A 288,358-nucleotide genomic window follows, 5' to 3' on the forward strand; every position below is an offset into this window, starting at 1 on the left:
CTGGTATGTATTAGTATTTAGATGTTCGAGCTCATTAGCTGTTAAGATACTATTATTGCATCATCTTGTTAGTTTATCAGCTAGCAACACTAAATGACTGGTAATGTCTTTTGTGATCAGTATGTCCACTGTCTGATTCTAGTAGGGACAATGGATCACAACAGCTTTAATCTATACATCTATCACATTACCTCAGGTAACAAAACTGCATTGATTTGTTCAGGGACCAATAGAACTCAGGTGATTTGTCTGTGAATGTTGCAGAGACAAGACAAAGGGATGTCCTCTTCTTTACAACTTGCAGTTACCAATAACCTAACCTCAGGACATCAGTTCAGGAAGCAGACTGACCATTTTAAAATTCCCATAAAGCTCTGAGTCATTCTGGCCATAGTGTCTGCTGTTTTTTTTTTTTTTTTTTTTTGCAGCTGATCAGTCCAATCTGTCTGGCCTGAAGTACACTTGACTGATACACACTGATGACACTGGTCTACAATCTTTTTTTATTTTTTATTTTTTTTTTTAGATATTATCTGCTTCAGAGATTAAATGTGCTAAATGTTATGTATTTTAATAAGATTAACTGTAAAACAAATGAGCTGGTTTGCTGATGTTTTCAAGGTATATGATAAAGTGTTATTACACATTGGTTTATGTAAATTTATACAAAAGATTTATAAATCTTTCACGAGATAGAACCTGTAAAGTGAATGTATTGTAATGTGCAGACAGTGTTTTGAAGTAGATCTGGTGGCTCAGAGACAAATATTCCTTCGGAGTAAAACCCATTATCTCCTTAATTCTCAAATTTCTTTCGCCATTTGACCCAAGACTGTATCTTGGAAACTTCAGCTAACCAGCAGTTTTGACTTTTTTCTTTAACAGTGAGTTACACATGGTAAAATTTCACTGCTTTTATTCTGGAAGCATTTGACTTGTAGACCAGTGTGATCAGTGCTTATGGGTGATTTTTCAAAGCTTTAGTTTTGTTTACCCAGTCTTTCTCCTTCTCCATGATGGTTAGTGATGACGAATTGTTCCTTTAATTGCTGGTTAAACTCAGCCTGAGCCTAGCGGTTGCTAAGTGCTCAGAGAGACAGGAAGCAGCATTAAGACTGCGGCTGTCTGCTGCATCCATCTGTGACATCCAGTGAGTTGGAGAGGGAGGGAGGGAGAGAGAGGGGGGCATCTGGAAGTACAGCCAGAATGACTCATAGGTCAGATTTGTATGAGTGAATGAGAAAATGTATGTGTGTATGCACCTGTGTGTGTGCAAGCTATCACTTCAGTGCATTTGTACATTATGCAAAGTTGTGCCTTTGTGTTCATTTGTGTCCAAGTAAGAGCCCAAAGCATTTACACCCTCCTTTCTGCACCATCAGCCTGTGAATCACTCACTGGCTCCAGTTTTAAAACACTATCATTAAACTACATCAAAGTAACACTTCTATTTGATGGAAAATGTTCTTCCTTCAACACGTTTACTCTGAGTGTGACTCCAGAGAAAACAACCTGCATTTCCTTCATTTACACCCTTATCACAGACAATAGGCACATGCAAATTACTAGGCTTCACTCTAATCCATGTGATGTTGAATGTGATATGAGAGTGTTTAGAGCAGATGCTCCCTTTATTTACATCCATATTCTTTTTCTTACATGACTGACTACTCTAAATTCCTTGTGGTCTATGATTTATAAAACTCAGGATCAGTAGAAGCAAAGATAACCTTTTAGAGCAATTTATTATACTTCCTGTCTTGAATTAGTTGAACACTCAAAAAAATAATCTGTTGGATGAATGTAACAAAATTATGGAAAGGATTTCCACCTAATTAAAATGCTTCATTTAGCGAGACTATTGTGTTGAACCAACTAATTGCACATATGTTGAGTGAACATAAAGTATTACTTATTTGCAATATATGGGTCCAACTGGAACAAGTACAACGGAGGACCCAAGTGCAGTTTCAGGTGCTCAGAGAGCACAGTCTTTATTATCAGGCAGACACGCAACAGGTGAACCAGAGACAGGTGGTGGGTCAGAAACCAGGAGATCCAAACGAGACCAGAGGGGAGCAGGCAGGAGACGTGGTCGGGGGACAGAAGGCAGGTCAGTAATCCGGGGATCAGGCGGAGAGACGTGGTCGGACAAGGACTGGTCGGTTACTGGGGACTCAGACAGGCAGACGTGGTTGAACAGGCAGGCAGGGCAGGTCAGGAGCAGAAGAGCAGACAGGAGAAAACACTGGAGAGTAACACATGGTGATAGAAACAATCTGACAAAGAGCAGAGGGCAGACAGATGAATATATACACCCTCACCTAATGAACCCAACTGTGCTCACAGGTGAGGGTGATTTACTGATGAGGAGGTGTGGCTAAGAGAGTGAGAGAGTGAGAAAAAGAAAGAGAAACAGCAGAGCAAACAGACAGAGATGTTACACCAACTTCATTTGTAAAAGTTGTTTCAACATATGTACTAAGAAAGGATTTGACTTAACTGTCTTGGGTCACATTAACCTGTTTAATAATTGTGGATAACCTTTTTTGCTAGTGTAGATACACTAGTACTTTTAAGTGCCATATTGACACCGCGAAATTATGTTGATCTATCAATAGCAAAGTAAATACAATCATTTGTTTTTAACCTGTTGTCCTGTACTTAGATCCTTAGAGAGTCTCAAACCTTCCCTTCAGTCACGGTTCCTTACTTAAAAAAAAAAAAAAAAAAAAAAAAAAAAAAAAAAAATATATATATATATATATATATATATATATATATATATATATATATATATATATATATATATACACACACACACACACATATATATATATATGTATACACACATATATATGTATATTTATATATTTTTTTTGTGTTATTGTTTCTCACTTTAAGTTTCCCAGATCCATCAGGCTCCACAGGTGTGTTTAAACTCTTCTCCCTATGTGGTTGAAGGTGTAATCAGCCAGAACACCTGTTCTTGAAATGGCCATTTTGAAACATCATGAGTGAATGTGGCCTTGCTCATTCTGCTGTGGGAATCCTTATTAAGTATTTGGCCTGATTATTCTCTAACAGATCTAGATTACATTGGTGCTTTAATCCTAGGTTTATAATTAAAGTTAAGGTTAGATCTGAGCTAGACTAAATGATGCCCATATACCCGAGATTTAGGGTTGGGGCAAGGGTAGGGTAAGGGCTAGACTAAATGACTGCTACCTTCTGGTCTGGAGGGGTATTGCAGATGGGATTCCTACCTAAACCCATTAGGTTGTGTTGACATAAAGGAATCTTGTAGTTTTAAGGATTTTGTATTTCATGTTAAAACTACATGATTTAAAAATGTTTAACTACTAAACATGAATTGATACAATGGAACCTACATGTTATACATATGACACCTATGTCGCTTATTTTGAGTGAAGTTTATGTCATTTGGCTACAGACCGCAGTATCATTGACCCAATTGCAGATTTTGATGTTGATATAACATGTACATTTTTGGTAATTGAATATCTTTTCATACAAGCCTGATATTGTTGATGGATTGAAACCAAAGGAGTTGTGAGGATTACTGCGTGTTTCCATCCAGGTATGGCTGTGAATATAATATCATTAGGTCAATAGGGCAAAATTTTTTAAATAAACCATGTATATTGCCTAACATGTTGTTAGAAAGCTCAAGAATACAGAGTTTCAATGACTGAATGGACAGTAAACTCCAAGAACTCATTTAACTATTCTAGACAAAGGAAAGTAAATTATACAGAAGAGTCTAATTCATAGTCATTGAGAGTCATGAATTTTTATGTGTTTTTTCCCAATCTTTAAAACCTCAGAGTAGTATTGTAACTCAGCCATTTTTTCAAAGTAGGAGTCAGAATCAGAAACAAAAAGTTCTATTATCCATTACAACCGTCTTTATCGTTTCTTTCAAATTTATATAAAATTAAAGAAACAAAGAGCAATTGATTGAATGTAGAGCTATCATTAATTTGTTCAAATTTCCCTACAAATTGATTAATTTTTGTACAAATTTCTGTACAAATTAATGAGAGCGAGATTTTTGCTAGATTATTTATATCTCTCCAATAATTATGGTGCTAGATAAGCAACAAGGGAAGTCATCACATTTCATTCTCAGGGGGCCATTAATATCTGTACTACATTTAATTGCATGCCATCAAACAATTCTTGGTAATTTTATTAAAAAAAATTAATTTAAGCATCACTGTGGCACTTAATAGACGGAGACAGAAGATCAACAACACCTCTGGGAACCACGAATAACTATTACAAAAAAAAAAGTTATAATCCAATTAATAGTTGGAGCATGTTTGAAACTAGTAATGAAATGACTTCAGTGTGTGATATTTCCATAGAGCTGAGTGAAACAGCATCAATAATTGGTCTGACCACTATGAACTTATTTAGCTTAGTATGACAGACATGGCTTTCAATCACAAAAACTCCTAGAGCACATATTATTCAGTTAATCAGGGTTTGTAGTGATGTGAAACTGCTTTTTGATATGAAAGATTGTTAAAATAGAGTAATAGAGTTTTAGTTTGGCTACATCAAACAAAATAGTGACATAAAATAACAGACTCAAAAGAGATAATAAACTAATGCTGAATCTTCTGTTTTCCATCGTGTACTTTGATTCCTAAGCTGCTTTTCAACTTTCTCTCCATTTTTACCCTCAGGTTATTTGGACCAGTCAGGAAGTCATTTCGCTAACAAACCATCCCTGGCAGATCAACAAATGTGTTCTTTGTGGGCTGTCAGAATCTGCACGGAGACCTGTTTCCTCTCCTGTGTCACATATTATAGCTGCTGGGGCCATAAGAGTGAAAATACCCAGTTTATATCTGTCTTCATTAGCTGCTTCAGCTTTTCATTTTGCTTTCCATGCCCTGAACATCAGCACTGCCAGTATTCTGTGTGAAAAACATAACCCACTTTTGTTAAAGGGGATTCATAGTGTAAAGTGTCAAAACAACTGAAATATCTGAGATGTGTTGACAGGATTTCATTGTAATTTTAATTAGTTTCCTTGGCAGAGCAGAATGAGAAATGAGATGCTTTATATTTTGTGTCATGTCGTGTTGATGCCCATGCAAAGTGTTTGATTACATAGAGAAAAAAATGGCTGCAATTACAGTCACTAGGAAGAGAGAAGAAATGTCAAAGACGTGTGTTTATGCAATACTGAAACACACCCATGGCCTGTTCTCAGAATAAAAAAAAAAAGATCTACATCTATGTAGTGCTTTGTTTTCAAATTCAGTTCAATTCAATTTAGTTAATTTCAGTTCAGTTCAGTGTCCTACTCTGTTTCTGCTGGAAATAAGACAGACTATTTCAATCATCCAATGACTGTCACTTTTCGCAATCAATACTGAATCTCACTGAAAATAACAAATTTTTACATGCTTTTTTATGAGCTGCATGCTGTGGCCAGGGTTTAGTCATGGGCAGTGGTTGGCAGTTTCACCTCACAGCAACAAGGTCCTGGGTCTGATACCAGTGCTGACGTAGGCCTTTCTATGTGGAGTTTGCATCTCTGTGTTTGCATAGGATCTCTCTGGGTTCTTCTGCTTCCTTCCATCATCCAGACATCCACTTTAATAGGTCAATGGATCAATGTAACTCACCTGTGGGTGTAGATGTGACACTGTGACAGTGAATGGTTGTTAGTCTGTTTGTCAGCCCTGAAATGAACTGGTGACAGCTGGAATAGGCCCCAACATCCCAGCCCAAGGATTACATTAAACCTACAAAACAAACAAGCGTACATACCACCCAAAGCCCAGAGAGCTTTGCTCCCTTTTCCAGAACGAGAGTGGGTGGTTCCAGACCTATCACCAGTGCTAACATGACACTAATATGGAGAAAATAACACAAATTCATAATATCATGATCACAATCATAGTCTCAGGGGACTCATGAACTGAAACATGTCTTTCTGCTCACTTGTCTCCCCCTATTTCCTTCTTTCTCCCCCCTCCCTCAACTCTCTCTCACTCTCTCTCTTTAACCCCAACTGGTCAAGGCAGATGACCACTCCAAGAGTCGGGGTCTGCTCCAGGTTTCTTCCTGTAAAAAGGAAGTTTTTCCTCATCACTGTCACCAAGTATTTGCGCCTAGAGAATTCTGTTGGTGTCTGTGAATTAGCTTAAGAGTCTGGTTTAGACTGGCTCGAAATGTTAAGTGTCATGAGATAACTTTTGTTATGATGTGGCACAGTATAAATAAAATTTGACTGACTGACTGATTGACTGATTGTAGAAATAAAACAAAAAAAAAAGTGAGCTACAGATGCAAAGTCTAACTTCCACTGCTCAACAAAAGGGTTCAGCTACTGGACTCAGTGACTAGATTGGTGTGACCTATGACATAAGTAGTGACCAGGTTTCATGTTACCCCCTGTTTGACCTGTTCTGCTGCCCTGTGGACTGTCCACAAACATCAGTGTATTCTAACTCACACAAGTCTTAACAGGAGCTGTTACTGTACTTGGACACTAAAACTGAAACTGCTGACTAATTTCCAAAATGCACACATGAAGGTGATGTTATACACAACTTCCATGCCAACATTTACTGCAAGTTGGCTACCACTGTAACTTATTTCAACTGCTTCATAACCTTCTGGTACAGTACTTGTGTGCTTCTGAAAAAGTGAAAAATGGAAAGGAGCTACTCCCACTATGGTGAATAAAAGTCAAACTTATAAATCAGGCACACTCACAGGCTGATATAAAGGAATAAAATGAGTGTTGAGGGGAAACACCACTCTATAAAAAAACATGCAGTTGCACTAAATCCTGTTTTAGGCAGGGTTAACATAAAGACAAGTTACATACGGTACTGTATATCAGTCGGGAAATCCAGCTCTACTGAAGTTGACTCTCACTCTCACATAGGCTACAATATTTTCTCAAATGTGCAAAAGAAAAAGTAGGTCAAAAGAGTCATTCCTAACCATATCCCACATGGGACATTTTTTCAGCATGTAACTGTCTCAATTCATTTTTTCCATCTTTTTCCTTCTTGTATATATTCAGGGCCGGACTGAGACTCATTTTCAGCCCTGGAGTTTCATACCCCACTTTAGATCACGACCAATTATTATTAAAATCATGTAATTATAGCCTTACATGTTAGGTCTACACACTGTTCTGCAAAGCCTGAGACAAACAGAGCAGTAGAGAGACAGATTTTTTTCACAGTAAGTCAGCCACTTACAGTTTGTTCCAGCTTTGCTATTAAAAAGCTTTTGGTATAGTGATATTAGGGGTTTGACGAGGATGATAAGAAAAAAATGTTTGTATATCCTGTGACTGAGGGTGAGCAAAGTAATCAAAGCTAACAACAGACTCCTCTTCATCTGTCTCATTTGTGACTAGTGGTTCAGGGTTGTGCTGCTGAGCTGCTCCTCTGTCATCAGTAGACTCTGCTCTCTCTTTCACATTTCCTCCAGTTTCCCTAGACTCGCCTGCACCTGGATCACAATAAAAAAATATCTACAGACATTTTGACTAACTTAACCAATTCAGATATTTACATTGGCAAAATATGCAGGCTTATTTAATATTACTTTATGCTATTGCCTTTCAGTTGTGGGCTTTGTGTATTTACTGTCTCACTTTTAATAATAAAAAATAAAATAGGTCAGGACTATGGTTTGGGTATAGAAAGTGGTTTTACTGAAACTAATGCTTGTTCACACAGTCTGTTCCAACAGCTCACCTTTTCCTTCCATCCTGACAGGAGCAATCCCCTCATCACTCCTGGCTCTGCTTCTAACACTAAAGCACATTTTAAAAATGATCATAATTCTCAGCACAAATCTTCTGTTTTGCAAAGCCTTGGTGTCAGTTTCATTCATGTAGTGCTGAATCATCTCAGAGCACCTTTCATACTGAACAGGCCTACACCATACTCTTCATTGGAGCCTATTTATTCTAATAATCTTCCCTCTCTGAGCAGTCGTACCTGCCCACTCTGGACTTGTGGGCTCATGGCTGGTGTCTGCTGCTGGATCTGCTTTCTGACTCTGAGGAGCTACAAGACAAAGTTTCCCAGTTATGTGGCGTTGCATCATACTATTATTTAAAATGCATAACGTTATGTTCCACGCCACAATGCCACACAATTCACTGACTCGATAATTAACTAACTTGAAAGGTGGTTTACCCGGTTCGTCGTTCTTATTAGTTTCCAACCGGGAGGTCGTTTTGTGAAAAAGTTGCAGATTTTGGCACATTTGGCTGAGTTTGCTTCTGGAGCTTTCCTCTTTTTAATTCTTGCCTTCTCTGTGCCACCCTTGCTCTTTCTATTATCCATGTTTCAAACAGCAAACACAGCTGACCATGGACAGCCTACAGAGCACAGATCGTATATGCTCCACAGCTACAGTATAGAGCTACTAACCGTATGAAGGACATGTTACGTCAGGTCACGGTGTGTCTGCAAAAAAGAGGAAGAAAACAAACAGTTTGCTAGTAGAGGGGGTGGGGCCCAGGAACAGCAGCAGCAGCTTATATGATCAACCCAGTGTTATGACTGAACACCCCACCCCCCGCAAAAAAAAATAAAAAATAAAATAAAATATTAAATATATATTTACAGTGAACTCCGGCCCTCGCGGCCTAAATATTATACCGGCCCACTGGGAACTGTCCCGGTCCTCCCGATTAGCCAGTCTGGGCCTGTATATATACATGTAGCCTGTAGAAGTTTCATCTGTTAGATTAGATTAGAGCTTTAGAATTAGAATGTAATGTAATGTAATGTAATCAAATCGAATCTATAAAATTCCAAGGTAGGTCCTCAAATTACTGTTGTTCAGCCAACTGTTTGATTATGACCAAAAATTCATCACAAATAAAAGTGTGGTATTTCTGCCATCAGTAGTGTAGTGTAGTGTAGTGTAATTCCTGTAATATATTGACAGATTGCTTTCAACAAACCAAATTCACACAGCAGTCACTTTTCTTTAATATAAAGTTCAGGATGGGTGGCTCAAATGTTGTTTCCAAAAGGGTACTGTCATACTGCTATGTTTAAGCCATACAAATTTACAAAATGCACATCTGACTGGATATTGGAACACATTACACATTTGATTGCCCATTAGACAGCGGCTGACAATGACTTTCATTCTTCATCTGACAAATATTACGGTCTGAAACTGAAGGGGAAAGTTATTTTGAAACATTTAGCTATCTTGCTTCCTTTTCAGTAGATTAAATGCAACAAACTTTTTATACTGAATTTACACCTTTCCCGCAGGACTGTGTAACACTAGTTGCTTTTCTAGTGACCCTCAAATTGTGCAAATTTAACTTGCACATAAAAATTTGCCTAATGGAAAAATGACAATTTTGCCAAAATGCTCGTTTTTCGATAAAAAGTTTTTTTTGCGCTGGTAAGAGGTGATTTTTCAGGCGCAAGGAAATTGGCATGTCATGCAAAACTGCAATGGAAAGACCTTTTTCCACAACTTGAGTCATGTGAATGAAAAAAAAACGGATGTTGACGGATGTTACAACAAGAAAAGAAGAGTTTTGAAAGAAACATGGCACAGTATGTGTAGACATACGAGGAAACCATTTATATTAGCTTACCGGCCGACAGGTCGTAAGCTATTGTCATCATGCGGTGTCCATCGTCATCTGTCGTCGTCTGTCGTCGTCGTCTGTCATCATCTGTCGTCATCTGTCGTCATCTGTCGTCCATTACAAAAATTTCAGTCGTATTCTTCTCCAAAAGTACAATTCCGATTGACTTCAAACTTGGTATACAACTTTTTTATGATGATGTCAACAAAAGTTAGTGAAATTATTTGGATCCAGATCTGATTCTGGATTTGGTGCCACTTTGAAAAATTTCCCCATTATAAGAGATAGGAAGTGGATCGATGCAATGACTCAGTAAATATAAATTATATCCAGTGTAAATTTCTACAGTCCAGCCCTGATGGGGAGATGACCAAAACATAATGTCCACATGCTGATCAGGATCTTCCTCTGGATCTGGGAATTTACGGAAAATTTAACATGGGCTCTTATGGGGAAAAAATTTCAATCATCTTCTTCTCCAAAACTACAGTTCTGATTGACTTCAAACTTGGTATACAGCTTCTTTATGATGATGTCAACACAAGGTATCGAAATTATTTCGATCCGGGTCTGATTCTAGATTTGGTGCGACTTTGAAAAATTTTCCCATTACAACTGATAGGTAGTGGATCGATACAATAAATCAGTAAGAATCTATGATATCAAGTTGAAATTTGAATTTTTTACAGATCTGATTGGAATATGACCAAAACATGGGCTATTTCTGTAATATAATGAATAAACATAACTGGGTGATAATAAATGGCATCTGGATACATTTCCCAAAGCTTTTAATTTGGCCGGTAAGCTACAGGGCCATTGGTCCTATTTTTTAGTACGGGGTAGACTGGGTAGTATATAATAATAATGAATATATCAGTGTGATATTTATGTTCATTGCCATGTTTGTGGAATCACTTCTCATATCATCTTGTGATAGTAAATAAACAAATCATCGCATTTGTGATTTAATGGAAAAACCAACACTACGCACTTCTGTTTTTTCGACATTTAGTAAATATCAGTAAAGTTTTGCACAGATCTCCTATTGAAAAGCCACTACTGTTTGGAAGTAAATGCTAACATTAGCTGTTTTAGATACAGTATGTTGTTTTACTTTGAAATATGGTCCCGTATCCATCCAGATTTTCTTTCTCTGTGTTTTCAGTTGCTGATCTGTAGGTAAGTGGTGAAACGATAACAATTTGGATATTCTGTGTGTTGATACAACTTTAACACAGCAGTATTACACCATCCTTCTACTGTCCTTTTGAGCATCATATTGTAGGCATAACATCAGAGGATAATGGCCCCCTTGTGAATATGACCTCTGGGGTTTAATGGTTATAATAAAGACCCTTAAGAACTAGATGGTTCACTGGAGTGATTTTCTATTTTGGCACCACATGGTTTCTCCACTGCTCTGCCCTTTTAGGAGACTGGCAGCCCATCCTGCCCCTTTCATTCCAGGAGAGAAATGATTTACAGTACATAGTAAACATAAACACTGGACCCATTTCCCCACAAACTACATATGTTCTAAACATTCTGACACACACAGTTCAGGAGAATCTTTGGAGTCCTGTCTACATTTCAGCAATAAACTTGGAAGATCTTGCGACACAAATCTTCTCTTGAGAAAAAGAAGTGATAATTATTACCTCTGCCAGGAGGTATTGCAATTGCTTTGCTTTGTGTGTTTGTTTGTGTGTTTGCGTGTTTGTTTGTTAGCAGGATAACTCAAAAAGTTATGGACGGATTTTCATGAAATTTTCAAGAAATGTTGATACTGGCACAAGGAAGACATGATTAAATTTTGGTGGTGATTGGGGGGGCACAGATCTGTCTTGGCGGAGGTTTGTGCTCACCGAGTGCTTTTCTTCTTGTAAAACGTGGTTAGTTGACAGTACAAAAAATACAATATATGTGGATTAATATAGTATTTAGATCTTTGTAATTTGTAAAAGACAGGAAGTGACATGAACTGGACTGAAGTGTTTGCATGTAGAGAATGTCTGGTTATAATGAACCTGTGTTGCAGTGCATTGACCCTACTCTGGGTTGACCTCAATGGGATTATTCAAGGATCATAAAGATCTGCTGTGTGTGTTTGTGAACACCTGCTGAGTTCAGGTGATGCAAGGTGAAACCCTAAACTACAGCCTGAGGGCGACACGTGTCCACGTTGGCGAGGCTTGTTCTGCATAGACAGTGGAGAGAAAGAAAAAGGGTGAAGTGATAAAAAACAGAGGTATCAAAGATGTAAGAAGGTTAAGGTGTGTGAGGGATTTGTAGGAGGTGGAGAAAAAAAATTTGAATGTTTCATAACAACATTTCAAGGTAACATGTCTACGTCTGTCTGTCTGTCTGTCTGTCTGTCTGTCTATCTACCTATCTATCTATCTATCTATCTGTCTATCTATCTATTTATCTATTGTTATGGAAATGTAAATTTTTCCACCACACTATCTTGGATATTAAACTGTGGATATACAACCTATGTAGGACTGCTGATGTAGAATTAGATGAATCTCTGGTTTGTGTAATGGCTCGATTTTTCAACCCTGGGATTTGGTTGCATGAAAAGGAGAACATGAGGAGTTAACAGAGGTGAGTAAAGTCAAAGGAGTAACAAAGAAGGAGCTGGATTTCTGGAGTATCTGGCACATGGATGTGGAGTCTTGTGTGTCTGTCATACAGACCTGATCAAAATCTTAAGACCAGTTGAAAAATAGCTAGAATTTACCTTTTGCACATTTGGATCTTAATGAGGTAGAGCTACAATATACAAAAGCAAGAAGGGGGAGTGAGACAAAAAGCACTTTGAAGAAGTAATTTATTGAAAACAACAAGTAAACTGAAATAGGCTGTTCATCAGCTGATCAAAAGTTTAAGACCGCAGGCTATAAAAGCCAAAATCTGCTCAAAATTCTCATTTTCTGTCGGGCATTCACACGGTCATGCCCTCCTGATGGCTAAAGCTAAGAAGCTTTCTCTTCTTGAACGTGGTCGGATCGTCGAGCTGCATAAGCAAGGCCTCTCGCAGCGTGCCATTGCTGCTGAGGTTGGACGCAGTAAGACAGTCATTCTAAATTTTTTGACAGATCCTGAGCGTTATGGAACAAAAAAGTCAAGTGGTAGACCCAAAAAAATTACACCTGCGCTGAGCCGGAGGATCCGATTGACTGTCCGTCAAGACACAGGGCGGTCCTCGACCCAAATTAAGGCCCTTACTGGTGCCGACTGCAGCACAATAACCATCAGACGGCATCTGCGGGAAAAGGGTTTCAAAAACAAAAAACGAATTCAAAGACCTCGTCTCCTACAACGCCACAAAACTGCCCGTTTAGACTTTGCCAGGGAGCATCAAACATAGGACATTGAAAGGTGGAAAAAAGTTTTATTCTCTGATGAGAAAAAATGTAACCTTGACGGTCCAGATGGCTTCCAACGTTACTGGCATGACAAGGAGATCCCACCTGAGATGTTTTCTACCCGGCACAGTGGAGGGGGGTCCATCATGATCTGGGGTGCTTTTTCATTCAGTGGAACACTGGAGCTTCAGGTGGTGCAGGGTGGTCAAACGGCGGTTGGTTACGTGCAGATGTTGCAGCGGGCATCCCTCATGACTGAGGGCCCTCGTCTGTGTGGTAACAGCTGGGTTTAAAAACAGGACAACGCTGCAGTTCACAATGCTCGCTTGACGAAGGACTTCTTCAGGGAGAATAACATCACTCTTTTGGACCATCCCGCATGTTCCCCTGATTTAAATCCCATAGAGAACATTTGGGGATGGATGGCAAGGGAAGTTTATAAAAATGGCCATCAGTTCCAGACAGTTGATGCCCTTCGTGAAGCCATCTTCACCACTTGGAGCAATGTTCCCACCAGCCTCCTGGAAACACTCGCATCAAGCATGCCCAAACGAATTTTTGAAGTGATTAACAAGAACGGTGGAGCTACTCATTACTGAGTCCTACTGAGAAAATTTTTTGTTCTGGTTTGGAGAGTTTTTTGTAATTTTTTGAGCGATGGTCTTAAACTTTTGATCAGCTGATAAACAGCCTATTTCAGTTTACTTGTTGTTTTCAATAAATTACATTTTCAAAGTGCTTTTTGTCTCACTCCCCCTTCTTACTTTTGTATATTGTAGCTCTATTTAAAACCTCATAAAGATCCAAATGTGCAAAAGGTAAATTCTAGCTATTTTTCAACTGGTCTTAAGATTTTGATCAGGTCTGTATAAGCAAACGGGCCAGAGCCGTGTCAAGTCACAACCTGCTGAACATCCTATACACACATAAACCTGCTGATCTCATGCATCAACAGACTCTTATCCTCCCCAACAATGAATTTCACTTTGCTGAGGTGCACAGCTGGTAGCCATGGAGACCAAAGCTGGTGTTCCTCCAGATGGATGCCCCCCTGAGGACCAGTGAACATGGATTATCATTGATTTGACTCATTGTGACACCGATGTGAGGCACACACATATACACACACACTAGATGTCTTCACACTTCTAGACATGATCAGTGTCTCAACATATTTCTCATGATGACTTATGATTTATACGGTCCACTCATCTTTTTCAGGATGACTGCATGTTAGAAAACATCTTGTACACAAGCTATTTGAAAGAATTTGCTATTTTCTTCCTTTTTTTCATTCCCACAGGCTTTATGTATATCCTTTTGAAATCCACTAGGAATAAGAACCAAATCTCTGGTACCTAATATTACCACAGTAAAAATGGACTTAAGCTGCTTATTTAACACAGACATTCATAAACCATTTGCAGACTTACGTCCCTTAAAGCACACAACCTCAGATGTTGGAAGATTGCAGGCATAAAGTGATGAGTTACCAACATAAATAAGGTGGTCCTTCTTGATTCCATCTCATTTATGAAATGAATATTATAAGGAAGTGATGATTGTGATTAAAAAATTCCATTAGGCCTAAAATATTTGGTATTTTTCATTATGCTTTTCCTTCAAAGAACAAAAACTATTAAAATATAGTGAACACTGGATTTGTATGTAAGCGTTTTCTGAATGAATCTGTCACTGAAATGGTGCAGATTGGGTAGAGTAATGAATAATTCACATTTTCAACTAGTCATTAAACTTCAAATAAAAAGGAATACCATTAACATTCAGATTTAGATGAGCTTTATCAGTCCCAAAAGGAACTTCATGCGTATTTCCGCTCAAGAAATTAAAAGGAAAAAAAAGTGATTAAAATATCAGCAAATATTCATTTCTGTCTCCAGTCTATCTGTCACCGAAAAGGTGTTGTACTGTCCGAGGGCAGTGGGGATGATGGCTCTTCTGTAATGTTCAGTCTAGCGTTAAACCGAGGTGAGTCATCCACTGGATAGAATGTCTCGAAGAGGATGACCTGAATTATCCAGGATGTTCTCCACCTTACTCGGTCTCCCCCACAGTCCCCAGTGACTCCAGCTTCCCTCCAGTCTCTGAGCCATATATCTGTACCAGTTTGTCCAGCTGTCTTGCATCCTTTTATTTTATTCTGCCTACCCAGCAGACTGCAGCATGAGATAGCAGAATGTTCAATACTATTTAGATAGTGGTGTATTTATTTGAAGTTGTCATACCTAACACAGTATTTGCATGTGCTTATGTAGTCGTATCATCCAATCTGGTGTTTTCTTATCGGTGAAAATCCTTAACACAAAGCTGCAGTGCTTCATGGTTTTTTAGCATCACTGGACTAATATTTCATAATTATCTTACAATATATAGCGACCATGACAGAGGTGTCATCAAATCAGGTGTTTTCAAACAGGTAGGGGAGGGTTAAATATGTGATTAATAGCTGTAATTACCAATCATTGATAACATTCTGTCAGATGCAACCTGGATGCGACTCTATTTCCCTATTCTCAACATGGAAGTTTGAAAAAGTGGCTTCACTTTTGATATCAGGACATCCATTGCTATATGTAGTCTTTTGATTTGGAATGAGAAAGAAAGCTATAGAAAGAAGGCATGAATATCCAAATTCTGGCATTTTATTTACCCTGATTTCATATCTTACTAGTTTAACAATATCTTCAATATCCAGTATTTTCAGTCAGTCACAAAATATCTTTTTATACTTTAAAATATTCTGGGGATGTTTTTTTATGTATATATATCCCTTGTCACTTCCACCAAGGAGGTTATATAATTGTGTTTGCCTTGTTTGTCTTTCTGCAACAGGAATACACAAAAACCCCTGCACCAAGGAGGACATGAGCCAAGGGCGAACCCCCTAAATTTTATCTGTCACTGACAGTAAATCCTTGGTGGGTAGGTTTACAGCTTCTACACTACACTATATACAGATGACTCACTGAAGGCATTGTAGTTATGTCATATACTATCAAGCTGTAGCTATGGTACTTCATCAAAAAATAGATTTTTTTTTTTTTTTTCAGAAAATGCCAGCGTATAGAAAGTGCTGCTGTGAGAGAGGCTGTAAAGTGGGTCCTGCAGTTCAGTGGGAATCGAACATAGAAATGTCAAGTATGATAGTGATCGAAAGACATTTCATAAAAAATGTGGAGGGATACATTATCGGTGTGTCTGTGGCCCTCTTGAGGTTGATCAAAGTGGTTTGTTGCCAAGGGTGCTGTTAAGGGTGGGGGGGTAAACATGACAAATTAATGGGGCCCAGCATTCCCATACAGCAGTAGAGTGGACTCAGAGAGTTAGAGGAATAGTAAAGCATCTTCAGTTCAATACCCCCCAGGTAAGACAATCACGGACCGTTACCACACCCCACACACCCCCGCTCCAACAATCCCGGACTGCTAACCCCCCACACACACACCACCACCACCACCACCACAAATCGCCTCTGTTTTCTGTATAACTTGGGTTGTCAACAGCTAAACAAAAGGTATGTTTGGAATCATCCAAACAAGGTCAGAACTGTCACAGTTTAGTTTAAACAATGGAACACACACACTGATCAACTTAGCAAAGATAATAATGTCATGCAGTAATAACTTTATACCTTCATAAACCTCATGAACTCACCTGTGTAGAAGAAAACCCTGTCATTTCAGCATCAAACTACATTCTTTTCACTTAAAGCTGTGGTGAAAACAACAGTGATTCAAACTTCTTTTTTTTCTTTTTTTTTTATCTCTTTGTCACTTTCTTTGACTCTATAAGATGTTTCTTTGTTATTCTTGTCCCATCTCATCACTTTCTGATGTTTTGGTTAAATTTCCTCACCATGGTAGACTAGCAGATTGACTCACTACTCCCTCTAGTGGTGGCATAAATCCCTCAGCTCGTCAGTGTAAACATATTCAGTTTCATATCACTGCAGTTCAATATACTGCCATACTACATATTACATGATACTTTCATTGTGTTATTTTTTAAATTTGAGAATGTAGAAATGTTACATATAGTCTCTTAAAAAGACACCTTAAGGAGGAATGGGTGAATTCTATTGGGAAATAGTGTTTAAGTAGGGAGGTTGTAAGATTTAAGATGTTTAATATAAGACTGGATGCACTTGTCTTGTTGGTAGCAGTGACAGTTGTCAGTAAACTCCTCTGAGGCCTATTGGTGGAGGTGGTGGAAGTGGAGGATTTCTAGACAGGAGTGGTTATCACGGTACAGGGGGTGTTTTTTTTATTTATATATATACCACTATTGGATCCAGTCTAGTCACTGTGGGGAAGTCCACAGGGAGGGATGAAAAGGGCACTGGAGTATTTGTTGAATTTAGAAAAGGTTTATAGCTGTGTTTACTGTGATATCCTCTGCTACAGTCACAGCTGAACTCAACTCATTACCTCCACCTCGAAGGGCAAAAGGGAAACGCATGCAAAGACGACTTCAAAGGGAGTTTTAAAGCATTGGTTTGCTCAGAAAAATATTTTTTTTCACTTTCTCCTGTTGGTATCTGATAGTTCCACTTCTCATATTTCTACTGCAGTACTTCAAGCCAATTTAAAAGAAGAAAAACATCTTTCCAGAAACTATGCTGTGAAATATCCATACAGTGGGTCTGTTTCTTCAGTACAAAAGCATCTCTTTACAGTGACATATTAAAACCAATGCACAAAAAACTGAAACTGCTGCCACTGCGGAGTTATGTGGGAAAATATGATCTGGTGATTTGGTAAACTATCCTTTGGAATGGTCTTTTCAGTTTGGTCCTTTGTGGAAAGCGTCTACTGTAGCCCCGTGGTTTCATAACAGGAAAAAAGGACCTTTGTCATATTTAACTGTAAAACTAAACAAAACAAAACACACACATACACACACACACACACACACACACACACACATATATATATATATATATATATATATATATATATATATATATATATATATATATATATATATATATATGTATATATATATATGTATATATGTATATATATGTATATATATAAAATTTAATGAAAACAAGATATCATCAGTGTGTAATAACTGTACTGTTTGAAGATGATGGTGTAATCTCCTTCTTCAGGTCTTGACCTCTGTTCCCTGAGGTACTTTTCAGGTAAGAGTGAGATGAAGTGATCATAAGAGTGGTTCATATTCATGGACAGCTTACCCATGATAGAAATACACAATATGGAAGTTTGTTAGAACCTACTGTATATCTGTGAATTCATCACACTCTGACCCATTTTCCTCCTTTGCATGATATCTTCATACAATCTAAATAAAAATATCATTCATTCATTCATTCATTCATCTGCTGTGGAGCCTATTTCAGCTAATTTTTGGGCAAAAAATATTGTTATAAAGAATATATTTAGCAAAAAATAAAACTGAAAACCACAATACCTACTTATCTTATTTTAGAATTTAGACATCAGTATTTGGTAGAATAATAATGATGTTTTCTTACAGTTTTGGGTAAATTCTCCACCAGTCTGTCACACTGCATTTATAGATTTTATTATACACTTGGAGCAAAACTGTATGAATGTCAGCTTTGTCTGATGGTTCGTGACCATTCATTTTCATTATGATCACATCCCAGATATTTTAGCGTGTGTGAAAGTGGTCACAAGTATTCTGTTGAGGGTGAAAATGATGAGGTGTGTATTGCAGGGGATGAATCATCATCTCTTTGCAAGAAGCCATTCGGAGGATGAATTGAGGTTTGACTTTGGTTTGGTTTGGGCAGATACAAGCAGAACCTTTATTCCTCTGTTTAATTCCATGCTCCCTCACCAGACCCAAGCAATAAGATAAGAAAACATTACATGGATTGTTTTAATGCTTTGGTTTGCTTTTCTTGTGTAAAAGCAAAGACTCTCAAATCCAAATTTGACAGTGGATTGAAGTCTGTCTGAAGCCTTCATATGTTGATATGGTGAATATGTAACACTGCAATAAATTCTCATTCATTTTTAGAGCGGTGTATTTTGGAAGATACTGACAGCATTGTCATACTGATACTACTGTTTTCGACTCCACTAGTGGCAGAGCTATATTGAGGAAAATGTGTTTTGAATAGTGGTTACCATCAGGACTGAATATTGCTCTGCTTTGTTCCTTATCTGTAAATAGATGCATCAATGAATCATAATTCACTACCATCATTGTGAACCCTGTCTGTCTGCAAACACAAATGCATTCAATAGATCCATCTGGTGCCGTAAACAGAATCTTTAAGCAAGCTTTTAGTAGCAGGAGTATAATAAGAATGTGATCATTATTCACTCTTTCAGACTCGTGATGCAGCTGTAACCTGCTCTTTTTTCTTTGACAGGATGTTGTCATTCGCATCATTTGCTTCCATAAAACACTTGAGACAATAACAGCTCAGGGGACTGATCAATTCTCTGTCCAGACAGATTAAACCAGCCATTTGGAGAATCTGCAAGAGACCTGTCCAGCTGCATGGAGACTGATGATGCACTGAGGCGGCAGCCCACTCTCCAACTGCTGAATGTAAGAGACAAAGATCTCTGGAACCATGATTAGTCACATTTTAATTAACTGTTCTATAGCTGTAGCTGAGACTGAACTTGTTCACTTGCTGGATAATATTTCCTGTTAATTAATTTGTTTTACTCATATTTAGTATCTTTAAATCTTAGAAGACAAACAAGACAAGGTGAAAAAAAGAAGAACATATTAACATGTAACTGTGCTACTGCAAAGTGAATCTCATCTTCTTTGGGTGGAGGCTGATGTATCTGTAGTTCAATTGAATCTCAGCGAGCGGTTCAACTAAATTAATCTGTGAGTGTGAGGCAGCTGCTCAATGAAAGGACTGATTTCTACTCTTTTTTTTTTTTTTACTTTTTTCTTTTTTTTTTTTTTTTTTACATTTTTCTCTGTCTTATTTCTTTACTCTCTGAGTCTGACTCTCCGTCTTTCCCTTTATTCTGTCACACCTCTGCACAGCCCTTGTTCATCAGTATAAATAATTGTTCTGCAGACACTTCTGTGAACACTGTTGTTATGCAGTGACTTCCCAAACAGCCGCTTAGGTGGCTGCTGAAGGCAGCTACCTGCCCCTACTGGTGATAATTAGACATGTGATCATGTTACATAAAGGTGGCATTTATGAGAATTATTAAGTAGCTAAGCTTAATAATCCCAGGATAAAAAAACATGAAAATGAAAGGCTTAGCTGTGTCTTAACAGGGGTGTTTTGAGGATGGTCTATGTGTCTGACTACTTTGGCTTGAATTAAAAAAAGAAAACTATTGTGTTTTGTTTGAAGTGGTGAAAAGGGCTAGAAGTAGAGAAAAATCACTGCACATTTATCAAATTACCCTGATATTTAGAGCAAAGTGGAGGTGTAACCTTTAAGTCACTTATTGAGTAATCTCATAATTAATCACATGAAATGTACAGATTAAAAAAAAGCCAAATGAAGACAAAGACTGTATCAGATTGTTATTGGTGCAGAGAGGAAAGACTGCTACTGGTAACACTAATGTAGGCACAAAAAAAAAAAAAAAAAAAAAATCAATACATGGTTAAAAATGCTCCAACAAGGATAAAAAAGAAGAAGCAAGAAGTCTTCTCTCACTGTCAGTCAATCAGCTGATCTTTAATTGCTAAGTGTTTTTGTTCCCAGAGCTTCAGAATTTGTAACCATCAGTATGTTTCTCAAATATTTTTTTAAAAGCTTCTGCTCAAGTCACACAGAAAGTTTCTCCTGAAAACTGACAATGCAATAATCAGTTGCCGGGTAATTTAATAACTTCAACAAAATGCAATAAAAACCTCTTACTAAATTGGTTGGCATTGGTGCAAGACATTTTGAGCTAATAAAATGCTGATCTTCTGTCGATAAAATAATATGGAGCTATTATGCGCATCACTCAGGATGTTGCCACATTAACAGGCTTTATTACATTTCGCACCCATGCAAAATGTAATTTTAGTGAATAATTACTTCATTGATGTGGTATTCAATACACAATTAGTGTCCATGTACTTCAGACTTAAGTAGTTGCGGTGTGATTTAGAAAGTGAGTGACAAGGCTGCTGTGACAGGGATATGAGAGGCATTTAATCCCTCCACAGGGGACAAATTTCCCACTAGTATCAGCTATCAGCACAGTATGTACCAGTGTGTAGCACTGTTATGTACTCAAGCAGTAAATGTGACTCAGAGTCTTCAGTTCAGCTGCAGGATCTAATTTCAGTTTAGTCACACAAAGGGTGGAGAAGAGGAACATCGGTGCTGCTTATTGAAACTGTTATGTTTATGTTGAGGACAAACAGCTTTCATGCTCATAATGATGGAAAGTCTTGCATCAGTGTATGGTTGTCATGGTAACAAGCCTATAGGGGACAGGGCTTGGAGTGTGTAATTAGCCAGTGTGGCTCAATTTACTATTCATTAGACAGGTGTGTTGTCTGCGCTTTGCTTTATTTGCCAACAAAGAGAGGGACGGCAGCGTTCAGCAACGCTTTCTCCTCATGAGTCACCGGATGGAACAAAGAATAAAGGGAGATTTTTGGTTTGTCTTTATGTTGACAGCAAACCGTGAGTGTGCTCATTAGTACTGATTCAGGCAAAACTGCCAGGGAGGAGCAACACCTCCCACTTACTTAATGAAGCCTCACACACAGCGCTAACAAAGCCAGAACCAAATATTTTCAAGCCGGGGTATGACTTTCTACACATAGCTTGATGTCACACGTGTGACTACATCCAAGCACCACCAGACTTTTACATTAAGTCAGTGTCTTTTCTAAGAGGAACAGCTCATGCAGAGGATGATATTACAAAGGATGCGTCACGTCTTTCTGCGACATTTTAGAGGCGTGTGGGCTTTGGGAGTGATCGCAGATGATGAAAGGAAGGTGTTAGGTACTTACTTTATTAAGTGACACATACAGACGTGAAACAAATTAACAAAATAACTCACAAGAACCATTATAAACCACCAAGTGTCTTAAATTCTACAAGTGTGTGAACTCTCATGGAGGAATGAGAATATTTTTCCTGTCTGAAATGTTGGTTTATTGTCACAATGGGGAAAAGAAAGGACTCAAAGGCTCGGTACTGAAGGGAAAAAAAAAAAAAGTTTATTTAACAAAATCTGAAAACAACACAACAAAAACCTAACACAAAAACTAAATCAGAAAACAGGGTCCATAAAAAAAAAAACAACATACAAAACCTGGGGTCAGAGTCCGTGGATGAAAATGGATAAATGTCCGGGCTATGGAAAGAAGTGAGGAGAAATGGACCAGCGCTGCATGGCTGCAAACCTAATCCTTAAATAGGCCAATGGTAATTGGCTGCAGCCACGCAGCGCCAGCAGGTGAGTATGATGATGATAATGATTATAACAAAGGAGGAGCTGAGGGTCACACAGGCAGACCATGACCACAAGGGAGGAGCAAAGAGTCACACAGGCCCAGATCCTGACATTTATAGGTGTTAAAAAAAGGTTGACATCTAGAGAACGTGTTATTTTCATTGTCATGAAATCATTTCAGCTGTACATTTGCATGCAAATCTGGAACAATTTATTTTTTGTGCAAATTTTAACTGATGTTATCTGAAATCAAAGCTTTTGCACTAACAGGAAAAGGGAAATGGCAAAGCGATATCTTTCTTCTCTGCTTTTTAACAGTTAATCAGGGGAACCTTAAGGATTTCAAGGATATTGCAGTTGTAAGGAGAGTAAAGTAACATCTAGTTCTGTGTGCTCATAACACATGGTACTTTTCACCAACAGAAGCCAACCCCAAAATAATTGTTGCCTTGGTATGTTTTACTTTGTGAAAATCACCACCTGTCTGATCATGCTGAAGCTGCAGAGACATGTTCAGCAACTCTACACAGATCACAGAGAGAAGTTTACAATGATGCCACTTTTGTGACTTTTTGGGTTTGTAGTCTTTATATACACAGATTTCTTCAGTTTGATACTTAAAAAGTAAATCATAACTTTCTTGACAAGTAAAATCATTTAAACTGACAAATGTCATCATGTGTAAATAACGAATAATCTCTTGTTTCTTGCCTTTAGTAATTTTTTTTTTCTCTGAGATAAGTTCCCATTGGGCACTGCTGCCTCTCTAGTGTCAACACACTTACACACTCAAAATACAACATGTAAGTACAAAAGTACACAATTTGAGACAGTGTTGTTCTTTTTGCACTTTAGTGGTTAGCATGAGGCATCAATTTTCTGCTAACTTTGCTACAAAAAAAAAAAAACTTAATTAAAGTGTTGAAAATGTAACAAATCCACATAATTTACAGTTCAATCCATCAATCAAATTTTATTTACATAGCACCAAATCATAACAAAAGTTATCTCATGACACTTTACATATAGAGCCGGTCAAAACCAGACTCTCAAGCCAATTTACAGACACCCAACGAAATCCTCCAGGAGCAAACACTTTAGCCTTAAACCAGTGTTTTTCAGCCTTGGGGTTGGGACACCATGTGGGGTCGCCTGAAATTTCTTGTAATTGATTTAAAAAAAAGCAAAAAACTTACAAATAAACAACATATGGTGAGTTGAGAGACTATCACAATACATAAAAGACATGACAAACTGAAGCTGAAACTGAAGCACTGTGGTACTGTTTATCCGTCAAATGTTCATTACGGTCGGTTTAAGATGCTGCAGCTCTTTCATAATTCATGGTTTGAGTTATTGTTTGTTCAGTATTAATTTGCAGCCTTGTAAATCCAAGCTGGACTGACTGTACATATCCTGACCAAGGAAAATAAAATTCTCACTTTGTGCAGTAATCTACACCAGGCTTTTTTGCCGCTGTCAATAAAAATATACCCTAAATGTCATCTAAAATTAACATTTATTTGCAATGTAGTATAGCAAACCATTACATGATCAAAAACAAATTTTTAGCAAAAAAAATGTCTCCGTTTTGAATGTCTGGGGTCGCCAGAAATTTGTGATGTTAAAATAGGGTCATTGTATTAAACACACTGAAAGGTGAAAACACTCATACAGAGTGAGTTGAGTAACAGCTTAAATTTCTGTTGATCTCAAATAACTTTAAGAGCATATTTCTTGCAATTTGGGCACATTGACATGACTGCCACTGTGCAAAGGCAGTGTGAGCATTAAATAAAGCCAAATGTCAGCTACATACAGCTGCTTGCCTCCAAACAAAACGGTCTAAATCCACACAGACTAGTTCTCCATTCAATCTCCTGCAGCTCAATTACAGCATAAACATGAACAGAGCCTCATGTCATTCTCTAGTTTTATTCATATTAACTAGTAATTAAATATCTTCCCATTGATTCAGTATTTTGAAGCCTCTTCTTTCTGGACTTGTTGCTGTGATCCCTCTGGACCGGCAACACACATGCAAATTAGCCTTTGGCTTACGTTTCCATAGCAACGCTCATTAGGTAAAAGGTTGACTTGACTGGTGTTTGTGTACAGGGAAGAGCAGCTATCTGCACTCCAAAGGAAACACATTTATTCTGCAGCAAAGCAAGCATCCACGTCTGCACATTTGCTCTTTTCTCTCCATTTGTATGTGTTAAAAAAGGACAAAATAAAGAGTCAGTGCAACAACTGAGCCACTAGAGGTAACATGCAGATTTCTGAGCAGCATTTATTAGTGACTTCTAAAAAATTTCAGCTCAAGGTTAAGTGTTTCAAACAAATGAGTCCTGCAGATGCCTCCACTTCTATGAGAAAGCTACTGGCACATTGACCAAACACAATATAATGAGAAGCTTTGTAAGATTAGGCAGTAATGGACTCTGAGATAAGGATCCAAAGGTCAGAGCCAATATGAGAACTGGAGTGGATGATATGGTTCATTTAATAAGTTCATCAGTTGTGCGTCATATCTAAGTACATCAGTGCAATCCTTCTGCTCATAATAAGTAAAGAAACTCTAAAAATGGCATAATGTGCTACAAGATTTGGACGAGTTCACATCTAATGACCTTATGGGATGAAATTTCTCCCTGTAGACTATTATACACATAGTAATTATTTAAAGTCTGTATTTTTATTATAACATCTGACTATGTGTAAAGCTACCTACTATGTTGTGCTATGAAAAATTAAACAATAACAGCTAGTGAATATCAGCTGTAAAAACACTCTCTCTGCTGAAAACCCCACAATTCACTGTGATAAAGATAGAATGGCCACTTATCTTTTAGCGATAAAGTTAATTAATGTCAAGTCCCAAATCTTCAGTCACTGCTGCTTTACAAATATAGATATTGCCTATGTTTATTGTTTAGTTTGTTGTTGTTGTATACAAATGTATGAAATTGCCTTAAACCCATAAAGACCTATAGAGCTACCAGCGTCCAAAACCATCTACTGATCTAAACTGTTTAATAACTGTTGATCCACTAATCCTATCAATACATGTAAATAATTGGTGTAAAATGCAGTTTGTCATCTTTTCATGGTCATCACATATGACCCATTTGGAGGTTCAGAGGCTCTGTAGTGAACGTGGAAATACTGTCATCATCTACAACACTGATTCACCAGTAAAACCCATGGAGTTGGATCAGTGACAGTGGATGGACACACTTGTTTTTACATTCACTTACTGATATCTTTGTTGAAAAATGTACTTCTTCACTTTTCTCTCTTTCTGATATAATAGCCCTCAACTTTAATCTGAGGTTTTATGAACATGTACATGAGCAGTAAATTAAATATAGGAAAATGCATGATTTTCACTGAAAAAACACATAATACAGAGGATAATATTATAAGAAATGGTGATAAATCACTTAAGAAAGGTTAAATAGAGAGAAAAAAATCATTTGGGAACTGACACAACAGTAGCACCAGGTCTTTATGGGTTAATATAACAAGGCAGATAAATATGAATGTGGTGGATGTGAATGAGTTTGTAGCTCTTGTAGAGTAGACACTGTTTGGTAACATCTGCAGCTTTGACTTAAAGGTGTTCAAAGTCTAGGCCTGTTTTATTTCATCTGGGAAATTATTCCACGTCTATGTTACAACAAAACACTTCATCTCTGTGATTTATTTTGACCTTTGGAAAAGCCCCAAGGTCACAGATGTCAAACATACACTTAAAATATTAACAATCATTTTAGTGCAGGGGCCACATTCAGCCCACTTTGATCTTAAGTGGTCAGACCAGTAAAATACTAAAATAGCATTATGACAATGTTTGCATTTATAAACTATCCTTTCACAAGACAGTGAATAAACAGAATGGGTAAGAATAACCTCAAATGTCTTAAGAGAAGTAAGGGCTATTTTAGCAACATTCTGCCTGTTACTAAATGTTTTGTGCCTTTGTAGATCCAGTGTGATCTGTAAGTTGTAATACACATGTGAAAATAAGAAGCTGAGGCATAATGTTGTTAACCCATAAAGACCCAGTGCTACTTTTGTGTCAGTTCCCAAATAAAATTTTTATCTATATTTAGCTTTTCTTAAGTGATTTATCACCATTTATTATATTATCCTCCATATTTTGCATTTTTTTTCTATGAAAATCATGTATTTTCGCTTTATTTCATTTCACTAATCATGTAGATGTTTATAAAATCTCAGATTAAAGCTGAAGGTTGAAAACAGGAAAAACTGAAGAAAAAGTGACTTTTTCAACAAATCTATCCTTAACTGAACATAAACCCAGTGTCTCCATCCACTGTTAGTGATCAGACTCCATGGGTTTAACTGGTGAATCAAAGTTGTTGAAGATGACAGTGTTTCCACATTCACTGTGGAGCCTCTGAACGTTCAAATGGGTTATATCTGATGACCATGAAAAGATGACAAACTGGATTTTACACCAGTTATTTACATGTATTTAAAGGATTAGTGGTTCGATAGATATTGATCATTTTAGCTCAGTAGATGCTTTTGGTCACTGATGGAGGTTTGGGTCTCTATGGGTTAAAATTGCACTTACTTTTGTCAATAAATTTCAGTTTTTTCATGGTTGTTCATGTTATTCAATTTTTTTTAAAAGGATAGTTTGTATACGTAAAAGTTGCCATAATGTAATTTTACTTTTTTCTCTCTAAAACATAGATAAAAGTTTGAAGTTGACATTATTTAGATATTATCATGTTATTATTTTGCTGGTGCGGCCCACTTCAAATCATATTTGGAGGATGGGGCCTCTGACATAAAATGAGTTTGACACCCCTGCTCTATGTGAACCCTGGGGTCCTGGAAGGTTCATTTAACACAATTTTATCAAACCAAAGTGATTTGTAGACGAAGAATATGTTCAAAGACTAGAGTCAATTCTTTGAGTGATTAGTGACTGGTGTAAAGAATTAAAACTGGTGTAATGTAGATGTACAGTACTGTGCAAAAGTTTATAACGTTAACCTTATTCCAGATTTTATTTAACACATGTCAGATGTTTCTAATTGTTTGTGCTGCTTCTACTGACTTTAACCTCTAGAACCCATTTAGTTCAGTTTTTCTGTGTCTTTTAAGGCTGTGCACATATTTCCTGTATTTTTTATTGTATCTTAAGATAGTAGAATGGGAAATAAATATGTATGTTCATTTCAACCCTGCAACAAAGCTGAAGGTGGCCTAAGACTTTTGCACGGGACTATATATCCTCATCATCTTCTGAATAGGTAAGATCTACCAAAGAGCTTTTTTACGTCCTACAAACCGACCATTACAACAATCCAACATAACAGACACAAGGTATAGGCAACTCTTACAAGTTCTGCATGAGCCCTATTTGCATGTGAACCTCTGGTAATTTGTAATAATTGCAGAAGTCATCAATGATCTTAATCCCGTAACAGTCAAGGTTGTAATTCGGAAAGTATAAATTCTACCCACATGATCTACCCTATTGCAGTGAACACAGAGATCCTGTGATAATAGTTCTGTGCAAAATGACATCTCTGTGACTTGGTGCCTTTATTCAACCTGTTTCCTGGTCAATGGAGGCTGGCTGAAGATGATGAATCATAGTTTTAAATGTGTTCTAGGTGCCCCATGTCATGAAATAGCATGAAAGACCAAAGTTAAATCCTTCAGAAAAGTGATCTCTCAATCGATGATGAGATGGATGACATGCATGACAGAACACAGGAAGGAATACTTTTCTTTCAGCAGTTATCTGTAAGTGGTGACCCTGTCCTTGACACCACGACCGGCGAACAACGTCAGTCAGTTTGAAGAAAAGAGAGACTTCAGTTATCCCGAGAAAATGAATCAAATGCAGACATTAGGAGGGGGTTAAATCCTACTTCACTGGAAGTCCGCGGTTAAAACTTGTCCTGCATGAACAGGGCTTTAGACATCATTCTTCTAATTCCTGGAACATTTTTAGATGGAAGTAGTGTACTCATTTGATGTGGCTAAAACCTTGATAATGCCATGTATTATGTCTTGAGCAAAGGATCAAGGCCCAATCCCAATTCACCCCTTGGCCCTCCCCCGTACCCCTACCCCTTGGCCCTAGCACATGGCACTACCCCTTGAAATGGAGTCGCAAGGGGTAGGGGTATGGGACAACCCTTCGAGACCTGTTACGTCATCAGCAGTCATCAATACCACTATAAACAGATGGACAACTTGGTTTGCGAAAGAACTCACCATGCTGTCAGCAGCTGTAACCATATCTGTTGCATGGGTTTTGGGCATCTTTTTGTGTGTATTAACCGCAAATCGCAGAAATGCGATCTATAACACACTGAAACAGCATTAAACGGACAATCAAATAATTAAGTTATTTACAATCTTCCAGGATTATCTCTGGACCTGCTGCGGTGGTCCTGCCACTTACATGCCCTCATCATCACCACTCACTTATCCTCAACTGCCTCCATGTATCTCCCCCTACTCCCCCCTTCTCCCCCTCTCTCCCAGTCTCTTTCTCTATTGCTCTCTCTTTTTCTCTTTCTTTACCCTCTCTCTTTAACCCCAACTGGTCAAGGCAGACGGCCATCCTCCAGGAGTCTGGGTCTGCTCCAGGTTTCTGCTGTTAAAGGGAAGTTTTTCCTCGCCACTGTCACCAGTCACAAGTGTTTGCTCCTGGAGGATTCTGTTGGGTTTCTGTAAATTGGTTTAGAGTCTGGTTTTGACCAACTCTATATATAAAGTGTCATGAGGTAACTTTTTTGTGATATGGCGCTATATAAATAAAATTTGATTGACTGAGTGATTTGATTGGTTTTCCCCTGTAAGTCGCTTTGGAAAAAAGCATCTGCCAAATGCACAAACATAAACATAAACAAAGAAAACACATACATTTATGTGTTTCTTTTGTTGCACTGCTTCACTTTTTTAGCTGTGTTTACCTCCATCTTGCTGATGATTCGAACAGAATTATGGGAAATTTTTCATACCGCTCCATTTGTAGCGTAGTCCTAAAAAATCTCCATTTTGAGGGCCAAACAGTCCTCCCCCTTAGCCCTTCCCCTCTGACTCATCAAGAATCAGGACACCCTTTACCCCTTCACGTGAACATGCAAAATGGAGGGGTAGGGGTAAGGGGGAGGGCTGTTGCACCCCTGAAAACAGGGGAGATATAATCACACAAGTGATTTAGCGTTGCTTTTCCTCAGTGTGCACTTTAATGCAATGCCAACAGTGACATACAACAAATAAAATTACGTTTACATAATACAACATAAAAAGTTGTGTAGCTTTAGCCTCATATATTAGCGCCACAAACGTGTATGGACATAAGATGGCGGCGTGCACTCGCGACACATTGTATGATAACGTTCAGTTACAGTTCACAACAATAAAACGTATCTTAGCATTGCAAAAACTGCAACAAACAAACAGTTTTATGCTTCAGTAAAGTACATTTCACATTATAATCACAGTTGACCACAATTACCTGAAAACAGGGGAGATATAATCACACGAGTGATTTTGCGTTGCTTTTCCTCAGTGTGCACTTTAATGCAATGAGAAGAAATGGCGCGAGCCCTCTAGAGGTGAATAAAGACACAACTAATCAACCCCAGATCGTTTCAGGCATGCTAAATGGATCAGATTACCTTATCTGAAATGGCAAAGATATTATTATAACATGAACATTTTAACTATATTCCTACCAGCTTCCTAGGAGCTGGCCCGTCTACAGTTTGTCCAGAACTCTGCTGCCAGGCTCCTGACCCGCACAAAGAGGAGAACCCACATCACTCCCATCCTTAAATCTCTCCACTGGCTCCCTGTTCTATATCGTCTTCATTTCAAAATTCTTGTGCTAACTTTCCGGGCCCTACATGGCCAGGCCCCTGCATACATTGCTTCCCTGATCCAGCCCTACAGCTCGACTCGTAGCTTGAGGTCTTCAGGACAGCACCTGCTGATGGTTCCACGGACCTGTTTTAGCACACGCGGTGACAGGTCTTTTAAGGCTGTGGCACCACGTCTATGGAATGACCTGCCTCTACACCTACGGTCCATGGACTCTGTAGAGAGCTTTAAGAAACACCTCAAAACCTTCCTGTTCAAAAAGGCTTTTTAGTCTCCCACCTGACCCAGGACCACCACAGACTGATTACACCAGGCATGTCCAAAGTCCGGCCCGGGGGCCAATTACGGCCCGCGGTCAGATTTTATACGGCCCACAGCTTCGGTTTTATAATGTATTATTTATGGCCCGCTTGGACTGTTAAACCGAGTCCATGAATCGTAAAAGGTTCAAAATGCAGTTTCTCCTTTCACCTCATGGTGGCAGCACCACTCTAACTCTATCTGGCTCTGTGACCTTACCGTGAACCCTTTACGATAATTTGTAACCATGGCGCCTGTAAATAAAAAAATGAAAGTTGGCAGTGAGGGCTGCCACTTCCAAGAGAGATTAGAATTACAATTTTTTTTCCCTGAAAATCGAGGCGATTGTGTTTGCCTAATTTGTCAAGAGACTGTTGCCTTGTTTAAGGAATTCAATGTAAAGAGACACTAGCAGACAAAACATGCTAACGCATACGACAAGCTAGCAGGGAGTGAGCGTTCCGAAAAAGTGAAGCAAATTGAAGCTGCTTTAAACTCAACAGTGACTCTTCATGTGAACCTGGGAGTTAAATGAATTCACCACCAGGGCAGGCTACCAAGTTGCCAGGTTAGTTGCCTATAACTGCTGGTGTTATGTACTTGTAGATGTGACACAAAATATTACTTTCTGAATGATTTTGTGAAAGACAAGAGTAAGAGTCATAGGTTTTCATCTTAAATGTTAACAGACTTTGCATTACTGAGTAATATATGAGTAATGATTACTCATATAAGTCATGTTTAAAATGAATGTGGGGTTAAGATTTTTATCAACTTCTTGGAAGTTTAAGATACTCCACACAGTTTGTTCTATGTTATCTGACTCCAGTGTGAAAGGAAGGCAGAAATGTCTTTTTTTTTTTTTTTTTTTTAAACTTGTTCACACCTGAGTGGCTTAGATTTGGTTACATTGCCATTTTAAAAAAAATGATATTGTGACAATGAAAATAAAATTGTTGTAGAACAGTGCTTTTATATGTAATTTTTACTGTTTTAAAAACATCCGAAGGGACCACTGGCCCCTGGCAATCTCCACATTATCAGATCTGGCCCTCTTTAAAAAAAGTTTGGACACCCCTGGATTACACTCTATGTATTCATCATAACGTACTCCATGTGTCATCCCCCGCACCCCCCCCCCCCCCCCCCCCCCCCCCAGTCTCTCTATATCTCTATCGCTCTCTCTTTTCTCCTCCTTTACTCTCTCTCTCTCTCTTTAACCCCAACTGGTCAAGGCAGACAGCCATCCTTCAGGAGTCTGGGTCTGCTCGAGGTTTCTGCCCGTTAAAGGGAAGTTTTTCCTCGCCACTGTCACCAATCACAAGTGTTTGCTCCTGAAGGATTCTGTTGGGTCTCTGTAAACTTAATTTGATTCTGATTTGAATTGATAAAGCACTTTGTGACTCTGTCTGTGAAAAGTGCTCTATAAATAAAATTTACTTTACTTTACTTACTTGCTTTATTGTTTTAAGACTTATGTGAATGAATATGAATTAATATTTATTGCAAACATTTTAGCTATTTTACTGTTTTTACATCTTAATCTTGTAATAGACTGAATCGCTGCAATCCTTTATAAGGCACATAATGTTACTACAACCTATCACAGGGCCAAGGGGTGAATTGGGATTGGGCCTTAGTTTTACATCCTGTGTCCTAACACAATTATTTCAGTCTTATTTCTATCAAGTTAAAAAAAAGTTCTGCATCCAGTCATTAGTGAGTTAGATATAATGACATCTATAATTGCATGATACCTGCATATTGTCGTTCACTTTGTTCTTTATTAGTTAAATGCTTATAACCGGTGTCTTTGTAGACTATACCTGGGTAATTTGAACATTCTCAAACACAGATCAAGTCATACTAATACTACTTTTAGTGTTTGCCATACTAATTACTTAATTACTTGCTGAGTGGGATAAAATATTTTTATTGAGAACCAGGACTGTTACCTGAAACTAAAGAGAAAGAAAAATGAGTTAAACACCTTATCACACACCTGTTACTTGACAATATGTGACGCAATCCCTCTTTCTCTCTTTCGCAATCTCACTTTCTGTGATAAATATTCACTTAATAAAAAGAAAGAAGGATGGGGTATGTGAAATGAAAGTGGGGAAAGAGACTTTGGTTTCAAAGTGACTCATTTCCACAGTCATTAATGTTGTATATGTGTGAGACCCAAGGCAAGACAAAGGCCCCACCATATTGACTCCCACAGGGGGAAGTAATGACAAACATCCTGTTTTACAGTGTGAGTGCACCACATCTGCTCCTTATTCTGACTCTGCTTAACATGACTCGCTCTTTCTCCCCATCCTTCCTCACACACAGCCAGAATGAGGACAACGTGCATGCTTTTGGAGGAGAGAACAGTGCATCGTTCCATGTTGATAATAGAAGAATTCTCAGCGATGTCAATGTGCGTGTTTGTTGTACATGAATAATTCAGTGGGGTGTTTATGTTGCAGGGGAAATAAAATTAAGAATGCCTCAACAAGTCTAAATCTGTGGCAACCTGCCCGGAAGATAAGAAGACAGAGACAAAGAGACACATTATCTCTATGGACAAGAGTACAAATATAGCATTTAAAGTAACACATGATTTAAAGGACATATAGTCACTGTTAACTAGTTTTACAAACATTCAGCATGTATTAGTAGCATATTGTCCTCTTATGAGTCACTATAAATCTAATGTTACTTGAAATTGTTGTGCATGAATTGTCTTACTTTTTGTCTACCTTTGTCAGTATCTACAGCCTTTATAAGGTGATAGCACCTTCATTTGGGTACAATAGCTTCTATACTTGGTACCAACAAGCAGTAATTGATGATTGATGGAAAACCGATAGTTGATGGACTAGCAGTCGTAGGATATGACCATACAGAGCAAGACATTGATAGGTGCTTGATAATTGTATTGTGATCACTTTGCTTTGTGTGTTTGTGTACGTGTTTGTTGTTTGTTTGTTAGCAAGATAACTCAAAAAGTTATGCACAGATTTTCACAAAATTTTCAGGAAATGTTGATACTGGCACAAGGAAGAAATGATTAAATTTTGGTGGTGATCGGGGGGGGGCACAGATCTGTCTTGGTGGAGGTCTGCGCTCTCCGAGTGCTTTCTTGTTGCTAATGTGGGCCCAGGTTCCTGTTGAAAAAATGCAATTTGAATGTTTACTGGCTTTTGGACCGTTGCAGACTCTGTGGTTAAAAAAGTTTATAGTCCCTAAACATTTCTGTTCAAAATCATCTTTGCAACTAAAAATACCTTTAATGATTCTTGAACGGTAAAAGCAATGGTAACAAGGAAAACACTAATGTTAACCTAATGATGGATTAAGAATTTGATTTCTTGCTCTGATATGTAAGTATTTAACCCATTCAACCTCCCTACTGGCCTTGAAACGAGAGAAAAAGGCAATGTCAACTTTTTTTTCAGATTTTAAGACTGCAGCATCCAATATATTTACCACAACAGAGTTATACTGTACGTAGATATTCCAGAATATCAATAGCAGGCAGAAGTTGTGTATTGAACACACCCATAGCTAACAAAACCCAGATGAATTAATAATAATAATAATAATAATAATAATAATAATAATAATAATAATAATTATTATTATTATTATTATTATTATTATTATTATTATTATTATTATTATTATAACTTATAATAACTTATCTGAAGCTCATCGTTTTCTCAGTCTTTACACCCAGCAAACAAAAACTCTGTCAGTCAAAATAACAGTGTCTTATAATCTTCACGTGCTGCATCAACTGATTGTGTACATTATAGCTATGTTAGCATAGCTCTGAAAGCACAGTAAATCCAGCACATCACCTCTGTTTTCTGAATGGTTTGCATTGTCAATAGCTGCACTAAAGATCTATTTGGAATCATCCAAACAAGGCCACGACTGTCACAGTTTAGTCTGAACCATGACTCAACAAACAAATGTCATTTCAGCATCAAATTCCATTCTTTTCATTCAGAGCGGTGTCCAGTGATGAAAACAACAGTATCTCTAATTTTTTATCACTTTGTAACTTTGTCTCTTAAAGTTGTATCTTATCATTTCTTGTCTTCAATGTGACCTTGGCATTAGTTTTCAACATCAATGGAGACCAACAGAGTAACTCACTAGTCCCTCTAGTGGTACATTCACAGTGGCATGTCGGCCCATGGCTCTTTATCTCTGCAACACAATACAATGACATTTTTGACAAAACATCAGAAGTCTTCATTCTAGCACTTTTAGGTGATTTTTGAATGTTTTAACCCTTCGTCGGGCAAGTGACTATTTTTGGTAATTCCTACATACATTACAAGACAGTGACATCACCACTTCCAGTGAGGACAGTGAGTCAGTAATCTCAGGTCCAGTGTGGTCTACAGGGTCTGTAAGGTCCACCTCTGCATGAACAGTGAGTGTACCTGCTTTGTTAGGTACCATGAAGTAATGGTACTAATGTAAGGAATGATGCTCAAAGGGATCATGTGGACGTGGACAGGCGTCTGGATCAGGACTATTGTTGGTCTAATGTTCTAAAGTGATGCTCAGATGTTCTAAAATACATATTTAAGGTTACGTTTTAAGTTTATTCATCTTCCATAATACAAAACATACAATCGGTGAGGTTGATTTTAAGTCAACCCTATGTGAATTCTGTTGAGACTGAACAGGCATAGGCAGAAGCTAAATGCTTATATACGCCTCACATACATTCAAAACAAAATCAGTTTTAGGATACCAGTCAATATGTAATCAATCAATACATCAATATGTAACCAATCAATACATCAAAAACTAGAAAAGCACTCGGAGAGCACAGACCCCCGCCAAGGCAGATCAGTGATAATAATAATAATAATAATAATAATAATAATAATAATAATAATAATAATAATAATAATAATAATAATAATAATGGATTAGATTTATATAGCGCTTTTCTATGTACGCATACTCAAAGCGCGTACAGAGGATCCATTATTCACTCACTCTCACACTCTCCCTCTGGTGGTGATAAACTACATCTGTAGCCACATCTGCGCTGGGGCAGACTGATGGAAGCGTGGCTGACAACCTGCACCTATGGCCCCTCCGACCACCACTGAACATTCACACACATTCATACACCAGTGTGAGTAGGAGCACTGGAGGCAAGGGGGGTGAAGTGTCTTGCCCAGGGACACAACAGCACATGGACAGAGCGGGATTCGAACCACCAACCCTTCGGTTATTGGACGACCCACTCTACCATCTGAGCCATGGCCGCCCCATTTTCAGTCCCAGTGCCCCCCCCCCCCCCACACACACACACACACACACCCTGATCACCACCAAAATTTAATCATTTGTTCCTTGTGCCAGTATCAACATTTCCTGAAATTTTCATCCAAATCTGTCCATAACTTTTTGAGTTATCTTGCACATGGACAGACAGACAGACAAACCAACGCCACCAAAACATAACCTCCTTGGCGGAGGTAATCATTCTTGTTTGTATCCCTTGAAAATATCTTTACCAACCATTGTTTTGAAAATCATTAATGAAATACTCATCTTTAAATGTATTTTCATGTCATTCCATAATTTAACTCCAACAACAGAAGTACATCTTCTTTTTATACATTTAACTGCCGTTTGTTCAGTAAATATACCAACACCCCTTTTGTTCCTTTCACAATGCATGTGTTTTTCTTGTATTTTTTTTATATATACTTCTTGGATGTGTTTTTTTCTTTCACCACTTGCAGGCAAGTAACCCAGTACGGTAACTTCAATGACCTTGATTTTCTCCATGACAATAAAAAAAAATTTGAAAGATTTCACAAAAGTAATAAAGTCTTGTTACGTCCTCCACTAACACACTAAGGCTGAAGTTTTGAATTTCAGAGTATTTCTATGAGTAAACTATAAAGGCTTACATAGTTTATTTATTCAAGGATCACTTACTTATTTTCTTGAAAGCATTTAAGAATCAAGGCTACGTTTTGAGCAGGTATTCAAAAGCTTCTTTAGTATCAGCTAAATGACTAAATTCCAGGGATAAGAGTCAAATCCTTCTTAAACTCATCTCTTAAGCTCAATGTGAATTCTGATTCTACATTACCTGACAGCCAGTGCTCACCGACTGAGCAGAGTTAAATAAGGATAGGGAGTAAAGAAGCATGAATAAGTACTTTTTGACAAAGCTGTTGATTCCCTGGTGGCTGATGTTAATGATGCTCTGAGTATTTACAATGGGACTGAAAATGCCTCAGTGGAAGAAAAAAATTAATGAATAAATCAACCCAGTCCCTTTCAGACTCCTTTGGACCCATCAGGGCAATTACACAATCAGTACCTACATGTATGTCACATAATCTATCTTTGCGTTCCCTCTGGCCATTATTATTGCTTACGCTGGTGTAGCGAGCTGTCATTGCAGTGAGTTGTGAGACTGTGCGCCTGCAGTGCTGCTGATAGCATGTGTTTGTGTGTGTGAGGTGGGGTTGAGTGACGCAGCACAGAGAAAACACAAAAGGAACAGAACACCTGAAGCTGCCTCTTAGCGTCCTTCTCTGTTTTTTATCTTCAAACAAGGAAACAGTTCATTGAAAGAGGAGAGAAATGCCTCAGTGGCTGACTAGATCATTAAATTACTCTTGTTGTCCACCGGTCGTCTGTGCCATTCAACATGTGATAATCCAGTCTGATGGGTCTTTAAATGGACTCGGTATCCTCCAGGGATGTTTTATCTGGCCTTCATCCAACATGCCAACAAGATATTAGCAGTGACTGAATATAAATTGATGTATCAGTTTGTGCACTGAGGAGGGAAGAGCACGTTCTTTTAGTTCCAAGCCTCTTAATTGCTACCAAAATGTTATGAGTTGCCAGTTTTAAGCACAGAAGTGTAATTGGGATAATTGGGACATTTTCTGCCATGTCAAAGGTTGAAAAAATAAAGAGATAGAGAAAGGTTTAACTGAGGATATGTCCTAAATAAAGGAGTCACAAAGCACTGCTGTGATCTGCATTATTCTAATGATCTAATGTAGGCTATCTCTAAAAATATCATGATAATAGAGTCTCTCTTTCATCCATCCTCCTTTCATCCTCCTTATTTGTCAGCAGCTCCCCGTCCATATCCACTACAAGACTGCCCTCCATTGGTGAAAAATCAGAGCACAAAAAAATGAGGTAAAAGGGTTTGGTTAATTCCACAAGCATTTATTTATTCTGAAACACTACAGATTCCATCTTAAATTAAACCTTACAGAGTGAAAAACACAAACAGTATATACAGTGCATTGCATTCAGCAAGTAAACCTACATTGATCATTTGACCAAATAAGCTACAACAAACATGTTTCAGACACAGTCAGAGAAATCTAAACAATCTTTCAAGTGAGTTCCAGGTACAATTTAATACTCAAGACCATGTGGCAAGAGCGAGTCAAGTTCAGTCACATGGCAAAGCCAGCAGTCTTTCTCTCAGGCCCCTGCAGCGTGAGTCATCAGCCCAAACCAGTGAATAGTTCTCAGGGTGGCGTCAGAGGAGGAGGGGGCTCCAGCAGGGAGGGGTCACCACAGAATGAAGCATAGGCACAGATATATGACAGTATTAAAAAGCAAATCTGAAGATTTATATCTGATCACCTGGTTTCATTTGTGTATAGTTCAGTTCACTGTTTGCACAATTTACTGGGTAGTTTTATCCAAAAAACAAAGTAGTCATATGTGTCACACTCAAGACCAGACGAATTCAAATGAAAATGACAAAAATACAACACTACAGTGTTTTCATGTGGGGCCATGAGGCCTAAAGTGTGAGTCTGTTGGAGTTGAACCTTTTTTTAATGCCATTAACAGTGGAGACTTAAGATCACACAAAAGAATTAAAATAATTCCAAAAACCTACAAATACTATTAGTGGCCAGTGGTCAGTCTTTTGACCCACAGGCTAAGGCTCTGACCTCTTATCATTTCCACAGTCCTTCATGGATGCACAGTGTAATAGATGAACTTTTGGCAAAGTTTAAGGAGGTGACTGCAGACCGATTCTTAAAGGGTTCTGTAATGTTCGGACACCTGAGAGCCCCTCTGCTATCTTCTGTGGGGGACAGTTCTCCTTTTCTGGGGCGTGGGATGTAACACAGTTTGCTTTGGGCACAGGTCAGCCCGAGTCGTCCCCGCTGTTTTCGGAGCTTCCCTTGTGGTTCTCCTCTGACCCGTCCGCCGTCCCGCTGTCCGACTCCTCCTCAATAGCAAAGCGCGTGTCCGCGGAGGAGCACAGGGAGCTAATGCTGCTCTGCTCCGTGCACAACGCGCATGCCAGAGGTGAAGGGAACGCGCCCTCGTACTGGAGGTGTCCGAACTGGTTCCCGTGGTTTCCGCAGAATGGCAGGGACATCTGCACCGAGCGCAGCCCTGGAACAGCAGTGGGGAGGGTGAGGCTGTGTTTTCTGGGCAGTGCACCCCACTCCCGTTCCTCCTCCTCGTGCACCAGGCGCGTAAAGATGTTTACTCTCCTCTTCTCCCTTCTTTTGGAGCGGAAGTAGCCCAGCATTATGCCACAGAGGAAAACTCCGTAGAAAGACATCACTATTAATATGTAAGGGTATGCGCTCCCGTCGCTTTTGTCCACCTGGGAGTTTGCGGCGCTCTCTGTAGATGCTGTAGAATTTTCCAGGTGCTCCATTTTTAGTGCAACTTATACCAAGGACGTTAAACTTGCGCTGTAAAAGATAAAGGAGATACATGAAGACTTCTCCAACTTACGCACGTTTTACGCACTTTTTACGCACAACGTAAAAGTTTACTATAAACAAAACTGCTGTGTAATTTATTTCACCATGTTTAAACGTTTTAGATTACTAAGTCCAAAAACAGACTTCCTCTATAATATTGTCATTTTGAACATTTCGTTATGTATGCTTACAGGTTGAAATTTAAAACAAAATTATTTAGGTTGGACAAACTGTCAAATCTCATTTGTTAAAGTCATTATTATTCCAGATAAGATGTTAGGTAGTTTGTAAAAGCATTAAATCCACATGCAGTTAAAATCACGTCTTCAGATTACAGAAAAGTAATAAAATAAATACAGTGTAGGTTTGTTTTTGTTTTTTTTTTACTTTAGAAATATTCTTTAAAAATAGAGGGTAAATATTAAGTTCAAAAGGGTGAAAGATAAACACTTTTTGCCTTCTAGTTTCATTAATTATAAACTCACCAGGCTGAAGAGCTAAGTCTCATGTGACGCTTGAGATGTGAGTTCGTATGACTCTTCTGGAGTTTGGCAGCACCACTAAATGGTTGAAGATATTTATATTGGGGCTCAGGAGTGTCATGAGTCACGTGATGTGGACTGAGCGTAAGATGAGTCCTGTTCCTGAGGACGGCCTGAGGAGAAGATATGTTCAAAGAACATAAGACGAACAAACTTTCTCTGCAGCAGTCTGCTTATTTTTGTTATGCTTTGCTGCAAATGAAAACTTGAGGCCCCTACCTTCACCACAAACTTTTTTCCATAAACTTTTCCCATATTTTTTTTTTTTTTTTTTTAATGAAAAACACAATTACAAACAGTAATCAAAGTTCAAGCAAACATTTCAGTAAAGTCAAAACTGATCACAGCAGATGCATGAAAGGTTGCTTTATGGAGGGGCTGTATTTTTATCATGTTTTAAGGGATTTTTTTTTCTTGCAATTAATTTTTTGCAATCCTTGGCTCAATAATATTCAAACCCTGTATGACTAGGATCCGTCCAGTGTGTATGTAGTGAATAATACAAGCCTTCAGACAGGAACAGTGGATGGCATTTTATTTGGGTGTTTGCATACTACACGTTAAAGGTAATACACTGCATATTAATGTTTAATTTCAGATCTTTATTATACTTTGAGTCCTCATGATTAATTTTTGTAACTCTTGGAGTAGCTCATTTTCCCTTCTCCAAATCACTTATAACCTTTATTACTTTGACTGAACTCATGCCTTTCTAAACTCACATTTAATTGTTTGGTGAGGGCCAGTCATCACTACTATTAAACCAGAGAAGGCTAATTTCATTCGGCTCCTCTGCTTCAGATCTAATAAATATGATCTGACATCAGGTCACATCAATTTTACACCTAATGAAATGCCAAAATGAAATAATTACTGTTCCTAATATGTACAAATGAATGACAAAGACACATAGACCAAACACAATTTTTATTTACTTAATTTGAGTACTTTTCCAAAGGCAAGTTACAAATAAATAGGATGCACTTATGTTACAAGGCAGGCTCTCCAAACAGACAGAGAGCTTAAATAAAGACTATACATTAGATTTCTCTGCTGCTGTGTGTGCTCAGGGAGACAAATCCAAATAAACTCAAACAGCGGTGAAACAGAATCACAAAGGCTTCAGGTGTCATTATGAGGGATGATGAGATGGAGTTTGTGCTGTGTAGGGACATGAAAAATAGCATACTTAATCACAGTTTTGTGGATCACAAAGAAATATGCAACACGGCTTTAAGCTGGTCAAGCATCCAGCAGAATAAATGCTCACCACATAAAGATGTAGCACTTGGAAATATGTTAATTTTGAAACTGCTATCTGTAATCAAAAGTCTTATTTGGACAAAAATGATATATTTTCATATTGCACTATGATTTATCAAATGTGACAGTAATTACACAGTAATTTCATTTGTAACACAATCAAGTAAATGTGCATTCTTGTGCACCGTGATCTGTATAGCACATATAAAAGTACACTCCATTGTTGTAGGAAAATTGTTATGTATGTGCAATTTTGGTCAGTTCATTAAAAATAAAGAATAACAGCTTCACTGTTGTATAATATCTTTTATCAATCATGACTTCAGCAGTTTTAAACACCTGTTCACATTTGCCCTCAAATAACTTTGTGCTTTTATTATCAAAATGTGCTGATGTGAGAGACGCCCCATGGGTGTGCGCGTCAAACTGTTGACGGTGGGTGGGAAGTAAAATAAACCATTTACAGAACTGAAAACATGTGAGGAGATAAAAAAGAGCCAGAGCTAGCCATCTCCTGACCTGCAGAAAAGGCAGAAAAGTAGAACAGAAATGAGAAGAAAAAAATTAAAAGGGCAGTCAAGATTGGGAGATGGTTTTTAAAATATTAATACTATAAAATCAAACTGTTCCTATAACATACCTGATCTAGAATGTGTAATGGGTGATTATAAAGCAAACAGGCAACAAACCTGTGCAACTGGCCTGAACTTCTGCTGTGGCATTCAGAGTTCAACAGACCACATCATCTATAACACACAGCCTGTTTCATAACTCACATCTGAAACAATAATGAACCCCACAAAAACATCACACACCAGGACGGAAAAATGAGGGAAAAGGCAGCAGTGTTTTAGTTCACACGCCATGTTTTAAGCACTTTTCCTGGCTCTGTTAAAAGTTGTGCAAGATCGATCTACTGTACAGATTCAAGTAAAAGGGGCTGGTTAATATGTGCATAGTAAACAGATTCTACTGCTCCTTCTGTCTTTGAATTCTGTGGAGTGTTGAGTGTTGGGGCTGAAGATGTAGGAGGAGGAATAAGGAGGTACAATGAGTCAAAGGTTGGTCTGTACTTAGAGAATAAACAATGCTGCAGTGTTGGTCCTTGTTATTTTCCACCATACATCCTCTCAATGTCATCCTGGTAATGTGTTTTCAGTTCCTTGCGTTTGAGCTTGAACGCGTCAGTCACTAATCCTGTCTCCGGAGTCCACGGCTCCGGACTTAGGCGGATCTTACGAGGGATCTCAAAGCGCTCTAGTTGTGCTGCAGTGCAAGATAATAAGCAGAAAAAAGGCACATGACATCTGGGAATGTACATAAGAATGCCTGGCTGCTTCTTTTCACTTCCAAAGCGGTTCTCACCTGCTAGAGCAGCCTCAGTGAGCATCTTAAGGACCAGCTCCTCCATAGTCTTGCTGTTGCATAGCTCCTCCCATGAACCTCGGACCCCATACCGTTCAGCCAGAGCCAGTAAATGCTTCTGATTGGGCACCACAAAGCCAATCACATATATCTCATCGCTGCCGAGCGGGAGGAGACAAAGAGCAGGATATCGAAGGGAAAGAAAAACAGAGGACAGTTATTAAGTGACACTTGTCTTTGTGTGTATCCTAGGAACTGAAGTCTGAGCCAAATAAGGTGATGGAGCACAAATACGTGCATGCATGTGCTAAAAAATATGGAAAGAATCCATTTATCAGGTCTTCACCATGTGAGATATTAAACCTTATAAGGACATGGAATGAAAATATGCAGAGGAAAACAGTGAGTCAAATAATGTTTAAAAGTTGTACACTGTGAAGTGCTGCCTGTAGTGTTGACAGTGTCACAAGAAACTCCTTCAAAATCTGTCGACATGGTAGGCACAATGTTCCATGTTCAAAACAATAAAATTCAAGAAAAAGCACTCAGAGAACGCAGACCTCTGCCAAGACAGATCTGCCCCCTCCCACCACCAAAATTTAATCATTTCTTCCTTGTGCCAATATCAACATTTCCTGAAAATTTCATGAAAATCCATCCATAACTTTTTGAGTTATCTTGCTAACAAACAAACAAACAAACAAACAAACAAACAAACAAACAAACACGCACACAAAGCAAAGTGATCACAACACCTCCTAGCGGAGGTAACAAGTAATTTGGCATTTTCAAGTGTTTGTAGTGTCTTTATTGTTACTAAATAGATATGATTTCTGAGAGATGCGGAGTATGTAAGATGAATTTACATACAAGATATCAGCTATGGAAAGCATTTATTCTTGGGGCTGGTTCCCTCTATTAGTAAATACCAGCTCTGGAATTGAACGCTAATTACATACATGTAAATTGTGATGCATCGCATTGTGAGATTGTTGGTAGGATGTAATACAAACATACCTTAGCAAACTTGTGTGTGTGTGTGTGTGTGTGTCTTGTGTGTGTGGGGTTGCCTGGAATTCAAATGGGGTTGCCTGAAATTTCTAGTAATTGATAAAATAAACAAAAAACCCCAGAAAACTTAAATAAATGGTGAGTTGAGAGAGACAATCCTAATACATAAAAGACAAACTGTGAAGCTGAAACTGAAGCACTGTGGTACTGTTTATCTGTCAAATGTTCACTGTGATCGGTTTCAGATGCTGCAGCTCTTTCATAATTCATAGTTTGAGTTATTGTTTGTTCAGTATTAATTGTCAGCTTTGTAAATACAAGCTGGACTGACTGTACATATCTTGACCAAGAAAAATAAAATAGTCACTTTGTGCAGTCATCTACACCTGGCTTTTCTGCCTCCGTCCATAATAATATGCATTGTATAGACTAAATGCCATCTAAAATTAACATTTATTTGCAACATAGTATAGCAAACTATTACATGATAAAAAAAGTAATTAATTTTAGCCAAAAAAAAAAAAAGTCTCTGTTTTGAATGTCTGGGGTCGCCAGAAATTTGTGATGTTAAAATGGGGTCACAAGCTTAAAAAGGTTGGGAACCACTGCTGTAACCTATTCTGTCTCAAGAACCATTTCTGGTTAGAAAGAGACAAAAATATCAGTCTGGAGTAAACAGATGACAAATGATGCACATTTGGTCTAGAAGAATAACAACAAAATGTAAACAAACAATTTTCTTTATTTTCAAGCTTCAGCTGAACATTTTATGATTCAGATTTGTTTAGGTCTGCATTTAAGGCTGTGTAGATCCAGTACATTTAGAGGGATTTCATCTTGATTGTCTGACATTGAATGCCCTTTCTTGGCCCTGGGAATGATTGTAGTGTAGTAAAACCACTCAGGTAATTTAGAGTTCTCAAGTAGAGAAAATGTTTTGGGCTACACTACAAAAAAGGCAAAGTAGTGAGTTATTTTTGACACAGCCTACACAACTCCTTTTACATGTTAATGTGAGCTGACACAAACCTGTTAGCATAGACACAGATGTTGTCAATGAGTGAGCAGTTCTTCAGTACAGCCTCCACCTTTCCCAGAGACACGTACTCTCCCGCCTGCAGCTTCACCAAGTCTTTCTTACGATCTGGACACACAGGAAAGTCAGCTGTTTGTACGCAATGGTAAGTGTATAAACAGTATCTTCAGAAAAACACAGGAAGCCTGGAGGAGGTGCAGATTTTCCACTAAACTGAACCTATACGTGACCAGTGTTATTGAGATAAAAGAGAAGCCGGAGGGTCTGAATGAGGGAAGTAAACTGAACTGTGGAATTATTCTGGGAAGTGAGGTAAAATGTGGCTTGTTAAAAGGTTCCTGCCAGACTGATGGATGAAAGTAGAGCAGGGAGGTTTGTCTGGAAGAAATCCAAGAATATTGGGCACAGTGTCGATGATTTGTGTTTCTAATGTAGTAGCATCTAAAAACCCATCGACTGCAACTTTTCTCACCAATGATCTTCAGGCACCCGTCTTCATGGAACTCTCCAATGTCACCTGTGCAGAACCACCGCTGGTTGTTTTCATCTACGAAAAAGTCCTCTTGCTTTTTGGGGTCGTTTTTATAATATCCCATGGTTACGTTGGGTCCACCAATGAGAATTTCTCCTCGAGGGTGGGGCCTATCTATACTGCGGTAACCACCTGAAAATGAGTTGAACACAGGTTCAAAATTAAAACTACATCAAGCAACATTTACACAACTTCAGAGTCTCTGTGCCGCGCTACAAAACTATTTTTTTTTGTGATTATCTTTTTATTATTTTCAGGCAGCATTATCTTATCAGCATTTTACATCATGTGTATAACTTCTATATATGTAAAGAAAAACAAACAAAAAACAAAAACATACTTATACAGGGGAACAATGACAGAAAAAGCAAAAATATACACAGTAACCTAAAATAGAGTTGATAGGAAATATCAAATATTTTGCCCATTCAATTCTTTCCTTCCAGAAACCCTGTTCCCCTGAATAAGATTAACACCGAATATTTAAAGTGTGTAGCGTGAACCAAGGGTCTATATGCACGTTACTATTATCAATTAAAATCAGCTCTTAAGACAGCCATCCTCCAGGAGTCTGGGTCTGCTCGAGGTTTCTGCCTGTTAAAGGGAAGTTTTTCCTCGCCACTGTCACCTGTCACAAGTGTTTGTTCCTAAGGGATTCTGTTGGGTTCCTGTAAATTGGCTTAGAGTCTGGTTTTGACCAACTCTAGATATAAAGTGTCATGAGATAACTTTTGTTATGATTTGGCGCTATATAAATAAAATTTGATTTGATTTGAGTAGGTCATGGTCAAGGTTACTTTATTTATACCCGTAGGTAGATTTGTTTTGCTGTCTAGGTGATTGCCTTGGCATTACAACAACACATACATTGAACATGCAAGACAGGCACTTATCACGCCTACAGACAGGACAAAAAGTGCTCAGTGTTCCACCATTCATCTGTATAGCAGCATGGATAAGTAAAAGAATAAAATAAATAAGATCAAATAAATAAAAACAAGATGCAATAAAACACAATAAAAACCAGAAAAGATAAAATAAAAACAATCTGGGATAAAAACCAGGATAAGAACATAAAATTAAAGAATTTAAAAATTTGAAGTCACAATAATAATAAATAGAGCAAAGAAATGGAATAAATAACTAAATAAGTTAGTAAAGTGCAATGTCACTATTTCTTATTGAGCTCAGTGACGGCGACAGGAACAAAGCTATTTTTATAACGCTGTGTCCTGTACCTTGGGACTAAGAACCTCCGTCCAGAGGAAAGGAGCTGAAATTCACCTCGTAAAGGATGGGAGTCATTGTTAAGAACTGACGAAGCCATCCTCTGCACCTGTTTAGTGTACAGGGAGGTGGGACAAGACTGGGACTCACCAATCAGGCGACTGGACCATCTCACTATTTGATTTAGTGAGTTTCTCTCTGCAACTGAGGTCTGACCGAACCACGCCACCAGACAAAAAGATAAAACAGACTCAATAAAAGGATGATAAAACAAAGTTAAAATGGTTCGGTCAATGTGGAAGTGTGCCAGTTTCCTAAGGCAGTGAAGGCGCTGATAGCCCTTTTTACACACAGATCTACAGTTTTCATTAAAACTCAGTTTTTCATCAATTATCGTCCCAAGGTATTTGTATGATTGCACTTGAGTGTGTTACAAAATCAACCCAGTTTTTCCAATAATTGGTGAATTTGTCTGAATCAAGTCTGACAGAGAGAGTCAACTTCTCCATCCTATAGATGTCACCTATAAACTCTATCCAGTCCTCCATTTTTGGCGCATCCTTTTATAGCCCCTTCCTAGTGATGGCTTTTTTACCTGCCTACCTACAATATTCGGAATAAATATTTATCCCGTGAATTTGTTATACCCTGGTTCTCTTTTTCAAAGTATATGGATACAAATGGAAATGGAAATTGGATTTTGAAAATTTTCTTCATGCTTTTCTTCAAAGCCTGCCAATAAGGCCCAATATAAGAGCAATCCCAAAATAGATGAAAATGATTGGCTTTATTTTCACCACATAGTCTACAGTATTTTGTATCATGAGATTTCTGTGGTGGTGTAACAAAATATCTTATAATGTTTTGCCAACCATGATAGGGAACATGTTGTTTTCCATTGTTGCTCATTGATATAGTCCCATTTCTCCTCCAATAACGTTCTTCCCGCCTCTTTTTCCCACTTTTCTTTTATGTGTACTGTCTCATTCCACAAAACTATTTTTGTAGAGATAAAACCCAGACTTCATGTTTACATTGGATTCTACTTCGGCTCTGCAAGCCAAGCAAGTAATAAATATCAAGATTTAACAGACTGTAATAGAAATGAGTTATGAATGGTTACGTAAAAAGATGGGGAGGACAAAGTTGTAGAGGACTGGAGAGAAAAGTGGTTTGTTTTCCTTACAAGGTTATGAAATAGCTGTAGAAATGTCTTATTTATTACTGATGTTGTCACTAATCTGGAAAGTTGAACTAAATAGTGGATGGACTCTTCATGTGTGAGGTTTCTAGGTTAATGCAGTTACAATCAGTGATATTTTGTTAACTGAGACAAAAGTAAAAAAAAAAATCCCACACTGAACAAAGCAACTGAAATGAAGCACAATCCCTCTCGATTTGCATTGTATTTGTTTTTCCACTTTACATAATGGTTCTTTCACCCTATTTTTGTAGCTTCTATGAATCAATGCTTTGCTTATAATAAAACTAAAACTAACACTGCAACTTGGTAAAAACCAAACTAAAAGTAGTCAAATTCTGAAGATCCAACTGAAAATTAAAGTGAAACTCAAAACCAAACATGAAAGACTGACAGAAGATAAAACAATAAAAAGTAAAAGTACACTAAGTCTAGTGCTCTCCTCATGAGATGACATCTAATGTAAGTAATAAGTTCTGACATTTGGCCTCATGACTCAGTGAAACACTCTTGTTTGGTCATGACATCTGTGCGTGCGTGTCTGTGTGTGTCTGATTCCGCTCACCCTCCATCCAGTCTTTGAGCTTGATCTCACAGCAAACCAGTGGTCCTCCCACTCTCCCAGTGCTGTAATCCCACACTGCAAAACACAACACATTAACAAGAAAGACATTAGCATCAAGACAGGACATTTTTTATCATAGCAACACGACCTGACTTGCTCCCTCACCATGGAAACCCCATCCCAAAGGAACAGCTACAAAACAGTGTTTTCCTGACTCAAATGACAGCAGTTGAGAGTGGCAGGCAGCAGAAGGATCTGTTGGTTTATTGTGCCTGGGAAAGAGCGGGAGTTTATCCAGTATCGAAGTAACACACTGGCACTCAGCAGCGTAGTTCAGAATCACATCACCACAGATATGCACTGCATTCTTTTACGTCTTATGAATCAATTATCCAATCTTCTCTGTTTAAAAAAGACATCTGGAAACCTGGATCTTTTGAGGATTGTGATTTTAGGAATCTCTGTATTCTTTAGAACTACAAAAACGAAACCTGTGACCACTAATGTTTATAATTTCATCATATAAAATTTCATCACAATTTCACCACAAGCCAACGCAAAATGGGTCTCTCAGGGAATAGTGACTTACTGTGGATGTTGAATTATGATCAGCGTTCTAACTTCCATTACACAAACAGATAACCAACTCCTTCCTCTGCTCTCTGTGACCCACACACATTGCATCTATTAATCATTTTCCTGTCATTGATTTTCCCATCCTAAGGGTAAAATACCCCCTCGGTCTTTATCTTTTTTTGCAGGTTATGGAAACTCCAGCTTATTCTCAGTCACTTCCGGCAGTTCCTCAATAATGGGGATACATTTCCAGTAAAACATTCATCTTTTGAGAATACTGTTTTAATTCAGTTTATGATAGTGTTTGTTTTTTTATGTTATTCTCAGTCACTTCTGGCAGTCATTCAATAACGTGCCTACTTTCCAGTGAAACACGTGCCTCCGAAAGGGATGATTTTGAAAATGTATGATAAGATGAAGGATTAGTAAGTCTTCCTTCGGAGGTTGACACAATTCTCAACACAATTAGCTGGAAAATTCATTCATTCATTCATTTTCTGAACCCGCTTTATCCTCACTAGGATCACAAGGGTCATTGGAGCCTATCCCAGATACTTATGGGTGAGGCGGGATACACCTTGGACATGTCACCAGTTCATTGCAGGGCTGACATATAGAGACAAACAATCACTCTCACATTCACACCTATGGGAAATTTAGATTAACCAATTAACCTATCAGTGCATGTCTTTGGATGGTGGGAGGAAACAGGAGTACCCGGAGAGAACCCATGCAGACACGGAGAGAAGATGCAAACTCCACACAGAAAGGTCCCATCCCCATCGACTGGTGTTGGAATCGAACCCCAGACCTCCTTGCTGTGAGGCATGAGTGCTATCAGTTGGAAAATTACCCCCCAAAAAAGTACAAGCCGAAAACAGGCCTGTTTTCTAGCTTTTTAAATATACACAGTTCTGACAAGTTAATGACGCTACAAACATGATCAAATCAAAATCAAATTTTGATTTGATTTCATTTGAAACATGATGATTTTACACAATATGATGTATTGGTGTAGATTAAATTACCAACAGTTTATAAAGTAGTTGACAGGAGCTCAGTTTGTGCAGCAATAAAATGGAATATACACATTAATGAAGTGGTAAAATTAAAAGAAACCATTTTATGTCATATTTGAAATACACTACTTTTACTTTAATAAGGTTTTGAATGGAGTAATTTCATGCGTAGTGAGGTTTTTCACAGTGGGGTTTAGCCCTTTTACTCACTTCAATGATGTGGATACTTCAATCACTAAATACCATTATGTTAAGCCTTTTAGACCTGGAACTATTTTTGTTGCAACTTAAGTGAATTATCATCATTTATTATGATTCCCTCTGCATTTTTCAGTGAAAATCTGGTATTTTCCAATATTTATTTTACTGATTACTGAGGTCATTGTATCAGAGCACAATAAAACTGAAGCAAAAGTGATATTCAGTTAAATATAGCATGAACTGAAGGCAGAAATAAGTGTCTACAACCACTGTCATTTGTCATTTATTGTGAATCAATGTTGCAGAAAATGATGATGTTTCCATGTTTACAAACAGGGTCAAAACACGGTATTCGAAATCTCTCTGATGGGACATTTTAGAGAAAATTTGACAGATTAGTGTTGCTGAATGACCCACATTTTTACTCTTAAATTAATTTTTGCTATAGTTGGACCATAAAGGATTATTCAAAACAAGGAGCTATTTTATATTGAAATAAATGTTGGAATGGCAACCAATTAAAGTTTGCTCTCTGACGGGACATTTTTGGACCCTGGTATTTAAGGCTAAAACTCCAACTAAAATTTCTCATTGGAATATCATTTAATCTATACCTGTGCAATTCATATTGCAAGGTATAAGTCTTAAGAAGTAATTAAGGCCTAAATAGTCAAGGTTTTTGTACTTTCTTTGATAGCATGGGCTGTTGAGTGTAAAAAGTCCTTATCTCTGACGGGACACTTTTGACCACTATTTAAAAATCTGACAATAGAGGTAAAGAAAAAAGACACCCTGTTGTACCTAATGAAATGTCTTTGCATGAGTACTTTAAAATAACATTTCTGTCTTTTATAAACATCACCTGATGCATTGTGTTGAGAATATTTTAAAAATTATAATGACACATTGATAAGGCACAGTATAATTTTTGTGCAATCCACTATCCATTACTACTACCAGTACTCAGTACTAATGAACATTGTCCATGATAGACATTCTATTATTCATATAAAGACATCTTTTTTCCTTAGTCCTAGAAGCCATAGCTTCTCTACATTAGGGATTTCAACCAGTAACATTAACTGGTGAGGGGAACATGTAACATACAGAGCCTTTGAACATCCAAAAACACACATCTCATGCTACTGAAAAGCTGAAAAACTGCATTTTACCTGAATTATTTAAATGCATTGATAGGATCAGTGGGTCAACAGTTATGGGAGTTTATATCAGTAGATGCTTTTGCTCTTAGAGGGGTAATTCCTTACGTTCGCTGATGGTTCCAGCTCCACAGGTCTCTGTCAGGCCATATCCCTGACCCACTGGGCAGCAGAAACACACATTCATGAAGCGCTGTGTGGCTGCAGAGAGCGGTGCTCCACCCGATAACAAGACTCGTGTCTGACCACCAAGGAGGGACCTCACCTTCCTGAACACAAACCTGTGATTTGGACAAATTGGTGATTTAATATAACACAGTGACTTAAAAACCACTACAGATGGTCCAGAATGCAGCAGCGCGTCTGGTCTTCAATCAGCCTAAAAGGGCACGTCACCCCCTTACTCACTGAGTTACACTGGCTACCCATAGCTGCCCGCATCAAATTCAAATCGTTAATCCTAGACTACAAAATTCTCAGTGGGTCTGCTCCTACCTACTTAGGTGTACGGATAAAAGCTTATGTTGCCCCACGACCACTCCGCTCATCTGGGGAACGTTGTCTGGTGGTCCCCAGACCTTGTACAAGACAATCCAGGCTCTTTTCATGGGTCGTTCCACGTTGGTGGAACGCTCTACCAAGTGCTACAAGAACAGATGCGTCCCTGCCTATCTTCAAGAAGCTCCTGAAGACCCAGCTCTTCCGAGAGCACCTCCTATCCTAACACTTTCAAACATTCCATTTTAAATATTATAATAAGGTTTTTCCCAGGATTATCACAGATTCTTCCAGGATTATCTCTGGTCCTGCCTCTCCCCTGCCCTCATCATCTCCACTCACTTATCCTCAACTGCCTCCATGTGTCTCCCCCTACTCCCCCCTTCTCCCCCTCTCCCCCAGTCTCTGTCTCTATCGCTCTCTCTTTTTCTCTTTCTTTACCCTCTCTCTTTAACCCCAACTGGTCAAGGCAGACGGCCATCCTCCAGGAGTCTGGGTCTGCTCCAGGTTTCTGCTGTTAAAGGGAAGTTTTTCCTCGCCACTGTCACCAGTCACAAGTATTTGCTCCTGGAGGATTCTGTTGGGTTTCTGTAAATTGGCTTAGAGTCTGGTTTTGACCAACTCTATATATAAAGTGTCATGAGATAACTTTTTTGTGATCTGGCGCTATATAAATAAAATTTGATTGATTGAGTGATTTGATTGGTTTTCCCCTGTAAGTCGCTTTGGAAAAAAGCGTCTGCCAAATGCATAAACATAAACATAAAAAGCCACTTGAAAAATTCATCTACATACCTGTCACATAGAGGGGTACTGTATCCTTTGGCAAGCTGCTCCAGTTTGTAGTTGTATGCCAAAATAAAGAGTGTTCGCTGGACAGAGTTCATCTCCTCAACTTTGGTCATCACATTCTTATAGATACGATCCATGATCTCCTGATGCCGGGAAGGAGGCAGTGTCAGAGGTGAGAAAGAGAGGTGATACAGACATAGATGGAGGCAAATAAATTACTCGAAAATGAAAGAGGAGTGAGGGGAAGGGATAAATCAGATAAACTGAAACTAGAACAGATGACAAGATGATAAATGTTGGTCAGTAAACACTCCTTTTATACTTATGCGCTTGTTGATAAAATACATATATTCAAGATTTACTACTGCATTGACCCGTGGGGAACCACTGGTTCTAGATGAGGTCGTTTTTATGTGGGGGAGAGCTGACTTTTGGGAAAAGATGTTAGTCTATATTTTCAAAATACTGACATAAAAATTGTTTGGTAAATCATTCTTTAAAATTTAAATGACAATCAATACATTAATACCAATATCTAGGGACTCAAGTTAGTAACTGTATCGTTCCTGTTTTTAACTTAATTTCCCGTTATGCAGTGTGGTATTGGGCTTCCTGTCAACCGCCATGGGCATAGCAACATGACTGTAAGGCTATTGTATTCCAAAATTACTAATATCTCCCAAAATATAGGTCATGCAGCTTTTAATACCTAGTAGATTACAAGGGTTGACAGAAAAATCCCAAAGACAGTCACATCACTTAAAAGAGACTGAAAAAAAACCTTATTTTTTCACTGTTGCTCCCATAGATAATAGAAGAAAAAAATGTGTGAAAAGTGTCCAGTCTCAGCTCTGATGACATTTATTGTGAGATCTAAATAAAAAACAGAACAAATTTTACTAAATATAGGTTCACACAACCAGTTCAGAAATTATTTTAATGTGGAAGACATGTGTGCTTCCACAATTTAGTTGTATAACAGAAATACTCCCCAGGGAATTTCATAACAGAAGTGACCTAAAAACCAAACCAGAAAAACCAAAACCAACCGAAAAGCGAAAGCACTGCTAAGATTTCCATTTGTTGGAATGACTAAAAGTTCTTAATGAAACTCCTGAAAATTAGGGGTTAAATAAGGTCTAATGGTTTGTGAAGGCATAACTTTGTTTAAACTGTTACGTGGTTAAAGCTTTAAGGTGGACGCCACATGTTTCTTATGGCTAGTGTATGTCCAACTAATGACTGTCTGAAGATCCAGTCACTGCCAGTAACTTCTGAAAAAGATCTGGATCTAGTTGCTTCATAAAGCTTCATTCATACTTCTACATTAAGATATTATAGGCATGCCTTATAAGATCTTATAAAATGGCTTATAAAATATGTACATCCACGTAATCTAGATTAAAACAACACTCTTTAAAAAATAATTATGGGGTTAAGTGCCATTTAAAGTGGAACGTGGTTGTTTGTCTGGCACAAAAGGCAATGACTGAGACTCTGCGCAGTAGGCTGTAAATTTTTTTCTAAAAACATTGTGAGGGGAACTGGACATTACACATGTTTATGATGACTATGTACACTTAATCATTTTAAATACCATGCAAAATAAGGCAAATGAACTACAAAACTAATATATGTCTGACTTGACCAGGATACTTACATAGTATGGTGTTACATGGTATTGTAAAGTTACAGTTTTTGCCAGCACTGCCAATGAAAGTCTGTCTAATTTGGCAAGAAATCACATTTAGACACAATGTCATGGACTCAAGTTGAAGTCCCATTACATTTAGTGACATATATTCATGGTATGTCATTTAATTCTAATGAAAGTGAATTACTCCACTGAAGCTTAGAAGTTTCCGTTAGAGATTCCTCTGACCTTGAGTATTGGTAGATTTATTTCACATAAGTATAAAAATGGATAAAATAACACAGGCCTAGTTGTCATTTGTATTATTGTATTATTTGTATTTCAGCCGAGCTTCTGTCAGCCTGCAGCTGTGGCTACATATGTAGTTTACCACCAGAGTGTGAACGTGTGAGTGAATGAATAATGGATCTACTGTGCACGCTTTGAGTATACGTTCATAGAAAAGCGCTATATAAATTTTATCCGATATTATTATTATTATTCAATGCAGAAATGTACACTTTTAATGTCATGCCAAGAGGAAGCTGTCTCAAACTGTATATTAAATCAGGGACACTTCATTATCCAAATCACTGCCTTTAAAAGTTGGCCTGATAATTAAATAGGGAAAAGGGCACAAACAAAAAAAAAAAAAACAATAAAAAGCAGCTGTGGGTGTATACGTGTGTGTGAAGCTCAAGCGATGAGAGAGGAAGTCGACACAGGATTCATGCTGCAGCCCGTTGTCATATCATAGCAAACAATTTGGATGTGTGTGTGAGTGCGCATGAGTGTGTGTTATGGGGATAACCACATGGGGCTTTCTCACGTTCTGTTTACAGCTGTGAATGGTTCCAGACACTGAGGCCCTCTGCCCTTTACACTACGACCACTGGGACATGGGGGGTAGGGGGATCCGGGGGGGTTGGGGGCGAGGAGGATGTTCTTATGATGAGAGAGGCAGAGATTCCAGCAGAGACAGACAATTCTCTTAAACTGTCCACTTTCACTCCAACATGAGCAATAGAAACACAGTGTCTACTGGTTTAGTCATTGCAGATTTCTTCTTAGGCATTATAGTAAGAAATAGTTGGCACAGTATGGAAAAACGCTGATTAAAAAAGAAAGCTGCAATTTCAAGATCGATTTTGACTTGAATTTTATGGTAGATATAGAGTTTTATCAGGTCAACATCATTTCATTTGTAAATTTACATTCATTCCTCACATTCAGGCTGTTACAGATTCAGGAAAAATGGAACAGGGCAATTTATGGCTAATAGTGACATAAGATGCATCAGTGTGCTTTGCAAACTGGTGATTGTAATGGTCACTGAAAGATGTAGTCCTTCAGGAGAAAACAGTGACAGAGGATTGCCAGTTTGTCTATAAATACAGGAAAATGTATTTAAAGTATGGAAAGTCAAAGTAATCATGTAATGAAATGGTTCCTGTCATTGTTTTACTGTTAAATATAATGTTTTGGATTCATTTTACTGCTGCAGATGTATTATGTTGAACTCATTTGAAATATTTTGTTTGGTATTGGGAGTTTAATTCACAGCAATGCATTAGAAAATCATATTATATGTAGTGCCACTGTCCAGTGAGAATCACATATCTATTAAAATTTAGCTTTTAATGAACTCAAAAAAAACAAGCCTGTTTTCACCTTTGTGACAATGTATTTTCCACTTCATAAAGAGTTTTATTCCTACAGTTTGAAGATTCCTGCAAAATTTTGAGAAATACCTCAAGCTGTCAGACAAATGAGGTGAAGTAAAAAGGAGAAAATGTTGGGATGTAGCATAAAATAGAAATATGCAAATAAACTGCTAGTTCCGCAACTGTGTACAGTACACTTTGTTTGAAATAGTACTTAGATATACAGTCCTGTGCAAAAGTCTCAGTCCACCTTCAGCGTTGTTGTTTTTTGCAGGGTTGTAATGTACACACATTTATTTCTCATTCTGTTTTCTTCAGGTACATCAAGAAAATACAGGAAATATGTGCACAGCCTTAAAAGACACACAAAAAACTGAACTAAATGGTTTCTACAGGTTAAAGTTACTATTTAGTGTGACCCCTGACCCCATGACAAGAACCAGCACAAACAATTAGAAACATCTGACCTGTGTTGGATGAAACCTGGTATAAAATATCATAAAATTAATGCAATAAAAAGCATATTGTCTGAACAAAAGGACTAAAGACATGTTAAGTGCGAGGGTTAGGTCACACTAAATGCATGTGTGTGGTCATTAGAACCTCACTAACCCAAGAAACCTACTGCCGGTGTAAGACTTTTGTACAGTACTGTAGTCCATCACTGGTTACCATTAAAAGAAGCCAATGAGAAGTTTAACACTTAAATGAGAAAAAATAATCTTTTCAAAATTACTTTTAACTGCACAAGAGGATCTCAATTTCTGTAACTGTCCATCAATAGTCAATCAATGAAAGCTGTGCAATGCTGTATAGCCTTTATAAAACAAAACCATATCATGGAAAATTATTTCTTGTAGTGGCCCATTGGGTTTAATTTTCAAGTTTTTTATTTTCTCAGTGATTTGTTTCCAGTTTTGCTTCAGTGTTTTCCATGCATCCCTGTCAGTACAGGAACTGATCCAGCACATCCAGGCCTCCTGGAATCTGTCCCTGCCTCCCCACAGGTGACAAACAAAGTGAAATCTGACGGGTCAAGGCTAAGACTCAAAGAGTTTGAGCCAGCGGTGTCATTTGAAAACCAGACATGGATACTTTAAATGCTCTAATAAGGTTATACTACATAATGCACAGTGTGCAACTGAGGGCATTGCTTTGACATACCGGTACAGCTGCCATCAGAGTGGGCTGCAAGACACTGGTGTCTCCTTTACTTCCCCTCTTGATCTTGGTTGACTGCATTTAGGAAAAAGGGCCATTATGACAAAAGCCATTACACACAGTAGACTTTCAGCTTCTCTACTGAGCCAAAACTTTAACTGTAATGATGTATCTGCAGCTGTTTACCAAGTGTTCTACTACTTATTGTGTATAGGATGTATACAGAGTACCTGGTCAGCAAGGGTCTGAGGAGACGAATATCCGATACTACAGCCATGAGAAATACACACAAGCTCTGCACTTAGCTCCAGAACATGGGCCAGCGGCAGGTAGGCGATGTAGATGTCCTCCTCACTATAAACAAAAAAACACTCTTATATCATATCAAGTAGTTGGTTGAGAGAAATAATTCTCCGTATCAGGAACATTAACTGGCTGCTTTGTTACAGAGAGCAAGTGAGCAAATTTCATTTTCACAAAGTATGATTTACTGACCACATATTTCACTAAACAATTACTTCTGGTTAATTTTGGTGTATTTATAACAAGCACATTTGAATTTACATTCCAGTCGACACAAGTAGACAAAGACCTAAACAGTTTTACGACTAAACACTAAAAGAAAAGCCATGATTTTCATGAGAGGGGAGACTGTGATGAAAGGAAGCAGATCCAACTCCTCTAATCTCCATCCATCTCCCCATCCTCCCATATTTATCCTTCACTCCCTTCCATCCGCATTTCCTCTCACCCCTGCTTCATTCCTCAGAAAAACATCATTTTGTTTTAACATAAACATCTCTGTTTCATGATGGTACTGTGAGGCTGACTCATACCTCCGCACGTGCTTGGTTGACATGGAATTCCCATCTGGCAAGTTAGTCAATTATGCACTATCTCACAGATAAGGAGCATAATTTATGTTAGTCATCGCACAGATTAGTCAAGAGGGACAAATAAGAGGGACATTAATGTCTTCATAGTGCTGTAATTAAACAGGTTCTGAAGACTTTCTCGGAATCAGTGGCTTTAGATTTATGTAGCACTGTACTCTGTAGTGTTTGATTATCTTCAAAAAGCAGCAGTAATTTACACTCACATGACAAGTATTATCATGTACTATTTCTCTATGGAGGCACACTGAATATCACACACTGTTCCTGTGTTGTATGAGAACTAGATGTATTCCTTTAATGTTTTATATATAGAAAATACAGTAAAATGCAGTTTAAAACAAGGGTCTTTATCACCTGGGAACCACATGAATCTGAAAACTAATTTCAGTCACACCTGTTGCAGGTCAATCACAATGATTTTATGAGGTGTTATTCATGATGACATTTAATTAGTCTGATTGATTATTGGTCTATGCAAGTGTGCCCAGAGGCATTTTGGTCTGTGCCTATATTGATGATGCCCCCTGGAAAATAATAGGAAGACAATTGATCTGGACAACACAGGTTAAAAACTATGCATAATCAATAAATTAACTCAGGGCATCTCTGATTATACAATTTGAATTTATCTGAGATATAATAGATTCAGCTGAACTTTATTGTTTTTGTCAGTGCCATAGAAGCTCCCTTCTGCTGAGACAGAGTGAATGTAAAATATCATACCATGCCTCTGTGATAGTTTTGCAACCATGTTTTGAACAGAAGACCACTTCTGACACAGTTGCTTAACAGCCATCACTCATTTTAGGCAAATTCTCTCTCTATCATTAAGTAACTTGTCAAATGTTTTTATTTTTTATTTTATTTTATTTATTTAACCTTTATTTAACCAGGAAAAATCACATTAAGATAAAGAACCGCTTTGACAAGGTAGTCCTGGTCAAGATAGGCAGCAGTATATACAACACACAGTCACAAGATTACACAGTTAAAGCACATATAACAAACACACTTGAGAATAAATAGTTAGTAAAAATAACATTTACAAGCAGATGAAGAAAAACAAGTCAGCCTCAAGAACTCTCAGTTTGGACTTAAAAGCGCTCAAATAAATTTACTCAGTTTCCAGTCTTTCTGCAGCTGATTCCATGCATAAGGTGCAGAGTAAACAAAAGCCCTTTGACCCAGTTCTGTACTGGGTCACAGGATCAATGTCAAATTTTACATTTCTCTTTCTGATAAAATAAAGAACCATATCATCATCCTACATGACAGCTATAGAAGAAGCTAACTTGTTATGCATTCAATTTGGCTGCAGCTGAATGGATTAGAGGTTATCTTACCAGTGCAGAATTTATAGTACTGTTTAATGGTAGCTTTTCTGATACTCAGACGCTGTGTTGTGGAGTGCCCCAAGGCAGCTGTTTAGGACCACTTTTATTTTCTATTTTTATAAATGATTTGCCTTTTATTTTGGAACGTGCCACCATTGCTCTGTACGCAGATGATTCTACCATTTACCTGTCTGATCCTGATATTGGTGAACTTAAAAAAGCTCTAAATGAAGAGTTAAAACTAATTGCATATTGGATGAGAGAAAATAAATTAGTGCTCAATACCAAAAAGAGTAAATGTATGGTGTTGGGATCAAGACATCTTTTAAAAGACTCCCGTTTTGAATTTGTCTGTAGCAGGAACTATGATTGAACAAGTAGCAGAGGCTAAGCTGTTGGGTGTGACTGTTGATAGTATGTTGATTTGGAATACTCATATAAAGCAAATATTAAATAAAATAGGCAGAAGCATTGCTGCTGTTAAACAATGTAGAAATTACATACCATATCAAAATGGAAAAAACATTGGTGGAATCATTAGTTCTGTCCCAGTTAGATTAATGTTCAATGATTTGGTCAAATGCATCAGAAATAAATCAAAATAAACTTCAAATCGTGCAAAACAAAGCAGCTCAAATAGTCCTAAATTGCCCATTCAGAACAAGCACTAGAGACACCCACAACTGACTGGCCTGGTTACATGTAAAAGGTAGAATGAGAAACTCTTTGGTTACATTTATTAGAAACATCATAATTACAAAAACACCGGAATTACTTTACAGTAAACTGACATTCTTCTGTGACATCTATCAATATTCCACATCCCAGTCAGGGGAGAGACGTTTCCTGTTGCCTACCTGTAGGATGAATCGAATACAGGGAAGTGTGCAATATAGAGCAATGGTGGCATGGAATGCACTGCCACAATTTTTTATTTCAGAAATTCAAGCAGTTGGTTTTTCTAAAAGGTTAAGAATTTTCATATTTACCCAAGAATAACTGTCTAAGCTATTGCAAATCCTATAGTGATTTGTTTTCTTTTGTTTGTTTTAGAGCTGTTTTTGCTTTTGTGCTTTATTTTATTTTTTTAGTTTTTGTTGTTGGCACATTATAGTTATTGTAGTTGTTTTGCATTGTGTACTTGCTGTTGAATTTTGGTTTTCATGTTGTTGTGTTGTGTGCATGTACATCCTGTTTGTTGAGCGCGTTGTGGGGAATTGTGGTGCTTTGTTTTTATGTTGTTAATGACCCTAGGAAGAGTAGCTGCAGTGAGTGCAGCAGCTAATGGGGATCAAAACTGATAAAAAAAAAACAGCTAAAAAATAAAGTATAACTGTCTTAATATTCCTTGCATAAATACATCTCATGTTACAAAAGTTCAGCAGAAAATACTCTAATTCTGGAGCGGCTGACAGCTTCCACAGAGATGTTTATCAAACTTGGAATTCTGTACCACAGATATTTATGAGTTTCTATTAGAGTTTGTGCACTCAGCAACGAGGACCACAGATCTGACAGCAGAATAACACTAACTGCAAAGTGTATGCTGTTTTCTGCATCATATTGTCCTGAAATGAATGTTGCACAAATGGTAACTCCCCATAAGCAAAACCATTTGCAACTGGACCACATTATCCAGATGTGTGATGTGTGAAGATAAATAAGCCTGATGAAATGGACTAAAGACTAGGAATGGTTAGTGAGGACAATTGTATTAAAATTGCACTTTTAAAAGGGATGAGGAAGGATTTATAGCCCATACTTTGATTGGGCCAATCAAAATATTTGTGAGTGGTTGTGATATCCATTTTTCTCAACAGTCATAACCATAAACAAGTGGTGCCAGGAACAACAAACCCCGTCCTTCACACATATTTTGCCCATTATAAGTAAAAGGGAAGATTTTAAAAATTCATAAAAATTTTAACTTTGACCGACTTTTCCCAAAATGTAATGACATCTATTCTGGGTCACTGGCAATCTAGAAACCAAATTTGGTATGAATTCAACCAATAGATTTGCTGCTAGAGCATTAACAAACAAACAAACAAACAAACAAATAAACCAAACCAAAAACAATACCTCTTTCCTCCCCTTCAGGGGTCGAGGTAAAAATGTACTAAAGTCTGACAGAATTTTGAAGGTGCATCACTCCCTCAATTTGGCTGCACAAATTGTACTAAGAATGTCTCTTGTACACATGATATATCTCCAGCTGTGTCAGGGACTGTAGTCCTTACCAAAGGTTGGGTATCCGCTCAGCCATTCCTGTGATTCCAGCAAGAATGTTGCTATGGGAGATCATGACGCCTTTCGGGACACCGGTGGATCCACTGGTGTACATGATGACAGCAATGTCTGAAGGCAGGGGCTGTTTACGCTCACGTGCTGCTATAAGATGTATACAAAACATATTGTTAACCCCAAGCATAGCTGTCTCAGTCATGTTTTTTTCAGGTCATGGCCAATGATGAAAAATTAATCAGCAGTGTTAGGAGAGTAAAGTTACACAGATATCACAATTTGGCCAAAAATATGACAGGCTACAGTGAGGCTAATGAAATGTAGGCATGCATGCATTTAAGATGAATACAAGAGCAATACATTACCAAAAAAAACCACACACAATCCAACACACTCTTAAAAAATGATTAATGGAGGAGTGTTACATTTGTTGCATGTGTGTTTAATAAAACAAAATACATGGATAATACCCAGGGAAATATTTTACAGTGTTTGTAATTCAACAGAGGTTTAACTAAAGTGTAAACATAGAGATGGGAAATAGTCAGCTGTGATGTTACACAATCAGTCCCACTTAGTAGATGTTTGTGTCCAACTATGCTAGCTAAAATGTCATTTCCAATATGCCATTAATAACTCTTCTTTGTGTCAGTTTCTTGCAATTTTTTTTCTTTCTTTCTTCCCATTTGCGCTCTGGCAATTTTTCCACTTAGGACTTTCTGAAGCGTCATCTGTCGCATACTGATTAATTTCCCTTTAAATTGGACAAAAACCAGCTGAGGATTTTTTTTCTAGGTTCACAGCAATTCACTCTACATGTGAAAATGAAAGAATGGTCTTGTTTGTCCTCACAAACAGAACCCAGTTTAAAATGCAAACTAGGATTCGGATCACAATTACACAGCAGTAAATACAAGAATTAATGACCAACAAGGCACATGGTGATCTTTAGCCATGTGCCAGGATGGTCTGAGACACATTTGACCACACATCCTGTATAATATAAACACTAATTCATCTAATGTGTTGTAACAGGAAAACACACCATCATTTCAGGACACGGTGGTTGTTTTGGAAGCATTCCAATGATTGAAACAAAGGAGCAGTGATGTACGGCCTTGCCAACTTGGATAGCCTATACATGTGTTTTAGTTACTGAAAAGTTTTTAGTTTTTTACTAAATAAACTAATAAAAATACAGTAATCTGAAGAGTTTAACTGAGGGGGGTCAGATGTAAGAAGTAAGTCTTAATTGCTTTTTTGCTCTGCTTTTTGGAAATGAGGGAGAACCAGACATGTCTTAAAATGAAACCACCAAACAGTAGTATTTTCCCATTTAAGGGATAAAATATTACAGTGGCTGATTATAATAAAAGTTAGTACCTTTGAAAATTTCACAGAGAAGGTCCAGTCCCAAATAAATGTAATCTTGTCCAAGACTGAGTTTTCTGCGGATCGCCGTTTTTACAAATCTTACCAAATACTCATTTGTCAAATGAACTACATGTAATCCTTCAAGCATTCCCTCTTATTTTGTTATTTATCAGGAATCTATGTCATAACAGCCAAAGCAAACTTTTCCCACCTAATCAAAGCTGGTACTCATCTGGTGTCAGAATGATGTAATAACTTGTGCAAAGAGTCCTTTGACTTTATAGTAAAACTGATACACATACTAAAGTAATCTGCATCCAAGTGATCATCAGACACAGGTGTGATTGGTCATGTGTCATTCAGATTGCTCAAAGAACATTTTAGACCATGTATAAACAGAGCGAGAGACACTGAAACTCAGCAGGCTCCAGAGAAACTCTGAAAGGGGCCAGGAAAGAGACAAACAGAACCTAATATCAGTCTATTCGTCTTTTACGAGGCATGTAGGAGTGCACGCTCCGAGAGTTGATGTCATGTGAAGTTAACAGCGCTGTGCATAAACATGACCCTCCCCCTCGTCCCAGTGCTCCATCCTCCCTCCTTAAACCTACTTCCTTCCCTTTTTATCTACGCCACAGTACCAGCTCCTCTTGTTTGGGGTCATTCAGTTCAAGTGATCACAATAAAAAACAAGAGGGGGGTGAAGATTTTTCCTCATTCAGTCCCCTAACTGAATGAGCAACGTATCAACCTTAATCTGACACAGATGTGAGCACTCCCCATTCACATGACCTGATGGGATAAATACCAACCCACCCCCAGGAAAAAAAACACGCCATGACGATCCCATTTACTGCAGCACAGTGGGATTTGACGGGGAGGTTCATTCTGGTCTTTTTTATAATTTGATATTTTGGGTTCAGACTGGAGACTTTTGTTTGCAGTGTTCTTTTCCTTCAGGGGTTTGGGCCAGTGGCTTTTTAAGAAAATAATCTTCATGTGCTTTTCATACATAGTAGGCAAAAATTGGCATCTTTTTTGTATTGTGTAGCCTATCAGTGGCTACAACAAGCCTCATGAGGTTTAGATGTACCGCAACACTGACCTAGAGGCACAAGGATTGAACTTTAATGATATGACTATTACTGGTTATGTCACAATACGTAAGTATGTCTGTTGGACACAGCGTGGGAAGAATTTATGACTCTAAAATCACCTTATCTCAGTCACTCAGTGATACTTCATTAGGAAATCAGTAAGAGTTGAGTAGACTGGACTGAATCCAGCAAAAGACTTTTCCCAAGAAATAAATGTTCAAAAATTTACATGTACGTAATTGGGTGGAATTTACAATACAGCAACACTGATGACATGGAGTGGTTAACATGCTGGTTAGTCATACAATTCAAGTCTGGATTGAAAGTACAGATTTATGGACATTTTATTTGTTTTTCATACCCTGAAAAAAGGGTTTTGAATCAATCCTTTTTACAAAATACGAGGGCTGTTCAATAAGTTCATGGCCTCACCCAGAAATACTGGTTGTTATAATACAGGATGTTACATTCTTTCGTGATGGGATAGTGATGCTTGAACATCGATGGACCAAGTGCATTGCTATAAATGGAGATTATGTTGAAAAATAAAATATAAATGATCAGTTCTGTTCTGGGTGAGGCCATGAACTTATTGAACGGCCCTCGTAGCAACGATATGCTGTTTTTGTGTCAAGTGGTTCTTGAATCTCGCATAGTCTCTTATCAAATCAGATATAGACTTCATGTTTACTGTTAATTAGCAAGTGTTGACATGCTATGATTCACAGTTCACATTATACCTGTAAAATATGAGCATTTTAACACTGCAGCTGCGAGCATGTTAATATAGAGACCTAAAGTTGCAGAATCCTTATGTCATGTTTTAAAATGGAAGAATGGTCATCACTCATAAGTGATATAAACCCTGAACAGTTTTGTGTTTTTAATGTGTAAAACTACAATAGACTTGGTCTTATCTTAATATTTTAGGAAATTTGATATGCCATAATCAGCACAAACTAGTGGTGCCAGGCACAACAAACCCTGCCCCTCACACATATTTCACCCATTATGAGTAAATGAGAAGATTTTAAAAATTCATTAAAAATTTGAACTTTGACCTACTTTCCCCAAAATGCAACGAGAGATCCATTCTGTGTCACTGGTAATCTATAAACCAAATTTGGTATAAATTCAACCAATAGTTTTGCTGCTACAGACTTTTGAAATTTCACCCATTTTTAGTAAATGGGAAAAAAAAAAAAATTAAAAATTCATAAAAAATTTGAACTTTGACCTCCTATTCCCAAAATGTAATGACATCTCTTCTGGGTCACTGGCAATCTATACACCAAATTTGGTATGAATTCAACCAATAGTTTTGCTGCTAGAGTGTTAAAAACAAACAAACAAAGAAACAAACCGAACCAAAAACAATACCCCTTGCCTCTCCTTCGGGGGGCGGGGTAATAACTGCTATACAGAGTAACTTGAGAGACGTAGTGTACTGTGCAGGCAACAAGGAGGGTAAGAAATGCTTGAAAGAATGGATGTGGATAGAATTAGAGATATACACAGACAGGCTAACACTTACCATTTTCTGGCCTGATTCCCAGCTTCTGAACAGCAGCCATGTTGTGAACACTGATGCCACGTGGATAGCCAGGCCATGAGGTGGGTGTGTTGTCCACCACAATGATATACTGCAGCCTTGGAACTTCAATTAGGATAGCCTGACGCACATACACAAGAAATGTTTTCATTTTCCTATTTGTGACAAGCACACACATATTATGTATAGTCCTACATTAGCACATAGAAGAAAACCAGGCCCCCTTTTCTGACGAGCAACAAAAAACCCATGCCTAATTTTCATCAATATTTGGGCTAAGAGAGGATGTGAGAGAGTGAGCAGAAGAGTCCGGTTTATGCCACCTTGATAAATGCCAAGATAAAATGCCAAAGCCATTTGTCTTTGGGGATTAAACGTGTCCAAAATGCACTTTAACACCTAGCGCGTGCACTTATTTTCATGCCTTTGTAATGACAATTTCCACTCCTCTATGTGCATCATCCTCAGATCCTCTCTAATGTACACCAGTGGCCTAGACATTGGCTCTGTGTTATTGTTTCAGTATGCACCAGAGACCTTTTGATGTCAGGAAATATTTGGCAGACATCATATGAGTGATGCAGTTGCAGTGACGGATACAGCCTCCTAATCTCAGCTTTTTACATTCAGCAAAATGGTTTACCAAGCATAGTAGGTCTCTGAAAATATATCCATATGTCACAAACCACTGATCATACTGTCTGCAAATGAATCCACGCACAACTATCCATCTATTAGGTTGAATGCATATTGTGCATAAAAACAGCATATTGAGTTTCACTGCATTTTTGTATGTTTTTGGTCTGACCTTTAGTCTGGTTTCCAAGAGCTCTCTGCTGGTGATGATGTGGGTGACCTGGGTTTCATTTAGCCCATGAGCAATGGCTGGACCGCCTAGTGTGGAGTAGAGGGTGACCACTGTAACACACGTTAAAAAAATAAATAAATAAATAAAATGACTAATAAAATGAATGACAGGTCAGTCAAGGCAAGTTTATCTGTATGGCACATTTCATATACAGGACAAGTCAAAGTGCTTTACATAATTCATAAAAGCATCACAGGAGAGTCATAAAAATACATTTAAGATGAGAGAAAGCTAAAATAAAAGACCTAAATTATATTAAAAACATTAATATTAAAATTAAAACAGACATTAAAATCATCAGTGATAAAATGTGATTTTAACCCTTTCATGCATAGTGGTCACTACAGTGGACAGTTATTCTACAGCTGTTCTCTTGTATATTCATGGGTTTAGTTGTTTTAGTTCCATATCAGCCAACACAGTGGACGCTTATGCATCATTTTATAAACTGCAATTCACACCATTACTGTAACTTTGCTGTTCTTGATTGGTTCTTGAGTGGAAATCAATTGTTAATTGTTATTTTTTACATATTATCTCCATGAAATGAGAAATAACTAGTATTAGAACATGTTAAAATGTGAGAAAACATCAGATTAGCAGCATTAAACATGGTTTAATTTCATTGTTTTCATATTGCTTTATGATATTGGGTTTTAAATACATGTTTCTTTGCTTCAAGAATAAAATTCATCGTGTAGCTGAGTGGACATTTTTGTAAATCTATGAAAAAAAACTAAACCTCAATCTCATTATTTTTTTCCATGTCTAAGGTGTAATAAAAACACTCAAAAACAAACAAACCCCCCCCCCCCACCTCAGCTAAGGTTCTCATAACTCATGCATGAAAGGGTTAAAGTTCCTTTAAAAGACATTATTTAAGAGTTTAAGAGAAAGCTGCAGATACGGGCTTTCATTACATTACAGGTATGGGTTTTCATTACACTACTGTATTTGTATGACAGCCAAGAAAGTTCAAATAATCAATAACAAATAAAAAACAGAAGATAAAACTCAAATAATTATTATACACAATGGTAGAATGTAACTAACTACCTTTACATTAGTATTATACCTAAGCACCAATTTCAGTTTTTTTTCACTTCTACTTGAGTATATCTGCACTACAAGGCAAGTGCTGTACTCTTCACGCCACATCAATCACTGACAGATTTAGTTACTTTACAGGATCAGATTTTTTTTTATCCCCTATCTGTTCAGTGAAAATCATGTATCTTTGAATATGTAGATGTTGCATTACTGAGACACACTGGTCAGAGAAAAATCTCCTCCTTAAAACTACAACTGCAGGGGGTCAGTGTATATACCTAAAAAGAGTAAACCCATTCATAAAAACATCCCCTGGATTAAGCAACTGTCCAGTTAGTATCTCAAAGCACAACATGAGTTTGTTCAATCATCACCTGTGTTTTGTTCCTCTGGTATAATGATTCAAGGATTTTTGAAAACACCAATTTCTCTGTATGAGTCAGTACACACAGGTCTAAAATACGACTAAAATGGGTATTAGGAGAAAATATTTGCATATCTCTCTGGTTCAGAAATTCCTCTCTTGTGCATCGTAACCTATTATGATGAGAAGTCCATAATGTTTAACCCATAAGGGCCCAGTGTGACTTTTGTGGCAGTTCCAAAATGATTTTTTCCTCTCTATTTAACTGTTCCTAAATGATTCATCACCATTTATTACAATATTATTCTCTGAATTTTGCATTTTTTCCAGTGAAAATAATCTATTTTCCTGTGTTTAATTGATTGATAATGAAGATGTCCATGAAAGTTCAGAGTAAAGTTAAAGGTTATTGTATCAAAACAGGTGACTTTTTCAGTAAAATATAGCATTAACTGAACATAAACCAAGTGCCTCCATCCACTGTTATTTATCAAACTCCAGGGGTTTTACTAGTGAATCAATATTATAGAAGATGATGGTGTTTCCACGGTAACTATGGAGCCTCTGAACGTCCAAATGGGTCATTTCTGATGACCATGAAAAGATAAATAACTGTATTTTACACCAATTATTTACATGTATTGATAGGATTAGTGGATCAGCAGTTTAGATCAATAGATGCTTTTGGCTGACAGCAGATGTTTGGGTCTTTATGGGTTAATCATAATCAAAAAATAAATGTATTTATATTGGGGTAAATTTTACTTAATTTGGCCAACAGGAAACCAATAGGCAATGTAACACTACACAATTTTAAGAAAAGTAAATTATTCAAGGAGATTCAATATTCTATTTAAAACACAGCAATATATAATTGAAAAATACCTACAGATAAATTTTATTTGTTGGTTATTCCAGTGTTAAGTTTAATAAATCTTTAAAAAACACTTGGATTTTCTGTCACAGAAATGGAAAAAAAAGGCTTGTTTAATTCAGTTCATTAAAAGTTGGCATTTCAGAGATATGTGGTTTCCACTGTGCACTGATGCTGAAAACAAATATAATGGTCTAACAGAATATGATACATTACTATGGATTAAATGACACCATTGTATATAAAATCATCATATATAAAGACAATTCTAACCAGGTGGTATTAGTACTACTACTTAAATAAATACTTCCTAGTACTGCTCAGGGGAGTATCTAAAGTGTCATATGTGTGTGAAAACGGACAAGGTATGTACAGTGTATCTCTGTGCACACACATCCATTCTTTGGCTCCTCCCAACCTCCATCACTCACCTCCAGAGGCCTCAGAATAGCCTCTCAGCCAATGGGATGCAAGGTCCCATTGCCTGATAAGCACTCTTTGGGGGATATAAACACAACTGGTATGTGGGGGGGGTCTGATAGATTACTGGTTTGTGTGCTTGCATACATGCAACAACAGCATGCATGAGTCAATATTTACAGCTATCTAAAAGAGATTCATACTTTTGATACTTTTAGCTGGGCTTTCTTTTACAGATAAAAATGGACAGAGGATGGAATAAGAAAAAGTAACAATGTGTAACCTTTTGTTCCTACACTGGTATAGACACAAGGGTTTATGGGACAAGGCTTAGTGATATCACTGTCCTGCGTCATGAATATCCAACACTTCCTGCTCTGATTGTGTACAAGTATTTGCGTGTATGAGGGCCATGACACCTCCAGCCGTGAGATCTAAACACTAGATTTGGCCCCAGCTTGACACATTTACACACACACACACACACACACACACACACACACACACACACACACACACACACACACACACACACTACTCTACAGTTCATTTCAATACCCAAAATGTAACAAACACCCACACCATTCTCAGCAATAATAGATGTGCAACTGCTGCTTTGCAGATGATAAGATCAGGTTGGTGAACTTCATCACTGCATTTTTTTAACACAATTACTGCAGCTACAAAACAGTTCCAGGAGTCACAATTCCTAATTCCAGAGTAGAATATGCAATCCCTTAGCTGACATTAAAACACAAATAACAATTTATATGTAAATAATTTTATATCTATACACACTACATTTAAAGACTGAACTTAGATTATGTTAACTTCTGCATCTTAACACTGATAAGCACTTGAACCTTTTGAGAAATGTAAAGCTGCATTGAACATACAGTGTATACACAAACACACACACACGCTTACACACACCAAGTGTCTGAGTTCACTGAGGGCCTTTGGCTGACTCCTTGATGCCTCTGTCAACATCAGATGCTCACGTAGACTCTCTCACCCTGCATCTGACGCCATCCCCCCATAATTCTATCATTCTTTATCCTCCCCGCTGTTTCCATTTCCAACCCCCCCCACCCCACCAACAATGTGCTATCCACAGCCTTAAGATCTCCACTGTTGCAGTGATTGTGTTTGCAAAAGATTTTTTTTTTTCTGAAAATACTTTATTGGTTTGCAGATGCGACATATTTTCAAAGCATGACAGTTTAATGGAGCATCAAGTAAAGCACAAAGAGATAAAGCTGGGTCCTTCAAGGACCATCAAATAGATTTAGTGAACTTACAGTGCTGCTGTGGATGGTCATCATTGATAAAGAACTCATTAAAAGTGTAAATCAGGGTTGAAACTGTTCAGTAGAAAGCTGCTGCTGCACTGCACACAGGCTGAAAGTGGTGAGAGCTGAAAATGATCAACGCTCCTTATGGTCTATTTAAAGGAATATACGATCAGTTTTACTTCTGAAAGATGTCTCTGAGAACAATTTTCTGGTACAAAAGAATCCCTTTTGTTAAGAATGTATTTAAGTGTTTCCATCAGAAAGAATTAAAACTAGCAAAGAGGAAAATAAAGGAAAAAATATGGGACACTTATGTAACAGCAAAGCAGAAGGGACAAACTGACCTTCTTCTGTCTCGGTTGGGCTCTGCGTGTTACAAGTTGTCCCTTAGTTTACTGCAACCCACAACATGCAAACTCACAGACACACACAGTCATCACTATAAATCAGCCCAAATCAGGCACATTTGGAAAACGTTCAGTGGGAACAAATAAAACTGAAACAACCAGAGGAAAAAAAGAGTGGACTTTTTTCAACCTTTAAAACTTTATAATACAGTGTAATGAAAACATTTACTTATTTAAGGCATTGACGCACAAGTTCAGCTACAGTTAATATCTGTGTTTATCTGTTTCTTTTATCTGTTACTATTGGAAACACTGAAAAACTAAATTAAGATCATGTGACCATATCATACTGTATTTCTCAGTTCATTTTCAGTTCTGTGAATCATCTTAAGGTGCCTCTGTAGTGCTGTGCTAAACATTTAACATCAGACTAAGTTCATACAGAGTTCATAATAAAGGATAGTAACCAGCTTCATTATTAGCTGCTTGAATCAGGAGTGGAAGATGTATCTGTTCAGATCCCTCATGTAAGAAATACCATAATGTGAAATACTCCATCACAAAAGTAAAAAAAGTTCTGTATGAAAAAAAATTATTCAGTTAAAAGTAGTTTTTCATGCAGTCTTTATCCAAATAATAATCAATGTTCAAAACTATACAATATTCACAGTCAAAAGTATCACTCTCACTGACTGATTATGTTATTATTTACAACATTAATTTGTTAATAGTGAGTCAGTGCTGTGGCTGCATGTTTTATTTCATTTTTTATTTAACCAGGAAAAAAAAGACTTGTTCAGATTAAAAATCTCTTTTGCAAGAGTGTCCTGGCCAAGACAGCAGCAGCAGAAATTACAGAAAATAGAGATTTCATCCATACATCCACACTAAAAATCCTACATAAAACACTATACTAATAACACACGTATAAAACACCGTCAAGTCATTCCAACAAATGTAGAACAGTAAAAATGATGGAAGCAGATCTAAAATGCATTTATAGATAAAAGAATATGAGTGTTTTAGTCTGCGCGTAAAAATATCTGTCCATCCAACTAGAGCATACAAACACAGTGATGGGTGCTAGCGCTGAGGCCTGTAACAAAACTCAGAGCACTGTGATAAACCACATACACTAAACCTGCTTTTTTTTTTTTTATAAAAACTGCAACACCACCACTCCTTCGATGATGGTCAGGCCTGTAAACATAATATCCATCAATATGAAAATCATCATTAGGGCTGAAAGAAAATATCGGCTACACAATATATGGTGATATATCATTTCATGATACTGTATCGATATTAAAAAGTACTATATCAATGTTTTTAGGTATTTATTCAAATGGAAATATGGTGGAGCTTCATGTTTTTGTTTTTATTATTTTTTGGGGAATCCTGCAAGCTCTTTTATTTCTATATTCACATGGGTATTTTGCTCTGTTGATTGAATAATAAAAAAGTAGTATTGTGATATTGCAGGTCATGCATGTAGTTGTTTTAAACTGATTACGCTGTTTTGCTGAATAATGGTTGTTTCAATAATCCTAAAAGCACTTTTTACTATCTGAGAGAGGCAGATGTTAGTTCTTTTGTTGGGACCACACAAAATAATATTATGATGTTGGATGATTCAGGGACTGTGCACTATGCATTCTTTTCACAACTAATAGAATATGAACATGTGAGCAGGATCTTAAACTGTAATGTCTGTAAAACAATTTTATTTATTTATCTGTGTGTGTGTTTTGTACTTGTAATTTTATTTTTTTTACCTGTAAAAAAATTTTTGTTCTTAGAGAGGAAAATTTTGTGAAATAGTATTAAATCCAGTTCTGATCAAATAAACATTTGTTTAGTATTTGTGCATATTTCTGGTATGATTCCATTTTTCCAGGAAATAATCTTATAGAAGAAGAAACAAAAAATAACAAAAATATTGCCTTGTTAACAGTATCGTGATATATCGTGATATATCGTATCGTATCGCCAGATTCTTGCCAATACACACCCCTAATCCCTAAGAATGAATTTTGTGAACCAGCTTTCCAAAAAGACCATAACATCTGTATTAGTCATCTGAGCCCATACATGAATCATACGTCTAGCAAACTTCAAATATTCAGATTAAGAAAACCTAAACCAGACCTTATCTTAAAATCAGCTGGGGTGCATCATAATCAGGATTAGGCAGTCCTGGTAACTACTGTTGTTTCTGCTACAGGTGGAGTTAGATTGAACTACTTAATATCCAGTTTTATTCACGGGGACATTAGATAAACTTAGAAAATCATTAAGTAACTAATGAGAGGAAAGAATAAAAACAAGAGCCAATACAAAAATCTAATCTCGGTTTTTGGGCCTTTTCTTGTTTATCATTTAGGAGGTTTAGAGGGGAAAAAAAACATTATTTGATGAGACAAAGGCTGGAAATGATGTAAAGAATATGTTATTCTAAAATCTTATTCTTCATTTTAAATGTAACTCAAGCTTTCAAACAAGTTTAACTGAGTAAAAAGTACAATACTTGCTACTGACAGACAGTTGAATAGACATATAGCATAAAATGTACTTGATTAAATATATTTACATTCCAGTACTCCACACCTACTTTCAAGGTATGAATCAATGTTAGTCTTGCTAAAACATTTCAAAAGTGAAATCATGAAATTTGCTGTTATCTGTGCTGATGTGGCCAATTATTTTTTGTATTTCTGTGTCAGATATCCTTGACTTACATGGGAAGTTGTACATGAAGCAGGCATGGGCCGCGATTAACCACTCAGCTCGTGTCTCACAGAAGATAGCAATGTTGGTTTTTGGTCTCTGGCCCAGTGAGGCCAAGCCACTACCCAGCTGGGAAGCTGCTGTGTAGGTCTCCTCATAGGAGAGCCAGCGGTAATCTCCAAGAACCACCTGCAGGGGGAGTTAGAGAGAGAAAAGGGACAGAAATACAATTAAAGTAATGAGACAAAAGCAAGCACAGAGAGAAAAGTAAAAGGAAGGCATGTGTCAGGTTTACTTTGCTAAAAAGCAGAAAATCATATTAAATATGGACAGTTAATAGTCATTTCCCCTGTGTATTTCTCATTTCATGATGTGATAGCTAAAATGTTTAACCACAGGAACAGAAATCCCACAGTCACATGTTTGGCTGGTTTCACTGTAAAATGTCACAGGAAAGGAGGAAAAAGTTCACTCCTATTAAAAGAACCACATTGCCTTTTGCCATTGGCTGACATTCATAAGCTACATTTCACATCCTTCACTGGTGGAAAAATGACAAACAAACTTCTGGATTTCTTCAAAATTATTTGACTGACTCCTGGTGATAGTTTTCTGCAGATGTATTTGTGGGGTTATACTGGCACCTAATGGTTAATAAGGAGTAGTGCATGTAAATACACACCAATGCTGGGAGAAGGTGTAAACAATAGATTTTTTTTTCTTCTTCCTCTTCTTTTAAATTAAACAACTAAGGCATGTTTTCTTGCCATAATAAGTGTTTCAACAGTGAGATTTAAATGGATTATAGGGATCAGGCTTTTGGGATTAGTGGTGTAACTCAGAACAAATGTAACTACCTGTTAAAGTTGGCTAACTCTTGACTAATACAGGCACATAATCCCAAATGTACAGAAAACAGTGCAGTGTTCTACTTGGTTAGAGTCTACACCAAATGACAAAATGACATATCTGCAATATTTTAGAAATTCATATGTTTGGATAATTTTGACATTTATTTAAAGCAACTTGTACAGCAAACAGCAACAAAACCTGTCAGTTCTCAGCCACAGTTTCACAGTTTTTTCCTGCACATTCTTTTTGGACAAATACCAATATCTGTCTCCTTTCAGTTTCCTTTTTCTTGAAACCACATTTCCACTTCTCTCTGCTCTTTGTCCTCTGCAACGTTCAGCATGTCAGTGGAATTTAAGCTAAAATCAACAAACTGTCAGCGGAAGGAGATAATAATGACTCTAGGCATTACACTTAATATTGTCAACATTTTGCATTTGTATTGTTGTGTGGATTAGGAGTAATTTAAAGTGAGTTTTTTTGTCCTGTCTTCAAGGGCATAGGGATTAGAATTAAACATATACTTTTTTAGTAACATTTTCTCCTTATATATTAATTCTTCTGGCAAGGTGATTATGAAAAAAACTATAGCAATGCTTTTGAGTACTTTTGCAGAAGATTATGTTTGGCAAGTTAGGGGGAGATAATAAAAAACATGATCTTACAATGACATGAGTTGGATGGATCATCCATCCATCCATCAGGTTCTCATTTGCCCATGTTATCATCCTTCTGAAGAACATTGACCTGGGCAAATGAGAACCTACACAGACATCTTGTGAAGCATTAAGGCAGAGTTAGCTGAAACAATTCACAGAAAGCTCTTGGGTCAAAATAAAGAATACCAACCATGTGAACAATCCAAACCTTTAAGGAGATCATTTCCACACACACATTTTTTTCAATACAATGCATGTGTTAAATAATGCAAAATCTCCTGAAGCATCTTCTTTGCACCTCTTTTTCTGCCAGATCCTGTGTCTTTTCATTTGTTCTCTCTCTGTCTTTCCTTCTCTTTAAATGTCTTATGATCTGATCCATTTCTTACATTTTTCCTTTACACCTTTATTTATTCTTCGAGATGTTTCAAACACTTAACTGTTATTGTTTGATCTTGACAACACTAATTTATGAAAAGATTAATAGTGGTGGTAATGTACAAATATCTATGCTGTATACATTTCAAGTGGGAGATAGTATTGATGAGAATTAGTCCAATGGTTATAATAGTTATTGTATATTAAACATTATAATTACAAATCTAAATAATCCAGTCTTTTATGTCTGATATAATCTGAGTGTAGCCATATTATATGATGATGCTTTCTGCTTTATATTCTCATATACAGCGTATCTTATGTTTAAGTATTACTATTGCATTGCCCTGTTTCCTTTATAAATACAACTTTTGTACCTTCTTAAACACTTTCCCATTGCTCTGTCGTTCATCCTCTTCACTGATGACCTCCCTCGTACCGAGACAGTCTCTATGGGGGAACTTCATGGCTGCATATTCAAACATCTTATCCAACGTGTCCACTCCTGGTTGGAGCATTGTCGCAAGCCTCTTGATGGCGCTCACCGCTCGGTAGGGTCCCTCTGGGCGACCCAGCACTGAACGGGCCTTTGCTCTCTTGGCTCGCTCCTCCTCAGTACCGTAAAAGATCCCATCAGATCTAGAGACCCAGCTGAGGAGGTAAGACGGCAAGAAGGTGATAAAGGTGTAGATCCAGACCATGAGGTGGAAGAGAAGCAGTAACATGGGGTTCAAGTCCTCCTTCAGCTTCATTTTGATGAAGCTGTGAAGCAGCTGGCTCCAAAATGCACGAAGAAAAAACACTCCCTCTCCACTTATTTCTGTCTTTTCCTCAGTGGTTCAGAGATTTGATTCCTGCAGCTACAGTTACTCCAACAAATTCTCTCCTCACCCTCTTCTTTATTTTAATCTTTCGTCTGCTTTCCTGTGTGCTTCTCTGTGTTTGTACTTTTCAGGAGGAAAATGGTCACAGGTCCACACCACTCCTAGAAAACAGATGACATGAATTTGGTATTAGAGCAACAGCTGGCATTGAATTCCTTTTCCTTGTTAGACCAAATTAGATTAAGGTCCTGTTTACAACAATCTTCAGCTATTGCAACCTTGTGGGACAAGAATATCTATTCACTCTAAAACTGAAACAAAATGGACAGATCCTGCATCCTCTAACACAGAGCCAAAAGCAGAAGAGAAATTTTGCTGTTGGCCAACTATGGTGTAACATACTCAGCAGCTCCTTCCTTTCCCTTCAACCCCTGTATCTAGAGTGCTCCCAGATCACAGCAAAGAACACAAACAACTGTTAGTGCTACCCACAGATAGAAAATAAGCAAAAATGGTAAAGAGAGAGGCAAGGAAGAGATCAGTGTGGAGAAGAAATGAAAGCAGAAATGACGAAAAGAAAGAAAAAAAAGAATGTGAAAAAATTACTCTAAAAAAGACAAGCACTAACAGACGTAAATGACAAAAAGTGTGACACAAGTAAAGAGGTTTCTAAAAGAGCATATGTGCTTGAGTGTGACAGGGTACAAGCCACTACAAGAGGGATATAGCCAAGAAAGGAACACATAAGGGCTGAGAAAGAACAGGCTGTAGCTTAAGAGTACACACTGTAAAGAAGTAGATGCTGCCCCACTGCACCCATTACACAGCAGGATGTATCATGTAGGCAGTTCAGTAGGGTGTGATTAAAAAAGCTTCAACACATGTGCTCAACTGTGTGAATACACAATGTGTGTATTTTACAAATCCACTCTGACTGCTGTCTTTTCGACTCCTGCATGCATACAATGCATAGGGTCAGTGCAGGGCGTCCCATAGGTGACGGCAGAGTTTGGGAGCTGTCCAGAGTTCTGAATAGACATGTCACATTTGTTTTAACCAGGTGAGGAGTGACTGAACATGTTATGTAAAACACACGTGTACATACACATACACATGCATGAAACCACAGAAATATACCTCAGTTCTGTGATTATTATTCTGTCCTTATATATTCTGTTACTGTCACTGCTGTTATTATTAATACTGCTACTGCTCTGATTGATTGATTGATTATTCTACTGTTTGCACTTTACACAAGTTTCAGCATTATTAACATTTAGATCTATCAATATCTGTCAATCCAATAAGGTAAAATCTGATTATAAATTTATTAAAATAATCTCATCATCTATGTTTTACAAACTAGGAATGTAGGCCTTCACATGGGTGTGCTAACACTAGTTAGAATATTTAATCTGAACAAACACAATCCGATATAGATGGAAGTTTGCCATGAACACTTAACCCTCCTTTTCTTGAACTTTTAAACAAATGATTCCCTTTTAACCATGAGTGAGGTAACCAAGGTAAAAAGGTCAAGAAAAATACATTTTATGTATGTAGCCCAACGTAACAAATCACAAAATTGCCTTCAGGGGCTTCACAATCAGTGTAATATACAACCCCCTCTGTTCTACATCCTCACTTTGAGAATCATTAACTGGGGAAAAAGCAGAAGAAATGTCAAGAAGAACCACAGAGGGGTGATTTCTCCTCCATGAAGAGCATTTATTATACCGAATATCTACAGGGTGGGGAAGCAAAATTTACAATGAACATTTAGTTGTTTTTTCTCAGCAGGCACTACGTCAATTGTTTTGAAACCAAACATATATTGATGTCATAATCATACCTAACACTATTATCCATACCTTTTCAGAAACTTCTGCCCATATGAGTAATCAGGAAAGCAAACGTCAAAGAGTGTGTGATTTGCTGAATGCACTCGTCACACCAAAGGAGATTTCAAAAATAGTTGGAGTGTCCATAAAGACTGTTTATTATGTAAAGAAGAGAATGACTATGAGCAAAACTATTACGAGAAAGTCTGGAAGATACTATTAAAGAAGAATGGGAGAAGTTGTCACCCCAATATTTGAGGAACACTTGCGCAAGTTTCAGGAAGCGTGTGAAGGCAGTTACTGAGAAAGAAGGAGGACACATAGAATAAAAACATTTTCTATTATGTACATTTTCTTGTGGCAAATAAATTCTCATGACTTCCAATAAACTAATTGGTCATACACTGTCTTTCAATCCCTGCCTCAAAATATTGTAAATTTTGCTTCCCCACCCTGTATATCATATAAATATACAGAATGCAATCCAAGTAATGTTATTTCATAATTTACTTATATAAAATGGTCATACTTTTTGTGTTTAAATCTGCAAACATCAGGTGAAAGAAATAATCTGACCAGAAAGCCATTAAAGTGTCATCAAATGGATACATTTTTTTGGTATTGAGAACTAATGAAGCTTGATACTTCCACACTGATAGAGCATTATACCGTATGTCATTCTAAACAGCGTATCTCTGTGGATAGCAGTGTCAGTCTGGTAACTGATCCATCACTTTGGGTCTAACTTTTATATCAGTTACAGTTACTTTGATGAAGGTCAAACTTTTCATCTCCCACAACCATCAGCTTAAACGTCTTTACTCAGGCTCATAACCCTTGTAACACTGATTTCACAACCATCCTCTGCTGTACTTTTTGTTTAGCACTAATTAGCCTAAATGTCAGTATGCTAACATGATACTCTGGAAAGGTGGATGTAACACCTGCTAAACGTGTTATGCTTGTTATTGTGAAAGGTGTTACGCTAAATGCAGGCAACCTTATGTTCATTGGTTTTAGGCACCAATGTCATAGAATGACACTAATACTGCGGTAGGATTTTGGTTGTGTTTCAGTAATTTAGTGCAGAAGTATCAACAACTGTGGATATGTCAATGCATGTTGTACTTACTTTCAGTTTAAGGATTGTGATTATTGATTGTTCATTTACTAGTAGGGAAAACTTAATGTCTACACCACAGCTGCATTAAGTAGTAGGCTGTAGGTTTTCTGGTACTAAAATCTGTGAACTGAAGAGTCTGAACACTCTAAAGCACATCAGGGTTTCTGTTAATTGCTAATGTTATTGTCTTTACACTTAAAACAGATATGTCCCCAAATCAAAATGGTGTAAGCACGCACACATTCAAACTGTGAAAGCCGCTGGCAGTCTATTTTAGCTGCAGTAATTTATTATTAATAACCAGGAGAGGCTCGTCTTGCTACCCAGAAACATCACATCCCTACACTACCCCTTCTGAAACTGCCTGCTGGTATACCCACTGTACCCACTTCACTCCCTAATACACTCATCCCTCAAGTGTCCTTTTGAGACTCATAAATAAATCAAAGATTTGAGCAGCCGTGCTCTCCTAAACTACCATCTGTTCCCTGTGGGATGTGGACTCCCTTCTCTCAGTGCTATTGTTCAGTGGGTGTCTTGTTACCCAGTAAGGGTGCCATGCTACATCACAGGATTCTACAGCTAACCACAACAGCCCACTGGTGGAACAGATGCATTACCCCACCGCCTGCTATCAGCCACTATTTGTTTATGCTTTCGCTTATTACTACATTTTAAGTGGGAAGTTAAGGTCGATAGCACTGAGGACACATTAAAGTAGTGCGATCTGCAAGGATAAACAAACTGGAGGAAATTAATTAGAAACCTAAGATTTACTACCACAGTTTTTATACAAAGGACATACAGTCATTTTACAATAAAAAAATTAATTCCTAAATGCAACAAACCATCCAATATCTTATAAAACAACACGAACTTAAGTAAAATAAAATCTGTCTTACTTGAGTAGTGTACATGGATCAGCCATAACATTCTGATCACTCATAGGCAAAATGGTATTAATGCTGATTATTTCATTCCATTGGAACCTGTCAGTGGGTGGATATATTAGGCATCAAGTGAACATTTAGTGATGTTTGTGAAACAGCAAAATGGGCAAGAGTGGAGATTTAAGCAACTTTGACAAGGGAGATATTGTTATCGCCAAATTACTGGGACAGAGCATCTCCAGATCTTGTTCATTACCAATGTAAAGTGGTTAGAACCGACCAAAAGTATCTAAAGAACAACAACTGAATCTCAACCAATCAAACATCTACGGGAGCACAACATTATTACCATCTGTCTAATATTGTGTAGTTTCCCCTTTTTCCACAAAAACAGCTCTGACCCGAGGCCTAGACTCCTCAATACCTCTTACTCCATTTTTTGTCGGTATCCTCCACTGCAGACCAGGAACACCCAACAAGACCTGTGGGTGTGGAGATGCTCTAACCCAGTCATCACCGTTAAAAATATGGTCCTTGTCAAAGTCACTCAGTTCCTTACGTTGCTCATTTTGCTGTTTCCAACACATCAGCTTCAAGGACTAAATGTTCACTTTTTGCCTAATATAGCCAACCCAGTGAAAGATACCATTGTAATGAAATAAACAATATTATTATCACTTCTCCAGTCAGTGGTCAGAGTGTTATGGTTGGTCGGTGTATCGTAGTTTGGAAAGTTTTGGCAAATATATTTAGTGAACAGAATGGCTGGTAACAAATTTTAAAGGTGGGTAAACACACTTATAATAATTGATCAAATAATCCATGAACCACCTTAAAATACTCATTTGTTTTTTGTTTACTAAGAAATATGTAAAACTCATGCCAATCACAATTTAATTTATTGCTTTTTACAAAGATAAATGATTAAATAGTATCATATAAAACTGTGAAAAACAATAAATTCTAAAATTAAGCCATTCACTTCTACCCAAGCTGTTTTGTATTAAACACACATCAGCGACTTCAGTCATAACTGCCTGATATTTTATCTTTTCAGCTGTTCCACCACTAGTTTCAGAAGGGCCTTACTATACAACTCAGCTAATAAACACAAGGCGAAGTCTAATTTGCACCATAGCAGTACATAACCAAGCATGATTCTAATCTCCCTCTTTAATAATGATGAATTGTAACTGCAATATGCGCTTGCTCAATGGGTGACTTTATCCAACAAGCAGGCGCTTTGCAGGCAGCCTCCACTCATTAGATAAATTGAGTAATATTCTGACAAGGTCTACGTAGTGGTGGGGTGAGCAGCTGAGAGTGTGTGTGTATGTCTGTGTGTGTGAGGGAATCATTGCTTCCTCGAGTGATTGTGTGAATGGGGTCTTTTGTGTATGGACGTCATCGTGCTTTCACCCACTCCGCTTAAGCAGGCAGGCTTAAGTCTTGCAGAAAGTTCAGCATGGCTATTGTGGCGAAACGACGCGCCAACACGCAACTAGGTCCTGAGGGTCAGACTGTGTGTGTACATGTTTGTGTCTGAGAGAAAGAGAGGGGATGCATGTGTGTTGTCTGTGTGGGAAGAGTATGTGGGTGCCGGACAGATATGCAAAAATGGAGTGCATGTTCCAGCTGAAAATACTGTCATCCTCAAACATCTGCATGAGAACTGAAGAGCTTTGAGAATGATTTCATTCAGGGTGAGAACACAAAATACAACTGGCTGGCTTTTGCGGATCAGACAGCAGCTTTTCTCTGTTTTGGGTGCACATGGTGACACAAACTGCTGGTAGACATATTTGCCACCAACTAATTCCTTTTTCTACTCTAAATCCTGTTAATGTTGAGAGTATTGACAGAATTCCATATATTCACTGGATCAGATGAATCTTGATAGGCTGCTAGATCTCTTCGTAACAGTTCAAGTTTGCTTTTTTCAAACATTACAAAGCCTTCAGTTAATGATATTTAAAACACAATATTCATGTTACTTGTGTCCAGTCTCATTCCTCCTCCAAAAACCACATTGTCTTTGAGTGTTTAGGGTGTTCATGCATCCATAAATGAGACTGTCTTAAATTAAATCCTGTTATCTTTAATATTAATAATTAATCCTTAAATCTGGCACTTGAAACATGACATAATGTTGCTGTAGATGCTTTGGAAATGTTTGTAGGATTTTACTGTGACATAAATGGGAATGAGTGGAGCCTCCAACAACCATTCATGGGTGGAGGGGTTCAGGTATGAGCTTCAGCAGCTTGAACATCAGTAGCAGAAACATTAATCATGAGACGTAGAAATGTAACGTTAATTGGATTGAAACACGGTTAAGACTGGTTCAAGACAGTAAGTATTCTGTTGTACTGTTATTTATGTGAATCTAAGGTCTTAAATTTGACCAACGATGCTTTGAAAAATATCCTCAGAAGTCATAAATTTAGCCTCTTCAAACCTGCAGATACCCTGCAGTAGGTACAGAGAAAATGTATTTTCTATTGTTGTCATAGGCCGGTGTACTTCAGCTGATTATGTGTGGAGAAAACTAGAAGATGGGCAGTTCTAAAGTTTGATACAAACTGTTATTAAAAAAAAATTCTACTTACTTGTTTGTATTGCACATATGTGTGTATGATATAATATATCGAAAATAGTGTGGTGACATTTTTAAATGGTAATATTCCACTAAAACTGCATCTTGCATGTTCCATATGCCTGCTAACTTTATGAGAGTAATCAGTCTTGCAGTAACTACTGGGGGAAAACGTACTGCAGTAATTTTCACCATGAATACATAGAACTAGAAGCACTCGGAGAGCGCAGACCTCCGCCAAGGCTGATCAGTGGGCCCCCCCGTGGGCCCCCCCACCCCCGATCACCCCCAAAAGTTAATCATTTCTTCCTTATCCCATTTCCAACAAACCCTGAAAATTTCATCAAAATCTGTCCATAACTTTTTGAGTTATGTTGCACACTAACGGACAGACAAACAGACAGACAAACAAACCCTGGCAAAAACATAACCTCCTTGGCGGAGGTAAATATTGAGCAGCAGACGTTCACACTGAATTTGCCGGCGTTGAATCATAACACCATGCTGACTTCCGATAGATAACTTCAAAATAAAATAGATAAATATGCTGATAGGTTAGGCTTTGACTGACTGACACATTATAAGTAACTATGCACGAGTGGAAGTGAATGAAGAGTCGTGCTTTGGTTTTAGAGAAATAAAGCGCGTGACTTCCACAGCTGTCAGTTTAGGTGAAACAGCTGCAGCACCCCACACATCTGGACATTCTAAAACACACCCAAACCTACACTCTGAGCAGTATGTGACTGACACCGACACACAAACTTACCTGCCAATGTCTACGGAGAGTCACGAGAGCCGACTTTTAACTGTTGGAGCTGCGCGTGGGCTAAGACATCTTCCGTCTCTCCGTTCACACTGCGCTCTGCAATCTGAGTCCGGAAGTGACACGCGCGTCGTGTTGTTGTACGGGGATGGATGGATGGAGGACGGAGTGGGGGGGTTTTGAGAGGGAGGGGGGAAACCGCCATTCTCTGCGTTATGATTGGACTCGCGAAGGTGGCGCGTGCTGGGGGCCGGACCGAGATGCAGGGAGGGTCGAGGTTACTGTATGGGTTACTGACGGTCACGAGGAGCTAGAGGCTGCACGCGCACACAAACTGCACGCTGTGGTCCTGACCTAATTTAACAATGTCTGAGGGAAACACTAAAAAAGCAAAAAATAGCACTAACTTATGTGATGTGCCTGATGAGAAGGTAACTGGTCCCATGGAGGATGATAGTTCTAAATACTCAGTGAAAAAAAAGCATAGACCACTATTAAGTCAGTTATTTTAGCAAGGTTATAATAACCATTTGTATGCATTTTTCTGTCTCTATCAATATACCTTACAGGAAATGTGTAAATAGCATTAAAAATCAAAATGCATTTCAGAAACATCAATATTGGAGAAGTAATATTTGATTACAGAGAGAAGAATTATCCCTAAAAGATCCAAACAGCACTGATCTAAAATGGGTAATAACTCTTGAACAACTCCTTTAAACATATTTAAAGGATTCAGGTCAAATTCACACTTTCAGCTTTACAGCAGTGTCACAAGTCTTATTTGGATGTTCAGAGGCTTGGTAGTGAACATGGAAACACCACCATCTTCTGCAAAACTGATTCACCAGTAAACCTGTGTAGTTTGACAAATGACAGTGGTTGTAGATGCTGTTTTTTTTTTTTTTTTTTTTTTTAAATCTTCAATTTATAATATGCTTTGTGGGGGAAAAAAACACACTTTCTATTTAGTTTTGATATGACAACCTTTCAATTTATACTAAGCTTTCATGAACATCTTCATATAAAGGACTAAATTGAATGCAGAAATATACCTGCTTTTCACTGGAAAAACAAAAGTGTGTTATAATAAATGGTAATAAATCTCTCAGCAAAGTTTAGATGTGGAGGATAAAATATATCTGTAAGTCACCACAAACAGAGTTAGAGGGTTTTAAAAGGTTAAAGACAGTCAGAGTATAAATGAAAACTCTAGGACAATGTTCATGAAGCTTGATATATTCCACAAGATTATTTAAGGAAACTTTCAGATAGTCAAACCAAGAGAGTTCAGCATGTATTAAGTCCAAGTGAGGGTCACACTCAATATTGACTTTTAGCTGTGGAAGCCATTTAGCTCTGATTGTTAGTGCACATAGTATTTGCATTTTGTTGTATTTTAATAATGACACAGGAAAATTAAGATGTATGCTCAATGCTCATTACTAGCCTAAAAAAATAGAAACCTGAAGGCAGCAAAAAACGTTTGCACTGTTTTGAACCTAATATTCCTTTTTGGAAATAACTGGTTTGTAGTCAGCATCCATCATATGAAATCTGTTTGTGTTTGCCAAAGTGGCATGAATGTTAGATTTAAGCACAATTGGATGTTATTTGAGGAATTTTGTTTAGCATTGAAATCACACACACAGTTCAGAAGTGGACAAAATGTTCAGATATTTTACTTGGCTACAGTATAAAGTATAAAGTACGCAGTGTAAAAAGAAAATATGACATTGAAAACCTTATGAAACAGTGCAGTACAAAAGTATTGTATGTGTTGTATGCTAGTAATAATAAAGCTCATTGTAATTACTGTAGGCCTAACCTTCGTGGTTCATACCATCATTCATAATCATTTGTTGTTTTTAGTTTTATGAATCTGCAGTGTATCTAATGAATGCATCAGTGATTAATCCAGAACAAGAAAACAGCATTTTTTTTTCTCATTTGGTTTCAGACTGTGCATCTACATTTGATTTTACAAGAGAAACACACACACATACACACAAACATGTGTGCATACAGACAGTGGGAGCACCCAACTGTCAAAACACTTTCATTGTTTTAATGCAGATGACTGTGACACAAGGGCAGCTGTTGAACAGTACTTCTCGTTTTTCCCCACATAATACAATATGTATCTGCTTTACAAACACAGTGGTTGAGTGCGGGGAGCAGACTTGTCATAAACGTTTCTTTCAAAATTTGTGAATTTTTATAATCTTCTGAATTGTACTTAATGTTCTTTAGGATTTCTGCACTTTATGGAACAATCTTATGTGTAATTTCTGCATTTTTCTACTGTAATTGTATGAAAGTATATATTTTCTGTAAAAATAATGGCCCTTCTTTGGTGTTGACTGTTGCATTGTTATGGACCTCAGGGAACATGGACCAATGAAAATGTGTGCATGTGGGTGTGTGTGTGTTACTGACAGTGGAATGACTCACTCTTGCAGTGTCATACAGTGGCAGCACAAAGACAAGCAGATGGGAGACTGACTTGTTACTGTGAAAAATAAAACTGTGAAATGAGGCTTACTGCCCACTCTTCTTTTACATCAGGGTAATAATCCATTAGTTCCATCACTCCCTCATCTGACTACAAATGGGAGGATATGGTTAATCCATCATCGCTGGATTGGAATGACTCTATCACTAGTTTTAAACTTCTGTAGCTACCAGCAGTCTTGCAAAAATCCTATCTATTTGGCTGATCGGCTGATGCCTATTAGCATAAATAGAACTATTCACATATTAGATTTAGAAGTAGTTTTTTTTTTTTTTTTTTTGTCTCTTTTTTTTAACAATAGGCTACTCTTAATGAAAACCATAGATGTCATCTTTTAGGCTTAAAAAAGTAATCATTGACATCTAAAGCATACATAGCTTCCATTGCACTTCTTTTATGTTCCTGCAGATCTGTCTCAAGACCTTGAAAAAATTGGTTTCCAGGCAGCTTTGATGTGAGTGATTGTGGATTTGACACAAAAGACTCCAGTGTGGCTAAAAAAAGTGCTCCTCATGCTAACCGACAATAATGGTATGGATAAATACAGCATGTGGGATACCCTATCTTTACTCTTTTATGAAATGGCAATTTTCATAATTATAATACATAATTGTGTAAAATCGAATGGTTTCATATATAACCTACATCACACACACACACACACACACACACACACACACACACACATATATATATATATATATATATATATATATATATATATATATATATATATATATATATATATAGAAGGTAGATACTTTTACAAATTCTACATTAGTTTACTTTAATTGTCATTGTTTTACTTGTTCTTTTGTCCTTTTCTTCTATGTGACACGCCACGGAAAAATACAAATGAAGACATGAAAAAGTTGCTCATATAAAATGTTGGTAATGCTCATAGTTTAGTTTCACTCAGGCACCGCTCCAGACAGCTACAGCCGGCTAGTGGGGTCCTTTTCCATAGGGCTGTGGAAGATTAGCAGGCAACATGCCGACTGTCGGAGTAAATAGGGATCTTCTCTTCAGAGCTTTGGGCAGAACATACAGTAAGTCAAACTTATTTTCGACTTATATGACTGACAAAGAGTTTCCCTTATTTGCAAGTTTTCTCTTGTCGGTAAAAACGGAATAATTTGGTTCATCAGAAGTAGCTAGACTGCTAGCAGCTGTTCACAAGTAGCTAACTTTAACAAACACTAGCTAGTACTTATTTAACATTTACCATGCTGAGATGACAAAAATCTACGTTTGACTGTACTTCGGGACGTTCTTGACATTCATCTTATTATGCTAATGTCTGTGATTGCACAAAGTGCGTACAATGCGTGGCTGGCTGTATTACTGTGGATCTCAACGTGATTGCATCATTCATTCGTTCTGTCATTTAAACCCGAACAGGGGGCTTGACTAATCCGAATGACAAATGGCATGGAATAACGAATGACCACTAGGGTTAGGGGTTAGGGTTAGGGTTAGAGGCTAGGGGTTGGGGGTTAGGGTTAGGTCATTAGTTATTCCATGCCATTTGTCATTCGGATTAGGAAGGCCCCCGAAAAAGAGCGTTGAAGTTAACTTCGTGATAGAATAAGTTACTTATCACAGAGATTAGAAGGTAATATATTTTCAAACCTGTTTTACTCATGTATCTTTTTTTTTTTTATCTTGTTTTAGCTGATGAGGAGTTTGACGAACTGTGCTTTGAATTTGGACTGGAGCTGGATGAAATTGTGAGTAAATATCTTAATGGAAGTCCAACCCTTTGTGTCCTGTCATAATATGACAGCATATATTCTGTCTCACTTAATTCATGGGCATTTGACATTGTAGTGCTGCTCTAGTCGTATTTAATAAGTTTAGAAGACTATTTAAGATTGAGAAGATATGTATTGGTGTGTCATGTAAGTAGTCCATCCTCTGCTGTGACCCCTTTAGACTTCGGAGAAGGAACTAATCAGCAAAGAACAGGGTGACTCCAAAGCTTCAGGAGCTTCTGATGTGATTCTGTACAAAATTGATGTACCAGCTAACCGCTATGACCTACTTTGCCTTGAGGGGTTGGTCCGTGGATTGCAGGTTTTCAAGAATAAGTGAGTAGTATCTTGTTTTACAAAATGACATGCTGTACTTTAAAATCAAGACTAAATTACTGCCACGTCTACTTTAGCCTTGATTAGCTAGTTAATACAGACCAAACAGTTGTATGGTTGCCTTCATATTTTTATTATGTATATGGACTTTTTTTGTTTGTGTGTTTATTCATTTATTTTTATTATCTTCCTGAGAACCAATAAGTAAAAGTTTAGGCTTTTTTACATTAAATAATTGCCATGATTGGAAGCAGCATGATGCCACAGATTTTTCATATATATAGGCTATATATATTTCTTTATAGAATGTCCTTTGGAATGAACAGTCTTTTTTTGAGTAAAGCTGTCACATTTTGATAATTTATGAGGAAAATAATTTATAGAAGCTGAAAAAATGGGGATGAATAAATGTATAACATCAATTACAATTTACAAAACCATTGCTTATTAAAGCCCCTCTCCCAATAGAAAGACATTTTATTCTCAATCAACATCAACAGTTATCAAGCTGAATTTTACCTGTTCAAATTTATAATAATGTTATATTGTTCATTATATATGTTTTTATTCCATTTTAGTTTTTATTTACTCTGATAGTATTTTTATTTCAGTAAATATTTTTTTCACTACTTGTTTTTCACAGCTGTAATCAACCAGGCCTGTATTGCTGAAATATGGTTCTCCTCTACTGAAGACGAGGCATGTGGAATTGTATTAATCTAGACAAAAATGTTATGTTTTTATCCTAGGTTGGATGCCCCACGTTACACACGTGTCAGCCCAGTGAGTGGGCAGCCTCAGAGACTGATTATCACTAAGGAGGTGAGTGGATTTTTACATTTTTCTCATTTAATTTTTTTAATCTCTACTTCTTGATGATTTGTGATTGTGTTTTTCATTCTCCTCTGTCCAGACAGCAGCAGTTCGACCCCATGCAGTGGCTGCAGTGTTGAGGAACATCACCTTTACTCAGGAGCGCTATGACAGCTTCATTGAGCTGCAGGAGAAACTCCACCAGAACATCTGCAGGTCAGACTGGCTCCAACTAGCTCTATATTTCCTAGTAAATCAATGTCATTCAGGCCAAAATGCCAGAGAAATGTATTTATTCTGTGTATATTTTTGGCATAGGGCTGTGGTATCTTACCATGACTATCATGTCTTCCTTTAAGTATTCCAGTGCAACTTTTGCTCATCAGTCCTTTTTGTTTATTGTTTAATCTGATGGTGCAGTTAAAATCTTTGTACCTATTGGCTATATTAGAGATGCTCTATACACCATAAATATGAACACAATGCACTATAAATATGAGTGGAAAAGGCAGTTTTCACTCCTTAAACAATTAAAGCCCAATATTTAAAAATGATCCTGCAAATGGTAAATGAACTGTGTTTTCAGCTATGTCATGCAAAAGCAATTGGCAGAATGGTGTAGCAAGGACTGACCAACCTGTTTTGCTGGGACTGTATTATAAAATTGCAGAGAATATGCATTCAGTTTGGCACGCATAGAAAGTATTTTGTCACAAGTGTAACTTCAGAGAGTGATGGTCAAATATCACTGTAAATGTTTAAGCTTTCTGAAAAATCTGTTATTAACAGCTCTAAATGCATCTGGACATCAGTATGGATTTTTACAATTTCATCTCAGTTAAAAGCCCATATAGCATACCACCTTAGCAGCTTTGATAATAGTTGGTCAATAGCTTGTGCAACCTGAGAAACCTAAATCTTTTTTTCCAGCACTTAGTTCACTACATCCTTTGTACCACCATCTTAATTGGAAGAATTGTACAATTGATTTATGAGCTACACACATACAGTAAATGGTTTTGTCTCACCTCGGAGAGGTTTTGCAGAGGCTTCAAAGTGGTGATGCTGCCTGCATTTTACATTACCTCTTAAATCTCAAGTCATGTATGAAACTAACAACATAGTTGTTTCTGTGATGTTACATCCACTGATATGGTATTTGTTTAGCTGCAGCTTATGGTCTAAGCATTGAAGAAATTTTTTAATTTTCCAATCTGTCCAAACACTAGATTTTGAACTGCTCGCCTTAGTTTTCAAAGAAACGTTAAACCTGCTGAAATGTGATGAAGTAATAAAACATGGAAGGGCCATGCTGTTGTGTAGGATGACTGTATTGTATTCCTTTTATTACAGTGAATCTGACAGTTGTTGTGTACATGGCTGAGTACATTGCAAATGGTGGATGTTGTGCAACATTTTTGTTTAGTGCTTGCAAGGTGGCTAAACAAAGATATTTTATTTCAAGATGACAATGAATTTCCCCGTTGTGGGATCAATAAAGTCTCATCTAATCTATGTTTTCAAATTGTACTGTATTTATCCGCTGTCTTTCTAGAAAGAGGAGCTTGGTGGCAATTGGGACTCATGACCTGGACACCATCTCTGGTCCGTTCACATACACGGCCAAACCTCCTGGAGACATCTGTTTTAAACCCCTCAACCAGACCAAAGAGTACACTGCCACACAGCTCATGAGCCTCTACAAGGTAAAGGACGAACTAATTGGACATATGTTATGTGAACATCTTTTCTGTTTCAGAGGTGCTAACTCAGAATTGCTTTCTGTCTTAAACAGAGCGACAGTCACCTGAAACATTACCTTCACATTATTGAAGACAAGCCTGTGTATCCTATCATTTATGACAGCAATGGCATTGTCCTGTCTATGCCTCCTATCATCAATGGTCAGTTGTGTTGTATGTCTTTTTATTTGTGGTTTGTCCTGATTGTTACACATAGTATGGTTCATCATCAAGGGAAATATGAGAAATCTGAAACCTAACTGGCAAAAATTATCAATTTGGTTTTCCTTTTTTAATGTGACAATGACACATTTGGTTAACATTTCAGGGGACCATACTAAAATCACCCTGAAGACAAAGAATGTCTTCATTGAGTGCACAGCCACAGATCTGACCAAGGTATAACCAAAAAACAAAAAAATTCTCTCCTCATACAATACTGTTCACACTGTATTATTGTCAAAAATCCACTAAAATATAATGTCCCTTTTAGGCCAAGATTGTGTTGGACATGATGGTCACCATGTTCAGCCAGTATTGCTCAAAGCCTTTCACGTAAGTCCCATCGTTAATACTGACTATATTTAGACAAAACAATTCAATGAGAGTATGAGAGTTTGAGATTTTAAAAAAAGTACAGGTACAATGACCTACTACAGTGACAGTGATAATAGTAATAGAGTTTGTGATGATACTTTGTCTTTTAGTGTTGAGGAGGCTGAAGTGGTGTGTCCGGACGGTAGGATCTGCACTTACCCGGTAAATGCATTCACTGTCAATACTTTTTACCTTTTTTTTTTTTTTTTTTTTTAAATGTTGTTTAATGGTTTAATGCACTGAATATTAATATTATCTTGTTTTTAAAACACACAGAGGTAAACTTCACTTGCTTTAATAATCTCATACTTATCATATCCTGTTTGCACTGACTTCAGGAGCTGGCGTACAGGAAAGAGAGGCTCTCCAGCGAGTTTATCAATCACAAAGTTGGCATCAAGTAAGTCATTTGGACCATAACTTAAAAAGTACAAAATAAAGGAGTATATTGCATGCTTGGTAATCTATAGCTTACGGCTGCACATTTCCATTCCTGACACATAAACAGCAACCTAATCGGTCACTTTGTACTAGTGATGGGACTTTTGGCTCTTTGAAGGGAACCGTTCAATCAGGAGCCGTTCACTGAAAAGAGCCGTTCAAAAGACGGCCTCTTTTATGTTTTTTGCATTATTTTGAAACACCAATGTTTTAATGACTAAATAGGCTACACGTGATGATTGACATTACATTTTAAAGGTGTTTAATTGGTGCGGCAGTAAATATTATCTTACTGTAAAAAAGAATAGTTAGTTAAAAGGTGTGGGCTAAATTCATGACATGAGAGGTGACATTAGGCAAATGCTGGAATTTGACAAAACACATCACAGTACATTATGTGGACTAGTCTGTAGCCTAAAAATGAAGAAGAAAATAAACATTTTCTTATGAAATAACATTTTATTCTCCTCAAAACAAGAACATTAATAATGGACAATAATGGATGGATGGATGGATCAAAACAAGAACAATAAATGTGTGTAAACATGGAAAAAATTGCACAAAACACAACAGTGATTAATCCCTGCAATTACTTAAATTCCTAAACTGTAGTGCAGTTCTCAGAACAAGAACAATAAATGTGAGTAAACAAACAGAAAAAAATTGCACAAAACACAACAGTGATTAATCACTGCAATTACAGTACTTAAATACCTAAAAAACTGTAGTGTAAATAAAATACTTAAAGTAACATTGCAAAATACCTGATATCGCTAATGTAAATATCAAAATGATATCACATCAGGAGATCTCTCACTTCTACTCTGTATATAAAGCCAATGCCTCCCCAGTGACGCTAAATTGACAGGCAATCGGACACTCCCTCCTTTAAAAAAAAAAAAAAAATGAATGGCTCTTTACGAAGAATCGGTTCCCATCGTTCGTTTCAAAGAGCCGTTCAAAAGATTCGATTAGTTCGTGAATGTCACATCACTACTTTGTACCTCCTAACAGTGAGTCTACAGAAAACATTGCCCAACTGCTGACCCGGATGTGTCTGCTCTCCCGGGCTACGGGCGTTGGTGATGAGATTGAGGTAGAGATCCCGCCAACACGTTCCGATGTCATCCATGCCTGTGACATCATGGAGGATGCTGCCATAGCATATGGTTTCAACAACATTACCCGTACCACGCCACGTACCTACACCGTAGCCAATCAGGTCAGTAGGTTTTCTGGTCTTGGAGCCTATTTGATGTGACACTGTTAAAGACATTCTATCAAAAACCTGTGTATTTCTGTGTATTAACTTTGTATACAGTTCCCACTCAATAAACTGACAGAGCTGTTGAGACAAGACCTGGCAGCTGCTGGGTTCACAGAAGCGCTAAACTTTGCCCTGGTAAGAAACAGACGCGAAGATGCACATCAAGCTGTTGCTGTGTTTTTTTCCCTTTGAACAAGTCAAAGCAGTCTATCTGTTGTCTCCTCTTGTGTAGTGCTCTCAAGAAGACATTGGAGATAAGCTTGGAAAGAAGATCTCAGAAACCAGGGCGGTTCACATCTCCAACCCCAAGACAGCGGAATTCCAGGTAACAGAGAAAAAAGAGGGTTTAAGTTGATCTGTAAGTGAACAGAGGTTGAACAGGTCAAGTGGCTGCTGTGCTTTTTATTAGACACCGACTCTGAATCAAACTATTTATTAGAAGATAATTTTAAGTGAACAATCTCAGAAGCTGTAGAGATATTTTCTCAGAAGAGGTCGCTCTCCTCCACTCTGACAGACTGTCGGCACTGTTCCTATCTTCATTTCTGTCTTTCTTCCACCAGGTGGCGCGCACTACTTTACTGCCAGGCCTGCTGAAAACCATAGCAGCCAACAGGAAGATGCCCCTTCCCCTCAAACTGTTTGAGATATCTGATGTGGTGCTGAAAGATGACACCAAAGGTAGGTGTAAGAATGTGTGAAATGATGGAGAAATTAATCTCGCCTTACATAACAGAAATCACATAGATACATTGGCTTTACCCCGTTGTTTGCTTTGTTTTCAGAGAACCTGATAATGTCACGAAGCTGGTTTTAGAGCTTTGATTCAAAAAGACCTGAAATATATAGGAATGCTGAGGAATATTAGCACAGTGTCATGCTATGTACAATTTAGTTAAGAACTCGCAATTAATTTCCCCCTGTGAATGGAGTTTACTAGGGGAATGCAGTACATAATATTCATATAGCACTAAATCTAGAATATCCCTAGTGTTGATTTGTCCCTAACCCCCACCCCCCCCTTCCCACCAACCAGATGTCGGGGCGAGGAACAGCCGGCGCTTCTGTGCCGTTTACTACAACAAGAGCCCAGGCTTTGAGGTGATCCACGGCCTGCTTGACCGAGCCATGCAGCTGCTGGAAGTGAAGTCAGCCCGTGGAGATGGCTACCACATCCAGGCTGCAGACGGTGAGAACCTGTGGAGGGGGGGGAACTGACAGCCAGGTCTGTGTGATACTGTGTTAGTACTTAAGCACTAGCTTTGGTGATAAATATCTTAAGACTGGATTTATACATGGAAGAGAAAATCCCAGTGTGTCACTTGAGGTCAAAAGGCAGGTTTTGTTGAGATTATATAAATCCAGACTATGAATAACTGCAGCTGTGCATTGTTTGTTACCAGTGTGTCATGTACTCGGCCCCATTCATATTTTGCCCTGTTTGTGCCTCAACTTAAAATTTATTTGTGACTTGTTGTTTTTTCAGATCTATGGAACTCTTATCCTCATGGTTTATAAAATTAGTAAATCAAGTCCCCTTTTTTTTGCTAAACTCTCCAAATATGCACAGTTCTAAATCAAAGTGACTAGAACATAAAATAAAATAGAACAGTGTACACACTTACCTCCATTATCACAGTTGTAGATTTTCAGCATTTTAGTCCAGAAATGTGTTGACAGACAAAGGATTTCTGGGGGGAAATCATGGAAATACACTAATGGGTGATAGAACACAGTGATAGCAGAGACTGTCAGCCAATTTTTTGTACACAATGATATATTTTGTCAGTTTTCATTTGTCATGAGCCAGATAAGGACAAACAGGTGTGTTTTGCATACGTGCATGTCATGGGTGGCAGCTTCACAAACTTTAAGAAAATGAATGGTATTGAACATCTGTGGGGAAAATTCTTTACTTTGACCTCACAAATCTCAATAACTATGACAGAAAGGGAACCTAAGCAGCCTTAACGTGCAAAGGCCCTGTCATGTTTTGTCATCATCAGTGGTTTATGGCTTATATGGGCCAAAAACTTGCTTCAGCCAACATCACTTTGTCAGTAATGATGAAATGCATCAAGGCAAGTGTGCAAATGTTCAAAGCTTTTCTCTCTTAAGTCATCATGAATGAGATGGCTAGGTCAGCCCTGTTGCATCACAACTTCATGTCAAAAGAATCCTGCACTGAAAGGCTGTTTTGAACCCTAGAAGAGCACATCAATCCATTAAACTACATTTACTTGAAGTGACATCTAACTGGCACAACAATAGTCACTGTGGATTTGCATTAAAGGGGAAATGGAGTGTGATGACTTCTAAGTTCTGTTGTTAAATAGGAAATAAAGGTATGACTTGGTGAGGATTCATGTTACGATACAGCTGATCTGTTCCTGTGAGATCAGTAATCAGAGAGGGGCGACTTGAGTATTGCACAGGCCAATCAGTATGTTTTTCCAGTGAGACTCTGAATCATGATTTGAAGTTTTAGTTTTCTCAATCAGTCATTCCACCTTGCATACGCACTCCCACACTTCTGAGTAGCGTGGCTGTCGGGGGCACTCATCCTCTTTAGTTCTTTGAGGTCAAAAATAAGAGAATCTTTATAATGTCTGTATAATAATGATAATAATAATGGCAGTAAAATGTATGAAAAGTAGCTGTTACCTGCTGTACATCTTTCTGCACCACAGAGCTGAGACAGAGAGATGCTACTGAATGCATTAATAGTAGTAGTACACGGAAGTCAATACAACCGCTTTACCTCTAATCACATCCTTTAAAAATCATGTCTCTCCTGTGACACAAAAAATCAATAAATGATTCAGTGCCTCTTTGTTTACAGATTTTGATATGGAAAAGAAATGGCCATTCTGGTTTCATTCCTTGGTCAAAAAGAGTTTCTCAAGAATAACCACTCATCAATAATAATCCATTTTTAAGATTATGGATAACTACAGTCATCCTCAAAATTATTCATACCCCTGCCATTTTTTTTTATTTTATTTTTTTTTATGTTTTTGTGGTGAAATGAATGAGTTTTGTCAAGTTTGATTGTGACTTACATGTGATATACAAGTGAAGGAATAACAACGAGTGATACTTGAAGAAATACTTTTTCAGGAGTATTTTATTAATGGATTTCCAAAAAACGGCATGTTCAAAAGTATTCGTACCCTAGGTTTACTAAGTCCAGTGTCTTTTCTTAATAGTCAGTAGAGTAGCCTTTGTTCTGGATGATAGTTCCTGTTGTGTCCACAGACTCTCTTATGTCTCCTGTGGGATTTTGGTCCAGTCTTCCCTGACCAAAGCCTCCAACTGGGTCCGGTTGGATGGTCTCCTACCCATCACTCTGGTCTTCAGCTCCCTCTACAGATTCTCTATATGACTTAGGTCAGGACTTTGATTGGGTCATGTCCTTGAACCACTACTGCACTTCCTTGGCGGTATGCTTGGGGTCATTATCCTGCTGGGACATCTAATCAGGACCATGTGGAATTTCTCAGCAGATGCTTTCATGTTGTCATCCAGGATGTTGATATAATCCTCCTTTTTCATGATGGACTGTATCTTGATGATCTTCTTGGTGCCACTAGCAGAAATGCAAATCCCATAGAATGATGATGCCACCACCATGCTTGATGGTTGGTACTGTGTTTTTTGGCTTGTATGCTTCTCCTTGCTTCCTCCAGACTTAGATTTTCATTAAGAAGAGCTCTAGCAAATGCCAGACGAGCCTCCAAATGTTTCATCCTGAGTCGTGGCATCTTCCTGGGTCTGCATCCATGGAGACCTCCTTTGTGCAATACTCGCTGGATGGTTGCCCGTGATACCCTTATACCTTTGTTATGATGGTAGCAACATAATGCTATGGTTATAACCTATAATGCAAGGATGCTTCTCTGCTAGTAGCACAGGAAACCTCATCAAGTTACAAGGCATCATGAATTTAACATGATTATATCAACATCCTGGATGACAATGTGAAAGTGCTGAGAAACTCCACGTTGGTCCTGATTGGACGTCCAAGCAGGACACTGACTCCAAGCATACCATCAAGGTAGTGCAACAGTGGTTCAAGGACATGAACCAGTCAAAGTCCTGACCTAAATCATCTAGAGAATCTGTGGAGGGAGCTGAAAACCAGAGTGATGGGTAGGAGACCATCTAACTGGACTCAGCTGGAGGCTTTGATCCAGGACAAGATGACCAAAACCCCACAGGAGACATAAGAGAACCTGTGGACACTAACTGGAACCATCATCAAGAACAAAGGCTACTCAACTGACTATTAAGAAAAGACACTGGACTTAGTAAACCTAGGGTATGAATAATTTAGAACTGGCATGTTTTGGAAATCCACTAATAAAACACTCCTGAAATAAAATATTTCTTCAAGTATCATTTGTTGTTATTCCCTCACTTGTTTATCACATATGAGTCGCAAACTAACTAACAAAACTTATTCATTTCATTACAAAAAGAAAAAATCACAAAAAATGGCAGGGGTATGAATAATTTTGAGAACAACTGTATAACTGATAGGTAATAGGAAAATACCGTATTGTCCATCTATGAATGAAAAAAAGCATTATCATGTAAACACGTTTTCAGAGGAAGTCATCTAGTTTGACTCATCCTACCTAGTACTCCAGCACCCACTTGCCCCATCTCCATCCTTGTCCTGAGTGCTCCAAGGTCACGCTGCATGATATCTGCTATGGCTCTGCTGGCCCATTCAGACTGCAAATCAATGGGCTCAAGTATCAGTGAACGAGAGTGATGAGGAGAGAGTAAGGTAGACATGGGAGCTCAAGAGAATGGAGGGATATTGGATTGGAGTGATGTGACTGGAGAATGCAGAAAAGAGAGGAGAGGAGTGTGGGGGCAGTAGAGCAATGGGGCGACGGCTGGAGGCATGAGCAAGAAAAGGTATGAGAGTGTGTCAAGTCTGCAGTGTGGGTGAGTGCATGGGAGTCACATCACCCACTGCAGTGCTGAGTAGCGAGACAGACTGGCACATACAACACCCACCCACGGGTGCTTAAGACTGTCCATCTGACAGGCACATGCACGCACACTTAAAAGGCAGATGAAATGGACGTGCTTTCACAGTGTGCACTAATGCAAAAGCTTGAAACAGACACATACGGTTTCCCCGCTTTTCCATGCTATGCACCATTAGCCTAATTTCCCCACATATGTTAGTGTCTCCTTAACCCCATTACAAGGTCATGGCCTGGTCTAAGAGCTCACCTGGCTAACATTCTGCCTCAGGATGTGTCCATCACCAGTAAAACAGCAGTACAGCTGAGCCAACATGACTCCCAGCACAGCTTAGAGTGAGTGGCTGAGGTTCCCACTGAGGGAATACACGTCAGCTGAGTTTCCTCCACTCACCAGGAAGAGAAAGATGAAATAATGGGTCAAAAATGTAGTCCACTTAAGAGACAGATGCTGCTGTTTCACTTAACAACTGTGTCCAATGCAAGGTCTCAGCCCACACACCCATTGCTAGAAAAGTAACCATGGTCACATGACTCCTCTGTGTTCAGTAATTGACCCTGAGTGTTCACCCATGTGCTCTTTTGATGATGAGCATTAGTGTTTTTGAACTGAACCTGCAGTGGACTGTTGCACTTTAGACCTTTTTCTCAGAAAGCATTGCATCATGGAAGAAGATGTTGCTTCTTCAGGTGTAAACAGTAGTTATTTTCAGGTATTTTGCTGGTGTTACTGGTTCAAACATTTAAAAGATTTAAGTCACTGTAAAGGACTATTTCTTTTCACTGAATCTTGATTCATTGTTTTAGTTTCATGGTCATTATTAAATGTGTCTTACTGCAAATATTTCTGCTAACAGTGATTACTCTGCATACTTGTAGTAATAGTCTCCATTCACGTCTATTAAAACATTTGGGTTGAACTAATAGAAAAAAAAAAAATTCATTATTTCCACACAATTTTATACCATTTGACGAGTGCTCTTTTAATGACATTGTGTCATTGCACCCCATCTGTCTTCTGTTATGAGTTCAATAGATACCTAATGTAAGTAAAATTGTATATATAATTACTATTGTTAGAATGAAACTTTAATGGCCTCTGGCATTATTGTTAATTGCAGTTATTTGCATGACAATTAATCAACAGGCTTTGAAGATCCTTGAAAAGTAACTGCAGGCTGTCAGTGCAGCCTGAAGAGATTCTTTTAAAAGTCTAACATATAATTAGCTGCGAGATTATATTGAGTGCTTGATACTTGAACAAGAAAATGGTCATGGCCATTACTCAGTATTAATGTATCCTCATTGGGAACATCATCCTAGTCAGATCCCTATAAAATGGGACATGAAATAAGACTGAAATCGCTTTCATAATGGGGGTAAAAATGTCTTCAAGTCGTTAAAGATTAAACCAGTTGAATCCTGCAGGAAAACAATCCAGGCTCCACCCCTTTAAGTGGATCTGCTCCAAAATATGTGTTTGTCCTTGGACAGTGCCCTACCCTTCCACCAAGTCTCATGAAAATTAGTGCAGCAGTTGTTACGTAATCCTGCTGACAGACAGACAAACCAACAAATAGATGCATGCAAGATTACATTACTGCCTTGGCAAAGGCAATAACAACATGGTACAAGTAACTGCTGAGGTCTGTGAGGGTGTCTATGACAACAATAATTGGCCAAACAGGCCAAGAAACAAGAGCAGCCAGAAAATTATACATTTCAACCAAACATTAAGTTAATCTTTGGGTTCAGAGAACACAAAGGTAACCAGTGGAAATGTTAGCCAAACTCTCTGCAGTAAACACCCCTCGATTTGTGTTCTTGTGCTTCATCTTTTAACCTGAGTTACAGTTTCTGTATACACAGTGTTACTGCGCTCAGAGAATTGTCAGCAATATTCTTCATTTTGTGTTGTCAGTTTCCTTACTACCATCAACCATTGCCAAGTACGTAACTGAAGCCTATAGATGACTCCTGTGTGCAATAGCTCTCCATAGTCGTCACAATCAGTAACCCACACTGTCAGTGCTATGGATGGCATCTTCTCTCACCACACTAGACAGATACTGTAATTTATTTGGATAAAATAACTGAAATGTCACTATCTCTGCTGTTATGCTGCAGGGCACTTTCTTAAGACTACAGTGCCCAGTCTAATATTTTCCTGTCCTCAATACATAAACAGAGGGACTGAGTTTGATTTTTGGCAAACTGTTTGTCGCTGTTTTTTTTGTTTTTTTTGTCAATGCACTTGCTGATAGTACTAGACTTAGAATATATACGACCTGCTTGTTTGACTGCTACTGTAATTTTTCTGTTTTCAGTTTATGTTTTTTCCCCCAAGTTTAAACATTTTTAGTTTTTTTTCTCTAATATATTGTCGTCAGAAGAACAATAGTAAATAAGCACATACAACAAAACACTGAAACATTAGTCATCCCTTAATCATTAAACACTACAAATGATTTGCCATTGTGTCTTAGCAGGATGCAGGATGAGGCATTAGTTTCAGTGTGAGCATGTCTGGATCCAACAGGAAGTTGTGTGATTTCTCTATCCAGCTGTCTAAAAAGATAATACAATCTATGCAATATACTAACAACATCAGCCAGTTATTTTGGCTCCCTCTGTCTGTCTGTTTCCGTTGAAAGTTGGAGGAGAGTGGGTGGAAAGTGGCCTGGCTCAAGTGTAGGATATTCATTGACTGATTGGTTATTTAAGATGTACCAGAGCTATTTATATAGTTGCCATGGCATCCCGCTCATGGTACAAGTACATGACGTGTGAGCCGACGCAAGCACATTCCACCAATTTATTACACTGAGCAGACACAGAAGGGGCAGAAATAAACGGTAGAAATTCCCCACTTCAGTTTCCTGTTCTCACACAAACACTCACACATGGTCAGTCCATGTGTTTTGTAAGCCTTCGTCCATAGTGATGAGTGAACATCTAAGCAGTGGGCTCTGGAACCCATTAGCAAGGCAGCGTGGGAAGAAGCAGTGCACTATGGGAGAATGCCATGTCTCTGTGTGTGGGGCTGTTGTCATAGCAACTCTTGTATCTTGTTAAATCTGACAAGTCTGTCTATCTGCTCGCATGTCAGTTTTTTGAACAAAGTGAGCAAATGCCTCTCACATTACAAGAGTGTTTTCATCTCTGTATCGATTTGAGGAGTTTTATTCCATCTGGAGTGTGGCATTTGTCTCAGTGACCTTTGCTCCTGATGTGGACTGACACGCTGGACTCTGAGTTTACTCGGAGGGAGAAATCTATGTGTAAAGTGACTAAGGCAGAAAGTCCAGTTGAGGCCACTTTGCATCTGGAGGTAGATGCTACAAAAATATGGCACTCAAATTTTCACGCAAAGATCTTTCTTTTGTGGCCCTTTCAATGATGTATGTACAAATGGTTACAATCTAACTTCTATCCTGTCTTTAAACACCACAAGCTTTACCTTAGCAGCTGACAACAAGGATACATCAACATACCTTAATTAAGAGAACTAAGGAATTAATTCAGCACTTGCGTCTCTGGAGTCTGAGTAATTATGAGAAGTTGCACAAGCATGAAAACCCTGACCAAACAGATGGTATATTGTAACGCTGGTGATGCGTAGGTTTTTAAGGTACTTTCCGAATGCGCAAGGGGGTGGTAATTGTTGAAGAAGGAAATTTCAAGAATAGAACATAAGCAAGATGAAGAACAAGTCTTTGCCAGTGCCTAGCTGATCCCCGCATCCATTTGTCATCTCACATTAAATAACTTTAGTTGTTTCCTGCTTTTACTTTCTTCCCCCTCAGATTCCACTTTTTTCCCCGGTCGCTGCGCAGAAGTCTTTGTCCATGGAAAGAGCGTGGGACGTCTTGGTGTCCTTCACCCTGATGTCATCAACCGCTTCGAGCTGACCATGCCCTGCTCAGCCCTGGAGATCGACATCGAGCCCTTCCTGTGATTTCATTTTTTAATAAACCCATACTCAGTGCAGTTTTTACTCTCAGGTTAAAGTTAATCATAACAGTTGAACAAAATATTAATGGCTTGGCATATGTGGTGGAAGAGAACAGAATATCATAGAAACTGAAGGACCAATCTGTGCTGCATGATATTTATATCACTAATGAGGTTGTTTTTTATACTGAAGTCAGAATTAAACTTTAACAAGACTCTATTGTGTTCTTGATGTGAATGGTGTGCATCTGTGTGTGGGCTTGTACATGCATGTCAGGTCTTAATTTAGCATACTTGTGCCTAGGGGGCTAGTGCATGATAATTAAGCTCAATGACTCATTACCTGTTACTTTGTTGCCTTGGTTCTTCCAGTGGCCACACTGCTGAAACCCTCCTCACTCATGACGTCCCTATGCAGGAAGTTGTCAGGCACAAGTTCCCCACGCTACATGAACCTCCGCAGGCTCTGGTCTCCCACCCGGCTTCCACAAAAACGATATTTGGTGATATGAGCACGTCAGTCGGTCTCAAAGCGCTTAATGACTTCCTGGCAGACAAAAGCTACATCGAGGGCTTTGCGGCGTCCCAGGCTGACACTGCAGTATTTGATGCCATCCCCTCTGCTCCCTCATCAAACCTCTGCCACCTCATGCGCTGGTACAACCACATCCAGTCCTTCCTAAGGGAAAGACCCAGTCTACCATTGGCTAAGGGTCAGTTTGTCCTCCCATCTACACCTCCACCCTCAAGTAACGCCAATGACAACGACGATGACTTCGACCTATTTGGCTCAGACGATGAGGAAGAAAGTGAGGAGGCGGCGAGAATCAAGGAACAGCGCCTGGCTGAGTATGCTGCCAAGAAGTCTAAGAAGCCAGCTCTCATAGCCAAGTCTTCGATCCTGCTTGACGTCAAGCCCTGGGACGATGAAACTGACATGGCCAAACTGGAGGAGTGTGTCCGCAGCGTGACCATGGATGGGCTGCTCTGGGGGCAGTCTAAGCTGGTCCCAGTGGGCTACGGCATCAAGAAGCTGCAGATAGGTTGTGTGGTGGAGGATGACAAAGTGGGCACAGATCTACTGGAGGAAGCCATCACCGCCTTTGAGGAATATGTTCAGTCTGTGGATGTGGCTGCCTTCAACAAGATCTGAATTATACAAACTGTAGTAAAACGAATGGTACCATCTGATGTTTTCTAGTGTTGGCTTTAAATAAATGTTGTCAGAAACTCAACATACAACCAATGTTCATTAGTTCAGTAATTAAACCTCAGGTCAGTCCTTTGTAAAAAAAAATTTATCATTTGATACAAGTACACAACCCTTTACCCTCAAACGTTCAATAAAGCCATTGTCACTTTTGACGAGTTCTTACATTTTTTTTCTTTTTTTAATGGACTTGTGTTCACTTCTCAGCTGATGCTAAGCTCTTTCCTCTACTTTCAATTCAAAGAGAAATTCTTGCAGCTTGTAGGCTCCCATACGAAAGTGAGCTGTGCCGATAAAAAGCTTTCTTGCAAATGAAGCCTGACAGGTGCTCCGGCATTCCTTCAAACCCAAATGTAGCAAAAGAAGGTTTAACCCATTCAGTGCTCCAGTACTGGTTGTGAGCATATGACGATAACAGTGGAGCAAATGGCCTATTCCAACCTGCACACTCATTTACCTGTGATGATTAAAAGCATAAAGGATGTAAAGTACATTTCAGTTAAACTGGTTTTGATGAGACTGGTATGAACAATAGGTTTGGTTTTTACTGTGTGGTTAAAAAAAGGGAATTTCAGCACTGAATTGTTTGACATTTTTGTGCTCTAAAATATGCAACTCTGCAGTAAGAAACTGCTGCCATATAGACTACAGCATAATTCAAATAATTAAGCCAAGTTAGTAAAAAAACAAAAACAACCTATTGGCTCAAAATATTTTATTTGGTTTCAGTTGGTACAGGTCAGTCACAAACACTTGTGAATCATTCCTAGGGCATTCTTTCATATACTTACTGCATATGATGATGTTTTAGTGCAAAAATAGATAAGTTGATACATTAAAATAAATATGAGGTAAACGTCTGCAATTTCAAGTTTTGCTTACTTTGTATCCAACTTTATTTCATTTTGGGGTCAGTCCTGTTATCAGGTCATAGTAGCCCCATAAAAATAAAGAGTCTATTGACCAATATTGAATTGACCAGTCCAACAGCTATATATGTGGCAAATTTGTAAGGCACTTCAATCTCTCTCCTCCTCCTGGCATTTTTGTCATTGTCTGGCACGCTGTACCATGAATACAACATGTGAAGGCTCACAGTTTTTACCACCTGCCTAGTTGCAACTAATACTGTTGCTCCTACTAGGAAGCGGGCGGTGCTTCGTGCCAGTGCGTTGGCAGTCAGTGGGGGTAGAGGAATGGGAAAGGGCCCTTGAGGCTCAAAAGTCTGCCCCAGCTTCACATTCACCCAGTATCCTACAGAGCATCCTGCACCAGCCCCTAGGATAGTGGTAGTGTCCCCCCGTGTGGTGCTATAATGGTCCAGTTCTGGGTATGTATAGCTTAGGAAGAGGGTCAGTACAACTGCAACAATTGGTGAGATGCTGCTGGTGAGCTGAAAGTGATCAAATGTCTCCCAGTATGGGTAGGTGACGAACAGCAGGATGGCTGAGATCAAGGTGCCGCAGATCACATCCTGAAAACATAAGAGTAGCAAGATTTAAGTAGATCAGTAGAAACTTGAAAAGAATTATATGCTGCCTTGAATTCACTTTGCTTTTCCAAAAAAATTACCTGGAATTAACTAAGTAAATAATAATAATGAATTGGATTTATATAGTGCCTTTCTAGACACCCACAGCACTTGTAAAATGGTTCAGATCCTTCCATTTGATAATTACTGCTGTGATTCATACGTTTCAGGTTCAACAAGTACTTTAACCTTTTAGCTGTTGCAGTGAGTAGCTTCTCATGTCTTAAACAACCATCAGTTTGATAGAGATCATAAAGATTGGACTGTGTCAGTGGACAAAAGGTCATGTGGTCTGATGGGTCTAGATTGACTCTGTTCCAGTGTGCATCAGGGTGAGAAAAGAGTCAGGTGAAGTGATTACCCATCATGCCTAGTGCCTACAGTACAAGTCTGTGAGTGTTATGAGCTGGGGTTGCTTCAGCTGGTCAGGTCTAGGTTCAGTCACATTAGGCCCAGTTATATTCAAAGATGACAACACCAGGATTCATCAAGCTCACACTGTCTAAGACGATGGAGAAGGAGACATCATTTACACATGGATTAGCCGCCACTGAGTCCAGACCTGAACCCGGTTGACAATGTTTGGGATGTGATGAAGAAGTTGTCTGACTCTCCTGTGATCAATACAAGATCTTGGCTAAAACTTCATGCAACTCTGGATGGAAATAAATGTGTCATTTATTGTGATATGGCATAACAACTGTATCAATATGCCACTGTGCATACAGCATGTCCTGTAATCAAAGCTAAAGGTGATCTGACAAAATATTGTGTCACTTTTTTGTGATTGGGCGGTGTATATTTACAGAGTAAAAGTATTTCAACAGCTAATGTAAGTAAAAATTCAAGATATGTAACTTGACTATTTCTATTTTATTATTTTATATGCTATTGCCAATGTACAGTTCACTCTTTTCTATGTCTTGTCTACGACTTTTGCCCTCAGTTATTTTAAAGATCCATTTTACACAATGGATAACACATCATACAATATATTATTTAAGACTTAAAGAGTGCTTGCTAACTGTTTTAGCTTTTGATGTCTTGTGAAAAGGACTGTCACATTGCAGATGTCTGCAAGGTGTTAACAGCAACACCAAAATGTTTTTATTTCAGTGACTTCAATCCATTCCCATGAGCCCCTATATTCATTTGGTGTCCCTGTGTAAAAAAACAAACAAACTGGATCTAATGACAACCAAACTCCACCTCCAGCAGAAATAAATGTAAGACGTTACTTAAAACAATGATACTTCATTAATTATCTAATGATGTTGTAGAGAGTAATATATCAGTGAGATGGAAAAATAATTTTACTTCAGTACTTTAACTTCTTTTACACTTGAGGACTTTTACTTATGTAGGACTTCTAATGCAGGATCTTTCATGTATTAAGGTGACTTTACATTGCTGTGACTATTACTTCTTCCACTGTTGCTTTACAAGCACTTCACTCATGGGGCTGCTTAATTTTCATAACATTAATGATATCAGATGAATTCAAGGCATAATGAAGTCCCAGCTAAAAAAAAGAGTGTTGGATCAAAGCTTCATCAGGACAGTTTAACCAGACACAGATATGAATAATGAATCCTGCGATGAGCCTGAATGTTTTATGCTGTCGTGAGTGTGTGTGTGTGTGTGTGTGTGCGTGTGAGTGAGAGAGAAGGGGGAAAGGACAAACTCACCAAAACTGAGTGCATGCCAGTGTAGAGACGGCTCAGACACACCAAGGACGATAGTGTCACAGCAATCAGCAGACCCACCTCGAACTGGAACTGAAGGACAAAAACATGCAACTTATCACAAATGATGACAGCAACTGATATACAAATACCTCACATACACACTGTCACACACGACTCCTTGATGGAGGGATAAAAGATGAAATCTGTACGTAGAATGTTGTGTAACCTTCCTAAACCCTTCTCAGCTCACCCTTCTTCCTCCCCCTTTTCTTGTTAGTTTTTAATCATATCATTCATTCATCAATCATCTTAATGGCGACATGTAACTCCTCTTTCTGCCACTCATCCATTCTGCCAGGTTGACATACCACCTGTCATCAAGTCACTGCTCTTTTATTCCTCTGCTGTCTCTCCATCCCCTTGTTCCCTCCTTCCTTTACCTATGCCGGCAGGTTTTGTCCCCCCCTCTATTTCAATAACAGTGAGAAGAGAGGCCTTGTGTATTCATTCACCTCCTCCACCCTCCCCTCCTGTGCCCCCTCTCCTCCTCTCTCCCCTTTTTTCCTGTGTCTTTTCCTGTCTTTTGCAGCTGGAAGCCTATTCACTGGTAGTTCATGAAGAGAGGTTTTTTTTGAATGGCCACAAAGGATGCCAGGGACAGGAGGGGGTCACTATGTGATTGACTGTCGTGACCTCCGACCTGCTCCGGGAACCATGTGAGTTGCCCTGGGGCCTTGTGGCTATTCAGGACCCTCTGCATCAGCCCACAACTTAACTATAGCTATGTGTGTTCTTTCTTTTAGGGGAAGGAATTTCATGGCACAGTTAAGTGCTGTACTGTACATGAGTCACTCGGGTGGTTGAGATGATTCTCTAAAGTTGACAGTACTAGGAAATATGACTGCGAGATAGCTGAAATGATGTGACCACAAATCAGCTTGACAGATGTGGAGGTCATAAACTACTGAATGAAGTATTGAGCTTTCACTCAGGTTTTCATTAAAACACACTACTTGATTAAGACAGCCTCGGATTGAGCCACTGAGAGTTTTATTGACTCTGCAGTCAAGTGGGAGAGATAAAGAGGAGAAGACTCTGGAACAGGAGCAGGAGGAGGAGGAGGGAGGTGGAGATGTGGACTGACAGTCATTGACTCAGCTGAGTCCATCAGAAGACCAAATAGCAGCTCGACGGGTGTGGCTGATGGTGACTGATGGTGACTGCTGGCCCCGCCCCTCCCTGCCCATTGTCCAACAGCTCAGTCAAGAATTTGTGATGGACAGCATTGCCACTCCCCTCTTTTCCTCTAAATAACAGTAAAAGTGTCACTGAAGTATTTTCATAAAAATATGCTTCAAGTACTAAAGTCATAATCATCATCATTAACTTATTTAAACTGTCAAAAAACATAAAAGGCAACCTTTATTTTCAATGGCGTCAAGGAACACAAAATAAAATCTGATAACATAAAGAGCATAAGGCACAAAGGAGTAAAACATGAAAAAAGACATGGCAAGTACAACAACTACGAAAGTTCTCATAGTTATACAGTGCTAAAATAATGTAATCTTTACTTTTAATTGTAAAAACAAATAAGAGTTAAAAATGAAAACAATTAAAATCAACAAGTATTGATAACTAATAAATGACTATATTACACTTAATGTACAGGGTGGGGAAGCAAAATTTACAATGAACATTTAGTTGTTTTTTCTCAGCAGGCACTACGTCAATTGTTTTGAAACCAAACATATATTGATGTCATAATCATACCTAACACTATTATCCATACCTTTTCTGAAACTTTTGCCCATATGAGTAATCAGGAAAGTAAACGTCAAAGGGTGTGTGATTTGCTGAATGCACTCGTCACACCAAAGGAGATTTCAAAAATAGTTGGAGTGTCCATAAAGACTGTTTATAATGGAAAGAAGAGAATGATTATGAGCAAAACTATTACGAGAAAGTCTGGAAGATACTATTAAAGAAGAATGGGAGAAGTTGTCACCTGAATATTTGAGGAACACTTGCGCAAGTTTCAGGAAGCGTGTGAAGGCAGTTATTGAGAAAGAAGGAGGACACATAGAATAAAAACATTTTCTATTATGTCAATTTTCTTGTGGCAAATAAATTCTCATGACTTTCAATAAACTAATTGGTCATACACTGTCTTTCAATTCCTGCCTCAAAATATTGTAAATTTTGCTTCCCCACCCTGTATACTTAATGTATCAGTCCATTTGTCTTCACTGTCGCAGCTGGTAATAGTGGGACACATTGTAATCACCATATTGCTGAGTAGATAAACTTATAATAATACTAGAAAAGCACTCGGAGAGTGCAGCCCTCTGCCAAGACAGATCAATCTCTCCTCCCCCCACCCGATCACCATCATCATTTGTTCCTTGTGACAGTATCAACATTTCCTGAAAATTTCATCAAAATCCTTCCATAATGTTTTGAGTTATCTTGCCAACAGACAGACAGACAAACAAAAAATCCAACCCGAAATCCACCAAAATGTAATCATTTGTTCCTTGTGCCAGTATCAACATTTCCTGAAAATTTCATCAAATTCTGCCCATAAATATTTGAGTTATCTTGTTAACAGACAAACAAACCCCAATGAAAACATAACCTCCACCGTCTGTAGTGGAGGTAACAACATGATTTAATTGTTACTTTTAATTTAATATTAATGATATCAATGTGGAGGACTAAGAGATTCAGAGAATGGATGGGTGGATGGAATATCAATCTGGGATTAACTAGAAACTAAATGTTATGTAGTAAATCCAGGAAGTAAGACACAATGTAGCACAGCAAAATGTAGTAGAAAAGGGAAAAAGTCATGTAAAGTACATCAAATTTGCTCAGATGTACAACAACATATAAATGCACTTACATTGCACCGCTGCCTCCGACACATTGAAGTAAGCAAGCTGCCATCCATAGTTTACACTTTGGTTTGAGAAAAGCCTCTCATTTGGCTCGACTAATTAAGCACAGTCTGGTATTCTGCTAACCTGAAGCAATCTGCCAAATGTAATGCATTTTTAAAGCACTGCTAATGATGCATCCGGTGTCAGAATTACATTTCAACATCTACTTAGGCAAAGGCAAAAAAGGCCTTATTCCTCTTGTGCTAATGAGCCAGCCCGAAATACATCATTTACAGTTACTAAAAGCAATGTTTTCTGTTTTTTCATAGCAGTGCAAATTAATGTTAAAATCTGAGCAAAAATATGACACTGACAAGACTGAGATTTGTTGCGTGCTAGCATTTTTGTGAGGCTATTATTAGGCACAATGCTTTGGGCTAAATGGTATATAAGCAAGTGTTAGAATTAATCAATATTTAATCAACATTTAATTAACATTTAATCAAAATGTAATCATCATAAAATATACTTCATATTATTTTAATTTAGATAGTTAAAGTCTTATGTTTAATCACATTAGTTAGTAGTTGTTAATGTTTTAAGATCATGTCTTTGTTTCAATAGTGAGTGGTAAAGTTCTTGTGATAGCACATCTTAGTCAACATACTAAACTGCCACATTTATGAAGATAGGACTTGGGTTTTACCTTAGCTACACTTTTGAATATACATACCCACATAGGATCATAAACCATAGGAGATAAGATATAAACATGGTCAGTATAGGGTCAAACATCTGCTTGACCTTAGAGTCAGGTCATATCAGTACATTTTTTTGTGACACAACCCACCTAGTACGAGAGCGGTTTTTCAAAGTTATGAAATGTGTTGCTTAGATAAGAGGAACTAGGATGTGTATATCTTAACTGTCATCAAAACAGGTTACATGGCAGAGTCTCAAGGAGCAATGTGAAGCCGCTGGAGAAAACCCAACCCACTGAATGGAAACACTTATCCAAGGAACCAATGAGAAGATGAGATCAACCTAGATTTCTAGATAATCATTGTCTACTATAAAATACTGGGTGAGGAAAAGAATAGTGAGTCAGACTTTACGAACTGGCAAAGTATATTGTTGTCAGGGAAATAAAGAGACCCAGAGCTCTGTACAACTTATCAATTGCGACTTTGTAAATGAATAATTAACTGAGACTGCCTGAACTCACTGGTATTCTTTATAAACGAACATGCAGGAGAATACAGACACATAGAAGGCAATGAAGATAAAATGATAAAAATGATAAAAACAACACTAAACTTGTGTTCCCACTTAATACAGTTGTTACTAGATAGATCTATGTAGGCAGTCTACTCCATCCGGTCTGATTATTATTGAACAAAACCATGACAAAGTTGATTTTGCAATAAGAGTTTTTAGTTTCATGTGTTAGAGAAATAGCTAGTGGCTCAGTGTTCTGGAGTTGTTTTAACTCTGCACTGGTTCAGCAATGTATCTCTTTTCTCAGTGTGGATCCTTTCCTTATCCACAGACTTGCTCCTAAAGCATCCAATGAGTTGTATGACCCCTCCATATATTGATGATAAGCTACCAAAACATACACTGTATTGCCAAAAGTATTGGCTCACCCATCCAAATAATCAGAATCAGGTGTTCCAATCACTTCCATGGCCACAGGTGTATAAAATCAAGCACCTAGGCATGCAGACTTCTTTTACAAACATTTGTGAAAGAATGGGTCGCTCTCAGGAGCACAGTGAATTCCAGCGTGGAACTGTGATAGGATGCCACCTGTGCAACAAATCCAGTCGTGAAATTTCCTCGCTTCTAAATATTCCACAGTCAACTGTCAACTGTATTATAAGACAGTGGAAGTGTTTGGGAACGACAGCAACTCAGCTACGAAGGGGTGAAGGGGTAGGCCACGTAAACTGACGGAGCGGGGTCAGCGGATGCTGAGGCGCATAGTGCGAAGAGGTCGCCAACTTTCTGCAGAGTCAATCGCTACAGACCTCCAAACTTCATGTGGTCTTCAGATTAGCTCAAGAACAGTGTGCAGAGAGCTTCATGGAATGGGTTTCCATGACCGAACAGCTGCATCCAAGCCATACATCACCAAGTGCAATGCAAAGCGCCAGATGCAGTGGTGTGAAGCACGCTGCCACTGGACTCTAGAGCAGTGGAGGCGCCTTCTCTGGAGTGACCAATCGCGCTTCTCCATCTGGCAATCTGATGGACGGGTCTGGGTTTGGTGGTTGCCAGGAGAACGATACTTGTCGGACCACATTGTGCCAAGTGTAAAGTTTGGTGGAGGGGGGATTATGGTGTGGGGTTGTTTTTCAGGAGCTGGGCTTGGCCCCTTAGTTCCAGTGAAAGGAACTGTGAATGCTTCAGCATACCAAGACATTTTGGACAATTCTATGCTCCCAACTTTGTGGGAACAGTTTGGAGCTGGCCCCTTCCTCTTCCAACATGACTGTGCACCAGTGCACAAAGCAAGGTCCATAAAGACATGGATGACAGAGTCTGGTGTGGATGAACTGGACTGGCCTGCACAGAGTCCTGACCTCAACCCCACAGAACACCTTTGGATGAATTAGAGCGGAGACTGAGAGCCAGGCCTTCTGTCCAACATCAGTGTGTGACCTCACAAATGCGCTTCTGGAAGAATGGTCAAAAATTCCCATGAACACACTCCTAAACCTTGTGGACAGCCTTCCCAGAAGAGTTGAAACTGTTATATCTGCAAAGGGTGGACCGACATCATACTGAACCCCATAGACTAGGAATGGGATGTCACTTAAATTCATATGCGAGTCAAGGCAAGTGAGCAAATACTTTTGGCAACATAGTGTATGTAAATGCCTCCTTAATAAAAGAAGTACAATAGTTTTGATTATGTACAGAATAGGTGTTTTTTCCTAACCTGTATCCTGGAGGGGGCGCTTAGTAAAAATGTGAATGAAATGGCAATAGCAGCCATAGCATGAGTGGAGGGTAGCCCGTATTCTGCATCAACACGTTTCTCCAGCTTGACAACTGGTGGCGAAAGAGGGCGAGGCAACTTCAGCACATCCTTCATCACCTGACCAATGTACATGACCATCTGAAAGAGGGGAGAGGACACATGTCGCTTAAAACAAAATTCAACACATACGATGACAATAGCAACATTATAACCATCAACAGGTGAAGTGGCAATGGTGTTGTGTATTTTAGTACAATGGCATATGTCTGTGGGTGGGTGGGTTATACCAGGGGGTTTCAAAAACTTTGTGGAAAAAGGACAACTAGAAAAAACAGTTTAGGTTATGATGTTTATTTTTCAACATATGCTCCTTCTAGGTCAATACACTTCTGCAAGTGTTGATACCAATCTTTAAGTCCATCGGTGTAAAACTGAGGCCATGTGATTTTAACCATGTTAAAGCTATGTTCTTTTTCCACAGACTTTTTTGAAGCCCCCTTGTATTAGGCAGTATGTGAAGCTGATGTATTGGAAGCAGCAAAATGGGCAAGTGTAAGGACCTAAACAACTTTGACAAGGGTCAAACTGTCATGGCTAAATGATTGGGTCAGAACATCTCCGAAACTGCAGATCTTGTTGGGTATCCCTAGTCTGTATTGATTATTACTTACCTAAACTGGTCAAATGAAGGACAACCACATCTCAATCCAATTGAACAGTGCTACACAAATGAGTCAGATCCATGGAGACCTCACTTTGCAACTTAAAGGACTTCAACAATCTGGAGAAAAAGGTGGACCTACATAATGTTGCACAGGTGGTAAAAATATTACGTTCCCATGGATGCATGACTAGATTGAAATCCAGTTGTCCTTCTGTAGACCATGTTTGGTACGGTACTAACTCCTGCAGACCCAAAAAAGAGTTTCAGTCGTCAAGTCATCACAATTCGGCCGTCAAAGTTACTTAGATTTGTGGATTCACCTGCTTCCAACATCTCAGTGTATAGGAAAAATACTGACCTGATTGCTCAATACATCCCACATGCTGATGGGTGCTGTTGGAATGGAACACTCAAAATGATCATCTCTTCACCCATCAGTAATCATACTGTTATGACTGATCTGTGTATGTGTTAGTACAATAGAAGAGAAGAGCCACTTTTGACATCCTAATGTTCAGTAGATCAAAAAGGGACACATAGAAGTACTACAGTGTGCTAGCCACAAAAGCAGAAATTAGAGATGGATGAAGATGATGATAAAATAATGAGAAGAGGAAGTAAAATCCTGATTAGGCTGTACTCTAAAGCTAACCACACTTTCTCATGAATAAGTAATCACTGTTCCCACTCTACAAAAAAAGAAAAAAGAAAGATGGAGAAAAAAAACTGTACAGAAGCAGAGACCCACCCTGGTATAAAATGCAGATACTGCAGTCACAGAGTAACAAAATCTATTGTAAGAAACTGAGAATTGAAGATTTGCTGACACAGCGTCTTCGGCCGATGGGGTGAGACAGAAGGCTCTTGACACAATGACACACTGCAAGGTGTGTGTGTGTGTGTGGTGTGGTTTAGGTATGAGTGTGTGTATGCGTCCTGCCAAAAGTGCTGCCTATTCTCTTTCATGAGATCCCCAGCGGTTCTCGGAGGGGCAGCCTGCTCGAGCTCCAGGTTTATTTAAAGCTCTGCCTTGTATATTTAATGAAGGGCTGTCTTAGAGAGGAGCAGGGAGGCAGTGCTGAGAGGGAGCAGGACACTAATGTGTGTGTTTAAGGGCGAGAATCGAGAGGTTGTTATTACCATCTCTACTGACACTGTAATCAGGAATCACTTGTTACCATGGCAAATGAGATATAAAAGTAGATCTATTGACCCGCTGTTTGTACAGAAACAGAGACAAAGAGGCACGGAGAGGGAGAGAAAGTAGCAGATGTAGAACAAAGTGAACATAAAACACACTTTTTTGGCCAAAAGTATGTGGACACCAGTACTTTACACCCATGTTAGACTGGTCGACCGTGTCATTTTAAAAACCAAGGCAATAAAATGTGATTTTGACCCTCAGCTGCAGAGATTTTTTTTCTCCATTCAACCCTAAGAGCCTTACGGACACTGACTCCTATGGTCTGGCCTGGTTGTATGTTTTATCTTAAAGGTTCTGGACTGCGCTGGAATAAAAAGCTGTCTTCTCACCACAGGATTTTAGCCCAACAACTTCTGTAGGAACCCAGTCTGTTTTCACCACAAGGACCAATGTCTAAATTCAGTTTATTTTACCCTAGAAAAGTCCTGTCTTGGGGGGTAGTACTTTTAGATAGTTCAAGAACTTGCAGGGCTTGCAACACTGGCTGTTTCTGATTTCTCTGTACTCACAGCATTTTACGTTAGTCACCACTTTTAAAAAGCTGTAGATGTGTATGCAGTTTTTCAGTTGTGTAGACTCATCACCGTGGAGTTACAGGAGAACACATCTGACAGATGGACAGGAGACGAGGCCAAGTGTCCAGACCTGAATGAGCATTTGAATATTGCGGTTTGTTTTATTGACTTCGCAGACAACAAACACTCTAAAGGAACCTTCCTGGAAACTAAAAGTTCAGAGAACTTTGGATGGAATTGTGGGTCTCTGCAAGACCACCAAGACCTCCCACAGCACACTCACAAAACCATTTCCTTATGAATCCTTTTGGGAAATTGTCAGGTTCAATCAGAAAAGGGTTTTATCCGTAATTGATGCTACAAAGACAGAAGAGCAGCCTACTGTTGTTCAAATGTTGTGTGTGGCATTCACATTTCTTTTAAATGGAAAATATGTTTTTCTGCTGAAAGTAGAAGAGGACATTGATACCACTTTGACAACTATCAATAAAATTGAAAAAAGGTTGACCTACCTTAGCCAGACAGGAAACAGGAGCACGAGTTTCTGCATATGTAAAATAAGCCAACTGTCATTTAGATAAAGCTCAGGTATCACATGGCCAGGTTATAAGAGCCAGGCTTTGTAAACTCTATGAAGTAATGATACATTTGCTAAACAGCTACAACCATATTTCATTTCTTTTTACAAACTATCCTTTTAGGCATTTTATGCATGAGTTACAGCATGAAACTTCTGGTAAAACTAGTTTTTTTCAAATGTATACTCATACGGTTACAAAACTGGGATACGCACCGACAGACACATACAGAACAAAATAGCTCTAAAGTATAGTAGTGAAAAACTGCAGAAATTACCTTAAATACCTCATATTTACAGAAAGTATCTTACCATAATTGGTTGGCAACAGCTGGGTTCAGTGTATTCTCAGACTTTTGTATAATTGTTTTTCTGTGTATGTATAGATTAAACAAAAGATGGGTATGGCTTGTAAGCTCCAGAATTGTGAATATTATTATTACTTCGATAAAATATAAATTGACCGTGAAATCTATGTGGGTTTGGAACTTATTCATAATGTAATGTGAGAAACGCATGTAAATCTCACATGAATCCCACATAATATGCATTATCACATGTTCTTACATCGTTTCACAAGGAATCCCATGTCTTACACAGTCAAGTTTGGTTCGGTTTTTGTACATGTAAAATTCATGTGATTTTTTGTAAGGGTAAAAGTCTTTGTGTTATTTTTAAGTGGAAAAGTAAAGCTACAGCAAATAATCAATTAATGGATAAGGATTTGATAAGAACAAATCAATTACTATTTTGACAAAGGTGGCAAGGTGGTAGTCCAATAACCAAAAGGTTGGCATTTCGAATCCCACTCTGTCCTAGTCAGTCAGTTGTGTCCTTGGGCAAGACACTTCACCCTCCTTGCCTCTCGCGCCACTCACACTGGTGTATGAATGCGTATGAATGTCTGGTGGTGGTCGGAGGGGCTGAAGGCACGAAACGGCAGCCATGCTTCTGTCAGCCTGGGCAGCTGTGGATACAAATGTAGTTTACCACCACCAGAGGGGGAATGTGAGAGTGAATGAATAATGAGTCACTAATGTAAAAGTGCTTTGAGTGTCTAGAAAAGTCCTATAGAAATCCAATCCATTATTATTATTAATATTATTATCATTACAGTTGCTCATTGGTTTCCGTACATTCTCCTCCGCATGAAAGTAAACTGAAAATCTTTGCCTTGTGGACCAAACAACAGGACATCATCTTGAGCTTTGGGAAATGTTTTCAGAACTTTCTGACAGTAATCGATGATGAAAATAATTGTTGTAGTCCTGGTGGAAATCCAGGCTAGCCTTCGCATTCCTGCTTCCATATTTTATGCTAAGCAACGTTAATTACCTCCAGTCTCTACCTCCATCTCAAATGTCACTGTGGTCACGCATGACTTTAGAGTTTATTACTCCCATATTTGCATCTACCTCCACTGTACACTCATACACAGTTGGCATCATGGGGACAATAAACAGAGGACAGACAAAGCTAAAAGCTATTTAGCCATCTGATCCCATCCATTCACCATGACTGTATACGCATACAACAAACCATACTGTGTGTGCACCATTCACCGCATTCCCCCCTCTGCCTCCACACAATGCAGCTGCCTCCCAGTTCAAGAGCTGGCATGATATGATACCCCTGCTCGGCCCACCACCTGAACTCGCCATCAACACAAACATTACATTCAACTGCCCCCACTAAAGCCATCACGCCAGCCTCTCATCAATGCCTTTTTATGAGTCACATCAAAAGGACTGACCCAGGGACAGTCTGGTCACTTTAAGAGAAGAGTTAAAGGCAGGTCAAGAAGACGCACCAGCGATGCTGAAGTGTGCATGTGTCTGCTGTCTCGTGAATAAGTATAGCCTATTGATTGAGGCCACTGTGGCTTTGGACTTTGATCTGTCAATATCTGAGTGTGTGGGTGTGTGTGTATGTAGGGAAGGGGGCTATTGCACAGTTTGTTCACCATTTGTATGAACAACACACACAGATGTTTGTTTTATCCCAGTGTTACAAATTACACAGGAGTAAATACACTGTGGTATAAAATTAATCTTTGCAAAATATTAAGTTTCAGATTTAGTGATAAAATGTGTAAACTTAAAAGAATATCATATTGTGTGATAACAGAGGCTATTTTCCCAGCGATGTCTCTTCTTTTAACTAACATGTATTTCAGCAGAGCAGTTTCTCTATAAAAATGACTACAGAGCCACTAAACTAAATCCCACAGTACAGTAAATTTACATCTTACTGATATAACTTTAATAAGTCAGCAGAATCTCTTTTTCTTCTGGGTCCCGTTTTAACTTCGCTGGCCTGTTGGTTGATTTACAACCCTCAAGTGTTCTTTCATAAACTTGTACTTTTTTAGAATATTACTTTTGCAGAGTTCCACACAGTTTCTGTTTTGCTGAGTGGGCCATCAAATACAATCTTTAACGTAATTTATAGCCTGTGGTTTGCCCATATGCTTTGTTTAGACTATTTTCATGCACTTTAATATTGCTTTAATAATGGTTTGGAGAGACTCTTCCACCATGTGTGGCTAAATTTAGACAATGAGGAACATTTAGCAAAACATTATAAGCCTACGTTGGCATGATAACATCCGAATAATGACAATGCAAAAAACTCACATTTAACAGACTTATACCAACATTTGCTAAACCGAGCTGAGTATAATGGAATTAATTCTGTATGTGATGCTCATGTGCAATCACACTGACTCTTGTATAAAAAGTATAGTTACCATACCAGTAAAAACTCCAGAGATTTCTTTAAGATAAAATTATACAAACAGATGTCAAGGTTCCGTCTCTAGTGGCTTACCAAGTGCTGATGATCACTGAATGACTCTACTTAAATCACTGGTATATTCATCTAAGATGGCTGACCAGTATTTCTGACCCTACATGCTCACTTTCCTTGTACAAAAATGCACATTATAATGTGCCCTCTGTGTCATTATATAAAGAACAACCTCAGATTCATATTCTAAACACCACTGTCAGTATATGATTTGCATAATACTACATAATACCATTCGACATGCCAATTTAATTCATGGCCATATGGTTAATGACAGTCTTTGTTTTCCAAGTCGACCAAAGTCACCCTAAAAGTAAAGCTGAAAAGAGTAGAGAAGGACACAAAGGGTACATGTGTATATGTGAGCGTGTCATTCACAGGCTTGTAAAGTGTTTGCTCATGCATAGAAGTCTTAATTTGCATGGGTGCACATCAGGAGTCGCCAGTTTTGTTTGAGACAGAGACAGAAGAGAGCGGAGAGAGTCCATAACCCTCCATGAACCTTAGATAACTCCACTAGCACAATGGCAGGGTGCTGTTAGAAGTTGGAAGTGTGGGGTGAGGAAGCCCGAGGGCTGACAGACCAAATGGTTGGTCCGGAGAGAGAAAGCTCAGAGCGCTGATGAGGCCAATAAAACACTTTGCTGGAGACTAGGGGGAGGAGAACACAGAGTGAAGCTGGTAATGTCTAACTAGAGGGAGGGGAATGAGGGTGTTTAGTTGGCAAGATAGGGTCTGTATGTGTGAGTGTGTGTGTGTTGGTGTTTATGTGTTTGAAAGGAGTTCACACAGGGGCCTGCTGCAGTCAGGATGCCAGAAGAATGGTATCTCTTTCCCTGAGGGGCCAAACAAGGGGTTCAGACACAGGGCACCCACCAAGCTCTAGGGACGGGGACACAAAGGGCACAAAAACACACTGCCCGTCACACACTCTGCAGGAGTGAAGCTGCAAGGTTTGTCTGTGTCTCTAAAAATGTCACTCCGTCTGGTTGCATGTTTGACATGCTTTCAGGAACTCTTGTTGTAATTAGTTGAATTCTGCCGGGAAAAAATCTTAAGGGGAGATCCAAGCAGCCTTTTTCCACTTATGTGTCCCTCTGTGTGGCCTCTCACCATGTCAGGGGCCTGGCCCTTATGGCCTCAAGCCTGGGGATATGTGGACATGGTGGTGTCAGAGACAGGTCGTCAGAGGGTGGGGGGGTGGGGGGTGAAAGAAGGTTGAAAGGTGAAGAGGGAGACGAGGCAGCAATGGGAAGAGAGGTAGCATTGTGAAGCAGACGGACATCAGACTGACGGCTGATGTACAGGCACGCCGAGGTGGTCTGACACATGAACATACACACAGGGACACATTCTGCCTTGATGTGACTTACAGTCCACATGTTGACAAGACGTCGGCAGAGGAAAGGGTCAAGGTTCCAGTGTATGCAGGGCAGACAGGTGATGTAGAAAATTTCATGGCCCAGGCCAGCTGAGAACAGGAAGAGGATGTGCAGGAGCCAGTTCCTCACCTCATACTGAGGTCTGCAGCGGCCCTGCAGGAAAAACGCCAATGAAAACTAAGCAGAAAGAGCATGTTTGTCCAAGATGTCAGCATGTTTATATAAGTGATTGTGGTATATATGCAGATGATGCAACATTTGAAAAATTGCTCAATTTCATTAATTACTATTGGCTAAATATCCTGCACAAGTCAGTGACATAGTTCAGCACAGATCTGTCTTTTCAGGATGACCTGCCTCAATGATGTCAGGGCCTTCATATGGCTCTGGGATCCACAATGAAATAATCAAATAATACCTCATATATGATTTTCAATCACAGAATCTCAACGTTTTCAGAAAACAGCAACTTGCATGCATCTCCTTATCTTTGCTCATGGGCTAAACAGTTTGTCCAAGCCAAGGGAGAAGAAAAAATGTAAACACCCCTCAGTCTGTCATTGTGTCTTTTAGATCTACTGACTAGAGAGAGAGCTAGACAAACTAGAAAAGCAAGTTAGAGGCAGGGTTTCATAGTGCTTAAATAACGTCGAAGTCCATTTATTTGTAAGTAAATTAATTAGGTTCATCCACACTGCTTATTTACGTCATCCAAATTTGGATAAAGGAATTGTATGATCCAATTTACATTAATGACAGATGTTACTGAAATAAAATAGTCCACCTTAAAGCAGTGGATCAAGTCTAAGTAAGAAAATGCACAAAGGTCAAGTATAATACAAGGGTAGCGAGGACCCTTTATGTGCAGTGATCCACTTACACTCACGATAAATCCATTTTGCTTGTATTCAAAGTTTGAGTTCTGGTCCTGCTGGTCCGATCTTCTCTTCAGCTGTCCACGCAGTGTGTGTGCGTGGACGGGGGTTCCAGCCGGTGCAGACCTCGTCCCTCCAGGACTGTGATGCGCATCTTCGATGAGGGAGAGTCCGCATCGTTTCTGGAACCGGGCCACAAGCTCCGAGGCATGGAGGTAAGCCAGGAGCTCTGACATGTCAAGTGAATCGTAAAGACGCGTGCAGTTGTGACGAAGGCCAACGCGGTTGTACGTGGTCTGCGTCAGCTGCGCTCAGGTGCAGCTCTGACGCACACAGGTGTGGCAGAGGGGCGGGGTTAGTGAAGGGGAAGAGCCGGTAGACTTGATCTGGATCAAGTGTGTCCGACCTTTCAACCCGCGTCACTGATCACACAGTAATAGGAGGTGGAAAGAACATTTACTGTCTGTCTATTATTGTAGCATGGGTGAGAAACCTGTAAAAGAGGACACCTGCCCCTTTAGGCCACACATTAAACAACATTACAGACACTGGTGAGTTTTACCTCGGTCAGGTGTTTCTTTACTGGGCTGTCATCTGATATTGGACAACAATATACCTGAAATCCAGTGTCAACGTACTATTGCCATGTATTCTATTAGATTAGATTGGAGTCGATTTAATGAGACTTGACTGATCCCACAATTCAGCAACAGAATGAAGCGCAAGAAAACATTTGCATGTATTAAGATGCAAAAGTCAAACAACAGAAAAATAATAAAAAATAGCAATAATAATAATAGTAAGAAAGAGAAGAGCTAGAGGAGGTATCTGGGGAGAGGGAAGTCTGGGCAGCCCTGCTTAGAATGTTGCCCCCCGACCCGGCCCCGGATAAGCGGTAGAAAATGAATGAAAGAATGAATAATAGTAAGTATAAGAGATGACTCTATTCACCACTTTCACGAAAGACAATTAAAGCGACACTAAACTACATGAGGTACTGTGACACGTGATTCTTCCTCATCCAGACTTTTATTTTCCTCTTATCATGGCACATTTCTCTTTAAAACTCTTGCTTCATTCATTTATTTAGCCTAGTTCTCAAGGACATGTGGTATCCTCAGTTCACGGCCAGCTATAACCTGTTTTGGCCAAAAGATAATGAGGACATCTGACCTTCTTTAGGCTCCAGACAAGTTCATACCTAGTTTACCTGTCAGTATATTTGCTTATTTTAATCATCTTTACAATTTATAGAAATACTATGTATGTCATAGTGAGCATGGTTGGAAAACTTCTCATTTTCATATTCCGTTTTAAGGTTGATTTAAATAATCAAATGTTGTACTGTGTTGTACGTTTAACTGAGAAACAATGGGGCAGTGTTTTGAAGTTATGCTGGACGTTGTTTATTTATTTATCTGTTACAGGAAATAGTGAATTTACGCCCTCTTTGACCAAATAAGCCCATCCTATTGTTTGCCATGGTCTGCGTAATTGTGATGGAGCCAGGCTGTCATACTGGTCCCAGAACAGCCAGATGACTGAAAACAATAACATCTCTCTCTCTTAAGGCGACAGATCGACGCCCCCCCTCCCTTCCCTCCCTTCCCCATCTCTCTTTTCTCCTCGCCCTCTGTTTTGTGGGATGCTCGGACTCCGTGGATGGATGAGTCCTCGCATCGGAGTCACCACCATTACATCATCCATCCCCACACACAGCCGAACCCAAAACTAGACCGTTTTAATATTTAACCAGGATCTCGAGCATTTCAAGTGAGGAGCAGTCAGGTTGGTGTTCATAAAGGACGCTTGTTGGATTATAAAAGCACATCAACCATGTCTGCGGGGATGATGGCGTTTCAATGAACGGGGAGGAGAGGAGGGGGAGAGGAGGAGAGACGTGCACCGTCATCAGCATCTGTCCGCCAGCTCCCTTTGTGTTCACCGGAGAATGTGAATGGCGAAAGATGACATGGCAGAGGTAGATTTGGCATCAAACGGAGCGGAACCCCCCGGTGAGGCCTCCTCGGCGTTTCCCTACGAGGAGTACGAATGCAAAATCTGCTACAATTATTTCGACCTTGACCGCCGGGCTCCTAAGATCCTAGAGTGCCTGCACACGTTTTGTGAGGAGTGCCTGAACACGCTTCACCTCCGAGAGGAGCGGCCATGGCGCATCAGCTGCCCCGTCTGTCGCCACCGGACTCCGGTGCCAGATTATCGGATACAAAACCTCCCCAACAACACCAAGGTGACGGAGGATTTTCCGCTCTACATCGACTCGGACCCCCTCCCTCAGGACGCTTTGCCGCCGTACCCTCCCCCGCTGCACCCTGCTCTTGTCGCCCTTCGCCGGGAGGAGGCGTCGGGCACGTCCAGTACGAGCCAAGCGACCCCGTCCACCACTGTGTCCACGGCCACGACCCTCTCCCAGGACTCGGTGCGTTACGACAGCTGTCAGAGCTGTAAGAGAGTGGCGCTGACCACCGGCTGCGTCTGCGTGATTTTCTCCTTTCTGTCCATGCTGGTGTTGCTGTTCATGGGCCTGATCTTTGTGCACAGTCACAGTAATCCTCCCTCGCCGGCGGGACCCATTTGCCTGTCGGTAGCCAGCATCCTGGCCATGTTCTCTGTGGTCGTCACATGGCTCATCTGCTGGCTCAAATACAGACCGGACCATGAGACCGGCCGCTCATCCGCCACCAGTAACTCCCGGAGAAACGCCTGATGCCCACTGTGACTGCTGATGGAGATGTTTGTACTGTGGGTGTGTTATTCTGTACATAGTACTGACAACTGATACTCCTGCTCCCTTTACTTTTTCTAGGAATAAACATCGCCCAAAATGGCCTTTTATCTGTTATAGCAAGCACCCAAAGGCCTTCATGTTGTTTGGAGCAATAGGCCAACATGATCCTTGGTAATCTTTCCTTAAGTTACACTTGAAATTGCAGTAGGCCCAGTTGACTGGGTGTCTCGATTCGTGAATTTCTCCAAGACTTAGACCCCTCGGTGTTGGGCTAAGCTGTGGTTGGTTTGATGACTGTGAATGTGAAGTGCTTATCTCCAGGGTTTGAGACCCTCCCCACCTAATCCTGCTAATTGATATGCATATTCCACTATGCCACTCACTGTATGATAAATGTCCATATCACTCTTATATCTCAACAAAGCACTATTGTATTGTACAGGCATTTGGCAGTGTTCACTCCAGGTGGATTTTGGTATGTTTATGGGGGAAGCCTCTTAAAAAGACATCGTATCAACAGTCCAAACTGTAAATAGTCCACAAGTACAGAGGACCGGTGAGTGGATAGGTGTGACCTTCTCAATGTGTGTCATTTAACTTTTCCTGGAAGGCACTGTTTCTGCAGGTTTTTCTACTCTGCAAAGCTCAAAGGGATGTTGAAAGAGATAGCTGAGTGATTTTGCTGATGATTTTGAACCTGTTTTTTGGCTCCTTATTTGTGCATGCTAGGCTACTGAAAGGTTAAAACCACACTTTGTTATTTTGACTCTTTTTTAATTGGAGGGGACTTTATGTCTCTAAACTCGTGTGCCTCACCTAGTTGCTGAATGAAGCAAACTTCACTCAAATCATGATCTGAATCATGCACGCACCTCCTGCCATTGACAGCATCCAGCTGGGATGTCAGTAGGTATTTCCTCACTGCTGTCATATTATTTACACAGCAAACATTGAAAACAGGGTTTCCAACGTGGAGCTGCTCCCAAATCTGCACCTTTTTATACTTTTGAAACATAAGGGTCTATGGGAAAAAAGAGTCACAGGTGTGTATATATATACAAGTATGCGTTTTAACAGGTATAATCCAATCTCAAATCCACTTTCAGCCACTTCCAAGTGCAAGTTAATAACTAATCCTCTGAAGCCACATGTGCTAAGAATTGAGTGAAACTATATTGTGTCAAACAAGACACGGTGCAACTTTCTACAGAACACAGAGATTGTTGTGGGTCACAATTAACTGTAAAATTATAGAACTTAGCTGTGTGGCTGAGATCTGAATCACATAATCAGTGCTTGTAATAATGACGCAAATGTTGACCTTTAATTGAACTAAAACTTACTATGATTTGCTTTTCTCAGAAATACATGGTGACAGCCTGTATTAAAACAGAAACACTGGAATACTGTTCGGTGTAAGCAATCTGTGGCAACTTAATGTAATCAAACCAAGCCTCTCTGAGTAAACTTTTAAGACTGTGAAGCATCAGTGATTTGGTTTACATAATTATTGTATTAGCTTTTTTAATTTATAATTCAGAATCAATAAGCATGGTAAAAAAGTGATACTTTTTTTACCTAAAACTTTAAACTGAGGCCCTAGTCAATATGAAACTGAGGCCCTAGTTAATAGCAGGAGTAGGTGAATAGGAATACTGCGCTATGTTCCAGCTCCATGACCCTTCTGTCAGCATTTAGAGACAATGAATCTGGAGATGATTCTGACACCAAAGGGGTTTGTATAGAAGCACTTGTTGCCATTGCACACTCGTGGTATCCCTACCTCACTGCTCGGGGAAAATAGCAAAAAAAGTAAAAAGACAAAAAAAACAAAAACAACAACAAACAACAGAACAATCCAACTAAAATGGCACCCACTCAATCTGATTTCCATGCTAGCTTCAATCATCCTCCTAAACCCTCTCCCAACTTTAGATTATGCACTTTCACCCTCTTATTTGACAAAAGTAATGGGGTACCTTTCACAAATGTAAGCATATTGTATTTATTTCAGAGGACCTAGAAAAATGTTGTTGGTTTTTATGAGAATCTGTGGTTGTTGTTGAAGTACCAAAATGTATTTGCACAGAGAAATGTTCTTTATGTGCTGTTTTACATACATAAACACATTTCAGTAATAAAGGAAACGTGAATACCCATACTATTAATTCTCTGTCTCATTAAGGTCAATCCTACATTGCCAATTCTATCTCACAAAACAGGTTACTAAGACTGAGTGTTATGCTCTTACATAATCACTGGTAATAAACTGAATATGATCCAACCTGACACGTTTAGCATCCTGCTGTGCATCAAATGTGCCCCCTACTGGATGATAAAAGATGCTACAAGCTATAAAGATGGATAAAAAAAAAAGAACAGAAAGCCCACCCTTTAGAGCCAACTTTGCATTTCTCATGTTGTAGGTCTAGCTGTGTAAATGTGTGGTGAATGAAAGTTGATTAAAAGTAAATAGGTAGAGCAGTATGGGCTGGAAGCTGATGTTCCCATAATATAACAGACTGATATTTTTCATATGTGTTTACCTGCTCATACAAGGCTCCCTTTTAGATGATATAAAATAAGCTATTCAGTCACAAGATCCCCCCCCCACACACACACACACCACCCTCATAAAAACATTTTTAGACTGTTGGTTACTGGACATCAGTGTCAGACGGAATAGATAAAAATTAATGCTCACTCTTCACGGTCTAATTACTGGTTTGTCTTCAGGGCATGTGTGTTTTACCCAAGGTTCCATGCCACATGAATGAACACAGCCATGCAGTTTTGCCACCCTGCTTTCTTTCATATCTCCAACATGTCAACAACTCCCTGTGAGCTGATTGGCTAAATTGTCGCACAACACTAAGGCCTATTGTATCTTAGCCTGGCTGTATTTAACAATTAGCCACAGATACACTAATTATGGGGAAAATACTTGGAGGCGAATGTGTTTTAACAAATTAGCCATGACAAGAAATCCAACCAGACTACATGTTTCTGCAAGGATGCTAGGCAAATACATTTTAAGGCTTTTCTTTATTTCTGGCTATTCTATTTATTTATTTATTTATTTATTTATTATTTATTAATGATATGATTAAACATTTCCATTTTGATTAAGTAACACCCTTTTCTTAATCTACTTGCTGTTTTTTCTAATTTGTACATACTTCCTTATGTGCTAACATGATCTAAGCATTATTTATTTATTTATTTATTTAATTAAATTTACTTTGTTTTGAAAGGACATTGCCCATTAATGAACATAGTATTTAATAATACAATTCCAAAATAAATATGCCAGAGTTAGCACAACTGCTAAATTACATATGTATTCCCCTTGTCAGGTTACAAACAATAAAACAATACATACCTCTGTCTAATACGATTAGAAAAGTGCAGTCCAGTCCCAATAAATGTGGAATAAAGTGCATGTTTTAAAGTGCAAGAATTTAGCTGACGTTCAGTTTTCAGCTTTTCCCAGGAAACCAAACTTTGTGTTAAAAGATGATTTTAGAAGCTGTTTCAATACATAAACAAACACTTTATTTAACTATGAGAATGTTTTACAAAGCTTTTACTCTAAAAACAACAACATTACAAACACTAGATATTAAACAAAAAGTAAAAGTGCGCACTGTCTGATAACTTATTGTGTCCGATAGAGTTGGAGTAATTCTGTTTTCAGACACATTCCTCTTTTTATTCCTATTTATACGCATTAGTAATCACCTTTGACCAGGTAGAATGATTACTGAGTCCCAGTTACATTTTATCTATCAAGAATAAATCACATTGTGACAATCATTTCATGAGAAGAGGTAAAAATATTTTATTCCAACTTTATGGTCGACAGTGTTTATGAAGGAGTGTAGATTACTCTGAACTCATTTCTCTCATTGTATCATTATTTGACCCTTTCTTTCTTTTTTTTTTCTTTTTTTTTCCTGAACAGCAATGAAAACTAATTGATTTGACAAATATGTGTTTATAAATGACCTCCACGCTGAGCATGTGATGCAACTAATTTATTTCTCATCAAGAGAGATTTCTGACTTTGAATTTCATCCCCCGGTAATGGATTGGACACGGAGATTCAGTGTCGCTTTTAAAGAAGGGCCGAGGTATGCATCATGCCTCTCTCTGTTTTCCATTTGGCCCCTCTGTTTTCTTGGCTGTAATATCCAGTTTCAATAAGATCAATGACACTCCCAAATCGTCACGTTCGTCAGCGTACAGACTGATGCTTTACCCCCTTCCTTTAGGAATAACTCAGCGCCAATGTGAGAAAAGCAAACCAACAACAGCCATTTAACTAATGGTCGTTTCTCATAATTCACCCTCACATTTAATCTGTTACTTACACGTGTACACTGACACCATTTTACCACCTAACAGCTATTGAGCCTATTATTTTAGTTTCCAGAGAGTTACTTGATTTCATTCTGATGATAAATACTAGGCTGCAATTAATTCTTACAAGCTTATCTTCATTTAAAATGTAAAAGCAGTCACAAACTCGCATTTCCTTTTTTATTTGAGACCATGTTTTGACAACTTGCAGGATTCTATTATTCCAGACCTGTGCTTCAGGATAATGACAGTCTCCTTAGCAGGTGAAAGACCCCCTGTCCACGCAGCTTATTTTAAACCCAGCGTCCACCTATTGTCCCTGCGCGTTTTTAACAGCAAAGACAACATTTGATGTACGGTTTTTTTTTCTTTTTTTTTGTCAAAAGAACCATAAAGAGGCGAATGTTAATTGAAACCAACTTAACCGGGGGATTCTTTTTTTTTTCCTGCGTAAATTATAAGGTGAATGACAGTGGCTCATGGGGCCCTCCCGCCGGGGCCCCGTTATTGCTCTGAAGCTCCTAGGTGAGACATGAAAGGGGCCGAGCAGGTATTTTTTCACATGATGCTGTTGTTTTGCATGAGACGCACGGAGGGTTTGCGGGGAGTTTAATACAGGGCCTTTTAGAAAGCAAACTGAAAGGTAGGAAAAAAAAATATTCCAAACCGTTTTTCCATCACCAAATACTTCCCAGTTGTCCAGTATGAAGATACATTTGTTGACTGACATTTAGTTTGTGTTATTATTATTTTTTGTTTATTTTTTTTTTTTACCACTAAAGTCCACGTGATCGTGGTGAAACGTTTGCGTAATTGCTGCGCCGCGTACGAAATCAATGATTATTATTACTGAATATTCAGGTTATGAAAATAACATATGAGTTAGTTTGCAGTACCGGGACCTGTAGACGTAATGCACAAACTATTTTAGAATAGTTATTTGGGGTATTGAATGTAAAGGGACAACTTTGACAAGCAAACATAAAAGAAAAGGAAGAAAATCAAGCTTTTATTTGATTCGAACAATTGCTTCAACTCATTCACTTTCATTCATCATTGACTAAAAGGATGGTGAAACGCACCTCTTTGAAATTCCTAGCTGGACTTTAAAAGAAGCAATTCTCCGTGTCACCATTCTCCTTTGCTGACAATACTGATTATTAGACTTTGGGGGATAAAAAATACACCCACTCCTCCACAGTGGCACAGAACTAGACTGGCTTTACGGCCGCCCTGGCGTCGTATCCTGCTGTGGCGCACGTCCCCCTTCAGACAGTCCTCGGCTGGCCGGTGCACTCTCTGAAAACCACAATAAATTCCTTGAAGTGCACACACTTTAGCACCATTTGTGTCATATATGACCACACGGATGGAAACAAATTAGGGGTCGTGTGCGATAGGGTGCGTTAAACAGCGCAATAACATGAATGATTTTACGCACAGATGTCAAGAACCTAAATCTCACTGATAAACGTTTTTGTCAGATAAACTGTGGTTAAATATCTAAAAAGGAACAGAATATAACCAATAGATGAATACAGTTTGAGTCTATGTTTCATTAAAAGCTGATGAGAATTATAAGTAAACATAACATTCTGTGTGTGTGTAGCCTACTACGAATATAACGCAGTTTTCTAAGTCATGAAGTGCGGAATTCAAGAAGAAAGAAGAAATAGGCAGTCTGGTGGGTCATTCTGGCTGTTTTCGACTGAGCTGTCAATCTGCGGAACATGATGTTTCAGAATAAACGCCACGCAATACAATATACAGCCTCCCAGCAGTAATTATAACTTACTCTATATATTCATTCTTGTCGAAATGTAGAAGCTTCTTTCTGTTGTTTGTGTTTGTGGTTTGGGGCTGTACTGGACTGCATTGCGAATGTATGAATGTATATTTTTAAATGTGCTAATATGTAAAGATTATGTAATGAAAGCAATTTAATTTATAAGCACTTAATATTATTAGACTATGGAATGTTTGTTCTTGGTTCATTAAGAGGACTATCCAGAATAACTTGTAGCACGATACTAGCCTTAATTTTTAATTTATATAGAATTTATCAGAAAGGTGATTAACTGGCAGAAGTGAATGTCACATCAGGACCAGTGTTCCTTCTGCCACAGAGATGGACTTTTTTTTTTTTTTTTTTTTTTTTTAACCAATTTAAATGATTACTCCTCAGTAGTCGGTTATTTCTACGCTGCTCTTTCAGTAGTTAATTCGATATATAAACGGATTTTGAGAGGTTTTGGTGGTTTAACAGTACGCCATGTAGCGATTTTGCCATAGATTCCAGTTCTGTGAAACGACGCCCTGGTTCCGTCCGAGGAGCCTGTGACGGCATCTCTGATTGGACAAAAGTTTTCACCGCCAGCCAATCCCCGCGCTCCGTTGTGATCAGGGCGCAGAGTGCGGACCAATCAGAGCCGGGTGCGCTGACTGGGGGAGAGAAGAGCTCCGCTACTTTTGACGGTCTGCTCTCACTTTGAACCGGTGTCAACAAATAACAACAACAGCATTTTCGCCCTAGGTAGCCGTATCTTTCTGACAAACACATTCCCAAAAGTCTTAATTCTGGCGCATAAAACGAGGACGAGCGGGAAAACACCTTCATCCATCGCCCAAATATCCACTTTTGTCCCTTTTGTCGTCAAATTTGACCACTGTGAGTGTCGCAGCTGTCCCGGGATAGCTACTGGTGCTCGGCTGTGGCCCGGGCGCGGCTAACCCTCATCCGGGCTAACCTTCCAGGAAGCGTCCTCACAGGCGACCGAGGCCGACGTCCTGCCGCTAAAACCTCGTCTGTGGAGCCGCGGCAGCCTCCCAGACAGGAGGAGGTACCAGTAGTGACCGGGGCGGTGGAGGTATGACTGCGTTGGCGGGGTCAATACCCAGGATGATGCGACCCACGCTGGCTCAGAACTACCCCCGCAGTGGTTTCCCACTGGAAGGTAAAGCATCACGTTGCCAAATAGACAGTTAACTGGCCTTTTGTTTCATTGGTGCTTAGTCAAATGTCAGTGTTGCTTTTCTGCACACATAGACCTTTCAAAGCAGAGGCTGTGGCTCATAACAACTGCATCTGAAACACTTGATAGAACAAGTAGGAGGATAAACTGTGTAAGATGCAGTGATGTTTTGCCATTTTATTGCTGCTACTAGTTTTCCTCTTAAAAAAAAAAACTCAGATGAATTTAAGAAACTTTAATAATATTTTTTACAGGCTAGAAAGACTAAATAACCAACTAACTTTAGATTTTTGTTGTTGTCATGAGTGTATTATAATCTGTAAAAATTATATTTTCACAACATTTAAACCAATAGGCTCAAGTACTGGAAAATAGTGACTTTTTTCTATAGACGTACATTTCTGTGGTTTTAAGTTCTATTCAGTTTAATGAAACTGCACTGGGACCCTCTGATGATAACTTTTTCTCCTATTTCCATTAAATGTAGTGTCTACTCCTTTGGGTCAAGGCCGAGTGAACCAGCTCGGAGGAGTTTTCATAAATGGCAGACCTTTGCCCAACCACATCCGACATAAAATCGTCGAGATGGCCCATCACGGCATCAGGCCGTGTGTAATCTCCAGACAGCTCCGGGTCTCCCACGGCTGTGTATCCAAAATTCTGTGCCGGTATCAGGAAACCGGTTCCATCAGACCCGGAGCTATCGGTGGCAGCAAACCCAAGGTATGGACCCAGAGACACAGCAGAGAAAAACTCACAAACCACCGACAGTTAACTCCATAATAATATCATACAGTGGCTTGTATATTTTTATTTTCCACCCATATACTGCATGTTGCATAACTCAAAACCCCTGAAGTAAAACCTGTTGATTTTTAAGTTACAACAAATGCGTAAAACCCCGAACAAAGTGAATAAACTGCAACTTTTTTTTTTTTTTTTTTTTTTTTTTTTTTTATCCCTGAAGCAGGGAACAACGCCGGACGTAGAGAAGAGAATAGAAGAATACAAGAGAGAAAATCCGGGTATGTTTAGCTGGGAGATTCGGGATAAATTACTGAAGGATGGGATATGTGACCGCAACAATGTTCCTTCAGGTAAAATGGGTAGAAATATATTATTATTATTATTATTATTATTATTATTATTATTATTATTATTATGTCTTTATTAAAGATAATAAACATGTAACTAAGTAGGAGGAAATACATGCTTCCTCACCTCAACAGCGACAAACAAAATAGTGTATTTTTCTTAATGTCTTTCATTTTAAGGAACTTGTGCAAACTTTTAAAGTCCTGTCTTCTTTGTTAAATATTTTTCTGAGCAATAACGGTAACTGAACAACTACTAATTGCATGTAAATGTTAAATATGCTCGTTTTTGCTGTGTGTGAACGAATTTCTCCAGTGAGCTCCATCAGTCGCATCATGCGGAGTAAGTTCGGGGGTAAAGGAGATGAAGAGGAAGATGAAGATGAAATCGAAAAGAAAGAACTGGAGGAAAGTGACCGGAGGGCCAAACACAGCATTGAAGGCATCCTGGGAGACAGATGTGAGTGAAGGCTCTAATTACTGTTGCTGCACGAAGTGGAAGAAAAATAATCTTGTTAGAGCAGATGCAACTATTTTTATTATGTCTGTCTGAGGCTGAATCTTGGGTAATGGCTGTAACATCCTCCTGCAGATTTAAAGCACATTCATATATAACCTACACATGTTTGACTCCATTTTGCATTCCCTCAAAAGCCGAGGATGAGGTGAAAAATAGCAGCCATTCTCCACCAACCTGTTGATTGCTTTGGAAACAGGGTGTAAAGGTGTAATGGTTTTATTTAGTCGTAGCCTATAACTGGCCTCTATGTGAAGTTAAAGCGTGCTGTAAAATTGTTGGCTGGGGGTGGAGAGTGTGTGTCGTCCTTTGTTAGGAATTCTTTATTGACCATATCTCTCTGGCTAATGCTTTTCCCATGAGGCCATACCGTAAATCAAACAGCAGGTGATGGCTCAGTGCGGAAGGGGAGATGAGGGAGAGAGAGAGAGAGAGAGAGAGAGAGAGAGAGAGAGAGAGAGAGAGAGAGAGAGAGAGAGAGAGAGAGTGTGTGTGTGCGTGTGTGTTTGTGTGTGTGTGTGTGTGTGTGTGTGTTAAAAGCAGTGTGGGTGAAAACAGTAAATCAGTGTATCAGTTTACTGCTAACATAAACTTCTATACTTTCAAGTAGTGCTATTATTCTTTTGGATTATTAAATATACTTCACGGGGCATCACAAACAATAATAATCATATTCAGATTCATTAGACCAGGAGGTTTGGTTTGTATTTTTTTACAGTAAGTGTGTTATAATATAAAACGTGTTTTTAATGTTCACTGTTAAGAGCGACCATTTTCATCCATCCAGTCTTAAAATTGTCATACACGCCATTTACCTCTGATAAAAGAATATTTTGAAGTAATTTCTTGTATAATAGGCTGGTGTTGTTGTCCAAATCAAGTCCTTAAATACACCGTTGTGGAACTTTATTTTTTATTTTTTTGAAAAATTATCTACTTTAGGGACACTACCTGTAAAAGTAACTATTTGCACTGCAGCTCGTAACAGAAGTTTTTCACAACACTGTAAAGATGTGAAACCCTTGTCAAGGAGACCATATAAAACAGACTGTTTCTCAGCAGCAGACAGTCACCTACACTCAATGTCATTACTTTATTTTTCAGTATCACCAAAGTTGGGATTTGTTAGGGCATTTGTGCACTTTGCAAATTAATATGAGTTTCCAGTTTGATTTGAGCTAAAGCGTCTTATGATGGAGAGTTTGCGCGGCTGTTAATAAGATAAGATAAGATAAGATATTCCTTTATTGATCCCACAATGGGGAAATTCACAGTGTTAACAGCAGCATAGAAACATACACATAGACATACACATTCACGTAAAACAGTCATATAAATTTGAATAAAAGAAAAAAGTGTTTAAAAAAGGAGAGTGCAAATATGCTTTGGTATGTAGTGCAATGGTTATAAATATAGAAAAAAAATATATATATAAATATGGATTTGAATATATATATATATATATATATATATATATATATATATATATATATATATATATATATATATATATATATATATATATATATATATATATATATATACAACATTAGATGGAATGGAGGGAGGGTTGTTATTACACCACATATGTGGTGATCTACTGGGAGCAGTAGATCATAGATAATATAGGGGTTAATAGATCTCTTGTCAGTTTTTACATAACGTACACAATTGTTATTACTCTAGAAAAGTATATTATGTATATTTAAATGCACTCTGGCTCATAAACTGCAGTCCGTAACTGCTGAATTGAAAAAATGTATAATTTTATTGCCAAAATCCACCTTTAGTCAAACCTTCATGTCTGATACTAAAATATAAATTAGCTCATTACGCACACACATATAATATCTGAACACACAACAACCCAGTCATTTCACTGTACAAGTTCTAAAATTAGTTTCAACTATTTGTTTGCGAATATATTATGTCACTCTTTGAAACAATTTCAGCATCTACATGTCAACATTGGCCCTGTCAGCATCGCGCTCCTCTTTGCATTAGTGAAACAGGGGAGCAGAGATAAAAGGCTCGAGTCTGTGGAGACAAAATGTCCCCCAGATGAGTTGATCAAACATTTGTTCAACGGTTTCCATCTCCCCACAAAGACACGCCTCGCGCGCACAACGGGACGCTCAAGGATGAACTTGGGAGACAAAGGCGCGAGAGTCTATTTGGGGCTCACGCTTGGGCTGCGCGCGGACAAAAGGCCAGCTTGGAAACAGCTTTGGCCGCTGCTAAAGAAGAAGGCAACCTGTTTATAATTCAGTCAGAGAGAAAGAAGGGGAGAGCAGAGCTTCTCCACAGAAAAGCCCGACAAAACACATTATGAGGCCGCAATGAAGGATGAATTATTCAGGGAGCGCTCCGGCACAGTTTAGAGGGACCGTTCACCGAGAGAAAATGGCCGTTTTCACCTACAAAATGTTTCCTATTGGGGTCGGCTAAAGAAGCCGCCTGCCATTCAGAATGACAATTGAGGCCTCAGAAATCCACTCACGTATAGTCCAAGGATGCGTGCTCGCACCCAAAACTTGCACACGTTGCCACACACTTTTACGCGCACCCAAGACCATTAAATATGTGCCGTTTTTATGAAGACTGAATAGCATTTATGGACACGCTAAATTATATGTGCTTTTTTAAAAAAAAAATATGGCAAAGCAAACTTTTGAGAGTACTGTAAGACTAACTGACTAAACATTTTAAAACGAACAACATAAGCTATAATTTAGATTCTCTGTTACCTAACTACATCAGTTTTCGTGAGGATGTTAACTTTTGTGGTGATACATTCCAAACTTCAATGTTTTGGACAGAAAAGGAAACATTGCCCAGTTTGGTCACTTTTGATGAGGTCTAATTGCTGTGTTTGTCAAAATATTCAGGCCTTAATTGGTCGAGAAAGCAAAATAAGGCCTTCTCCGCCTTGAAGGATGACGGAAATAATAATAAGCCGTCTCCAACTCCTAACACACCATCTATAATTAATTCTTTGACGAACCCCGGCCTTGCCCCCTCAAACATTAATAATGTCTTCTAAATGATGTCGATATTGTGCTATGTCACATTTAATGACGGAGGGAGTGTATTAAATAGTGTTTTGGGTGAATGGGGACCAATGTTCTCCCCGGAGAGCCCCGGTCTGGCCCGGAGCGCAGCTTCACAAAGGGGCCCCGGCCACTCGTCCTGCGCTGCGCACAAGCACGAAAACGCACCCCTCCTCCCCCACCCTCCCCTCCTGCTCCGCTTGCTCCCCAAATCTCTTCAAGCAGATTAAATCGACTCTTTTATTTCATCTCACTTTCATCTGGAGAGCAACACCGCCCCTCTCACTCTGTTTCCTACTCTTTCTCTGTTTCTCTGCCTGCGGCGCACAGCCCGGTTCATATCTGGCCTCCATCCTCCGAAGCGCAGGCCCCAGAAGGACAGACACTCCAGTTTCATGAAGTTTATAATTAAGTCCTTTCTTTCCACCTTTTGGTCGTTCGTTGTGTCTGCATTTTATTAGGAATTTGACAAAATAAAATGTTCCATAACACAGCTGTATTTCCAGCAGTTAAGTGTTAATTACATAAAGGACATTTAATTTTTAATTTTCTCCACTTCCCTGATACTTTACACTTATATGTAGAGCTGTCATGCACTGTAGGTTCTACTGTAAAATAGGTTGAGTAAAGCAAGATAATTATAACAGCTGCCTGAAAACTAAGAAAGTTTTGTAAGCAACTATAGGAGGCCAAGTGGAAACTTGCAAAAATTAAAATAACATAAAAACAACTACACATAACCCAGGTAGAATTTCAACTGATTACATGATCAAACAATGGTAAAACTGTAAAAGTATATGTATTTTAATTTAATATTCTTGATACTATTAAAAGTGAAATATTAAATGACAAAGACATACTACACTTGCAAAAACAAAATAAAGAAGTACATGATGAAGCCATAAGACAATTTATTTATATCATTTAAACATAATCCAAATGATAATTCCCCTTTTAAATCTCTAGGCAATTTGAGTTAAAAGAAATATATACACAAAAATTCCCTCTTACATATTAAAACAAATATAATACATACATACATATAAAATATTGGTATTTCTGGCAGTAAAGTTGGCCCTCCAGGCCTGTTGTCCAAACTCCCAGCATCATAGTAATTAACCCTGGAGACAAAGTTAATGCTTAAAACAGTCACGGTAGCCCCACCCCTCTCCCTCCTCCTGCTTTACATTTTCACAGTGTATCTTTTAGAGACCATACTTCGTTAGGTGAAATTAGCCAGATAATACAGAGGAGCCTTGTTGAGGGCCGATACATTTCCATTTAGGCCAGGCATGTGTGCGCGCACACATGCACATACACACAACCATATGCATAAACGCATACACCCACAAACACACACACATTCCACTCTGCAATGCAAACAGTCAAAGGGATAACTTTATTTGGTGAAAGGGGATCCTGGAAAGGGCTAATTGAATAAGCCCGGGATCTTTGAAAAACCCCTACCATGGTGAGCGCAGTCATCATGTCATAATTAGGTTTATTGAGGCGCATTCCTTCAATCTGCCTCCTTTCTCCTGGGCTCATTGTATCCAGGGCCCAGGCCAATGGCCGGGGGACAAAAGGGAACCGTGAGCAGACAATACATGAAAGAGCCATAAAGATTTAGCTGGCTTTGTCACAGAAACGGAGCAGGACTTTGTTTGTGTAAATAATACGAATGAATGAAGAACTTGGATTTCTCTGCCACTTGGGGTGAAGGATACCCTGCGCCAAATGTAATATGTGGGTCCTCTGTGGCAGTGGTGCTTGAGGATTTGAAAGCATAGAAGATGCAGTGTCCTTATGTGGGGTGTCAATGTGTTTGCAGAAGCACTAGTGAATACATACTCCACAGTAACTGTTGCTTTTCAAAATCTGTATCTGTAGTTGTTGTATTTTGGTCAATGCATCCTCCCAATAATCTTGTGTTTCTTTCTCACAATAGCATTTTACACAGTATTCTGACTATAATAAAAAAAAAACACAAAATGAGCAGCTTTCAATGTTTAACAGGCTAATTCTCTTTCATTTTTTTGAATAAGTTGCTTCTTTCTGTCTCATCAAATCAGACAAAGACAGAACCAATAAGGTCTTGATAGATCTTATAATAGCTATTGGCTATTAGTGGCCTGAGCCAAGTGTCTGGTGAAGAGGGCTCTGTCTCTCTGTTGAAAGAATGAATGTGTCACTCAGTGAGTCGCTGGGCACGAGGGCAAAGGGGGGGCACGAGGGCCAAGTGGCAAGCACCAAATCACTCTCCTCTACCCTGGGGCTCTCTCTGTCTCCCTGTCCCCCTCTCCTCATCCTGCACTCCTCCCTCTCTCGTGAGTTTTTTCTAATAAGCCCATGCATGATGACTATCCAAGCATGAAAACATAGTTATCTGCAAATGAATGGCTGCTCTATGCTTCATTAAAGCCTCTTTTTCCTTTCACACTCTTATTGTGACCCTCTGATATCAATTCAAAGGGCAATTAATGAATGCACACCAACTTTGAAGTCAGAGTGATTTTTTGAGAAGGAGGGAGCCTGTGCTTGTGTGTGTGCGTATGTGCCTGCGTGGCGAGGAGAGAGGGGGGCAAGGGATATTCAGGGTATTCCCCCTTCAAGACCCGCTCTAGCACCCCAGCCTTCACCCGTGATGGACTAGCCACATTGAGCTGAGAGCGAGCGAGCCCCAAAGACGGTTTGAAGAGAGTGAAAGAGTGAAAAGGCCCAGCGAAGGTCAAGTAGAATAGCTCGCCTTAGAATAAGGCCCCTCTTTATCTGCTGCAAGTATGCACTATAGGCACAACAGCTGGGGGGGAAAGGGGGAGAGGTTGTTTTTTAATGTGGATCTGTGTGTTTTTGTGTGTTTTTGATAAAGAAAGGCAGAATGTGGAGGCATTTTTTATGTGTGATTGGCATTTATGCATCTATGAATACATGTTGCTGTTTTTTTGGAAATGCATATATATATATGTCTGTTTGCCTGTCTAGAGGTTAGGGTTGAGTGTCAAAGTTTGCAAGAGGCCAGTAAATGCAGCATCTATGCAGATACAGGGGGGACAGGCAGCTGTCAATCAGCTGACTGATGAAGCCTGACTTTCATTCAAAGCTTTGTTAACTAATTAGTCCAGATGCTTTTTTTTGTGACATGGGCTTAAAATGTGTGTTTATACTACAGCCATATCAAGCAGGAATATTTTTTCGTGTGTGTGCACTTTCACACTGGAAGGCATCAATCAAAGTTAGAATTAAAAGACTTATTTTAATTGCTCTGCATGGGTTTTGAGCCTTTCATAAGTCACATATGAAATGAAGTGTGCGATGGAAAGAATTGGTTTTGTTCTGGCATCCTGAATGAATGTACCGCTCTGTGAAACTCGCTTGCAGGTATTTCCTTGTTCAAATAGGAATTCACTGCCAAACCCAGAGTTCCTTAGTAATATTTGCCATGAAAGTTGAGGTGAGCAAAGTATGGAAACTCAGGTCTGAATGCTGCACTATGCAGATTCCTACATAACTGCTTTACTAAATGCCACGAGCTGTCTTTATATTGAACGTATAGTAATTCATGTACTTTCATTACATCAAATATTTCTAGTTTGAGAAATTCATCTTTTTATTCAGTATTTTAATTTCATTTGGACGCCTGTTAATAGCATCGCATTGTTACCTCAATACATCAGTGTGACTATTTCATTAGAATGAAGTGACGTAACATGAAAATACATCACTAAATGTTAGCATGAAAAAGTCTTAAATGTATGACCTCAATCTGTTAAAATGGTTTCTGCCTGAGTCATGTCAGACAGATTATCATCAGCGATGGTGGTGAAAATTCAGATGATCCCACACAACTTGACGATGTCATCTACTTTATTACTGTTTTGATCGTGACACCCCTATTCACAGAGTGTAGCGTCTGTGTTTAAGTGTATATATAAAAAAAATCATGTAAGTAAGAAAGGGTATGTTGAAAAAGCAAACATAAACTCAAAATGACTTGAGAAAGTTGAAGATGTACAACTGTACAGGCATCCCATAGAAGACTTATTCTAGCTGTAGTTGGTATGGACAGCATGGCAGAAAGATGAGGAAGATGAAACTAAGAAGCATCGTGCTTGTCACTCCATCTCACCGCACATCTTGTTAGATTTCAAGGAGATCCCTGCTGACTGGAGTCATTTTCTGACTTAAAAGACAGGAATAACTGCAGGGTCACGAGGCTGCTGAGGGTCAGTCTCTCCCAGAGGTACACAGGAAGCAGGGTTAAAAACACATTTAGCTCCAAATGACAGGTAACCAGTTCCCGGTTCGCCCTGACATCCCCAACATAATCCTTTATTGACAGCATTAGACCTCTTTCTACCCTCTGTCATGTCATTTGTTTGCAATGTTACAAGTCTTAGGTCGATGATAGCTTGCTCTCGTCTGCCAAAACGCATCATTTTCTGTATAGATTTAGTCTCCCATGCTAACACACTCACATCACACACACTGCTCTGGCGTACACATTTATTGGACAGCTGTGGAGGTTGAGACTCCTCCTTAGCAAGTCAAGTGAGTTTGCCCTGCTTTCCTTATCCCATACGCCCACACGCAAATTTACACACATGCACACACACCATCTTTTTCTTAACCCAGCAGAAAGAGTCGCAGATGGGTCCATAAGCTGTCAGTAAAGCCATTATCCGGCCCAGCATCTGCCTGCTTTGACTTCTATATACTGTTTAATGCAGTCGGCCAGTCACTTAGTCCCCCAGCTCCTGAATAGGAGCAGCATGGTCGGCCCGCCCAAATAAATGCTGCGTTTGTCTCCTCTGCCTTTTGTTTTGTGTTTTTTTTGAGAGGGGTAGATGGGGAGAGGGGGGTATGGGCAAGATGTCAGAGGCTCAATTTACCCTCACTATTAACCAAAGCCCCCAAAGAGTTACTGGGATGTCCGAAGAGGGGTGTAAATAGCCCACATATGGTCAGTCAATTCCCCCCAAAGTCCCGAAATCCAAGTTTGACACATCCCCTTTCGCTGCCTCTTGCTTTCGTCTCTCACACACACATGCATACATGCCCAGTGCATACTGTCTCATGTCTCAGTGGACATTTTAAGCCTTTGTGGCCCCCTCCCCCGCCTGTCCTGAGAAATCAGCGATGCCAAAATCTTTCCAACAGTCTGTTTCAGCTAAATCCTCTTTTCTCCTCCTCCTTCTCCTCCTCGTTTTTCCCTACTCCGGGATGGCGTTGCACGGTGGGAGCCATTTGGGCTTTCTTGGCTCTGGAGACGTTGTTTTGGCTTCAGGTCTCATGCACTGTGTGCCTCTCAGGGCTTGAGTTTGGTTAAATTAAACAGTTTTCTTTTCTCCTCTAACCCCGTCCACCCACCCCCTCCGACTGCTTCTCTCTTATTTTGCGGCTTAATGCTCGTCAGCTCCCGGGCGATCTTGCCGAAGTTGCTTTTCCAGGCCTTCCCCACTTAGATAATTTTAACCTTTTAAGGCTCATATTTTCTCATATTTCGATGAACTGACAAGAGCCAGTACTACATGTGCAACCCCCCTGTTCCTTCAATTGAGGTGGAGCAAAAGTATACAGAGAGAAGTTAAGTGTTTACAGGGGCTATAATACAGCATTTTTAAGATATAGCATATGTATACTTAAGGGGAGCGATAGGAGGTTAGAGTGGATAATTTGATTGGCCAAGGCTATTTGACGGTGCCAAATCGATGTGATCAGATCTTAGGGATAGCAAGGCGATGACGGCAAATGGGGCACTCTGAAACCACAGGTTTACAGGGTTGGAAGAGATCTGGGGTGCAGGGGAAAGGTTTGAGCATCTTCTTCCACATTTTGCTCTTTCCCTTTTCCTTATCTGAGTAACAGAGGCAATATGCTTATGCTGATTTAGCGTTATATTTCATTGTTACAAGGATGTGTGTGTTTGTGTGTGTTTTGCTTGACCACTTTTAAAGCCAAGTGAGCGAGCAGACTTTTGTTAATGGACGCTAAAGTGGAGATGCCTCAGGGCTGACAAGCTCAATTAACGTGCCTGTAAAATGCATGTAGAATCAGGGGGAAGCCCAGCACCGTGTGCATGTGTGTAGAAGTGTGTAGATGTGTGTAGATGTGTGTAGGAGGTCATGTGCTTATGCTTGTGCAGGATGAGTGTGTGTTGTTGTGTCAGCTCCAATGCCAAATGTTACGGAGTAATGAGCTTCCAGGTCTTGAATTGACTTGGCTTTGCTACCAAATCGCCACAACATTGCATGTGCCACCTAGTCCTTCATGATTTTCTACTGTCATTTGTGTTATAGTGCATTTTAGGATTTTAGTTTTGTATTTGGTACTTTTAAGTGTGTGTGTGGAGAGATGCAAAATAAGCTTTTATTCTTAATTACTAAAAAATAAGTAGAGTCGACACCATTGATTTAAAATATTTCTGTGATTAGACACAACTATCTGTAACAAACACACAAAAAGCTTTTATATAGTTTTACATCACTCATAGAGTGGTTGTATACACCACCTATGGTTACATGTAGTTGAAAACTTTTTTGTTACAGTTGTCTTATTGATTCACTTTCTTAAGCTTTGTGCAAATGTCTTTCAATACAGGGGAATGCTTTAATGCATTTTACTGTAAAACAGTTCAAAAGATGTTGCATTTAAAGTTAGAAATAACATGCTTTGGGAAAAAAATTAATCTTACCTGTTTTTAATTGTCAACTCTGATGAACTTCTTGTATTTTTAATGCTTTACTAGGCTTACTCACATCATAGTTAATGTTTATCTCCTACCTCCTTTAACATAGCCTGCATCAGTACATGGACAAGCGCCCACAAACTACTTGCGTACCCTTGACCAACAACAACAACCCTAAAAACTAACACAGATGCCCAGACACACTATCCCCATGGGCACATTTACATCAGTAACAACAGCCCCTGTTACCCCTCTCCACTGCCCTTCTCACCCCCTCAGGTGCTCTTACAGTTCCCTCTGGAGGAAGGGGGTGTCTTTTTGGGGGGAGGGATAAAATGCCCCCGGCTGTGCCCCCATCTACCCTACCCCCCCGGCCCTCTGCAGAGCCTCTTTATGCCCCCCAAAGCTCCCCCGTGGGGCAGGTGACAGCCCTCCACTGTGAAGGGCTGAGGGAGCCATGACGGATTCCACAGATGGAGCGTGGAAATTGCCGGCAAAGACCTCAGCTCTCTGGAGCAACAAAGAGCCAGAGAGTCAGAGAGAGAAATATGGGTGGAAAAGAGAAAGATGGGGAGTGCATGGGAGAAGGGAGACAAAGACAGGCTGCCTGAGAGGGAGAGAGGGTGAGGAGGAGGGAGGAAGACGAGGAGACCAGGAAGAGGGAAGAGCGCTTCTTTAAAGGAGGGTTGGAAAGTGAGCAAGAAGTGCATTTCCTGGGTGAATTATGCATTTACAGTTGTTTGAGGCCTGAAGTTTGCTTGCAGATTTCTGTTAAACATTTAAATTGTGGTTGTTTTAATTCATATACTTTGCTTCCTGTTCATTTGATCCATTTGCATGCTGTAGAGGTCCAACTTCCCCACAGAGAACACTGTCCTCTTGTCTGATCACTTTATCTGGTCGTATCTTACCATGAAGCGATGTAACAACCTGATGCTGAAGTGATACCAATGTGTGCACTTGAGTCCTGTATAAAGGTTCAGATTCAGGATTTATCAAGACTAGACTCCTGAGACTTCAGAGGTGCCACTCTGTTGCTTCTTTTGAAAAGTGCTCGAAACCCCGGTAGCAGTCATAACCGATAGGTAATTCCAAAGTGATTAAGGATTTTCCAGGCCGCCTCAGCTTTCCTAGGGCTCAAATCCCTGTGAAATGCTGAGGAACGTGCACGCCGCTAAAGTCGGGGGGAGCGAAAAGCATTCTTTGCTGCCCTCCTCCAGGAACTAGAGGGGGAGGCTACAAAAGGCCTTGTCTCTTGTTTTTCAGCAATCCTGTCCAAAACTCCACAGCCCCACACCCCAAATTCCTTTCGTTAGGCCCCTCTAATCATCAAAATATTGGTGAGATTTTTGTTTGGTTGAAAATGTTATGACCTGCAAATTTGGAAAGGTTTTGCTACCAAAGCCAGCCAAAAAAATCTACTAAAGTACTCATGAGCCTGAAAATTGAACATCCCGATGGCTATTTTTAATTTTGCTTTTTTAACCATACACATTTGGAAAGATACAAAGTGTTTTATGTGGTGCTATGTTACACCTGCAAAAATGCTAGATTAATGTTAATAACTCATGTTAAAATTCATGTTAATAAAACGAAATCTACAACTGTAAAAATGTCAAGATATTCATGAGAGGTTTCAGGGAATGTCTCCATTTTTCTTACTCCCCCTTTGAAAATATTTTACTTATTGCCTCCCTCATGCTTGAATGTTTCTTTACCAATTTGCTCCTAATGCATGTTAAGTTGACTCCCACTGCTATTGGTGTTGTGAGGAGAAAATCGCCAATGGGCGAGAAAGGATCAGTTTCACATGAGGGGCCCTGAGCTATTTGGATTCTCTTGTATTTTATTGTTGCTTCTGAGGGGGAACTAATACAGTGTTGCACACAAAACTTCCCCTATACTGAGGGGGAATTAATTAAGTGTAACACAAAAAAGCGGGTGCTTTGGCCTTAGTGAACTTAGCAGCAAGCCAATGGACTGTTTGAAGTAGTGTGTTAAAAACCAAGTTGCTGGCTTAGGGAACATACTCCACAATAGTATTAAAACTGATCTAAGACGCAGATGAAAAGTACAAACACAAAAGCTGTCAAGACCAATAATATCACTGAGACTCAGTCAGGCTGAAATTCACACTTGATCTTGACAGATGGTCTATACCTCAGCAAAAACACCAAATATTCTTTATTTTAAGGTTTAAAGGTTCAAAATACTATTTTGATGACATATTTTATATGATGTCTGTGTAAGTTCTTATTTGTGTTGGTTCTCATTTTATATGACATATCGTTGAAGAGTGAAGGATGGTGAGACAAAACAAATGGTCTACACATATCACGACACTTGTAACTTCATATGTTGTAATGATGCAATACACAATATTCTTACTTGATAATAAAGTCAAAAATAAAAGGAAGAATCCTAAATTGCAGCCCTATATTTGGTGGTATGTTCTGTTTTAATCCACTTTTTCTGTCTGTGCATATAATGTGACAAAGACTGCAGTGGTAAGAGGTGAAATTCTGTGTGAAATTTATTTGCTTGTATTAAACTTCATGTAAGAAGATTTCTTGGGTCTTAAAGCACTAATAATGCACTGCATTTTATAGTTGATATCTGATAATCACCAGCTGCTGAAATCATGTTGTCAGATGTGAATTTATACCGAGACATACAGAGAAAAACAACTCCTTCCCTTCATAGCTTTGTTTTTTGGAAGGCAGCGTTCAGCTGTCAGTTAGTTCATCATTTAGCCATCTGATTCTGTACCTGTGGATTATGTACACACACACACACACACACACACACACACACACACACACACACACACACACACACACACGCACACACACACACACACACATTTCAAGAATAGGCTATGGGTCCAAATTAGTCTTTTGTGTGGCTTTTAGTCCACCAGTCCCCCTGTGGTGCCCTGGAAATCATGGCCAGTAGGATTATTTCTTAGTCTTGGAATATTCCTTCTGAATGGAGGTTTGTTTCTTCTTAAGATCCTGTGAAACACTCATACCTGATTGTACATATGTTAGGAAATGTGTAAATTAAAAGAAAAAATGAGTCAATCAGTGGTCAAATCTGGCTCAGAGCAAATCAAGAAGTAAGCTTGGTTATAACAACAATTTTTAGTTTTTAGTCGCTAAGTTGTTTGTTTTCATGAGTTTTTACAGAAAAATCTTTAAACCAAAGCAAAACTTTACTTATTTTAAGAGCACAAAACATCAGCTTCTGCTTTGATTGGCTGGATGGAATCAGATTAAACATCAAATACCAAGAGTAAATTTAATCCTGACTCAGTTACTGCTCTCATGTGTTTGAACAGCGAGTCACTCAGACGAGGGTTCAGATGTGGAGTCAGAGCCCGATCTGCCGCTCAAGAGGAAGCAGCGGCGCAGTCGGACCACCTTCACCGCAGAGCAGCTGGAGGAGCTGGAAAGGGCCTTCGAAAGAACTCACTATCCTGACATCTACACCAGGGAGGAGCTTGCCCAGAGGGCTAAACTCACCGAGGCCAGGGTGCAGGTATACATGAGATAGCACATGAATAAAAGAGATAAATACAGAACTGAGAGAATGTCCATTTTTAAAGATACAGATGATACATTTTTAGCTCCTTGAACAACGAATCATTATGACTGATTTTGTAAATGTTCAAAAGCTATAAATTCTATCTTGCCACAATGGGGGATTGTGAAATCTACAACTGAAATTAAAGGAAAACAACTTAAGATATAATAGTAGAGATGCTGCAAAGTAGTATGGAATCAAAGGGTCGTTTTTACTGCTGGAAATTTTTGATATCATGCCAATGCACAGGTCAACAAAACATATAACATAGATGTAGTTGTTTTTACATCTGCGCTATTATTACATGGTATAGCTTTAAAACATGGAAACTCTCATGTGATTGAGCAACATTCTGCTTTTCTACACTCTCCTGCCAGGTAACCTGTTGATCCTTGTTTGATTCATACGATAGTACAATCCCACACACACACACACACACACACACACACACACACACACACACACACACACACACACACACACACACACACACACATCTCATCCTCACCTCCCAAGGGCCCCAATCTGGACTCTCATAGTTGAGATCTGGAGTCTTGTAAATTCTCCTCCACAGGATCCATATGGGAAGTGTAAGCAGGCCCAGCATGAGCTCTGTCCATATGGACACGGCATGTCACTCACAAAGTCAATCCATCCAGCAATGACACAACTAATACACACACACACACACACACACACACACACACACTACATATTCTGTCAGATCATACTTAGCTCATAGAGTCATGAGACAGAGATAATTCTTTGATGTGTTTATATCGTGCTTACAACCATGTTTGTTTGTTCATTTAGATCCCATTAACTGTTGTTTAGTAGCGGCTGTGCTGTCCAATGGCCAAAACATAATTTGGTGAAATATGCTACTGCAGCATCCATAATTTTAAAAGAAAACTTTTATTCAATATCCAGGAGATGGGTGGTGTAAATGACTGACAAAGTAAAATCCTAGACTTTGCCACTAGAGACTGGAGTTCACATCCACACACGAACGTGCTTTGTTTAAGGTTATGAAAAGTTCATCAAGTGGTTTTCAATATTACAAAATACATATGAGTAATTTTTTTTGCCATGTCTTTGCAGAAAACTTCTGTATTAAACCAATCCCTGGTTTCTTTTCGTAATTTCATTACCCACCCCGTCAATACCTAAACCTACCATAAAAAAAATCATAAATGGTGGCATATGAGATTAATTTCTGACAGACACAGCTGAAACATGCCATAGGGGGCTAAAGCACAATAGCGTTGATATGCATCTGAACTGTTGAAATTTATTCTTGGTTCCAAATTGTTGTGATTATAACACATAAGGCAACATTTTATTCCGGGGACTTAGTCATGTGTTTTTAATAGAAAAAAATCCCAGCTACAATAAGGGTGATTTTTTTTTTTCAGTGCATCATATGGCTACTGCGGTGTTTCACCTTTGCAGACATTAGTCACTGCAGCTTTGTTGAGTTAACACAAACACTGACTGAACGCCATCACTTTCCAGGTTTGGTTCAGCAACAGGCGGGCGAGGTGGAGGAAGCAAGCAGGAGCCAATCAGCTGATGGCATTTAATCACCTGATTCCAGGGGGTTTCCCACCCTCAGCCATGTCCAGCATCCCGCCCTACCAGCTCTCTGACAGCTCCTACCCCCCGTCGTCCTTAGCGCAAGGTATCGGACAGGCTCATACGATCATCATAGTGGTTTAGGACTGCACTGTATATACAGACTGCAAGACACTTTAAACTATTTATTCATGAAAATACTTATTACTTTTGGGCTCCTTTTCACGGAAAATTGTAGAAATGCTAGATATTTATTTTAATCACATGGATTTCTCTCAGCACAATTCATTTGGTGTAGGAATAACTTATAATGGTGGCATGTAATGATGAATGTAATAGTAAATTACCCAAACTGGAGCAAAAAAATATTACCCATTAACATCTGCCTTTTTCTTTAAAACTTTTATAAATTTCCATAAAATATAATGATTAACTCTAATGTCCTTAGACATACATTTTATGTGAGTTTTCATTTCTTTTTGAAATCAATAACTGAATGGTAAATAAGAGAAATAGCTTTTTTATTGTTACACTATTTTAAACTCCTAAGTACAATATTATTTCATTACTTTGTTGTCTTTTCTATTTAAAAAAAAGAAAAAAATATATAATTGCTTCCTCTTTTACAAATTTAGACTTTTCTATTAACATCAACGTACACATTTTATACTAAAACACTTCTGTATGAGTGGGTGATTTGGATTTTAATTACACTGTCTCTTCAAATATCAAAACGTTTTTCATGTCTTCCGATGGTAGTGTCGGAGCCACCCAGCACAGTGCACCGGCCTCAGCCTTTACCTCCGTCCTCGGGTCACCAAGCCTCAGGAGGTGGAGGGCAGGGAGAAGGAGGCTCTGCCTACTGCCTCGCCTCCGGACGCCACTCCTTCTCAGGATACTCAGACAGCTTTGTCGGTCCCGGAGGACCGGCCAATCCTATGAACCCCGCCATAGGAAATGGACTCTCTCCACAGGTGAGTCATGAGGCAGTGTAGGTGAGTGAATCAATGATAAAAGAGTTTAGCTCATTCCATTAGACAGCAGTTCTAATATTACAAAAATAAGAGCAGAGAAAGTAAAAGAAATCAGTGATTGAGCTGAGGAGATTTGAGGATCTTGAATCAAAATCTGTTAAGACAAAATAAACGGAGTCACTTAGAATACTACTATGCAGAAGACTGTCAATTCTTAAATGCATTTCATTCAATTTGTTTTAGGGAAGAAAAAAACAATTTGACAGGAGCAGGCATGTGTTGACGTAAGACACTAATTATAAGACTCAAAATAGTCACAGCTTCAGTAGACTTGGAAATTATTACATTTGTACATAAATTGAAGGATTTGGATCAACTTGAGCTGCGCATAAATGACACTGTCAGACATACACCAGCACAAATCAAAACCAAAAGCTTTGACACTCCCTTCAGTAATATTTCAGACAAGTGTTGGAAACATACATGCACATGCTTATTTTTAATTGATTCTTGAGTGCGGCTACTTCATAAACACTCCTGAACACAACTGGAGGAGGATGAGTCACAGAGAAGTAAAGTGAGACGGCTGAAGCAGGACAGAGGACAACAGGGTGTGTGACAAATGAGAAGCGAAAAGACAATTACAGCCAATTATCCTGCCATGAAGTCCCAAGGTCTCTGCACCTCGAGAGAGGGTAGGACAGAGGAAACAGAGGAGTAAGGCCATAACAGGCAGAAAATGAGATTTCAGCCTGACGCATTCTGACTCCTCAGAGAACAGGCCACAGCAGTGTGAAGCCGGAGCTGAGAAGGAGATGCACTCGATGCACACAGACTCATAGGATCACATAATTACATGGACACACACTCACATGCGCACTGTAGATGATTGATCAACTCCATGACATTTTGAGGATCAGTTAAGGATTTTGCAACATCTTTTACACAAACAGTACACGACATGGTTGAGCAGCATGGCTGAGCTGACTTTTCAACCATCTGTTTAGATTGAGTACTGGATTTTTATTATCTGAAATACAGCAGTAGTGCAGATAAGCTTCAACAGCAAATGAGTATTAGTTTTTGTATGTGATTTGGGCTAATAGCTGTCCTACTTTACATATCAAGCCCATCTAAGTCCATTTTTTAAATTCTACACACAGGATAATACATCATTTCATGCAAAAAAACACCATTATCAGAGTACATCAGAGTATTATCATAGTCATGCGCACAAACACTGTTACGTACTCTGCTGGATTATAGCCCCAAGGGAGGCTTTTCATGATTGCATTCTTAAAATGTTTGCTTCTGCATTCCTCCATGTGAAAGCAAAGGGTTTTTTATTTGTATATATTTCATACGGAGGGGAAAGAATGTCCTGTCTCAGATGCCCCCCCTCCCATCCCTACATTCTTCGCTGCTAACTCCTGGATGCATTGATTCAGGCCGCTGGCAACGGCAGTGTTCCAATAAGAAACACCCTGTTTGGGTCAGCCGGCAGCCATCTCATGAGGCACCAAAGCAAAAAGGGATGATGGGTATGTCAGAAAGATAGGACAGACAGATAAGGCAGAAAAAAACCCTTTAGCAGAGGAGAAATCAAAGTGAAGCTCAGCAGTTTAGGTTGAAGTGTAATCCTGCTCTCTGTTGCCACTTTGAGACACAGCACTGCTCTTTTTCTGTTTAAATCAAACTTTTCATACGCGGGTTAATTTTTAGGAAAATGTTAGCGAGTGCAAGAGGAAACACAACTCCCCTCTTCAAATCAACATGGACTCCTCCATTCACCTCCCCTACTTGGGAAATGATTTAAGCAGGACCATGTGTGTGTGTGGATGTAGAATAATATGTCACTTAGAGGGCCAGGAGGACCCAATGAGCAGCGTACCTGCTTCTTATTAGACAACCAGAGGAGCCTTGAGGCCTTCACTGTGTTGAGGAGAAGGTGGGATATAATACATTTAGAAGTAGCAGGTTAAGTGAAAGGTACTTTCATAAGTGATGAACCCAGCTCCGATTCTTGTTTAACAGTTTACTGAGCACCATGATGATGGACAGGTAAATTAAAAAAGAATAGGAGCGAGTGGGGAGATGGGGGTATCGGGTCTGTTTTGAAACTAGTTGAAACACTTTGCCCCGCGGCTCTTTTCCGTTCTTTGCTGGCTAAAGAATATTCTCCCAAATTCGATTATCTGGTCGCTAATAAAGACCAGGTCAAGAGCTAAAGGATTTCTCAAACTGGCTGAACAGAGCTGAGCTCACAGAGACCTTTCTTTGTGTTATCTTTGTCAACATATCTTTCTCAGAGATAAGTTATCTTGTGCCATGGAGTTTTGGAGCAGTGTCAAAAAGGAATTTTAGAATAAGTGGAGCCGTGGATCTGAGACAAATTGCTTAATTCTTCCTCTTCATTGCTATCTCTATCTGGGATGGGCATGCTGGGAGTCTTTTGATGTCCCCGACAGGGGGATTTCCTTAGTGCCTGAGAGTGTGTTTGTCTCACTGCCTGTGCTGATGCGTTACACACTCCTGTGGTTGAGAAAAAAATCTATGTAATATAATTACTATTGAGAGTTAATAAGACTTTGAGCAACTTGAAATCCAGTATGCCACTGAGCAAATCTAGTTTACCAGTTTTTTGGCCCATAATTGCATATGAATTTTGCCCAGATTGTGAATGTACATTACATACATTACATACATTTTACATGTATCTATATCCAGAGGTACACTCATTCTTTAGTCCCATAGAAGTACACACGCTCTGGTAGAATTAGAAGTACCATTTATATGACCTTTTTCAAGTAAAAGGAAGTATGTGCAGCCTTTCAGAAGTACTCAAACTATAGCTAGAATTAAAAAGTTGGCTTTGAAGGACATTTCATGTCATTCTTTTTCTGCGTATAATAAACTGCAGAAATATCAAGGAAAATATTAAACAGTATATTCAAAACACAGAATTATTATAGATACAATGGTTTTTCTTCTATTACCCTTTAATATCATTATCTTTTGATGATTTCATATTGCTATATTTGTTCTGCGTGATATGCAGTGATAGATACACCTGATTGTCTTTTTATGTGATATAGTTTCATTTTTTTCAGGTTGAAACTTGTCTTGATGTTTGGAAGGTATACACTGATGCAAAATTAAAAAAAAAACAAAACTTTTTCTTTGATAGATATATTAAAACTAGAAATGAGCAATGAAAATGTAAGGAAGGACAATACTGATATTTAATGTAAGATCTAGGCTGAAAGGGAAATGTGAGAAAAAATTTCTTTCATTAAGTACAGATAACTCCAGAAAGTTTCATAAGTAAAGAAACAAAATAGTTGTTGTACTGAAACTCATACCACCTTTATTTGACTCTGTCTCTCTTCTTCTCTCCTGTCCCTCAGGTGATGGGTCTGCTGAATCCGGGTGGTGTTCCACATCAGCCCCAAAGCGACTACGCCATCTCCCCTCTCACAAGCGGTCTTGAGCCCCCCTCTGGCATGGCCGCCAGCTGTAGCCAGCGCATGGATCACATCAAGGGCCTGGAGGGTCTGACTAGCGTCCCCTCTATGTCCGCTCTGCCCTCTTTACCCAGCTCACAGTCTTACTGCCCCCCCTCCTACAGCTCACCGGGCTACACCGTGGACCATGTGGCATCCTACCAGTACGGCCAGTACGGACAAAGTAAGGTCAATAGACTTTTTTATTCTCAACTTTCATCCCAAGGCTTAAAAACGTCATTCATCAGCATCAGAGAACTGTTGCAGCAACATCATCATTACATAAATATTTATTTAATTTAATGTATGAGTTGTCAGGGTGATAAAATAAACATGGATGCTAATTTACATTTTCTAAGTTTTAGGCTCCTAATTGCCCTTTTTAAATCTAATAATTAACATAACACTCATTTTTAAATTTCATCTGGTAATTTATTTATATATAAGTTGTTACTCCAAAAACTGTATAAATTTTGAAAAAGATTTAATTTTAAGAACATGCTTAAATGCTCACAGTTTAGAGACTAAGTCACTCAAGTACAAAGCCACAGGATTCCTTTTCTTTATCTCTGATCTTCATCAAATTGAAAACCTTACCACTTCCTAGTACAAACCACTGTTTGACCTCATGTTCATTCACTTATTTTCAGTGTGAAAACAATAAAATGAAAACATCTGAACAAAACCAGATGACATGATGTATGATCATCTGGTGTTCTGGTAGTCCAGTGGTTTATGACGCATACCCTGTAACTGCAAATTCCATGCTATAGAGGGTTGCGCATGCAGCTGCACACACAGGTAGCTGCGGTGATATTTATTTTCTAGGTTCAATCATGCAGTCTCAAGTGTTGGGGTTAATTGTGCAGATCTGATTCGATCTCCAAAGTGATCAGCCCAGTGCTGATGCTGAAGTCTGTGGTTAGGTATGATGTCAAGTCAGCTCCCATCAGGCTAAAGTTTGGCTTTAGTGTCTGATATCCCTCAGACTCTTTGCCCGTGGAGAACACCAATCCTGTCCTGCAGTGAGAAGGTCTTTTCACATCAAATCACTGTTACTTTAAAGGTTAAAATCAACTTCAAACAAATTTCAGTCTGAGTTTGTAAGGCAACGTTGTTTTCTGTCACAGCGTGATTACAGCGGCCGCCGTTTTCAATTTTGGTCCATAGGGGGTTGACCAATCAGGTTCATCCACTGACCTTGTGGCAACCTCTAGACAGCCAGGCCCTTCAAAGAGTGTGGCAGCAGTCCAATGAGTCTGAGAGCATGTAGCTCTGTGGGGCGACAGGTATCAAATGAATATATAACTTAATATCCGAGAGCAGCAATGTCTAATGAAATATCTCGGTCAAATATCTCAAATTGGACAGAATAAAGAATTAGGGCGACACACATAAACCTCTAGCATGTGGCATTGTGCATGTATGCACACCAGCACAAAGGCCGCCACCAGGACAGCACATGCATTCACATACACCTCCACCCTGATACAAGCTGCAGCACTCCATCTTGATGTGATTAATCTGTGTGACTGGATAGCCGGTGTGCGGTTGGGTTTGGAGCTGCAGAGGAAAGGTCTTTTCTGGGGGTGGACAGATCCTAATAGCCTCTGGCAGGGCGGCTATTGGAAACAGGTGCTAAGACTGAGGTCAGCTGGGGAAGCAGCGCTCAACAGTTTGGTGTAAGAGACTGTAGACTGGTTGGACAACATGTAGCACAAACTGGACTGCTCCACGGAAATTACAGTGGTAATCCACGAAATACTTGTTTGTTTTTATTTAGGTAATGTCTCCATTGCTACGAAAGCATTGCTGTGGCGTTTCTGCACCACCCTTTCAGCAGGTCACCTGTTATTTGGACAGTCCCATTCTGTATGGTCTTGGTTTCTGGGATTTCTTTACCTGTTCAGCCATGATGACAAACAAAGCCGATGATAAATACTCAGTGTTTAAGGAAAGCCAGAGCCACTAAACACAGATGTTTCATGAGTCCATGTTTATTACTTTAATGCATTAAAATTCCTGTATGAAATCCTTCTTATGATCATTGTATCTACCATAGAATTAATACAATATGTCATGGCAATGTGAAGGCTGGTTTTTGTTGCCAGGTCAAACATTTGTTGGGACTTAGATTCATGACCTCAGCACCAAAGTTTCTAAAATACATTGGTCACTTTGAGAAATCTAAGTAAATGCATAATCATTTATATTAAATGACATTTTAATGGGTATGTATTATATTGAAAACAATCCTCCTAGCACTAACATATATTTTAATATGATACATAAATCTTGCAGTATCATGACGGATTTGTTTGAGAGTGTATTTTCAGTGTAATTACAGATTGTTAGCATTAACCGGTCGTATAAATGGCATCCTCATGCTTCTGTTTTCACCTCCCTCTCTAACGTCTTTACACCCTAAACCACTGTTAGCACATGATATGCTGACAATAGCCATATGTTATTGGAATGGCATGCTACAACATATGCTGAAAATTTATTGCGGCCATATATCTCCTTTATCATCTTTCCACCTTGTTTTTTTTTTCCAATTCCCTTTCACTGGTAATAATTTAGCAACTGTTTTATCCTTCTTTAAAGGTGCCCTTCCTTATCTGAGGCCTGAAATCACCTGATCAGATGCTTTTGGACGTCACAGTGGGACACGCATTTGTGTCCACAGCGATGGAAGCGATTAACTGGACCAAAATTTGCTACCAATTACCTGGAAACACGGCCTACTGAAGGACATTACATTGTGAATTTATGACAGAGAAATGGACAAAAGACAAAAGGAGGCACCACAAGAAGGAATATCAAGACCGTGTACTGTTTATTGAATCTGAACATTGCTGCAACGGTAAACAAACCACAGAGAACCTGTTGCTTTCTGCACATGTGGAGACCCATCCATGGTTACTGTCCGCAGGCAGTGAGAAAATCCTGGGACCAAGAACCATGCGTGGACTGTGGAGTTTGTATCAGGACAGCAAACACACATGTATTGTCACAGACTACCAGCCTCTGAGTTGACGCTGAAGGGAACATGTTTACGTATAAATATCTCACGGGCCACATGAATCCATAATAAATTCCATGTATTTCCAAATTAATCCCCAAATTATATTTGCTGAAGGGGAAAAGAAAGGGGTCTTTGTTGATTTTATTAACATTGCATTTATTTGAAATTTCATCCCACACATGAAGAGAGATTCCACAGTCAAAGAAAACAAATCTGAGTAAATGAATCTGTGGGTTTTATTGTATGTGGAACTCTAATGTACACCACAGCTGTACCGCTGAGAAAGTTCATTCAGACATTCCTCCTGCCTCTTGCCTCCTCCCCCTCTGTCCTTCTCCTTTCTGCTCTTTTCTGTCTTATTCCTTCTGTTTCATTGATGTTCGGGACGGTGAGGCAGGGATCCCGGCCTTTTGTAGTTTTAGAGAGGACTCCGGGAGGTCAGGGGTGACTTTAAGGAAAGTGACAGATGAGAGAGCAGTCGAGGAGGGCGGCAGAGAAGTGGCTTTAAAGGGGGATAGGCAAGATCGATCACAGGGTGAAAATCCTTTAAAGATCCTCTCCCAGTGAGAAAAAGCCACCAGGTCACAAGTCACGACCAAGCGACACTTGAGAAACTGAGAGACCAACAGAGTTTAAACTAAAGATTGCCAACCTCCCAGCTGACCAGAAGTGCAATATCATGTATCCAAGAGTCGACCTCAACAGTTAAACAATAAAAAAAAGCAAACGTGCCTCCTAAAGTCTTACGAAACATTTTGGATTCAGCCTCTGGATCTTGCCTGGTACTTTGCAGCGGAACAACACATGTGCCTTTGAAGGCTTTTGGGTCCAAAACATATATGAAACATTGTTAATATTGTTGTAGTCACAAACTGAGGGACCACATTTGTAAAGACTTAAGTCACAGTAGTGTCATGAGCAAAAGAATGAATCAAGGGAAAGCCAATGTAAACAGCCAATTACCAGGAATGACAAAGCCAAAATTACTTTTTTTTTACTATAATGTTATGTTGCTTGGGACCTTTATTTTCTTTCCACTTTGCAAAAGCAGGAAATATCCATTAGGTTTCTATTGCATTCCGTAAATATTTATTGTCACAAATATGCTGTGTGTCAACAGTATAATTGTAAACTTTTCCACCTTGTAAAACAATACTTTATCCATCAAAATTTGAGTTACAGTCTGCCTTCATCCAAGCGTTCTGTTGTTTTGTACATTTGTCTATGTTATGAAGAACCGATCCTTTCAGCCCTTTGATATATTTTTTGTATTATCTGACAAAGCAATATGACATAATGTCATGTGTACAAGCGCATTATCATTGCTATTTATAATAAAGTAAAATTTCTGAAAATAGCTGGTGTTTTGTTCATATTGCAGTTATGGGTAAATAGAGGTCTTTGTATTTATTTTTGTCCCATTTCTGAGACAAATACAATCAATGACTATGATTCACTCTACAGAAGAATACAAATGCACTCGGAGACAAACATGTACTTTTGAAGGCACTCATGTGAACCCTCCAACCAAATAGGCCTGGCCAAATGGGGATCACCAGACATTAGATTTGACAGTGGACACAACAGCCTTTCTCACGGATGGCAGTAAATGCTCCGACATCTGCATTGGTGTGTATTAATACCCCCGCTAGTCCCGCTACTGTGACAAACTGACTTTTGTTTAACAACCTCTCCGATGAAGAGAACAAGCCTTAAAGCGTTTTGGACAAACAGCACGCCCGGCCCCTCCAAAAACCTCTGCAACCCATCCACCCTGCTTACACACACAGGGCCCCCTCTGTGTGTGTGAGTGTGTGTTTGTGCACCACATGCATTCATACATTATGTTCATGATCACATATAGTGTTGTTTCTGTGTGTGTGTGTGTTCATGCAGCCTGAGGGTATTAAGCCTAATTATAACATTCTTCTGATTAATCGTGTCTGCTTGCGAGCCTCAGAGTGAAGGGGGGGGTTAGGGTGGGGGCGGAAGGGGCTGTGCGCAGCTTGTGCCGTGGGACCACACACTATAAATAAAGTCTAAGTCAATAACAACGTTAAGGATCACTCATAGTCTTGTCAGATCTGTTTGCAAAGCCTGAATAATTCAGCCAATGAGAGGACACTCTGGAAAAGTACATGCACTGCTGCTCTAATCACCTGAGGTGTGTGCATGCACTCATGTGGATACACACTTTGGAGTACAGATGAGTGCATGTAGGGCTGCCCTGGACACACACATGCACACACACTGTTTGCTTTCTTAATCAGTCTGTACCATTAACGATGAAGACAAATCACACCTGCAGAATTCCAAAGCTAAGACATTACTTTTATTAATGAATCCTCCCCTGCACTGAAAAGGCTATTATTTCTTTAATACACCCCAGAGTGTAGTTAAATCAAACTATTTTAATGGCATTTTATACTGCCAGATAATGACAAATTTTGGGATTGTGGGATTGTTGGACCTTTGCCTGGCAGTAGAGTTTTTTTATACTCCACTCACAGAGTGATATTCAAATAAATCCAAATTAAATAACACAATCTTTCTCTTCTTTTTTTTTTTTTTACATTTGAATGTGGAAAAATGTCAGTTTTTGAAAACAAATATAAAGTGCTGGTATACTGTGTGTGCTGCTTACCGTCACACGCATCACACATACCTTTTGTTCTACATGAAACAAATTGGTAACTTAATATTTTTATTGTATTGGATTAAAATTCACATCTGTGTAGACTCAAATACAGTTGGATAGCTGGTTCCATTGTAGTGCAATTATTTATCAATAATTAATTTTTATGTTCTGCTTTGTATGAACTGATGTTTTTACAGAATCTCCTGCTGAGACACTTAGACTCCTGCTGTGTTCTCTTCAGCTTCTGAGTAACATTACAGTAATAAAATGGTAGAAGAAAAACATTTCCAATGTAAAACTCCATAACACACTTGCACAGTGTCTTTTTACACACATACACACATGTACACATACACAGACACACACACCACGCATGCACGCAAGCATGCATGCACACACACACACACACACACACACACACACACACACACACACACACACACGCACACACACACACAGAAACACTCATATCCTTGTACAACCATGTGATCCAGTAACTCACATCTTAGACAACCCCCTGGGTTAAAGAATTTGTTGTTTTCCTCAGTGTTGTGATCTAACATGACCTCCAGATCACGCCAGCAGCTGCTTCTGTCATTCTGTGTGTGTGTGTGTGTGTGTGCATGGGTATATGTTAGTGCCCTAAAATGTTTGTCTACATCTGTGATATTTTGTTAAGCTGCTCCGCTTCACCTCATAACTTTAAAATAATAACACAGTCAGAGAGCGTATTAATATTATTAATATAAATCTATGTGACGATAAGTATGTAATTACCTAAATCATCAGTCACATCCATTTTGCACAGGAGGTAACCAGGTGGAATAAAGTGTTTTTGGGGTGTCTTCTGTACCCCTGCCCCACCAAAAAAAGGCCCTGTACACACACTTAACCCCTGACACTCCCTGGTGTTCACACACTCTGTCATCACAGGTCCTGGCTGCTGCTGACCTGAGTAGGAACACATGCTGGGGACAACTTAACCTCTGGACCTCTGGACGGAAAAACACATCGACAGGAGAGAGGGAGGGCGTCAGAGGAGGAGGACGACAACTGGAACAGCAAACTGGGGCTTTTATTGTAAAGGAGTGTAAACTGATGTTCTCCCTCGTCATCTTGAATTTTAGATATCTTTTGTTCTCTTTTTTCTCAGACCCTGCACTCTATAAAATCTGTCTACGTAACTCGTGGAAACAATGACATCTTTATTATTATTATTATTATTATTATTATTATTATTATTATTATTATTATTATCTCTGTTTAGGCTTTATGGTCTGCATGTTTATGGACTGTATGATGGGGTTAGGAAAAATATCAGAATCTATTGAATAGTAAACATGGTTGAGTTAAAAGTAATAATATTATTTTTGTATTATTTATCCATAAAGGAGATCCATAAAGATTAATATGATTTATTTTACCATAAATAAAACAAACCCAGTAGAAACTGTTTCTGAAGTTATTCTCATCATAAATAATTCTTATTTGAACTTCCATCAAAAATTTTCTTCAATTAATAATGTGAATGGAAAGAAATTATGTATCCATAGGAGTATCATATCACAAGCATGATGTTCAGACACAATTTAACCTGCAGAAATCATTTTTATGGCCTTTTGAACAAAGTATAGATAAAAGTGTCTTGATTTAAGATTATAATGCTAACATTTTAGCAAACAAATGCCTTTCCTCCTTGTTTATGTCCACTTGGATAAAGTCACTTTTAACTCTGTCTTTGGTCTCACACATCTTCTCAGGAAAATATTGAAAGTAGCAGCTTCATTCTTTCAGTTTACTTGCTACATGCACATCTTTTCTGCCTCTGCAGCTGAAAATCAGCAGCAATGGTACAATGGTAAAACTAAAACAATAAGCTGAAAACTATCAAGATGTTTAATATAGGTGAGCCAAAATGACAGGGTTACTTTTCTGTGGGCTCATCACTATTTGAGACCCTTTAATCTCTAGTAATAGTAGTCAAAATAGTTCTTTGTCGCAATGATTCACTGTTGGAGCTTAAAGTTCAGCCGGAAGCTGTAAATACAGCCATATTTTGGCAAAACTAAGTATTTTGCACTCTCTTAATATATGGATGATAGTAGATGATTTCATGATATTGGAGTATTTTGACAAGTTTCTAAAAATGTTTTCAAATGATCACATATGCACTGACCTGAATCCAGGCTCATCACAGCTGCAGCTCAGTGTGGAAGATGAAACTGCAAACCTTTGACCATCACTATTTCAGCCAGCTGGGGATGTGTGTTTGATACTCAAATGACAAATTTTGCGTGGTGTATCACTTTAAAAGTAAACCGCTGCAGCCAAGAGATTGTTTTGACAGAACTGAGCAAAAAAAAAAAAAAAGGCAGAAAAGAAAGACTAAGTTGATTCATTTTTTTATGGAATCACATGATGAGAGAGAGAGTGACGGGAGTGGAGTGGAGAGGGGGAGAAGCAGCAGGGGACTGCAGACAATATGTACAGTGTTTTTTTATGTGTGTCAGCGGAAGCGACGTACATTATGTGTTTGTGTGTATGTGTGGTGCAGCTTCCATGTGTTTTTGTGTACTGCAGAAGACCATTGGCAGACAGTGACGCAGATCAGACGGGACGAGCTGAAGGAATGAAGTCAGACAGGAATTTCTAGGAAATGATGGCTGTGTGACCCGCTTCATACTGGCACTGGCTCTGCTCTGAGGGGCTTCCTTCGCCCAGAGAAAATCACATGCACAGTGTTTTTCAGTGTAGCGGATGCTGAAACTGATGGAGGCTAGACGGTGACTTCAGGGCCTCCTGTGCACAGCGATGGAGCAATATGTTAAGATCATGATACAAAAACATGCCATAAACAATTTTGATATGACTAAGTGATGTGATATTGAGCATTGATTGCAAGCACAAACACAAAAGCACTGAAAATATTAAAAAACAGACTTCCTTGCAGGCCTTATTTCTTTATAATCTCTCCTGACAGTCATCTGGATGAACATAGAGACATCTGTCTGCAAACCCTGTGCTGATTTACTGCTGTATATGGTGACTTACCAAAGCCTCAACTCTACTCTTAAAGGAAAAGTCATTGATGTTTTTCAATCTACTAGTCTACTGCTTTCCCCATTAATCATCACTGTTCAATACCTACTTTGTCCATATGTGGGGCGTGTTGTGGAAAAGAAATTGTGCTGGATCACAAGACGTTTTATATGGGGATTTTTATGAACAGTCAGACTCACTATGTCTAAGCAGACAAAGTGAGGTCAAACAACACCAAGTATGCAGACATACCTGTAGACCTAAGGCTGCAGCTGCCAATGGAACAGAAAAACAAATCTTATTCACAGATGAAGAAAATAGTCACACTAAACGTACAGTATATAATTTGTTCCACTAGGGGCATCTCAGTAGTAGTAGACTGACTCTGTTAGGACTCACATCCTGGATATTACATGCTATATACTGCATACATATAAACTGGATACTACATGCTACATACATATAGATTGGATACTACATGCTACATACTGCATACATATAAACTGGATACTATATGCTACATACTGCATACATATAAATTGGATACTACATGTTACATAGTGAATACGTATAAACTGGGTACTATATGCTACATACATATAGATTGGATACTACATGCTACATACTGCATACATATAAACTGGATACGACATGCTGCATACCGCATACATATAAACTGGGCACTACATGCTACATACATATAAATTGGATACTGCATGCTACATCCTGCATACATATAAACTGGGTACTACATGCTACATGTTACATACATATAAATTGGATACTACATGCTACTGCATACATATAAACTGGGTACAACATGCTACATTCTGCATACATATAAACTGGGTATTAAATGCTACATACTGCATAAATACAGGGTGGGGAAGCAAAATTTACAATGAACATTTAGTTGTTTTTTCTCAGCAGGCACTACGTCAATTGTTTTGAAACCAAACATATATTGATGTCATAATCATACCTAACACTATTATCCATACCTTTTCAGAAACTTTTGCCCATATGAGTAATCAGGAAAGCAAACGTCAAAGAGTGTGTGATTTGCTGAATGCACTCGTCACACCAAAGGAGATTTCAAAAATAGTTGGAGTGTCTATAAAGACTGTTTATAATGTAAAGAAGAGAATGACTATGAGCAAAACTATTACGAGAAAGTCTGGAAGATACTATTAAAGAAGAATGGGAGAAGTTGTCACCCGAATATATGAGGAACACTTGCACAAGTTTCAGGAAGCGTGTGAAGGCAGTTATTGAGAAAGAAGAAGGACACATAGAATAAAAACATTTTCTATTATGTAAATTTTCTTGTGGCAAATAAATTCTCATGACTTTCAATAAACTAATTGGTCATACACTGTCTTTCAATCCCTGCCTCAAAATATTGTAAATTTTGCTTCCCCACCCTGTATAAACTGGGTACTACATCCTACATGCTACATGCTACATACATATAAATTGGATACTACATGCTACATGCTACATACATATAAACTGGGTACTGCATGTTTACATATTGCATACATGTAAACTGGGTACTACATGCTACATACTGCATAAACTTGGTACTACATGCTATACATACATGCATACAATACAGTATGTTAATATGAATGTACTTCACAACTACTTGTCCACAAAGGTTCTCACCATGAACAGAGAAATTACATAGAATTCACTCTGAAATTGTTGAGACTGGTCATATTAGTTACCAATATCTGTCATTACCTAATACCTAGTGTTTACTTGCTTATTAGCTCATTTGAATGTTTTAATCAACAGTAACACATTGTTTTTGCTGCAAATGATCATTTGTGTGAAAATATGCCACATCATAATGTTCTACATACTTCTAAGTGCAGTTAATTGTTTCAGCACACGGCCTTTTTTACCTACATTTCCATAGCTTTATATATGCAAGGTGTATAAATGGTCAACTTCATTCCAAACTCCAGTAGAGTGTGCAGAGGTAATGTACTAGTTACTCAAAGTGTGATGTGATGTGAGATGAAACATGAAGACGGCGACTGTAATGGATGGTGGGATGCAGTTTATCACGAAGATAACTTGAGCTACACACTGAGTAATATCGTTGTGTCTGTGTATGTGTTTGGCATACTGCGCAGGTTATACACCTACTACATATTATACTGCACTTCTGCTATTTTGCACTTCTGATTGGATACTAACTGCATTTCGTTATCCTGTATTTATACTGAGTAATGACAATAAAGTTGAATCTAATCTAATCTAATAAAGTTGAAATTTTTTCACTCGTTCCCCTTTTCAGTCCTATTTATACACATCAGTAATCACCTTTGACCAGGACAGGTAATTACATACTGAGTCCCAGTTACACTTCATAAAAAATAAATCACATTCATTTCATGAGAGGAAGTAAAAATACTTTATTCTAACTTTATGGGCAACAGTCTACATACTACTTTCAACTTTCAGTCAGAATCACTTTGCCCAGTAAGTAAGTGGACTTACCATAAGTGGACGCTCTGATCACAGTTATAGTGAAATAGTGTGGGGTCATGGAGGCTGTTGTTATTACTACCTTTGCAGATGACAACCCAACTGAAAGGACACTTCATTGTAGTTAAAAATAAATAAATAAATAAAATTTCAAAGTAGGTGTTGATATGCTATATGATAGCTTTAATTTGAAGTTTGAAGGGACTAAGCAGGGATGTTCAAGTTACAGTTTTGTTCTTTTTTTTTCTGTTGTTTTGTTCTTTCTGACGGTCTGATGCTATCTTTGTTTTTACATTTACTACTTGCACACAGCACAAATAAAGCAGCAGAGGGAGTGGCATGTATGTCATAGACTATAGGTTGCCATGCTGCCACAAAAGAAGAGTTTATGATGTAGTCCAGTTGTCAGTATGCATTCTTATTTCATGTGCAGTTTGTTTTCTTTGCCTTTCATGTTTTCATTTGTACATTTATGATTGACAGAGGACTTATGGGTGTATATCTGAGACTTAATAAGCACCTCATAGCTCCACATTGTGCAACAAAATTGCATTGAAGTTACACAGCTAGTGAACCAAGGTTTGGCTGAGAGTCTGAGGACAAACTGGCAGCCATTTATTTGTGGTTACGTCACATTGGCGAGTGTGAAAGCTGAGAAGACAAGAGAAAGAAAGTGAGTAATTAAAATGCAGGGTGAATTTGGTAGAATAGAAAGGAAAAACAACAAACAGTGGGGAAAGTTGGTTGTAATTTGCACATACATCCTTCCATAAGGGCGTGGTGCAATAGGCTGTGGCCTTTGAGGTAAACCTGGTAATCCCTGAGAGAAAGCAAAAAGAGAGGAAAAGACAAAGATGGCTTTGCAGACTTACTCCCAAATCGAGAACAAGCAGGGATTTCGTAAAGCAGATGGACAGAGGCAGATGTAAACGGCGGTCAACATGTCGGAGGGGGGTTCTACCTACTCTGAGAAATATAGTGTCTCTGCAGAGTTTGCCTGTCAGTGTGGGAGAGTGGGAGGTATGCAGGGTGATTTTTGGAGAGGTATGTGATGTAAAACGGTGGAAGTAGGATAGCAGCTGAGGCTGTCCAGCGCCCATGAATCAGAATGAGGCACCGTGAAGCAGCAGCCCTCATAAGAGCCAGATGGGCCTTTGGCTCAACATTGGCAGGGAGGAAGGAACACACACATATACATATACATATACATATACATATACATATACATATACATATACATATACATATACATATACATATACATACATATACAGGATGGACTCTGTAATCTACTGATGTGGATTACAGAATAGTGAGCAAAATGTAAAGGAAAAACTTGTCAATGTAAGCTTTTTAGGTCTAATGTAAATGTAAATTGACAGCAGTAACCTAGTGAATTTCCTAAAACTAACATTAAACTTCAAATAATTACATTACAGAAGAATTAAAAATAGGCCATCTACTTGCAAAAAAATTTTTTCTGTGCACACTATTACAGACATAGAAGAAAGGGGCAAAATTGAAGAAGAGTGAACAGTGAGCAAACTACAACAGATACTCTGCCCTCAGATCATTAGAGCAGGTCAGAGTTTCAATGGGGCCTGAAAAGTGTATGTTTGGTGCAATGAATGGTTTCCTAAAGCCCATCATCCCTGTCTGCTTGACTTAAGATAGACAGACTGTGACTGATTTCAACCCATAGTGAACCCATATGATCTGAGTTTACAGGCCACAAAAGAGATGGGCTGAGGAAAAAAGAGCCGCACTTTATGGACTCAGATAATTATCAAGTTTCATGTGACAGCTTTGCTGAGTCATTCCTTAAAAAAAAGACACTTTAATGGTTGTCAGACTTATTTTTGTAATCAATACAAGTTTTGTTCTGCAAACACTCACAGTCTAAATGGAAATAAAATGTTTGTGACTACAACAATAAAATCAAGCCGTTTCTCAAGTCAGATCAAACAAATAGGCAGTAACATTTACATACATTACATTATATAGAATATTATAAAACAGATTCTGCTTAGAAGGTGTTGGTTCTAGTCTGTTCATGGGGGGTCTTTGCAATACTATCCATTAAACACTTTTTCATTTGATTCAAGGTAAACAAACAAACTGTGCTGACCACAGTTTTTAAGTAAAAAAAAAAAAAAAAATCTCTCTCCGTAAACATCTGTGGCTGTGGCGATCATGTTCATAAACATTTCCATGATTTTATCCACTGACCAGGCCTCCTGAAAATCTGCAGGCCTTTCCACAGCCGTGTGCCATAACTCTGTATGCTGTGCCTGACTTCTAATTACAGTCTTCAACAGCGCACCCTGCTTTGAAACAGGGTCCCATCGACATGTATCAAATTGTTGTGGCAGGATTTGGGTTTTGCGGTGTCGTATATTCAATAATTGTGCAGAAGGCAGAACAAAGAGCGATATTTATGAATTGAAAGAAGAGGAAACTTTTCAGGAGGAAGCGTCTTGGTCACACCAAACAAATACTCAGCCTGTAAAATGTCCACAAGCATGAAAACAAAATTCAACCCCACTGATTCATGGGATACTTTGAGAAACAGATTTATTATCATATAAATAATAACACAAATAAAAAAGATGCACAGTTCTAGATTCAGTTTCAATCCAAATATGTATTACAAATTGTCATCAGCTTTGGTTTCCTTTTAGTTGAAAGAGAAACAATTAAGTTCACTTAATAAACAAAACTACTCCAACTAAAACACTGCTTCGGTCAGTTTATATTTAAAACCCTGTGAAAACCCTCTCTCGCTCATTTTTGGAGTGGATTTTTTCACTTTGTACAGCCTTTGACAACAGTTGTAAACCCAACAATACAGAATACTTAGGATTTAGTGGACATACAAGCTAACAAGGGAAATCCAAACAGAAAAAAGCTATTTTAACTTGAGAAAACAGACAGGTAACATGTACCGGTTTGACAGCATTACAAAAAACCATGTGTTTGAAGGTCACCATTAGAAACATATTTTGTACAAGACAATGCATGTTTTCACAGTTTTGTCTCGTAAATACGTACCACTAAGTTTATTTGACACGAGCTTGTGATGTTTTGTGTCATAGAAAATATAAAACACAATTCAGACATCACAAATTCGAAACAATCTTCCTTTTAACACATTCCTGTGGTTTTATTGTTAATACAAGTTTGAGCTCAAATATTACAAAAGCAGCATTCCATACCAACGCCTGTTTTCTGCTGCAGAAGTCTTCAGTCACATAAGGAGATACTCTGCTGAACACAGACCTCTGCTGGTGGCTTGATGTAAACAGCATGAGGATCAATTCATACAACAACCCTTTATTCCAACTGGTTTGATGCATTCAGATGTTGATCATTTTCTTTATCATTTTAGAAAACTCTCCAGTGCAGTCAGATCTTTTAAGTCATGTTGGAACTGTGGCAAAATTTGATATTAGTTTTTTGTGGGTCTTATTGTATCTGTTAGTTTATCTACTCAGGTCATTCCTTCCCACAGCCATCAGACTATACAACAGTTCACAGTTCATATCAATATCAACATCAACATCATGTGCAATTATATTGTAAATTGTTAAATAATATGTATCTATGTATAGAACAATTCAAATAAATATATAAACACATTTCCTGTTTTACTCTTGAATGTTCTGCCTTATTTGCACGGTGTTGCTTATTATGACTGAAATAGTCTAAAAAAAGGCAATAGTGGAAAGAGTTAATTTCTGATTAACAAAATGACAAGTGTCTCAATTATTTACAATAGTGTATGTCATACACGGTAACAGTGACCATTAAAATCTTTAGAGTTATGTGAACAGCTTATTTTATGTGAATGGATACCCTCTGTGGAAGTCTATTTTGCATTAATAGTAACAGCTTATCATTTGATTATCTGTTGTTATATTGAATATGAGTGATAGTGATATGCTTGAAGATGAAAACATTTCCTGGAATAGATAAAACATTTATATGGAGACCTAGTAAATGTATGGTGTTGCAAGCTTCCTTAGTATATGTATCTTCATACCCACATCAGTATACAAATACATTGTTGATATGTCTTCATAAATAATAAAGTACCACATGACTCCATCTCACAGCACCCACTAGAACAGATAGTATGCATGTGCCATACCTCAACGTACTTGTTTTTTTTCCTCGGCAGTTTTTTCTTCTTTCATAACACGTCCACTAGGTGGCGGTGGTAGCCTGCTGTTGAAGGGAGCACATGAACCCATTAACCCCCACTTTCCACCCCACAGTGAGAGAATCCTCATCCTCCCAGCTCTGTAACAGAGATATGAGCCTGTCTTAGTCTGTTTTACCTCTGACATGATATGCTGTCTGAGTATGCCATGGGGTGATTATGTATGCTGTATGAATGTGTCTGTAGGAGACAAGAAATTGTCAGTACATCCCCATTTCGCACATGCACGCGCACACACACACACACACACACACACACACACACACACACACACAAACACACACACACACACATACACAAACACACACACACACACACACACATTGCTTACAGCATGCATGCTCTTTCATTCATCTCCTCCTCTTTGCTTCTTGCAGGTTAGAGCTCCATGTACACTTTCTTTGTGAGTTGCTACATTCTCCTGGGCTCTGCCACCCTGCCCAGACTACTAATGCTCTACCTATCTCTCATTAGAATGTCCCATTTGAGTCCGGCCATCTGCACCAGCTGGTTGGCAAACCCTCTGCCAACTGTTTGATGTCGATGAGGAGCTCAGCGACGCACACTCGACGCTGTCCCAGCGCCAGACTTAAAAAGGCCTTTCTGCTTTGTAGTTTTTTGGGGAAGAGGCTGAGAAAAATCCTGATGTTTTCATCTGGCTGGCTTATGGCAGACCTGGGTGGATTTAGATGGCATCAGGCAAAGGGTTTTCACCGAGGCCTGAAGAGGTCTGGAGATGAACTGGATGTTTCTTGGCAGGTGTTTACACAGAGAGTGGAAGAGGTGAAGTAGTGTAAACAGAGAGGAGGTAAACTAGACAGAATCTACTAAATATCTTCTTGGCGCTGCCTATTTAGAGAAATCTAAATCTTTTCTCAACTTATAGGTGCTGTATATGGACAACAGATGTGACTGATTTGTGCAAACATGCTGATAGGACAAATACAAAGCATTTGTACATTTGCTAATAGAATCAATATGCTACTTAAAATAAAATAAAACAAATAAATGATGGCTGTTTTGTTTTACTGTGCTAAAAATATGTCATTCTGTCATTATTCTTGATTCATATGGATAGATGTCTGTCTGTTGTGCTCAGCATTGCCAAAAGCCTAAAAAATTCAGCAACATCTTCCTGATGAGGGAAAGGAGCTCTCACTGAATATTTCAGTTTGGGTGAAGTATCCCTGTAATTATGACATCTTCACATGCATCATTCATTCTTTTGTTATTGTATTGGTCACAACGTAAACAAATGATTCAAAAAAGGAGGTGTTTTAAGTAAGTTTTTGTGTTTATGTACACTTACACACACTATATGTAATTCCTGCGCTGAGTCAGAATTATAACAAAGTTAATAGTTTGATGATAGTGTGAAGTGGTGTGGGATCATGGGAGTAATCACCACCCCTGCCTCATCTAATGCGACTAGGGCAGAAATCACTTTTACAGACTTGGTACTGGAGTGGTTAAATGACTTATGTTCACGTTATGTAATTCCAATGAAATAGCCACAGATAACTTTAAACATTAATGTCGGTAAAGGGGATTGACACCATTAACATGTGACTGAATGAAACAGTTCAGTAAACTGACAAAATTTTGCAGTTCTCTGAATCTGATCAATATTGGAAACATTGATGTAAAGGAACTGCTTAGCAGAGCAAAATAAAACCTGACAGAGTGCAGCAGGTCTTTATGTCGTGATAATAACAGGTTTTCAGTACATTATCTCTGCTTATACCATGGCTACTGACTGACAAAATCAATGATATGATTTTATTGATCTTGTACCTGATCTCTTGAGTGTATGACCAGCAATGTCTTATGACTTTTATCTACTAATATGTACTTTTAAATTATTATTATTTAATGTGATAGCTTCTATTAGTAACACCCCACACACACACACACACACACACGCACACACACAGTGTAGTTACATATATTAGAGTTGTAAAAACAACCCTTATGCAAAGAAAATATATTTCTCTATACATTGACTGTCAATATATTACTGACTGAAAAATATATTACTGTATAATATATATTTATATTTAAAATATACAGAATAATATATTGTGTCAATATATTTTGTATTAAATTACAATATAATGAAAAATACATAAGGAATTGCCGCTTTCCATATATTGAAACATATATGACAATATATTTACTTATATATGTAAATATATGTCATTATATATTTAGTAATACACTTCATAATGTATGTATGCATATATACATACATATATTGTCTAGCGTATTACTAAATATATGTCATTATATATTTAGTAATACACTTCATAATGTATGTATGCATATATACATACATATATTGTCTAGTGTATAACTAAATATATGTAATTATATATTTAGTAATACACTTCAAAAAATGTGCATGTATATGTATGTACATCTTTTTCATCCTATGTTGCCAAAATGACTAAGAAGGCATTTTTTTCAGTTAACACTTTTTTCATGTATATCACGATGCATATTTTCATGAAATATGTTATTATGCATACCAAGTAATGTAAGTGTTGATAAATATCTGCTTTATGTAAACTTGTGTCAATGGAAAGAAATTGAGTTTCAATAAAACTATATCTAAAAATATAGGGCCGTTTTTGTCTTCATTGCAATATATGTTTTATATGTATCAATATATGATTAAAGCATATATTGCAGTATATTGGAAAATATATGCACTACTTTCCCATATATGGAAATGTATTTTTTAATTTAATGCATTATATTTTTCAATATATTGCCATATATTTTTGTTTCATAAGGGAAGCATTACTAGTTTTGTAGATAATTGGTCTTAACAATGTCCTGGGTTCCTAATTTGTTTGTCTGTTCTGTTAAAATAGAACTATTCATGTAAATCATTCTTTCCTCTAACTCTGCTAGTAAACACTACTCAAAAAGCTGGATTTAAGTGTTTACCTTCACTTAATCCCCTCTCAGCAAACGATGTCTGATGTTTTCTCTGACTGTGTCTCCATCTTCTGTCCAGAATAAGAAGCAGTGAGTGCCTGTCTTGGTGTGTGATGACACACTGGCCTGTGGGGCTGACAGAACCGTCTGAAGGATACATGACGACGTTGCCTTTGGATGTCTGCGAGGTGGTTAAACATGTGTTCACAGATACTGGATACGAGTAAATACACCCACAGGCGCAGTCTGACACATGGCCGAGCTAATCCTCATCTCTCTCCCTTGACTCTCCTTATTCATCGCTTCATCATCTCCTGCACTTTGAAAACATAAACAAATCTGCACAAACCAGAGGATCTAAATGAGGAACGGGTGAGAGGGGAGGGGGAGGATGATGAGTGGAGTGTTGGGAGGCAGGGTTTTAAACATGGTAATGGCCGACTCTCCATCATGCAGGGTCTATAGGGCCTGCAGCCGCCAGACCTGTGCTGCAAGTGCAAGCTGCAAGCACCAAAACATAAAGATGAATTAATCATTGCCTTTTCGTCCTCCCTGTTTCTATAGTGTCTTTATTCCGCCTCTTCTCTATCTCTGCTCTTTCTCACCCTGAGAAGACGGACTCATCCTGCTTGTCTCGTTCCATTTGTATCCTCTGTGTCCACATACATTCTACCCTTCGTTCTTTGCAGCACCTTCTGTTTCTTTGGCAGGACTGTAACTTACCTCCTCCCATCATTTCTATCCATCTCTTTCACAGCTTTAATCCTCCCCTCGCTTCCCTCCAGCGTGGTGTACTGATGTGTAATGCTGACCCACTTTATCTGACGGGAAGCAAGAAGTAAACGAGCAGCAACTGAGGCAGGGGGAAGATGGAAAGAAGGAATGACATCATGCCCATCACCCCCCACTGCTCAGCGCTGTGTTTAAGGTAAATATTTTTACAGTACCACTCACCACAAGGACTTCTGGGACAGCACTCCCGCCTCGCCACCACATCCCACCATCGCCTCAGGATCAAATATTCATATGCCCTCACAATGTCTCTCTCCATCCTCATCTCTCCATTACCTGGTGTGTTTAACCCTGCCATCATGTCATCTCTGGTTCTGTCATTCCCACTCGTGCTTTTCGCCTCTTTGCGAATCACACACATATGCTTCAACCTTCATCTCTTTGTTTAATAGCTCACCATATACATTATTCTATATGTCATGTGTGGGTCCCACTTGACATGGAGTTAAGACATCAGGGGGAAAAACACCCACTGCCACTTCACTCATGCCTTACATTTGTAGGCTACTTTTTGATAAGACTGTAAAGAATTCACATTATATAAAACAAAACAATATCAAATAACATGAGTCAACTGTAACGCTATAAAGGTTGAAGCTTAAATACAAAAAATTTGTGCTGTCAAACGATTAAAATTTTGAATCAGATTAATCACAGGGTTGCTGTGGATTAATTTCGATTAACCACGATTAAATATCATACATTTTTAATCTATAATAATCACATTTTATTTTGTATGGGCAAACAGACTCAAGAAAGAAGGGAATATATATGCACTTAACATGTTTGTTGCAAGCTGGGCGACACATTAGCTGAGGTGCTAGATGAGTCCCAGACTAATGTATGCTTCTCGTATTTTAAGCTGAAAGTGCTTTGGTGAAAAGAAAACTCCTTCCTGCAGAGTATGTATGATACTTTATGTTGGTCGATTGTTCCATCTTGAGTTTTTTTGTACTCAAATTTCCATCCAGAGGGCCAACGTGCTGTTTAGCTTCTTCCATCTTTATGGGTTACTACTAAAAATATAATGTGTATAAATGAAAACAACCATTTTGACTAGTTATTACATAATGCCCATATTGTCGTTATGAAAAAGCGCAAGTCATGCATTTTGGAACCAATGTCATATGAAATAATTCAATACAAAAAGGAGAAATTCATCATTTATCGTATCTCAAGTTGGGTATTAAAAAAAATTGGTGTTACTACATAACCTTTTACATTCTGCTGAGTCATTACATAACACGTTCTAACATGTTTTTAATGGCAAGTAGTCACTAGTGTTAAGTTGCAGCACCAGTGGCTACTGTGTTTCAATGTGGATCAACGTTATTATCACAGAATGTCGATGGATAGTGTTGCAACTAAAAAGACAAGGACTATTTAGTTGCTACAAACTGTTAGCCACTGTCGTTTCAACAGTTCAGCAACATAAACAGTGACACACTCACTAACCTGTAGACCCAATAAGAACATTACAGGAATTCAGAAGTTAGAAGAATATCTGAAAGGGGAATTATTGTAGTGTTTTACATATCAAGGATCAAGTTTTAAAGTATAAATCTGTTTTAATTGTCAAAGGAACCAGTATACTGTATACACTATATGGACAAAACATTGTTTTTTACATTATCATCTAAAATGCTCACAAATTTATTTTGATTCACTTTTAGTTAACGCTGAATGTCTCTAGGATAATTGTTTTAAATGTTCTGTTTCTAGATCTCTCAAATATTAGTCTCTTCTGACCACACATAGTCCCTTTTAACCATGGACAACTGCGTGGTTTCTTCAAATCTCACTTAGAAAGACTTAAAAGAAATATTGATTTGACATTATTGTGATAATTATTGACAACTGAACACTTTTATCATGATAATACTTCAAATTAGAGGGAATGGGAAGTCCTGCAAGCTGTAGGTGTGATCTGGCCCACTGTTTGTCTGCATATATTGTACTTAAAGCCCATTGCAAACTGTATATTTTTAACATGGCATATATTTTTTAACATGCCCTTGTAGGAAATAATATCTCAGCCTTGCAGAGTTCCTTAGTATTGGTCAAAGGTTTGTTTTGGTTTAACCCCCCACATATACACTGCATTTATATAGGCCCATATATTATTTGGGGTTCAGTCTCACAACTTTCACCAAAGTTGTCACTTAGAGTGAACTAACCCATCACCAAATAACTGATAGAAACAGTTGGCTGCAAGGTTGTGAACATAATGGAGCGTTTAGTGACAAAGGAGTTAACCACAACAAAAGGCAAATAATAAGAGACTTTGTTTTCCATGTGGCCAGAAATGCAACTTACATCTAACACAAATGTGCCTCTGTTAAAGGCTCAATGTGGTAATAGTCAAGCACCAGTAACAGACATGTAACTTTATAAGGTGATAAGGTGTAAGTGGTAAAACATTGTGTAAAAGTGTTTTAACCCTTTAGAGTCCCTGGACACATCCTCCAGTTCAAATCACAAACCAACTGAAGATGGTGCAGCAGCAGACGGAGCCTCGCTGAGTTTTCCCTTAAACTTGTGCTGAAAGTGCAGATGTTAGAGTAATACCATGAAGTCAGTTATGTTGAAAGGCCAAGCAACACCACACTTACGATACACAATAAGAACATATTTTTTGGCAATTTTGTCATCACATTTGGTGTGCATTCAGTGCTGGAAGAGACAGTAAAAACAGGAGAAAAGGGGCAGAAAGTGCTTGCATGAAAAAAATAAAACAAAACATGTCACCGTGTTTGGCATCCTGTGATACTTCATTGTTTTTATAAATAGTTGTATATAGTTTTTCTGAGTTGTAGAAATGGTTCTTTGATCAGGTGTGTGGCATCATGTTGTGTTTTAGTCATTTTATGTTGTATTAATTGTATGTTGTTTTATTCTCTGTTAGTTCATTTGTATTGTACTGATGTGCCTCTTGGTCAGGTCTCCCGCGAAAAAGAGATGTCATCTCAAGGGACTTCCTGGTTAAATAAAGGTTAAATAAAATAAATGTGACACCTAATTGTTTTGCAAATAGTTGTATATAGTTTTCCTATTAAAAAAACCAAAAACTGAGGCATTGCCTGTGTTTTCATGTAAATAGTTGTGTATAACTTTTTAGCCACTAAATCTGTAAAAAACAAAAAAGAAAGAAAATTATAAAAAGAGGAAATTAAGTTTTCAATTTACATGTTCATTCTAAGTTATAGAAAAATGGTTTGTTCAACATGCTTTTGGTGAAAAACAGTAAAGAATCTAACTTTTTTCATACTTAGAGTTCATGTTTTTTGTATGAGTTTAGGTTCAGGGGGTTAATAGAGCATGTCAAATAAAAAACATAACTGTGAAGTCACACAGGTGAGGTTGTGCTGAAAAAAAAATGATACTGAACAAGGCAAAACAGAACAGTTTTTTGATGAGAAATATAAAGGCAAAATCAAAAGTATTCAAAATTGGCCAAAACACAGTTTAAGTAAAGTTAGAAACTTCCATCAGATATTATGGTCACAACTGTTTAGCATTACAGCATTAGACATTTCTTCTATGTGATATTTTGGGATGTAGTTCTTTTTTAAATGTAATTTTTGTTCTCTGTGTCTGTTTTCCATCTCTGTCTCCAAATCATGGCAGAAATCTAAACCTCACCGTGGCATCCACAGGGATTGTGAATAGGACTGGGCAGGACATGGTGAGACAGAGAGGTTTAAGAAGAGAGGGATGGAAGTCAGATGAGTGGAGAAGAGCACATGGCAAACCTGCCACCCCCAACCTCTCCTGTCTCCTCTTCTATGAATATTTGATGCGGGGTCTAAAACTAGCGCTGTGAACTCTGAAAAAGTGTGACAGCTGAAAATGCTCGGAGGAGACGGGCTTACAACAGTCATCTAAGCAAAACGTAGGGAGAGCTGCCGTGGGCTGGAGAGGGGAGACGTCAGAGTCTGAGGAGAGGGGGCACGTGAGTCTGCAGAAGCGTGGCGAGGTTGAGAGATTGGACTGTGTAGCAAATAGACACATGAGGTAAAAATGGGAAACTTTTGTTGATTAAAAGATATTGGTGATTAGTTTTGTTGTTGTTTTCTGTGCACAAATCTTACATTTGCAATGTTGAAATCAGGTAGAGGGTATGATTACCCAAGATTTCATTACCTGGGGCGTTATTTCTAATCTAAAATCAAATAGTCGCCCCAAATCTGCACTCAGAGCCTGTCACATTGTCCTTACTGTGGAAGATGCCCTCCAGTTTTCCATCCTTGTGTGGAGGTTTGGTCATTTTAAGAGATACAAAAGCACAGACACACACACATGCACACACAGGCGGTGGCTTGCGCACACTGACACACCATGGGCAGGCAGGGCCATTGAAATATTGATGGAAGCTCTCTCCTTGCCTTAATGAAAAATCGTCCTCCGATAAATGTTTCATCCCTGCAGATGCATCACCTACCCATTTTTAACAGATGAGGCAATTCGCCGTCGAAACACAAACACTGGGGGAAATGGGTCTCACTGCAATTTGTTGCCCTCAGCATACGACCGAGAGGGACAAGCTGGAGGAGATTTTAAAGCAGAAAGAGTGGTGAACACAGGAGGAAGGGGAAATGTTTTACAAATGCATTGTCTGGCCTTTTGTCTCTCGCTTACATTATTTAAATAAAAGAAAGCATGGACAGCAATAGAGCCAATGAATTACAATTACTTTTGTTATTATAATGAAGTAGAGTTTTTGTGTAATTGCTCTTTTTAGTTGTTTTTCTGCGTGTAATTTGACTTTTAATTATATTTATTTTGAACCATTTTACTACATTTGATTTGTCCCCATTAGAGTAAAAATTATGTGCTAGGAAATATGATCTCGAACGCAAAGACAGCGAGCCAGTTCTTCATTCCATGGCAAATGAACAAAATGAAATGTCACAGAGTTCGACTGGAGTAAACTATAAGCTTTAAAAATGGAAGGCTAAGTGAGTCTGAATCCCAGCTGTGTTCATCTGAAGTTGATACTGAACATTCAGAGACATTTATGCAACTAATTCTACTTTAAGTCCAGGAATAGTGACGGCTTTGTGGTGCACACGTAATTTATGAAAACTCTGCATCCAACCTGCTCAAGCAAATTATAATTGTATCTGCGGTAATAGTCTGTAGCTTTACTGATGTTGTTGGTTCACAAGATATTGACAACAAATTATTAGTGCTTTGTTTTATTCGCTTGTTTTTAGGGGTGTCACGAAACTGTATTTGTCCCGTACCTTTACTGTAAAGGCATGATGAATATGACAAATACATCTGTCATTCATACACCCCTTTACAGCTGTTTGGGCAAGTATAGTACCACTCCAGGTGGCAGTAAAACAGAGGTCATTACCGCTTCACAACAGGTAAACACAGATGAGACAAAAGTACCAGTAAAAGTACTCTGAACGTTGATAATATCCTTGCATGAGTGAACTAAAGTTACTTGTTTACAGATAGACCCACCTTATAGTGAAAGTAATCCTGGTATCTACTAGTACCAAGGTATCATTACCTGGTACTATAAAGGGTTACTACCTGGGTACTATAAAGGGCTATTACCTGGTACTATAAAGCGTTATAATCCTTTATAGTACCAGGTAATAACCATTTTATAGTACCACGGAATAACCCTTTATAGTACCCAGGTAATAACCATTTATAGTACCATGTAATAACCCTTTATAGTACCCAGGTAATAACCATTTATAGTACCATGTAATAACCCTTTATAGTACCAGGTAATAACCATTTATAGTACCATGCAATAACCCTTTATAGTACCCAGGTAATAACCATTTATAGTACCATGTAATAACCCTTTATAGTACCCAGGTAATAATCCTTTATAGTACCAGGTAATAATCCTTTGTAGTACCAGGTAATAACCCTTTATATTACCAGGTAATAACCCTTTATAGTACCAGGTAATAACTCTTTATAGTACCCAGGTAATAACCCTTTATAGTACCTGGTAATTATCCTTTATAGTACCCAGGTAATAACCCTTGATAGTACCAAGGTGATAACCTTTTATAGGACCAGGTAATTACCCTTTATAGTACCCAGGTAATTACCCTTTATATTACCAGGTAATAACCCTTTATAGTACCAGGTAATAACCCTTTATAGTACCAGGTAATAACCCTTTATAGTACCAAGGTGATAACCATTTATAGTACCAGGTAATTACCCTTTATAGTACCAGGTAATAACCATTTATTGTACCAGGTAATAACCCTTTATAGTACCCAGGTAATTACCCTTTATTGTGCCCAGGTAATTACCCTTTATAGTACCCAGGTAATTACCCTTTCTAGTACCCAGGTAATTACCCTTTATAGTAGTATAGCCGCACTAGTGGCCACATAAATCCATATTGTTCAGTTCATATCATATCTCTATAATCTAATACATTGGATACTTTTTCAATATTGCAAAGTAGAAATACAACATTTAGCCTATTTCTGGCTGATTCTAGCTCAGTTAATGTTGTCTTTCTCTGATTTCAAATTGGATCGTATAAACAAAGACTGCAGAGACTATAATATTATAAACAATAAGAGTCAACATTTTACAACCAAAACATAAAATAGTAACAAAATAAATTTTACTCAAAGTAAATTTTAATTATATTACCTTTTACCTTTTCTTAAGCACAGTTGCAGGACAAACCTTTACCCTAAAAACACTTCAGTACACTTGTGGCCGTGGGCTGTTACATGTCATGGTGTAAAATTCATAGAAGAATAGTATTATTTACGTGTGCACTTTGCATTACTGAATCAATGATGCCATTGTTGAGTGAGTCTGACCACAAAAATGTAAACCTGTTTAAACACCATCCCTAAATATGTGTGTTTGGAGTGGGAACAGGAAAACAGAATTTTGATATTGATATAAGTAGTCACACTGAAAAATCAATCTTGGAAAAAAAGAACATATCCAGTTGTTTTAAAGTAGCTATTTTCATCCAGGATTTAGTGCAGCCAATAGTTTTGTGTGTTGTCCTTTGAATAGCAGATGTGGCTGCATTTTGTGCAGTAGAATTTTAGAAGTAAAAGAAAGCAAGGCCTGTCAAACCATACTGATATAAAAATCAGATTATGCCTTCGCTTTTCAAAACCATTAAAAGCCAGGCTGATTATATTTACAGGAGTAAAATATGCTCTAAACTGATTTCAAAGAAAACTTTTGGAGGTTCAGTTGAGTGTCACAGAAGCAGCCCTGGCTTACGATATATCACTGCTGATGAGGTTTCCACACCACATACTTGTTAGATAATGTGCTGTTGTGAGTGACTCTGCAAAAACATGCTCTCTTGAAAACCACCACAATAGCACCAGAAGAAAGAAACACAAACTTCCCTTTGTCAGGGACTCCAGTTTTAACTCGGAGACTTGAATTTGCTCCCATTGTGTGTGAATGCTTTATAGCCCCTTGGATGTTGTGTGCAGACTTGACATCTGAGAGCTGAAGATAATAAATTATGTCGATAGGAGTTTCTAGCATGTGTGAAAAGTATATGCTACTATCAGCATGAGCCTTCGACCCACTAACCCACTTTGTAACACACCAGCAGTCCATGGTTCGGCCATGCGATACAGCATCTGCTGTATTAGCCCTCACCACCTGCTTGCCTATATTTGTACTCTTCATATACTAGATATATGTATCTTGCATGCCACATGTCATAACAGCTAACATGCTTTGAGGTTGCATACAAGCTGTTGTAAATCTCAAAGCATAGCAACATCTAGGCTATAATTGAGTACACGATAAAAACACTTTTACTTGAGTTGCAATAGCAAAACGTCCCCTCAACACTGAAAACACTGATTGATTACTTGAGGCCTGATATGTCATCCAAAGCATGAAAAATCACTTGAAAGTTTTGATTGTTCATGCATGGCATAGCTGGGTGTGGCTGCTCTGGATTAGATTACAGCAGAGACTTGTTTGGGACATATTTTCCTCCTCAGCGACTGTAATTAGGAAAAGGCTTTCCGCTCCCTCGATTGTACAGCAAACGCGTACTGTAACTAAAACTCCTTTGGGCTATTTTCCCAAACTCTTGCCAGACTGTAAATGACTGCAACTTGTTTGATTGGCATTGCATGAGAACTCTACACGGAAAGCAAGTTTAAGCACAAAACTGGTTCGTATTAAAATGCATCCGTCCTTATTGAGATGCAGAAGGGATTGGCTGATTCTGTCTTTATGGTACTCGCTGTCTCTTCATTGTTATTGAACGAAAACCCATTAAAGCTGGGCTAAAACTTGGCAAGCTTGCAGGATGCTGCCAATACAACTCCACTGACATTGTCTGTACCCTTGATACCTCAGCCATTCGCCAGTCTCACGCTGAATGATAGAAATATTGGAATTCAACTGATTTCCCCTGGCAAAGCCGAGACACTTTCCCAGCTGCAGTTAAACACAATGCAAGAGGTGAAACAGCTAAATTGAAATGATAAAACAGCTTCAGCAGACGTTTTTATAGACAATAATACCAATCAGGAAGGGTCCTAAAGGCATGAATAGGAAAAGAGCAATGTCAGTGAATTCTCCCACAATATCGGGCTACGACAGCAAAATGACTTAAATGCGTTCCTTTTAGCACCGCAGCCATGCTTATCCTAATAATCTCTGTCACAGTTGGAAGGTCAATATGACAAACACTCCAGGGAAGAACACACTGGCACACACTTTGCAGCTGGATTTACAAAATACAGTCCTTTAGCTCCCTGTACTATTCTGTGTTAGTGCTGCTAACTATGTGCTGTGCTATTAACCACATTACTATTCATGTATAATTGCTTCATTTTTAATGCTTAATACAGTCACCTGATACTGTACAAGCAGTTGAAACTCAAATGCATGTGTTTCAGTTCATTTAGGCCAGTACTGGGCTGGTAACCAAGACAAACACACTGATCAGTGGTGGCAGTAGTCCACAATCAAACTCAGACTATACTGAGTTTTGGCTCATGAACACTGAACGAGGTCTATAGAAACTGATAATGTGGTGATTCATAACAATCTCACTTTTAAATTAAAGAAAAAAAGCGCTTTTTTGTGGAATAATGTCGTTATTTTATAGGTTGACAGGTTTTTTATGCATAATTAATGTAATATTGTAATGTTTTTTTATATTTGGAGTGTAGATAATAATATCACACATATTACATTATTACATTACAATTTCAACATAAAGACAGAACAAAACACTGGCACACATTTTAGCTGTAATTTTACATGTTTCATTCAAACCATTTAAAGCATAATGCTTTAACGCAATACTTTATTCACATGTATTAATGTATATCCATGGGTTCATTTATGTGTGTACAAAATACTTTATCATGTCTATTTTTCATCAGTGAACAGCAACTAACTATACTATGTATACATGTGTACTCAGGTATATTTTAAGGGTACTTCTAAATACTCAAACAATTTCACTTATGATACTTTGATAATACTTTGGTCAGATCTGACATATTGGACTTTTACTTAATGTAGATTTTTGTATTGTAGCATTGCTCTTTGAGTAAATTAACTGAGTGAGTATATAATAACAGCAAGATTGTTGCTTTGTTGCCTTTCCCGAAGGCCCTGGACCAGACGGTGTGTGACGTGACCAAACTGGCCTCCAGGGGGTGACAAGGTCCAAGTAACAGCAGAGAAGGGACTGAGGAAGACACAGAATGCTACCACTGGGTTTGAAGCAAGAAGAAAATTTACTTAAATAAAAAAATAAAAGAATAGTGGATAAAGAATAGAGTAATGTGAGTCAGACTGACCTAATTTCCTATGGTTGGAGACTGAAGAGGAAAAAAGTACAATACAGTAATGTGGAAAGAGGAAATGGCACTAATAGTAATTGTGTTAATGGGTTTATATATATTGATTGTAGTGGTTATTTTGGCTTGTGAAAGAATTTCACCATTGATCTTAAACTTCTGAATGCATTGTTGGACTAAGTCCAATTTTATTTAATTCGTCGTCATTGGATAACACTTCTCTAATAAGCCATTCCAGGTAAAAGCAATCGAGCCATTACTGTATATGCATTAGTATACTGGGCTGTCTCTTTTTTCAGTTTTAAGACTTGACTGGCTGATTAACTGCCAGAAATACTCAGGCAGTCCTTTCTTGCACACACTGTTCATCACAAGAAACTATATCTAGATCCAATATTACAGTAATGCAATTTCATGCCTCAATAGATGAGATGGCGTGGCTGTATAGGGCTATTCTGTTAGAAACTATTAAACTGGCTGCATTTGTCAATGAATGCAAAAAGGAAAGGAAATGTGCTTTTCACTGAGGCTCCCTATTTTCAGGAAGCATATAGTCTATGAACATCAGTGATGATGTTCTGTTTTAATGTTTTATATGTTTGGAAAAAAATGCTCCGTACCAAAGATTATGCAGCTACAATGGAAAAATTCCAATTTCAGCCATTACAGCTAACCTGCAGCTAATTAGCTTCAACTTAAGCCACATGCATCACTGTGAACTAATGATATCAGTCTTAATGCTTACATCAGTCTTGTGGTTCAACAGACTGTATTCCTTACTCATGAGGGTGGCACATGGTCACATGTCTAGTGAGTTTGATTATTTTTAACTTCTGTTTCAATGGTCTAAAGAGACATAAAAGTGCATGTGTGTTTGTTACATGACAGATGGTACAACTGCTGTACATGGTCTCTGTTGTACCACCTCTAACTCATTTGAGTCACAAAATTATAATTTTTTTCACATTGTATGTATGTGTTAACAGGTGGTATCATAATTTGCTCCTCTATCGATATGTGTCATATGGATCACAGGTATTATGTGAATGTTATAAAATGAATGGTTTTGGGTTAGTGATCTGAGCTTCTTCTTCTTCTTCTTCTTCTTCTTCTTCTTCTTCTTCTTCTTATAAAACTCCATTCAAACATAACAGAGTCTGGTCTCCCTTTGAAAACCCCAAGGCTGTGATGTGTTTACACTTGCAATCTTATGTCTTTAAAACCATTTTTGTTCATATTGCATCAAATGAAAAACTAATTTGCTGTCTGTAATCTAACAGGAAGAGGGGCTGAAGGTCTCTCTCATCAGAATGTTCTTTCATCCAGCTGTGGTATAACAGTCAGTCCAAATGTTCAGCTGTTCTTCCTTTTGTCCTCCTCATCTTCTCGCCTTCTTCTTGAACTCCCCACTCTGAGCAGCCTGCTGCCTCTGGCATGCTGGTCATTACCCGCTGAGAAAGAGGAGGTTAATTGGTGTGATGTGTGCCTCTTCGGCTGTGTTTACAAGTTCTAGTAATTCTGGAAACAACCACAGTCAGTGAAGCAGAAGTGAGAAAATAGGTTTTAGTGTTCTTGAGTTTACTTGAGAAGCAAACTGCCCCTTTGAAAATCACTGCTGTGCAAAGCGTGCAACTCGGTCGATAGCCTATTTAGATGAAGCCTGGTGCTGGAACCTGATTTTACTTTTGATTTTTAATCCTTATGAATAAAAATGCCAATCATGCAAATCTGACAAAAGCCTATCATTCCATTGTGCATCTCTCCATTCATGCAGCAGCTTGCTGGCAGGCAAATGAGAATGCATAATCACAGGTGGTTGGAACAGACGTCGGTATTCCCAGAGGGCTCTTACAGTGCGAAAACGTTGTTGTGTGCCACTGCCTTTGCAGCATCAGACAGCACCCATGCATCAAAACAATACAGCATTGGCATACTCAAGACATATTGACACAGCAGTATGGCCAGTTTGGCATGGTGGCAATCATGCCCACACTCTGGTAGTCCTGGCAGAAACATGGCCCAGACCTGGAAGAGCTTCCGAATGGGGCCCCGGGCATGACTCTTGGCATGCGTTGGCATTTATAGTGTTGGTGTAATGAGTGTGTGATTGATTGGAACCACAATAGGGGCTCATGTACTCAAAGCAGGATACAGCACACAGCCGGCGGCTGGCACTCCTGGATTAGAGGCCCCATGGGCTCGCACCCAGATTAAAGGGTTACATTAAACAGCATGAATAAAAGACTGAAATTATTCTCTTTGGAGCATACCCCTAGGAGAAAGGATTGGAGTGTGTTTACATTTGTGCCTGTCTGGAAGGATGCTCTGGATGAAGCTTTTACTGGTTTTCATTTCCTCTTAAAACACACACACACACACACTCACACACACACACACACACACACACACACACACACACACACACACACACACACACACACACTGCTTGCAGCAAATAGCTCTATCTGTAGCTTGATGCATGCAAGGGCAAACAGAATTTAAATATATCATTACTAGCAACAAATTGTACAAATGGGACACCCAGAACATGATTATGCCAATGTTAAAGGTTACCTCATTCATTTAGATAATTACATTTCCATGCTTGGGGCCAGGCTCTCCTTGCGGGAGGGAGACAGGGCATGAACGTTGCAGGAGCACCACCTGAACTGTTGCAGAGGAGTCATCCAGAAGCTTAATGTTATCATGCTTTAATGAGGACATTTGTGCTTGTGGTCAACATAATTTTGCTTAAACCTCAAGAAGAGGGATAGCTGCGGGTGCTTTTATGATTTTAATCTTTCTAATTGGTCCTATAGTTCACACGCTAATGTAATGAACCTGGACGACGCGTCTTAATTAACTACAAGGACTGTGGGTAAACCACCGGGCAGTGTGGGTCTGACTTCCACACCCGACTGCACTATTTCGTCCTCAGCTCACTGATCACTTAACCAAATGAACAGGCTGCTCACATGTCGTCACAGTGATATTTCACACGTTTTTACCAGCATCATAAATATTACAGTCGTTTCCCCCACTCTTCCACACTGTGCTTTGCTAATTATTTATTTATAAACATTATGGCTTAAGCAGTGTTTTACAGTTTTTTATTTAACAGCAGTTCATACCCGGTCCTGCCAAGAAGGAAGTAAAATATCCACTTCTGCCTGTGGCCTATAAAAAAGTTAAATTTACTACAACATCAAGGAGAATTAGGAAATAAAAATCTGATTCTGCGCCATCCTAAATGGGGATTTATCAAACTATCTATTGATTGGTAATTCATCATTCAATCCAGGCCAATAGGCTAATGCAAGCAGAGGAGAGCCGGCTCAGGCCTCAGATGATGATTCGCACATAATCAATGGCATATAATACAGAAGCCGTCCAAATTATCAATGAAAGCAATACTCCCCTCTGTCCCCCTATTCATTCACAGAGAGGTCAATTAGATAGCTACCTCAGCCTCAAACTGCTGTCCAAATGGTTATAGCATGCAGCACTGTCCCATGGGAGACAGAGGTGAAAGGGTGACAAAGCTGGGGATTTAGGGCCTGGAGGCACAGCGATACACAGTTGGGGTTACTTACCGGGAAAGGAAGATGCTATAAAGATTTACATATCAGCAGCTCATCAGCCAACAGCCACAGCATCACAGGTGCAGCTTGGCACGGGGTGGGCTTAGGGTGAAGTCATACAATCCACAATGGCTCAAGGCAAGGTTACAGTCATCTGTTCGTTTCACTCTGTGTTCATACGATGACTTTGTGAGAATACGTGACAGTATGTGTGATGTTTACCGATATGAACCCTTAAACCGTGCTGTGTTTATAAGCTTGAGGTTAGAAGCTCATTACTGTGCTCTTAGTGCGTTGACAAAACTGATTGCGAGCATTCCAAAGATCTCTCTCTGTCAATGCTGTAAAAAAAAAAAAAAAAGAAAGAAAAAAAAAAGAAGAGGACTGGGACTGTGGACTGGATAAACGCCAACACACATCATCAACCTAGAGTTTGTCTCTCCAACACACATTCACTGGGCCAGAAGGTGACACTTTGTAGAAAGTCAACAATTAAGACTGGGTGAATGAGGGTGGTCTGACATTTTACTTTCCAGGTTACAACATAATTAAAGAAAAAAAAAAATCCTGAAAATTTGTGTTAAATTAAACTGAATCAAATCAAATCAGATGTCCTGTGATGTAATGCAACATAATCCAAACATCTAAACTGTGACATCATTTCTTTTGGTCTAAATTAGTCATTTACAATGGTGTGTTCAGACTAAAAGAGAAACATGCATGCAAAGTCAACACAAGGTCAAAAATGAAAGCAAATTTGCCTCATGCTGTGTAGTGAAGGTTTATTAGAGTTGATGTCCTCATCTCCTGATGTCACTGAGAATCAAAAATGGAAAACAAATTTGCTGAGGCATTTCTTTGTTATAGCACACCGCCATCTGTGCTAACAGAGGGATCATTAGAAACTGACCGATCTACTGCACTCATGGTGTTACACCTTTATTAAACAAACATATTCTAATAAGGTGTTATTTAGTATTGTTATTCCAAACTCTCAACAGCAGAGGGAAGATGCATATCAAAACAAATGTAGGACTATCAAAACTACCAGTGAATCAATGTTATGTATCCACAAACTGTGTCATTCACTGAATAAAGTATACAACTCATTGTTTACACACATCTGTGTTGTGGTATCAAGTTTTTTTCTTCAAGCTAAAACTCAAAGCTATTCATTTCAATGTCAGTCAAAATAACACAGTGACAGCTCTTGATGGACCTCCAGGCAGTAATAAAAAATAATAATGAAAAATGGTAAAATAAGTGCTCTTGGTCAATGCACCAAAAATACAAAAAACAAGGTATTCTCTTATAATTTTGTCTAATAAATGCCTTTATTAATTATGGCATATATTAATGGATCTCACTGAGCCCCATTGTGTTCAAGCCTGCTGGCCTTCATCGGGGGGACAAACAAGATTCAAATGTACTATGTGAGCATATACAAGTATCCCACCAACAGGGCTTTTCCATCTGTCAAAGGAAGTGTGGGAAGAGGGTTTCTGCAGGTCATTAAAAAGCATTAAAACTCATTAAATAGATTTTGTGAAAATTATGGCCTTAAATGGCATTAAAAAGCATTACATTCCATGTCCAGAGGTATTAAAAAATTAAATACACTTGATGGAAAAAAAGACTTACTTTGATTATATAAACATTTAATAATTTTGATCAGAAGTATAGTGTGATGATTGACAGGGTGAACCCTTTAATTGGCTATTGTTTATGGCCAATACACAAAGTCACAACACCGGATGCTTGGAATGCAATGTGCTGTGAGCGTGCTCATGCCATGGTGAAAGAGTGGGGGGAATATTGTCCCAAATGTCAGAAAAAGGGGAAAATGCCAGTTTCAGAGGAAGTGATTGGAAGAGGAACTTTTCAGAAACTGTCATAAACTGTCATAAAACTATATCTAAAACTGTATCTGCTGTTGGACATGGGCATTAAATTTGTTTAAAGTGGCATTAAAAAGCATTAAATTAGATTTGCTGATACCTGCAGAAACCCTGTTGTAAGTCATAGCGATGTTTTGACAAAAGAACCAGCTATGAGGTTTTGTTTGAACATAAAAACTTGATAATGCCATAGTACAGATGTGTGTAAACAATGAGCTTTATACTTTATTCAGTGGGCGATACAGTCTGAAAACTGCCAGTGTGCTGGGACAAGACAAAACTGCGTAGGAATGCACATTGACGTGCAACATGTTAGCTTTAGTGATTTGATGTTGATATAAATAATCATTGTGAGATGATCAGTTTCAATACCAGTTCCATGATTTATGCCAACCTGATGTCACTTTCTCATTCGACGTGTCAAGCTCTAATGAAGTTTTTGTGATTAGACATGTGGAATGCAGGTAGAAAAACAGCCATCAATCTCTTGTCTGGAGTCAGAAATGTAAATGTTTATATGTACAGCCGTCTTGCTTCCCATGTTAACATACACGTCCATTAGTCAGGGTAGAGGGTCTATCTACAGCTCACACTGACCTGCTGGCCCTTTATCAATGGGAGACCCTGCACCTGGACCAAGTGTGTATGTGTCTGAGTTAGTCAAAAGTCGTGAGTGTAGCCTATAAAGCAGTGGTTTTCAACCTTGGGGTTGGGGCCCCATGTGGGGTTGCCTGGAATTCAAATGGGGTTGCCTGAAATTTGTAGTAATTGAGAAAAAATTAAAAGAAAATTACTAATAAAAATATATGGTGAGTTGACAGAAACAATCCCAATACGTAAAAGACATGACAAACTGTGAAGCTGAAACTGAAGCACTGTGGTTCTCTTTATCTTTCAAATGTTCATTGTGGCTGGTTAAAGATGCTGCAGCTCTTTCATAATTCATAGTTTGAGTTATTGTTTGTTCAGTATTAATTGTCAACCTTGTAAAAACAAGATGGACTGACTATACATATCCTGACCGAGGAAAATAAAATTATCACTTTGTGCAGCAATCTCAACATGGCCATCCATAATAATACACATTATATAGACTAAATGTCATCTAAAACGAACATGTACATGATCAAAAACAAATAAATTTTAGCCAAAAAATGTATCTGTTTTGAATGTCTGGGGTCTCCAGAAATTTGTGATGTTAAAATGGGGTCACAAGCCAAAACAGGTTGGGAACCACTACTGTATAGTGTGTCTGTGTTTCCCAGAAGTAGTGTGAGCATGTGTGTATAAGAAATGGTGTGCTTTGTGTGTGTATAGCATAGTTAGCCTTGTTGTCATGGATGTGTGCACAAGTGTGATTTCCTGTGTGTGCATTTGTGAATGTTTTTGTGTCACAGGTCAGATTAGGAGAGACCAGGGGGTGGACAGGATCATGACATAACATCCACAACATGCACCCATAGACACACACACACTCCTCTCTATCACATAAGGAATGTCATTTTTCAGCCCAAGTCTGACTTTCCTGTTTGAATTAGAGGTGCAAACATCAGCCAGCCTTGATAAATGGTGTTTATCCAGGGCCAAAGGATCAAGGCAACTGTAATGCAGTGTAAATGGATGAAGAAACAAAGGAGGGAGAACAAAAGAGAGTGGAAAAAAAAAACGATGAAGTCAACACCCTAGTTGTTCTCTATGTATATGTGTGTGTGTGTGCTGGGGGCTGGGGAGAAGTAACAAGAGGCTGAATGTGAAACAGAAATAAAGGGATAGATGGATTTTAAGTTGGGCTAAAGAAGAGCAAAGCAGGGGGGGTAGTGAGAATGTCTGGGGGCCACTCTTATCTCCCTGAATGAAAGGAATGCACACACACACACGCACACACGCATGCACACACACACACACACACACACCTACACACACACACACACACACACACACACACACACACACACACACACACACACACACACACACACACACACAAACAGAACAGCTAAATTAAGATGTGCACTGAAGGAGAAGCAAGAACAAATCAATGGGAAGTTTAGCGCTCATCTTCCAGGGGATAGAAGGACACCTTTAGGGTATGACACATGTCTCTCTGTGTGTTCATGTGGCTCTTTGTGTATATTTGCACGTGGGGGGGACTCTAAAGAATTGCGCCATATACTTGTAACCGCAGGGGATTTGGGTGGGAATGTTCCTAAACCACACACCCATTCACAACCCCAATCATCATTCGCCTGCCTCCTTCCACTCCTGCACCCCAATAAGACTGACCAACTGCCTGGAACCTCTTTTAGTGCAGTGAAAAGAGAGTATGTGGGATGGGAGTGTTTAATGACAGAGCAGCAGGGTGCCTTAAGCCACCCGTGGGTGTATCTGAAAGCCCTGCCCCGCACTGCCCCACTGAATGGGGTTTAGGATGAGGCTGAGAATCAGCTGCTTGTGTTGTCTTATATGGCAGTAAAGCCCCTGGTAGTGACAAGATAGAATCAAATGACATTTTACATTGTTTTCAAACCACAGATTTGTATTATCTCTTCATTTTTTCTGTATTTCAAATCGTCATTTCTAGGTAATTGTATATCAACAGTGAATACAGGGTGTTTTCAGTATTTTGAGGGAGTGAAAAGTACATATAAGAAGAGAATGCAGTACAAGAACATAGTTTACACCATCAATTGATTGTGGTGCAGAAGTGGAAAAAGTATTGAAAAATTGTAATTAAGTAAAAGTATCTTTGTTTTGCTTAAATTCTACTCAAGTAAAAGGAACTGGGCCAGAGCTGTGCCGCCTCTGTAGAAGATCCGTTTTGCGGAACCGTACCAGTTTTGGCCTGATGTGCGTTTGGACACTTGGGCCAGATCTGCCAAACGGTTTCAGGCCGACTCAGTCAGCGGTTCTGTTCCAGATCCGTCCCAGTGTCTCTTTGCTATCTGGGAAAGTACATTTCTAAAAATCTACTCAACTAAAAGTAAAGAAATGATTAACTTAAAATTTACTTTGAGTAAAAGCTACTTAGTTACTTTGACTGGAACCTCAGCCACCTCAAACACTTACACCCCAACCCCCTCCCCTGCTGCTTCTCCCAATCTTCTCAACACACTCACCACACCTCCAACCCTTCCCCTCCCTGTTACTCCTCCACAGCCCCCCAGCACATCCACCCAACCTCCATCCCCCCCCCCCCCCCCCCCCCTGCTGCCCCCCCACAACCCCCCAGCCCACTCATAGCACCTTCTACCACCCACCCTGCTGCCCCTCCATCTAGCATGGTGTTCTCCACAGAACACGTAGAGAGAGAATTGGCCAGGCTCAAGGTTAAGAAGGCATGCGGTCCAGATGGCATCAGCTCTCGGCTCCTCAAATCCTGTGCAGGCCAACTGTGTGGGATTGTGGAGCACATCTTCAACCTGAGCTTGAGGTTGCAGAAGGTACCGCTGCTATGGAAGACATCCTGTGTAGTGCCGGTGCCCAAGTCATCTCGTCCCAGGGATTTTAATGACTACCGCCCAGTGGCTCTGACAGCCCACCTGGCAAAGACCTTAGAGAGGCTGGTCCTTCGCCATCTGCGCCCTCTGGTGAGCTCAACTGCAGACCCACTGCAGTTCGCCTACCAGCCTAACATCGGGGTTGAGGACGCCGTCATCTTCCTCACGCAGAGATCCCTGTGTCACCTGGAGAGGCCTGGAAGCACTGTGAGAATCATGTTCTATGATTTCTCCAGTGCTTTCAACACCATTCAGCCAGCACTGCTGAGGGACAAACTGGACCATGCAGGAGTGAGCCAACAACTGACACCATGGCTCGTGGATTTCTTAACCAACAGGCCACAGTTCGTGAGGACAAAAAGTTGTGAGTCTGACACTGTGGTCTGCAGCACGGGGGCTCCACAGGGGACTGTCCTGGCCCCCCTCCTGTTCACCATCTACACAGCAGACTTCCGACACCACACAACAAACTGCCACCTACAAAAGTTCTCAGACGACTCAGCCATTGTCGGTCTCATCAACAATGGAGACGAAAATGAGTACAGAGAACTGAACCAGAACTTTGTGGCCTGGTGCCAGCGGAACTGCCTCCAGATTAATGCTGGAAAGACAAAGGAGCTGGTGGTGGACTTTCGCCGGCACAAGGCCTCCCCTCCCTCCCCAGTGAACATCCAGGGTACAGACATTGAAATAGTGGACTCTTACAAGTACCTGGGTGTTCACCTGAACCATAACCTGGACTGGGCTGCCAACACCCAGGCTCTTTTCAAAAAGGGCCAAAGCAGACTCCACCTACTGCGGAGACTGAGGTCCTTTGGTGTGCAGAAAGCTCTCCTGAGGACCTTTTACGAGTCTGCAGTTGCAACGGCCATCCTTTACAGTGTGGTCTGCTGGAGCAGCAGCATCACGGCAGCAGAGAGGAAAAGACTGAACAAACTGGTGAAGAAAGCTGGTTCGGTCCTAGGCTGCAGTCTCGATCCAGTCGAGGTGGTGGGGGACAGAAGAATGATAACAAAGCTGTCATCAATCATGGACAATGTCTCCCACCCCCTACATGAGACTGTAAGAGCCCTGGAAAGCACCATCAGTGACCGGCTTCTTCACCCACGCTGTACGAAGGAGAGATACCGCAGGTCCTTCCTTCCCTCTGCTGTCAGACTGCACAACCAGTCCTGCTCCCAGTAGATCACCACATATGTGGTGTAATAACAACCCTCCCTCCATTCCATCTAATGTTGTATATATATATATATATATTCAAATCCATATTTATATATATATATTTTTTTCTATATTTATAACCATTGCACTACATACCAAAGCATATTTGCACTCTCCTTTTTTAAACACTTTTTTCTTTTATTCAAATTTATATGACTGTTTTACGTGAATGTGTATGTCTATGTGTATGTTTCTATGCTGCTGTTAACACTGTGAATTTCCTCATTGTGGGATCAATAAAGGAATATCTTATCTTATCTTATCTTATCTTATTCAATTACTTGATGTAAAAACAGGATGAGTCATAAATCCAATCCAGGACTAGTTGTTTTAAATCAACTTTTATTCCACACAATAATTAGAACCTTTCATGTGGTATAACGTGCAAACTTTGTTCAGACCACCCCGTTAAACATTTTCAAGTACAAGTGGAAAAAGTTGTGAATTCTATGGTCCTTTTTTTTTTTTTTTTTTTTTTTTTTTCACTGACAAACGCTAGCTATACTGCGAATTAAAGCCACTAAAGCAGACTTACTAAATGACACATATGAAACTGAAACAAACCAAACTCAAAGTGTTCAGGGCACTCACGTTTTAAAGACAAGTGAGCTGACTTTGATAGGCTATCACTGTCCACCTAAAGTTCATAGTCTAGGCTACAGCTAACAACCCAGGAGCTAGTCTATTATACATGAATTAAGATGATTTCATATTGCAAAAAACGGGTTTCTAAAAACAAGATAAAAACACTAAACACTAAAAAGGTTCTCAAAGCAAGTGAAATATCTGTCCATACAGCAAGATAATTTAGATTGTGATGTTCTGTTGTTAAAAGCAAGCAAAGGGGACCCTCTAGTGGTCAGAATAAGTTGCAGTAACGTATATTTTGTACTTTCGGTGTTTCCGTAGCCAGTTCAGACATAAGAAGAAACAGACAGACTTGTTTCTCTCACTTTGTTTGTATGGCCAGGAAAACGTTTGCCAGTGAGTATTTTACATTTAGTTGTTGTTGGAATGAATAGTAAAAAAATATCTCTGATGTGAACCTTTGTTACTGGATTAAAAGACGATATAAATCTTAAATGAATCTGTAAATGCTAATCGTTAGCGTGTCTATGGATTTTCCCATTCAAGTTAGCATCGAGCTAGTGATGTATTTCCTATTCATTTAAATGTATAATGTCATGTAAATGTACTAAGGCAATGAACACAACTGAGACATATTCCGAATGTATCTTTGCAGTTTTACAGTGAGTCTCAAGTAAAGCTCTGGAGAGAAGTTTTCTTTTTTTTTTTCTTTTATGGAGAGAAGTTTTTGGTGTCCGGCTTTTCTTGGGAAACCTATTGTCTATCTCAGGGCGTAAAATGAACACCTGCCAGTGCTCAATGGAAATTTTTTAATTGCATGTGAGTGTTTGTTTTCGTACATTTGACCATTTCTGCCGTATCGTTCTAAGCAGGTTTCTGACACAGACTCAGACATGTCTGACTCAGGCTGATCATGTGGTCCCGCTCTGAAAAATCTATCTTATCCACTATTACTTGATAACGCAAAATTTAAATAAATCAATAAAATCGATTTTTTATCCAGCTGTAGTATTCATATAGCATTCTAGAAAAATGTCTCTGTCTGTGAAGTTCATTTCATTTAGATTCAGTCCCAGTAGATATTTTTTATTCTTTTCCCTTTTCCTGGGGGTTGAACAGAATGTTCCTGTTAAAGCTGTCAGACAGACATTTGACTCGCTCAGTCAATGTCAGAGGTTGCACATTTGAATATTTTTATTACATGATGATGCAGCAGTCACCTTAAAATTAAATATAACCTCATAAAATAGCAATAATCTAATTTCATCTGTACATAACTGTGTTCTTTAAGTGATGTTTAAGTTGTATTTTCGTAATAAAAACATATGGTAAATATTTTAAGTCAAATAAGGCATGATTTTTTCATTTGGCCTATGAAAAATATTTTTGGTGGTAAATTTTTGGAGGTCACTAGCCAATGGCAGATGAGGTAAAAAGTTAATTTTACGTCCTAGTCTATCTGCCGAGCTAGTCGTTACACACACAAGCAGGGGCAGAATATAGATAATGTAAGATTTCTTGAATTAAGATTGTTAAATCTAGAAATAAGCATGTTGACATATGAATGAAAACTTAAAATAAGAAAGTCACTCTTAAAACAAGACAAATTATCAAACACTTCTAAATCTAAGTTTTTTTTGTCTTGGTAAGAACCAAATAATTTGCAGTGCATAAGAGACCACTTGTAACTAAAATCATGCACTGGTATTATTTCTGATTGTCCTCTGATAAAACTAAATTGTAAATGTCTAGGCTACTTCACTTGAAATGTTAGTGAGCAGCATATGACCATACAAAGTGAAAGCGAAACTTAAGATGCTTTACTAATTCCTCTAAGCCCCCCGCTGTTGTGCAGCTCATTTTCATTTTCCCTACCCTCAGAAACTTTTATTTGACGGGGCCAGACGTTTGTTTTCAGGGTGGGGATTCCATGCACGGCCATGCAATTTCTTTTCAGTTCAGGCCGATTGTTTTATCCGTTTTTTACTCAGTAATGGGGGTTTTCCAATTTAGCGAAGTAGAATACTTGGGTCAAAATGTACTTGAGTAAAAGTGAAATTACTTATTTCAAAAACAACTTAAAAAATTACAAATTTCTCACAAAAACTACTCAATTACAGTAAGGTGAGTTAATGTAATTCATTACTTTCCACCTTGTTGTGGTGTCAGTATTAGTAAACTTCTTACTCACTGGCTGACTTGGGGAGGGTTAAGGAAACCAGGACTTAGTTTAATACAGGCAAAGATGAGATGATGTATTTATTATCTGAATTCCAACTGCAGTGCTTTTATTATTTAAACTTCCATATGTACTGGAGTGGGGATGCAAAATGGTTGTAAAGTCCAGTGCATATCTGCCATTCACCCCAACAACCTCCAGCCTGTTAGGGAGAGGCAAAAAGGAGCAAATCCATCAGCGACAAAGAATCACAAAGATTACATGTTTGCATGAGTTTAGAGTTTGTTTGTTTTTTTTACCCCATTAAATTGGAATAATTTTGTTTTCAGACACATTCCTCTTTTTATTCCCTGCCCATAGAGTTAAAAAAATAATAATTTCACCTCTTCTCATGAAATTATTTTGTGTTTATTTTGTGTGTTATTGTGTTTGAATTATTCGTGATTTGTAGATAACGTGTAATTGGGACTCAGTATGTATTCATTGTACCTGGTCAAAGGTGATTACTGATGGGTATAAATAGGAATAAAAAGAGGAATGTGTCTGAAAGGAAAATTTTTCCAACTTTATGGACAACAGAGTATATCACATCACTATAGTCCAGCACAGACATAAATGTACACTGGCAACATCTTAGTCTGGTAACTGGGTTGAAAAAGTATATCTAATATGGCTACAATGAATCCACCAGCATTTTGTCTTTTTTGATAAGATGATGCAAATAAATGTCACTCATCAAAAAACTATAAACTCTCATCCGATGAGTAATGCATTGCAAAGACTATGATCAATCTCGTGATTGATGGAAGGCCTTAAATGATGTGCCACTAGGTATGTGTCTTTGCCAATAATTGTATTTTTTATGATGGAGCATGGAAAAGGTTCTGCCACAGTAAGAGAAAACAGCTCTTATTGAATTTAGTGAGGTTGGTGGAAAATACAGGTGAGAGTAAACACATCATTAAAAAGTGAAGCAGTGGCTCCACTCTGCAGATTTGACTGACGCTGTAGAAGAGCCCCATAGTTAGACTGATTCTCTCTTCATGACTGTATACATTATGTCTGCATTCTACACAATGTTTGAAATATTTTTAGATGTTTCTGCAGATTTATTTGACTTATTCTCTCCAAAGCCACAAAGGGATCTTTAAGGTTTCAGTTTAAAAACAAGGCTTTGAAATGTGACAGTGTTTTGAGCTTATTGCTGTGTTGTTGTGTTAATAAATTACCGAATATGAGCACTTCCTCCAAGCTTTCTGACAGTGAGGTAATAATACTGCAGATCACCTGTGGTGTCACGCAGCAGATTTTAGCAGCCGTTATTTTAATTATTTACACAGATCTGAACAGAAGGTTACGTGGAGGATAATAATTAAAGACTACTTTCTTTGCTTTCTCTTTGTTTTTGCTTTTTTCTCTCACTCTTGCTTGCGCTCACGCCCACCTTTGCAGGCTGACTGACCTCAGCTCTTTGTCATCATCCATTAGTAATTAGAAGCTGTTTCCTGAATGTGTATCCAGAGGCTTCTCAAATAAAGGCTTTAGAGGAAATAATAATAAATAATAATCAGGCCGTTTCAATTAAGACTGATTACCCTCTGCATGATGTTGGGTGTTCAGCTCTCACACACATGCATACAAAGACATACTTAACTGGAGGTTTTGCTCTGTTACGGGAATATTTACACACACCCACACAAATTTACTCCAATACTTCACATTACATATAACTTGGATTGCCCAAAAATGTGTATTCATCAAACTCCAAGAGACAGGGGTCTCTGCTTCTCAGCAAGACTCTAAGCCCTGTTAAGCCTCAGACTTAGCCAAAGACAAAAGCTATGTGTCTTGGGGAGGATTAGTAATATGGGTGGAGAGGGTCGGCATCCCAAAACGTGATTAAGTGTTTGGTAAGTGACTGAGGAGGACTCGTGAGATTTAAAGTAACGCACTGAAGACGCCGAGTGCTTTCTGATGTTAAATAAGGCTGGGAGAGATGGTGCTCAGGGGGGAAGTGGTTTAGCGAGGGAGCTGAGGAAGATGCAGGATACGTCAATAAGGAACGCTTGGCTTCTGATAGCTCAAGCTGATGTCCTAAGGGTGGGCCATAAGGAGCTGTGCCAGTCAGACAGAAATGATCCAATCTGTGAAAAAATGCTGGTGATCAGAAAATAAGTTTTTGAATAAAAGCAATTTACGTATAGCCTGGAAAGACGTCATGTCATGTATGGAATGCCCTTCTTCATGTAGTGTGCCATCCATGTTAAGATTTAGAATGTCATGAGAAATCTACAATGCACTGAAGTGTGACCTACATTCTTTACACTGATACAAGCAGTGTTGCAAAGGTTGCTTTTGGGATGGGTTTCAGACTACCAGTTACGCTGTTAAAAATGTAATAAGTAGACTTCTTCAAATTCATTCATTCATTCATTCATTCATTCATTCATTCATTCATTCATTCATTTATTTATTTATTTATTTATTTATTTATTTGTTTGTTTGTTTGTTTGTTTGTTTGTTTGTTTGTTTGTTTGTTTGTTTATTTAGCAGGGACAGTACACATTAATGAATATTTCTGTAAATGTGCCAGTGTTAGCAAAGAAATCTATTTTTCAACTGTTGTCCCTAGGTAAGATATAAAAATACCAGCATTCATAAAATTTGAAATATTTAAAAAATTATTGCTATACCTACACATTACATAGCATTAGTTCACGCATACATTACATAGCATTAGTTCACATACACAGTATACACAGTTAACCTTTAAGTATTAGTAAAACACCTGGAGAGACATTGGCGCATGGGCAGGTGGTCATGCAGCGCAAAACAAACAACTTAATTCCAGTGGAGATGAATATGAAAATGAACAATTTACCTGGTTACAAGCAGCTGTTGTTAGTGAGGTGCAGTAGTGCAGATTATCCAGACACACAGGAAAACACATGCAACGTGCATCAGGAGACCTGCAGGGCTCCAGTGTGTACAATGTTGGTTTGATTTCAGCCAGTTTTGAAGTAACTAATGTAAGATCACATTTGATTACTTTTCTGGTGAATATTTTAAAATTGACAATATAATCCTGAAAGCATACACTTAATCCATTACTAGAGAGTAATGTTGAGTCATCTCTGTTTTCAGACTGAAAATATTGTTGAATTTCTAACCACTGAAAGGGCTGCAACTGACTACAATTATGTTTATTTTCATATCACATATCACTCCTCGAGTGAACAACTACCCAATGAACTTGGTTTGCTTTTTTCACACATAAAAATGCACTGATTGGCCCAAGGTATTCCCTTCAATATTAAAGATCCACTCTCCTCCTACCTCCGTCTATGTCTGTCTCTCTGAATGTGTTCTAATGGCGTGTAATTGTCATCTGTCATTGGCCTGTGGGTTCGTCCCCAACGGCTGCTTGGTGACTGACACCCACAGCTACTCTGTAGAAAGTGCCATATGGCTACAGTTACCTCTAACATATAGGACTGTAACATGGCCTCATGGGACAACAGTGAAAGGGCATACAGGGAAATGTTTGTGTGAGAGAGGGACAGAGCCAACACAGACCGGCTGTTAGGAATCCTGCTGTTTTCAGTTCCTGTAAACTCACTCAATCACTCTGACTCAATCAATTTTAAGAAGCCGGTGTAATCTTAAAATCTAATAATCAATTTTAATCCAGTGTGGATGGATTTAATAATCTATCCTCAGATGAAAAGTACGTATTCCACACCAAAGATATAGAGGATCGCTAGTAGGTGAATCTAATACATTTTATAACAGAGGATGTAAAGGGATGATAGAGAATGGAGATATTTTCCAGCAAAATATCTTATTAAAGTTATTTTACTGCACACATTTAAAAGATCCATGCATCATTTTCCAGTAGTAAAGAAAATATGGTTAATACATATCTTATTTACAGTCAACAGTTTGGCCTTCAGCATGACGCTGCAAGGAAAACTAACACTGTTTACTCTTGGCTGCATTCAGCGTCAATACTGGTGCCAATGCTGTGCCTGCTCCCATAGGTTATTGGCACATGAAGATGGAATAAAGCTGTGATTAATGTTATTCAAGTTGTAGTGTTGTTTCAGCTTTGACAGAGCTATGGTAAACTGTCCTTATGTCTTCCAATCTTCGTGCTGAACCAGACTAAACACATTCCTGGCCACTCTTGTAATTCTGACATATCCTTCTAAAAGACTAGAAAACCAGACAAAACTAAACAAAAAAAAAAAAATCATATTACTTTTCAACTTCTTTTTAAATAGAACTTCGGGACATTAAATTTCTGCTGTTAAATATATTTTTAAGCTCCTTTTACTCTACGTGTAATTTTTTTCTTACAATGATTCAAGGTGCTTGCAGAGGTCTTGAAAGTCTTAAAAAGTACGGAATTTTGAAATGCTGTTTGCCAGACTTGTCAAAGTCTGGAATTTTGAGTGAATGTCTTAATAAAGTATGGAAAGAACTTTCTCTCATAGTCGAATTTTAGCGTATGCACGAAGGCACATAATCTTTTAAGATAATAGATAGATGAGGAAAGTATATAAAACACTTGATATGATTTCGCTAACCGGTTAGTACTGGAATGATTCTAGTGAAACTTGTTTGTGTGATATCCATGCACTTTTGGGATTTTCATACGTTTTGAAAAAGGTTTCTGTCAGTAAAACATAATTTGCTGTGAATTATCTATTCATTCATTTATTAAAATGAACTTTTCTACTACAACAACAGGTACAATTTCAACCAAAAAAGTAGGAATGCGAGTATAAAAGTACATAAAGTCAAGGTCTTGGGTAAAAAAAATAGCACTTTGGAAAAAGTCAGGAATTTTTATTTGGATAAAGAGCAAGCACCCTGTGATTGCTTGGTTACAACTTTTTTGTCCATGTTTTAGTGAATGCTCCCACCTTGAAGGAGCTTTACAGTCCAATCTATGGCCATAACATTAAAGGCTTTTACCCTCATGTTATACAGTTTACAACATTCACTGATCATGTACTGGAAAAGTGTGTACCTATGTGTGTGTGAGAGTGTTGTGACCTGACTCATTTACCATTGGCTTAGTGTGATAAATATGACCTGTCTCTCCAACTCTGGCTTATGTGCCAATGAGGGATGGCGGCTGTGTTGTGTTACTGAGGACTGAGGCAGGAGAACAGGCATAGTAAATGACTTTAACCCTGAGAGAGAGTTGGGTTATCATTAACAGAGGCGCAACACCGTTGCATTGCTGTCAGAGCTCTAACCCGTGACACAGACGTGACAAGGACATGAGATGTTGCTCTACAGTTTTGACCTTGTGTCATTTTAGAGCTGCGTGTTTTGCTGCTCTGGTATTTGGTTGACTGGTTTTCTTATTTTTGTACTTTTAAGATTTATGCACCAGCCTCAGAGTGTCCATGAGTCTGAATGCAAGAAAGCACACTGCATGTTTTCTCACCAGTTTTGACTCTTGTAGTTTTATTCACAACAACTTTTGAGCAAACTGTTCAGAAAGGCTATTTATCAGAGGAGAATCTGGTTTGGTATCATAAAACCTTCATAGGACATGGTTCCCTATATGTGCAAATGGTGCTACAAATCCCTTTACCGTTCCCTGAAATGTTACAAAAAGTCTGAGCCGCACTCAGATGTACCTGTTTCAAAGAAATATTCTCTGTCATTTAACTGCTGTGAATCTATAAAAGCAGCATTGAATGGCCTTTCTTCTTTTCTACACAACGCACCTGTCTTCATTTCACATAAACCTCTGTCATCGCAGCTGTCTGTCTTGTCCTCCCATCCTTGTCTCTCCATCCCCTTCCCCACTCAGTTTGTCAGTCCATCACATTGTAAATAGGCTAAGGCAGCACAGCATTGTTGTTGATTTCATACATGTCATACGACACAATTACGTTAATAGCTCCATGAATGGATTTCACGCAGAGTCGCTTGAATTTGTTTGGGAGGCAGTTTAGAGACACAAAGAGGCTGTCATCTCTGTTTGGCCATCAGCGACAGAGCTCTTATTAGGAGATGAAAGATTTGACAGTCCTGCTGCAAATGAAGTGATGATTTTTTTGTAATAAAGACAGAGAGAGACTTATTAACCTTTTCGTTTTATTTTTCTATAAGCTTAAAGATTTTGGAGGGAAATTGTATTTTCATGCATTCACTTTCAGGTGCACTGAAGTGTCTTGTAAATTAATTCTGTTAATGTGTAGGTTCATAGTAAATAGTTTGCTCAAAGTACTCTGAGTAAAACATTCAGTCAAGCCTCACCCAACCCCCTCACATTTTATAACATGTTATCAGTGTCATTGCAGATCTGTATGAGGCAGCATGTACCACTGAGTTAATGCAACTAAGACAGAAGCAGAGGCTTATTGTACTGCTGCCTGGCTTACAGCCACTACAGCAGCCCTGCTAGTCAGGATGTTGCGGATGGGGAGCCTGGAGTATTTGTGCTTTCATTGCCCACCATGCCAACCCAAACTGAATCAGTGTGCTGCAGGGACTTTTCACAGTGGACTGGGAGTTTTTGTTGGAAACTGTAGCTGACGCCAGTGCAGAGGAAATTCTGGTGTATGCACACTTTAACTACTTTTTTAACCAGATAAAGAAGAAAGAATGAACTCTGCCAACAGGAAAGGGCAGCTGACTCATGTAGCCTATTGATGTCACTGCGTCTGCAATTTCCCCCTCATTCAGGATAATTTTCTAAATGCTAAACACTCAAAAGACGTATGATTTAGAACTTTACACCTGGTATTTAATGGCCCTTCTGAAGTGGAACTGTAGCCTAAATATACATCCTATTGGGTTCGATTATTGATTCCTGAAGTCAAAAGACCTGTAGCAGTACTTCTTTCCCTCTTGTTTTTACTTTATATAAAGGGGTCATATTTAGCTAAACCCACTTTTATTAGTCTTTGGCAGTGTTGGGCAAATTACTTTTAAAAAGTAATTAGTTATAGTTACTAGTTACTTTCCAAAAAAGTAATTGAATTAGTAACAGAATTACTCCTTCATAAATGTAATTAGTTACGAGGGAAAGTAATTATTGCGTTACCTTTTCAAAAAACCTTCAAATATGTAAAAGGAAACTGATTTTTGTGTGGGTTTCACGGGCCAGTTGCAGAGTAGAACAGCAGACAGGTACCTCATACCATGACTTTGGTGAGGCTGGGGTCCTCCAGGGCCTGGCTTTTCCACCACACAAGTGCATATCTGCATTTATAGGAAGAAGATGCTCCTCCAGTTAATCCCACATCTCTTTTTTCAGTCGCTCCTCCCTGATACAGCAGTAAATGTCTCCAGTCCAGTCAGCTGGACTCTCACTGATAACTCCTCCCCTAAGTTAGCTGCACACGTAGCTGTGTTCAAGTGAATGGGGTGTGCTGTGGACAACTCAAACTCGGAGATGTCATTAGTCGTTCAGGTGAAGGTAGCGTGGACAACTCAGACTCATGGACACACAGGTGAAGCATGAAGGCAGTGTGGGCAATTTGAACAGAAGAATGGCTTGTAAACGAACGACTCACAATGAATCAGTTGTTATCGTTCACTGAAAAGAGCCATTAAAAAGACTTGACTCATCCGCGAACGTCACACTTCTAGTGCCTGGCTGAGTGAGCCAGGATGGATAACAGCTGTTAGATATCAGTGCATAGTAACGTGCCACATTTCATTGCCGGTAATGACGTTGTAACTTTTCAAATAGTAATTCATTAGATTACCCGTTACTGGAAAACATTAACAGCGTTAGTAACGCCGCTATTTTTAACACCGTTATTCTCAACACTGGTCTTTGGTACATTTATTTGTGTATTTGGGGACCCCCGCTAGTGCAAAAAATTTGAATTTGAACTCTCCAGGTACTGCAAAGCTGTCTTTATATTCATTTTGGGCAAAAATCGAGTGGATTTCTACAACCTGTTTTAACCCATAAAGGCCCAAACACCCACTGGCAACCTAAAGCATGCACTTATCTAAAATATTTAATACCTGTTGTCCTATCAATACATGTAAATAATTGGTGTAAAATGCAGTTTGTCGTCTTTTCATGGTCATCAGATATGACCCATTTGGACATTCAGAGGCTCCATAGTGAACGTGGAGACACCGTAATCTTCTACAACACTGATTCAGAAGTAAAACCCATGGAGTGTGATCAATGACAGTGGATGGAGGCACTTGGTTTGTGTTACATTAATGATATATTTTGCTGAAAAAGTCAGCTTTTCTTCATTTCTCTCTTCTTCTGATATAATAAGCCTCAGTTTTAATCTGAGCTTTTATGGACATCCATATAATCAGCAAATTAAATATAGGAAAATACATGATTTTCAATGAAAAAAATGCAGAATACAGAGGATAATATTGTAATAAATGGTGATAAATCATTTATGAAAGGAATAATAGAGGGAAAAATTCATTTGGGAACTGCCACAAAATTATCACTGTGTCTTTATGGGTTAATTCCTTCTTAATTTGTTGCATCAATAACTAGTTACATCACGATATTTGCATGTATAAGGTCAAGACTTCCAATGAACATTTCTCAGAGTATGCCATAATTGTCTATCAGCAGCAGCAGTTGTAGTCCATACTGAAAATATGTCCAAATTTCGAGCCAATTATGAGCAGCACAGCCAACAGCCTGGAGGGGGTGGGATGTGAAGTGGCTCATTTGCTGTTAAAGGGCCAGCACTCAAAACAACTTTTTTCGTGTCATTAATAAGAAATAGGGCTGAAGATGGACCTGTGGAGTTTAATTAATGAAGAATTCAGACCCAAGCATAGCATTTACAGTTTATGTAGACCACAGGGAAATGTTTTAAAATGCAAAATTCCATTTAAAAAAGCAAAATATGTCTTTTAAAAAAAAAAAAACACCTAGAACAAGGGTTGGTATAACAACTGAACTTCATCAGAAAAGATTCACATATTATGTTTTGATTTCAGCTAAAATCACAACATGTTTTAGACATGTTAGATATGTTTTAGATGTTTTGTATTTTGCACAAAATTTCCGGGAAAAATAATAATTAAATAAAAATAAATGTGATTTTATTGATAGGTTTTTCCATATTTTGCTTTGCATTCCTGTGTCTGTTACTTATAAGAGTATTAGGCTTACCTACTGCTGTATAATAAACATTTGGAGGGCAAACATGTAGCTAAAGAGATGAGCACTTTATTTTAAGGTAAAGACATGAGTGCTGAAGTTTTATTACTGTTATATTTAGACACTAGGAGAAGTAGAGCTTCTATATTACATATAGGGCAATGTACAGTAGGTTTAATATTTTATTGACTACGAGCTCAAATGTCTCCATATATTTTTACTGCTGTGTCCTGTATAGTAGATGTTAAATGTAACTTTCTTGCATGGGTAAATAAACCAATTCTGGTTCTTTAGTAGGTGACCATTGTGGTTTGCAAATGAGTGTGTGTGCAGCTGACATGGTTTAGGGTCCTTTCCTCCTTTGAGATCCTCTTTAATTACTCTATTGTCTCAAAGGCCAGATGCCCACAGAGCCTTTCACCTCTCAGCATTAAGTCTGCAGGACCCAGCTGGGCCAGTGAACAGGAGAACATTGCACTAAATTAGCGTGCATGCATGTGTGTTAACTTTGGCTACGTGGTAATCAGAGATGTGTTGGACAGCAAAGGGCTTTGTATAAGTTTTTCATATTGATATGCTGTATACAGTGCATTGAATATGATAGAATAGAAAAGAACTTGATCTTTACTGCAAAAATCTAAATCTTACCAAGTGTATTTTTCTCATTTCTAGTCAAAATATCTCATCACACTTAAAGTAAGACATAATCCCCTAAAGAGTAACTTGTGAGATATACGAACTTATTTTTAGATAATAGATCTTGAAAATTTTTTTTCAAGAAATCTCACCAGGATATTTTTCACTTGTTCCTTTGACAGATGTTTTTTGCTTGAATTAAGCAAAAAAAAAAAATTTTTTTAAAAAATCTTGAATTAAGCAAAAAAAAAAAAAAAAAAATCTGCCAGTGGAACAAGTGAAAATTATCTTGGTAAAATTTCTTGAAATAAGATTTTCAAGATCTATTGTCTAAAAATAAGTTCTAATATCTCACTGAAATATTACTCTTTAGGTGATTAAGTCTTTTTTTAAGTGTGATGAGATATTTTGGCTAGAAATGAGAAAAATACACTTGGTAAGATTTAGATTTTTGCATTGCTGATTTACTTATTTTCTTAATGTTAGTATATCACTTTATTATATATTTTCATTCAGTTGCAATGAACTAAAATAGTAGTATGCACTAGTACTCTTTTTTGCTAGTGACAAATTACATTTTTATATGTGTGTGTTGAAACACTATTTGGACTGTGAATACAGAATATGTTCTGAAAGTGGATCTGGTTATAAATAATAAGTTGCGTCTTCATCATTAAATGGTATGAAAACATATATTTTTGTTAGGGAATATTCCAACAAGAATTAGTGGGGTTTCACTTTGGTATTGTGGATTTTAGACCTAAGGTGTTATATAGTATGTAGTGGCTTAAAAATTGAGCAAAACCTGAACAGAAATAGAGAGCACATACACAGAGGGACAGGAACAATGTGTGAGTGTGTGTGCTATGCTGGTCAGAGATGAAATGCTTGGCTCTCTGGTGACCCCACTCCCATCCGTCATGGTAGGTAAACAGCCCTCTGACACCTGCTGACACTCCACCAGGACCCTGAACGCCCCAATGTGCCAAGTTACGGGTGGGCTTCTGTGGATGGACCGGAGACTGAGGCCACGTATGAACTCAGTCAACGCCAACTTTAATAGCTTTACTTCTACCGGACTTTTGATTTTTCTGTTTCTCACATACATTGATCTGATTAGAACAATTAAACAAACCTTGCTGTTTCTTGTAAGCAAATACACAAGAAGAGATCTATATGAAATCACACATATTTCCTCTTACTGTGTGGGTGGGGGTTCATTTTGAGCTTCTTGGCAGTTTGTTGCCACATTCAAGACAACGGTGATGGGGTCTTCCACCACCTGGCTTAGATTAGCACCCGATGCCAGATGTATCTCTTCTGCAACACAAGTAGCCAAAGGAAGTGTATAGTGAAGGAAGAGGGGTGGCATTAGAGAGGTTGAGAAAACTAGTTTGGGCAGTGACATGCATGATTGAATGAGTGAAGCATCTGCTCGGCTTTTTGGCCTCCTGAAATAACACAGTCTGATTTTAAAATCCGCTGCCTAAGGCCTGGTTTGTGCTTCATCTGTGGCATAATGTATAGGAACTCAACACCTTGTTCATGCTTACTTGGCTTCAAGCTGCTGAAAACTTCAACACGTCTGTGATAAATGTAGGGAAATTTAACTTGGGAAATGTCATGCAGAGAAACAAACCTGTATTTCCAGCTTCTTTTGTTGGTTCTGTTTATGTGCCTTCTATTGAGAGGTGTTGGAAGGTAAATAAAAAACAGAGATCTAAAAAACCTGTGAAAGCTTTATGCAGAGTTGCAAATATAAAAACCACAAAGTCTAGCTGTCTTTTCTGAGGACTTTGGGTCTACAGTAATTCTTTCCAACAGCATCATCCTTTATATGTAAAATATAGAGATGGATGACAAAATAAAGAAAAAAAAAACAGAATAAAGTGTCTAAATAAGATGTTAGGATGTTAATATGTTTTTCTTGAGTCGTTTCCAATGAAAGAAACAATTTATTTACAAAAATGTTCCTTCATTTGATGTTTTGGTGATGGTAGAGGAGAGTACTGTCTTACACTTTAGTTTAAAGTCGTCTAAAGGTGTTCAGTTGGGTTTAGATCTTGTAATCACAGAGGTTATTTGCATATGATTCCCATCATTTACTCTTGTGGATGAGGGCTGCTTTTCCTTTCATTTGTCACCCATCTGTATTTCCAGCAATTCTACATTGGTTTTGAATCGGATATTTAAAGCAGTGTGCCATGCAAAGACACAAACCAAACAGAGGGAAATCATGTTTCAGGCATGTCTTTAATATTTGCATGTAAGAGTGACTGAGGTCACATTGGCAAATGTAGGCATGAGTAGCAAAGGTTCAGAAGCAACATCATGAATGCATCTGCGTGTAGGTGTGTCTGCATGTGTGTGTGTGTGTGTGTGTGTATGTGTTCAGCCTCAAACAGGAAAGCCCCAGCCAGTGTATGCATGTGTTTACCGTCACCAAAGTGAGGAAACCATCTCCCAAAGATGGGCTCACACCTCACGCACACATGAATAAATACAAATACAATAAGAAAGGAATGTGCAACCGTGGTCAGAAAATGGCAAACACATTCAACAAACTGTGGAATAAAGGTTGGCATGGATCTTTATTTTTCAGGCTAAGAAAGATCCCGTTTTTATTAGAGCACACTTAAATGTCAAGCTGTTATATGCATTTCTTAATGCAATTGACTAAGTTCAAAGTAAAGACCAATGGCTGTGATGTTAGACTTGCGCAAACGAAATAGAAATAAAAGAGATATTATTGTAAAGTCATGTATTTTCACAAAGAATTAATGAGACATACATTAAGCTTCCTAAGCAGCTTTTCCAAGCCAAGATGAAACTTTAATGGCCCCTGTGGGGAAACTGGGCCATTGCTACAACAAAGAAGAGGTTATTGTCTATGAGAGGAGAACAAATACAGACAATATTTCATTGTTCATACAATACATTGCTTTTTGTCTTTTACAGAAGTAATGACTTTGTTCACGTCTTTGCTTGTAATGGATCTTCTAACTTTACCTGGGAGACAATCCTCAGCTGGTGTGAAGCCTCCTGCCTCTGCTCTCACACCAGCTCTGGTGTTTGACTCATTATCAAGCCGTTAGACTTCACTGATCTTTACAAACTCCTGTCTTGACCACCCCCGCCTTCATCCCTTTCCAATAAACACACCACTGACAACAGCTGGCGAACTGACCCAGGATCAGTCAGTTTTATTTCTGTTATGCTGGTTTACAAGCAAAATACTTCCATGATAAAAGTAGTGAAACTTAACCAGATTTTGGCCAGATTTAAAGAAAAAAATGTTAGAAGTGCTAGTTGTCGATTGTTTTCAAGATTTAGTTTTAGGTCAAAATGTGAAATTCTCTGAATGACTGACAAAATGGATTATTAGTCAAAAGGAACGTTTTGTCTCTGAGCTTCCTTTCGTACCTCAAAACATTGTCTGCACATTAATTTTTTCAATTCAATTCAACTTTATTTGTATAGCCCAATATCACAACAAGGTTATCTCAAAGGGCTTTACAGAGTCAGTTAGAGTAAACAACAGTCAAATGAACAGCAAGAAAATAGAGAAAATGGAGTAGTGTCCAGGGCATCCCCCGTCCTTAGACCCTCCTTCTCGGCAAGGAAAAACTCAAAACCCAGTGGGAAAAGGGAGAAACCTCGGGGAGAACCACAGTGAAGGAGAGATCCACTCCCATGGACGGACAGGCTATAGATGCACCAGGACTGATGGACGTCCATTTGCAGATGTAGTTCTAGTCTACAAGGATGCAGTAGGGTGGACACATGGACACGTGGACACATTAGAATACATTCACTTTTCACACTCCTTCTAGTGTAAGATTCATACATCTACTATATAGATATATATAAACATAGGTATACACTGTATATCATAAAACTTTATTACATATAAAAATTTGAAATACTAAATATTTCAATCATGTATGTACATTTTTAGCCAACCAAGACTTTTGCTTTCAAATTCATCTTATCCAAGTATGTAAAATTTAGTACATTTCATCTCTGAAGCACTGATTTTTTTTAAACAATGGAGAGCAATATCGTAATTGATAGGCCACATTCTACACCTTTTAATATGACCCTGATCATTTAATAGGTAGCTATAGTAAAATGGGCACTTAACCAAAAATTATTTGAGCATATTGTGGAAATCTGTCTGATTACTGTGATCTAAAAAACACTATACATGCTACCAGTGAGTGAATGACATTCTGTTTTACACACAATCCCAAAGAGATTGGTAACTCACTAATAATGATCATAGGTAATGTTTAGTCTCCTCAAAAATGCAGATAAACGTGTTAGGTAATTTTGGTATTTTGGTCCAATCAGTACAACAGGCTATCGGACTAAGACGTACTTAGATCCAGTGATGCTCCAGCTGAGCAGTCAGGGCATTAACTTCTGACTTAAATTAATTGTGACCGGCTTTTTAATAAATTTCATGATACTCAACTCAGAGCTTTCAGTCAAAATCTAAGTCATATGTGTGTGTAGAACTTGACTGATTGATAGAGTTAAAGCCTATAATGATCCAGTGAAACCTACAAAGGAAGAGTCATATTGAGCGCTAATTTCCTAACTCATTACAAACATCCTCTAATTAGTAAAGTATAGTTTTTTGGTCTGTAACCACAGGAGATTTAACTGGAGACTGTGTGGCATGGGATAACAAGGTAACACTATAATGAGAGTGACCGTCAAGGAGAGTAAAAAGCAACTTACAGACCAACAGGCTCACTGTGGCTGGACACACTGCCATCCAAATAGACCACACTGCTGTCGTTATCAGCACATGAAGAGGGGATGGGAGGTCTGGGTGAAGTAGACGAGGGTGATAAAGGTCTGAGATCTTGTTGACAGGTAGTTGCCCAATGGGCACGACTCTGTCAGACAGGCCTGCCAGAGAAATCCTGTTGACGTGTCTTGTTCTTTGAAGAGACAGCTGGGTTCCTGTGTCTTGGTCACTGGTGTGGGGGGGAAATGAGCATCTATTGCGTTGCCACAGTTGTGTTACAGGAAGTTTTTGACATGTTGTGATGTATTACATTTTCATTTATCCTGACTAAGCAATACAGTGCTCAAAGTGGGGAAATAACATGTCATGCAATTTCCTGATTGTCAAAAAGTGGCCAAAAGCAGAATAAATGACATCAGAAAATGTGGCCATATGGTGCCCAAAACTCTGATCTCCGATGCAAGCTTGAGACATCTGCTTTGAAACATTTCATGTTGTAATAATTCAATTCAAGAATGTTTTCTAATGGAATTTGCATATGTGCTAAAACCCCAAGTGCTTATTTTGAAATATGCTTTTTAACGCCGCATCGCAAGATACATTGCTCCACCATTTGGTGATTTCTGCACTGCTGCACACAATCCCACATTTTTATAAATTTCCAGATCTGAGTCATTTATTCACTGCATTTCCACACAGTGCGACCTTGACCGTATGGTTGGTTGGTTTCTGCACTGGTGATGGCGGTTGGAGGCACTCAGTGGGCCGCAGTGCTGAAACCCAATAGGGGTTCCATATTAGCGGGCACTGAGTGAAACAGTCAACAGCAGTGTTTCAGGGAAGCAGTGGAGCTTTAACACCTACTGTAACGCCCTGCCCTGCTTCCTGCTCTGGATTACATCTAGGCTTACAGTATATAGGACACACACACACAAACACACAGTGTTGAGACTTTTTTCCCCCAATGTCGGCTTCTCATTCCCCCTCTTTCACCTTTCCCACCCACTTGCATTTGCATGGGGGTTATTCAGAGTAGTGTGTTGCTCCTACTTATGCTCACATAGGCTGAAAATACACACATGCAATGACATCCAAGCTATTTCCTAACCCACTTAATACATACTCGTTATAATCTATTTGTAAGTGTTATATTAATGGACAAACAGCAAAACACCTAAAGTGCTAAGCATTAGTGATACAAAACACACCATTCCAAAGCGCTGTGATAGGCTTTCACACTCTTACACTACACACACATCACATGTACCCTTTTGTTATATATTAGGGAACTGGTAATGGAAAGCCCCCTCCTATGAGTGCTGGCCTCATTTTGGTAATTACCATGTGGAAGGTGTAATGGAAGCCTATCCCCTTGAGCAACACACAATGTCATGCACACTCACACAGACACACACACATGCTCAAACACCTAACAATGTACAGTCACAGATATGTATATTCTCAATTTTCGTCCTCACTGTTGGAGCTAGAGTGTGGTTTGCTCTTGCCTCAGCCACTCTTGCTGTCAAGCACACACATACACACACATTTACCATCTGTCAAATGGGCAGTCCTATCTGTTATCAGCATGTCTCTGTCTGTCATACCTGCCTGTCGTCTGCAGCTTGTGTCCCAGAATGCTGACAGATAAGCTTATATATGTTTGTGAGTGTGTGTGCAGCTTTAAAGTGTACTTTAAGGGGTTCTCACGTTTTGCAGGGGCTAAATCGTAGTCCCTGTAGTTCTGTTACAGCCAACTGGTCAACTGTGTGGGCCAACTTAACAACAATGATGTCTAATGTTAAGCAGTAGGACATACCTCAACTAGAAATGTCTGTGAAAGTGTCTAACAACATTAAACCCACACAGACATCTGTTGCACTGCTGCATTAAGCTGGTAACATTGTTACTCATAGATGGATGTGAATGTGACCACACATCCATCAGCACTGAACAGTACCACAAAGACACACACTATCTATGAAAATAGTTGTAGCACTGAGGCAAGCCATGACATCAATTCAGTATGGTGTAGGGTGGCATAACTGAGCATGAAATAAGGGCCGACAATTCAAATGGCAACTTGTTAGAGTACCCGATGAAGACTGATTTTGTGCTGCATGCGTTTTGATGTTGGTTCTGTGTCAGTGAAATACAGCAAGGAGTGTTTTTGAACAAAGAGTGAATATGTGCGGTCAGGAAGCAAACACTGATAACTGTGATTTGTGACCACATAGTCTCCAGCAGCCAAAGATGCTGGAAGCAGGAGCTAAATCAAGAAATGTATTTATGCATTGCTGTTTTGACTGCTTAGGTACTGAAGATTGTGCAAATTGGACTGATAAAAGGTAAAAAGCAAAGGCTTTGTTTGAGACAGATACAAAGATTGACTTAGTTGTTCTTTTTATTGCTATGTACTCTATGCTGATGTGTATACAAGTACATTTCAATGAAAGTCAATGGAGACTTGTTAGAGCCAGCAACTAGTGGCAACTACCATAATTAGACTGTGAGATATGTCTGCATCGGCTTCAATTTAGAGCAGACGTTCTTGCCCCTGGGTATATTCACTGTCAAGGGTGCTGGTTTTTCCCCCAGTATTTTGTGGGAATGACATCCAAGCAGATGGATGAATCACATCACTGGAATGACAAACACAACTGAACCATTCTGATATTTCATTTCCAGATTTAGAGTAACCAGGACAACCAATAGTTTAAAAGTCAAAACTGATAAAGACAACAAAGAATATCCAGGTTCATTTTATTTGCTTCAGAGCAAGGAATTAGAACTGGAGTGTTTTCCTGTCTCCATTAATTTGCACATCAGAATGCAGTACATTACAATAAACAGAGCAGTCCATCTTTGCTGCTGTCTCAAACACAACATTTCAGTTTGTTTTTTACCTTTTATCACACTAATCTGACTAATCTTTAGTTCTTAAGCAATCAAAAAAAAAAAAAAAAAAAAAAAAAAATCATCCACAGTCCCATTTCTTGCTGAGGCTTCTGTTTCAAGCATGTGACTGCTGTCGACTATGTGGTTCAAATCCCAGTTGTCAGTATTTGCTTCCTGTCCACACATATTCACTCTTCATTTTCATGAATAAGATTTTAGGATCAGTAGATGGCTTTGATGTGTGCTGTGTCTGGCTTTGATTTGCCTGTCGAATCTGACTTTCACATTTTCTGTTTATTGAATTCCACATTTTTTTTTTTTTTCTTGACAGACAGTTCAAATGACAGTTACGGCAAAATAACTTTATATTGTAAATGCTTGAAGTTTACCAGTTTAGAGTGTCAGTAATCTAACATTTAGCATAGCGTCATTCATGACTCCTCTCAGATGGCTCTGACCCTTCACTTCCTTTGTCCAACTGTGGTCACTTGTGGCTCTAACAATCCAACATAGTGATGGCCAAAATGTAAACTATTGGCTTCACTTTGGTAAAATAAAAACCAATGGATGATCTTAAAGGTAGTCTAATCCACATTGATATAGTCTATAGTAGGGCTGGGCAAGTTAACGCATTATTATTGCGTCAACGCATTTATTAAATAACGCTGACAATTTTTTTTTAAATTTCACGTTAATGCTGTTTTATTATTGTTCTGCCTTTCAAGCAAGTCTTAGTTCAATCATACATACGGACTCTTATTTTGAAACTCATGCTTTTATTTTGGCGTTCCACACGCACCAAGCGCTGGTGCTGTGTGCACGTGCCGGCTGAGAGGAGAAAAGAGCAAACTTTCCAAGTAATGTTGAATCAAACTTTGCTTAACTCCTGCAGAAGCAACGCCTGTATGTATCAATCATTTTGTTGTTTGCTAAATAATTTCACATGCATACGTGCCGTTAGAAACATGTTTACGACGTTATTTTGGATGTGTTTATTACAATGTGTTATTAGCATGTTTAAGCTAATTCGTTTATGGTAGCAGTCGGAGATGGGTTGCTAATTCTTTATGCAGGCTCATGCTAAGTCTATGTAAATTCATTGGTTGTGTTTAGATATGTCAGCCTTTGAACTAACCTTTACTTGTTTACGATGTGATTGTTGTATTAGCAGTCAATTTAAGTTTATAATCATAACATCTATGCATTCTCCGTGAATATGCATATCACTAATAGACATAACTGATTGATTTATTTTGTCTTTATTTTATTAGTTAGTTCCTTCTTATGTCCGAACTGACTACGGTAACACCGAAAGGACAAAACATATGTTAGTGACACTTATTCCCACCACTAGAGGGCCCCCTTTGCTTGCTTTTAACAACTGAACATCGCATATTATTGGGCTTATTAGTATTAGTACTTATCAGTGGGCTTAAGACTCCTGTCAATCACTCACAAGTGGAAATAAACTGGTGGGGACATAAACATAGAGAAAAGTACTGGTCTTTTCCATGGACATTTTCATTTTAAATGTCTTCAGATGGTGGGGTTGAGAAGGTCAAAGTTGTTCATAAGCACTGCAATGTGGAATTATTTTTATCACTGGAGTACTTCAAGTCTGAAATATCACTTAAAGGCAATACATGCTGTTGATGCTGGCAACCCCCCCCCCGAATATAACTATGTGATTAATTGTGATTGATCACAATTAATCACAGAAATCCATGCGATTAATTGCGATTAAAAATTTTAATCGCTGCCCAGCACTAGTCTATAGATACACCATACATTACAACTTAGAAGCTCCTGCAGTGTGAAATGTAAAAATAGAAAGTGGCACCTCAGGGGAAACAATTCTCAGGTGGGCTTTGACCAAAGTTGGAACTAAACTACACCAGTGGTTGAATTGTTTCAGACAGTCCTTTCTCGTGTCCTCTCAGAAAGGAGGGCTGCATCTAACAATTTCCACAACTTTCCAGATCTGACAAAAAGCACATTTACACTGAGACAGGTCAACTGTCTAGGAGTGAGAATGAAGCCAAGGACTCCAGTTCTCTCACCAGCTCTTTTTCATTCTTTATAAAAAAAACATTTCTGACACTTTGCCATGTGAACAAACAATTGTACTGCCATAAATCCTCTCCATCTGAGACTGTTTGAAGACTTACTCTTTTATCACCTCTCAACCCTATCAATGACAACCAGCTTTTAACTCTACCTCTGAATCAGACCATACTGAACTATTGTGCATCTGCTGTTAAACCAGAAGTGCCTGGGACTGGTTTCTATTACACTATGTCATCTTCAACATTGTATTCTCTCCATAGTAAAACAAAAACTGGTAAATCATTTAGTACACAGTCTTGTCCTCTTCTCTGCCGGTAATGCTTACAGGCAGCACACACACACTGAGCAACAGGAGGGGACTCAGAGACAGAGTGGTGCTTGGAGGTGGGTGGCACTCTTCAGCGACTCTCAGTAATAAAAGTCGAGCGAGATTTGAAAAGGCCCTATTGTGGCTTCATTCTGTTTTTCCACGAGGGTAGCATTCCTCCCAAATTGGACAAAAGAATTTTAATGGGGCGGCTAATGGACTGTGATTAGATAGGAGGAGAGGGAGAGAGAGAGAGAGAGAGAGAGGGGGAAAGAAATAGAGAGAGAGAAATAGGTGGGCCTTGTTGGGAGTGGACAGGATAAAAGTCTATACGCTATGATGTATGTGTGTATGTGTGTGTGGTGGGGGCGGGGGAGTTGTGTTTCATGCATCCAGGGAGTGGGGGCGATGGGCCAGGAGATTACCCCATTTACCTGCAACCTTTGAGGGGGAACTGGAGAGGAGCGGAGGGGGTTTTTATTGCGGAGGTTAGGTTGCAAGGGGGACACAGGGGACTCCACTCCAAAGGTATATCCGTACATGCAGAGGTGGATGGATGGAAGCCCACCTGCTTTTAGCTGTAAGTGGGCTCTGTATGCTTGAAGTGGCTTAATGTTGGGCTTACTCACTGGCATATAAAAGAGTGACTATGCAGAACTGTGCAGCTACTACATTTACAGGGGTTGGACAAAATAATGGAAACACCTTAAAAAATCAACAAAATATAATTTAATATGGTGTAGGTCCACCTTTTGCGGCAATTACAGCCTCAATTCTCCGAGGTATTGATTCATACAACTTGTGAATTGTTTCCAAAGGAATTTTAAGCCATTCTTCAGTTAGAATACCCTCCAACTCTTTTAGAGACGATGGCGGTGGAAATCGACGTCTTACTTGAATCTCTAAAACTGACCATAAATGCTCAATAATGTTGAGGTCTGGGGACTGTGCCGGCCATACGAGATGCTCAACTTCATTAGAATGTTCCTCATGCCATTCTTTAACAATTCTAGCTGTATGGATTGGGGCATTATCATCTTGAGGTGAAGGTATTTCCATTATTTTATCCAACCCCTGTACATGCAGACTAACTGATGCATCGAGTAGCTTCTAATTTCTTAATCAGCCAATAGTTTAATAGAGCAATAGAGCATGAAGATTGGACTGTGTTTCAATGGTAAAAGCTCATGTGGTCTGATGAGCCCAGACTGACCCTGTTTCAGAGTCATGGGTGCATTAGGGTTTGAAGGGAGGTGGATGAAGTGATCACCCATCATATCTAGTTCCTACACTACAAGTATGTGGGGGCAGTGTCATGATCTGGGGTTGGTTCAGTTGGTCAGGTCTAGGTTCAGCAACGTTATGTGTCCAAAACTGAAAGGAAATAAATTGCATAAGCTTATTGAAATGGTACCACAGCAAATTAATGCTGTATTCCAAGCTAAAGGCAGTCCAACATTATATTAGTTGATATATTGTATTTTTGGTGCTTTTATACGTTAAGGATCACAAGGATTAGAAAATGGTGGTCAGAATTCTACAGACAATATGTTTATTCGTAAATGAATGCCAAATTTGTATCATTTGTAAGGTAAGGCTAAAGGTTAAATGCAACTGTCCAGGGGTGTGAACCTCCCTGCTTGTGAAAATCAAGTCATGATTATTTACTCAGAATGACTTAATATCCAGACCCAGAGATTAATTAATATATAAATATTAATATAGATATAACACATGCAAAATGACATTACATAGATATGAAAAAAGGGATTTACTATTAATTCATTTTGATCACAGTTTCCTTTTAGTACTGTATTGGGCTTCTTCATGAAAATTTGTCTTGTTTAGTGTGAGATGGAATATCTGTATTTAACACTATAAGGGTAATAATATAATTCTCTGTGCAATGAAAAATTCTGAATGATAAGCTTTACAATGTTTTAAAACGTTTTTTTTCCATGTGATTTGTAAATATAGTATACAGACTGTGGTTAAAACAGTCATGTGCTCATAGCTGAAGTAAAAGGAGAGTTTTATCTCTATCTTTTACTTATCTTTGTGGAGACAAAGGGATCTGTCAGTAGCTTCTGTTGACTTTCTCTCTATTTGCTAGTGTGGAAGGTGCTGGAATGCAAGTTATTTTGTAAGAATTGAGACAGATTATTAATGTATCAACGTAATTTGTTACCTCTTAAATTTTGCTCTTTGTTACACTTTATAATTGTAGTATTCACCGATGTTAGAAAGTTATTTTAAGAATAAAAATGGTCTCACTGTTCCTCTTTCAAAAACTCATTCCTCTCTGACACCATTAAAATAACCAATTCAGAATGTTTTTTTTTTCCAATAATAAAACCAATTTCTATTCTAAATGTATAGAACTTTCTTCCATCACATCACTGCATAGCATGAAATCCTTCATCACATCTCAGCTGACTTTCTGTCTCTCAATTCCACTTGAATGAAATTACTTGAAATATCTTCTCATGTGCAGTGCATACAAACACAAAACTGCACATGGTGCTCTTACCTATGCAGATGAACCTTCCTTGAACACACACTTACACAAACACACACACACATACTGTTATTCTTTTCCAAATTGGATAGAGACACTGCCATGCGATATTTACATAAGTAATAACAGTCGGCTGCTCCGGGGGCCAGTAGCTCCTATCTCACAGCACAGGAGGGGTAATTGCTATTTTGGCACAGAGGTGCAACCTGTGTGTGTTTAGTGCGAGCGTGTGCATGTATACGTGCAGGGAGGAATGATCTGAATAAAAGTACGAGCAGATTTATTAAGGACTTGTTTATGCATGTGTGAATGTGCGCTGGTTTGGTTTCCTAGTTTCAGAATATAAGGATAAGGTTTTTTTAGTTCTACTCTTTTTATTTGCTGCACATGTCCCATTGGCTGTTTGTGTTAGTTTAGGTCCAGTAGGAGACAGCAGGCTGCGAGCTCCTCAGCTTGATATTTGGTGTTGGCCTGGCACAGTTTGTTATCAGCACATATTGTCCCATGCTGCAAGTGTGCCGCTGTGTGTTTTAGATGGTTGGTGTGACTGTACCTCACTCCCTCCCTTGCTCAGTCTCTTTTTCTTTCCATCTGTGTGTGTGTGCGTGTGTTTGAATATGCTTATTTGAAGCAAATATGTGGGCAGCTGTCAGTTGCTCTGGATGAGTCTGTTTCTCAGTGAATACGTTTATTTTGGATGAGTTTGTTTTTGTCGCGGCGTGTGATTTTGGCCATGGACGGTGTGTTTGTACCTCAGCCTGTGTGTCCGGTTCATAGCAGTATGTTAATCCTCAGTGTGTGTTTGAAGAAACAGTTTGTACCTCCTTATGAGAACGATTTTGCACAAACAGACCCTTTTTAAAAGTTGTGATGAACCAATTTAAGGATAGGTATATGTAGACAGATAAGATTTAAGAGAGTATTTAAATCAAGGTTAAGGTTAAATGTTTTGCTAGAGAGTAAATGTAGCTAAGAGAAAGTCCTCATGGGTATGGTAAGTCAAGCTGCCGTGTGTGCATAAGTGTGTATATGTAATCCTCAGTGCTCTCGACAGCTCTCTCCTCCTCTGTGCAACTCAATAAGCTCTCGCTGCTGTCACTGTGCAGCGGTGGGACGCCATAGCAACCAGCCCACCTTTAGGTGATTACCATGCTCAGCCCTACCTCACCCACCTCTCCTCCATCAACACCCGTGGTGCAAATACAGCCTGTCCTGAGAAGAGGGAGGGAGGGAGAGGGGAAGAATAGCTGGTCTGAACAACATATTTCGCATCCTTCTGTCTCTCCACAAGATTTAATAGGCTTCTACATTGTGGCTTTTGTTATTATCTTGTCAGATTGCCAGATTTAGTAATTTGTTTGATTTTGCTGGAGACGAGCTGACATAAATTATGCATGTTTTGCAGCATCAAGGATCCTGCAATGTGTATGAAACAGTTAAGAGTGAACCGAGAGATCAAATTAATGTAGCTCATACAGCAGAACAACAGGTTAAAATACTCAGTTATACAATACATTTACATTATTTTGTTACAAGCTTCAATTTGACTTCATGCATCGAAGACACTGTGTATGTTCTGATCACACAATGTTATGGTGAATCCAAACAATAAGACACACAGCTAATGTTGAGGTATCTTGAATAGAAAACCTTATTCTTGTAAGTGTAAATGGACAGTTCATTGGAAATGTTTTACAAATGAAAAAAATTGTATATATTCCCCTGAATGATGAACTTTCATTGTTTTCTTATCCTAAAATGACAACTAAAACTAATTTTTCATATCATTATCATCAGATGTATTTGCGTGCTGCTTTAGACCATGGTTCTCAGCTGCGGGGGGGGGGCATTCTCTTGGAGGGGTCCAAGCAACATCATCAGGGGGCGTTTGGAACGCTTGAGAGCGGGGTGCTCAGGCACAAATGGCGGGTGTTAGTGACTACTGTTGTACACCACAACGTAATACATCACTCACTGTGTGGTTTAAGATACATCCTACACCGAGAGATATTGCATTAAATCTGTAATTACAAAATATTGGGGCAACTGCAATTAACTTGCCCAGTTATTTATTCTCATCATTGAATTATTATAGTACAGCACACATCACAGAACAATTATTTAGACTGAGTCTGACTGAGTCCTTCTTCTTCAACTTTGATATGAAGGTAGAAAACCCAAAATGTCCCACATGTTGCATACTGCATATCCTGACCCTGGCTGATTACCTCAGTGAATACGGTCCTCACGTTTCATTTATTCATTTTCCAAACAGCTTATTAGAATAGATTAGACTTTATTGATTCCACAATGGGGGAATTCTCTGGTCAAGGTAGCAACAGAATAAAGTGCAAGAAAAAAATGTGCACGTATAAAGATAAAATAATATAAAAAAAAAAAAAATAATAGCAGTAGGTAACAAAAACTCTATAAGCTATATATATATTTACATAAGAGTAGAATTACAGTATGTCAGACAGTACAGATGAGACATTATTATTATATCCCCACCCTCCCAGAGCGAATTCTGTCTGTCCAGATTTTTGTCTATTCCATTTCCCGGACACTGTTCACTTGATGATTTTCAAATTTGACACACATGTTCTTTACCACTAAAGAGGAGTTTTGGATTTTTTTTTTTTTTTTTTTTTTTTTTTTTTTTTTTTTATAAATTTTGGAAAAGTTTTTGAAAAGATTCAAAGTTAAGACTCAAAATGAATCCGTGGATAGGCGTACTATCAGTGAGCAGGAGGGACAAAGGTTGTGCCACCAGACAGGGGCATTAGTAAGCTCTACCTGCATTTATGGCAAGACACTCCTCACATTAAACTAATGTTATTTTTCCATCCATTATTGGCATCAGTCTGCATGAGTAAGACGATTTGTGTTCTCATCCACTCAGCTAAAGAGAGCACAATGTGTGAATCTATTTCACATGAAATAAATCCATACCACATGAATTTCCTGACCTCCCTCCAGATTTGCTTGATACTTAGTGTGACACTGAGCTCTATTTGGGAGCAAAACAAGTTTGATTGTTTTATTGCGCAAACAGGAAGAGGGGACTATTCTTTCACCACAAAAAGAGCTCAGACTTTTGGTTAGTAATGATCTCTGTGGCAGGAAGGAAACCCATCAGTTTATGGAAAATGTGGTATTCATCTTGTAAAGCATTTGTTCAATATTCATGATACTACTGGCTTTGGATAAAGGCTGCTAACTAACCATGATTTAATTACTGTAATTACACCATGGTACTGCAGCCATTTCACATAATGTAAAACATTTTACTACAGTTTAGTAACAGCTGAAAGACCAAATGTTCATTGTGTACTTACAAACTCCCACCACCTTCTGTGCCTTTGCTTTATTCTGAGCAAGTTCGATGATGACATCAGTTGGAACAAAAAACTCCATCACCAAATCACACCTCTGAGTTTGATGGTTCAGCCAAGTGTCAGTATGCGAGTTAATGTGTGCTCAGCGTCTGTTCTCTGTAGGCTCACAATTAAAACAATATCACAGACTGAGACAGAGAAGGTCTGTACATGACTTTTATTAATGCAATGTGACACAAGTATGCCATATGAAATAGTCCAAGGATTAGTTTGCATTTGCACTTTTGAACACAAGTGCACAGATTTTTAATACCCCAAGCTCCAGGGTATGATAATGACTGTTATAGGGGCCTTCCATATCTTCCACATACATACACCTGTACATCCCTGCTGACACTGCTCCACTTCTTGTTTCTGCTTTTGTATCATTACTGCAGCATGAAATAACTCAGAAACACCTAAATCATCTCCCCTGGAGTACTTACTCTCTTTTGCAACAGCCAAATGTCTTTTGCGTGTAATCTTTTACACAAAAATTCTAAAGCTGCCTGGAGTTGGAGCTGATTTGTAGTTTGTGTTGATGCTTTAAGCGGTGAGTGACTGTGCCGCCACAGACATGAAAATGCATCTAACGGCAGCAACATAATCTGGCAGCCAGATGAGAGTTTGCTGGATCGTTACCCAAGCCCCAAACAACCAAAAATGATGCCTCTACGACAAAACAGTGGGATAAGCGGGTTTTTATGGGGTTACAAAGAGTAATTTGTGACTTTGATACAACTTCACTGCCTTTACGCCTCATAAAACAAGACACGGCAACTTGTAAATCATACACCTTAGTCACAGCCTAAGAAATCAAGCTTTTCATAAAATGTGCATTTCTGTTGCTTGTATGCAGTTTCTACCTATTCTTATCAGGCTCTCTAGAGAATGGTACGCAACTGCGATACATCTTGATCAGGTCAAGCCCTGTTAGAAGATGGCATTAGACAAACTCTTGGTGTGAGAACATACCTCCTGCCGTCAAGTCTCAAATCAGTGGCATTTCCCAAAACAACAACTCAGGACTGGAAAATGAAGGGTGGTAAACAACAGAGTAACCTCAACAACGGCCTGCTTTGAAAACCCTCAGGTAATTCTGAAGTGACACAAAGGATCTCTTGCCGCTCAATAGCTTTTCCACAACCATACAGAGAGCTCGCGCCTGCTGAGCTCCACCACTGGACCTGCCGTGTTTCTTATCGACTGACATACTGCCGTCAGGGGGTAAAGATCTAGGTGGCAGGGGCGTGAATAGGTCAGATAACAGCCAGCTCCTTGATGTTGAGCACAGTGATGGCTGAACAGCTGGTGGAAGATTTCAGAGTTAACAGTGAGGTGCCTAAGAATGCTTTTCTTTGTGAGCGATGACATGGTGATCGGTTTATTAAGCTTCGGGACAGTTTGTCTGCATGATGATTTTCAGGCAAAACCATTGTTATCGCATATGCCAACAAAAGCATTGTTCAGAGAGCCAATTGCAGGCCACCTACGCTTCTGTCAATTTGTTAATAAACAGAGGATGAGAATCCCAGAGTGACAAAGCTGTTAAAATGGAGACATACATCATCTGTAATGGTAAATGCATGAATAATTGGTGGAATGTAGTACACATTTCAGGTACTTTTATGCAACTTCTCTTCTACTGATTCAGAGGCAAAGATTATACGTTTTACTAGACAGTATTTGATATCTTTAGTTACTTTTCAGAATTACAGTTTTACATCTCCTTCCTGTGTACTGTGCTACTGTGTAAAGTCTTAGGCCACCATTAGATTTGTTCTTTTAGCAAAAGTTATAATTACTACACATAAAGATTTCTCTGTATCAACAGGAAGAAATTCAGAAAATTTCCAGTCGGTTGATTCAAAAGAGTTTAAAATGTACTGCATCAAAAAATGGAGGTCACCTTAAATACTGACTTTTAGAAGCCATTTAGTTCTGATTTATTCAGTGTTTTAATACTGTGCACATATGTCCTGCATTATCCTGTTTTTGTCTTAATAAAGAGATAAATAAAAACGCATGTTCATTGCAGCCCTGCAAAACTAACAACTTGTAGTGGCATAAGACTTTTGCACAGTACTGTATATATATCTCTGCTGATGAGAAACTAATGGATTATGTGTTCTCCTCATCTTCTAATGGCTGAAAAATCAACATAATCTGAATAAAATCTGTAAAACCTGACTAGGATTCATAGACAAATGCATTGTCACAAAACTGAAAACATACTTTTCTGAGCTCAAGAAAAGTTGACTAGTTAGAGATACATGGTTTTCATGGGACAGAGATGGTATTATAGAATATGATGCATTGCTGCAGATTAAACCACAGACACTATATGAAGCAGTTAAAATGAGCTCAACCTTAAACGTCTACCGCTGTAAAATGCATAGCAGTAATAAGGAAAATAAAAGGAATAGAAAAACATAGGGGCCATTTTACTGTACAGTGACTACTACTATATTTTTCATGCCTCAGGTATATTTGCTGATAATAATTAAATGCTTTTTCTTTGTTCAGATTTTGCAGAACCTTTGTTTATAGACGAATATTGTCTCAATGTGCTCTATTATCCATCTACACCTGGTGTCTACCTTCAGGTCAACTGTTGATATTGTCTTAATCACAAATGCTGAGCAAGTTTGTTGAGTTCTTAGGGTGACATTGCATTTGTAAACATACATGAAAATACAAAACTAAAAGCCAAACAGAAGAGTCATAGGTACAGTATATTCTGACATGATGAATTACATTGCAGAGAAATTTGGAATACCCATCCGAAGGAAATGAAGAGTAAACACTTGATGGATGTTATCTGTGAAACTGTTTACAGAACATAACCCTCAAAATCTAAATAGCTGCCACTAGCCATAAACAATGTTTAGTATCTTTACAGTTACATAATTTAGGTAAAATGCAGTTTCTCAGCTTTTAAACAGCATCAGATGTGTCGTTTTTGGATGTTCAGAGGCTGTGATTGTCATCTTCTGCAACAATTATTCACAAAAAAACATGTAATTTAACTAATAACAACAAATATACAGGGTGGGGAAGCAAAATTTACAATGAACATTTAGTTGTTTTTTCTCAGCAGGCACTACGTCAATTGTTTTGAAACCAAACATATATTGATGTCATAATCATACCTAACACTATTATCCATACCTTTTCAGAAACTTTTGCCCATATGAGTAATCAGGAAAGCAAACGTCAAAGAGTGTGTGATTTGCTGAACGCACTCGTCACACCAAAGGAGATTTCAAAAATAGTTGGAGTGTCCATAAAGACTGTTTATAATGGAAAGAAGAGAATGACTATGAGCAAAACTATTACGAGAAAGACTGGAAGATACTATTAAAGATGAATGGGAGAAGTTGTCACCCGAATATTTGAGGAACACTTGCGCAAGTTTCAGGAAGCGTGTGAAGGCAGTTATTGAGAAAGAAGGAGGACACATAGAATAAAAACATTTTCTATTATGTAAATTTTCTTGTGGCAAATAAATTCTCATGACTTTCAATAAACTAATTGGTCATACACTGTCTTTCAATCCCTGCCTCAAAATATTGTAAATTTTGCTTCCCCACCCTGTCGATGCTGGTTTTTACTTTATAGTTAATGATAAATTTAGCTGAAAAAGTCACTGTTTTGTTATTTTGTTTCCTTTGAAACTGAGCTTGACTGAGCTTTAATGAACATCTACATGATCAGTGAATTAAGAATAGAAAATACCAGATTTGCCTGGAAAAATGCAAAAAACAGAGGATAATATGATAAGGCACATAGGAAAGATTAAATGGGGACAAAAATTCACTTGGAATAGTTTTACTTCTTTAGGGATTAAAATCAAATGCTAAAAATGTTATATATAAAAAGCAAATCCTGGTTTAAATGTGTTTGTATAGCATGTTATATACTCTACTCTGCTATATACTCTCATCATTGGTATATCCTCCATCATCAATCTTTTCTTCATTTTAACCCGCAAGTGTGTGATCTAATAACTAATCTGCACCTTCATGGATTAAGTTTGATTTATTGTATTGCAGTACAAAGAGCCGGATACAGAAAAGTGTGTAATTAATAGGGTTCACTGGGGATAATAGAGTAACTTTGATGACGGATTTACAAAGTCAGAAATGGTTTCAAATGAGTCGGCAGAATTAAGAGGAAACTTATGAGACGGCAGAAAGGCCTCAGAAGATTTGGATGTTCACAGGTGAAGATAAACACCGCCTTGTTGTAATACTTAAAACAAGTTGTGTGTTTGTGTGCCAGTATGTGTGTTTTGAGCAGTATTTCCAGTCGAGTGGAGTTTATCTCATCTCTGACATTCTGCTTCAGAGCAGCTTTCCCACTGCCTCTTTGATCTCCTCCTTCCCTTTCTCCTCTGGTCTCCTCCAACTCCCACTCACTCTGACCTCTAGGGATGTCTTCCCAACTTCAGGCTTGAGGAACACCGCATGAAGCTGGGGATCCGAAGGCGGTGAGCAGGGCCCCTAGCCTGGAGGAGGGTGACAGGCCAGCAGGAGGGACTTAAAGGCTTTAGTTGAAACAATGGACCAAACTGTAGTCAAGAAGGTGGGAGTAGGTGACAGAGATGATGGGGGTTGGAGGTTTTTGCTAAGCTGACAATTAATGTGCAGTGTACCTCCTGCAGAGATGATTGATGATCGAGCAAGGGTGCTATGTAACGGGTTTATCTGATCAAGGTTTTTCATTGATCAATTATCTTCTTTGTTAAACTTTATTAAATTATTTGATCTTATTATTTTATAGTGCAGAGATCTCCATAGTTAGATATATAACTAATGCATATTGCCTGTGGGTTGAAATGTGTTAACAACAACACAATACAAACAATTAAACAATGCAGTTAGCATAATTTACAGATTGTGAACTTCATAACATAACTGCCAGTCATTTTTTTCAGGATATAGTAAATATTGCAAAATGAAGCAGCAGTGTTAGGAGAGCAAAAATATGCAGATATGACAATTTGGCCAAAATATTGACTTGAGGCTGTCGAAATAGTGCATTACATATTAACATCATGCAAATTATAAAATATACATATTTTCTATACTGGTAAACAGCTCCAATCGTTTTTAATAGTTGACCAAATGGTTGATTTGTCTTAAAGTTCTAAGTTTTGTTTAGGAAATCCTCAAGCTTGTGCAGTCTGATGTTGGTGAGAAGTGAAGTCGCGCTGCTTTTATCTGTGACAGCCTTAAAAAACAGATTCTCTGCATGTTCAAGTTGGAAAAAAATGACTGATACTCAAATTATACAGAAGCAAGCAGCAGCCTGGTACATCAGCAGCACAAGTTTGTATTCATTTATTTGAGTGAGATAATGTGTGTGTGTGTGTGTGTGTGTGTGTGTGTGTGTGTCCGTTCAGGAAAAGGATTTGGAGTCGGTGTGTGTGATTGGCACACAATGCAGATGTGTGGGCAGCAGATGCCATCTGGAGAAAGCAGAGTGGGCTGTTAAATGGAGGGAATGGGGGTTGATTTGCTACCCCCCCTCCCTCCAAAAAAAAGCTTCTGGTTTGACAAGAAGATAAAGAAAATGATGGGAGTGTAATCAATCAAAAACACTGTGACACAAATAAAGAAAGACTAGAGACACAACCCGCCCACTCACACCCTGTCCCGACCACCACCACTGTCTCACCCGTGCTTCAGCAGACCTCCGTCATCGTCAATTGGTGAAACTTGCAGTCATTGGTTAAAAAGATCAAAAGCGTGCCTCGGGATCCCCCTTTAGCATTTTTAAGGTTTCCAGGCTTGTTGCCAGGTTTTAAAAGAGGAAACTGCCTTTCATCAGAGGATGCAGTTTTGGACGATCGATGTTTGGTGCTAAATTGGCCAATTTCGGTGGAATACCAGATGCTTTGTCTGCTTCATTATGCTGGGCAGGATGCGTTTATAGAAGAGCCCATAAGCCCACAGAAGCACAACATAGCATCCCAGAAGACCTTCGTAAACCCACACCTTTGTGTCTCCAAATCAGCCACATTCTTTTGTAATTTCCTCAAGCAGTTCAAGATCAGGATTCCATGGCTACCATCTTAGACCAAATAAAAACACTACTCTTTTTTTTTTTCTTGTGGCATCTATGTGGGAAACAAAGCCAAACTGTCTATTGAAGCATTTAAAACAAAGGCTTGTCTATTCACAGTGAGATCACCAATTTGAGAAAACTCCTAGATGTTGCCTTGTAAGGGCAAAAATAAATATATTGTAGCCAAGTCTCAGAAGCCTGAGGTTAATGTGACAGCTATGGAAAGGCATGGGAACTGTAGGGCTTGGCTGCATCCACATTCTGCCAAATGTGGATGCTCAGAGGCTGTAGATAATATTTCCACACAAAGGCATATTCATGTCTGTGTGAGACACTAAAGAGATGAGAGGGGAAAAAACTCATTGAGACACCTGCTGTGTCTGAAAACTTCTTATAGCCTGTCATGTCTCGCCATCACAAACAGGCTTTTGATGTCAAATGAAGCTATTCCATTGAATTTTTATAGTTTCACAGAGCAAAAATAACAATAGAGGCACTTTTTTCTGAATTATGTGATGGAATTCTGTTTTGACTTTCCACTTGGCAGCCCTAGAGCTGATAGAGATTCAATGACTTACCCAAGGACACTTCAGCCAGTTGGATGTTTTTCAGCTCAGTGACCACATTCCACTCTAAAGGATACACAATACAGATGCAGTTGTATTCAGGTATTATAAAGGTAGTGTTTGTAGCTGTGGAAACCTGGCTGCAGTGTGTGGTGGTGCAGAACGCCCTAACCTGCCCACACAGTGACAATCGCCTCTGCAGATCATTGAAAGGTTACCTCCTTCTGCTGCACTGGGCGCATCTCACGGGAGCAATAGAAGACCTGTGTAGGAGGACATAAAAGAGTCAGAGCACCCTGGGCAAAACCCCAAAGAAGACCACAGCTGGTTTTTCCAACAACAAGAAGCCTTTGTTTGAAGAAAAAGTGCAACACCAACATCTCCTCTTTGACAGATCCTGCACTTTGTTCACCTTTGCCGCTCCACCACACCAGGTCTCGTCTACCCTGTGGTAATGGATGGATGTGTGCGCACATTTCATCATAAATACCCATAAATCCTTGGTAATATTAGAATAATAGCAGGTGACAATAATCCAATACAGCCATGCCACCGATCAAAAAATAGGCATTGTCAATTTCACAAAGTGCAATACCATGTAATGGTAAGGAGGTCATGCTCATGCTTGTTCTTTAATCCAATTTTGGTGCAAGAACACGCATCAATATCTCCGCTAGGTGGCGACCTTGGTCTGAAGCGGTTCACCTTGGACAAGGCTGCGCTTGACTGGATCCAGACTACATGCAGGATCAGCATAGTGAGACTCCTGAGAAACAGAGGACCGAACCAACACATTTAACGCATTTAATTGAATACTTCAGGAAAAGATTCAGCTTTTTTTTTTCTCTTTATTATAAATCAGAATAGTGTTTTGAGTAAATTTGTAACTTAAACTGATTCTGTGCGCGCATGTGTAGACACTGTTTTGGTTTTCTTTGCTGACTTCTAAGAGTTTTCCCCGTGTTTTATTAGTATAACTTCAGTCACAGTGTGGAGTTTTGCGTGGCTTTCGTACCCGTATGGTAAATGTCGTGGAGAAATGCCACTTCACATTAACACCACCTCGCCGTAGCTCTTGCCTCAGTGTCCACGGACAGTTAGTTGTTTAGTGTTGCGGGTATGTGTGTTGTGTGGGGTGGTGGTGGTGGTGGTGTGGTGTGGGGGCAGTTAATGATTATTTGCCCCCCTCTTTCTACGAGTCCACTACGTTTCCTATATGGATTGACTGGGGCCGCGTCAGAGCGCACACAGTAGACCCGCCTCCTGACTGTGGTGCGCTTGGTGCGTCTCTCTCCTGTCCGCTTCAAACCCATATTCCACTGGGAAAGAGAGAGAGAGAGAGGAGAGAGAGAGGGAATGAGAGAGAGAGACCAGGACCTGTGAGCAGAGCAACGAAAGAAAAAGAGGAGAGAAAACGGAACAAGGACACAAATGGCACTCATGGCAGGGATTTTGTTCACGGCCACTTTTCTTTTTTTGGGGATTTCTACATTTGTTTCGCCGGCACGGATATATCCCCCAAATGAAGGTAAGGTTGTCGGGGGAAAAAAAAAAAAAAAAAAAAAAAAAAACTGCCTCGGACTTTATCTCCGCTCCGTCTCCGTGTGTGTTCGCGGTGCGGAGCTGACTTCGTGGCTCCTAGTTTCCAGTTTCCAGTGCATGAATCTGTGTTAAGTTTAATCGTACACGGACACCTTTACGCAGCGGATTTTGCAGGGAATGCGCGAAAGAAACCAGAATGAGAAGTGGTTATCCAAATGCGCATCGCGTTGTTTTGGTTTCAGCTCGGCGTCGGTCGTGTCAGCTGCCGAAAACCTGGAATCGGGACTAGTTTAAGCCCCGATTCTGTGCGTTTTAGAGGGAATGACAGGCAGACAGTCTCCGAAAGAGCAATTTAATGTTGCTTGGCATCTTTTTAGGTGTCACGTAAAGCATGACGCAAATTTAGGAATCAGTGGAGGACTCGCAAATCCAGCTCTCATCCTCTGACCAAACAGCCTTATTTGTCATTTTCAGTATTCTTCACAGTGATCGCATGCGCTGTCAGTGTTTTCCAGACAAATGTGCACAGGAGACAGCTCTAAAACTTTAAATATTCCTGCAGCAACTGCCTGCAACAGAGCCAATTCAAAGACACATTCTCAGTGATTTAGGCTACAAATGATGTTAATGCTTTGTAGGTTATGTAGTGAAAAAGAAAAAGCAATAAAGTGGCAAATATCAAAAAGCGTGCAGTGAACAATATTCAAAACAAAAGCTTCGGAGGTTTTCGGGACTAGAATTGCCTTCCTGCCCGGAGTCTTGAGGCGCAGTGTGTTTCGAAATATCAGGCCTATGCAGGTTAAAGCCTACTTTTGACGGTGCAAACACTAACAAATGTAATGCGTAATTTAATGTAAAACAGTTCCATTTTACGCATGGAGTTTTCTCCATTATAACGAACAAAACAGGTATAAAGGAGTAAAACATTTACTTATTTATTTTTTGTTCTTTCAATCTACACATGAATGAAGTGTTTGTATTTTCAGGTTAATTATTTTTATTATTACAAATTATACTAGCTCCTGGTGTAAGAGGCTTATTTAATATTTTTGCGCAGCATTTAATTATTTAAAATACATCAATTAAATATTCTTAATAAATAATCATTTCTCTATTGCAGAAAAACACTTTAAATACTAAATGCTGGTAATATTTAATTTGTTCTCTGAAGAAGTAGAAAGTCTGTGCAAACGGTTTAACGTCAAGGATATTTCAAACGTGTTTTGTTCACCCACGACGCAAGTTTACGCAGACGGCTCTCTAATTGATCCGATCACATCAAACATGCTTAGAAGATGGTGAGCAAACTGAAAAATCGTTACTTTAAAGACACAGGGGAAATTAATTTGTCATTAATCTTTAAGGGTTTTTTTTTTCCCCTTAACGAAAGTCAGCCAGAACGCACAAAGCGCAACTTGTGCCACTCACACAGCATTTACAAATGTATGTGTCGTAAACTTGAAACCTCTTTGTTGATGCATTCATCATGACTGTATTTTTCAGTTTGATAAATCGTCATCAGTTGTTTCTCTACACTGAGCTTTCAAAAGAATAGCAACTCATTTCTCTTCCCTGGTGTCAGATCTAAGTGGATTATAAATGCCAGTGGTGTTGTTGTATGGACGGACTGAGGCTGCATGTTCACTTCTCCCATTCCTGTTTTCCAGTCACGTTATTGGACTCTAGAGCTGTTCAGGGGGAGCTGGGATGGGTCGCCAATCCGACAGAAGGAGGGGTGAGTACTGCAAAGAAGTGTCCCCTTGTTAGGATGCATGGTCCTCTATTGAGCAAAAATGGAGAGATAATATCCATTACTGCTGGAAACTCTGGAATGAACCCCAAATACATACACAGTCCCCTTTGATAAGATTTGTCCTGCTAAGACTTGTATGGGAATATTTCTGTTGATGGTTTATTGATTGATTTATTGGTGCAGCTGTCTGCTTTGTGGAACTGGTGAGATCAAGGCATAATTTATGGTGTTTTATACACAAATACGAGGGGAAATTAAACTCAAGATTTTACTGTATAGAGTCTTTCTGAAACCCCTTTGGGGGCCCGCAGGGAATCCACTTTGAGAACCATTGGTCTATAGGCAACCCCCCTCACCTCTCAACCCCTGCTCCCCTTTCTCCTCGCTCTCCTTCTCTCTAACCACTCTGTAATGGTCAGATGCTGGGGCTGATACTGCAGAGGGCGTCAGGTTTCCTGAATAGACGGTGGATTGAATCGGTCTTTGTGGAGAAACTTTATATCCCTTTCCACCATTGAATCGAAGAGAGAGAGAGAGGGGAGAGAGAGAGAGAGAGAGAGAGAGAGAGAGAAGGGGAACTTGGCAGCTGAGAAAGGGTCCTCTGGAATGGATGAATAAGGGGGAAAGTGCAGTGGGGTTCAGCTCTCGCCGCAGGAAGGCTGAACTGGGCTATAAAGTATCAGGGAATAGGGCCGACCAAATTTGTGATCCTTCAGTTTAATATGTACAGTAGCCCTGATAAGAGGAGGAATGACTGCTGCACATAAGAGCCCACAGGGGCCACAGTGTGCCACAGGCATTAGACAGTTAAGGAAGGTTAGAGCACAAGCCACACTTTAAGCACGTCTTAATATAAAAAATGATTTTTAAATAGACAAGAACATTTGAAATGTCTTATAGTTGAATGTCAGTGTCATGGCATGATGTGAATGAAATGTCATGCAACATAAGATAAATAATGTTAATCAAATTACTCATCAGATTTATCAGCCGTAACTGGTTTTGTTCAATGCTTACAAATATGATAATGAGAATAAGTGAGGCTCTTAACATTTGTGATAATTAATATAAATTAGTTATAACCATGTAAACTAATAAATATGAACCCGAGGGAACAGCATTTCACCTCAAGCAGCTGCTGCAGGTTGTGCTTGCGAGGCTTTTGCCAATGAACTTGGCTGGTGCTCAGCTGAGGCCCTTTTTTTTTTATCACAAACAAGTGATTGACAGGGTCCTGGCATCCTCGGCAAGGCTGCATTCACCCTCTCATTACGACCAATTGCCCTTATTCTCCCTCTTCCCTGCTATCGGGGAAAGGTGCGGCCTTATCTCAGTGCTGGTTGATTTCCACAACAAAAGGGGGTGAAGGGAAGAGAGCAGAGCGGAATGGAACGGCAGGGAATGATCGACATTTTCTTAAATCATACAGCCGCAGCTATGTTTAGCATTATCCTACCCTCCTCCTGGGAAATAAGCCTTTAAACCAGATTGTTTATGATAAGGCATCAAATCAAGTCTGGCAGCATAATACATATCTTCCCCTGTCCCGTTATTATTTTTCTTTGTGCCGTTTTCTATATGGTTGTAGCTCCAGCAACCAAAGGCCTGTCTGTTCTTGTTTACAGCCCAGCTCAGTCAAAGACTCTATTTAAAACACACAGTGAAAAAACTTAAGGGAACCCACTGCTTTGAGCCTCTCAAGACAGGCTTGTATTTGCTCAGCAGTACCCTGTCGAGAGGGGAACTTTATCATAAGTAAAACAAACATCCCCTCTCAGCGAAAATAAGCCAGGCTGTACTGGATAACGTAATTCATGTGCCCCGCGTCAGTGTCTCGCTCTCCTATGAGTTCATACTAACAACAGCAGAGAACATGTGTGCCCCTGTCTCCCACTCCCCAGCATGTATGTAGATGTAAAGCAGGCATACATTAGATCATTAGCATTGGTTCAGAGTTTTTGCATCACCTAATCCTGTTTTTCATTCTCTCCAGCCATACAGGTCTCATTGTGTGTGTATGTGCATGCATTAGAGGATTTTGTATACCACTTCCAAAGTAATTGAACTGTGGGCATTACTAAGGCATAGAACTAATTACAAATTTCCTTTTTCGCAGTTGAGAAGAATGCATGAATATTAATATCTTTATGATTCTATATTAAAACCTAACAAGTCTATTAGGTGCCATTCATAAAATATGCATTAAGTTTAGCCATCAATTAATTGCTCTGCTGAGACTCAAATATTGACTAATCTTTCTTGCATGCTCTTTCTACAGTATCTCTTATTCCTGACATAGACTTAATCTGAATTCTGTGCGATCCCTCCATAGTCTATCTTAATTAGTTCTGATCATTTTCTAGTCTACTTAACCTTTAACAAATACTGTAACATTGTCATAGACAATGTAATTTGCTATAATTATAGCTTAGAAATTAAATTGTGAGAATAAGAAATAGCAGACTTTTCCTTTAGGTTGGATTGCACTTTGAAAGATTGCAATTTAACATTTTTTGTGGTTCTGTCCTTTCTCCAGTGGGAGGAAGTGAGCATAATGGATGAGAAGAACATACCCATCCGGACATACCAGGTGTGTAACGTTATGGAGCCAAACCAGAACAACTGGCTCCGCACCGATTGGATCCCTCGTGGTGGTGCCCAGCGAGTCTACATTGAGATCAAATTCACCCTCCGAGACTGCAACAGCCTTCCAGGGGTCATGGGAACCTGCAAGGAAACCTTCAATCTTTACTACTATGAGTCCAACAATGACAAAGAGCGCTACATCCGTGAGAACCAGTTTCTAAAAATTGATACAATCGCTGCTGATGAGAGCTTTACTCAAGTGGACATCGGCGATCGCATCATGAAGCTGAACACAGAAGTGCGGGATGTGGGCGCCTTGAACCGCAAGGGCTTCTATTTGGCCTTCCAGGATGTTGGAGCATGCATTGCGCTTGTGTCTGTCAGGGTGTTCTACAAGAAATGCCCCTTATCGGTGCGTAACTTGGCCCAGTTTCCCGACACCATCACTGGAGCAGATACATCCTCTCTTGTGGAAGTTCGGGGATCATGTGTGGATAATTCAGAGGAAAAGGAGGTTCCTAAGATGTACTGTGGAGCTGACGGAGAATGGCTGGTGCCTATTGGGAACTGCCTGTGCAACCCAGGATATGAAGAACGCAATTCAGAATGCCAAGGTAAGCAACAGACTTTTGCTATGCATTTTATAGGGATATAATTTTAAACCAAGTCTTGATTTTAGTATAACCTTTTCTTACAATGTCTTAGTTTCTTTTTCCTCCTCTCTCTTTGTCTCCCTCTCCTGTGTTGTGTTCTCTTTGTCCTTCCCTTTCCTCCCTCTCTTGATTCACCTACCTCTTGTTCTGTTGGATATTTTTCCCTTGCTCTGCCACTCTCTTTTTCTAGTGTCTGGTTGGGTGATAAAAGCAATGATGATTGTAAATAGAGTAATTAGCAGGCCCGCTGGGAGGTGTTGTGCAATGGGGTGCATCCCACGAGAAATAGTGACACAGTGGATAGAGCTCCAACTGGTTCTCATACCCACCCCCACCTGCTCTTTCTCTTATTCCCAATGGAGCCTGAAGCTGGGAAAAAGAGATAGACAGGTTTAGTGGAGAGAAAGAGGAAAGAAAGAGTTTATCATTCTGAGCAGGTATGAGAGGAGTGAAAATACACAGCTGTGAGATGGGGTTGAAATAGTGCTATTTGCAAGGGGGAATAGCCCTTCGTGGACAATTCTTCTACTTTCTGTTCAGAGTGATCCTATACCAAGCTGTTTGATGAGGTTTTAAGGTCAGTGCAGAGTGCTGCCTTTCAGTGTTTTTTGTTTTATTTCTTCAAATCAGGTGTGTGATAGAGCTGTCAGCAGGTTTGGGAATTTAAAAATAGCCCATTTGTGTTAATCAAATGTGAAAAAAATAAAAAATAAATAAATATAAACACAACCCGGACTTGGACTTTCTGATAGTGTATGTCATTTTTATGTAACCTATACATGTTTTATTGAATGCAGTATCATAATTATTATCATGCAGAAATGCTAGCCTCTTGTATTGTTGTATTCTTGTATTCACCAGCTGTTTTTTTTTTTTTTTTGGATCACATGCAGCATTCTGTCTAACCGCACCTAAGTTGTCAGCTGTCCACAGGAGTGGATCCCAATTATACCAAAACTATTTATTGGTTTACCCCACCTGCCACCCACCACCAACACACACATAAAGTAGTGGGCCACAACAGTGAAGGGTCAGAGGCTGGGCATGGGTGATTAACAGGGGGACGGACCACTACACATTTCCTAATTTATGAGGGAGCCTTTATCTTGGATGGCTAATTGGATGACAAACAGGTTGGTTAATTTAGGGGCACCTCTGGCAGTTTGGGGGTGGGGTGGCTAAAGGTTGCAAGTAGTCACAGATGGTTTTTCATGTGTTCTTTGTGTGTTTGTCATCTAGGAGTTAAAATTCCTTTGGAATATTGCCCATCTTCTCTGTCGCTGGGTTCAGATGGCTCCAGCCAGGTTTCTGTCCCCAGGGTGAGCTTCAAAGAAGCACAGAGATGGAGAGTTGAGGGAATGAGACCAGGAGGTAGTTAGTTACAGACTTTAGGTAAATCTCCCCTGAACTGGCTTTCAATCATGCAATTTACATAATAACCTCTCTTGTTTCAAGTCAAAATGAGAGCCCTGACCTCATTCTTCATATTATAACTTTGACCTCAGTATTGAAATGGCAGTTCAACTTCTTATCTCTTCTCTTTAATTTTAGTTTAGATAAATAACTCCTCCAAAGACTGCAATGAAACATTTGGAAGCCCTGATTTTACATGACTAATGCTGTTTTATAGTGTCTGCCAGCATTTGAAAAGAAGTATTGCTTTTCAAGCCAATGCTATTTAGTTCATATATCACTGCATCAGCTTCAGATTGTTTAAGTTTACAGTGCCAACCCATCTACTTCATTTACTCTAAGCCTCAAACACACTGCTGAAAAAGTCTCTTAACATTTCACTCTAAATTGGACACTGGATAACAGGCACAGGCTTTGACACTGGTGCCCAGGGTGTCAGTGTGGGTCAGCTGCAGTGTCTGAAGGGTTAAAAGGTGCCGGCCATTATCAGTCAAGTGCGCCGATGAGCTGGTTAGTATTCTCTAATGTGACGGGTTCTAGAGGTGAATTTCTATGTGACCATGTTGACCGAAGGACACGGTGAGATGGTTTTGGTGTGGGTGGTGTGGCGAGGAAGTTCTATTTGATTGATTCCTCTAAAGGTTTCAAGAAAGGTGTGTGAAGATGTCACTCTGCATATGTGTGTAAATGGTTTTATTCACTGGACAGCCTTTATTTGGTGCAAACAAAATTGTATGAGTGTGTATGTGTGTGCATACTTGTGTGTCTGGGTTTGTCTTGTATACGTGCAGGGTTACAAGGGCACCTTTACCCCTGGTTCCCAGCTCAAGATGAATAGGCTCTACTCCATCATTGTTTGGGGCAGCCACAGAGCTGACTGAGGCTGGTGATGTTTGGAGGGGGAAAGAGTGGGTGTGGGGGTGGCACGCAGGAGTTGTATTCTCCACCCCTGGCAGAGGTTAAGGGTCATCCCCTTCTGCATCCATCTTGCGGCTGTGTGTGACAGGGTTGTGGATCCAGGATTGATTAAGACGTCAGGGTTTTGACAGCTGCAGAGGGGGAGTATGTATGTGCGTCTGTGCTTAAGGTGGGCCAAGGGTGGCCTGGGTGCACACCCTGGGCTCAGGCGAGAGCAGTAAACAGGGCACTGAGGTCTAAGGGGCCCCTGATCTGAGGGAGAGGGGACTCTGTCTGTTTGCATTTGGGATCCCTTTCCCTGTTAACAACCTCCCCCAGGGGCTCTGTTGGGGATGCACTGGGGTCAGCGTGTCCCCTCGCTCCTCATCTGTTGGAGTGTCAATGAATTGGTGGGAGGAAGAGATTAGTTGAGACCAACGTATGGTATTAAGGGAAAATTTTTGTGAAGCTAAGGAAAGCTGCCTGTACAGTAGTTTTGCAAACAAATATGGATGTAAAAAAAAAACAAAAAAAACAAGATTTCAAACTATAATTCTTAGTGTGTATTTGTTTGTTGGTGTGTCCATTTATTGGCATGTGTCAGTGTGAGGATATAGCTTGGTTGAGGTGTGAAGCTGACAGACGCTTTTTACACTGCAGAATGCTAGTTTGTGGTCGAGCTGTTAACTGGCCCCCCACCAGTTATCAACACACACACTTCGTCGTCTTTAACGTTACTTAACATTTCTTGAAGATTGTGTGATCAGAGCAGTTTCTCACCTGAGCCCCCCCCACACACACACACACACACACACACACACACCTACACATACACTCCCCCCCACACACACATACACATACACTCCTTCTTTGTTATTCCCAGCAATCTTTGCTGAGCTGGAACCACTCGTTCATATTGGATTAAGAGGTTTTTAGGGATGAAGTTTTTCTCTTGTGCTTCAGTCATTGTGTGTGTGTGTGTGTGTGTGTGTGTGTGTGTGTGTGTGTGTGTGTGTGTGTAGGTCTCCCATCCTCTCTCTTCCTCTGTTGACAGTGTTAAATATGCGCTTGGGAGCATCATTCTAAATTCACCACGTAATTCTATTTAGCCCGCCGGTCCCTGGTGGCTTTAAATACACAGACTCAACCCCTTGCTCTTCCTCCCTCTCCTGTTTTTCTCCTCTTCTCTGCATACACACAAATTAAATATTTGCATCTTTTTCTTGCTTGGTTGGTGACCTGTTTGTGTATCTGTTTTTTTCTGTCTTTATTCTCTGTCCATTCAAATCTCCTGTTGCCTTAGAGGTTCATTATAAGCTCTCTTAAGTTTTCATATGTCTCTTTCTCTCTTTTTATCTTCATGCATTTTTATTCCCGGGTTTCTGTTTGCAATTTTCACCCTTTCACGCTCTTTTTTTACCCTTCTTTTTATTCGCCTTCTCTGTCTCTCTGCTCTGGCCATCGATGTGGTTAGTGTTCCTCAGCCTGTCTCTGGTGGCAGCAGCAGGAAGTGGGCTGAATAATGAGATTACCTTCGCTGCTGTGGGGGGGTACAGCGGCACACACAACATCACCCGCCAATGTTCACACAAACACACATACAGGCACGTGCACACATGTAAAAATGTGTGAGCTGGGACACAAATCTTTATAATGAAAATCTAGACACATGTAAGAGAGAATGAAACTGACAAGAATCACTATTTACATGCGCACACCTACGCAGTCATACTTTCAGACTCATCTCAAGAAAGTGGCCACGCATACAAACGACATTTTCAGGATAAAAATTAAGTACACAAACACATGTACAGCACATACACGCACCAGTTTTAGTATGCATTAGCACACACAGACTCACACAGAGCAGAGCAGAGCGCAGCAGAATGGAGGTGAATGTACTCATCACTCTGCCTGCCACCAGAGAGGCTCATTTTGTGCTGCTGAATAGAGACGAGGAATCTATTACCCACGGAGTGCAGGAAAGAACAACAGAAAGCGAAAGAGAGAACAAAATGTCTCATGAGCAATGGTGCTATCCTGCACCACCCTCATTTTCCTGATAAATTAATTGCTTAAATCACTTTCTGCATTTTGTTCTTGTTTAGTTCCTTCAGTAATAAAAAAAAGCATGGAGGAAAATACTCCCTGGATTGTTAGGGAGGAGGTTGACGGGGGCAGTGGTAATTCAGCTGTCATTAGTAGAGGTGCTGAAATGTTTTTCCTGCTTGGGCTGCCGTCCTGCCACAGTGTTTGTTCCCTTTGCAGTTCTTGACACTCATCACCTCTTTGTTTTTGCTCCTTGTGGTGCCGTATTTAGGGCAGGAAGCCACCACCGATGGAGCACGATCTAGGCTAGTCGTAGTACTTCCACAGCACCGCCAGCTACACCACAGTGTGTCAATACGCAGCCAGTGATATCCAGCTTTAAGTAATTCATCTCCTTTTCAGTTTAAAAAGTTCATTTTTTCCTATGAACATCAAGTCCTTTTAAAACATTGTGATGTTATTCTGCCTGTTTTATAGCACTGACACTGGCTGCAAAAAGTGCCCACAGCATATCAAACTGAATTTTACAAGTAATTGATGGTTAGTGTCAACTCTCTTGTGGAAAATATTATTTTAATAGAGGATATGAGATAAAATAGCATGGTAAGATCCAAAGATTTTATGAGCTGCCTGGCAAAATGTAGGCATAACGGTCAGGGTGTTTAATAGATAGAGCATTGTATTTTTCATAACATAAAGTTTCTCTTGGATCTAATGCTTAAAAGCATGAGATCATTTCACTTTGTTTTCATGTGGGGTTACAGAGCGACAGGTGTCAATGAACATAGCTTCACATACTCAGCAGTTTGCACGTAGGTGATGCAATTGTTTTTGGCAAAACAGTTACAAACAGGACCTTCGCTTGCACTAATTGCTAGAGAGTAAAGATGTAACAAGGATGTGAGTAGAAAATGGCAAAGTGGCCATCTTACAAATTCACACCTGACTAAGGACAGATTTTATGATGGATGTTTTTACTGCACATCTAATATGGTATGGATGAAGGAAAGGACTCCTCTCCTCTCCTCTCCTCTCCTCTCCTCTCCTCTCCTCTCCTCTCCTCTCCCTCATCTTTTTGAAAAGCATCCTCTCTTTGAAGACGGCGATGGGAAGAGGGAGCGATTAAAGCAGTCAGCAAGCAAATTAGCATGTCAAAAGGCCCTGAATCAATACCCCGGCTCTCCACCAACACAACCCCGCAGTCCTTTCACCCCCCCGCAAACCCCCCTTTATCCATCCCTGCCATTCCCCCATTCCTCCGGCTGTTTCCCTTCTTCTTCCTCCATTTTCTTCTGCACTCCTGCACACTCTCCCTCTTGCTCCTTCACCCTTCTCTTTCTCTTTCACTCACTTCAAATTTTTCTTCACTCTCTTCCTCCAGCGCCTGCTTTTTCCCTCAGCTGACAGATGAAGAGTACAGGCAGGGTTTGTAAAGGGAGATGGACGGATGTATAGGCAGAGAAAGGCGGATAGAGAGAGAGAGAGAGAAGAGGACAGCTATCAAGTGGGCATGGGTGGGTTTTTTCAGGAGGAGAGAAAGAGGGCCTCTGCCACCTCCTTTGTGCTGCAAGAGAGGCAGAAGAGACCTCTCTCGCCAAGAACAGAGTAGGAGATGGAGATGGGGAGGCAGGGAGGGAGGTAGAGAAAAAAAATGGACAAAAAACACGGGGGGAAGTGAAGTGGAAAGAGATTTAGTTCCAGTCTGGCAACTATTCTTTTTCTACACTTCATCCGTCGGTTCACCATTGCACGGAAATCCCTTTGATCCGGGGCAATGTGTTACTGATCGTGTGTGTGTGTGTGTGTGTGTGTGTGCGTGTGTGTGTGTGTGTGTGTGGACAGAGTACGTGTGTGTCTGAGCCATTATCTGTCCTATATTTATTCTGTGCATCTGTTGCGGCAGACATATCACATGCTGTATCATAAACTTCTATTAACGTTCCAATCTTGTTGCGCGATCTGAGCTCAGAGACAATGCAGCACAGCAGCTCCTCAGATGGACAGCCAACTCTCCTTCACCATCTGACAATGCAAGGCTGATTGCAAACACCTTGAATATGCTTTATCTGTCCCTCTCTTATTTCATCTGCTGATTTCTATCTTAAGCTAACTCCATCATAGGTGGTCTTTTCTTCTTTCTCGCCATCATCCTTTTGCTCTGGGGCGCAGAGTTCAGTAGGCAAATCACAAGCTGCTTGGCGGCAATCAGTTAGGGGTTATGACAAAAAGCCGTACAATGAAAGGCCACTGTAATCTGATGGGCCCTGAGACTGGACGCAATGCCCATTTTAATTAGCTGAAATCCCCCTTTTCTAATCACAGTTGTGGAGGAAATGGAATATTGGCTCATGCTCATTCAAAAACGCACACACAAACAATGTGTGATTTGTATGTTGGAAGAAAAATATGGAATATATGCTGGCTGTTTCAAAGAAACAGTTCACAAGATAGAGAACTTGCCACTGAAATAGAATTGATGAAAGGAAATGTTATGGCCACATTGGTTCTGTTAAAATCCTGTTCATTAGCAACACAGACAGTTTTCCAGGCCAGATATGTACGGACATGGACTGTGGGTGAGCATACAAGTATATTCACACTGCACTGGATACCCAAGCACAGCACTTTTGGGTGGACTTCAAAAGATTGAATCTTTGATTTAGAAAGTGGTTAGAGACATCTAATATTAAAGCTTCTAAACCTGCTATAGAGATCAGATAACACAGTTAGTTCTTATCACAATCTTATCATTTTCACATTCTGGATCACTTCTGAAACATTTTCCAAGCATTTTTCCCAACAAGATCAACTATCCTTGGTGGCCTACCTCTTGCTGTGAATACATGTGTAAGCACACCAACATTTGCAGCACATGTGTACAAACACACCATGGGGTAGCCTGTGAGGTGAAACCTCTCTGCAGGAGAGGTGAAATGTAATTTGGGGATCTGAAGCTACGGATCGCCAGCCAGTGGCAGAGGTGTGTCTGTGCTGGGACACGTCTCTCGGATTAGGAACCTTGATCCTTCCTGATCCGCAGTGAGCTGTCAAACACTGCTGGACCAGGAAGTGAAAAAAAAAAAAAAGTGATATCTTACAAGCTCACAATGTGAGGGGGAAGAAGAAAGGAGAGAGAAATAGAAAATGACAGACAGGATGGAGATGTGATGAAAAGGAAGTAACTGAAATGAAACAGATATCCAAGTAGGATGGTGATATGTGCATGTGTGTGACAAAGGGATGTGTGTGTGTGTGTGTGTGTGTGTGTGTGTGTGTGTGTGTGTGTGTAGCAAAGGAGAGAGAAAGATGAATTGACTCCTGTCTAGTGGCCCTGATAAACGGCTGGAGATGTGAAAGGTGAAGTGGGGGGTTATGGGTACAGACGGTGATCGTTTTTTGAACAAGCCTAGTGTGGTCGTGTCACAACCTCTGACAGATGCAGTCGATGTTACCATAAATATCACTGCCTGTGTATTTCATAGAGCAACATCTCCTTACTGTGGACAGATTTTCTTAGAATTCTGTCTATTCCTGGTGGACATTATTTTATGTATTCCATGTTCTTGAGATTATCTTAAACAGTGTGGGTATGTCAGCGTTTTCAGCAGCACAAACTAATTTCATTTAATCTCAGTGGTGTGATAGAAAAATCCTCAAACCTGGAGCTGATTAAATAATGTACAAGGCTAGATGTAAAAGTATATATAAGTGAAGTGTAGTGAATAAAAGTACTTTTTGTTATTTATGAGAAATAAGCAATTCATTCATTCATTCGTTTTACAAATTGCTTAATCCTCGAGTAGGTCGTGTGGTGGGGTACAACCCGAATGTGTTCATCATAGTACTGACATATACAGAAAAACAATCATTTGAAATTAGCAATTGTCAGTTAAAATTTAAAAGAGCTACTTGGCAGCATAGAGGCAAAAATGATCTTGCTATGTAGCACAAAAAATATTATTCTCGTGTTTAGTGTGGAGAGATTTTGGCAGTGAAAACAGTAAAGGAAGAACACATTTTTGGCATGTCTGCAGGGCATCAGTACAGTCTGAATCACAGACAGAGCTGCCAAGTACAGGGCATCACCTTAAGTGGAGAAATAAACCGTAAAGATAAGGAGAGATAACAGAGTAGTAAAAAGAGCAGTAGATGAACATAAGTGAAATAAGGCCAGTGGTCCAAAAAATACTAAACATAACCTAGGAACTTTACTCTCTGGCCTTATTCCAGTGGTACCCACACAATTTCTTCAACGCTCACTGTATATGTGTGTCTCCCAGCTTTTTGTTTTCCTCTTCCCATCAATGCCATGCCTGTGTGTCTGTCCTCACATGAAAGCTAAAGGGTAAAGCGTTACACATTAGTGGAGTAACCCTGCCTAAGCAGCAGCCATTAACCCAGGGCTCCTGTTACGCACCACATAGCCCCCTGTAAGGCCAGGTTCAACTAGCCGGGGGTAAAAGAGGGTAACACATGCAACCCGGAGGCAAAATCTGAGGACACACTTACTAACTTAGGAATGCACACACACATCATGCAAAGCCATACCATGCGAACAGGAGCTGACACCATTTCAAGTTGGTGGGGATATCAGTTCCACAACAGCACTGACCTCGATCCTGTTTTGAGAAAGAGAAAGAGACAGGCTCTAAAGCGAGTGAGGCCTCAACGACACCAGGAGGGGTTAAAGGTCAAAGCAGTGACAGCCACAGTGGAGACCAGCAGAGCGTCATTGAGCTGACATGAACTGTTGAGGAGTTAGTGACCCAGGAAAGTTTATATGTACGCTGACTACACACACACACACACACACACACACACCTACACACACACGCATGCACGCACGCACACACACATACACACACACTCAGTGCATAGCCTCCATATAGACACACAATGGTGTACAGGGTGTTCTCAGGGACACCCATACACACATATGCACAATAGAAGGTGTTTTGAGGCCCTAGACAGACTGTCGTCTGGGAGCTACCTAAACAAACAACCTAAAAATACCTTCATATTCACCCATAAGTCAGTCCCATTCAACCTCTCCTTAGTACTCACCAAGTTGTTTCTGCAAAACTGACAAGCCTCATGTTAAACTCTGCCATGGGATTGCAGACAACTAGGTAATTTTATATTTGTGTTTCTGCAAGCCTAAGTGTCCACAGATGTTCTACACGTACTCACACAGATTTGATGCATCCATGTGTAGTTTACATGGAGCGTGTATACGCACAACAAAACTTTTCATATTTAGTACATTCATGATTTATCAGTGAGGCATAATGCGCAGTAAGACAATTATGCTCCTGTAGACCGTAGGGTAGACCCCTTTTCCCCTTCCATAGTTAAGGAATAAATAATGCATGTCTTTTCCTGAGAATAATTTTCTTTTATGAGTTGTTTACCTTTTGTAAATCCCCAGCAGCAGGTGATTGTTTACCTGTTTTGGATAATAGGCCACACAATAGGGAAACGAATATTTATTGTCACTTCATGGTATACAATATGTGATAGGGCTGTGTGGTAATGATGTCATGCTATAATCATTTTCCAGTTGCATCACATCCACCCGAGGTAACACACCTGTGGAAAGCAGGTCAGAGTGGGTGGAAATAGGGCTGGACAATGAAGTGCATTCATCAAATTACAGACATCTTAATCTTAATAGACTTGTATAGTAGTTACTATACAGTTACAGCTACATGCCACGTCCACATACGCAGTGGGACTCAATAAAAATGTTGACATTTGGCTCCAGTGTATTGATGACGTATCACAAGGAAAAGAAACACTATATGCATATTCCTGTGTTGATTTTTTTTTTGTTCCACACATAGATTGTAATAAATTAATGTATTGCTCTTGAATATGTGGATGACTGTTTTTAGAAATAGTGGACTAAAGTGCAATTTACACACATTAACTTAACAAAATTGTAGCTTGTCAAGGTGTCTTTTTGTGAAATTGTAGAGAATTGTTATGCATTTGTGCAACAGGATGACACATAGCTTACACTTGTTTACAGAATTGGATATGAGGCCCCATTGAGACTACTTCCCTATCGCTTCCTCTTCCTCTTCACCTATTCTTAGTGTGTGCTCCCCTCACATGTCCTCCCTTTTCCTGCCCTTTTCTCCTTTGAGGTAAGGAGTTTAGTGCTCCCAATTGTTTAGTGATGTGTGCCCATGTGAGTGTCTCCTCACACAACATTAGCATATCCTCCCCATGTCCCCTCCACCTCCTGCACCTCTCTGCTTCTTTTTTTCATAATTGAATTGAAATGCAGTTCTTTTTTATTGTAAACAATGTCAGGAAAGTATGCTTGATACACTGCTGGCTCACACACATGCAGACACACACACACATGTGCGACATGAGACTTGAGCCCTTGGAGACCTTGGGGAGAAGGGACAAAGACAATACCTTGACTCATTTTGTTTACCTCACATCGACCTTGCTGTTCTCCTGTGTCCATGCATACCTTGCTTACACAAAGTCTATTTGGTTGACATGTCTGTATGTGTGTCTTTGTGTGCGTATGCATGCACACATGCTTTTGCAAAGTGCATCTGTGTAGTTAAAAGGGCCTTTGAAGGGCTTTGTGTGCATACCTGAGTGCACAGGTGTGCAGAGGTTTGTAAGCCACTGTTTGTGTTTATATCCTTGTCTTGTTTGCCTTGAATTATCATCCATTACCCACCTGCTGTGCGAATCTTAGGTCAAGAAAGGTTCTTCGTGGGCTGGCGGTGTGCCTGGTGTAGGGTGTTGCCATCGTTGTCGACCTGGCATGGGTGCAAAAAAAGTAGACTCTGAGTGGCCCCCACCCACGGTGGCCAAGTCAAACACTGCTTTGCCAAACAAAGATAGATGTGGTTTTTATCCCTTGGCCAGAAATTGTCGAAGGGGTATTGTAATCGTTTTGTCTGTCTGTCTGTCTGTCTGTCCATTGAATGATGTAATCACATTATCTAAAGAATGCATTGAGTTGTCTGCACCAAATTTACACTGTGGATGCATCTTGGCATGGAGCCGAAGCCTTTTGAAAATAGGCGACCTTGACCTACTTTGTCAAGGTCAAATGGTCTTGTGCCTTGTGCACTTTCAAGTATAAATAGGTATGTAATAAGTTTTGCACAAAGCCAATCTAATCTAATTGATAGTGCAGTAACTTTCAACAGAATCTCACACTATGTTTGGTGGAAGGGTATTAAAAGTGCGCAGTACGTTATGTTCCTTTCCCTGTTCTGCCTTTCTATTTCTTCTCTATATTCATTTTCTCCTTAAACATTGTCATTTTAGGGAGTAGTCTTCCCCATTCTGAAGTGGCTGGGTGGAATACTTAAGATTTTTTGCGATATAACCATTGTGTTGCTATTCCCTTGTAAGGCCAGACTATAGGAATTAGGGTGGAAGTTGAGGGCCTACGTGTCAATAAGAACGTGGAGACCTTGGTCTGCAGGAAGTCTTCAGAACAATATTTCATTTTTATTTTTTTTTTCAGTTATGCAATCAAAACAGTAGTGCTATAGTTGGCACTACACTGTACTCCTAAAAGAAATGTCTCCATATTGCTGAATGAAATACTGTCCTGCTTGTACGTTAAGAGAAACCATACCATTATGCTAAAGTTTGATTTGTTTTAGCTTAATTTGTACATTTCACATAACATTATAGTGTTTCATTTGGATAAAAATGACAGGAAGTCAACATGGAGAAACACCTTTTCACAGGTATTTTCAGGGGTTTGAGATGTTAATGAACATTACCCTTTTTGCTCCCTCAAGGTTTACTTTGGTTGTAATTTTCATTTTCACTGTATGTTGCACTCGCGTGGCTCTTTGGCTTTTGGTCTTCTATGTCAGGTATAGACATTTTAATTAGGGTAGCGTCTTAGGTGACTCATGTGATGGATTATTGCTGCTTAAAATACAGTTATAAATCATTCAGTCATTTGACAGACAAAGTGCTGGCAACTTCTGCACACCCTGGCACCGGCCACTGTTAGCAAAGCTGCAGTGATTGTCAGCAAGTTCGGCTTGTGTGTTATTAACATCACCAGGCTCAGTGGCTTTTGTTCTTAGCCTTCATTAACACTAGTAAGGACGTCAACCCAGATGTCACTACCCGATTTGTTTGGTTTGAATTTTAAAAACATGGTACTACTCGTATGGGACCTTTTCCCCCACCAGGTCAAGGTCAAGATGTGTGTGGAGTGCATGTCATCAATCATGGTGATCAGTTTTTCGGTGGCCGTGTGTCCCTCATCCATCACACTGATGTGTTTCGCTGTCCGTGTGGCTGCATGTCGCCGTCAGGGCCGGAGGTAATTAATAACCCAAGTGACGGAATTAATGAGTTAACCTGCCCCACTCTCCTGCTGTTCCAGCGACAGATGCTAACGGTCAGCAGCTAGTTATCTCTACTTATATGCCAGTGGCTCAGGTGTATGAATGTAGATGGTCTTTCATTATTACATGTGGAGATAGATATATACACATCCATGACTTTGAGCATTTTTTAAGTAAGCTAGAGATTGCAGTTAGGGAATTAGAAAAGTGCTCTTGGAATAGTAATCCTGCCTAGCAGTAGTCTTACCTGAGCAATGGACTGCTTTCCAAAGGGACAAAAAGAAAAAGGTGAGACAGAAGAGACACAAAGGCAGAGGGATATAGCAGACTGAAAAGGTAGCATTGGCTCCTCAAGGTGCAGGAGAAGGAGAGACTCTCCTTGCCCTCAGGTCCTGAAAGCTGATCGCTTAGTTTTTTGAAAGAGAGGCTTTGTGAGGATGCTCTTCTGAAGAGCGCTCACTGTCTGTTATGACTAAAAAGGACTGACCGAGTTTTCATCACCAAAAGATGATAAAGCGCTGCCTTGAAAGGAGGGAAAATGCTGTAGTTTGAACTTAATTCCTTTTTTTTTTTATTATAGGAGAGGCAATTGTTCTGCTTGGGCAGGTCTGCTTATTGTGTGCCGTGTGCTGGGTGTTATATTCCTGGGGATTTTGGATTGCTATTGTAGTGCAAGTTTGCTCTCATGCTTTCAGTCCCTGGTGTATTGGATACTTTGTTGTGTAGGCTGCAGAATAGCTTGCCTATCGGGCTTTGCATGCAGGTCACTCAAGGTGGGCTTTGGTGGGTGGGTGAGTGGGTAGACAAGGCTTTTTTTGGCGGCGGTATGGGGAGCATCCATAGCTGTTCAAAGCCAGTTGTGTAGGTTGTTACTACTCAGAGGAAAACTTAGCAGGGTTTTAGTTGGCTCATGTGTGGGTAGCCATCATTGTATCATTAGCTTTTGTGCTCTCTTATTTTTTGCAGATGGCTGCACTGATGGTTTTGTCTTGAACAGAACTTCCCAATTTCCCCTCCCCTCATGCAGCGCTACCAATTCAGCGAGCAGATTCCCCACCACACGGACAAAACTACTCATTAACTCCCACAACCCTCTCCCTCCACGCACATTGCCCCCTTTCCTCCAAACGTGCTTTAGCGTAGAGACAACAGGGATGGGGATGGGGCGGGGGGAAACTGACAAAAGGGAAAAAAAGACTAAAGCCAGGATTGAATGAGTGAAAGAGCTGCTGAGGGAGAAAAGGGGGAAGAATGCGATGTCCCGGTCTATGAGGGATTCCATTTTTTGCCTTTCCAGAATAGAACAGTAAGTCACCAGTCTCTTTGTCTGTCTTTGATCTCTCAGCTCAGGGATTTGGCACCTGACAAACCCTTCTCTGTCTGAAAAGAGGCCTGCCGAGAGAAAGCCTAGGAGAGTGGGAGAGAGAGATAGAGAGGCAATGAGAGTGAGAAAAAATAATATAGGAGAGCAAGAGAGCAGCAGGGTGAAAAAGGAGACAGTATAAAAAATATGGTGTGGAAAAATTGGGTTAGATTTTTGAGAGCTGTATGAGAGGATATGATGAGGGCTTCTCTGCACAGATCCCATAAAAACTAAATACATGTGTGTTCATGTGTGTCTGTATTTGCATTAGTGTGTGGGTTTGCCATGGTTGGCCCGGACAGTGATAAATCCAATGAGTCTTAAGGGAGATTCCTCTCTGAAGCCACGGCCTCTTAGACCACCCACTACTGCGGTCTCTTTCCTTATACACACATACGCACACTCCTAATAGGAAGCAAATTCCCTAGCTTTACTTGGATATGCCCCTCTCTGTTCCCTCAACTGTTCTTTTCTTCAGGGCAGTTGTTGCTATAAACAACCCTGCATATGTTGACATCACATTTTCAAACACAATTTCTGAAATGCAGAGTTTTAAACCACAGATGAAGATGCCAGAGTATGTCTATGGCAAACAGGGATCTGGAGTTGTGTAAAGAATTCTGAGCCTGCTCATGGGAACTTTGAGGTCACTTTGGGACAGCTTAATAATTGACGAGTGAAAAACTCATCAACCGTGCACAGTTTTAGGTAGGCTGCCCATAGTCCGTGTCTCGTTTAAGAGGTTCAGGCCCAAAGGCTGTGAAGCATGGAACTCAATTAACTCTCTCTCCAGGTTTTAGCAGGAGGGCATCATCTCAAACAGTTGTTTGACCCATCTTTCAACTCCGGACACTTTCCTGGTCAGTGCACATATACAAACCCTAACGGCAACCTTGTGGTTTGTTCCCTGAAGCGGTTGCAACCTCTTAAACAATACCCAGAAATCCTAGTGTCCTGCTCTTTCTACTGATGAGACTTGGAGTTGATTGCCTTAAAGATTGAGAGATAACACAAAGCGCCTCCCGACTAATCTCTCCTCTTTTTTGCAACTTTGAAGAAAAGCAATGGAGGCTTCACGCACCCCTGTAGTCTACAATCAAAGAGGCCCTTAGCTTAGCGTTAGCGAGTGAAGCGGCAGGGATTTAGCCCTGATTGATGGAGTGGGAACGGGTAAAGAATGGCTCAGCAGGTAGCTCCTAGCCCAGTTCAGTTAACGCCACGCTAGGCTAATCCAGCTGCTAGAGAGGCAGGGCAGCAAGGCAGAGCCTGACTTTATTACGTCTCTAAGTGAGGGATTTCCCAGTATTTTACAGGGTTTGTGGATTTCCTATGCTGTTTGTACATTCAAGCAAGTTGGATGGTGGTGGAATGTGTGTTTTTGTTGGAGGACGGACTTCCTCCTCACTGCGGTGTATGTGGAAAGGCATTGATTTGATTTCTAGTGTGGTGAACACATGTGGGAGTTTGTTTATGTGACTGTTCTTTTGTATGTCGGATTCCCTGATGTATTTATGACTGTGGCATTAAGACCTTTCAAATGCACTTTTAGATCTGGGTTGTGTATATGCTTTTGAAGGCCCAAGTATGTGTGTGTGTATGTGCTGAGAGATCGCTTTACCCCTGTAGACTATAAGTGTGTAATTATCTGACTTATATTGGGTATGAATTTATCCATCTGTCTCCAGTGGGTCTTTTTACATCATACCAAGGCAGACATACCCACATACACAGACACATGCCACCCACTCCAGCAAAACCCAAAACCGCTGACCCTCCAGCCTCAATATCATTGGCTGCTTGCTGTTGAGCACAGAGCAGTCTTTTTGATTGACAGGTTATTTAGTCCAATCAGTGTTGCGACTGTCTGTGCCGCACCTCTCAGAGAATTGTTCTATTGTCCTTCTCTTCTGGTTTAGCGCTCAGGGGGTGAAATATAACCCCTCCAGGCTTCCCAACCATTATAGAAATGGACAGACGAGGGAGAAACTCCTTGAAAGACGAGCCCTCCAATCAAGCTGTCGCTCAAAAGAAAGGCGAGCAGTGTCGCCAAAAGTAGGAAAAGTGTCACTTGTATTACCTTATCAGACTGAGGTGTGTGTACATGTATGTGTGTGTAATGTGTTAAGAGAAAAAGAAAGAAAAGGTAACAGTGCCAAGTGCAATGACATTTGTTGGTTAAATGGTCTGAAGGGGCAGCAGCTCTCGTTTCACTGCAAGTCTTGCCAATAGAGCATGACTTAAATTTGTGAGAAAGGCAAGCGGTACTTATTTGATTTTCTTTTCTTTTTTTTTTTTTTGAAAGAAACATTGCCTTCCACTTCTGTTCTATGGATTTTGATAACAGAATGCAGATTCATGAGAGAGGAAAAAGAGAAGAAAGCACTGAATATTGAAAATAAAAATGAGGAAAGAAGCATTATGCAAAGAAGAAGAAGCCTTGAGGGAACACATTGTTTTCTTGTTGCTAATTATGTTCTAATATGTTCTCTTCAATTGTAAGCACCAGTGCACTTCTATGGCAGAATCCTTTTCCATTAAAACATTAGTGCCACTTCTCATCATACCCATTTGGATGTAATTTGGAAAGATCATACCCTTTTCTACCACCTAAACCTGATGGATGTTGCATGTTCTTAGCATGACATCACAACTAACCAAGAAACCCTTTGTGCTTTTCTCTTTCAGCGTGCAAGATTGGTTACTACCGTGCTTTAGCCACAGACGGCTCCTGTTCCAAGTGTCCACTCCATAGCTATTCTGTCAGGGAAGGCTCCACGTCTTGTGCCTGTGACAAGGGATACTTCCGCTCTGAAACAGACCCAGCATCCATGCCCTGCACCCGTAAGTACACTGCATTTAAACACTTAACATACAGTAACAGTATGCTAATAGTACACCATAAAAGTCTGTGGTTGTGTGTAGTTGTGTGTGGTTGTGTGAGGTGCTAAAGGCAGCTTGATAATTGTAGTATATGCTGCTGTAATGGAAAACTGCCTTAAGTCACCTAAAGATAGTCAAAGATTCTATCTCTGTGTCTCACGCAATGTCACTCTGAATTACCTCGTAACACAAAGCGTCAGTCTTTCTCCACACACATAAAGCAGGCGACTGCTGGTTTAATGGTTGCCTTTTGATTCCAGGTGGTACTTAGTGATCAGTCATGGTGACAGAGATCTAATGAGGGTATAAACTGCTGCATCCCAGATGCAGTCTTCCACAGATAGACCACAAAACAGCAGAGGAGGGCAGGAGCAATGGAGAAAGGCAGAGATAAAATGTTAGTATATGCTGAGAGATGACAGAGAAGGTAAAAAAAAAAACAAAAAAACAAGGGCAGATGGAAAACCAGAGATTTTTTCAGCGGAAGAATAATATGCTGTGATAAAAACAGAGGGTTCAGGTGACTAGGACCAAGAACAAAAAAGGAAAGAAAATACACAAGCCGGAAATAAGATAATATTATTTCTCTGAATGTTTCTTCATTTTCCTCCACCAGGCTGTGTGAGTCAACCTGGTTCTGGTTCCTTCAACAGCCCCTTTTGACTCACTATGACTGTGATAACAAATATCGCTAACAATCCTGTTCAGTTACTTAAGCTTTTATTAGACCTCACTCCATCTTTGAGTCATGGCGATGGTACTAGTAGGCATGTTTACACAGAGAAAGAAAAAACAAGGCCATGCTCTCGTTTCCCAGGAAATAACACCATTCCTACCCTCATATGACAGACATTTGTGTATGACCGAGCATATGTCATAAAGCAATTTTAACAACCAAAACATCTGTTAAGTCGCTTAGCTCATAGTTGGCTTGCTTTTTGGCTTGAATGATCTGTCAAGTTCCTGTGGATTCATCACTCACCAAAACAGTTTATTGAATCAGACATTGCAACTGGACCCCCCCCCACCTAATACTAGACTGTGTAAGCAGCAACAAGAGACTCTGATTTCCCTTTTGTGCGGTATCTATTCCAAAATAATAAACAATGCACCACTGTTTAATATTTTTATTACAAAGAGTGGGCTAAATGTGGCTAAATTGTGAAATATTGGCCTGTGTGTTGTTGTTATTGAGATACATCCGAAATCTGTTGTAATTACACTTGCAAGAGGACCCTTTTTAGTGTAGTTTACATTGGAAAGCACTTTTATAAGAAACTGAAAGACAAGAACTAAACTGCAGTTCTTATCATTAACTCACAAGTCCATTCTAACAGAAATAACTCCAGCTGCAGAACTTGTTTGCTGCAAAGTTGGTTTTGACTAATTTTGGGATCGGATTTTTTTAATTTATATTTTTTCATAATCCTCACATTTACTCAAAATGAAAAAACAAAAAATAATGAACCCATAGCACGGTTCACATGCCTTATATATCAAGTTACTATGCTGCTTTAATGGATGAGCCCTTTTGTCCTGTTAATCAGTAGAGCATTTGACGACGGCTGCTGCAAGCAACAGCTGTCAAAGCTCATTACTTGGCTGATTTTATAGAATCCTGTTATGCCATTGCTGCTGTGTTCCTAACTCCACGGTTAGGAGCCTGGCGTTACAAACTCTCTCACCGACCTTTACCCTGCCTCGTCAGCCAGTCAACATTTGATCTCTGAACTCTCACCCTGTCTGTCGTCTGCTGTTTTGCTTCCTCATGCTTTTTTTTTTTTAAACTTCTCACCCACATGTTAGAGCTCTGTAATTACAGCTGTCACTCACACACAGGCCTGCTCATACACATTTTTGTTTTCACTCTCTTTCTCTGTGAAAACCCACTCAGAGTCACGAACTGCGCAGATAAAAAAAGCCTCTTAAAGTCATTTCCCAGTTCGCCTTGCTGAAGGTCAGACTGGGAAAGAGCCAACATCTCTGATAATTGGGGTGCATGTCTGTACGAGTGTGAGTGTGTGTGTGTGTCTGTATGTGTGGGTAATTGAAATCACTTTTCCCCTCTCCTAGCTTGGAGTTTAGTGATGCAAGATGATGATTAAAACTGGATGTTGTGTAATTTCGCCATTCTGCAACTGCTTGTGTGCAGGCCTGTTACTCTTCCTGTCAGTGCTCTTTCATCCTTGCTTTTTGCTTGTTGCATTTGTCCTTTGCATCTGTGGTTAATGTGAGCTAAGTTTGATCAAAAGACTTAAAACTACACTAGAAAAGAAACCATCCAATCTTTTGCTTTGGCTCAATTTTCTTGAGTAACTCTGCAAACACATTGTATTTTAATGTTCTTGCTTTGAGTTTTGTGTTTGATTAATTTACCACATGTTGATGATAATTATCAAGATAAGTTGACTAAATATCTGCAGAGGACTGTGCAGAAATATACTAAAGTATGTTCAGTGGAAACCAGGTAAAAATACTCAAAAACACACACACACCACCGGGCGGTAATGAGGACCAGGGACAGACACCCATGGGAGCTGGTTACTCTAACTGTGTGCAAGTTATAAGGAGGGAGTGTTCTCCATTTTGGGGTTTCTGTTGGCCCTTGATGTGTTTCTCAGATTTTCCCCAGTTTGCTTAGCGGTGGTTTGGTAAAGGAAGAGGGAGGGATGGAAGGAGGAATGAACATAGAACAGGAGGACTCGAGGGGGGCGCTGAATAAATCCCAGCCGGATGGTAATAGCGGGGTCGATGCTTTGTCCAATTTAGCCTTGGCCCTGCACAACACTCAACTAACAATTACAGATAGAAAGAGACAGAAAGAGAGAGGGATGAAAGAAAGAGTGGAGGAAAGATGGAGAACGGGCCTGGAGTAAAAATGAGAATGGCAGATTAAAGTAAGGAGAGATGGCAGTGAGGGACTGACGGGGGAAAAAAAAAAAAGAAATAATAAGGCTCTGAGCAAATTGCAAGGCCATAAACGAATGGAAAGCACAAGATGGGAAAGATCGCATTTTTAGCTAAAACTTACTTCAGGATAAACTTTCAAAGGCTCCCAATGGATTCAACCAATAAGGAGTGTATGCATTTTAAGGCCATGTTACTTTAACATTATGGGAAGGGTATGTGAGCGTTGCCGTCTCCTCCTGCCGCTCTCTCTCCCAGGATTAATTACCGTGTGTCAGTCACAGCCGACGGCTCTCCCACGCTCCCTTGCTCCCACCATTGCATTCTGGGAGAGAGCGACAGGTACAACCAAAGGTAGTTTGTGTGAGTATGTATATGTGTGTGGAATGCAGGGAGGAACACTGGTGCATGGAATGTGTTAAAGTCTCTAAACAGTCATAAAGTTATATTGTACAGTTGCATAGCTCATCTTAGCAACAAACAAACAAACAAAATAATAGCCCTGAGGTGATTACACAGACACGTTACCCACTGTATATGAACAGCAATAAATCTCTTTGATTCAGATTTTTTTTTTTTTTTACTATTTACATAAGGACATAGATAAGAAAACATGTACCAGTCACTGACATTAATATTAACTTTGTCCTGTTGGTTTTATGACTAGGCTAGTCATAAACAAAGATAATGGTTTTGATGTATACAGATAGGCACATGTTGAGTATTGTGAGTGCGTAGCAGTCGGCTGAACCTACTATGATAAAGGCGATGTAATAATGACAGCATAGGCACCTTAATTTAGAAACCCCATCTGTAACTTGCTCCAATTGCAGAGAATTAAGAGGTGGAAGAGCGAGAGAGGAAAAGTGGGGAAGGAGGTGAGAAAGTAGGGAAATGAGGGAAAAGGAGAAGGCAGAGCTTCATCATAATTTTTAATGAGCGTTTATTAATAGGATTTCATCGATGGCTGGGCAAGTTGAGTGGTTCTAATATTAAAACACTGTACTTATTCTTTCATGTTACTGGATCTGCTTCAGCTTCACACACACACAACTTGTCTTGACTCCTCAGGTCATTTTCAGTTAAAGTACAGTTAAAGTAACCCCCACCCCCCATAAAAACCATCGTCCATCTCTGTCCCCTCCTGGTTTCTGTTCTTCCAGGCTCTCTGCTTTCTGCATGAACAGACTGTGTTTGTCTTCTCCTTCTGTCCATCTCCTCTGCTCTCAAGTCTCTTTCTTCTCAGTCCCGGCTTCTCTTCAGCATTTGCACATTCGTGTCTACGTGCCAGACAACAAACTCTAGCACATGCAATTCGACACACATTTGAGCTTCTTGTGAAGATACATGCATCACAGGCAAAACTGCACTTCACATATCTTCGTCACACAAGCACACTTCCTCGTCCTCAGGCTTTCGTGGAGCCACACTCCCTCCCTCCGTCCCCTCTGCTGCTCTCGGCTTCTGTGTGAAATCAGTCATTGCCACTGTGCTCCTCCAAAAATAACACTGATAATTAATTTCCGTTATGAAATGATTCGTCTGTGGACTGACTGGCTTTCATATTTCACCCAGCATCGATCCCTCTCAGGCTGCTCGCGTGCGCTTCATTAGTCAGAGGGAGAGTGAGCAGGACGGAGATAACAGACAGGGAAAGAGAGAGAGCGGGAGAGTTAAGTCAATTACCGTCGCTTATGTTTGAAAGCAACGCAAAAAAAACACATTAATTACAATAGAGCTGACATGTAAATTGGGATTGATGAACAGGGGGCGGTTGTGTCACATCTGCAGAGCTGCTCGCTTATAAAACTACACCGAGTAAGGCTTTCATCAAAAGCAGGAACTTAATAAGAGGGTCCAAAACAAACTTTGTCTGAAGTTATTGAGTGGGTGCCATGAAGCCCCACTGTTAGCAGTAGGCTCAGGCGCTCTGCCACCTCCAGCTGATTCGGCATATGAATGAGAAAGAAAATCTGCTGGCCTATTGGATTTCAGTTAACGTGCTGAATTAACCGAGGTGAAATCAGATCCTCCCCCTCCGTTATGGACAAGACATTAAAAGGGAATCCAAGAAGCCTCAGCTTTCAATAAAAGGACAACCCAGTTAATTACGCATTTACATCTTTGTTATACCTATGTATGTAAGAAAAGAATCAATTTGAAGACCCACTGGAGTATTCCACAGAACTACTGCCACTGATGTAATGATTAACAGTTTTATTGCTATTAAAGCTATTTATTCTATTTATTGGAAGAACAGAAATATCATTCATTCATCATTCTCTGTTTGACAGATTAAAGCACTGTATCCCCTCAGTTTTCCAATGCTAACCACAAATAAGTATCATTGTAACTCTGTACTAGCTGAAAGGGTACCTGTAGTGAATTTTCATTGCTAGCTATTTAAATTTTAGTACTTGTGGTTCTGTTAGGTAACTTATGCTATAGCCTGTTGTCAAGAATGCGCGAATATTAAGTCACTGCTCCGTCAGTCAGGCATGATCAGCAACATGTTGCCTCCTTCAATGGCTGTTCCAGCGTTGGTAGAGACACAGAGTTGATTTGTTTGATTACGTGGGCAGGTATGGACTGGTTACTGACCCTGTACAGCAGACACCAGTCTAAGATGACACATTATGGGCCATTGCTGGGTCTCGTCTCTAGGACAATGGCGGAGTGCTGAGCTTACGGCTGCACAAAGAACAAGCGCAAACACGTGATTTCCACTCAATCTCGTGCACTGACTGCTGCTTGTTTACTTGCACTCATCACCCAGAATCAACAATGGTACATCACTTACAGCCAGCAATGGCTGCTCCCCATAGGTTCTTTCCCTGCCCATAGTAAAAAGGTCCAGTGTTGAGCATTTATGGCAATTTTTTTCTCTTGCTTATAAGTAATACACAAAGCAAAATTATTGTTGTAAACATGACCAGTACAGGTACAGTTGTTTGCTAACAACTGTGTATCCTGACCACCATTAACAAAATTAACTCTTACCTTTTCCATTTGTCTCCACAGGCCCTCCATCAGCCCCACTCCACCTTATCTCAAATGTGAATGAGACCTCTGTAAATCTGGAATGGAGTCCACCTCGTAGCTCTGGAGGACGTCAAGATCTGACATACAATGTGGTCTGCAAGCGTTGTGGCCCCGATGGCCGCCGCTGTCAACCCTGTGGTAATGGCATCCACTTCAGCCCCCAGCAGCTGAGTCTGAAGGGAACCAGGGTGTCCATCAATGAGCTGCAGGCCCACACCAACTACACTTTCGAAGTGTGGGCAGTGAACGGTGTTTCACCGCAGAGCCCAGGGCCAGAACAGGCAGTGTCGGTGACTGTCACTACGAACCAAGCAGGTAAGACAGTGAGAAATAATGATGCAGAGGGAGTTGGGAGATCAGGATGTTAAGATAAATACATCTATATGACAATATGAAAAATTGCTCAGTAATATAAAGGTTTGACCATGATGGGCTTTTGCAGTTAGTACCAGAATTCCGTATATTCAATGTAAAGGAAACAATGATACCAAAACTACACTCAGCTCTAAACAATTACTAACACCTAACTGAAAGCAGGCAACACTGATTATCCTAATATATAGGGATGCATTGATACCACTTTTTTCCAGACCGAGTACAAGTACAAGTACTTACACTTGAGTACTTGCTGATACCAAGTACCGTTATGAGTACTTAATAATACCATTACAATTCTTAGTTACTTTTGAAAGTGTGCTTTCTTGTCATTGTCATTAGTCTGACTGTAACAAAGTGCTATTGACATTTAATGTGTTGGAATGAGCGTTTCTCAATTAATCCACCAGGGGGCGCCACTCTTAATTAACCATACTGGCTGAATACCATGAAGAAAAGTAACGTTTTTTGAGAAGAAGAAAGTCAGTAATAACAAACATGGAGACGACAGAGGTAACACTAATGTGGATACTAATGTTGATATTGATGAGGGTAGTTGTCCTAAATATATCAGTAGTTTTTCACTAACTCACACGGTTGATCTTTGAAAAGATCCTCTACCTCTACGGTTCCAGTGGTATTCTCTGTCTGGGTACGCATCTGTGAGCACCTGGAAAACGGATGGAATGTACGCAGAGGACAGACAGAATGCTCCATCCATATCCATCTGTGTCTTAAACGTTACTTGCAGTCAGCGTCACTTTTGTCACCGTCATTTATTTTAAAAAATCTCCACACTTCTGACATTACTCCTCTGCCACGTACCTGCTGCACTTAACTGCGAATGTCACACTGCCGTAAGTGGTGTCGGTGCAGTTGTATTGGAGTACATTCACGAGTATGAGTACAAGTACACATACTGAGTATCGGACCTGATACCCAACACTGATATCGGTATCGGTGCATCCCTACTAATATATTAACATATTAAACAAGTCACAGGTGATTTAAATACAAATATATATGCTTTAAACTGACTGAATGTGTGTTTGATCTGCTAATGTCCTGTAAGATCATGTCAGGACATCCCAGCATGTCTTCAAAGACAATGACATGAGGAATATATCTGTTAAAATAGTAACAAAGCTTCACTGCTCAAAGTGTGTAAGTGAACTAAACAGCGGCTGTGGCTTAGATTACAGATCCAGCCTACCTTTCTTGTTTGTTTGGAAGTGGCCATGATCAATGGAAACAGCTTTTTGCTTACTACCTGACCTTCCTCCTCATGGCTGTATCAATTATTTTTTGGAAAACTGCTCATGTTAGTCAATTAAGTCCGTTTTTAAACTTGCGTGTGTAAAGGAGAGCGTGTGTACTGGTGGAGAAGGATAGGATAGGAGACTTATGTTTGATGCAGAGCACATGCTTGTTACTTTGCATGCAAGAAGTACTTTTTTGGGAGCAATCTGCGTGTCAAAACATGTTTATTAAAGCTGTGTATAATTTGGGTGAAGGCTGGATGATTACTGAGGGGGGTGATGGATTCTCTGCAGTGGGAAATTATTTTCTGCAATATTTCACTTGAGTTTTGCATAATTAGGCATGAGAAGCCTAGGATGAAGATAGGGGCAACGTGCTATATTTAGCACTCAAGCTAATGAATTAGATGAGTTGTATTGATCTGTGGAGGCTTCATTACAAATGCTGTTGGGATATCTATGTGTGTGTATGTGTGTGCGTGTGTGTTTGTATCTGTGTAATTATTCTTGTAACATACACCCATGAAAACAGCCTCTCCTTTAGAGCTTGGAGAGGAGCCCTCTAGCCCGGGGGTGCGTTCAAAGCCTACCGATGTTTTGTCATTTAGCCATTTTGCAACCAGTTGTTGTGTAAATGGATTTTACGACCTGGCCCTTTCGCTTCATTCCTCCCTACTCTCCTTCACTTATAGCCGATCATTACCTTTCTTTGCTTTACGGCTCTGCTCCTGGGTGGCAAGCTAAGTGCCTTTTTGTCATTTTTTATCACTAATTTCCATCCCTGGGAAAAGCGAATATCTTGAATAGGGGTTGGACTGGCACTTTAAGGACACAGTGGCTTGATTTATCAGCTGGGGTCAGGAAGATAGAGATAAATGGATGTGCTGCCTGTGGGAGAGCTATGAGTCCTGCCAGACAGGCATGTGGGGGAGCTGGCGTGGAGCACACCCTAGAGTCCAGGAAGAGGGCCCGTAATAGCATGTCAGTGCTGTCGCAGTGACGCACATTTGTACAAAACTCTGAAGTGCACGGCCTCACACATTTATTCATTCAAAGACATAGTAACATGTGCATGCACAGTGATGTCCCCCAAAGGTTGCTCTAGGCTAATCTGCTGACTTCAACTTGTAAGATATAGATGATGTTGCCTTTGGCTCTACACTAGTGCATGTTTTACAACTGTTCTCCAGGATTAGTTTTGAAGCTTGCAGTTGGAAGCTCTCTTAAATGCATATATGTGTGTGTTTGCACATGTGCATGACGGACTGCATGCTTGGCTTTAAGTGAGAAAATGTGCTACGCAGAATGTTTGTCAAAGTGTGAAAGCTAGAGGAGGCAGACAATCTACATTTGCCTCCAAAACAATGTCCTCTATGTGTCTGTGTGTGTGTTTTAATTTCAGTGTATGTGTGTGCGTGTTAAAGAGAATAGCTCCAGACTGATTGGATTTCTTCCTGCTAATACTCAGTAGGGGCTTTGGAAGGTCTGGTTTCAGCCGCTGGTAATCCAGCCAGTCATCTGTGGCTGTCCCTCTCGCTGTATCACCTCCCCTCATCCAGACACCATGGATTACACATTTATTGTGATAGATTTATTAGGATTTATAAGTGCTGTGGAAAAGCCACCCCCGCCATTGCCTTTCCATAAAAGTTCAAATTTCGGTTAGAGAAGAAGTGAGATATAGGCAGGTTGGAAGGGTGGAGCACTTTTGCATTATCGCGTGAGAGGAAAATAGATGAAAGTGTAGTGAAGAAGTATGCCCGGGGACAAAAATTAAGACACAAAGATTGTTGATTGCATGTGCATGCATCTGTGACCAGGCATGTGTTTGTGAGCGCAGACTAGTAGGTCAGATTCCATGTCCCGCCATGAACAATTCCACCATCGTAAATCAGCCGGGGAGTAACCCTTTAACCCGGACTGCATGAGGAAAAGAAGGGGAGGTATCCAAGCTTTGAACTGACCCCTGGCTGTAAATGGATGTTTTTTCCCCCTTTTATGGGATGAAGTTCTTGTGTATGTGTGAGAAGGAGGCAAAGAGAGAGACTGCGCAAGAGGTGTTTATATCTTGATACAAAATACTTGGCAGGCTTAGGTGACTAAAAGTGAATTAGTGCATGAGACAGTGTGTGTGTGGGCACGTCTGTCAGCACACATATGTGCGAGTTTCCATCTCTTTGGCAAATCGGACAGACGTACATGTGGAAATGTGTTTGGGGAGATGGAAGTAGTCTTTATAGGCAGGGGAGAAGGATCATGTATGCGGGAGCCATTTTTTTGACACCCTGAAAAACGGCTCCCACCTCGGCCATTTTTCCTTGGCGGCAGCAAAATCGAGTGACTCCAATCTGGCAACCAGGTTCCAATCTGGCAACCACATGTGCTCCCCAGCCCCTGTCTCTTTTTATGTCTAACTGTAATCGACCGCATATTCGCGCAAATGCTTGCACAAACCACAGCTGCTCCTTGTAGCACAAATTCTTTGTGACGAACATGTTCACAAAGACAAACTCGCTCATTCAACAGACTCTGCTCCATGCGGTGACAGAACCTCACATAATAAAATCAAATCCACAGTTCTAGAAAGAACAGTATGCATCTCAGTTGGATTGTACTTACTAAATTGTCTTTATCAGTTTTGTGTGAATTTTTTGCTTTGTGTCAGAGGTAATGATGCAATGTCTGCATTGTGTGTTTAAGAAGGTCCTCTGTGTTGCTGTATATATAACAAGTGTCAGGCTCTGAAAGAGTTTTTTTGTTGAGCACACAATTCTGAAATGGATTTGAATATTCATTGCATCTACACTTGTTATTCCACCAGGGTTTTAAGCCCACACAATCAGGAGGTAGTAAGGAATTATAGTTCTGCCCCACATTTTTAAATTCATTGACAGAGATGCCAGTCGTCAAGCATGGTCTCTCCAAATTGCAGCCTCAGGTTAAACTCCTATTCTGTTTAGTGTGTCAGGTTTAGTTACAGTTTCTGCAAATACTGTTTGACACGGTCACACTTCTGGGGAACTGATCTATCAAATTAATGTTTAACATCTAATAAAACTTGGCCATTGATAGATTACTTATTGTGTGTTTTCATTGTCTTCTCTCAGAAATGACCACTGAGAAAATTACTCATCTTTATTCTCACATTAGCCCAGGGAAAAATAAAAATGCAACAAGAGAAGCAGAGCACAATTAAATCGCCATATAAGTCATCTTTGGTGGAAAGATGGATGTGTGGATTACCTTGGGGGAATGAAGGCCTGTGACCCCTTTGGGGGTTTTCTTTCTGAGTCGGAGAGTCCTTGGTCAGCCCCACAGGGGCCTTCAAATTGGCTTTCCCCGCCGGGTAAGATTGATCGGAGGGATACAAATGGCCACCATCTAATTGTTTAACAGAGACGCAACACATTAGGCCATCAGGATGACACAACCTTGGACTAATCTATTTACCAAGAGATGTCTGCAATCCCATCCCTCTCCATCTCCATTTCAACCCCCACCAGTCACGAACCACCCGGCTGCTCCCCTCTCCAGCCACTTCTTCACCCCATTGAAACTCAATCTGTGGCTGGTGCTTGGATTCCAGGTCCGTTTGAACTCAATCCCCAGCTAAAAGCAGGGTTTTGTTAGCATTAGCTTGAGGGCTAGGCTCCCTGGAGCCCCTGGTCAAAGTGATGAGAATGTATATAATGTCATAGATAATCCAATCATAATCCGTGGACCGTGAACCCCTCATTAATCATTCCACTGTAATTTTTTAAAAGGCAGATGGTCTGGAACGAGTATGGTTACAGGCTCACAGTATCACTGAGGACAAGAGGTCAAAGATTCAGTCCTCGTGAACCTTTAAGAACAATTTCCATTGAGAAATCTACCTGGGCATTAGTGGAATGTGTGTGTTGCTTTATTTTGAGTCTGAGGACAAATTTGCAGCATGTGATTTTTATTTATTAATGGTTGATGTTATTTATGTCAGTGTGAAAAACCTCTGATGCTAACCACAAAATGCTGAATATGAGAGTGTGTTTGTTTGTTCTTTTGTACTTGTGATATAATCTGTCGTCTGCCTTTTTGTTGCTTGGTCTATTTCTCCACCTGCTCCACTGTGTATTCTATTGTCTGTTGAAAAGTGCATCTGCACATGAGTGTTTCTGTCTCTTCACACCTATGGATTTCTTATTTGTAGTGTCGAGAGTGTGTATGACCTAATTTTAGTGTTGTCAGACTCCCTGAAGATAGTGGTTTGATTTGTGCATCAGTGACACACTGAAGGGAGGGGACGAGTGTAAGACATTATCTGTGCTTTAACCTTCACATGTTAAAGGCGGCTGAACGCAGATAGCACGGCTGCTTGAAATATGGCCTCATTATCAGCTGTAGCGGAAAAAGGTTTGAGATAAGATCGTTCACTGGAGTTTAATGAAAACCAATTGATTTGCTCTCTCGAAGACACAAAAAGGCAAAGGCGTTGAAGCCCATTTCTAGCCTTCTGAAGGAGACTTTTAGCAACACAAGGTTTCTCAGTGTGACCTGAAAATATGCAGAAAATGAAGTTCGACATTATTTTGCCAGCTCGTAGGAAAAGTGTGTGAGACGCTAACGTAAGCTGAGGGGAAATTGGATCATTTTTTTGGATGCCAACTATGAGTTTGGAGTATTGCCGTACACTCTAGTTCTGCTATTCTGCTGTGTGGTCATACAGTTCTGTAACGCCTTAGATTTTGAATATAAGCCAGGTTAAAAGATAAATGGAAGCGATTGCTTTGTGGCCTGGCCCGTTGTATAACTTTCTCAGCAGGAGAAAGGAGTGGAATTTAGGAGAGCAACAAAAAACAGACTTGGTGTCTCCAAACCTGAAAAATACATGGCCGACTGGAAAAGAACAGTTGGCTAAATAACTTTTTCTTCCCTTTTCTCCATCTTTGATCATCTCACTAGCTCCATCTCCGGTAACTTCCATCCAAGCAAAGGACATCACAAGACACACTATCTCACTGGCTTGGCAACCACCGGATAGAGCCAACGGAGTCATCCTGGAGTATGAGGTCAAATACTATGAGAAGGTGAGAATTGCTTCGGGGATGTAGTGTCTGTTGACAAAAAACATGTCCAAAATCTTTATTTTGACAGTGTTTACAAAACCATCCTTTGAATCATCTATGAAAACCACACCTCTGTGCTTCATCTGTCTCTTACTCAGGATCAAAATGAAAGAAGCTACAGAATTATAAAAACCTCATCAAGAAACACTGACATTAAGGGCCTCACTCCCCTCACCTCCTACGTATTTCATGTGCGTGCACGTACTGCAGCCGGCTATGGAGAGTTCAGTGGCCCATTTGAGTTCATGACCAACTCCGGTGAGTTAAATTACACCTCCTCTCCTATTATGACTTCACTGCATTGATGCACCAGAGACACTCTGTGCCATCTCCATCACACCTGCTCCTGCAAACTGCTGACATGATAGCATCTTTTTTGAATTTGTCTCTTTCTTTCTCGAGTCATTAATCTAGATACCTGTCACATATAAAAAAGAGATGATTTTATCCTGGAACACCTGAAGAGCTACTTGAATAGCATCCAATATTTTAGCTTTCAAGCTACAATGAGTCTCAGTGGATGTGTGCCAGATATGGCATGATAGCATTTCTGATGGGTTTTGATGCAAAATGCAGAAAAAAATTTGGTTACTATTCAGTCAGTCAAAAAATGGATGGGTTGATGAAAATAATAATAATTTAGAATCACTGTAGATGAAAGATTTCATAATGTGTGGGGGATCAAACTAATCTTTCATCCTTTAAATCTTTATGTATAATGGACCCAATCTTAAATCTTTGCTTTTTCTCACTATTTTTGAATATAATGCCATTTTGATCTGAACCAGCATATTGTGGTCTTGAGGGTTACATGGATGCCCTGTAAGCGCAGGTGTTTCTTTTGTTATGCTGGTAGGTGCTGGATGACAATACCATGGCCAAGCACACAGTCTAATGGGACGTCATTGTCTCTCAATGAAGCATGAGTTTATGGGATGGGACTCGTAAAATGCAGGGATGGGAAACAAACATTGTATTTGTGGGTGGTAAGGACAAAGTGCTGGAGGAAGAGAGACATGAGAGGGAAGTGGGAGATGTTTGTCAGTGGCTGGCAAACACAAAATGTACATTAGTTCTTTCATGTGAAACAACTTGTTTGAGCACAGTGATATTGACTTTTCTCTTTGTCCAATCTTCCTCCCTGTCTCTCTTCTTCTCCTCTCCTCTCCTCTCCTCTCCTCCTCTTCTCTTGCTTTCTTCTACCACAGTCCCAGCTCCCATTATCGGTGATGGGGCCAACTCCACAGTGTTACTGGTGTCCGTGGTGGGCAGTGTGGTCCTCTTAATCATCCTCATCAGTGCTTTTGTCATCAGCCGAAGGTGAGCTTCATCCCTTTTTCATCCCTCTTTTCCGTCTGTTTTCTGTCTCTCCCTTTTTCCACACAGATGAGGGATGTCTTGCTTAGCAACGGGAAAAGTAGCTGTCAGGAGGAGGATGTCACTCGAAAACACACATACACACACATACACACTGAGACAGCTAAGGCAACTCACTCTTGTCAGATGAGTGATGACTCGCCACACCGGAGATGTGATTGACGGCTCAGGCAGCTGAAGAGATGCAATCAGCGATCCCTCGCTCCCTGTCCTCGCATCCCTCCATCCCTCCCTCTGTCTCTCAGCTTGTGGCTGTAATCCCGGATGCCAGTTATTTTCTCCTGCTGCTCCTGGCTGACCATCGTAAAAAGAATGAGAGAGACAGAGAGGAAAAAGAAAGAGGGTTAGTGATAGCAGACTGGACAATGAGATAAGCGGGCAATGAAAAGCAGGAGATAGAATACAGAGAGAATCAGACAGAGAGGCATCAGGTGGATTTGCAGTGACCCAATCTCAGGGTGTTAACCAGCGAGCAGGACAAAGCACCGTCACACAGATGGGATTACATGCAGATGGGTCCGCTTCACCTCAGGGTGTTAACCACACTCTCCTTGTGTGTGTGTTGGGGGATGTGCACACATCTTTATGCAAAGAAAAATATTGTTTTCATGTGTGTGGCGGCACTGGGGGATGGGGATAGTTTATGGCTTTTGTGCTGATTCCCCTTACGTGTGTTTGTGCTTTTAATATGCATGTTGCTTCCTCTAAGTGTGTGTGTCTTAATATGGAAACCAAATCATTGTTTGCATGTGTGTATTGGGGTGGAGAATCATAGTGAGTGAAGGGGGGTGTTGATTGTGTTTGTGTGCTCTCTTTCCATGTGATTGCCTCTCTCCACAGCCAAGCAGGTGGTTGTCTTTGCCTTTTTTATATGCATGTGACGACCACTGTCATTGTGCTGTTGTGGCCATCCTGTGATTGTGGGGAGGGACTGTAATCACGTAGCCGTTTACCATCATTACACAAGCATAGTGGAGGACAATGTCTCCCACATCTGGTCATTTCCACCAGTGACCCAGCACATCAATATAAGCACAGGTGTCAGCCTGCCTGAGGGATTCAGAAGGATTTAAGTGTTCTTCTCTAGGATTGATTTAAAGCTTTTATTCCCACCCACATCTTCTCTGCTCCATGTAGTTGCTACATGCCCTTCAGAGACCTTCTATGTTTTTATAATTTTTTTTTTGGTTTACTTCTAATACCATGCAAAAAAATCCTGAAAATCACAAGGAGCTTTATCCAATAAATAATTAACCCCCCCCCCCAAAAAAAAATCTCATCTGTAGTCAGTGATTGTGTTGCCTCTTCACATAATTTAATCGATGTTTAAGTGGGTTTTGGAGACTAGCTTTGAGGTTTAATTAATTTACTGAACTCACGCTCACAGTATGTTCTAAAATTATACCTTTGTGCATGTGATTCAGTATGTTTTTCTTGCTTGCACCTACTTTCTAACATTTGAAACTTAACTTTCTGCATCTGCTGTTTACAACCCCACTGATCGTCTTGGTGTCTTTGCCCCCAGAAGGAGTAAGTACAGCAAGGCCAAGCAAGACTCTGATGAGGAGAAGCACTTACATCAAGGTAACTCATACTTAACATGGCACTTGCAAACTCTGTAATTGAAAAACATTAGTGCTGTCAGGTGTGTTCATGTGAAAGTGCTCTAAACCACAAATGAAGCCCATAAAATAGATGAAAAAAACAACTATTTTGAAGTTAATGTACTTGCATTCTAGCATGCTCCAAACATCTCATTATCAAGTCATCAGCATTGCTATTTGCATCCCACATAAAAATCTAGTTAATGAGCTCCATCTTTATTGGAATCAGCTATAGTGACATGAAAACCAGGGGAGTCAGAGTGTGAATTGAGGTATGGAAAGATGAGGAGGAGGAGGTTCCACAGAGGAAGGTTGTGTAGCCTGCAGCATGGTGGAAATAAAGAACAGATGGAGTATACTTGCTGGAATGAATTAACCTTCATTTTTCATTCTCTTCTTTATTATTTTCCTTTTTTCTGCTTCCTTGCAAACTTCTTTCTTCAGGAGTGAGGATATATGTTGACCCCTTTACTTATGAGGACCCTAACCAAGCCGTCCGGGAGTTTGCCAAAGAAATCGACGCTTCCTGTATCAAGATTGAGAAAGTTATCGGTATTGGTGAGGAATTTATCCAGTTAATCTGTTCACATTTGATTTATTTCATTTTTGTTTTAAGTTTTATGTAGATATTCTCCTACTAGTGTATCCAGTTAATCTGTTCACATTTGATTTATTTCATTTTTGTTTTAAATTTTATGTAAATATTCTCCTACTAGTGTTTGTGGGTGATTTGTGTTTGTGTGTGCCTATGTGTCATTCGCCCTCCTTGAGAATAAAAGCCATTGTTTTCGTAACATTTGGTCTGTCTCTAGAGAGGTCAATGAATAAAAAAAGAAGAAAAACAGGAGAGGCTAAATATGTTGTCCATGCTATTCCTGTGGCCAGAGAAAAGTCATCCAATGACAAAATAATAAAGAGAAAGAATCAATATCCATTTCCCCTCTCTCACTGCTTCAGTGGGTGAGAGCGGGGGGGTGAGTAAGGGATTAGAGACCCTGATCAATGTTTAAAGTGGACCCCTTCTAACCTGACCTGCACACACACAAGCACTTTCACCGACCCCCTTCATGATTTGATTTATCGTCGGTGCACTGTAGTATCAAAGTGCTTTTGTATCATTCTATATTTTTAACCTGGCTGTGTGTTGCAGGGGAGTTTGGCGAGGTGTGCAGCGGCCGCCTGAAGATGCCCGGCAAGAGAGAAATCTGTGTGGCCATAAAGACACTAAAGGCCGGCTACACTGACAAGCAGAGGAGGGACTTCCTGTCCGAGGCTAGCATCATGGGCCAGTTTGACCACCCGAACATCATTCACCTGGAGGGCGTGGTTACCAAATGTAAGTCAAGTGACTGATTTTGTCTACTTTTGGGTTAAATGTTCTGCAGAAAGGTGTGAGATAAGAAGTAAAATAAGACATAACACAATTACCACTTGATTATTGAGACTGTTGCTATAGAAAAATCCTAATATATTGGCCTCTCAAACACATAAATCTATGCACGCACAATGAGTGTTTTAGTGACACAGAAAGGACATTCGTTTCTGCTGTTTCTATCATTCCTTAAAAAAGTAACAATTAATCATTACAAACTACGTCTGCTGTTTTGGGTGACTTTGGAGAAGGGTGAGTTTAGGGACAAACCAGTGTTTACTTGGCAAAGGTGTGTGTTTGAGTTTAAAAGCATGCACATCAACAGTATATACAGCAAGACCACTTACGTTGCATGTCCCAGGATATGTGCTCTCACATGGCTTTTTCTTTACGTTGTCCCATCCGGGTTATCCCCAGGTGGGCTTTGTCCAGATGGAAGAGGTGGGGAGGGGGCTGTGGAGTTAGAGGTAGCTGGGTATATGGGAGGGGGTTTAATGGGTCCAGGAACAGGCCCTGTAGCCCAGCACCAGGCTCATTAATCATGGTGTCAGCTGTAAATGTGTTTGGGGTTAGGGAGTGATACCCTATCCCTTCTCTATCTGCTGCTGCATGGCCACAAAGCACCGGCCAATTCTCCCTCCCTCTGCCCTTGGCACTCTCTTTCTTCTCTCTCCCTGTTTCTCTTTACCTTTTACACCTTTCCCTAATGCTATTTGTTAGGATAGCATATGTGTGTATGTGTGCAAATGTCTTGTCAGCGCATGTCGGCATCTGTGTGTCTTTGATTACATGCATGTGTGCATATCTGATGGTCAGCCTCTGCTCAGGTTAGATGGATGAAGTGTCTTAATGTGTGGTGACACTGCAGCCTGGCCCTATCTGTGCCAGACGCCACCGTTTCTTCCAGTCTTACACACACTTAGGTATAAAATGGCACATACACACTTAGTCCAGCCAGAGTTGAAAGAGAACAGCAGCACAGACACGGTTGCTTATCTCAGCCCTAGACCCAGGGAACAACCTCTTGGACCTTATAGAGATGCAGGGACAAAGACAGAGAAAAGGCGGACAGATGGACAGGAGGAAGGAAAGGAAATCAGAGACAAGCGGCAGCCAGGGAAGGTGTGAATAAAGATGCAGAAAGAAAGAAAGAGGGAGGCGGTTAGGCGGTGATGGATTAGAGGAATGACAGAGAACAACGGTAGGAACGACGGAAGAAAAAAAGTGGAGGCTGGTGGAACTACTGAACCGGAGGCTGAAAAAGAAAAAAAGGCGAAGCGAGACCAAGGGAGGGAGATGAAGGAGAAACAGACGTGCCATGTGGTAGTGACAGGAGCCGACATGAAAGGATGGGGAGCCAATGCAACAGGGGCATCCAATAACTCCCACTAAACCTCCTTCTACTCATACTTTTGAGAGCTTGACACAAGGTTTGGGAAAATTAGTCCTTCACACTTGAGTGTGTCAGTGGAATCTATTAAAAATCCATTATTTGAATTGCACTCCCCTTTCCATTGCAATCAAGTTAAAGGAATTCTCTATCTGGCCTCAGTTTGCTGGCATGTCCAACAGAGCCAATTAAGGCTTATTAATTATGGAGGAACTCCAGATAGGTGCTAAAATACATAAACGTGCAAAAATCTCTTGCTGAGGACTGTTGGCTGTAATCCACTATCTTGAAGCCTGTAGCTGTAATGTTTGTTATGCTAGAGTGCAATTAAAATATAGATTCCATTGACGCTCAAACATCTTATGCAATATGTTAAACATTTGATTTTACATGGAGTAAGATTGTGCTAATTTTGAACAGATCTGCTTTTAAAGACAAGATCTTTGTTTGTTGAAAGTGACAGGGCCTCCAGAGAGCGTTTGCCCAACGTTCCCCAGTATTGTCCCCCTGTTGCGTTTTCCCCTTCCCCTGTTTTGTTGGCAGGTGATAATCGGCCCACTGGTGGGGCCCTTGCCCAGAGTTCATTGCCAAAGGCGGCAGGGTGTATTCAGTAAACAAGGAATTAGCATGCAAATGGACTGGGAGGAAGAGGGCAGGGCTGGGAAGGCGAGAGTTTAAGGTCGCAGGTCAGACGCTCCTCAGACTAGATTGGGGAGCTGTCAATCACCAGCAGCCCTGGGGCAGTGGCACACAACAAAGGGAACAAAGATGGCTGACAAAGAGGGCCCCCGCTCTCCCCCAACTTTAACTCCACTTCCTCTTTTCGAGCCAACGCCGGAGCGCCCCGTAATTAATGGAGTGCCAATCACGCGGCGGGTAAGGCGGTGACTGACGGCCTCTTGGCATGGCGAGAAGCCTGCTGTAGAGTTGAGGAACTTCACCTCTGAGACCTCTGCTGCCAACCACTCAACTTTCTGCTGCTTTGGGCATTCTGCTGGAGCACACAAAATTTCTCATAACCTCCCCTTAAGGCATTCAGTTTAACTCAGCACTTCTGTTCAGCACAAAAAAAAATCTTTTCAATCCACCTTAACTGTGCTATTTGAAATGGAACGCATGGAACAGCGCTGTTCTAGCAGGAATTTGTGGCAGAACTTTCCAGCATGTGTTGTTGCCATGGCTGGTTAGGCACCAGCTTGCTAGCGTTTTAGGATAAAATACATTGCCCCCAACACTCCCTCACTTTCTGTCCTCTTCCCTCTTCATGCCTACTGTCCCCTCATCCTATGAGACAAAGACAGACAGAGGCCCACCAGGGATTGTCCACCCTCCCCACAGCTCCACCCAGCTCAGATAAAGACACAGACGCTTCCCCAGGAGAGACAGAGGGATGGGGTGAAAAGGGCCAGAGAACAGAAGCAGGGAGAAAAGAAAGTGAGCGTGAGGAAGGAAGGAAAAAAAGAGCGCTATAGAAGAAAGCATTAGAGAGGAACTAGCAGGAGAGTGACAGATGCGTTGAGGGTTGGCAGAGGAGAAAGAGGGCAAAAGAACTGTGAGTGACATAAATAGTGAGTCAGAGGGATTCTGGGTGGGTGACTGTGATGAGACTTTGGATAATGTGTCCAATGTCAGTTCATATTTGCATAAACACAAGATGGTGTGTGTGTGTGTGTAGTAGTTTTTTGTTTCAGTAGAGATGCCTTTGCATGTGCAGGGAAAGTGGAGGGACGTCAGGGCAACCGTAACACTGAGCTAATTAAATCACTACGGGACAGAGATGGATGGCCCAACACACACTCTCTCAAACTCACATACACACAAACACACATTCCCTTGAGAACCCCACCCGCTGTGTCGGGCTGTGATGTGCATCGTTTACCTCAATAATCATCTGCCTTTCATTCTCCCACTTCTTTTCTCCCTCTATCTGTCTCTCTCTCTTTAGGTAAGCCAGTGATGATTATCACAGAGTACATGGAAAACGGATCGCTGGATGCATTCCTGAGGGTCAGTCATGCGTTTCTGTCTGCACATATATGTGCGTGTGTGTGTGTGAGCGATACGGCTGCAGAGCGCTGATCCCATCTTATCTTTGTAATGTCATCCACTGAAATTACAAGCATTCGTTCACAAACATTCGCCCTAATCTTTATCCTCTCCTTGATCGACTTACTGTTTTTTCAACAACGACGTGTGTGCAGGTTACACCCATGTTTCCAGGGTTCACTGCACTCTTAGTTTTCAGTGATACTTATCGGCTTTATCCATTAAATATTCATAAAGTAGGAGCCAATACTGTATAGGAAAACTAAAAAAATTTCATATTGTTAGCCTCATCGCATAATTGCTGAAGTCATATCATATTTTTGACCAAATTGTCATATCTGTGTAATTTTATTCTCCTGACACTGCTGCTTCATTTTGCTTTGTCCTGAAAAAAGTATGAATTAGGCAGTTATGCTATGAGACTAACAATATGGGTGATTCTAGACCAGTGGTTCTTAACCTTGTTGGAGGTACTGAACCCCACCAGTTTCATATGCGCATTCACCTGACGGCCAAGCGGGGCGTGACATCATAAATCATATGTAGGCCGTCAGGTCAACCCGGTTTTTGTTTCATCTCGCTCCGAACTTTCCAAACCACGCAATTTTGACATAAAAAAAAAGATAATTGCATGTAGTGTATCAAAAAAAAGTTCTCGCTGTACTCCTTCAGTATTTTTGTGATCGTTGTTTTATTACGGCACTAGCTCGGCTTTAGCGTAATATGATTTCTCCATCTGCGACGGTGTGTCAGTCGTCACATGATTGTAACTGACCAGTGCAGTGACCGAAAAATGTAAACAAACACAACACATGGCTGCCTCCGTGGTTAACAGGAAGTAGCAAAAGTCATAACGATGTGGAAAATACTCAAATAATTCATCGTCAGACGAGTGGAAGAGATTATAAACACTTCTGGATGTGTTGTAGTGCTATGAGCAACAACAATACACCGTGTATATTGGACCTAGCCAGACACACACACCTGACTAATGAGTCGAGTGTGTGTCTTGACCTCCGCCGAACCCCTGAGACTGACTCACCGAACCCCTAGGGTTCGATCGAACCCAGGTTAAGAACCACTGTTCTAGACTCTACACATTCTTATATTTACAATAACATTTTTGTATGTTTTAAAAACTGCTTATACCATATGTTTCACATATAGATTAACATTACAAGATATTCTGAGTTCAGAATAAAATCGCATATAGTTGTACACCGAGACAACTATATCATATTTGGAGTGATATGATGTAGTAATTTTATTTCATAACCAGTTTGTTAAACTTTTTTTTTTATTCTGCAGAAAAACGACGGTCGCTTCACTGTGATCCAGCTCGTTGGCATCCTGCGTGGAATTGCATCAGGCATGAAGTATCTATCCGACATGAGCTACGTTCACCGCGACCTGGCAGCTCGTAACATCCTAGTAAACAGCAACCTGGTATGCAAAGTGTCTGACTTTGGCATGTCCCGAGTGCTGGAGGACGACCCCGAGGCTGCATACACCACAAGGGTGAGTGTCCAAGTGAGTGAGTGGTCTGTCTATGTGTCACCTTACTTGTCTGCCGTGTCACCTTTGATTAATCAGCCCATCTTTTAATTACAGGGAGGGAAGATCCCCATCCGCTGGACGGCCCCAGAGGCCATCGCTTACAGGAAGTTCACCTCGGCCAGTGACGTGTGGAGCTACGGGATTGTCATGTGGGAGGTGATGTCATACGGCGAACGACCATATTGGGACATGAGTAACCAAGATGTAAGTCATAAGAAATGTAATTATATGCAAACAGTCATAAATAATGCACAGCTTGAATTAGGCAGGTACATTAAAGCTCAAACAATAATTCCCAGGGGCATGTACACTGTCAAACATTTTTTAAAGATACTTCATCATTTTAGCTTGATTATATAATCAAATTACCTGCAGAGGTGATAAAACACGAGCAGTGTATTCCCTTTCCTCATTACACATGGAATTCATATTTCTGGTGCCACTAATGATGATAAAGAATTTAATTTATGCATAACCAAATACCTTGTGTAGGTGCCCAAAGTAAGGTAAAAATTAAACTGAGGGTATGATATTGTGGGGAGAAACTGTGTAAATGTAATCAAATTGCATACAGTTTTTATTTCAGTTCAAGTCTCAGAAACACTGTGAGTCACACTGAGCATGAATCTATTTTCCAGGTGATCAAAGCTATTGACGAGGGCTATCGGTTGCCCCCACCCATGGACTGCCCCGTGGCACTCCACCAGCTCATGCTGGACTGTTGGCAGAGAGAGAGAGCCGACAGGCCAAAGTTTGGACAGATTGTGAACATGTTGGACAAGCTGATCCGCAACCCCAACACTCTGAAGAGGACTGGGGGAGAGAGCACTGTTCGGTAAGAAGCCAGAACAAGACGGACACTAAATGATAAAGGGACACACTTTGTTTGTCTCATCCAAGTCCTATTTTCAGCCTGTAATTTGGCTACAGTTCAAGCTGGAAAATGTTATTTTGTTATTTTAGTGTGCTGGACCAAACAATCCAGTATTTACATTCACCATTAAACATTATCTACCAGTGAAGTGAGGCTCTTTTAAGTACAAACACTCGCCATAATGGATTTCTCTGCAAACTAGCTTTAATGGTGCTTTACACTCAGGAATGCAACCGAACAGGGAAGGAGAATTACGATGTAACGCTGAGTTAAAAACAAACATGACCCTCCAACTCTGACACCATTACTCTCCAGCAGCTAAATGTGTTAAGAATGACCTATGTGTGTTTACAGACTCGATGCAAGCTAGTGGGAGTCTGTTTAAGTTTAACAAGTGTGTGAGTGCACACGCACGCACACAACTAATGGGACACAGCGAACAGCGAGAGGGGAGTCCTTGTGGAGTAATTAGTAGAACTGAATTCTATAAATGCAGCTTTTACAGTTTCAAGAAGGGAAGGGGAAAGTAGAATGTGTGTGGCGTGTGTGAAAACGGGTCCCTATGTATAATCTTTTCCACCTACTGAACAGAGCTGCCTTATTAAAACGTCTGACATCCTGGTCTCACTGCTCAACTCAACATCCTTTTCAAAAGATAAAATGATAAAGCTTGATAGAGAGCGTGTATTAGAGTGAGAGAGTCACCAGAGCAGGAAGAGACAGTCACCGACTCAGACTCACCGGCCCTATGTAAATGTTTCATGGCCGACAGCCCTGCAGAAACAGAGAGGATGAGGTGAAGAATGACAGAGGTGATTCAGTGTGTGTATATGTGTGTGAAGGCCAATCTGCTGATGAATATCTAAATACAAGCAGGAACTCCACCGTGTGGTAAAGTTCACCGAAGTGTGCCAGAGTTTTGTGTTTTCTTTTAAATAAGGATTAACTGTTTCAGTCACACCCACAAGGAACCTTGTTTGACTTGGCTCAATTTCTGTTTGGACCTATCCAACAGTGACACAAAACATAGCTAAACATTACAGATCTGATGATTATATCAAGAAAGGAGAAGGCAGATAGAATTATACTGTGATACATTTTACAGCCTGTGGGTAGCTCTCTCATCGCAAAACGTGTATGTGTCATGCTCTTTTAATAATACAGCACAGCATCAGCAACTCTAATTCCCATAATGCTGTCAACCCCTCTGATTCAGGTCTTACTGTGTGTGGTTATCATTGTTGTAGTTGTCATGAATGAATGGCATTCCAGACTGTGTAACAAATCGGATCATTGCAGCTTCACGATGCAGTCTGTAACTTTTACTGTCTATGTCCACAGGCAGTTACACACAAATGTAATGTTTTGGGTAAAAACTCACTGAACTGAAATGCAGCAGCATCTCAGCAAAACTGAAAGATGAAACATGGATAGGTACGTGAAACAACCAAAATCCAGGAAATAAAATGAGCTGTTTTCTTTGTCCAGGCCCAACACCACCCTGCTGGAACCAGGAAGCCCTGAGGCGTCCTCGGCCGTGGGCACCGTGGAGGACTGGCTGCAGGCCATCGGGATGGAGAGATACAGTGACAACTTCACCGCTGCTGGATACACCACCCCAGAAGCTGTGGTCCACATGACACAGGAGTGAGTATGAGGAGGGGAAGAGACTGAAGGAATCTGGGAAGATTTTCTAATATTCTAATTTGATGCTCATTAAAGTCACAGAAGAATAAATCACTGAAGTAGTTAGGTTAAAATGATATATAATATATAAAAAGAAGAATATAAAGAGCACCAGATGTACAGGCCTTAGGTTAATTAAAATACATTTTATGAATTTATTAAGTCTAAGTGTGAATTGTTAAGATGAAATATTCCAGCTCAGCTAAATTCATAGGTAGATAAGATAAATTCCACATGAATCTGGGTTTGGTATATATTGACTAAATTTATTTAAATATATTCAATTTCAACTGTGAATGTAACTTTTCATTTGAAATTATGATGCAGTAATTACAGCAACAGTTGTATCATACTTTTGGCTAATTATTATATATCTATTATGCTATTTTTATTTTTGTTTTAGCAAGACTGGTCCATGACACATTAAAACACAGCACTTACATAACTATTACATAAAAAACAAAAAGACCTGATCAATCTTCCATAGACTGATACATGGATCCTTTTTCCAGTTCAGTCGTATAACCATAACTAATGTCCTTTTCAGTCCAAATTACACTTCACTCCCCGGGCTTCCAAAGGTTTCTTCCATTTCAATAAAAACAACGAGTTCTCCCGCTGATATGATATCCAGTCTTCCAGAATCAGTGATTTCCATATGAAAATAGAAGGAGGGTTGTCTCCAAAACATTTTACCATTGTAGCGTTTTCCAAGAAGGATTTGAAACACTTCTACATGTTGTATAAAAGAATCAGGAATATTTCCAAGCAAACCAAATAATAATGGATTTACAAACACATGTCTTTATGTCTGTGGGTTTACTAATGTTTACATGTACTGCCTTCCATAATTATTGAAGCCTACACAAAATCAAAATCTTACCAATTTTTTTTTTTTTTTTTTTTTTTAATTTCTAGTCCAAATATCTCATCACACTTAAAATAAGACATGATCACCTAAAGAGTAACTTTTCAGTGAGATATAAGAACTTATTTTTAGACAATTCAAGATTTTTTTTTGGTTAATTCAAGCAAAAAAAATCTAACAAATGGAACAAGTGAAAATTATGTTGGTAAGATTTCTTGAAATAAGATTTTCAAGATCTATTGTCTAAAAATTAGTTCTTATATCTCACTGAAAAGTTACTCTTTAGGTGATTATGTCTTATATTAAGTGTGATGAGATATTTTGACCAGAAATGAGTGAAATACACTTGGTAAGATTTAGTTTTTTACAGTGTAGTTCCTCCTAGAAGTTTGAGAGTTTGGGAAAATTTGGTGAAATTCCTTTTTTATACTTAATTTAGATGAGACTTTATTGCTCCTACATTGTGGAAATTCACTGGTCATGGCAGCAACAGAATGAAGTGCAAGAAAAAAATGTGCATTCATATTGGTAGTGCAAAATACAAACAATATAAAAATAATATAATCGTAATAAGTAATAAAACTCTATAGGCTATATACATATTTACATAAGCATTACTATAAATATAAGACCATATCATTGGCCTCATAGCGTAATTGCTCAAGTCATATTTTTGGCCAAATTGTGATATCTGCATAAAATGAAACAGCAGTGTTAGGAAAGTAAAGTTACCCCAATATCACAATTTTGCCAAAAATATAACTTAGGCATTTATGCTATGTGGGTAATGATGTATCTATCACACCATACAGTACACTGATATCTGTAATGTTTAACCGATACACGAACAAAAACTTGACAACAGGCTGTGCTTTACAGGGTGGGTTATAAATAGCACCAAATATAAACTAGCTGTCTCCCCCTGACTCCAATCTTCATTACAATTCTAAGTTAAGCTATTTGACTGTTGACTTTAGCGTCATGTACGTAAGATAAAAAAAATATACAATAAGCGTCAGTCTTGTCATGTTTACGTGTTGCAATGAAGCAAATTTATTCTCCGAAATTTTCTAGCTACTTAACTAGAGTAGAATGACATCTTTTGCAGCGTTTAAATGTGTTAAATGCTTCTCAGTCTGTGTCATCTGTCTGATATAAATTCATTTTTCACTCATTAAGATTACAAGATTAGGATTGCTGTGTTGGCAAGTGAAATTCCTCATGCAGCCGTTAAACTGTCAAAGCGCGTTTCCAGTGGAAGGCTGTAAAACACATCAAATCATGTGGATCTGGGCTTTACAGGCTGTGTTTGTTATCATTGTCCTCAGTCCTAAATGTCTGCTTTTTTCACATCCTTTCAGGGACATGGCTCGCATAGGCATCTCCTCGGCAGCACACCAGAACAAGATCCTGACCAGCGTCCAGGGAATGCTGTCCCAAATGCAACAGATGCAAGGCAGAATGGTTCCCGTCTGAGAGATTTAAAACAAAGAGGAAAACGAAGCAAAGCGACTTCTTTTCTTATGAAAAAAATAAATAAATAACAAAAAGATTAAATATAAAAAAAGAGACAAATAAACTATGAAGAAATAGTTTACCTCATCCTTGCACTTTAAATTGGATCTAAAAGAAAAGATGTTGATGAAGAAGAAAAAAAGTGGTGAAAATGGCACTTTTTTTGTCAAATCAGACCTTTATCTTGCCCTTTTTTGTTGTTTTGGAGAATGGGACTCTTCTGTCTGCAGCATTTATGGATACATAGATGGACGGATGGAAAAGTGCTTCCGAGGCCAATTTGGAGTGCCTTTAATGGTCTGGAAGGAAAAGCGAGGGAGGGGAATTGTACCTTTCTTCCTCCTCTTGGGCAGAGTGTTGTTTCTGGAACTTTCTTTCTGGAATAATACTCGGAGCAGATTTTTTTGATTTCCTGTGACTGTGTTTATTGTACATGAACTGTTTTGTGTGGGACTTGCAGGCTTCCCCGGCCACCATTGTTCTCTCTCAGCTGGATCTGTTTGATATCTCACAGACAAAATGGAGGATCCTCACCGTCAGATATAAACAGTGAATCTCTGAGAGGTTGAGGGTTGGATTCCAAGGGGAGATGGCGATGCAGGGAGGGCTTATTTTAAGGAGCTTCTTGTGTTTTTTGCCCTGTTCTGGCCTTGTTTTTCTCCCAGAACATTATATTTTGTTGCCCTCAGGACGTTGCTGAGAATGTCTTTGATCTTCCAGAGGAGCCTTCCCACTCCCCTGTCTTCCCAAAAATGCCCTCCTACACCTCTGCTAAACACACAATTTGGATTCTTACATTTGTCCTTCCATCTGAACAAAAAGCCCCTGCTTTCCTCACTGCAGGACCTGTGGATGCAAGAATGAAGTAATTTTTTGGCTGGATTTTTTTTTTTTCCCAAAAAAAGGCAATATGGAATGCAGACTGAATCAGAAACAACAGCATCATCAACAAAGAAAATACACAAAGGCTTATTCCACATTCGCTCAAGGTGAGAACTAAAATGCCTTACCAGGATATTACATTGCATTATAAACCATGTTATTATTATAGCACGGCTCCAATATCAAATATGTCTGGCCAACAAGTGTCTGTAAGAATCATTAGCCCCCCTTCTCGCACTCATCATGGGCCCCTCAGCACCAGATACTGTGTTAATTAACACACAGGTCGCACCACCTCGAGCAGGCCGAGCCGATCAATAGCCACTGGTCTGTGATCATTCTGAGGGTCTGCTGCCGCCGGCATGTTAATGAGAAGAATTAATCCTGCCTCTGCTCTGGTGGGCCAAACAGAGCCCACCAGAGCTCACTTTACAGCATAGATTAGCGCACAGATCGCAGGAGTGCTGGCAGAAAAATAGAAAGAAATCTTAACAAATACAACACATACTGCATACACCATTAGATATTATCACTACTTTTGAATTTGATTAAACTCAGATTTCCATTTTCAAATTTTTTCAGAGGATTTATGAAAAGAAATTAACACAAGCCTGAAATTTAATTAAGCACAATCAGTACGTCCCATATTAATATGCACCCACTTACTTTTAAGCTTTAATTTAGGCGATGCATTGATTTTGTGCACACACAGTTGCCTGTTTCTTATGTGCGACTGCCTTAAACTAATACAGCATTGCTACAGTGAAATCACATGTTCAGTGGTTGTGTTCATTCATCTTTACAGGGACGCTGGAAGGTTACAGTTTGCTTGAGCTGCTGTTTGTTACGCTGCATGCTAAGAGGTCTTTGTAGTACTTTGACCACCCAATGGCAGAATAAACATCATAAAGACTATGCATTATCATGGCATTTAGTTCATGTAAAAAGAATAAAAATAGGCTTTTTGAAACTGAAAATATTTATATCAGGGAAACTTTGAGGGCTGTAATCAATCATTGCTCTGCTTGAATGTTGTTTAATACTTGACAATGGATTGAGTTGATTTGGATTATATTAAAAGTATGGTGCGGTTTCGCTGAATGTTGGGTATATACATCTAATGGACACTTGCATTAGGAGTCTATTGGAATGCTTTTAATGTGTTCCAATAAGTCAAGGGCATCTTTCATATCATATGTAAACACAATAGCATGTGGTGCACACAAGTTAATACATCGATGCCATGAAATCCATATTTTCCCTCCACATGGCGGCCGCTCACAGTCTCTGGATGCTCTGGCTTTGGCACTGGATTTTATTTAGCGGATGAGTCGAATGTTCCATGGAGCTGGAGCTGGGGAGTATTGTTGGTCAGAACTGGATGCCAAGCAGGAATTGTTTATATTCAAAACCACCATGACTGATGCAGCCTCTTTTCTCTCTCCCCCCTTTCCTTTCTCCCACAGCTGCTGCTGTCCATCATAAATAGGATCCCGGCCGCTCTCGTCATGACCAAATTTCCTCCTCTTCCTCGTCCTCGTCTTCCTGCATGTGCTTTTCCCTCTTCTCCTTGGAGTCTCCTCTGACACTGAGATGACAAATCCATCCCCACGCGTCTGGGACGACCACCGTCACAACATGTCAACTTGACAAACTAGCCACCATGTGCTTGTGGCCATCCAGTTCTGTACTGGAATTACTATGAATGATTTAACAGCATTAAAAAGAGACAATAAGAAGAATGTAATATAATCGAGAAGCCCTGCTCCAGCTGATAATGTGCTTTTAATTTGGAGAGTTTCATTTTTTTTTGTAATTTTTTTTTGTTTGTTTTTTGTTTTATTTTTTTGTTGTTTTTTTTGTTGTTTTTTGTTGTTTTGGTCATTGTTTGCATGTAAAGTAACAAGCATTTGATTTGAGTGTGTGAACATGTCTGGATTGTATGCAGTGTGTGTGTGTGTGTGTGTGTGTGTGTGTGCGTGTGTGTGTCTAGATGATGTATGAGCGACAATGTCTTGAAGTACTATCAGTAATTGTGTCTGTCTTCATGCCACTGTAGAAGAGGAGGAGATAACAGAGTTGAATTGTTTTTGATATATATATAAAAAGAGCCCCAGACTTTTTTTTTTTGCTTTTGTGTCGTCTTAAAAAACTACGTAAGGTGTGTTTCTCAAATGCAAGCTCTCAGCAACAGCATTTATTAAGCAGCTTTCTGGAATGCAGCCCATTTCTGCTTTGGCAGTTAAAAGCGGCTTACAAATGGACACACTGGAACAAGTGTGACTAAAAGCCTCCTGTCCATAGAAACACATCAAACATAGACTAGAGTTTGGACTCGCCGAGCTCACGAGAAGTCAAGGGGGAAATCTAAACCATCTGAAGCATCACTGTCAATATGGGAGCAGCTGAAAATGACGCACCTGAACACAGCAAAGGATCAGAGAAGTGGGAAAAAGGTCTTTAAGAAGGGAATACTGTTTTTTTTTTTTTTACTTTTTTTTCCCCAGAGCACATCATACAGCTACAGTTTTAATCCAATGGACTATATTCTTTGTTTTTCTTTATCTCCTGAAACTGTACTTATGTGAATGTTTTTGGACTCGCAAATGACGCTTCATGTAATACAGAAACACCTCCGTCCTTAATTCAGCTCTTACTGCTCTTTCCTTTTGGCAGCGTGTTACTTTTGGGTTTTATCTAAGGAAAAAAGGACCTGTTTGGAAATATGCAAGACATGTTGGGAAGGAGAAGGAAACCAGAATGTACTGTAAAATACTTTTTTCCTTTGATTAAATGTTGGACGAATTGAAAAAAAAAAAGGAAGAAAAAAATTAACAATCGCAAGAGTAATGTTTGTCATTGTATGCCTTCTGATGCCATATGATCTAGCCATGTAGATCTAACATTCTCTCAAAAATTTTTGTACCTTTTTTTTTTTTTTTTGACATGATCATGATTTTGTTTTCTTTTTGGCATTGTTTATTTTTTGTTTTGTCAAGGAGCTCTAGGTACATGTAACTTATGTCATTTATTTATGTCCTTTTATATCTAGTTTGTAAAATAATAGCCTAAAGTGAAGAAAATAAAAGAGTGCCAAAGTGCATTCTTATTAAAGTAGAAACCGTATGATGATATCTCTGCCTTTTATTTTTTTCTCATTTATCCAGTGTGGTGTCTGAGGCAAAAGCCATCAGCGTTCTCATCATTTATTGCATTCATTACATCCTTAAAAAAGCTGATTACCTAACTATCATGCACTGATTACTACATTATTTGATTACATATAATAGAGGCATTACATAACAGTTAGGAGAGGCCAAAGTAGCACATCAAGCAGTTTCTTGGCCTAGTTTTCACTTTCTATTTTTCACTTTGTCACTCTATGTAACTTAAACACACAGAAAGATTTGAAAAAATGGCCTGAGTGTTGGCAGCGCGACCCCTCTGCGGCACATGTTCTGCAGATATCATGACCGTGGACTCCCAGACTTGGCCCTCAATTTCTCTCAGGCCTTGAGGCAGTAATGAGCCCCACTCAACTGGTGTGGCTTATGTGTGTGTGTCAATGTATGTGTGTGTGTTTAATCAGAACAACATCTGCTTCCTGCACTCATTTCCAGCAGCGATAAACCACTGATTGTCCAAAGTCTTTGATAAGGGCTCGGGAGAGAAGGGGAAGAAAGGACAGTTTTAGAAACGGAGCTTAGGCAAATGTTGAGCACACATTTCCTGAAAAATCACCAGTGCTAGGCATGCATACATTAAAGCTCTGAAGTTTGCAAGGGGGGGGAGATGTTTATCGGCCTCGAAGGGAAAGTGTGTCTCCGCAGAATTTTGGCAAGCTTTGAGGGGAAGACTGAAGGAGATTAGTCAGGCTGAGCTTGATAAATTTGCCCCAAACTGAGAGTGTTTGTTTCTGACAGTTTAGCGTGGTACATGGAACTCATGAAAACAGGGGGCCGCAGTGCATTGTCAAAAGACAGTCTAAGTTTCCCAAAAAGAAAAATAAATACAGACAAAAAACAAAAGAAGAAATGACACTGAGATAAAAATAAAGGAATTAGTGCAGGTGTCTACCCAGACTACTGCCCTGTCCACATTTATGTGATATTTTACAAAGAAGATATTTTCTCTACATTTGGGTTTCTTGTCCACACAAACACAGTTCTAGGTTGAAAAACATCTTGATTCTTTTTTTTTTTTTTTTTTTTTTAACTCAAGTTTGTATGGATCCATGTGGACAGAGAAAAACAGAGATTGTAAAACGATGGGGTCACACCTCATTTTGCTCATGTCTGTTACTGCCTTGTGTTATGAACCTGGAGCTGAACCATCAAATCAGTGTATGACCTGCAGTAAATGAAAGTCAGCACTGATACCTTTGGTAGACTGGATCGCCAAATCCACATCATGTAAAGACCACATTTCAGCAACCTCAACACTGCGGCTCACCTTCATGACACTTTAAAGCTTCTGCATCTGCTCCATCCAGTATTAAGTCCAACAAAAACAATGTTTTTTGTACAAATTTATGGTAAGTTTTTTGCATTTGTCATGTGAACAGAGATATTTTGTAAAATGATGATGTGTACAGAATAGGTGGAAAATATGTACAGGGTGAGGAAGCAAAATTTACAATGAGCATTTAGTTGTTTTTTCTCAGCAGGCACTACGTCAATTGTTTTGAAACCAAACATATATTGATGTCATAATCATACCTAACACTATTATCCATACCTTTTCAGAAACTTTTGCCCATATGAGTAATCAGGAAAGCAAACATCAAAGAGTGTGTGATTTGCTGAATGCACTCGTCACACCAAAGGAGATTTCAAAAATAGTTGGAGTGTCCATAAAGACTGTTTATAATGGAAAGAAGAGAATGACTATGAGCAAAACTATTACGAGAAAGTCTGGAAGATACTATTAAAGAAGAATGGGAGAAGTTGTCACCCCAATATTTGAGGAACACTTGCGCAAGTTTCAGGAAGCATGTGAAGGCAGTTATTGTGAAAGAAGGAGGACACACAGAATAAAAACATTTTCTATTATGTAAATTTTCTTGTAGCAAATAAATTCTTATGACTTTCAATAAACTAATTGGTCATACACCGTCTTTCAATCCCTGCCTCAAAATATTGTAAATTTTGCTTCCCCACCCTGTATTTAGAAAAATATCCATGTTAGTGTGGACAGGACATAAGTGAAGTCACACTAAAGTTCACGCAGTAGCAATGGTCAGACTGGAGTCCTTTTTCAGCCCAATCCAACACCTCTGTCACTGTCAGTAAATCTCTAAATGAAATTATTGTCAGTGTATTTTTCCCCAGAACAATATACACAAAGTAAAGACATTTTTGAAAAAAATATGCATGATGATGTATAAATGGGAGGACTGTAGACTTAGTTATACAGGGTGGGGAAGCAAAATTTACTATATTTTGAGGCAGGGATTGAAAGACAGTGTATGACCAATTAGTTTATTGAAAGTCATGAGAATTTATTTGCCACAAGAAAATTGACATAATAGAAAATGTTTTTATTCTATGTGTCCTCCTTCTTTCTCAATAACTGCCTTCACACGCTTCCTGAAACTTGCGCAAGTGTTCCTCAAATATTCGGGTGACAGCTTCTCCCATTCTTCATTAATAGTATCTTCCAGACTTTCTTGTAATAGTTTTGCTCATAGTCATTCTCTTCTTTACATTATAAACAGTCTTTATGGACACTCCAACTATTTTTGAAATCTCCTTTGGTGTAACGAGTGCATTCAGCAAATCACACACTCTTTGACGTTTGCTTTCCTGATTACTCATATGGGCAAAAGTTTCTGAAAAGGTATGGATAATAGTGTTAGGTATGATTATGACATCAATATATGTTTGGTTTCAAAACAATTGACGTAGTGCCTGCTGAGAAAAAACAACTAAATGTTCATTGTAAATTTTGCTTCCCCACCCTGTACATTCAACATATTCATGTGCAATATGACACAGAGTAATAAATATTTTATTATTTGCATTTTTTATGTTTTTGGAGACAGGGTAGAAAGAGTTCACCTCAGCTGTGACTCAGTTAATCAAGTCTCAAATGTGCAAAACCTCTCATAATTAAACAAAAACGCTAAAATAACGAACAAGACCTAACACGACAGTCTCACCACTTAAAATCCTCTCTCTCACATACACAACAGTAGAACGCTCAATGCTTATGTCAGACAATCTAATTAGGAAACCTTCAGATGAAGTGGTAGCTCTCCAAAACCAGCTTATCCCCCCTCAGCTCCATATACTGTCACTGCAGTTCTTTTCACTGGGTCACTTTGTTTCATAATTCAATTTCCTGATTTGAGAGATCATCCCCCCCGCGCTCTGTCCACTAAGTCAGTCACAACAGGGCACCACTCCACACACTGACACCATTACTACTTTGTCCTTTGTGTTGTCCCTCTTAGGTACGTCCCTAAATCCACACAAGATCATAATCCATAATCCAAACTCTTCAACATTAATCCCCAGATGTATCGTCCAATTTTAGTCAAGAGTTTTCTTTCTTTTTTTAAACTCTCCACTTGATTGTTTGCCGTTTTGTTTTGCTGAAGGACAATTTAAGAGGGAACCTGAGTGCTGTTATGACGTACAGGGAAATATCTGACGGCGACAAAAAAAAGAGACGAAAACAAGAGCTGAAAGCTTCAGTAGGAAAATAGCTCGGTAAAGCCTCTCAAACGTCTGGGCATATTGATCGAGAGGCTTCCAGCACTGCACTGACCTTGTGTCTGGTCTGTGAGGAGTTACTTCTGAGAACTTTTGATGGGCAACATACACAGCTATACTCATAAAGAGGAAAAACGCCTGTGATGGAACAAAGCAGGAGCACATTTTGGCGGTATAACAAATTGTGTCTTAATTTAGCTTGGTGTGAAATCCCTCACTTCACAGTCAAATACATTTTGCCACCATCTACAGTTCAGTTCAGTGCACACCAGAGGCAGAAACTCTCCCAGACAAACACCCGACAACATGAAAAAACACTTAGGCCAGACTCACCCTCTCTTGGTTGCAACCTGGCCTAAAGGAAACTTCAGTTGTTTTCTCTAGAGTCAACTGCAAGAAACAGAAATGAACGGGAAAAGAATGAGAATCAGAGAAGAAAACAAACAAAGGAAAACAGTCGAGGTGGCGAAGAAAGAGCAACGCAGGAGAAAACAAGGAGAAAACTGAGTGAAGATCAGTGAATGACAAGTTTAGAAAAAAAACAGCAGAGAAGATCTTTACTGAATAAATGGCAGAAGAATTGAAGAAATGTGTTCCAGTTGTGTTGAAATGAACAAAATACACTCAGCAGATGGTTGTGTCAAGGTTTTAAAAGAAGCAGAGCAAATTTTACAGCTTTACAACTACATCTTAATGAAAGTTAATCTTTTTGGCTTTTTGTCACATCTTAATATTTTGCTTGGTCTTTCCAATTTTCATAACATTGTCGGTGATTTCATTCCTAATAACTTCATAGTATTATTTTCTAATTATTTAGCATTATTTCTCTCACTTTGAGAGAGACATTTAGCAGGTAGATGACGTAGACACAGATTTCCTCATGTTAAGTTAAAATACTACGTCGATGATGTATGCATATTCGCTGCAAATGAACTAAAATACTAATAATCTGTTTTAATATCTATCATAGTGTAACTGTCAATTACTGATAATATTTTGATAAGATCGGCACTGTCGCCTCACAGCAAGAAGGTCCTGGGTTTGATTCCAACCAGGGACCTTTCTGTATGGAGTTTGCATGTTCTTCCTGTGTCTGCGTGGGTTCTCTCCAGGTACTCCGGCTTCCTCCTACCACCCAAAGACTATGGTCGACCTAAAATTGCCCATAGGTGTGAATGTCAGACTGATTGGTGTTTTGTCTCGATATGTTGACCTTGCGATGAACTGCCGACTTGTCTAGGGTGTACCCCGCCTTAGCCCGTAGGTAGCTGGGATAGGCTCCAGCTCCCCCTGCAACCCTAGTGAGGATAAAGCAAGTTCAGAAGATGATTGAATGAATTTTGACAAGAAAATTTCTCTTCATTTTGCTTTGTTGGCTGTTTTTTTTTTGGCATCCCCAGTCAGATCCTGTGTGTTGAATTTGTTTATTGGGTGAGAGTGAAAGTGGAATCTAGTGCTGCAGGACATGGAGGGATGATAAAGGGATTTAAACTGAGTTCTGGGTGAAGAGGCGGAGAGGCTTCCGCTGTTTATGAACTCTCTATTCAACACCTCATAAAGTATGTCTGTTTTCAAATATGTCATGGCTCTAAAACATCTGTCTAAAGGTTAGGAGGACAAAACTGAGAGACGTATTTGCGGCTAAGCCAAACTATGCACTGGTTGAACGCCATTTGACGACTGCTGCAGCTGCTTCTCTGGGAAAATGACAGTGTCCGGCAACGGCGACTGCAGCAAACCTAAATTGGTATGTTTTCGCTCAAGGCTACAGGCACTGAACCAACAAGAGAAAGAGCTTTAAAGTAAGCAGCCTACGCATCCCTCCCCACCTGCTTTGTGTAGGAGAGTGGCACCCTGCAGGAGTATAATCCTTAGAGATTCATGGTCTTTTGGGACAACCAGGAGCTTTATCAGCCCCGCCAGACTAATCTCACCTCCAGGCCAAACGGGGGTCACCTACTTGACCACTCAATTGTTCTTTATCCAGATCCAGCAACCACAGAGCTGGCCCCACCTGATATGCTGACCTTTCACCTCACTGAGCACACACATATGCACACCACAACCACCTCAAACATGCTAATCTGTAGAGCAAACCACTTTCTCTGGTGCTCAGTATTTTGGTCTTTGACTCCTGAGTACATAAAACTAGATGTTAAAGAGGGAGACTGCACATTGCAAGTTGGTGATCTGGATTTCCATCTCTGAAGGCAAGATGAAAAATATTTTCATCACACCCACCATCCTCTTCATTTTCCCCCTGTGTGTCTGGACGGCACTCTGATGAAGGTCCGGCAGGTCCAGCTATCAGCTGCAGCAGAGTCTGGTTATCACAGTCGAAGCAGTGTTCAGAATCCTTCTGATAACTGTGTGATAGACTGGGATGGACAGACAGCTGTGTGTATATAGAGAGACAGAGGGGGAAGATTGGAAATGAGAAACCAAAAGAAAAGAAGAAGTTGAGAGCCAGCCAGGTGATTCAATTCAGAACTCTTTTGCAATTGCCCCCAAACCACTTTTTTTTTTTTTTTTAACTGTATTTTATTTTAAAAGTTGGACCGAAAAAGTAAAAGAAGTGATAGAGCGAAAGAAAGAAAGAAAGAAAGAAAGAAAGAAAGAAAGAAAGAAAGAAAGAAAGAAAAGGCACCTTGTGACATCGCAGCCATCCATCATCTGCTGGTTTGAGCTCAACAGTGAGAAAGAGAAGGATAGATTAAAGCAGACAGAGAGCTCGGTAACGCTGCTCAGAGAGTCGGGCTGGGGGATTTTCTTTTTCTCAGGGCCGCTTTTGGCCTTTGGACTGCTGACAGCAATAAGATTCCTATCACTACTTACATGTGGGCTACAACACATGCAACACACACACACATACACATGGTGATACGCAGATGCATGCATGATCCACAGAGTCTTAATCCTCACTTTTCAGCAGGTTGGACTTTGGAATTAAAATACCCCCCATGCCAGGGGATTGTGGTACAACATTTAGATGATAAGATCACGAACGCAGAAATACAGTATGTAACAGCCGGCTTATATTAGAAGGATTTCTTTCATGCATGGCTGTTTTTTGTTAACAAGGGATGTGTGTGCGTGTGGTTTTAGATAATGTGGTTGTGTGTTATGCATTAAAAAATCTATTACTAGTGCAGCAAGTCAAGCTAATACTAATCAAATTATACTTGTTGAAATGTCATTCTAGTCTTTTGCAAAAGCTTAAGAAAGGAAGTTGAAGTAAAGTGAGTATACTTTACCCTTTACTCATCACTAGTTTTATGAGTTTTATAATTCAATACAGCAACTTATGGGACATATATTTACGATATATGTATTTTTTTTATTATACTTACTGAGTGCAAATGTTTTTAATATGTCTTACCAAGAACACTTTTCCTCAAAATATGATAATTTTAAGCCTCTAGTATGATTTTTATGATAGTTTAATATCTCTTCTCTTTGCTTCTAGGGTGTCATAAACTTTAAAGCACTGTTGCTCATCTCTAATTTTCTCAGGATATGGAGCTAAGAAATCTTAATGCTTTATCAAAGTATTTTGTTTCTTAAGCCATGCTGTTTTTTTCTTATTCTGTGATGTGCTTTGTATCCTTATTAAGAAAATGTTTATTATATAGCAAAGACTATCATTGATAGTGATCATTTGACCAGGAAGCACCTTCATTTATAATGAAAAACTAAACATAAAGCAGTAGTCTTTAGTTAAACTAGTTTATCATCATACACTGTTGCCCATGAAGTTGGTATAAAATGAAATGAAATGATTGTGACAGTGTGATTTATTCTTAAAAGATAAAAGGTACCTGGGACTCAGTATGTAATTATTGCAACTGGTCAAAGGTAATTACTGATGTGTATAAATAGAGGAATGCATCTGAAAACCAAATTATTTCAACTTATTGGGCAACAGTGTATAAATGTCTTGAACTATCTTTCTAAATAAACCACGTAATTCTACATCATATTGAGCCTTTAGTGAGTGGACATGAAGAAGCCAAGTGGCCTCTGTGTGTGTGTGTGTGTGTGTGTGTGTGTGTGTGTGTGTGTGTGTGTGTGTGTGTGTGTGTGTGTGTCAGCTTTATAACTGACACACTGGACAGAGCTACCCTTTGCCTTTTGGAGTACTTATGTATTTTGGGTGAAGGATCAGACAGGAGAAAACTGCTTATGGATACAACCAATACTTTTTGAGCTGTTAGTTGTTTTTAAAATTACAAAGGGTTTACAGGCAGCCAGCGTAAGAGTCCATTCACAGCCACAAAGGGTGGTGGTGGGGGGCTGGATCCAGATCAATGGAACCACCGGGACATGACAGGTGAACCGGGTCCAGCTGTGATCACACACTAACAAGGTCGATCTGGTTCTTACTGTGGCCCGGTTCCACTCCGCCACTCCGTCTCTGGTCAGAACCGGCCTGTTAACATCCCCCTCCAGACCACCCCCCCTCGCTGTAACACGGTGACAGACCGTTCTGCGCAGACTCCAATCAGGCAGACTGGAGTTCAGCGGATCCGGACACAGGACACCAGCAAGTCACAATAAATGTTCAGTCCTGTGTAAAAGTCTCTGGTCCATGAAGATGTCAATACAAAACAAAATGAGGCCATTCTATTTCTTCCTAATCTGTGTGTTAGACCAGTAACCTTAGCTCCGCTCCCCATTTTATCAACTCTGCTTCTAGAACCCATGGATTCCCACAGGTCAACACGCTAGTTTAATTTATTTCTTCAGTGATGATTCTCAGTGTTTGCAGTGCTTGGCCAGTGCCACCCATCCTCTGGCAAAACCTTTAGCATAAGACATCTTGGTTGAATCCTAGCCAATAAACTGCCAACAAAACAAAAGCCCTGGTTCTGTGGGTGTGGGTACCACTCCATTTTCCTGGAGGTTGGATTCTCCCCGGGTTTCGTTCATGGACTTCAGTTCCCTCCTACAATCCAAAAACATGAAAGTCAGATTAACTACAGACTCAACATAGCCTGAAGGCACAGTGTGACCTGTCAAGGGTGTTTCCATTCCTGCT

General features: G+C 39.4%; 7 protein-coding genes across 9 annotated transcripts; 4 read left to right on the forward strand and 3 right to left on the reverse strand.

The window, feature by feature from the left end:
* Positions 1-37,831: 37,831 nt before the first annotated feature.
* On the reverse strand, positions 37,832-39,906 carry kcne4 (potassium voltage-gated channel, Isk-related family, member 4). Its single transcript, XM_030152333.1, has 2 exons — positions 39,847-39,906; positions 37,832-39,349 (listed from the first exon to the last, which is right to left on the reverse strand). Exon 2 carries the CDS (start codon positions 39,310-39,312, stop codon positions 38,788-38,790), a length of 525 nt encoding a protein of 174 aa, XP_030008193.1. The 5' UTR covers positions 39,313-39,349; positions 39,847-39,906; the 3' UTR covers positions 37,832-38,787.
* A 907-nt stretch (positions 39,907-40,813) lies between these two features.
* Positions 40,814-83,304, reverse strand: acsl3a (acyl-CoA synthetase long chain family member 3a). 2 transcript variants are annotated; one of them, XM_030152928.1, is made up of 15 exons: positions 83,182-83,304; positions 75,516-76,123; positions 73,261-73,438; positions 66,113-66,222; positions 65,287-65,425; positions 61,278-61,428; positions 57,038-57,161; positions 56,811-56,882; positions 52,353-52,492; positions 51,168-51,340; positions 48,104-48,178; positions 45,051-45,242; positions 44,572-44,686; positions 42,532-42,689; positions 40,814-42,432 (listed from the first exon to the last, which is right to left on the reverse strand). In XM_030152928.1, exons 2-15 carry the CDS (start codon positions 75,888-75,890, stop codon positions 42,275-42,277), a joined length of 2,160 nt encoding a protein of 719 aa, XP_030008788.1. In that variant the 5' UTR covers positions 75,891-76,123; positions 83,182-83,304; the 3' UTR covers positions 40,814-42,274. The 2 variants fall into 2 exon arrangements, with proteins under 2 accessions (XP_030008788.1, XP_030008789.1); XM_030152929.1 differs by having other exon boundaries at positions 42,275-42,432; positions 75,516-75,789; positions 83,182-83,286.
* Positions 83,305-86,615: 3,311 nt separating this feature from the next.
* Positions 86,616-102,963, forward strand: farsb (phenylalanyl-tRNA synthetase subunit beta). Its single transcript, XM_030152927.1, has 18 exons — positions 86,616-86,742; positions 87,368-87,423; positions 87,629-87,783; positions 88,533-88,605; positions 88,697-88,812; positions 90,152-90,302; positions 90,392-90,500; positions 90,667-90,737; positions 90,832-90,893; positions 91,046-91,097; positions 91,274-91,335; positions 92,391-92,598; positions 92,698-92,778; positions 92,876-92,968; positions 93,207-93,324; positions 93,680-93,832; positions 101,453-101,600; positions 101,973-102,963. Exons 1-18 carry the CDS (start codon positions 86,685-86,687, stop codon positions 102,751-102,753), a joined length of 2,547 nt encoding a protein of 848 aa, XP_030008787.1. The 5' UTR covers positions 86,616-86,684; the 3' UTR covers positions 102,754-102,963.
* A 47-nt stretch (positions 102,964-103,010) lies between these two features.
* sgpp2 (sphingosine-1-phosphate phosphatase 2) lies at positions 103,011-120,233 on the reverse strand. The gene is made up of 5 exons (XM_030152933.1): positions 119,928-120,233; positions 119,039-119,200; positions 111,856-112,035; positions 106,030-106,119; positions 103,011-104,284 (listed from the first exon to the last, which is right to left on the reverse strand). The coding sequence occupies exons 1-5, from the start codon at positions 120,156-120,158 to the stop codon at positions 103,739-103,741; spliced, it is 1,209 nt and encodes a 402-aa protein (XP_030008793.1). The 5' UTR covers positions 120,159-120,233; the 3' UTR covers positions 103,011-103,738.
* Positions 120,234-121,546: 1,313 nt separating this feature from the next.
* Positions 121,547-124,832, forward strand: rnf228 (ring finger protein 228). Its single transcript, XM_030152934.1, has one exon. It carries the CDS (start codon positions 121,880-121,882, stop codon positions 122,648-122,650), a length of 771 nt encoding a protein of 256 aa, XP_030008794.1. The 5' UTR covers positions 121,547-121,879; the 3' UTR covers positions 122,651-124,832.
* A 4,717-nt stretch (positions 124,833-129,549) lies between these two features.
* Positions 129,550-155,341, forward strand: pax3b (paired box 3b). Of its 2 annotated transcripts, none has more exons than XM_030152931.1 (9): positions 129,550-129,987; positions 130,493-130,728; positions 130,973-131,102; positions 131,416-131,559; positions 144,692-144,891; positions 146,452-146,617; positions 147,271-147,485; positions 150,893-151,177; positions 153,596-155,341. In XM_030152931.1, the coding sequence occupies exons 1-9, from the start codon at positions 129,903-129,905 to the stop codon at positions 153,611-153,613; spliced, it is 1,479 nt and encodes a 492-aa protein (XP_030008791.1). In that variant the 5' UTR covers positions 129,550-129,902; the 3' UTR covers positions 153,614-155,341. The 2 variants fall into 2 exon arrangements, with proteins under 2 accessions (XP_030008791.1, XP_030008790.1); XM_030152930.1 differs by having other exon boundaries at positions 150,893-151,172.
* A 71,224-nt stretch (positions 155,342-226,565) lies between these two features.
* On the forward strand, positions 226,566-279,738 carry epha4l (eph receptor A4, like). Its single transcript, XM_030152317.1, has 18 exons — positions 226,566-226,786; positions 228,468-228,535; positions 231,090-231,753; positions 248,554-248,709; positions 254,677-255,012; positions 261,270-261,394; positions 261,532-261,691; positions 262,642-262,753; positions 264,336-264,394; positions 264,859-264,972; positions 265,565-265,750; positions 269,122-269,183; positions 270,531-270,740; positions 270,834-270,983; positions 271,418-271,614; positions 273,142-273,300; positions 275,569-276,711; positions 278,071-279,738. Exons 1-17 carry the CDS (start codon positions 226,690-226,692, stop codon positions 275,681-275,683), a joined length of 2,970 nt encoding a protein of 989 aa, XP_030008177.1. The 5' UTR covers positions 226,566-226,689; the 3' UTR covers positions 275,684-276,711; positions 278,071-279,738.
* The last annotated feature ends 8,620 nt before the right edge of the window (positions 279,739-288,358 follow it).

The sequence above is a fragment of the Sphaeramia orbicularis genome, chromosome 13 (genome assembly GCF_902148855.1).
Source record: "Sphaeramia orbicularis chromosome 13, fSphaOr1.1, whole genome shotgun sequence".
Classification (NCBI taxonomy): domain Eukaryota; kingdom Metazoa; phylum Chordata; class Actinopteri; order Kurtiformes; family Apogonidae; genus Sphaeramia; species Sphaeramia orbicularis.

Bases quoted from the DNA above. Each gene is read 5' to 3' on its own strand.
- sgpp2 (XM_030152933.1), bottom strand. From the start codon at position 120,158: ATGTCAGAGCTCCTGGCTTACCTCCATGCCTCGGAGCTTGTGGCCCGG. The intron at 112,036-119,038 runs GTAAGTCACATC...CCCCTCTTTCAG, and splicing joins GTCTTGTCAACATGTGGACT to ATGGTCATGTACATTGGTCA. The intron at 106,120-111,855 runs GTTAGGAAAAAA...TTTGTCCTTCAG, and splicing joins GCGCCCCCTCCAGGATACAG to TTCCAGTTCGAGGTGGGTCT.
- farsb (XM_030152927.1), top strand. From the start codon at position 86,685: ATGCCGACTGTCGGAGTAAATAGGGATCTTCTCTTCAGAGCTTTGGGC. The intron at 86,743-87,367 runs GTAAGTCAAACT...ATCTTGTTTTAG, and splicing joins AGCTTTGGGCAGAACATACA to CTGATGAGGAGTTTGACGAA. The intron at 92,599-92,697 runs GTCAGTAGGTTT...CTTTGTATACAG, and splicing joins CCTACACCGTAGCCAATCAG to TTCCCACTCAATAAACTGAC.
- pax3b (XM_030152930.1), top strand. From the start codon at position 129,903: ATGACTGCGTTGGCGGGGTCAATACCCAGGATGATGCGACCCACGCTG. The intron at 129,988-130,492 runs GTAAAGCATCAC...CATTAAATGTAG, and splicing joins CAGTGGTTTCCCACTGGAAG to TGTCTACTCCTTTGGGTCAA. The intron at 146,618-147,270 runs GTATCGGACAGG...TTCCGATGGTAG, and splicing joins CCCGTCGTCCTTAGCGCAAG to TGTCGGAGCCACCCAGCACA.
- epha4l (XM_030152317.1), top strand. From the start codon at position 226,690: ATGGCACTCATGGCAGGGATTTTGTTCACGGCCACTTTTCTTTTTTTG. The intron at 231,754-248,553 runs GTAAGCAACAGA...TTTCTCTTTCAG, and splicing joins ACGCAATTCAGAATGCCAAG to CGTGCAAGATTGGTTACTAC. The intron at 270,984-271,417 runs GTAAGTCATAAG...TCTATTTTCCAG, and splicing joins GGGACATGAGTAACCAAGAT to GTGATCAAAGCTATTGACGA.
- rnf228 (XM_030152934.1), top strand. From the start codon at position 121,880: ATGGCGAAAGATGACATGGCAGAGGTAGATTTGGCATCAAACGGAGCG.
- acsl3a (XM_030152928.1), bottom strand. From the start codon at position 75,890: ATGAAGCTGAAGGAGGACTTGAACCCCATGTTACTGCTTCTCTTCCAC. The intron at 48,179-51,167 runs GTAAGGAATTAC...TGTGTTTTGCAG, and splicing joins AGCTGGAACCATCAGCGAAC to TGTGGGATTACAGCACTGGG. The intron at 44,687-45,050 runs GTGAGAAAAGTT...CTGTGTGTCCAG, and splicing joins CGGGTGCCTGAAGATCATTG to ATCGTAAGAAAGACTTGGTG.
- kcne4 (XM_030152333.1), bottom strand. From the start codon at position 39,312: ATGGAGCACCTGGAAAATTCTACAGCATCTACAGAGAGCGCCGCAAAC.